At 50.3% G+C, this 287413-nt stretch overlaps 3 protein-coding genes across 7 annotated transcripts; all 3 read right to left on the reverse strand.

The window, feature by feature from the left end:
* Positions 1-6846: 6846 nt before the first annotated feature.
* Positions 6847-25172, reverse strand: LOC308532241 (galectin-9-like). 2 transcript variants are annotated; one of them, XM_081109587.1, is made up of 11 exons: positions 25064-25172; positions 20977-21068; positions 15827-16028; positions 14670-14780; positions 13556-13651; positions 11861-11896; positions 11267-11317; positions 10940-10981; positions 9869-9957; positions 9561-9723; positions 6849-7617 (listed from the first exon to the last, which is right to left on the reverse strand). In XM_081109587.1, the coding sequence occupies exons 1-11, from the start codon at positions 25100-25102 to the stop codon at positions 7471-7473; spliced, it is 1068 nt and encodes a 355-aa protein (XP_080965713.1). In that variant the 5' UTR covers positions 25103-25172; the 3' UTR covers positions 6849-7470. The 2 variants fall into 2 exon arrangements, with proteins under 2 accessions (XP_080965714.1, XP_080965713.1); XM_081109588.1 differs by lacking the exon at positions 13556-13651 and having other exon boundaries at positions 6847-7617; positions 25064-25163.
* Positions 25173-40489: 15317 nt separating this feature from the next.
* KSR1 (kinase suppressor of ras 1) lies at positions 40490-181211 on the reverse strand (the record flags this gene model as incomplete). 4 transcript variants are annotated; one of them, XM_081109591.1, is made up of 20 exons in its annotated part: positions 40490-43542; positions 45388-45468; positions 46552-46685; positions 48559-48694; positions 50049-50180; positions 50868-51001; positions 53565-53661; positions 54962-55341; positions 56121-56169; positions 56963-57017; positions 59558-59599; positions 61695-61863; positions 62946-63052; positions 63595-63656; positions 66661-66744; positions 67514-67574; positions 72189-72644; positions 77072-77219; positions 98040-98180; positions 180981-181211. In XM_081109591.1, 20 exons carry the CDS (start codon positions 181209-181211, stop codon positions 43464-43466), a joined length of 2778 nt encoding a protein of 925 aa, XP_080965717.1. In that variant the 3' UTR covers positions 40490-43463. The 4 variants fall into 4 exon arrangements, with proteins under 4 accessions (XP_080965717.1, XP_080965718.1, XP_080965719.1 ...); XM_081109592.1 differs by lacking the exon at positions 45388-45468; XM_081109593.1 differs by lacking the exons at positions 45388-45468; positions 59558-59599.
* A 64405-nt stretch (positions 181212-245616) lies between these two features.
* WSB1 (WD repeat and SOCS box containing 1) lies at positions 245617-262376 on the reverse strand. Its single transcript, XM_081109157.1, has 9 exons — positions 262052-262376; positions 257087-257255; positions 255471-255739; positions 254207-254338; positions 252532-252632; positions 250181-250353; positions 249565-249678; positions 247261-247368; positions 245617-246751 (listed from the first exon to the last, which is right to left on the reverse strand). The coding sequence occupies exons 1-9, from the start codon at positions 262089-262091 to the stop codon at positions 246592-246594; spliced, it is 1266 nt and encodes a 421-aa protein (XP_080965283.1). The 5' UTR covers positions 262092-262376; the 3' UTR covers positions 245617-246591.
* Positions 262377-287413: the final 25037 nt, after the last annotated feature.

A 287413-nucleotide genomic window follows, 5' to 3' on the forward strand; every position in this document is an offset into this window, starting at 1 on the left:
AACAATTCAGTTCTTGACCAAGTTGTTTATGGGGAAAATGTCTTTCTTGCTGAAGATTTGGTCCTCAGCCTTACAACCCTTTCATGCAGATACTTTTTTTTCTTAATTAAATCTTTATTGTTCAGATTATTACATTTGTTCCTCTTTTTCCCCCCCATAACTCCCCTCCTCCCAGTTCCCGCCCCACCATCCGCCCTCACTCCCCACCCACTGTCCTCATCCATAGGCGCACGATTTTTGTCCAGTCTCTTCCCGCATCTCCCACACCCCTTTCCCCCCCCAAGAATCGTCAGTCCATTCCCTTTCTATGTCCCTGATTCTATTATGATCACCAGATTATTTATTCACTTGATTCTTAGATTCACTTGTTGATAGATGCATGTTTGTTGTTCATAATTTGTATCTTTACCTTTTTCTTCTTCTTCCTCTTCTTAAAGGATACCTTTCAGCATTTCATATAATACTGGTTTGGTGGTGATGAACTCCTTTAACTTTTCCTTATCTGTGAAGCTCTTTATCTGACCTTCAGTTCTGAATGATAGCTTTGCTGGATAAAGTAATCTTGGTTGTAGGTTCTTGGTATTCATCACTTTGAATATTTCTTGCCATTCCCTTCTGGCCTCATGCAGATACTTTAACATGATGAGAAGAGTCTGTTAGGCCTCAAGCAAAGGAGAGAATGTGAGAAAAGTTCACCTCTACACGTCCTGTTATCTTCTCAGGAAATTGAGGTGTAAATATTTCTGTGGGTTTGGGTTTTTTCTTTTTTGGTTTTTGTTGCTGGTGAAATGGATGATTACCACAATTTTAAGACATAAAGAGGCCATCAAGAGTGCTAATGTGGCTAAGCTGGGAAAGAAAAAAAATGATGAAAGGAAATGGAGTAAAAATAAAACCTGTTGTTGACTTGAATAAAGGAAGAACCGCAGTTAGCAGACAGCATTTCGGAGGCAGTGGTAGATGAAAAGGTGAAGGTGTAGAGCAGGCTGACTTCCTGAAAGACACCCCTGAAACAAGTGCTGAAGGTGGTTCCTTTAAGACTAGTAGGGAATGGTTAGATAAATTTAAGAAAAGAAGTGTTTGTTCATAGTAATGTTAATGTAAAAAAAACACCGAAACCTGCAAAGAATTTTTGTGAGTTTGAGACAAACTGTTGTCATATGCCTGGAAGCAGAACCTCAATGAATTGAGATAATGCTCCAGAGATTGGCAGTTTACATCTGTATTTATACAGTGCAATCAAAGGAAAGGGCCGTAGGTGGGTTACATGAAATTCATTGGTGATAGACTAGAGAGGCGGGAGAAAGCAGGGGGGGGGGGATGGGGGGAACCCCTGGGATTGGATAAAAAGTAAAATGATAGACACATACTTAGGTGGGTGCAGGAACAATTAACATGATAATGAAGGAATTTGTGGGATCTGTCCTGGCACCCAGCACATTAGGTTGTGCCCCAAGAGGTCCAGAAATAGGGAAGTTACAAGTTACCTAGACATTTCAAAGGGTATGTTATCATAGATGCAAAAAGACAGATAAGCTCAGTTAAGGTAAAGGTTGGCCTTGTCAGTGAAGCTACCGGCCTAGGACGTAACTGCCCACCATCACTGCTTTTAGTAAAAGTTTAATTTCAGACCATCCTTTATGGTTACTTTAGGTCTCTGAGTTTGCAAGACCACCATGCAGGCCTTCCCTGAGTTTGTCAGGTTGGCATGTGGCCCCTTTAGTCCACAGATGAAACAGTACATTAGACATGTACCATATATAAGAAAGGTTAAAACAAGGGATCATTTGGGGATCTGGAATGAATCAATTCAATTTACATTGTGTCTAATGGGAAAAATGATTCCGGTTTTTTTAATAAATCGCTACTCCAACAGCCTTCCAGAATGAATAAGTTTGAAAATCGAGGTTCCACCGTATTAATACTTACACCCAACTTCTGTTGAGCGCCTGTGTCCCAGACACTGCACCAGCTGTCACACTGCACTGTTTCACTCAGTGCTCATAAAAACCGAGATACACAAGTTGTGCGATCACATCCATTTCACAGAGGCAGAACCCAAGGCTCAGAGAGTTCAGTCACCCAGCTAGTAAGGGGGAGCCAGAGTTTGAACCCACTTCTACTGGCCCCAGCATCCATGCTGTGAACACCCTGTACAGAGCTTCTCAGGACTCCTTTAGACTCACCACCTCACTCAGGGTGATTGGCAGCTCTGCTGATCCTGTATACTAAGAGCTAATATGCTAATTAGACCAAACAGCAGAATGACCGTCCGGACAACCTTCCGGATGAAGCAGGGGCTGTGAGGGGCTGGGAGGGCTGGAGGGCCAGCCTGGGCTGGGAGGGGCTGCGAGAGCCAGCCTGGGCTGGGAGGGGCTGTGAGGGCCAGCCTGGGCTGGGAGGGGCTGTGAGGGCCAGCCTGGGCTGGGAGGGGCTGCAAGAGCCAGTCTGGGCTGTGAGGGGCTGTGAGGGCCAGCCTGGGCTGGGAGGGGCTGTGAGGGCCAGCCTGGGCTGGGAGGGGCTGTGAGGGCCAGCCTGGGCTGGGAGGGGCTGTGAGGGCCAGCCTGGGCTGGGAGGGGCTGTGAGGGCCAGCCTGGGCTGGGAGGGGCTGCGAGGGCCAGCCGGGGCTGGGAGGGGCTGCGAGGGCCAGCCGGGGCTGTGAGGGGCTGTGAGGGCCAGCCTGGGCTGGGAGGGGCTGCAAGGGCCAGCCGGGGCTGGGAGGGGCTGTGAGGACCAGCCGGGGCTGGGAGGGGCTGTGAGGACCAGCCTGGGCTGGGAGGGGCTGTGAGGGCCAGCCTGGGCTGTGAGGGGCTGTGAGGGCCAGCCGGGGCTGGGAGGGGCTGTGAGGACCAGCCGGGGCTGGGAGGGGCTGTGAGGACCAGCCTGGGCTGGGAGGGGCTGTGAGGGCCAGCCTGGGCTGGGAGGGGCTGTGAGGGCCAGTCTGGGCTGTGAGGGGCTGTGAGGGCCAGCCTGGGCTGGGCGGGGCTGCGAGGGCCAGCTGGAGCTGTGAGGGCCCAGCCCTTTGCATGAATTTCATGCATCGGGACACTAGTGTTGTAGATAAGCTGCCAGGCAGCTTGGGAGAATAATCAGATGGGCACTCAGAGGATTCAGAAGAGGAGCCTTTTAATGCAGAATTACAGTTGCACTAGTGCGGTGACTCAGGAGAATCAGCCTCCAAAGCCTGAGCGATGAGTATGAGGAAGCCTTCCTTTTATCCCTTTTAGTTTCTTTGTCCCCCAGATATGGATCAGGCTTCCAGACTTTTCACAGGCTTTGCAGCCCGCACCACCCCACCCGCAACCCACCCCCACCCCACCCCCTGTGAGTTGGGCTGGGGGAAGTGAGATTACACCCAAAGGCTTGGCCTGGCTGGCAGCAGTGCTGACAACCCCCTGCAGGAGCTGTACTAGTACATGGTTCATGGTTTATGGCCTCTGTAAAATGGGAGCATTCTGGGAAACAGGTTCTGCAAGGCAGGACAAGCATCACAGATAAGAATGGAGCCAATTATCTTCCAGCAAGAATACAGGTTACCGGCACAGATTCAGATAGCTAGCCCCCCAAATCTCTTATTTTCCCCTTCACTAGCACTTCCTGGTACAGGACCCCAGGGGACTGCAGTCATGGGCTTTTCTCTAAACAAGAACTGGCCTCTGGGTGTACATCAGTCTTTGGTGGATTTAGTCACTGTGAGTCTGTAATTCACGTGTGGGTATCAGGCCTGGGTGAGAGGGACTCTGGTGCATAGTAAGTTTATAAGATTGTAGCCCCCTGGGTGCCCTTTGGAGGGCTGTTGGTCAGCCTTCCCTGCGCCCATATATCTGAGTCCATCTTCCTGCTCATGAGTTGGGCCCATGAGCCTGTTGCCAGAACTTCAGTGTCTTCTCTCCCCTGCAGCTGGAGGGTGGAGGTGTCTGCCCCAGAGGCCTCATCACCCTCTGGGAAACCTGAATGGGACCTTTTCCATCCTGATTGTATTCCAGGCAGCTACTGGGTCAGGGACAAGCAGCTGCCCCCTGCTCCCTCAGCCAGGCCCTCACCTACTTCCTGGACATCACCACGCCACCAACCCAGCTGCTGCTCCAAAAGCTAGCCCAGCTGCTGGTGAGGCAGTGGCAGGTCCTGGAGTTGTGTGGGGGCCAGAGCTCAGAGCTGGCCTTTCACCTCCAAGTGAGGTCCACCCAGCTGTCCAAAGCGAGACTTGCCAAAGTCAGGTGGGAAGTCAGGCTTCCTGTCCCATCCCATTTCTCGGCACAATTGTGTTGAGTAAGCTGGATCTTTCTGAGTGTCTGCAGGATGCAACCAAAGTGCATGTCCTCAGAAATTAGCTAGAAAAAGAGCACCACTATGTCTTGTCTTTGTATTTTGAAAACCTGGGACAAACCTGGGCCTTAGCAAGTGTTGGGGGGGATAGATGGTATGGATGAATGGATAAATGGGCATAGTGACAGATGGGTGGGTGAATTAATAAATTAATAAGAGAATATATTAACTCACCTGCAACTTTCTTGGTCCAAGTCTTTGTGACTGGATGTCATTATTATATCATCATTATTGCTAATGATCGTGACTCCAGACACTTCCATAGCCAGCACCTGTGGCTGTGCCTCATTAACTTAGCTCACAATTTCTCATTTAATTCTCAAAACATGCCCACAAAGTAAGTGATGCTATTCTCATTTCACAGAGGTTATGTATGGGGACAGGATCCCACAACTCTAAAACAAGCACCCAGTCATAGCATCTAGTCAAGATTTGAACCCAGGTTTGTATGATTCCAAATGAGATTATAATAATAATTTGTCTCATGCCCCAAAGCTGCTGACAGTAAAGTTCTCAGCATACAAGTTGGATCAATACTACTCACTGGCCTGAGTTCTTCCAGGACAGGAAATATTGTCTCTCCAGCCTGGTGGTCTTAGCACCTTGGACAGCACCTGGTACTTCAAAGTGTTGAAGGAGGGAATGCATGAGTCAGCTTCCTCATCTGTGAGGTGGGCAAAGTACTAGATAGGACACTTGCAGGGATGAAATGAGAATTCAAGTTGGGTGGCCAGCTTGTCAGGCTTTGAAGCCCACCCTCTGGTGGCCACCCTTGTAACTGCAGCCTGCTGGGTCTTGCAGGCTCCAGAGAGGCCACATGACCTGGATGAGGCCCACTTCTACTGGGAGGAGATGTTGGATGGCCCGGAAGCCGGTGCACACAGCCTATTCTCGCCTGCCTTGCCAGCCCAAGGTAATGGGGCAACTGCCTGTTCAGTAGAAGGAGCATTAAAAGCCCTGGCTCCCCCACACACACACACACCCCTCACAACTCTGAGCCTTCACCTCCTCAGCTCTAAAATGTAGGCAGTTACTGTCAGAGCGATGCTGTGATGCTATTCTGTTCACTCTTCCAGGAAAAGAGCCAGGCCTTCAGGACTAAGTCAGGGCCACATGGTGGCTTAATCCCTGGGGCCCAGCCAGCTAACGGTCCTCTCCCAGATACACAACTGCATGAGAAGAGGTGGTTCAGGCCGGCTCTATGCACAACCACAGCCAGGCTGGAGGACGGCCACTACGCCCACCATGACCCCTTACGCCTAGGGAGTTGGGACAGACCCTTGGCTCCTCCCTTGTCATGAACTTGTCCAATGAGGGATCTTCCCAGAGCCAGTTCTCCATGCCCAGTGCTGGGGTCACTGGGAGCCCTGATTGGCTCCTGGACTTGTATGTCACTGGGGAGGCCCAGGACTCTGTGCCCTGCTCTGCATTACAGTGGAGATCCCACAGGCAGTCTGCACTGAGAGAATACCTTTTCTGGGCTGTAGGCAGGTGGGTCTCAGAGCCTGGGCAGGGCAAGTGGCATGATTGATGCCTCTTTGAAGCATGGTGAGTGCAGAGTTCATCAGGACCCCACTGGACCACCAGCGCCTCAAGGACAGGGCTGTGGCCACCATTCATCTCTCTCAGCCCAGCCCAGGCCTGTGCAATGTTCTAGTGGGGAGGTGCTCAGCCTGCAGCCCATGGCACCCCCTCGCCGCCTCCCGATGGCCAGCAGGCCTGACTCCACGCTTGGCTGCCCTCCCCACCCAGCAGCAGGGGCCTGGGCTCACCATCTCCTCTGCTTTCAGGTCTACGTTCAAGACATCCTTCAGCAGCAGCTGGCCGACCACGTGCTCCACGTGCTCCACCGGGAGCAAGGCCACCTCTATGTCTGTGGGGACATGCGCATGGCCCGCGATGTGGCCCACACCCTGAAGCAGCTGGTGGCTGCCAGGCTGAGCCTGAGTGAGGAGCAGGTCGAGGACTATTTCTTCCAGCTGAAGGTATGGCAGCCGGGTGCAGGCCAGGGATGCAGGCCAGGGGCCTGGGCCAGGGAGTCAGGGGAGCCAGGACTAGGGGAGCCAGGACCAGGGGAGTCAGGCTCAGCACAGTCATGAACGTCTAAGGAATCCTAGAGGTGGTGGAGGTCAGAGCTGGAGGGGCTGTCAGAAGCCTGACTGTGCAGCCAGGTCTGGTTGCTCAGTAAACAAAGGCTGACATGCTGCTTTAAGATAATACGTTCAGAGCCTCTAACAGGCTCCTGTGCAGAGTGATGCTGCTTCTAAACATGGAGAAAGTATGTAGCATTCACCAAACATGTATATATCACGTTTCCGGGAGCTTCTTGTGGGACACGCACTAGGCCAGCTGCTTTCTCCTAAGCCGTGTGGGATTTGGGGGGACCCACTGAGAGCAGAAATGAATCAGGTCCCCCACCCTCATCAAAGTGAGTCATGCTCTCTCCTTGGCCAGAACCACCCTGATCCCAGACACCAGCATGTCTCCAAACACACTGAATAAACCACAATCACGCCGTGCATAGGTGCCAACCCCGAGTTTTCTTTCTCTCTTTATTTGAAGGGCACTGGGAAAGGGAGGCATCCAGCTGGATAAGGTGCTGGCAGGTGGTGGAGACCAGCAGGTGTCAGTCAGGGGAAGGGTTGGTACAGGGTGCAAGGAAAGGGTAAAGGTTGAAGAAAGAGAAGGGGCTGAGGAGACCGCCTCCCATGGGAGTGACCAGCTGGTGGCTGGAGCCTGAGGTGGACTTGAATGAGGGTGGGGATGGGGTCAAAAGGTACATGAGGGGTGGGCCCAGGTGGGAGTTGGGAAGGCCCAGGATGCTCCCTTTCTGCTGAGGGGACTGAACATGGGCTTCAGCCTGCACTGACCCCCCCACCCACCTCTGCTCAGATGGTAGGATTTGGGCAGCTGGAGCCCCAGGTGCTGCCCAGACAGAGGAAGCTATGCCCAGCCAGCGGCCTTCTCCACTCCAGGATGGCTGCAGCCAGAAGCAGGGCCAAGGGCCTAGTTTCTCCAGAAAAGCCCCAGATCCGGGAAGGGCCGGGAGGGCGGGGGCTGGGGCAGGGACAGGGAAGGTGGAGGTGAAGAGCAGATGCAGACAGCAGTGTGCTCCAGCCCGAGGTCCCAGGGCGGGAATCCCGCCTATGGCTGCACCAGGGTCAGCTGGACATCGCCTCCCACCTCCAGGTTGTTGATGGCGGGCAGGTTCTTCAGGCGGTGGTAGTAGTCAAACAGGTGCTGACCGTCCACAGACACCTTGAGGCAGTGACCTTCACACATGATCCACACCTGGACAGACGGACCGTGTCATTTGCGCTGCACTTGGGAAGTCCTCAGACCTGAATGCAGGCTGGTGTCCACCACCTCCTTCTTGCCTCCCTCAAGCATTCATTAAGCCCGCGCCAGCCCCCATGAAGGATTCGCTCTTCATCAGCATGCCCTTCTCCCTGTCCTTCTCCATATTCTGTTCCCCGGGCAGAGAGTGCCTTTCCCCCAGGCTCTGCAGTCCGCACACCTTGCCCACAGGGATAGCTGCTAAGCTCCCTTCGGGATTCACCCCTTCTGGCAAGCCTTCCCTGCCTTTGGCGACCTCCCAACCCCTTCCTAGTCAAGTCAGGTGCCCCCTCAGGTCATGTCTCCCTCTCCTGTCCTCACTCTCCAACTGGGCCCTAAGCCTCTAGGACAGCGGTTCTCAACCTTCCTGATGCCGCGACCCTTTAATACAGTTCCTCATGTTGTGGTGACCCCCAACCATAAAATTATTTTCGTTGCTACTTCATAACTGTAATGTTGCTACTGTTATGAATCGTAATGTAAATATCTGATATGCAGGATGTATTTTCACTGTTACAAATTGAACATAATTAAAGCATAGTGATTAATCACAAAAACAATATGTAGTTATATATGTGTTTTCCGATGGTCTTAGGCGACCCTTGTGAAAGGGCCGTTTGACCCCCAAAGGGGTCACAACCCACAGGTTGAGAACCCCTGCTCTCGGGGCAGGAATTCAGGCTTGTGCCCGGCACACCGGAGTGCTCTCCACCTACACTTCTGCAGCGGCCACCTCCTAACATTCTCTCACAAGGCAGCCAGAGCGCCCTGTAAGATGTCCTCTTCCCCATCACCATGCCTAACACTCGCAGCACTCTTCACACAATGTCATTTCACTCACTTCTCTATGAGATCAATATTGCTATTAGCCCCATTTCTGAGATAAGGAAAATGAGGCCCAGAGCCCTGGAGTCACTTGCTCAAAAGTCACACAGCTGCCTATAAGCCAAAGTAAATTGCTCTCTGGCTCCAAACACACCAACGCACTGTATTGAAACCCAAGCTCCTCCCATGGCCCTCAAGGCCCTACATCGGTCATTTTCAACCCTAGGTAAGGAGCGTTGGGCCTGTTTTAAAATACGGATGTCCAGGCTCACCCTCTCGCTGGCCTGGGCAGGGCCAGGCATTGATTTTTTTCCTTTTTAAGCTCTCCAGGTGATGTGTAACCGAGGTCGAGAACGCCTGCTCTGTGATCCTGGCCTCCAGCCTCCCCACCCTCTTGGTTCCTGGACAGGCCACGCCCAGGACTCTCGCTTTTGCGATAACACTGCTCCCTCTGCAGCCTGCTGGGCACCTCGGATCTTTGTGGGGTGAACTCCTTCTATCACTGAGGTCTCCAGTGCACGGTGGCCTCTGAGAGCTGTCCCCGTCTACAGCAGCGGGGTCCCTGGCCAGGCCTCACTGTGCGCCTTTATTCTCTGTTGCTTGGGCACAGCACCTGCTGTGATCTGCAATGACCCTCCCGCACCAACCATGCAAACTTCCAGGCAGGACCTGGTCTGTCTGCTTCACTGCTCCCCTCCAACACCCGGGCTCCTTCCTGCCCCAAGTGGGCCTGGATGACAGCTGACAAATAATAGCTGAATGACTGAGTGAGTGAGTGAATAAATGAATGACCTCACTCTTGGGTTCCGTCTGGAACTTATTGGCTGTGTGACCCCAGGCAAAGAATCTACATGTCAGAGTTTTTCCCTCTGTCAACAGCAGATTCCACCCCCTATTTTATATGGGGCAGCAATAGTAAAACCATACAAAAACCATAATAACAACCATTTGTGGGGCCCAACCCTCACCCAAGAGGCCCTCTTGTTCAAGGGGCCCCCAGACACCCTCCATCGCCACCCCTTCCTTCATTTGCCCCTTCGGAGCCCCCTGGAGCTCCAGGCTGGGCACCTTACCAAGAAGCCCTGGCCTCGGGCGAAGGGCATACTCCGATTCAGGCTGCGCTCCTCAGGCCCCCAAGAGTTACTGATCTGCGTATTGCGGACCACGGCGTTCTCATCGAAACGGGGGTTCAGGTGGAAGGCGATGTCATTCCCGGAGCGCAGGTTGATGTGGAATCTGGGGGTGGGCAGCTCACATGGATCTCTGCCCACCGAGCGCTGGGCCCCGGCCCCTCCCAGCCTGCCCAGAGCTGGGGGTGGGGTGGGGGGAGACGGCCAGAATGACCTAGGGGTATCTCTCCTCCCCGAGAGCCCAGGCTTACCTCTGAGCGTAGGATGGGACGATGCCCGTAATGGTGATGCTCTTGGAGGGGTACAGCCCCCCGGGGATGCTGGTGAAGAATGGTATTGGCTGTCGGGAGGAGAGGGGCAGGTCAGCCAGCGGCAGCCAGAGAGGCAAACGCTGTCGGGGGAGCTCTCTGCCAATGTCCATGAATTTGGACTGGCACCCGAGTTTGACAACTGTGTCTGCGTGTCATATATTTTCAAGAAAGAATCGTGATAGCCCTAGCTGGTTTGGCTCAGTGGATAGAGCCTCGGCCTGCGGACTGAAGGGTCCTGGATCCGATACCAGTCAAGGGCACATGCCCGGGTTGCAGGCTCGATCCCCAATAGAGGGCGTGCAGGAGGCAGCCGATCAATGATTCTCTCTCACCATGGATGTTTCTAACTCTCTCTCCCTCTCCCTTCCTCTCTCTGAAATCAATAAAAATATATTTTTAAAAATAAATAAGTTTAACAACACCACCAACAACAAAAAGAATTGTGATAGCTTTACTTGGTTAGCAAATAAGGAAAACTTTCCAGTGTTCCTCAAATTTATGAGCTTAAACTGCCACGAAAAGCCCTAGCCAGTTTGGCTCAGTGGATAGAGCATCGGCCTGCGGACTGAAGGGTCCCAGGTTTGATCCGGTCAAGGGCATGTACCTTGGTTGCAGGCTCCTCCCCAGCTTGGGCCCTGGTCAGGGCACGTGCAGGAGGCAACCAATTGATGTTTCTCTCATATCGATGTTTCTCTCTGTCTTTCCCTCTCTCTAAAAATCAGTGGAAAAATATCCTCGGGTGAGGGTTAAAAATAAGTAAATAAACTGCCACGAAAAGAACTTTGCTGGACACAAAAGGATACGTGGGCTGAGAAGAGAAGGCCATATAATATGCTTGCGATGAAGGGGCCCTTTTGAAGGTGAAAGCTCCTTTCAACCGTCTTCTAATTTCCCGGGATGTTTGAAGAACATCAGCTCAGCGAAGGGCTGCTTTTCACTTTGTGAGCTGCCCCTCACCTCCCCCGTGGCCCTGCACAAACGGAACCGCGCCCTCCCTGAGAAGTCACTTACGTAGCTGGGGCTGGGGTAAGCCGGCGGGGGAATTGCAGGATTCTGTTGAAAAGAGACCAGGAATTCTATGTGGGATTGTACCCACTCCCAGGCCCCCATGCACTCTGGAGGGTATGCTCCAGTGTGAGGCTTCCGCCCCTGGATTCTCCCACTCGCCTGCCCTCTCCTGTCAGCCTGGGTGCAACTTCCTGCCATCATCCCAGACCCCATCATGGCCACCTGCCCTCAGCCCCTCCACAGGCAGCTCCACGAACTCCAGGGCTCCCAGCTGACTTGTGCCAGCAGGAGGGAGTGGGGCTGTGCTCTGACTGGAGCTGGCAGACTTACAGGAAACATCTGTCCAGGGGTGCTCTGCACTGTGTGGATGACTGTTTGCGTCTGGAAGGAAGAAATGGGGTTTTTAACCTGCTCTCACCAGCGTGAACACCGCCATCTGCCACCAGAGGGCACCACTTAACACACACCCTCCCAGCAGCTGCCAGTGGGGAACCTCTCAGTAGCCCAGACCAGACTCTGAAAACTGCAGGGTAGAGGTGTTTCTCCTCTTAAGGGGTGAGGTAGGGGCAGAAGTTCCCTCTGGAGAGGAATGTGGCTTCATCTGTGGCCTGTTGGCCCGTCTTCCTTCACAGGGGAATTCCTCTAGTTTCATTTTGCAGGAGGAAGTAATTGGGGGCCTTCCTGTCCACAGAATGGCAGGGGCTTGGGCAATTCAGCTTGTTTCCCAATTCATCAGCCCAGCCAAACACCCCTACTCCCCCAAACCCTCCCTTCCCACAACCATCAGGAGGGTGGCCCAGGGGTCGGGCCTCAGCTGCGCCAGTCCCCCTGTGGCAGAGGCCTGATGCCTGGCCCTGCCTCCTCCTTCTAACCCACAGGAAGGACCAAAGTGAAGAGTTTCCAAAGAGAGAGCAAGAGACTTACAATGGGAGCTGCGGTGGCCTGCCAGTAACTTGGAGGCTGAAGGGGACGAAAAATAAAAATGCTGGTTAATATTGGTGCCACTTGACGGGGAGACGACAGCCGAAATGGTGGTAAGAAATGCCTCCCAGACTCATGCTCGCTTCCTTCCTGCTCCCAAGCAAGCCTCCCTGAGCCCGTGGTGCCCAGATGCTCACCCACCATCTCAGGTAACTATGGTTAAGAACAGGGAGGGGGCAGGTGGAGGAGAGGAAACATCCTGCCGGCTCCTCTAGAGAGCGAGAAGGATGTGTCTGACATAGAACATACAGGTCACCTCAGCTCCCAGAGGCAAAACCATTACTTGCCGTGTCCTATTTCACCAGGAGGGTGAAAACTAGAATTTAGTGAGGCCTACTGTATGCCAAGCTCTGGCTTCAGTGCTTTATGAGGGAGGCATCCTTAGCTTCAGTTTTGCTCAGTGAGAGAACAGGCTCAGAGAGGTTAAGCACCTTGTTCAAGCCTGTCCCGGTAGCAAGCGATCAAATACAAAGTGGTACCCCGTTGTGTCTGGTTGTATCAGCATACCCCGACCTCCCAAGGCCAGGGCCGAAGTCGGGCTGCCCTGCAAAGGCCCCCTGGAGCTCCTCCATTCTAAAGTCAGTGTGGCAGGTGGCAGGGGCCCACCATGCACCGTGATGGGCCACAGGAAGCTGGGTAGGGAGACGCCCTTGGCCTTGCCCCCACTGCTGAAGTGGCCAAGGGAGGGCCAGGCCCTGCTCCTTTTCCTGCCCGAGGCCCCTCCCCGCCCAGCAGACTGGTCTTCTTGCCCTGACGGGTCTCCCCTTCTACTGACTGTGCAAACCACATCCCTCATTCATTGACCCAGTCCCTACTGCACTCCAGGCACTGGGCAAAGTGCTGGCGATACACAAAGGGACAAGTCACAATCCCAAGCTCATGGGCTCCGGCAAGGTCGGGCGGAGTGACGGAGACAGACATGTAAATACAGTTACAACAGGACATGGTGCCTGGCGTGCACAGAGCTGTTAAAAGTCCATCAGGTCGGGGGGGGAGGGGCGGCGGGCATCCAGCAACCTGCCAGGCAGGGAAGATGCCCCTGAGGAGCCACAATGAAACAGAGCATTGAAGGGCAGTGAGGGGCTGGCTGGGGTGAGGTGGCAAAGGGTCCTTTCGGCACCAGGACAGCAGATGCAAAAGCGTGGTGGCCGGAAGGAGCCTGGAGTGAGCAGTGCAGGCTGATGGAGGGTCTTGGTGGGTGAGGTGGGAGGCCGGCAGGTGGGCTAGGCAAGACTGGGGAGGATTCTGCACATCCAGCTGGGGGACTGGAGCTCTACTGAGCCTGGGCCCTTTAGGGTTTTTAAGGAGGGAGAGGATGAGATCACATTTGCTTTGGGAAGGTCACTGTGGCAGTGGGGCCGTGTGAGGGGGTGAGGGATGAGGGGTCAGGTGGCCTGGACCAAGGCAGTGGCTTCAGGAAGGAGAGGCGTTGGTGCCCTGGAGGGACATTAAGGAGGGGAGGGAAGTACCAAGGATACCTCCCAGGTCCGGGGCCTGGGTGCCTGGTGGATGGAGTTAGGGAACCCTGGGTGGGTATGCGGGGGCCTGTAGGCCCTGCCGCCTCCTCGCTGAAATAGCTTCTCTCTCAGACCCCTGTCCTTCCTGCTCAGCCTCTCAGGGTCTCCACGGTTAACTCACTTTTGGTTTGCGCCCCTTGGGCTTGGGTGCAAAACGAGCAGGCTGGGAGAATTGCATCCCGGAGAAAGCAGGCTGGACAGGGACTGCACGGGTGTTCTGTTAAAACAAAAGGTGCCATGGGGTGAAGAGAAGTTTTAAGAAGCCAGCGGAGAGTGGAAAGGCAGGGGCCAGGACTAGAGGGGGGAAGCCAGGCAGGCAGGGACAGGGTAGGCAAGAGACTTGGGTAGGGAGGGAATATGAGAGGTGAGGACTAAAAAGAGAGGAGCTCATATTTGCTGTGGGCCTGCTGTGTGCCTTTCCCATCTCAGGAGCACACTCAAATACTGAAAGTGGAAATTACATCTCCAATCCAGGCGCCTGGGGCCCTGTGGGAATGTGGGCCAGGCTTACCCCAATCTTCCCAGTTTTCAAAGAAGCCAGACATTCAGGTTTCCATGTGACATCACCTGACCTGGAAAGTTTGTTTGATAAAATGCACATAAAATTTACCACCTTCACCATTTTGGAGTGTACAGCCGAGGGGCATTCAGTGCCTTCACACTGTGGTGCAGCCATCACCAGCATCAGCTCCACAATGCAAACCTGCTCCTGACCTTGTAGATGTTGGCAACACATTCAAAAACGGGAAAACACAGAGAGAGTCTAGTAGACCCTGGTGTGGGCCCATGGGGGCCATTTCGTGACCTCTGACATGTATCGCCTCATTGAGCCCACACATACCTCCTGGGGAGGCTGTGACTATGCCCCTTGCACTGATGAGAAACTGAGCCTGGGAGAGGCAGACTCACTTGTCTGAGATCCCACAGCTGATGACAGTGCAGAGCTGGGATCTGAGCTAGATTCAGTGTGATTCCCAAGCTGGTTCTTTGGGGAACCACATGGCCTCCTAACCAGGGTGGGAGTAGAGAGGGACAGATAAGAGGGGAAGGAGTCAGGCTGAAGCAGGTGCTCTGGACAGAGACAGTGACACGGGACGGAGGTAGCAGGAGGTATGTCCCCAGAGCCATCCGGGTGAAAAATTGGCTGGAACCTTTGGCTCCACCCAAAGGGCCTAGGCAGAGTAGACTGGCCCCTGCACCCAGCCCCTGGTACGGTGCCATTTGGACAATCTGACCTGGAAGCTGATGTGTGTCAGCCCCACGGCACCGTTGACAGAGATGTTGTCCACGCGATGGAAGGGCACGCGGTGTACGTAGTTCGTAAAGAAGTTTCCATTCACCGTCACCTGTCAACAGGAGTGCATAGTTCAGGAGAGGGTCCCAGACCAGGGCGGGAGCACATCTGAGCACTAGGACCCCGGCTTCTAGATATTAACGCCTGTCAGGTTTTCACCTCCATCCCCTGTAGGTGGGGCCCAGCCTTCAGAGCTGCTCCAGGTACAGGAACACACATGTGATCCCAAGTGCAGCCAAACCCAGTCACCACGTGGCTCTAGTTTTGGCTTCTGAGTTCTTGCTAATTTATTGCTCTAGGTTTGTCTCTCTCAGCTCACCTGGGATGCCATTCCAATATGCGCATTTAAATGCCCATAAAGTGCTCATGGGAGCAGAGGAGAGGGCACCTCAGGGTGCACACGGAGGCCTGGGAGCATCCCGTTCACACAGAGAAGCACAGACACAGCCATCCCTGTCCCCGGGCCCAGCAGCACTGCTCTGCCTGCAGAGCAATGACCACACCATGCAGCCCTGAGCCGCCCCTGGGCCTGCAGAAGGGCTGCCACAGCATCACCGACAGCAAATGCTGTCAAGGACCTGGAGCGGACAGGCTGCAGCAGAGGATGGAAGTCACCTGGAACCCGAGGCCAAAGAGCAGGTGGGGACTTACCTAGCTCTTATTTCCTGGTAACAGGTGCTCTGTAGGTGCAGGTGAAGGTGTGTTAGTCCTGTTTTCTGTATAATGGCATTGCTTGGGTAATTATTTAAAAGCTTTTCTCTCTCTCGTCAGTTTGGCTCAGTGGGTAGAGCGTCTGCCTGCGGACTGAAGGGTCCCAGGTTCAATTCCGGTCAAGGGCACGTACATTGGTTTCAGGCTCAACCTCCGGCCCTGCTCTGGGGGCGTGGGAGCCAACCAATTGATGTGTCTCTCTCACATGGATGTTTCTCTCTGTGTGTCTCTCCCCCTCCCTCCAGTCTCTCTAAAAAAATCAATGGAAAAATATCCTCAAGTGAGAATTAACCAAAAAAAAAAAAATGAAAATAAATAAAAGCTTTTCTCCAGGCCCGATAGGGCAGGTGTCAGGCAGCGGGAGGGAGGGAGGAGAATCCTGCTCACCTGGAATCCAGAGCTCTGAACCAGAAAGCGGATCTCAAAAGGAATTCCCATCTGGAGGGGCATACTCATCTTCCTCTCCTCCGGCCCCCAGCGTCCTTTCTGCTTGGTGTTACAGACCACATACCCGCCCTCTTCAAACCGAGGGTTGAAGTGGAAGGCAATGTCATTGTCACTGAAGCCCGTCTGGAAGTTCACAGCAAACCTAGGTGGACGGAAATCAGACAGCGTTCTGGTTTATTCCCAATGGTAGGAGCAGGAGGGCCCGGCGCCTCTGACTTCCGTGTGTGCCTGGCAACTTGCATACAACCTGCGTGGCAGGTGGCACCCATCCCACTGTGCTGCCTTCCTTTGGGTTTACCTAGTTGGCACTTAGTGTGTTTTGTGTAATTTGTGGGAGGCCCCCTGCCAAATTTTTAAGCAATGCCCTCAGTGTGCTGTCCACCTCCCTGTGCCAGTATTAGGGTTAAATCCCCGAGGACTTAAACCTAATCAAATCTGGCAAATGGATGATACTCATGTGCCTGAATTTGGCAGATTTCGTTGGGTCCATGTCTCTATAGACACCTACTCCGCTTCATTTTTGCTAACCGCCCCCCCCCCCCCCAACAGGGGAAAGTGCAAAGCATGTAATTAACCACTGCCTGCCAGCTTTTCCAGTCATGGGCGGCCCCTAGAGATAAAAACAGATAATGGACCTGCCTATACTAGCTCCTCCTTTCAGCAGTTTTGTAAGCAATACCAAATTATGCATAAAACAGGAATTCCCTATAATCCCCAGGGACAGGCAATTGTAGAAAGAGCTAATCGAACCTTAAAGACTCAATTACAAAAACAAAAAGGGGGAGAGAGGTATTATCCTACTCCACAGAATCAGTTAAATCATGCCCTTTACACTTTAAATTTTTTAATTGTGACGATGAGGGTCGCACAGCAGCGGAGAGGCATCAAGCTCCTGGTGCCGTGTCATCTGCCGGCGTGGCACGATGGAAGGATTTACAAACAGGGCCGTGGAGAGGGCCAGATCCAGTAATGATGTGGGGGAGAGGCCATGTTTGTATTTTTCCAGAAGGCGCCTCTAACCCCATCTGGGTGCCAGAGCGAGCAGTGTGTCACGACCATGGACCTGGGAGAACAGCTCATCCCACCGTTCAAGAAGCTGAAAATCACACCCCCCGTGATGAGGCCAGTTCGGCCACCGACCCCGAAGAAGAAGGAGCTCAGGAAGCAGCTGGCCAAGGCCACCCGAGAAGCTAGTGTCCCCACATGGGGTCAACGGAAGAAGCTGACCGCAGATGCCCAGCAAGTGGTGAAGGAACAGGGGGTCCAGGTAATCCCTTCCACACTTTTTGTTGCAACGATGGCATTTGTCAGCTGCCAGGTAAGTATGACTGGCAACAGAAACTTACTGGACATATGGTCCAGACCCGCCTCCAACAAACATGTAATTCCTTCTTCCCATGCCAGGAGAGTTTGTTGGTAACGCCCTGGCCACGAAAACAGAAAATTTACAGAAAGATCTGTGGCGTTTAGCCACCGCCCTTAATTTTCTTAATTTTACTGGCTCTTTCTTAACTAATACTAAAGGAGCATGTTCATCGAGCCCTTGCTATGGCTTAAGAGCCTGTGTCCAGCCCCCATGTGCATTAGTAGTCGGAAATGTGAACATCACCAGATTGGACACCCATTATGCTGTCCAATGCCGTTACTGGATGAAATTATATCTCCGGCAAAGCTGGCAAAAGAATTGCTGGATGATTTAAAAGAATTTAATCCATGGAAAATGTCTGGAGACGTCGCCTGGTACCTAATTGGATTCCTTTGTGTACTACTAATCTTATCCTGCTTTTTCCAGTCATCAGCAAGCCCCTGAGATCTCAAGTCCGAAGGCTCCAACTAGATGTCCACAGACTGCTTTTGAAAAATGAAAACGGGGGAGATGTGGGAGGCCCCCTGCCAGGGAAGGCACCATGGCGCTCCTTCAAGTCATGTGGACTGAATCCAAGGCTTGGGCATAGCCCTACCTTGGGGGCATTTCTGGCCAAAAGGTGAGAATGCCTTCAGCTCAACTCTTTAAAGCCGGGGAATGGGTTTTTATTATGTAAATCCAGTCAAGCACTGGGAATACCTCCCTGATCTTGAGTTTTGGTGAAACCTCCTGATATTTTGGGGAATTTGGACTATAAAATAAACACGCTGCTTTGGTATTGGGCAGCCGTGGGCAAACTACGGCCCTTGGGCCGGATCCAGCCCGTTTGAAATGAATAAAACTATTGAAAAAAAAGACCGTACCCTTTTATGTAATGATGTTTACTTTGAATTTATATTAGTTCACACAAACACTCCATCCATGCTTTTGTTCCGGCCCTCCGGTCCAGTTTAAGAACCCATTGTGGCCCTCGAGTCAAAAAGTTTGCCCACCCCTGGTATTGGGTCTCTCTGCCTCTCTGCCAGAAGAGGACAGAAACCCGCCCAGATCCAGCTTTCCTTTCTATTTCTGCGTCTGTCTTTCATTTCTCAATCCCTAAGTGCCTCTACTTGAAAAAACCAGTTCGCACTCTCTCTCCGTGCTGGACGCCTGCTGCACGCGGAGAAGGGAGCCCCACACCCCCACACAGTAATTATTGCATTTTTCCCTTTCCAGCGTGACTTTCCAGAAATAAGCAGGAACTGGGTAAAGAACAATGTGGACTCAGCCTCAGGAAGCATGGGTCTTGGAAACTGACTGCACATTTGCATGAAGATGCAAATCCAGGAACATGCCCAGAAGCAAGAGCCTCTCATGCCCGGTGGGCACTGGTTAGAGGCCAGCCCACGGCTGCTCAGTTGAGAAGGAAGAGAACAAATGGAGAGAACATGTGACATTGATGGGGTTTACCTACAAAGGCGGTGCCTAGCAGAGGAGGCATGGAATGAATATTGGCTCTCCAGGCAGGAGAACTTCCGGGATGTGTGTCTGTCCCTCATCGGAAGTTGGTATGTGTCCCACACAAGAGGTGTGGGGTGGTGCCCTAACGTCCATAGGCCTGGACCCTGACCCCAGCTGGCACCGTTTGTCATTTGGGGTGACCCTGAACCCCAAATACTACCCTGGAATCTCCACACTGAGAGAGGGGGAGACTCCCTTCCTTTGGGGACGATTAATGAGGTGGTGTTTAGGAAGTCCCCAAGCAAGTACATTTTCATTCCTGTCTCTCTCCTTGGAAGGAAGCCCTGATCTTCAAAACTTAATTTGGGTATAGCTATGGCTCTAAGGCAGGGGTGAGCAACATCTGGCCCATGGGCCATATAAGGCCCGTGAAATCATTTGTCTGGCCCTGCCATGGCATTAGGGGTGAGTTACTTAAATGTTTGACTGAATAAGGGTGGCTAAATTTTAAGTTAATAATTTTGTGTGGCCCTCAGATGATGTTATAAATATCAAATGGCCCTCGGCAGAGAAAAGGTTCCCCACCCTGTTCTAAGGTGAGGGACAGTCCAAGGAGCTGGGCTCACAAAAGGGCCACAATAAACGTTTGTTCTGCCTTTTCCCAGACACATGGCCTGAAACCAGCCCCAATCCGAGGTTCTCACCGAGGAGTCACTGTCTACTCCAGCCTTCCCCGACCTCAGCATGAGCATGGTTCACAGCCTGCTTCTTGGGGTCACTCTGGTGTCCCAAACTAATGCACAGCACTCAGGGAAGGCCCCTGCTTTCATGTTTTCTGTTCCCCCCACAGGGCCAGGCACTGTACGAAGCCCAGAGGTGGCCCTAATAGACATTCTGTTCAATTCCTGCAGAGCCCATTTGGTGTCCCTGTGGAGGAGGCTGAGCTCTGGGTGCCTCCTCAATACCAGCTCCCTCTGTGGGCCCTCAGCCAGCAGGGGTGTGCCCTGGCCCAGAGCCCAGCCAGCCCTCCCTCTGGGGACACGAAAAGGAAAGGAGGCTCCCACTGACTCTGGAACCAGAAAACCGGTCCAGATTCCTCTTTACATGGAAACTATCGTTTCTGAAATATCTCTGGATGTATCTTTCCCTTTGTGATCATCCAGCTCCATTTCTCTGGTCCCTTACAAACTCCTGCCCCAGGGATGAGAGTGTGCAAAAGCGCCCATGGGAAGAAGTGGGCACAGTAGGTTAGGAGGTAGGCAGCGGGAGGAGAGAGAAGGGGGTGGAGGTTCAGAGGTGAGGGTCAGCTTCCCCAATGGCAGGGTTGAAGCATATGGGAGCCTCATTCTCCTTGGTGTCTCCTGGAGGCACTCAGGCACAGGGAGATGTCACAGGGTGAGTGTGCCTATGCCCACCTGGCAGGGAAGGCGATGGTGGAGAAAGCCCACTAGACTCTACAAGCCAAGTTGAGGTAGGGCCGGTCCTGGGATGGTGTGAAGGGATCCAGAAGGTCCCCAGGCCCTGTGCAAAGTGATGAAAGGACCACTGGGGTTCAAAAGACATCTGGGATTGAGACAGAGGCTTCCAAGGAAGGGCTGTGTGTGCAGAAGGGCTTCTGTGGGCACCGTGGACCTCAGCAGGCAGCCACCAGGTGTGTGGGCCCCACCCAAGTCAGGCAAGAGCGCCTCACCTCCACACCACCTGGACCTCAGCAGGCAGCCAGGGCTGTGTGAGCATTGGAGGGCGCTCGGCCTCTGAGAAGATGTGAAAGTTTTCCCTGGGCCCCAAAGGCCCCTCTTGGGTGGGAGACAGGGCCCAGGAGATGTTTGTATTTTGAATTGCCTTAGTACTTTCTAGGAATGAACTTGAAACAGAAGGAGATCAAATCACATCTGATGCCAAGTTTAAATATTTCCACATCAGCTAAATAGGGACCATGGGGTAAAGGAAGGCCGTTCTGGGCAGTAAAGGAGGCATTATTTTTGCATCTCTGGGTCTTCGTGTGCAAAGTTCAATCCTAGACCATAATGATCTGCCCCTGGGCTGTCCCGAGACTGAGCTCATGCTCTCCCTGTGTCTATGGGGAATCTACGTTAATGGTGTGCAGATGCTATTGGCAGAGGGCAGGGGTCCTATGCAGTGTTGGCAGGGACCGAGCCCTACTCATTGAGCGTCCCCTGAGCCAGGCACAGGCAGCTTGGACAGTGTTGGGGGAACCAGCCTGAGCTGACAGGCGCCATGGTTTCCTAAGGGGTAAGGCTGGGGGAATAACAGTTCCAGGTACCTGGTTCCACAGGCGTGAAGAGCAGTCCCATTGACAGTGATCTGAAGTCCGTCCTGGAGGCCCCCCTGGATGGTCCCAGAGAAGGGGACGACCTGCAGGGAGAAGAAGGCAGTCAGTTAGGGGCCCTGGTCCTTCAGTCCAATCCCTCCAGCACTTGCAGTGGCCGGCCTGGTGTGTCGGGCAATGTCCCAGGGCTGGATGCAGCTGTAAACTGGGCATATGGAGTCCTAGTCTCATGGATCTTCCAGGCCTATGAAGACGTAAACCCGAATCTGGGGAGTTACACGGACATTCTGAGACTGATAAGGAGACCGCCGGGCTCTGAAATGATGTGACTCAGAGCTGGCCTCTCTTAGGAGGAAGTAGCAGCTTTCAATAGGAGGAAGTAGCATGAACATGACCCCGAGAGGGGAAGGAACCAGGGTAGTGAGAGGGACTCATAGCAAAGGACCCAGGACCCTGGTAGAAAACTCAGAAACCCAAGGGACCAAATAGGCCAGCAGCCTATTTATTCGAAAGGATAAACCTTCTGCCCCCTGAGAAGGCCAAGAAGAAGGCATCCTCCTGCCCATCCCACCACAGAACAGTGTGACCATGACCTTTGCCCTCCCAGCCACCTCAGGTAGCACCTGGATGCTCTGTATCCTCTCCTGCTCCTGCTCCCCAGTCCCTCCACAGGCCCTGGGCAACCTCCGAGGCCCTAGTGAGGTGTCTGCAATCCTCCTCCGCCCCATAGAGCCCGTTTTGTCCAATGCCCTTCCCGGGCCACTTGAAAGGACAATGGTTATGGTGAGGCTTGCATCGTTTTAGAGCCAGGCATCATCTAGATTTGGAGCTTAATTCTGCTGCTCATTTCCTGGGTGACCTCAGGAAGCTCATGTCACCTCTTTTGCCTCAGTTTCCTCATCTGTAACATAGGGGTACATCGTACCTTCTGCGTAAGATCAATGAGTTAGTGATAAAAGGGCTGGGGAAGAGATTGGCACATAGTAGGTGTCTCTACCACACCCTTCCCTCCTGGTCTCTCTGAGAAAAATTCCAAAATTGGTTTCTTCATGACTTTTAAGCTAACCTCCAGGATGCCTGTTATCTGATGTGCTCTTAACCTGCACTAACCTAGGAGATAGCTTCCAGCTCCTAGTCAATCTTCACATTTATCTAGTAGTGAATGTCTTCTCTTCTCCTTTAAGCCAACTCCCTACAAAACCGAAATGCTTATAGGAGCCAGGCAGGTGATGTGTAGGAGGGAGATCGTCAGGTAGGGGCAATAGGGAGAGGCAGAGACCATGACAAAGTAGACACCATCTCTCTCATCTAAAGGGACAGTGTCCTCTCACCTCTAACCTGGATGAATTAATTAATTTAGACGAATTAACCCCTCTGTGGGTCAGAGCTTGCTCTCAGCTGCTGGCCAGGCCTAGAGGCTGAGGACTCTTTCCCCCTCTTCCTCTCTGGAGGTTCAGACAGCAGAGCCTGGCCCCCAGGCAGAGGGTGCACAGCCTCCTGCTGGAGGCCCAGTGTCCCTAGCGGGCACCCGGCCACAGCTGGCACAGGGGGCTCACTCCAGGGCCAGTGGGAGCCTTTCAGGCAAAGAGGCTGCTGCCCCAAAGGTTCTGAGGTGCTTCTGGACCCATTTCCCTGGCTGTTCCTAGTTATCCTGGCAACAGCCCTGGCCATTATCAGGGCCAGCCCTACAGATGAGGAAACTGAGCACAGAAGGTCTGGTAACTTGCCCGAAGCCACCCAGCTGGTCAGTAATAGCTTAGGATGTGGGTCCCAGCACCCATGCTGTGAAGCCCCACACAGGCTGCTTCTCACGATGAAGCACAGACATCCTGGATCCTGGCTCCCTGAGGGCTTCCCCCACCAAACAGCGTCCTGTCCTGCATGTGGTTCCAGCGTCCACCCTGGCCTCTGATGAGGCGGGGCCAGATGAGGCAGGCGGGGCTTGGCAAGGAATGGGGCTGAGGCCCCCAGGGCAGGTGCTCATGGAGTTCAGCTGATCAGCGGAACAGCCGGGCTGTGCGATCTTCCTGGCACTCGTTGGAGAAGAGGGAGGTCATTCCTGACTGCTGGGAATCACTGCGTCACCCGGGGGAAGTGACCACGTGGGGTGGACAGCTGTGTTTGGCGCCTGTAGGGACTCCACCCAGCATCCTTTTTGTCTGACACCAAAGCCCTGGTTGGGTTTTTGTTTGTTTTATCCTCACCCAATGATATGGTTGTTTTTTTTAATTTTAGAGAGGAAAGGAGGGATAGAGAGAGAGAAAGAGAAAGAGAGAGAGAGAGAGAGAGAGAGAGAGTGAGAGAGAGAGGGATCCCTTGCCCCTGAATGCACCCGGATAGAGGACCAATCCCACCTTCTGGTGATCAGGATGACATTCCAACCAACGGAGCCACCGGCCAGGGCACCAAGGCCCTGTTTGAACTCTCTGCTGCCCCTGCAGGATTTCCCTCTGATTTGTATAATTACTAGTAGCTTTTGAACCCAAGGATAGAAAAGTACAAACCAGTCACCATGATAAGCAAGTGCCAGGGCCTAGGAGGTCTGGGATCCTCCATCTTACAGACAATGAGCCTAAGGTGACACTTCTGACTCTGAGCCCGTCCCCCATCCCCACCCTCCCCCCACCCCCACACACACACTTGAGGCACCAACAGGGTCTGGCCCACTTTCTGCAGCTCCACTTCCAGAGCCTTTTCAAGGTGAGCCCACGCCAGGGCCCCTGCCCAGGGGGGTTGGAGTGGAGGCCCAGGCAGCTTCCCCCTCAGCGCCTGGCCGCCACCCACCCGCCTACCCCGTGCCCCACCAGGAAGGGCCCTATCACTCCACCGCCCCGGCTCTCAGGGAAACTGTTTGCCGAGGCTGGGAGAGGCTTCCACGGGCTGGTCCAGGGCACAGTGACCTCCTGGGCCTGGGGCTGTGCCTGCCTGCCTTCCCCATTACTGCTCTCCCTGTGGGCACCACCCCTTCTGGGGTAAATCAAGGCACCCTCCTCCTCGACGATCTGGGACATCTGGGAAGTGGCCTCGACGCCTCTGAGCCTCAGGTTCCCATGGATGGCGTGGGGATAATAAAGCTCAGAGGGTTTAAATCAGGGGTCCTCAAACTACGGCCCGCGGGCCACATGCGGCCCGACGAAAACATTTGTTTTTTTACTTCAAAACAAGATATGTGCAGTGTGCATAGGCATTTGTTCATAGTTGTTGTTTTTTTAAACTATAGTCCGGCCCTCCAACGGTCTGAGGGACAGTGAACTGGCCCCCTGTTTAAAAAGTTTGATGACCCCTGGTTTAAAGACAGCCACTCAGACAGGCCCACACCTGTGGCCAAAAGGTGGGAAAGGCAGCCCTTTGCATCCCACACTGCAGGGCCGCCCCTCCTCTCTCCCTCCCCAGAGGGCCCCTCTGCACACACCCTGGACCTGCCCCTGACAACTCACCCCCCAGGGAGCAGACCCCCCCTCAGGAGGTCTTCCCTGCTGCCCCCAGACTCCTAATCTGCTCAACACTTCAAAAGCCCCGCCGCCTGCCAGGCACCATGAAAACACCCTAGATATGCTACCTGCATCCTTATCCCAATCCTGGGAGGCGGCTCAAGGATTATCCCCTATTTTACAGATGTGGAAACTCCTCAGTTTCAGAGGAGGAAAAAGCCAGAGAGGAAAAAGCAGCTCTCCTGAGGTCACCGAGCTAGGAAACGGCTGAACCCAGGGAGGTCATCTCCTAAGTCAGTGCCCAAGTTGAGCTGCTGGGCTCCCCTTTCATTCCAACAAAGCCCCACTCTCCCAGGGCTGACCAGTGCCCTTCTCCCCTCAGCACCCAGGACAGGACAGGCGCCCAGAGGGAGCTCCGCCACCATCTGTGCAATGCCCCAATGCGGGTGATTATCATCCCTAGGTCCTGAGAGGCAGGTGAGACCGGCCTGGGGCAGAGGTTGTGTCAGGATTGTCCCATCGGGCATGTCTGCCCCCATGCATCCTCTGCCACCCCAGTGTGGCTTCCTCAGAGAACCAGAGCAGCTTCCCTGGCAAGACAGCCAGCTCAGCCCTGTACCATCGCCTGTGCCCACTGCCTAGGAACTCACTGGGTTCACGAAGGGAGCCTGGACGCTGCTGAAGGCCATCTCTCCACCACCTCTGTGGTCCCGGCTGCTCCTCACACCAGCCAGGCAGTTCTCGGCACTGGGAAGGACTTTACAATGAAACAGAAACCAAAGCTACCGGGCAGTTATTCAATGGGAGGAGCCAGGAGCAAGAGGAAGTGGGTGTAGAGAACGGGAGTGTGGACTGTGGACTGTGGACGTGCTGGGGGAAAGGGCGCGGGTGGGACTCAGGAACAGGTAAGTAGATACTCCCACTCCAGTGACCTGGATGTTTCTATCTCCCTCTCCCTTCCTCTCTGAAATCAACAAAAAACAGATGTGAAAACCACCCAGATACTTATTTTATGGCATTACAAAAATAAATCTAAATAAGTATTCACATAAACGGTGAGAGGCGGAGGTGCGGCTCCGTTCACTTTTCAGGATGTTCCTCCGTCACTTAAAGGCTCTGGGTAAAGGGTCTTTACCACAAAGCTGTAGTGCACTTCACTGATTAATAGGAATTAATCACATAAAATGTATACTTGTACACAGAAAGTGCTACTGTACTGTCACGCCCACTACTGAACAGGTTCATTTCTTAAACCAGGTGATACAGAATCCATGAAATTTCCGCAGGCACTTCACTTGCCAGGAAACTTCTCGCTCAGCAGGTACATGCGAAGGTTTCCATCCACTGTCGCCTCACCAAACATTTCCCTCACAGCTACGCCTCCACACTGCATCTCCAGGAAACGCGGAGCTGCACCTTTCCCATCTCGGCACCCAGGAATCTGGATCTGACGTCCAGCGTGCCCACATCTTCAGGAGCTATGCTATCACGGTGACATTTTAAAACTGGTTTGTCTGCAGCTGGTCGATGGCCAGCAGGTCACCCTTCTCACCAGCTTTGCGGCTGTGGACTTGACTCGCTTTGCCTTCTTCACCCACTTGGACTCTCCAAAAAGGAGAGAGGTGCTGACTCATGCTACAATGTGGATGAACCCGGAGGGCACTATGCTAAGCGAAATAAGCCAGACACAAAAGACAGATACTGGATGGCGCCACGCCTGCGCGGTCCCTAGCGCAGCCACACTTCTAGAGAAGGGCGTAGGCTGGTGGCTTCCAGGGGCTGGGGGGAGTGGGAAATGATTTGTTGTTAATACGTATAGAGTGTCAGTATTGCAAGTTGAAAAAAGATTTGTGGATGGAAGGTGGGCATGAGTCGGAGAGGGAACGTTTTTCCTCTACCCTATAATTAAATTGATGGGAGACAACCCACGCTACCCTTTTACCTCCCGGCAGTTGGCCAACGTGGATGTGAGACCCGGCCGCACCATCCTGGAGAGTGGGGCACGCGGGATGGCGGCGGTGCCAGGCCCGGGAGCGCGGCGGCTGCGCGGGGAGGTCCGTGGGCATCCGCCTGTCCCCACTGGGGGTGGCCGTGTTCTGCTTGCTGGGGCTCGGCGTGCTCTTCCACCTCTACTCGGGCATCCTGGCCGGCTTCAGCCTCTTCGGCCTGGGCGGCGAGCCCGATGGCGGCACCGTGGACCTGCGCGAGGTGCTGGCCATGTCGGTGCGGTGCTGGCCACCGTCCGCGGTCCGCGGGGGCGAAGAGGTGAGGCGCGTTCGCGAAAGCAAAGTCCTCCACAAGTCCCAGGGGAAGTCGCGCGAGGGGGCCGACGGCAAGATGACCAGCGGGGACGTGCTGTCCACCCGCAAGATGTTCTACCTGCTCAAGACCGCCTTCCCTCACGTGCAGCAAGTAACACTGGCTTTCATCATGAGCTGCTGAATTCTCAAACACAACGCACAACATTTTCCATTTTTCTTTGGCCCTACCCTGCTTTATCACAGTCTATACTTACCTGTGTTTGCATCTCTCTGGTTCCCTAGAGTTGGTAGAAGAAACAGGAGTTTCAGAGAAGTTGACATAGTTGTAAGAGTAGCAATAGTAACAATTTATTGAGTAGATTCTAGGTGCCCAGACCCTGGCCACACAGGACTTCATTTGATCCTCACAGCGACTTCAGAAGTAAATTTTATTTGTGCCCACTTGACAGATGGGAAATCTGCAGCTCATGGCACTTTACTGCACAGTTTATATCATCACTCTAACTTCATTTTAGCTAGATCTTTAGGAGGCTACTTAAAACAGAGCTTACAGTGTGGTTTCCTAGGGAAACACAATTGTACAAGCTTAAAAGCAATAATGGTGAAATATGGTAAGCAGAGTTGGATTTTTTTAAGGCAAAGATAAAAATAGCCTTAAATATTGAAAACACAGATCTGTTTGTGCATGCTCACATGCCAGCTCCACCCCACTCCACTTCTGCCAAAGCCTTTGTCTTGGGTCACTTTCACAGGATTCTGAGTTTGCTTTCTCACTTATTAGCAAACACTGAAGGCACAGCTGCCAAGGGTCGAGAGCTGCCTTTTATTAAACACTAAAGCTAAACTTTTGGAATTGTAAAAAATAATAATAATAATAATAAAAGTAAAAAATAAATAAATCGACGTGAGACAGATTAACAGGAGAAAAACCAAATATAATTGTGCAGGTACAAGGGCTCCATAAGAATATGAGGCCACAGGCTGTCAGACCGTTGAGGCTCATACGCTGCCCTAAGGCCAGAAGGGGTAGGGGCCTGGGACAATTCACAGGGAGGGCAGACAATTCACAGGGAGGTGGGAAGAACAAATACTTGCTTAACCATGTTTGCCATGCCAGGCAGAGAAGTCTTTCTAGCATAAATAGAGGCTGTCTTTGGTAACAGACTCTCTTCCTCCCAATCCCAGTTGGAGGGCAGAGGAGGTTTAAAAAATTTCCTGAATTTTCTATGTCTTAAAAATAACCAGCTTAAATAATACAGATACCAAAGACACATATTTGGGGGGTGGGGAGTTTTTGTTCCCCTTCAGTCCTGCCTTTGAAACTTTTCCGGGACGTCTCACAGTTCCGAAGTTAAGTAGGTGGATTGCTCCATCTTAAGGGACCCGTCTCTTGGTCCTGACAATCGGTCAGTTTAATTAAACTCATTGCAGTTATGCAGTTGGGCTCCCAAAATTAGGACTATGGCTAAAGCGATTGGATGTTTATGAAGGCGTTTCTGTGGAAACAAAAGAAAAACACAGGTTAATGCTGGGAGAGGACTGTGCACCCAGTCTGAGCCTGGAGCCAGCCAGTGAAGACGATTCCTAGCTCTCTGGCTCCAGCATGTTTAGCTGGAGAGAGGGGGGCAATGGCAATGCCGACAGCTGCTCTGAGTTTGCAGCGTGAATGTCTCTAGACAGGAGGATAGTTTGAAAGAAACCTTACCCCTTCCCAAACCCAAGGAAGTACAGTATCATCAAAACGTAACAAAGGCCGGAGGCGTTGCTCTCTCTCTTCAGCAGCCCCAGGAGGTGTGGGCGAAAGGGGCCCCATGCTGACCTGACAAGCTCAGGGAAGGCCTGCATGGTGGTCTTGCAAGCTCAGAGACCTACTCTAACCACAAAGGATGGTCTGAAATAAAACTTTAACTAAAAGCAGTTATGGTGGGCAGTTACGTCCTAGGCTGGTATCTTCACTGACAAGGCCAACCTTTACCTTAACTGAGCCTGTCTTTTTGCATCTATAATAACATACCCTTGAAATGTCTGGGTAACTTCCCTTTCTTTTTTCTGGACCCCTTGGGGCACAACCTAATGTGCCTGGGCTCCAGGACAGATAGCACAAATCCCATCATTGTTATCATGTTAATTGTTCCTGCACCCACCTAAGTATGTGTCTATCATTTTACTTTTTATCCAATCCCAGGGGTTTCCCCCCGCTTTTCTTTCTCCCGCCTCTCTATCACCAGTGGATTTCATGTAACCCCACCCATGTCCCTTTCCTTTGATTGCACTGTATAAATACAGATGTAACCCACCATTCTCCGGAGCATTATCTTAATTCATTGAGGTTCTGCTTCCTTGCATGTGTCGACAGTTTGGCTCAAATAAACTCACAAAAATTCTTTACAGGTTTCAATGGTTGTTTACGTTAACAGAGGGAAGTGCAGTGCCGATCAAGGGCCGGACGGGAGCAGAGACTGTGCGAGGCCTCTGGAGCCTCGGATGCTGGGGTGACGGCACCACAGTCTGGGTCCCGGCCCTCCTCCCGGGCTTGGTGGGGACAAGTGAGGGCCTGTGGCCCCGGAGGCTGCATTGGAGCTGAGTCATCTGCGTGTAGACGAGACATCGCCTAAGCCCTTCCTTTGTTTTTGCTCCAATAAATCTTGCCACCAGACCTCAAATCCTCCTCCGCCTGTATCCCTGAAATGTGTTTGCGGCAAGCCCGTGGAACAATCCTATTTCCTCCGGCAAAATAAGAACCAAGAGGTGAACCTGGGAATTGCCCCCTTGCCAACACTAGCCTAATCAGGACAGAAAGGCACTGTTGTAAAGACAGACAAATAGATCGGACAGAATAGAAAGTCCCGAAATAGACCCACACTTATTTGGTCGATTGATATTCAACAGACACCAAAGCAATTCAATGTGGAAAGGCAATTCAACGTAGCAAATGGCGTTACACAAGTTAGCGGTGTGTAAGGAAAAAGAGAAACCTCGATCTATACCTCGTGCCATACACAAAAAATAAACTAGAAATGGATCATAGATGTAAATGTAAAACCTAAAACTATAAAGCTTTTAGGACAAGTGGGAGGAAATCGGTAACCCAAGTATAAGCAAAGCCTTCCTGAACGGAACCTGAAAGGTATCATAAAAGACAAGAAAAGACAAAGAGGACTTCACAAATTAAAAACTCCTGTGCATCAACCTGCTGAAATAGCTACAATGATAAAGACGGGCAACGCTCCTTGTTCGCAGGAATACGGAGCGGCTGGAGCGCTCGCACCATGGTCCTGACAGTGCACAGTGTCCATCGCATTGGCCGTGGTTCTGGTAGTTCCTCCTAAAGTTAAACGTGCCTTCTCCATGACCTAGACATTTCACTTCCAGGCATTTACTCCAAGGGAATGACGTCATAGGTCCTCACCAAGGCTTGTGTGTGACCCCACAGCGCAGCCGTACAATAACAGAATACTGTATAGTAATAAAAGCTGCCGTAAACACAATATGGAGAAGTCTCAAAAATAGTGTACTAAGAAAAAGGAGGCAGACACACAACATTCACGCGGAATGCTTCCATTTAAGTCAGGTTCTAGAAGAGGCACAAGTAATCTGTGAGGAAAGAAATCAAACAGTGGTTACCACTGGGAGGAGCAGGGTTGCCTGGGAAGCGGCTGGAGGGATCTCTCTGGGGTGACAGAAATATTCTCTTTCTTTTTTTATCCCCATTGTCTTTTTTTAAAATCCTCAGCTGAGGATATTTTTCCATTGCTTTTCAAAGAGAGTGGAAAGGAGGGAGGGAGAGAGAGAGAGAAACATTAATGTAAGAGAGACAGATCAACTGGTTGCCTCTGCACCAGCCCCAACCAGGAGCGGAGAGCAAACCCACAACCCAGGTACATGCCCTTGACTGGGAATCGAACCCGAGACCCTTCAGGGCATGGGCCAGTGCTCTAACTGCTGAGCTACACCGGCCAGGGCAATGTTCTTTTTTTGATAAGAGCATGAGTTACTTGGGTGTCGGCACTTGTCAAAACTCACCAAACTGTACACTTAAGTTCTCTGCTTTTCATTCGTATGCAAAGCACACCTTAATGTCTTTAAAAAAAAAAAAAGTTTCAGACAGGCCCAAGGGACTCAACGCCGTGTGTATTTAAAAACAAAAAACAAACCACAAAAAGGCAAAAAACCTGCATGTCAGCAGGAGGGCCAGTGAAGACAGCGACGCCATGTGTCACTGAGAAGAAAGCAGGTAATGTGAGGCCCACAAGTCGTCTTCAGCCTGGACGGCCACCTCCAGGCCCAGGCTGGCTCCCCCTGCCCTGGGCCTTTCAAGGGGGAGCATCGACCTTCTTTGTGAGGTCACCTGCCATCAGCAAAACGTTCCCACTGCCTCAGTGAAGTCCCTCCTCTGGCTCACACGCTCTCAGTCTCCTCTCGGCAAAGGCTCACATGGCTCAGGCACCCAGGCTTCCAGGGAGTGGCCCGGGGAAACCCAGCGCGGAGCTCCACCTGCACCACAATCTCACCTTCCCCACAGGGCCTGCCGCCGGAGCCTCGCCTTTCTGCCAGCAGGAATCGAAACTGAACGCTCCTTTGGAAAGTATGGGGGAGCAGGGAGGAGGCTTGTCTTGGAAGCAGAAGGAGATGGGGACCCCTGTCTGGGGCAGATAAGGGGCTGGGGGGGGGGGGCGGAGGCTTCATTCTAGTTCTGCCCACAGGCCCTTCTCACACCTTTCTCCTTCACAGAGCCTGGCTGCTCAGGCCTCTGCCTGATGGGAAGGAGTTGAAACTATCCAGAGGTCAGGACATCTCCTGAAGTCAACCATTTTCATGAAAAGTGGAGGGTAGAGAACGGAGGGTGCAGACTCTACCACGGCCGCAAGTATGCCCAGCCCTGGAGGCAGGAGAGAAACATCAGCAGGTGATACTAGCCATGGGGAGCCAAGACTCTCCCGGAACCTGCGATTGGGTGGAGTGGGGGTGTGGCTGGATACCTACCTTTCATTTTCTTTCTTTTTTTAAATATATTTTTATTGATTTCAGAAAGGAAGGGAGAGGGAGAGAGATAGAAATATCAATAATGAGAGAATCACTGATTGGCTGCCTCCTGCACGCCCCCTACTGGGGATCGAGCCCGCAACCTGGGACCCTTCAGTCTGCAGGCTAATGCTCTATCCATTGAGCCAAACCGGCCAGGGCAGGATACCTGCCTTTTCAACAAACACCCCACGTAGGTTTTGGGGGACCCAAATGACAAATTTGGGGGCATCTTTAAGAAAAAGAATACCGTACTTTATTTTTTTTTTATTTTTTTAAAAATATTTATTATTCTTTATTAGTTTCATATGTCCACACAGTGGTTAGACAATCATGTGCTTTACAGAGTAGTACCCCCTAAGAATACCGTACTTTACTAAAAATAGATGAACAGGGTGCTAGAGCCCCGCCCAAGGTCCACACACCTGCAGCCCAGCCTCCCGGGGCTGCCTGTGAGTCCAGCTCTGAGCCCAGAGGATTCCGGTGAGAGAGGAAATGAAACTCAGATGAGGAGCTCAGGTTAGCAGCTCATTTACAGCGTTTCCTGAGCCCTTGCTGGTGCCCCCCCCCCCCCCTTGGCTCTGGGGACCACAGACCAAGAGCACGTTGTTCTTTCCCTCGAAAGTTTCATAGGTCATTGGGATCCCTGGTGGCGCCAATTATTAACCGCATTGATGTGCTGTGAAGGAAGTGCCTTCCGCTTTCGGTGGGGCACAGCAGCTGGGTGAAGCCAGGTCAGCTGCTTTAATTCTCTAAAGCCTCGGTTTCCTCATCTGGGAGGTGGAGCCAGTCATGAGCTTTTTCATCAGGTGGTTGTGAGGGTGAAACAAACTAACGCTCAGAAGGCACTGAAGTCGAAGCCTGGCAGGGAGGGAGTGCCCCGGGGAATTATGGCTGTGTTTTCACATGTCCTACCTGTGGGCGGTGAGGCCAGGATGGGGTTCAGAGAGGGAAATGGTCCATGGGCTGAGTCTTGAAGGACCGACCGGTGGTATCCCTTCCATCGACGGCAGGAATAGGAGTGGAAGAGCCTGCAGCTCCCTGGATCAAGCACACTCAGCATCACTGTTTGCTCACACTCCCCTCTGGGGAGCCCAGAGGATTAGTGTCGTATCACTTAGCCAGACGCATACCTGCCTCTGCCTTTAGTCCCAATTGACTAGCCTAGGCCTAGCCTGACTTCCCAATTTCTTTTAAATAAACATATCGGCATTTATTATTATTATTATTAATTATTATTACCATCATTATTATTTTAATGAACAACAGCAATTTATTTCCCACAGCTATGGAGGCTGTATCTGAGATCAGGGCATCAGCACGGCTGGGTGAGGGCCCTCTTTGAGCTGCAGATTTCTCACACGGCGAGGGAGCTCTGTGAGATCTCTTTAAGAAGAGCATTCATCCCATTGCCAGGGCTCTGGCTTTAGGACTTAAGCACCTCCCACGGGTCACCCGCAACCCCCATCCCATGGGGCAATAGGGTTTCAACATAGGAATGTTGAAAAGACACTAACATTGAGACCATAGCAGCTGCCAGCAGTAGAGTTCTTCACACAATAATTGTTCTTAATGCCCTTGCTTGTTAATATCGGGTATGTCAGAGTGTTTCTTTAGTATTGAATTTGTTGGGGTGACATTGGTTAATAAAGTTATTCAGATTTCAGAGGTACAATTCTATGATGCGTCATCTCTATACTGCATTGTGTATTCACCAGCCCAAGTCACGTCTCCTTCCATCACCATTTATCCCCCCACCCTTTACCCTCTTCTACCTTCCCCAACCCTCCTGCATTTATTTTAAAAGCAAACTTTATGTCATTTATGCCATGATCATAATGGGTGAAGGGGGTCATGGGAATTTCAAGAGGACACAAACTTTGGACCATAGCAGTTGACAAACACCCCAAACATCATAGAAGCCAGGAAAATAAATCTTTTATTAATTAATTTCCTGGTGCTAGAAATGTTTTGGCTGCATACTCTGCTTCTTCGTGTGGTGAAGATTTGACACATTTCTATAGGGAAAGTAGAAAGATCATTCCTCTGGTCTGCTTCTTCTCCACCACCCAGGTACTTTGGGTACCAGGCGCTGTGGGACACGCTCCTTGGTGATGCTCCTCTGGCCCTGTATCCTTGTCCCTGGACCCAGGTGGGGCAGCATGGTGGGCAGGAGGCCATTCCTAAGCTGAGAATAACTGAATTATTCATGTAAGTGGCTGTGAACCACATAAACATATCCCACTAAACTTAAAGTAAATAGATGCCCAATTCAACTTCCCCTTAGCCAGACCCCCAAAATGCACACGGCCTCTCCAACACTGTCTGAGTCTAGAGGAAGCGTGATGGAGGGAAGGGAAGGAGACAGGAGTGTTAAGCAGTTCACCGAATGTTACAGACATTTATGCCCATGCAAACCCTTGCCATGCGGTGAAGGGCCTTAAAGTTCAAGCTAGGAAAGTGGACGCTGGCTGGATGGGCTTATAGCCCGTGGTGTTTGCCAAATGGAGATGAGACCTGGTTTGGCTGTAGCCCCTGGCCCCAGTCCGTGCCCGCCCCCTCAGCTGCTCCCCTTCTTTCTTCCTCTCCTACTCCAGGCTTTCAGGGAACAAAGTCCCTCTTGGTTCTCTGTAAACACTCCCTGGAAAGCAAACAGGGCTTACTGACACCAGATTGCTCTCTGCCCGGCGCTGGGCCAGAGATTTTACACCTGTCATCTTCTTTATTATTATTGATTTCAGAGAGAAAGGGAAAGGGAGAGAGAAATAGAAACATCAATGCCAAGAGAGAATCACTGATTGGCTGCCTCCTGCACACCCCACCCTGGGGATCAAGCCTACAACCCAGGCACGTGTCCTGCCCGAGAATAGAACCATGACCTCCTGGTTCATCGGTCGACGCTCAACCACTGAGCCACACCGACCAGGCACATCTGTCATCTTTGGTCAAGCTCCTGGCAGCCCTTCCCGGTCTGCGTGCTCCCACGCACCCACCAGCGCCTCCCTCGATTTTGGTGCTAGTTGAAGAGATCGCCTGAGCAACCAGCAACCAGCTGCTGACCTGCTAAGCCGACACCAACTAGTCCGCATTCTAGTTTATCTCTTGCTGCATAAAATGTTACAAAACTTAGTAGCTTCACACAATGGCATTTATCTGGCTCACAAATCTGAACTTGGGCACTAGATGGGGAAAGCTCATCTCTGCCTAAGAGAATGGGAGCCGCTCTGTACCTATAACCGAGCCTCAGAAGGCATGCATCGCCATTTCCGCCACATTCTATTTGTCGAGGCAACAGGACGTGTAATGCTAACCACTGCACCACCCTGCCTCATTCTCAGATGCCTTTTCATGGGACAGGCTTCCTTCCATGGACCATATTATTTGCCAAAGGAATGTGGCTCTGTGCCTGCAAGGGTGAGGAGGGCTCTGCCAGACCAGACTTCTGGTTTCTTTTTTTTTAATCCTCACTGGAGAATATTTTTTCCATTGATTTTCAGAGAGTGGAAGGGAGGGAGTAGGGGGGAGAGAGAAAGAGAAACATCGACATGAGAGAGACACATTGATTGGCCGCTTCCCACACGTGACCCCACTGGGGCCAGGGAACCTGCAGGAATCAAACCTGCAACCCCTGGTCCGCAGGCGACGCTCTAACCCAGCCGTGGGCAAACTACGGCCAGTGGGCCGCATCCAGCCTGTTTGAAATGAATAAAACTAAAAAAAAAAAAAGACCGTACCCTTTTATGTAATGATGTTTACTTTGAATTTATATTAGTTCACACAAACACTCCATCCATGCTTTTGTTCCGGCCCTCCGGTCCAGTTTAAGAACCCATTGTGGCCCTCGAGTCAAAAAGTTTGCCCACTCCTGCTAACCACTGACGCTGAAACCAGGGCTCCTGGTTTCACTTTTTTTTTTTTTTTTTGTAAATCCTCACCTGAGGATATTTTCCCATTGCTTTCAGATAGAGTGGAAAGGAGGTGAGAGGGAGAGAGAAACATTTATGTGAGACACATGGATTGGTTGCCTCCTGCACATGCCCCTACTAGGGCTGAGGATTGAGCCTGCAATAGAGGTATGTGCCCTTGATCGGGAATCGAACCTGGGACCCTTTGGTGAGCAGGCCGATGCTCTAACCACTGAGCAACCGGCCAGGGCTCCCGGTCTCATTTTTGAACACTCTTTTCTGTGCCTGGGGAGTGGGAAGCCCAGAGTGTCAGGCTCTGCTCTGGGTCCTGTCAACACTGTCATATCCAGGCCCCTTCCAGAGGGGGCAGGGGGTGGGAGCTGGAGGCTGCTCTGCTGAGCAGGAAGGAACAATGAGTCCATTCTCTTGTATCCGGGACTTCCTGAGGAGACTGCAGTGCGGAATGAAATGGTATTTTCCGTGGAATGGCCCATGATCTTATAGGACCCCAGGTGTTCCAGCAGGAGCACACACTCTGAGTCAGCCAGGTGTGGCTTCGGGTCCAAGGTGCTCCTTCCCTTGCTGGCTGGATGGCCCAGAGCCAGTTACTTCACCTCGTGACGCCAAGCTACTCCTCCTGTCAATGGGGGTAAGGCTTGTGTCACGTAACTTGCCTGCTATGAAATGAGAGGGTATACAGCATGGCCCTGACACATAGTAGCACTCAGTGATGCCCAGCACGAGACCCTGCGCCCAAGGAATCTGACCAACACATAACTGTGGGGCTTTCGCCTCCCTTGTCTTCGACACTGTGCTTCTAGTAATGCAACTTGAGATGGTTTTGTTACTTTTGGCATATCGCTCAGTAGTTCTCACCCACTTAAATCCCCATTCTTTCCACCCGTGGCAGCTACAGCCCTCATAACGGGCCCAGCTGCAGGCAGTGATGTTCCAGAAATATGGCCAATCCCACGCCACTTCCTCCATGGAAGGCCTGCCCAATCCACCCAACAAAGGAGGATCAGGGGAGATGTGAACCCAGGCCCTCCGGACACTCCCCTGACCCTCTAGTCCCACGGGGAGTGATAGTGGACACTCAGTTCCTACGTGGTGATGGTGAGAAGGGTGGTGGCTATTCCCCAATGCTGCTCTGCGGCCCAGCCTAGACACGTACTGAAATGACTTTTTAAACAATTTACTGGTGGGATGGGGATGAGAGGTGGACACCTGCATCCACATTGGGATCTAGAGAGCATCCTGGGCCACCCACGTGGTTTGGACGTTGCAGACAATCCACGGCTAGAGTCCACGTGACTAGGGAAGGAAGTCGGCAGGGGTAGTGAGTAGCTCCCCTTCAGGGAGCAGGCCTGTTGTTCTGGGAAGTGCGGGGTGCAGAAGCTCGCTGGCGGAGGACACACATCAGGCTGTGAGCACTTACCACATGCCAAGTGCTTCAAGGTTTCATCTATCTCATCCTCACCATGAGTAGGACAGGTAGCAAGAGCCCACTTTCTGTATCAACGAGGAGAGGAGACAGGTGCTGGGAGGTGTGGGGCTCATGCTGGGTCACACGGCCGGTGAGTGTGAGGGCAGCCAGAGCTGGGCCAGCACCCGTGGGCCAGTTCCAGTCTTCAAACTTTTTTTTTTTGCAATTTTGGGATAACCCCTTTTTAATTTTTATTGATTAATTAAATCTTTATTGTTCAGATTACAGTTGTTCCTCTTTTTCCCCCCATAACTCCCCTCCACCCAGTTCCCACCCCACCCTCCTCCCTCACTCCCCACCCACTGTCCTCATCCATAGGTGCACGATTTTTGTCCAGTCTCTTCCCGCATCCCCCTCACCCTTTCCCCCCCCCCCCAAGAATAGTCAGTCCACTCCCTTTCTATGCCCCTGATTCTATTATAATCACCAGTTCAATCTGTTCATCAGATTATTAACTTGATTTTCAGATTCACTTGTTGATAGATGTATATTTGTTGTTCATAATTTGTATCTTTACCTTTTTCTTCCTCTTCCTCTTCTTAACCGATACCTTTCAGCATTTCATATAATCCTGGTTTGGTGGTGATGAAGTCCTTTAGCTTTTTCTTATCTGTGAAGCTCTTTATCTGACCTTCAATTCTGAATGATAGCTTTGCTGGATAAAGTAATCTTGGTTGTAGGTTCTTGGCATTCATCACTTTGAATATTTCTTGCCACTCCCTTCTGGCCTGCAAAGTTTCTGTTGAGAAATCAGCTTACAGTCGTATGGGTACTCCCTTGTAGGTAACTGAGTTTCTTTCTCTTGCTGCTTTTAAGATTCTCTCTTTGTCTTTTGCTCTTGGCATTTTAATTATGATGTGTCTTGGTGTGGTCCTCTTTGGATTCCTTTTGTTTGGGGTTCTCTGCGCTTCCTGGATTGTAAGTCTATTTTTTTCACCAGGTAGGGGAAGTTTTCTGTCATTACTTCTTCAAATAGGTTTTCAATATCTTGCTCTCTCTCTTCTTCTGGCACCCCTATAATTCGGATGTTGGTACGCTTGAAGCTGTCCCAGAGGCTCCTTACACTATCTTCGTATTTTTGGATTCTTTTTTCATTTTGCTTTTCTGGTTGGGTGTTTTTTGCTTCTTCGTATTTCAAATCTTTGACTTGATTCTTGCGATCCTCTAGTCTGCTGTTGGGATTCTGTATAATATTCTTTATTTCAGTCGGTGTATGCTTACTTTCTAGTTGGTCCTTTATCACAACCTCGAGGGTCTCATTAGATTTCTTGTAGGTCTCATTAAGTTTATCGGCTGTTTCTAGAAAATTCTTGAAAAACCTTATAAGTGTGGTTATGAACTCTATATCCAGTAGTTTGCTTTCCTCCATTTCTGTCATTTGTGTCCTTTTTCTTTGTCTCCGCATTTTTTATGCTTCCCTGTGTTGATAAAGTGGTTTTCTATGCTAAGTGTCCTCTAGGGCCCAGTGGTTCAGCCTCCCCAATTACCTGAGGACACTCTTGGTGCACCCCCTTGTGGTCTTTGTGCACAGTCTTGTTATAGTTAAGCCTTGATTGTTGTAGGATCACTGGGAGGAATTGGCCTCCAGGCCAATTGGCTGTGAGAATCAGCTGTGTCTGCAGTGGGAGAACTTCTGTGCTGGAGACACCCCTACAGGGCAAGACTTGCTTCAGTGGGGCTTTGGTGCTCACTGAGTCTGCCCCCTGAGTGTGTCCTTTATGGTTCCACGGAGCTGCAAACTGGATGGTCCCACTCTGACCTCTGGGTATACTGGCTCCTGGATCTCTAGGGAGGTGCTAATCTAGCCTCTGCCTTAGGCTATCCAGCAAAAGCCTCCCTGCAGGGCTTGGGCGGGGCGGGTCCCATGGGATCAACAGGGCGGGCTAGCAGTTATGGCTGCTCTCAGAGGCCCAGCTTCTCAGTGTCTCAGCAATTGCTGCAAGCCCCTCCGAGAGAAAGCTGCCCTCGAGTTCCAACCGATGCCAGACAGTCCTGCTTCTCCCATATGAATCTGGGTCCCCAGAGACTTGCCCGGAACTGGAGCTCAGAGCCTGAGACTCCCTCCCAATTGAAAACGACAACCGTGCCCTCAGCTGCCAGCCCGCTCCGCGTGCGCCTCTGTACCTTGGTATTTTACTTTCGCACTGCGCCTCCTCTGAGTCTCGGTTTGCTTTTCTCTTTCCTTCTAGTTGTGGAATTTCCACTCAGCCAGCCTTCCTGTGGTTCTGGATGATGTCCGTTCCATCTTTTAGTTGTATTTTTGAAGTGGTTGTTCGAGGCAGCAAACTCCGGTGTTTACCTATGCCGCCATCTTGGTTCCTCCCCCAGTCTTCAAACTTGATTTGTCCTACCTACTATTTAAAAATAAGGTAAGCCAACTTTTGGGAATTGGGAGATTTCACATAAAAATCCAGACCTCTAGTGTCTCTTTAAAAAAAAGGCAAACAAACATAAAGGAAGATGTGGCAACACTGGGCTCTCAGAGCCGAGTGTTGGCTGCCTCCTTAGAGCGTGGTTCTCCAGGCAGCCATGCTCCTCCCCAGGCCCTGATGCAGAGGGCAGGTGCCTGTGGCCATCGGCCATTACACTCTTCCTGTGTGCTTCTTGTAAGACACACGTGTTTCATCATTCCTATGACTCTCCCGAAAGTGAGGAAATAAGCAATACATTGAAAGGGCCTCTACTTGTCACTGGCTCATGGCTGAGGGCAACAGTACCACCTTCTCTGTGTCCCAGCACTTAGCACCATCTTCTGAACATAGTAAGTAGGAGCTCAATACATGTCTGATCTCTAGGCCCCCGACTTCTGATGAGAGGGAGATTCTGGAGTCTGAGTCCTGGACTGGCCGCCTACCAGCTGTGTCATCTTCGGAGAATACCGTAACCTCTCCACACTTCAGTTTCCTCAGTGGAAACACCGCAATTTCTAACTTGTGGTGTTGTGAAGATTAGATGGTGAGATTATATACGGAAAGCACCTCCCTGGCTCAGAGTAAAGGTCCCACAAATGTTGGTTCCCCATCTCCTCCATCTGTTTGGCTTACCCCAACCTCCAAAGCACCTCTCTCTATGGTACTGGCAAGGACAGGCTCCTAGAAATAAGATCTGGATAAATGACTCCATCCATCGCCCAAGGCTTCTACAAGGCAAAAGCACCCTGGCCCAAGTGACCAGATGTTACAGTGGGGGCTGGGTGACCTTCCTCTGTGCATCATGGGACTTTGATGCTGTTTAGAAATATCTGCCTTCGAGGTCCCTGCATACCTCCTCTTTCTCTGGAAGGTACTCCCAGAGTGGGCCCAAACCCCCTGAACCCCCCCCATTCCGGTTCTCCCCACCATCCATCCATCTGAGCAGCCCCCACACTCATCAGACTGGAGCCAAGCAGACACAAGCCCCAGACACCTTGGTACAGTTTTATTCAAACTCCAGATGCCCAGGCTTGGCCTGGCAGAGGGTGTGTTCTTGCCAGTGGCAAAAAGTGATATAGCACGTTCGTTAATACTCATTGTTTTAATTTAAATTAATAGCATTTCTGGAAGACAAATGCAGTTGGTAGAAAATATAAAAACTTTTCCTGTACAAATTTTACATCACATTCAAAAGAGCAAGTGTGTGCCCCGCGGCCACAGGAGACACAGGGGGTGCACAATGACGAGATCCCGGCTGACGTTGCCGAAGCCCACAAGCTCCCGGTTCGGCTTCACAGTTATGTCTCCACCTGCCCCCAAATCGACACCGAACACAGGCTTCAGGGCGCCACTCCCTCTGACGTCACAGGAAACGCTGGGAGGGGGCAGAGTCCAGGGCCCCGTGCCTGTCTTTAGTTTGGTGACATGGAGAGGGCACCTTGCTACACACCGCTCACGACGAACAGGGACTCGCTGGGGTTCAGGACCTCAAGTTGGATGGAGACCCAGTGGTTGCGGCTCTGGTGGCTAAAGGCAGTGGGGACACAGACCTCGGGACTTTGGAGGTGAGGCTGGAACTGGGGGGGCCCTGAAGGGCCAGTGCTTGGGCTCCACTCTGACCCCAGTGCGGACGTCTGCAGCCCCCAGAGCTCTCTCCAAGGAGGCCTCCCCGCTTCTCCTTCCCCTTCACAGTTGGCCATGAGGCTGAATTCACAGTATCTGTCATCCTTCACGTTTCCAAGGCAGGAAGGGAGGGCACACGGAGGGCGCGCACGGCTTCCCAACCTCATTCACAGTCATGGAAACAAAGGGACGGGGGCCAGTGGGGGGGCTTTCCGAGGTGTTTCTCCTAAATGACGGGGAGTGCAGAGGCTTGGGCTACGCGTGGGGAGGCTGCCCGGGGCCTTGGAGAAGAGGTGCCCCCCAGACGCTCAGCTACACTCTTGGGGTTCCTGGCAGACCGTCAGTTCCATCAGGGTGGAGACGGTGCCTGTCTTATCACCAGGCCCCCAGCACTTGCACAGAGCACAGTAGCTGCTCAGCAAACGCTTCTTGAGCTGACCCACGAGTGTCACACTCATGAGAAAAAACAAAACGCAGACTAACTTTCGTGGGCGAAGGATGCGCTGAGCCCCGAGTGCTCGCTGCTGTCCAAGCCCAGGGCTCACCAGCACGGCCTCCGGCTCAGGGGGAAGCCGAGAGGCAGCAGTCACACACTGTGATGACGGTGGGGGTGACCTTGTAGAGGGCGGACGGGGGAAGCCAAAGGCATGATGGGAGAAACAGACAGCCCCAGAGGACAGACCCACACAAGCCGAAGCCACTGGTTTCCAGCTCCCATCTTCCTCCCACACCCTAACTGGGAGGTGGGGAGGCGCTCCCATCCGGAGGGCGGACGGGCAGCGGGAGCCGGGTACCTTGCATTGCCCGGCAACTGTGCTCTCCAAGTACTGCTCAGCCAGGGTGCTGGCCTGGCCTGGAGACGGGCCCACAGCCCTCAGCGTCTGGGCAGAGGCCCGTTTCATACGGCATTTTGGTCAGACCAGGAAGGGGGAGGGCGGCTCTGACGATTGGGAGCTTTGCTAGGGGCATAAGTGAAAGGGGTGGGAGGACCACCTGCCTCCCATCTTGGCTCAGAGCACGGACCCAGGTTCTGGGCCTGAACCCAACCACACGGCCACTCTCACCCTCCTTGGTCATTTCTGGTTGGGAGCCTAGTAGGACAGAACGTCCACTGATGGGCTTCTTTGCTGCGTGGCACTTGTCTCTTGAGGCGGCAGCTTCCAATGAAGACAGGCAGGATGCTCTCTCATCACGGGCTGTCCTGGTTCAAACGGAGGCCTGACAGGGAGGCCTGACTCGGTGCTGGGGAAGGCTCCGGAGACTGGGGGGCTCTCATGAAAGGGAGGGCACATGCCTCCCATCTTAGCTCTGCACATGGAGAGTGGGGGAGCCAGGAGTGGGCTGAGGGGCTTCAACAGGACTGGGTCCGGGGAAGAGATGGGCGGCTCCAGGCCTTGGGGTGACTGAGGATGGGTTCCTAAGGGGCCAGCCAGGTAACACTGAGGCTGGGAGAGGGCTCGGGGACCCACTGCTGCTTCTCCTCCCCCCGCACCTTCCTTGTCCTCATGGAGCCTTCGCGGCACACACGGCCTTCGCTCTGGGGTCAAATCAAATGTCAGTCAGGGAGTCATCTGTGTTTAAAAAGCCGCGGCCCTGGCTGCCTCCCTGGGGGCAGGAAGGAAACTTCGCTGCAGAAGGTGGAAGCACTGGATCAGTGCAGATGTTACTCGGGTTTGATCCATCTCTCCCTTTCCAGCTGGGGTGGGCTGAACTGCAGGGGTCAGAGGTGAACCCAGCTCTCTGGGATCTGGGGACCCGCGTATTCCAGCTCGGTTCCCAGCCAGGGTTTCCTCTGCAAGAGGAGGAAGGAACGAGGGGAGACACCGGCCGAGGGAGCTTCCCCCGCCCCCCCAACAGGATTTAGGGCCAAAGCAGAGGTGAGGTCAGATCTGTGGTCCTCCATCCTTCCCCCAAAACGTCCACAACATTGAGGCCTTCCTTCCTGCGGCCCAGCGCGGGCTCCCTGCCCACAGGGCTCTCCACAGGGGCACCACGTCCACTGTCCCGGCCGGCGGGCCGGCGCCCCTCCGCACAGCCCGCTTTTATTATTACCTATTGTAAAACATCGCACATGTAAACATTGGCTGCCCGTCGGGACAGGTTTGGTTGTTGGTGATGTCACTTTAAGAAACAGCAGGTGCAGCTCCGTCTCCGAGACCCGGTGTTTTCTGCGCACAAACAGGTCTGAGCCCAGAACGCAGGCTCCTGGCTTGCGGCGCTTGGGAGAGCGGCGGGCGGACGTTTCGGCAGCAAGTGCTGCTTTTTGTGGTGGAGGTTGTGTGGATGTTTTAGAAACACTTTGAAAAAGGAGGAAATCGGCGGGGAAAAAACTGCACAGCTGGCTACATCTTTGGATTACTGGCCTCCAGGGCGCCCAAGCCAAACCTCTCAAACCGGGGTACAACTTTGCTGCTGTTAATGCTGCAAAGAGGAACAAAAACAAGGGTTACAGCCCCGCTGGTCCCGATCAGGTTAGGGTGACATGAGCTAAGGAGTGGGCCAATTCCAGAAGCTCACAGAGGACCCAGCCCACCAAGAAGGGAGAATGATTCCACAGCCAACGGCTGTAGTCTCGACAGAGCTGCTCCTGGTCGTGCTGAGTTGGGAGCCCAGCCTTGGCCACACGCCCCCTGGAGGGGGGCGGCTTGTGCATCTCACAGCCCCCAGCTCCCAGAGCAAGTACCTGCCATGGGCTCCTCTGAGCTGACTTCTCACCACAGCCCAGGGAAGCTCTGCTCCCAGAGGAGCTGGGAGAAGGACACCGGACCCCAGAGCTGAGTGACATCACCAGCTCCTGTGAGAAGTGGGCCTCACACATCAGAGGGCCACCTGGAAGCACGCAGTGCTCAGGGCCGGCCTCCAGAGACCGGAATCGGGTCTTGGGGGCCCAGGAATCTGCATTTGGCAACAATGCAGGGACTCTGGGTGCCCAGCCAACCACACTCTCGATGAGCTGACTCAGGGTCTGGAAATTTCCATCTGCACTGGGCAGATGTAAAGGGAGCAACGTTGCGGGTGGGAGGGGGCAGGAGCTTTGCTTTCATCAGTGAAACTGTTTGGAGACAGGCCCCTTGCTTTCAGACGACCCCCCTGAGCGCTGCTGAGCAGTCCTTCCAAGCTGGTGTCTTTTACGGCAACAGACCTTGGGGTGTCCACCACCGGCAGCCCTGCAGAGGGCACGGCCCTGCGCAGCTCTGAAATCGCCCCACTCCTTGCTGGACAAGATCCCTACGGTTAATAGCCAAGCAGACCCCCTCCCCCTGTTCTTTGGACCCAGCCACTGGGAGGCCGACGTGCTGGGGTTGGCAACGTGCAGGTTGGCAGGGTGGGGGGAGGGCACAGGTCTCACTGAGCTGTTAGTAGGAGGCAGGGCCACCCAACAAAACACGCTAGCACCCGCAGAGGAAGAGCTAGAGAGGGTGCAGCCGCGTCCAGGGCCTTCTGGGGGGAGTTGTTAGGGGGTCCTCCGCGGACATCAGTTATTCAGGCACACGCAGGCCGTGGAGACGGAGGGGCCAGTTTTTAAAACAAACAAAGCAAAAGAGGAGGCCTCAGGAGAGAAGGTGGAGCGGCAGAGATGGCGTCCCCGGGTTAGTGCCCGCCTCTCGGTTTGCATTTGAGCAGGAGTCGAGGTGCTGAGTGACGATTAGGAGGAAGAAAGCCCCAGGCACATGCGAGGCAGCCAGGCCTACAACCTATGGGAGGAAAGAGAAGGGAGAGCAGCGTGAGTGAGAACCGGGCCCCACGGGGCGGGGGCAGCAGCCGGGGCCTGGCCAGGTCAGGGGACCCTCTTTCCCTGGAGAGAAAGGGACGCTCCTGTTCCATCCCAGGCCTGGCAGCCGAGCGGGCAGGGAGGGGAAACTGGCGCGAAGAACCATCCCTGAGCTGCCTGGAGCCCGGTCACAGGATCTGAATCAGAGGTTGGCCAATGGGCCCTCTGCCCCTCAGCCCTGGACTATGCAGATGGACTTCTTGGAGCTCACTAAATTTCTGCTCACTGCATTCTTCTGTAAGCTCTGGCCAGAGGGCACCCGGGGGTCTCAGACGATGACCTCCGTTCTCTCTCTGACCCAGGCGCAAGCCATCGTCTGCCACAGGGTGGGCAGAGGCCCTGCTGGTGGCCGTTTCAGCTGCAAAAACATCCCTTTGGTTTATGAGAAGAACACACACAAAGATGAGGTAGCTGGATGCAGACAGGCAGGAAGCGGAGTGAGCGGAGGGGAGGCTGCGACAGGCAGAGAGGAAGGGAAGTAACAGAAGACACACTATTCCTCCAGAGCGGGGCAGGGGTTCTTAAAGTCAGGGTGGCCGTAGCGTCCTTTCCCGTAGTATCGGCTCCGCCAGCGACTGGGAGTGCCCGCGAGCATGTTGCCAGGTGTGGGAGGAGCGAAGTCCGCAGGTGATGCCATAGGGTCGGCCCCCCCGCGTGGCAGGTGGAGGAGGAGCCACAGGAATCAGGATGGTGGGGAGAGAGACGGAGATGACAGGACAGGCCATCGCATCAGCCACCCCCCAAAATAAAAAAGCAACAAAACCGATGGGAAAGAAAAAGAAAAGGAGAATTAGAGGCTGAGTGTGGAAGGAAACGTCACGAACAGGAAGCTGTGACACGGACTCGTGAGGGGGCGCTGGCATTCTTTTCCTTAGAGGCTAACGCTGATCGCGGTGGGCCAGAAGCAGTGCCCAGCGGCGCCTCAGTTTCCCTCGGCGAAATGAGACCGTGGGCTATGGGGTCTGTGGGGGATCTGGAACCATCTCACAGCACCTAGCTTTCCCTTCTGCAGATGAGAAAACCGGGGCCCAGACTGTCAAATGAGTTACTTCTTGCAAGTCCAGGAGAACCCCCTGCTCCTGGTCTCTGCTGGGACGGCTCCTGTTCAAAGCCCAGCTCCAAGGACTTCTCTGCCGGAGACCCTTCCTCAAGCTCCCTGGGTGGGCAGAGGGCCCGTCCCTGCTCCCACAGCGGCCGTGCTCTGTCCCAGCACTCAGCATACTGTAATTATTCCCTCATGCGTTCACTCACCCATCACCTGTTTACTGAGCAAAGGAGAAAGGTTGGGGGACTAGAAAGCTCTGTGCCGAGTCTGCACTATTTTAAGCCACAGCCACTCTGCGGGTTTTGGTGATGCTCTGACGCCCAGAGGCCCGTGTGGCCCTGTCCTACGCAGCATCCTCTCGTCTGGGCCTGGCCTGGGCCTGGCGTCAGCACTTCTCTGAGAACAGTGATACGGGAGTTTTCAGAGGAGAGCTGGAGACAAAGGGAGTCTCCGGACCAGACGCGGTGTCATCGGTGAGGAATGAGGCCCTCCGGCTAATCTGCTTTGAGTGTTTGCCACCGTCCTGGGCACACAGGGCACATGGTGCCCTCTGAGACCCCACATGCAGCTCCCAAGGCTGGCTGGCGGGTTTGGCCGCTGAAGGGGTACTTACTCAGCAGACTTCCAGAAGTGCCCAGGGTGGGAGAGCCGCCGGTTCAGCTTGGGCAGCTTCTCCAGCATTTCCATCAGCAGCGTGAAGCTGGGCCTCTCCTGCAGGTCGAAAGCCCAGCAGGCGGACAGGATCTCCTGCGGGCAGAGGCGGCGTTAGTGGGTGGAGCCGGCTGAGAGGGAGGAAGGTGGGCTGGGGCCTCCGCACAGGGGCCTCCGCACAGGGTCCCCTCCACGCTCGCAAGCACCCCCGGCTGGTGGTCCCTGAACGTCCTGCTGACATTGCGATGACTGGCCAGCAGGGCTGAGAAATAACCGAATTTCAGAAAAGCGCTCATGCTTCCAGTTCAAATAGAAACGCACAAGCCCATCTCCCCTCCTTCCTTCTTTTTAAAAAAATATATTTTTATTGATTTCAGAGAGGAAGGGCAAGGGAGAGAGAAACATCAATGATGAGAGAGAATCCTTGATCAGCTGCCTCCTGCACGCCCTTTACTGGGGATCGAGCCTGCAACCCGGGCACGTGCCCTTGATTGGAATCGAACCCGGGACCCTTCAGTCCACAGGCTGATGCTCTATCCACTGAGCCAAACCAGATAGGGCTCCCTCCTTCCTTCTCAGACCTCCCTGGAACAACAGCAACAAAGCTGAGTAACAGGCCATAGAAAAGACATCGGCAAGGAAGCCACCAGTTTTTAGAACGGAAAGGGGAAGGCGGTGTGTTGACAGGGGAAACACAAGATGCTCTGAATGTGTGCAGAGGGGGCGGCAACAGGTGGGAGCCTCAGCGTCACGGGGACGAAGGCTGAGTGACAAGGACCAAATGCGGGGCAGCAGGTAAGAGCGGGCAGCAGGGCGGCCCCGAGCAGAGCCCTGCTCACCGTGGCGATCTGGGGCCTAGTCTCAGGGACCCACACATGTACACACCCCCCCTTCAGCCTTTGACGCAGAGCTACCTGTGAGCAAACATCCTGCACGGTCAGGCCGACGTGCCCATGTGACAGCGGCACGTGCACACCCACTTAGACTCAGCAGCTCAGGTGTTTGCTCCTCACTATGTCCGGGCCCCTGGGTGGCTGCCAGGTAGGAAAACTGGGGATAAACGGACCCTAAAAACACCGACTGAGGACACGGTGTGTGTGCGTGTGGGGGAGGATTATCCATAAAACAAGACCAGTGTAAAGAAATTGACAAAGTGACAAAGTGCTTGCAATGAATCATGTAGCCTCCGAAATAAAACGTGAGGTAGAAGCAGTAGAAAATGACATCAAGGAAATCCCCTCACTGCGGACCCAGCTCTGGGGAGGGATGGGAGGCAACGTGACAGAAGGTAAAAGACACGGAAACTCACGAGGAAGGACCGAATTCTGTCTGGCGGAAGTTTCCACTAGAAAACCAAGAAACCATAGGCAGGAAACTAGAACAGCCATAAACCAGAAATCGTCTCGGAAAGTGGAGGGGAACAGAAATCTTCCACTGCCAGGGCCCAATCAAGGGCCTGACTGAAGAAGATAAACAGACTCCAGGTGACGCCAGAACACAGCAGGTTTGAACTCAACCAACCAGCGGGCAGGGAAGCTTTCTTTTTAAGAAGGAGGGTGAGCGCGGGGCGACAAAGGACACGGCCGCCAGCCAGCAGCACTGAGGCGGGCCTGGCACACACCTGCCCGGGTCCGGCGGCTCAGGTGTGTGAAGGCCGCGCAGCCAGGTCAGGTGCCTACGCCCTCCCTCTAGCCCAGCGATGGCGAACCTTCTGAGCTCGGCGTGTCAGCGTTTTGAAAAACGCTAACTTAACTCTGGTGCCGTGTCACATATAGACATTTTTTGATATTTGCAACCACAGTAAAACAAAGATGTATATTTTTGATATTTATTTTATATATTTAAATGCCATCTAACAAAGAGAAATCAACCAAAAAAATGAGTTCGCGTGTCATCTGACATGCATGTCATAGGTTCGCCATCACTGCCCTCGCCCTTCCTCCCGCTCCTCGGACAGGTGGCTACTCACCGTGACCTCCTTCCCCAGGCTGGCGGAGGCCAGGACTCGCTTCATTCCCTCTCCACTTCCGATCTGCCAGATCAAGGCCTCTGCGGCTTGGTTCTTAAAGGGCCAGTCTCTTGCTTGCAGCTCATACCAAACGGTCCTGTGGAGACCATCCGTGCAGCCTGAGCTCCTGGATCGCTCAGCCCAGCTCACTGCCGGGCGCCTGCTGCCAATTCCAGGAGCCCAGCCAGAGGCTGCAGGATCCTTCTCCAGCCTCCTCTACCCGCCGGGCTTCAGGGAATGCCATGACCGCGTCTTGGAGGGTCTAGAGCAGCGGTTCTCAACCTGTGGGTCGCGACCCCTTTGGCGGTCAAACGACCCTTTCACAGGGGTCGCCTAAGACCATCCTGCATATCAGATATTTACATGACGATTCATAACAGTAGCAACATGACAGTTATGAAGTAGCAACGAAAATAATTTTATGGTTGGGTCACAACATGAGGAACTGTATTTAAAGGGCCAGAAGGTTGAGAACCACTGGTCTAGGGGGTCTGTGGCCTGGCGTTCCCATTGTGCTGGGGAGTGTGAGGCAGCCCAGGCTCCGAGCAGAGATCCTGGTACAACTGTCAACCTCAGTGGGACTGACACCTACATCCAAAGGTTGTTTGAGGGGCAACAAAAACGCCACGCCCGGTGCCTGGCACACAAGGGTGCTTCAGAAATGATAGGGAAGGAGGGGGGCGGGGAGACCACCGCCGAGGGAAGGACATCTGAGAGATTACAGGGTGAGGCCTCACTCAGCCTCTCCCAGTCCCCTGGCCTCTCCCGACTGTTAGAGCCACACTGTCCTGTGTGGGGGCCACTGAGCCACTCTCGTGTCGGGCGTGGGGCTGAGTTGTGCTGTGGGTGTAAAATACACGCCAGGCTTTGCGACTCCGTACGGTAAGGCAGCCCCTTCAATTTTAATTTCTGATTACACGTTGAAGGGATAATACTTTGGAGAATCCGAGTTACAGAAAACATATGACTGCAACGGATTTCATCGGTTTTTCTTTTTCAATGCGGCCAAGAGAAAACTTCCTATTAGACAGGGTGGGGCAGAAGGAGGTTTGCAGTTATTCGTATGGAAAATAAATAGTAATGTAAGAATGATCTGTTTCGTGTACTCACAACTGCAAACCTTTTGCCCCACCCTGTATTCTCCGTTTTCCTTCTGCTCAGTTTCCTGGGGCACTAGAGGCTGCTGGCAGGACATCCCGGAGTGAGGGGACCCAGAGGGGCAGCTCTTAGCTCTGGTGAGCGTCCTCACGGACAATGGGTGAGACCTTAGTCCCCAGGGAACTATCCTATTGGGGAGGTGCCATTACTCTCCCGTTTTACAGGTAGGGAAAGGGAGGGTCAGTAGTGTAGTCACTCGCCCAACAAGCAGCAGAGCCAGGGCTCAAAGCACGCCCACCCTACCCCCCCCCCGGCCCCCCAGCCTCAGAGCCCCAGCAGGAGGGCCTCCTCACCCGAAGGCATAGACGTCAGCAGCTTTGGAGAACGGCAGCTGATCCTCTTCTTTCCCGGGCGTCATCTCACGCACGATCTCAGGAGCCAAGTAGCACAGCCAGTCATGTGACAGCTTCAGCTGGTTCTCACGCCTGGTGGCCAAGAAGCCAGGGCACGGACACAAAGCCTTTCAGCGAGCGGCCATCAGAGGCTCGCCCGGCACCACCCACGCCCGGCCCAGAGGGGCCGCACGCTGAGCCTGCACCTGCCAAGGCACGGGTGCTTGGGGGGAATGTAGCAGGAGAGGGATGGCCAGGTTTTTCTAGGGAAGCCGGCCAAGAAGGGGGATGGGGAGGGAGCCGCACTGGCAGGTGCCTGGTTCTCGGAGCACATCCCTGTTCAGGAAATCAGACCTGCTGTGCATCTCAGGACCTGGCCTGGAGCTGGCTCTCCAGCCTGGCTGCCACCCTGCCTCCCGGGTGTCCCCCAGATGCTTAGAAAGGAGCTTTCTCCCCATCCCACCAGATTTGGAGAAATAACACCTGATGCCCTTCCTCACATGGGGGACTTAAACCCTGGTCCTCTGCCCAAGGTGGTAAATGTGAGTGAGGGGACCCAGCCTCCCTGGGTCAGCCTGAGAATCAAGTGTACGAGGGACCTACAGGTCATCTGAATCTGATTCTGGACCAGAACCACAAAGGCAGGACCAAAGCAAACTGGCCGTTCCTACAGGGAGGGCTGCTCCTCAGACGCAGGAGTGCCCAGGCCCCAGCTGGACCCAGGCCCACCCAGCACCCCAGTTCCTCCCAGTTCCGTCTGGAAGCCCAAGGCCAACTCACCGTCCCTCTCGGACCACACCCGACATCCCGAACAGCCCAAAGTCAGTGATGACCACTTTGCCGTTGTCATAGAAGACATTCTTGGATTTGAGATCCTTGTGCACGATGCCCTTGGCATGCAGATAGCCCATGCCCTGGAAGACAGCGGAGCCCACGTCAGGGGGAGGGGAGATGAGTGGCAATGACCTAGTGTCCACCTGGGCCAGGCACCGAGCTTGACGCCCTACCCAGATCGCCTCACTTAATCTTCATAATCTCACGCGGTGTAACTGTCTCCATTTTACAGATGAGGAAACCCAACTCAGAGAGAGGCGGTCACCTGCTCCAGGCCGCACAGCTGAGATCTGGTTTTGGTCCATCGGTGCCCTTTCCATGCCTGTGTTGTCCAGCATCCTCCTCAGACTTAGCTAACGTGGGACACGAGGAGAGGGAGGGGGTGGGAAGCTGGGTGCCAGGAAGTATATAAAGCATGACGAAACCATCCGCATTAAGGCACACAGGACCCATGTGATCTGGGACCTCTATCCAGGCTTTAACCAGCCGGCTTGTACCCTCAGACTGGGCAAGGGCTCGGGGGGAGGGAGAGACAGAGAGGAATTCCCACAGAGGGCGTCCCCGAGTTCGGGAGGTCCTGGCATCTGTGCTGTCATGGGGGTTCTGGAATAATGGCTGAAATCTGGGGTCCAAGTTCCATCTCAGCTCAGATTCTAATTGGCTGTGCGGCCTTGGACACTCGGCTTCTCGGAGCCTCAGTTTCCTCATCTGACAAGTGAAAGGGCGGAGTGGGTGACTTCTAACCAGTGCTCTATGTGGACCGAACACGGCCTGGCCAGGTAGGGGACGTGGGCGACCTGACGTTGGCATGATCGCTTCAAGGTCAAAGCTGTCTTCTAATGCCAAACCCAGGGCTCTGCAGCTACACCTCTGAGTGACTTTTCTCTTCTGCCCCGGAATCTGTGTGATGGCTCAGTGTTGTGAGAACATGCAGACAGAACAGTCTGAGGAGGCGGAGAGGCGGAGGGGAGCAGGGCCTAGCACATCGGGGGGCACACGAAGTAGGTGTGGCACTTGTAATAAATATGCCTCTGATTTATCTTCACAGAAAAGAAACAGCATGTGGCCAGGCGGCTGCTGAATTTCCCAGGAGCAAACAGGATGTGGGGGTGGGGAGAGAGGATGAGAGCTGTCCCTGTGGCTGAGAGCACGCGTCCTAGGAAGATTCCCCTAGACCAGTGGTTCTCAACCTTCCTAACGCCGCGACCCTTTAACACAGTTCCGCATGCTGTGGTGACCCCCAATTTCATTGTTACAAATTGAACATAATTAAAGCATAGTGATTAATCACACAAACAATATGTAATTATCTATGTGTTTTCCGATGGTCTTAGGCGACCCCTGTGAAAGGGTCGTTCGACCCCCAAAGGGTCGCGACCCACGGGTTGAGAACTGCTGCCCTAGACAAAGGGAGGTCAAGGCCACTAGAGAAGGCCCCAGCCCTTTTTTTTTTTTTTTAAATAACCCAATGGGAGACAGCAAGACCGAGGTGACCTATTAGGAAACAGGTGATGACATAGTATGCAGCCAATGAGGAACTGGAGGAGGGTCTACGTAAATAGGCTATGTCCCTTGCCCAGCGAGAGATCCTGTACCATGGGCGCCCACTCTCCAGAGTGTTATTAAGTCTCATTTTCGCCATGCTTCTGTTTCCTAGTCCGCCATGTGAAATGGGGACAGGCGAGCCATTTCCCACACGCTGCCGCTCTCCCCGGCCTCTCTGAAATGAGAGGCTCAGGGAAGGCATAAAGGTGGTGTTTTGGTTTTCGGGGCTTCACACGTTTAATTCATTAGCTCGGCCACAGGGAAATGTCACGTGGAAATCTTGGTTTGTCCATAAAAGTCACTGTGATGTTTAACTTTTCCTATTAAAAGTCACACCCCCGAAAGGGACGGAAGGAGGGAGAGGGCGGAGAAAGGAAAGGAGGCCGGGCTAAGGCAGAAGAGAAAGGAAAGGCCGGAAAGGGACCCAAACATGGGGGCAGCTGCTGGGAAAGCTTTTCAACCGAAACCAAGAAAAGAGGAACTCCCACCCCGAAGTATTCTAGTTTTTATCTGGGCCTGTTGCTAAATAAAGCAAAAAAAAAAAAAAAGTTTTTCTTTCATTTTTATTTAATTATTTTAAAAGGATGAAACAAAGAGAAAGGGCTGCCTGAGTTGAGCCCGGGGGCCTGTCCTCATGAAACTTGGATTTGGAAACTTTAAGGCAGAAGTGTGGGTGCCCCCCCAGCCCCCACAACAATGCTAACAGACACACCCTGTGCTGGCCCGGGCCCAATGCTCTCTCCGTAGATTATCCCGTGTTACCCTTGTGTCCATCCTCCAAGGGAGGGTATGTTGGTTTCCCCGTTTTATACGGAAGCCAAGGCTCAGAGAGGCTTAACCACCTGCCGAAGTCACACAGCTGATGGGAGCAGGATTCAAACTCAGGCCGCCTGGCGTTAAAGCCCGCTGCGTTCCCCCCTGACCAATCCATTCCCTCACCGCTCACCTAGTTTCCAGCTGTAGCTCTAACTGGATGAGAGACAGATGGAGGGGAGGAGTGTAGGGGTCCCACCCTTGAGGTACCCCAATGCAGGGGAGAGACAAAGGCCGCCACCACCACCCTGACACAGGCAGGCAGAGCAGGAGGGCGCCCCTTACCTTGATGATCTCCTGAGCGATCTGCCGCGTCTTGTTGATGTCCAGCGATGTCTTGGGGTCCCTCACAAACGAGTGTAACGTCCGTCCCTTGCAGAAGCTGTTGAGAGCGGCGGGTCAGGCAGAGGTCTGGGGCCAGTGCAGCCTGACCCCAGCCCTGTGGAGCCTGGGAGGGGCCGTGGGGAGAGCTGTGCTCTCTCCAACCCCTGCACCAGAATCCTCGTTCTTAACCAAGCCTGCCTCCCATTCCTCTGGGCCTGCCTGAATGTACAAACACAAACTCGCATGCACCCCACTTGTGGCCCAGGGCAATGTCAAGCCCTGGGGCTCCCTGTGATGATTCTCATGATCGTTTCTATTGTTTTCTGATCACAGAGATTTTATTTCAATAAAGGAAAGTGGGAGGAGGGTGGAGGGGTGTCAGCATGGTTATTGGATAAGGGCCTGCATTTTGGGGTCCCCCCTACCTTGTCCCCTAAAACGTGAGGTGAGGAAGGACCCAGAGAGAATATGCACCCACCCTCCTTTTCCAGGAGAAGGTGACTTACGCCACCTGAGGAAGGGGATAGTTGTTAGAAAACGTCTCCAAGGAGATAAGATGCTGGAGCCTCAGAAACTTTGAGAGTAGATGAGGGGTCCAGAATATTGGCTGGTTGTTCCTTATCTGTGCCCCAGTGCCTTCAGGATATTCTACTAGTAAAGCACGCTAAACTTCTGTCAACGAATGCCCTGCTACATTATTACAGGTATTCCTTCTAAGCCAGTGGTTCTCAACCTTCTGGCCCTTTAAATACAGTTCCTCAGGTTGTGACCCAACCATAAAATTATTTTCGTTGCTACTTCATAACTGTAATTTTGCTACTGTTATGAATCGTAATGTAAATATCTGATATGCAGGATGGTCTTAGGCGACCCCCGTGAAAGGGCCATTCGACCCCCAAAGGGGTCGCGACCCACAGGTTGAGAACCGCTCAGATCTTTTATGGGACTGGGTGGGTAAGAGGTGGAAGGATGGAAGGACGGACGGACAGCGCTGGGGGCTGGGGTGTGGGGGGTGTGGAGCTGGCCTCACCACCGTAAGGCTGCCTAAGGAACCACGCTGTCGTGCTCTGGGCTGGCATTTTGTCCCCGGGTGTGGTGGCGGGGGACCTCGCCCTGCTCAGGAGTTCTGGTGGGTGGTGACTTATGCCTGTTTCTGATAAACAAGCAAAATGGGGGTGTACCCATGTCCAATCGCTATGCTGTACACCTGCAACTAATATAATATTGCATGTCAACTATAACTGAAAAACTTAACTAAAACCAAAAATCTTCCACACTCTCCAGGGCATCCACGTAAGTATCAGGCCCCAGGGAAGCGGAGGCTGAGGCGGCCGCCCGGCGCGGGCCGGCGGGGTTACCTGGTGATGATGGCCAGGTGGGGCGGGTCCATGCAGGCCCCCATGAAGAGCACCACGTTCTCGTGCCTCGTCTGCCGGTAGTTCATCACCTCCTTCTTGAACAGCTTCAGGTGGTCCTGGTTGTGGCCGTCCATCTCCAGCAGGCGGATGGCCACCTCGCCGTGCCAGCGGCCACGGTGCACGCGGCCCCAGCGGCCCTGCCCGATGGGCTCGCCCAGCTCCACCTGCTCGAAGGGGATGTCCCACTCCTGCAGGTACACGCTGGTCTGGCTGGCCTTGCGGGAGATGGGGCCCCGCCAGGTGCGGCGGGAGCTCGGCAGGTCGTCCACCTCGTCCTCGTCGTCTTCTGCCTCTGACTTGCCAGCCTCCGGCTCCTCGGCCTGGAAGGACAGGAGGAAGGAGCTGAGGGGCAGCAGATCTGGGCTCCGCTGACTCCTCCTCCCCAGAGCCCCAATCAGGTGAGGGAGGAGGACGGGCACAGGGTCGGGAGGCCCGGGTCCCGGTGCCAGCCCTGCACTGGCTTGTGTGGACAATAGGCAGGTCACCTGGCACCTCAGTGTCCTCATCCGCGAAACACAGGCCTTGGCCGGGGAGGGGGGCACGGGGGGAGGCCTCACACGCCAAGAGCTCCCTGTGAGTGACATCTGATCACTGGGGAAGCACCGACATCCCCGGCATGAAGAATTTAACCACATTCATGCTTCCTGGGTGTTATTCTGTGTAAGCACAAGTTTCTGACTCTTCCCTGGGCAGGAGTTAGTTAACATTCTGCTCCCTTTGCAGGGAGCCAGGCTCGGCTGACACTGTGGTTCAAGGGTCAAGTGGTGTTGGCCTTGGCTACAATCAGAATCAGCTGGGGAGCTTTGGTAACAGATGTCTGGCCCCACCCTCGACGGACTGAAGCAGAGTCTCCCGGGCTGGGCCCGGGCCTCCAGGCCGGGGGTGGGAATCATGGGCATTAAGAGCTGACTTTAGCCCCCAAAACAGAAAAGCAAAGGGAAGCTTGCTTCCTCATCCTTCTTCCCTGCTGAGCACATCTGGCCACATCTGCCGCAGCAGGCACCTGAGGGGGCCTTGCAGGGCCTGGCGCCTAACCCGCTCTGCATGCTGAGCTGGAGGGAAAAAGGGAAGGGAGAGAGAAGGCGCTGTCTAGGCTCACCTCTACTTCATGATCCTCCAACACGTCTGCCTTCGGCTGGTCGTCGAGCCTACGAGTAAAAGTGGGTTTGTCAAGGAGACCCTGAGGGCGGGCCACTAGGCTCTCAGCTGGGCCGGGGACTCCCCTGTGAGGTCTGAGAAGAGGCCACCAGGCCTGGATCCTGACTTTGACCCTCACCTATGGGAAAGGCGGTCTGGATGCTGTGGAAACAGTCAGGAGGCTGAGGACCAGGCCCCATTCCCTTCTCCAGCCTCGGCCTTCTCCAGACTAACCCGAGGGTGGTGGGGTTGAGGCGGGGGGGCGGCAGGGACCACCAAGGCCCTTTCAACCTGACAGCCAGTATGGAGGTTCCAACACAAGCACAGAACTTGAGATTCTACTTGAGAATTGGTTCTGGTACGTCCCGGCTGTGTGACTTTATGCAGTTTCTTAACCTCTCTGAGCTGACGATCCCATCTGTACACTGAGGATGTACCTACTTGGGAACCTGAGTCAGGTGCTCAGCGTGGCCTGACACTGAGCTAGGGCTGCATGAGCAGGAGCTATTTCTAGTAGTTTCTATAACTCTGAGTACCCTTTGCCCCCTCCTCCTGGGTCAGGTTTACCGCCCCACCCAATGTTGACTGCACCGATAAGGGGCTAATAAAACCCTCTGGCTGAGCTCAGGGGCCTAGAGGGTGCCTTAGCCCAAGCCGTTTGCCATCTGGCTGGCCCAGGTGCAGGGCCTTATGCAAAGTGGGAGGTCAGAGGTCCACAGGGTGGGGGGAGACGGTCAGAGATGTGGATCCAGCTGCCACAAGGCCCCATGGAGGAGAAAGGGGACACAGCACGGGAATGCCTACCGGGTACTGTCCGCTGCATCGGGGAACGGGGCTGCCGGTGGAAACGCGGAAATGTCTGGAGGAAACAAAAAGCAAATACGAAGCATGAGACCGCCTTCCCACCCCCGTGAAAGACACAGCGCTACACGCAGGGAAGTGGGTTCTCCCCCAGCCGCCCCTCACAGGGCTACACACGTGTTCTCCAGCCCTTCCCACGGGGCCACCTTGTGCTTTTCCTGAAACGGAACCTGAAGGCAGCCTCTACAGCACTTGGTTTGTCCCGGAGGGGCCCCAGGTGGGCGAGGAGGATGAAGTCTCAGTGAACGCCATTCCCCTGTGGTCAAACCGCCTCATACCAGCAAGTGGTGGAAGCAACCTGGGCTACTGTTTACTGGACGTGGGCCAGGCCCTCCTGCTCTGCTTGGAGGCCGGGGCTGGTGGCCAGTGGAGGCGGCTCGTGAGGGACACCTGGTGCCTGGCACCGGGGCTGGGAATTTCTGGCGGGAGCTGGAGCCCCGCCCCCTCGGCCTCCAGGTTTGGTCCGCTGGCGGACAGCTCGCAGGGGAGGGGAAGAAACACACAGCCCACAGGCCAGCTGGGGCCGCCCCGAGTCTGGGGCTTTCCCAGTTTTGGCACCGGAAGCTGCACAGGGACACCTGAGAGATGGTCACCCAGGGCGGAACCAGTGTGTTACATAAGGCCAAGGCTCCATAGCTGCTCCTGCTGCTGCCTGCCTCCTTCTATTCTCGCCAATGCACACCGGGAGACTGGCAGCCCCGGGGCCGGCTGGCCCCTCGCTCCCTCCTCTTGTATCAGCAAGAGGGGATAGACTGGAGTTAGCGGCGGCTTAGGCTAATCGCGCCTCTCCCTGTCTTCTAGGACAAAGAGCCTCCCCATCGGCCATCAAACTTCCCTCGACCTCACTCCAGGGCTTTCTCCTAGGCCAGTGGTCGGCAAACTGCAGCTCGCGAGCCACATGCGGCTCTTTGGACCCTTGAGTGTGGCTCTTCCACAAAATACCACGTGGGGCGCGCACGTACAGTGCAGTTGAAACTTCGTGGCCCATGCGCAGAAGTCGGTATTTTGTGGAAGAGCCACACTCAAGGGGCCAAAGAGCCGCATGTGGCTCGCAAGCCACAGTTTGCCGACCACTGTCCTAGGCCACCCGGAAGGCCCTCTGACCACAGGTTCTCAACCTCTCTGGAAGCTCGCAGACGTAAAGAATCTGATAGCAGCCGCAAGCCTTCTTATCAAGGAAACGCACGCGTGTGCCCAACGTCCAGTGCACGGTCTCTGGGAGACCCCAGGCCCGGGCAGCCGCTGCTAAGGCCTCCTCCAAGCGCCGCTGTACCGTGCCCGCAGACTGCCAGGGAGGCCTGACACTTCTCCCATCCAACACCGCTCAAATGCTTCCATGGAAGAAAAACGTGTGTGGTGTGGGGGCTTCAGGGAGAAGCAGCACTCCGGTGGGAGGGCAAAACGTCTCTGAAGCCTCATACTTTGCCTTAAACTTTGCATTCTGCTCCAAAATGTGTCCATGTTTGTTTTAATAGAAATAGTTTCCTTCCCTTCCACAGCACATCTGCAGAGCAAAATGAATCTTCTGGAAGTAGAGGCACGTTTTCCCAATGCTTTCAGGCACTACCCTGTACGCCATCCTAGAGCCAGCAGGCTCCTGAGGGAAACCACAGCAGTAACTGGTATGAAACCACAGAGGCAGCTCGGGGAGCCTGCCGCTGACCCTGCCAGCCTGCGTGCCTGCGATACCCTATGGATGATCCTCTAAGAACTGACAAACCCTCCAAGCCACTCCCCTAATAGAAGAGCCTGGAATAACCAAACTACCATGACTTCAGCACAGACCTTTTTAAACTAGGAAAAAAACAATTAGCTACAGTCTTTGTCTAAAACTTCACCTTCACATGGCTAAATTAAGATTTAAAGTGGCAGATTACTTATAATGGTGCTTGTCACCTTCAGCTAGAGAAATAAGGACTGACTGGACAAATGCCTTAGGGGAAGGAATATGGTCAAATGCAGACTGGCACACAGTAGGTGCGCAAAACAATTTTGTGGAAGGGAATCAATAAATTATTGTCTTATTGAAAGTCTTCTTTCATTGAGGAGGCTTTTCCAATAAGTGGCCAGCAGATGGCGCCATGCGACAAGGCTCTGCAAGGTGAAGCCCACTAAGAGAAGCCTGTGGACCTTCCCAAACTGGCTTTGGCTTCTGTGAGATAAGCAGTTTCCTGGTCAGTGTGCGGCGGAGCATACCATGACAGATGCGCAGAAGGCATCAAAAAAAAAAGTTCCCCCCTCCATTATGCAAAAGGAGTTCCTGCCACCTCCTGGCGTGTGACCCTGGACAAGTTGCCTGTAGTTTCTGTCCAAGGGGCTGGACAGGATGGATGCCACGGTCGCTGCCAGCAAGGCACTGCCCCTGTGAAGGCTACTACTCACCCTGCCCCCCTTTCCAGCCTTAAGAGACAAGCAGCTCTCAAAACAGACGGGTCTGAGACTCAAGCACCTCCAAGGTGCAGAGGGCGAGGCGCCCAGGTGTGCCGGGCAGAGGGGTCACAGCAGAGGACAGTTAGTGGGACCATGCAGAGGACTCACCTGGAAAGATAAACTGCTGTCTATGATGAATGAAGTAGGCAGCTTTAAACAGAAGAGGAGGTGAGTCACACACAGAACAGCAAATGAAGCAAAGGGGAGCGGGCACAGGCATGGGCTTGGAGGGCGGGCTGGTTATCGGGCTGGGGCAGGCATGCCCCCGGTGGGCCTGGCCAGGACAGGGTGATCCATGCAGGAAGGAGGAAAGAAGCTGGGAGAGAGCGGGTGTTGGCAGGAGCCCCCAGGAGTGAAGGGGCTTGCCCTGGGACGGGGGTTCAGCGACCTAGCCTCCACGGCCACCCTGCTGCAGAGCCCCGGCCCATTCCGTTCCCCTCTCAGGCCTGCTTCTCTGTGAAACGTGCACGGGCCCAGAGGGTAAAATCAGCGGGGACAGTAACGATTCTGAAAACATTTGACGGTGGTGCTGAGGGTTCTGAGACTCGACCGCACCTTCCAGGGAAGAACATCCTCTCTTATGGAAAACTGAAGGGGGCTCGCTGGGGAGCTGAACTCAGACTGCACGCCTCTACCCCCAGCTCTGCCATTTACGAGGCTCTGGGACCTGGGGAAGTTTGTTAGCCGCTCCAGTTGTACTGCACGACGGGGTAGGAATAACCTTTCCCCAGGTTTATCCTTGAAGATAAGCTGACAGGCTCCTGCACGGCAGGGTGGTGGACGGCAGGGGTTTCTCTCCAAGATTAACACCCCCGACCAGCCCGGCCCGGACACTGCAGTGACCAGAGAGCTAACAGGCCCCGGAGAGAGTGAGGGCTCTGTGCAGCGGACAATGCGGGCCCAGCGAGGGGCATCGGGGAAAGCCGAGACGCTGGCTGACGTCACACAAAGCGCTCTCTCTGTGGCTGCTGTTTTTCAAACAGGCCCTTTCTTTTAGAAAAATCCAAACCAGGAGGTTTAGCCAAAGGCCCAGTTTCAGAGCATATTAATGACAAAGCAGAATGGGAGAGGAGGTTAATCAAATAGGCCATCGCTCAATGGCAGCGGGGGGACGGGTAGGGTCATGACGATGCATTCGTGTCAGAAGATACCCAGCCACGTGCGGATTAAGGAGAAGGGACAGCAAAAGAGAAAAAAGATTCCTACAAAGGCAGTCTCTCCCCATCCCCTGAAGAAGTCCCTAGAACCCTGCTGAGATGGCCCCAGAGAGGGTGCCAGGCCTCCTGCTGGCTGCGGGCGGCCCAGCTGGGTCCCTTGGCACAGGGAGAGCTGTACGTCTGTCCTCCTGGGCCTGGAGTGACAGGTGGGACCTGCCCTGGGCTCCACGGGCTGAAGCTGGCAGTGGGCCTGTGGCTCAGCCGGGAGAAAACTGGAGCATCCCAGCGCCCCTCCTTCCTCCAGGCTGCCAACTGAATACACCGAAGGCCAAGACCTCCTGCTAGGAGCTGCCGGGGAGGCCAAGGCCGGGGCTCAGTCCTCAAATGGACACCTGGGCTCCGCTCCTCTCCCTGGGGAGGCAGCACACCCCAGGCCTGGCCAAGAGGAAGGGGTCCTGTCCCTACAGACCGCAGGGCAGTCTGGGCTGTGGTAGAGTCAGCCCGGCTCTGGTCAGGTCGGCCCTGTGGGACTCAGTGTCGTCAACTACACCTGGGGGATAACCTAATTCCAACTCTACGGGGTCTCTAGTTTTATGGAAACGGGAACCAACACTTCTGTTTAGGTAGCTGGTTCAGATCTCAGAGCAGGTAAGTGACAGAGGCCGGATCCCCTCTCCCAGGCCTTCTGGACCCGCCCTGGCTCCCTGGGAGCAAAGAAGCCCTGAGCCAGTGAGCAAGTCCAGTAGAAGCCAGGCATGCGCAGGAGGGCAGCATGGGGGTTCTGTCAAGAACACAGGCTTCATGTCAGACAGACTTGGCTTTGATCTTGCTCTACTGCTTACATGCTGTACAGCTCAGGGCAAGTCACTTCCTCTCTGAACCCCAGTGTTCCCATCTGTAAAATGGGTACAATTCAGGGCTGTTATCAAGTTTAAATACGGTAATGTAATTGAGCTGGGCACAGTGCCTGGCTCCCCGCAAGTGCTCTCAGTGACTGCAGTGTTTGACCCTGAGCCTGCTGGGGTGTGCTGAGAAGGTGCATGTGACCCCATCCCTAAGAGCCCCCCAAAAGCCCGGCGGTGTGGTACCTGGGAAGTTGAACCTGCTGTCCCGCTGGCCGGGCGAGGGGTTGGGGGGCGTGGTGGCACTGGACGGGTTGGACGATGTTGGGAAGGGAGCCGGCGAGGAGGGCGTGGAGGATGTGGTGGAGGACGGGTTGCTGCTGGAGTCCAGGTGGTTCATGGTTGGAGGGTGCTCCTGCAGGACCAGAGACACAGGCGGTGGGTAGGGACTGTCACTGCCCTGCCCGGCTGCCTCCCGCACCCCTTGCCGGGCCCTTCCCTTCCCCGGGTAAAAGCGAAGAGGTCAGCCCAGGGTATCCTGACGTTTTCCGGTCTAATATTTGAAGGAAGGATGGTACACTGACATCTTTACCTCAATGCCAGGCAGAGAGGCAGGAGAGAAGACACGAGCGGGCCCACAGAGACACCAGGTGGAGCAGCCCTCCAGGCGGCATCCTCCGCGTCCCCGTTGTTAACTGGCCCCGCCACCTGCCTCAGTGCCCTCTGCCCAAACCTCCACCCAGGCTGGCCCAAACCAAAGGCCGGACACAGCCAGGGGCAGCCAGTCCCCTGGTCCTCAGCAGAGAGGCAAGTACATGCTAAGCCCTGGTCTGGGGCTGGGACACAACATACTTGAAACACACAGCCACACCCATAGCCGCCTGGGGGAGGTGACCCACTCCGAGGTCACCAGGATGGGGGTGGCTGCAGAAGCCATCAGCAGGGGTGCCTCACAGACACCACGCACCCCTGTGCACGGGGGCCCCAGACAGGCCTGGGGACCATCGTGGGGGACACGGGCCTTCAAGAATCTGTCTAACTGCAGGGCGTCTGTCTGTGCATTAGGCGAGAAGCCCGGCCACAGGCCATGGAAGAGATGCACTTGCACGGGTTACTTCTGAAGTCCCATTTGCCGGGCTCAGCGGCTGGGCCTGTCTCTCACTCACAGGGGCCCCATGCTCAGTCTCCTCGTCTGTAAAATGGAGGTGATGTCAGCATGATGGTCAGAGGAAACACCATGGAAAAGCTCCTGACTCACAGGCAGTGAAATATCAGCTCCAAAAGCGCGAGTTGGGGCAGGGCACGGGTTACGGGCATGCAACTATACCAGTAAATGGGAAGTTTGCTACATGGTTAAAGATAGGGCCCCCTCTGGCCCCAGATGTGGGCTGCACTGTCCTGCTGGACCCCCGCATCCGGAGGCTTCACAGAGAGGCATCCGGGTGGGGGGCTGTCCTGGCAGAAGCAACAGACCCCCCAGGCCACCGTCCAACGTACCTTCTTTGTCAGTGCCTTGGGGAGGGTTCCGAAATGGGGCTCGGCTGCCCTGTCCACCGGGTTGTTGATGTCCGAAGGGACAGATTCCGTCCTCCGAATCCGAGCTACTGGAGAGGGGAAACCATCAGCAGGGAACAGACTGAGCGAGCGAGCGATCGAGAGAGAGAGAGAGACTCGCCCCAAAGGCAGAGGAGAGGAGGGGAGAGGAGGGGAGAGGAGGGGAGAGGAGGGGAGAGGAGGGGAGGGGAGGAGGGGAGGAGGGGAGGGGAGGAGGGGAGGGGAGGGGAGGGGAGGGGAGGGGAGGGGAGGAGGGGAGGAGGGGAGGGGAGGAGGGGAGGGGAGGGGAGGGGAGGAGGGGAGGAGGGGAGGGGAGGAGGGGAGGAGGGGAGGGGAGGAGGGGAGGGGAGGGGAGGAGGGGAGGGGAGGAGGGGAGGAGGGGAGGGGAGGAGGGGAGGAGGGGAGGGGAGGGGAGGGGAGGAGGGGAGGGGAGGAGGGGAGGGGAGGGGAGGAGGGGAGGAGGGGAGGGGAGGAGGGGAGGAGGGGAGGGGAGGGGAGGGGAGGAGGGGAGGGGAGGAGGGGAGGGGAGGGGAGGAGGGGAGGAGGGGAGGGGAGAGGAGGGGAGGGGAGGAGAGGAGGGCGCAGCACTCACTTGGAAGGAAGGATATCCGGCAGGCGGGGGCTTCCTTGGTGCACTTGTTATGACACTTCAACCTGGTGAAGGAGGCGGGGTCAGTGCGTGGACGGCCACGCGGCCTCCCTGGGCACGGACGGGGGCGCAGAGGCACTGCCTGGCCGCCCCCTGCACCTCACCCTGGATGCCCCAATTCCCACAAATTCCTCAACAGACATGAGCTCGGAAACACAGAACTGGTGTGGACAGTCCTGGCGGCTACTCTCTGCTGAGCGTGACCACATTCCTGCGGCTGTCTGTCAGGCCTAGAGCTCGGGAGGTTTGACTATACCCATCTGCACTGTCTCGGTGGGTCCCACATCTGCTTCTCTTTTCCAGAGAATGTCTGCCCCACCAAGGATGCCCCAGGGATGCGGGGCAGCCCCTCCCACCACATTCCAGCGCGGACCACGCGGTCAGAGGGTCAGCAGGGCGGCCGGCGTGGAGAGGGCGGGGTCCTGTTCCGGGCCTGCCTGCTGCCCTGCGTCTGGGGCTCTCACTGACCGTCTGGGGGCTCTCACTGACCGTCTGGGGGCTCTCACTGACCATCTGGGGGCTCTCACTGACCGTCGTCTGGGGGCTCTCACTGACCATCTGGGGGCTCTCACTGACCGTCTGGGGGCTCTCACTGACCGTCTGGGGGCTCTCCCTGACCATCTGGGGGCTCTCACTGACCGTCTGGGGGCTCTCACTGACCATCTGGGGGCTCTCACTGACCGTCGTCTGGGGGCTCTCCCTGACCATCTGGGGGCTCTCACTGACCATCTGGGGGCTCTCACTGACCATCTGGGGGCTCTCACTGACCATCTGGGGGCTCTCACTGACCGTCGTCTGGGGGCTCTCACTGACCATCTGGGGGCTCTCACTGACCATCTGGGGGCTCTCACTGACCATCTGGGGGCTCTCACTGACCGTCTGGGGGCTCTCAATGACCGTCTGGGGGCTCTCAATGACCGTCTGGGGGCTCTCACTGACCGTCTGGGGGCTCTCACTGACCGTCGTCTGGGGGCTCTCCCTGACCATCTGGGGGCTCTCACTGACCGTCGTCTGGGGGCTCTCCCTGACCATCTGGGGGCTCTCACTGACCATCTGGGGGCTCTCAATGACCGTCTGGGGGCTCTCACTGACCGTCTGGGGGCTCTCACTGACCATCTGGGGGCTCTCACTGACCGTCGTCTGGGGGCTCTCCCTGACCATCTGGGGGCTCTCACTGACCATCTGGGGGCTCTCACTGACCATCTGGGGGCTCTCACTGACCGTCTGGGGGCTCTCACTGACCATCTGGGGGCTCTCACTGACTGTCTGGGGGCTCTCACTGACCGTCTGGGGGCTCTCAATGACCGTCTGGGGGCTCTCACTGACCGTCTGGGGGCTCTCACTGACCGTCTGGGGGCTCTCACTGACCGTCTGGGGGCTCTCACTGACCGTCAGGTGGCTCTCACTGACCATCTGGGGGCTCTCACTGACTGTCTGGGGGCTCTCACTGACTGTCTGGGGGCTCTCACTGACCGTCTGGGGGCTCTCACTGACCATCTGGGGGCTCTCACTGACCGTCTGGGGGCTCTCACTGACCATCTGGGGGCTCTCACTGACCATCTGGGGGCTCTCACTGACCGTCTGGGGGCTCTCACTGACCATCTGGGGGCTCTCACTGACCATCTGGGGGCTCTCACTGACCGTCTGGGGGCTCTCACTGACCGTCTGGGGGCTCTCACTGACCGTCTGGGGGCTCTCACTGACCATCTGGGGGCTCTCACTGACCATCTGGGGGCTCTCACTGACCGTCTGGGGGCTCTCACTGACCATCTGGGGGCTCTCACTGACCGTCGTCTGGGGGCTCTCACTGACCATCGTCTGGGGGCTCTCACTGACCATCGTCTGGGGGCTCTCACTGACCATCGTCTGGGGGCTCTCACTGACCGTCTGGGGGCTCTCACTGACCATCTGGGGGCTCTCACTGACCGTCTGGGGGCTCTCACTGACCATCTGGGGGCTCTCACTGACCGTCTGGGGGCTCTCACTGACCGTCTGGGGGCTCTCACTGACCATCTGGGGGCTCTCACTGACCGTCGTCTGGGGGCTCTCACTGACCGTCTGGGGGCTCTCACTGACCGATGGGCCTGCCAACCTCACCCCGCAGTTGCAGCGCTGGGCTCAGGAGTCGCCCTCCCCACGTGAAAGGCACCACTTGAAAGGAGCCGAGGCCCCCGATTTAAAGCCAATTGGCCGGGAGCCACCACAGACCTAGTTCTGGCATCTCCTCGGTGGTCAGGAGAGCCGCCCGCCAGGAAAACAGTTGGATTTATCCAACTGACACGGACGAGGCCTGTCACCTACAGGCTCGTGGGAACCCACACGCCTTTTTCACTCCGACTGGCTCAGAGTCTTAGAGCCGTCCTGATGGACAGAGACCTGGAATCCTCTTCCTAGATGCATCAGTGACAAAAATGGGGCCCAGAAAGGGCAAGCAGCTGGCCCCACGCCACACAGCAATGCAGGGGCGGAGTGGGTAGGAGCAGGGATACCAGGGCCACCCTCTGTGGGGTGAGGGAGGCCAGGAAGCAGGGGACAGACCCTGCTCACACCACACTGTTCCCTATCCTTGTCCTTCTCTCCTACCAGGGACCACAATGGTCTGAAAAAAGAAAGTTGGGCTTGTACAGAATCCGCATTCTTTCCTTGTGGGAGTACCACAAGCCATCACTCTTCTTATCATAGCCTGCCCCCGTTTGCTATCCTTGTGTGCTAAAATGTGAGGCTAATTTCAGAACTCCTCCTTGTCCACCTGGCAAACTTCTGCACATCCTTCAAAGCCCACCTCAAATGGTCCCTTCTCTGGGAGTGCCCTGCTTGATGCTCCGTTCCTCTCCCTGGAGAGGGCTGCTCACTCCTGGGTGTGCTGAATGGGATCATGAATCGTAGGTTGAGGGGAACCCTTTGAACTCTGACTTGACCTAAGGTCAGTAATCCAGGCGTGGGACTGTGACTAAACAACAAGTATGAAGCTGGCTCCCCTCTCCCACCCCGGCCACCCTCACCCATCACCTGCAATGCTTGCACTTCACTCCAAACATCATGCTCTTCTGGCACACGTGGCAGACCTGCGACAGCCAGGACTTGGTGGAGAACCTGCAGCGGGTGGACACACAGAAGTGCTCTCAGGGGCCGGGAGAGCAGGGCCTGGATAGACAAGGGTCCCCGAACAGCCCAGGGAAATCAGGAGACTTGGTTCCCGCCCAGAGCCCCAGGCACCCTCTCCCTGGGAGTTTGGGACACCCAGGGGCCACTGCCTCCTGCCCACGCCTCCCCCTCTTCCCCCATTCAGACTGTCCAGCCACAAAGTCATCATTGTCAAAACCCCAACGCTGGTGTGGCCATGGGTGCCAGCTCTTTGCCAGGCAACTTGGCAACAGCAACCAGAAGAATCAGTGTGCAGACCCTCTGAGCCAGCCAGCAATCCGCCTTAGGACCCGATCCAGCAGATACTCCCACTGGTGTCACGTGATGGACGGACAAGGCTCCCACGGTGCATCAGCCCTCCCCAACACACAAGTGCCAGCCCTGGAAGTTGTTGGAGGCCCAGACGCCAGGCCTCGACCTCAGGGGTGCGGCCCAGAGTCTGGAGCATCAACGAGCCCAACGGGGCGCTGGTGTGTGGACAGTTGTAAGAGCCACACGATATCAAGTGGGACTCAGAAGAAGCTCTTGGCTCCTCCTCCCCGAGACTGTGACCCTGCTTCTCCGGGGACCTGTGTTTGCCCTCATCAGACTGGGAGAGACCCAAGGAGGTGATGGAGACAGAGCAGAGGCAAAGAGCCCTGAGAAACGGGTCAGGACAGACCCCCTACGCTGAAGTGCGGGTCCCCATCCAGCTGAGTCCCTGCCGGGCGGGGCCTACCTGTGCGTCACCGAGAGCCCGATGTCCCTCCGTACCATCTGTGGGGAGCCGTGGGGGAGATCTGCAGGGGAAGAGGGAGGTCAGGTGGGCCGAGGAAGCCCCGCAGGGAGGGCCCACGCCCGCGACCTTCTATGTCAGAGATCGCAAGCTAGATGGGCACGGAAACATACTGAGTGGCAGAGAAACGTCCCTGAACCGGCATCTATCAAAACAGGGACAGGACAGGCTAACCAGGGGCGGCGTGGTCACCCTCACACATGGCCGGCTTCTCTAACGAACGTTACTGCCCGGCCTGTACGGTTCTGGCTTCGGGGAAAGGCGGGCGTGAGAGGCAGAAGGCAGAGTGTGTGAGGGCAGAGGCCTCCACACGCCCACCTCTTGCACTGTCTCGTGGATGCACCCCCAGGTCACCAGTTGGTGAGGGCTGCATTCTGGTCACTTGTTAAGTAGTGGACACTGCCTGACCCTTGGCAGAGGGCTGGGGGCTGGTGAGCTGTGCAGCAGCGCCTCCCTAGCCTTGCTGAGAGCTCCCACAGGGCCTGGCCTCACCTGGTATCAGTCTGGGTCTTTGGGGAAGTCTCAGGCCACGGGCTGCGGGGTGCTCTTTCTGCCTGTCCCCCTAGAGGGCACCTGGGCTCTCCTCCTAAGCCTGGCTTCCCCAGAAGAACAGGCAGCCCCAGTGCCTGAGCATCACAGGCTGGCAGTGGAGGACCAGCTGGAAGCGATCCCCCCGTCCAGGAGCAACCTACACACACGACGAGCTCCCTCCTCCCCTCTTCCCTCCCTCCCCTCCTCCACACATGTGCCCCTGCTCCCCACCCCCTCCTTCCCAGCTCCGCACGGCCTTGCTCCTCCTGGAATAGGTTCTCAACTGAACCCCTGGGTGGGTCTGGGAACCCTCTGGAAAGAGGTTCTAGACCAGCGGTTCTCAATCTGTGGGTCACGACCCCTTTGGGGGTTGAATGACCCTTTCACAGGGGTCGCCTAAGACCATCAGAAAACACATATATAATTACATATTGCTTTTGTGATTAATCACTATGCTTTAATTATGTTCAATCTGTAACAATGAAATTGGGGGTCACCACAACATGAGGAACTGTATTAAAGGGTGGTGGCGTTAGGAAGGTTGAGAACCACTGTCCTAGACTTTCATCCAATGATCAGACACCTGGGACCCAGAAAGGTCAGGAACATGGTGCTTTAAGGATCTGGGGCCATGCCGGGTCCTCCGAGTCAGCAGCCCTGCACCCCCTCACCCCCCCCCCCCCCCGAAGGCCACTGCATCTCCCGGGTGCCTGAGAGCTGGCCTGGCACACAGCTGGTGCTCATTAAGTATTGGTTCACTTAAGGCCGAGTCCCACAGACCCAACCAGAAAGAGAGGGCATGCTGGAGTGCTGAGTCCTCCCACAGGGACCGAAGGCCCTGTGCTGCCCGGTGATGCAGGACCCACGCTGCACCCCTGCAGCTCTCGCCAGCATGTCTGCCACACGCTGACTCTTCCCAACTCCCTCCTGGGGTTCACCCCAGGCAACAAGAGCCATGCCATTAAAGCACATGGTCTAAAAGGGGTTTGGTTGCCCGGCCAGTGTGGTTCCGTGGTTGAGCGTCAACCTATGAACCAGGAGGTCACAGTTCGATTCCCGGTCAAGGCGCATGCCTGGACTGCGGGCTCGATGCCCAGTGTGGGTTGTGCAGGAGGCAGCCAATTCATGATTTTCTCTCATCGTTAACATTTCTATCTCTCTCCCTCTCCCTTCCTCTCTGAAATCAATAAAAATATATTTAATACATAAATAAGTAAAGTAAAAGGGGTTAGGCTGTCGGCCTAAGAGAAACAGACGGTGGGAAAGCGAGATTTCAATCATCAATCTCTGAGTGAAGCCTGTGACTGATTTGCAATGTCTGCCATGGGCAGGGGACACGGGGAGGAGAGAGGGCACGTGTGCCAGGCATCGCCTGCCCCTCACGAGACGAAATGCCGGCCCTGCAGGCCTCATCCCGCATTCCCGCAGCTGGAGAAGCGGCCTCACGGGTGCAGACCCTGCATCACCCAGCTCCCCGGAGGACACGAGGGCCAGACTGCCCCAGGGATGCCGGCTCGGTGAGGGCCCCAGGGACGCCGGCTCGGTGAGGGCCCGAGCTCCGCCTGTGCCCTGGGGAGGGAAAGCGCAGCCTCCCTGGTGGTCCTGCACCAGCCCAGCTCCATCTCGGCCAAGCCAGTACCCGACATCCCCTCCTCAGCTCTCGCTTAGCCAGCTCAGGGCAGGACAGAGGTAAACTGCTACTTGGCTCCGGGAAGAGGATCTGCGTCCACTGGGACAACGACAAGCAGCTCCAGAGGCTCGCTGTTTCCCGCTGCGCTGACTCAGGAGAGAAGGCCCACAGCGGAGCCACGTGCAAGAGCCTGCTCCCACCCGAGGAGGAGGGAGGGGCGGAGATCAGGCTGCCCGGGCTTCCTCCTGGCCTCCTGAGGGCAAACCTCAGGGCCTCACTCACAGGCGAGCCGCCTTCCTGCCCCAAGGATGTCCCTGTCCCGCAGAGCCGGGCCCTTGAGATGTCAGCTGGGGTCTGCGGGTGGCTGCTGTCCGCCTACGCCAGACAGGTAGTACCTTCCTCCCAGGAGGGCGGGGTTCCGGCCGCAGCCCAGCGGGTGAACACTCCCTGCCCGAGGTCACCTTTGGGGAGGGCCTGCCATGGGGACTGCCCACCGACTGTGAGTGACACAGAGAGGCTGCTGGCTGGGCTGAGGCCAGCTCGTCCCGTGGGGGCCACCTGTCCTAGCGTGATGTCCTGAGGCAGTTCCCAGCTCCTCTGCTTCTGGACCACGGAAGGGCCAGGTGCTCTAAGAGAGGGTCAGAGGCATCCACCCCGATGGGGACAGCGAGACACACACCGCTCCCGGCGGCAGAGGGAGGGGACGAAAATGAATCACTCTTACCAAACCTGGAGGAGACAGAAAAGAGAGAAAGAAAGCAGGATTAGGGCACCGTGCTGGCTCCATGTGTCCCCCAGAACATCATCCCGGGGAGGGAGGGGCAAGGCGCTGGATGAGGACTTTGAGCACCTAGGGTGTGGGGCTAGGACGGCTGGGGAATGTGGGGACTTGCCCCAATGGGAAGGACTAGAGGTGCCCTCCTGGGCCCCCCGTGGGCACAAAGCTACATCTGTGCACTCCCATACATCAGCTTCTCTGAGCCTCGCCGCCACCAGCACGGTAATTAGAGTTCCCCAGATAGGAGGAGGGCTCAGTCTGCCAGAGAGGAACCGGCTGGGGCAGGAGGGCAGGGAGAACAGTGTGGAGCACAAAGCTGACCTCCAAGCAGGGTCGGGTGGGGACATGCCCTGAGCAATGCTGTCAGAGGGACAGAGAGAGCTGGGGAAACCAGGCCGCTCAGCCTGCCCTCGGGGCTCCCTGAGGGCAGCGGGTGGCCTGAGTGTGGCCTGAGTGTCCGTACCAGCGCAGGTTCTGCTGGCTCTGTGGAGAAGAGACTCAGAGCCCCAGGGATCGAGGCCAGCTCACCGGCGGTGGGACCTGAGGCAGAGGTGGCACCTGCCGGAGGCTGTTCTCCGCCTGGAGCCAGGATGAGACCAGAGCCCTCCTAATGCTCTTGGTGGGGAAAATGAGCAGCAGACACCCTGGGTTTTGCCCACTGTGATGCCCTGCTTCACCCTGCCCACAAGGGTATGTTGACAAAGGCAATTTTTGTAATAACAAACAACAAAAATGACAAGGAACTCAATGTCCACCAAGAGGGGAGGAGTTAAACTATACAATGACATAAAAAGATGAGGCATTTGGATAACTACAAATATATACAGAACCAATAACCTGGTTGCTCCTGAAAGGGGAACTGGGTGACAAAGGGCATGGTAGGGGTCACTTTATACTATACATCCCTAAAAAGATGAATACACTACACGAGCTACGAAGCTTTTGCATTTTGGACCATGTGACTGTTATTACCTATTTAAAATACGGGTAAAAAATATTAAAAAAGTAAAAGAATACTGACATGAAGTTCTCAAGATATCAAGGTAAGTTGAAAAAGTAGGTTATAGTGCATGGTTTTTTATCGTCCTTCGAGCTTTCAGCCAGATATTCCATTCTCTTCTGGGCACGTGGGAGTTACATTTCCTGGCTCCTTTGTTTGGGTAGGATCATGAGAGGTGAGTGGAACTTTCAGGAAAGAGCGTGTAATTGCTTTCTTCCTCTACCGCAGTGGAACATTCAGCCGGGGGCCTGGAATGGGCCGACCCATGATGGACAGGTAGCGTGAGCAAGAAATAAATCTTTGTTTGAAGACCCAGGGACCTGGGGGTTATTTGTCACTGCAGCATAATCCAGTCTATCCTGACTGATAAATGGCATCCTTTCGTGTGTGTGTGTGTGTGTATGTGTGTGTGTGTGTGTGTGTGTGTGTGTGTGTCTGTGCGTGTGCACACTTGCAAGGAAATCTAGTAAGATTCAGCCCAAGCTGTTAAGGTAGCCTGGGGAGTAGACTGAGAGACAGGGGTATCTTTCACTGTACATACTTATATATTAGTTGATGTTATGCCCTTTTCCAATTGAGTCTATATTACCTTTAGAATGAGAAACTGTAGTCAAAACTTTCAGCGGATTGCAAAGTCAACAACTGTCTGGCCGGAGTCCTTACCTCGTCAAGTAAGCACTTGGGGAGACCTCGTCAATGCGGTTCCCCAGCTGAGACTCATGGGACTTGCTCCGGGTGAGCGTGGGGAAGCTGGGCAGCAGCTGGAAGACCTTGCGGCTGGGAGGGGGTGGCGTCCTTGGCGGCTTCAGCTTGGTGTGCCGTCGCAGCTGGGGGGTGGTTGGGGGAGTGATGAAGCTGTGCAGGGCACGGGGGGTCAGCCGGCCACTGGCATGCAGGGGGATACAGGTGTCCGTGAGGCCCTCGCTGGGGCCAGGCGTGGGGAAGTCCGAGGTGGGCAGAGCTGACACGGAGACGGAGCGGGGACCCTGGGCATTGCTGCCCATCCTGCTCAGCTGGGCGCTCCCTGGGGGCCAGGGCAGGCTGGCTGGTGAGAGGGTGTCCGTGGAAGGCCCTGAGCCACTTTCCCGCCGGGCATCCAACGAACTCCAGCCCAAGTCCTCTTTGTGCTCCCTTCCTGTGGGCCGAGAAGTCGAGTCATAGGAGGCTGGGGCTAGAGGAATGTACAGGTGAGGTGGCTAGGGCCCAGAGAGGTTAAACACCCTGCCCAACGTGGCACAGCTCCTTTTATTAAAAAAAATTTTTAAATATATTTTTATTGATTTCAGAGAGGAATAGAGAGGGACAGAGAGATAGAAACATCAATGATGAGAGAGAATCATTGATCGGCTGCTTCTTGCACGCGCCTCTCCCCCACCCCCCCCCCCCGCCCCCCCATGGGGATGGAGCCCACAACCCGGGCATGTACCCTGACCAGGAATCGAACCGTGACCCCCTGGTTCATAGGTTGATGCTCAAACCACTGGGCCATGCTGGCAGGGCTGCACAGCTCCTTAATGGAAGGCTTCCAGGACCAGCCTTCCCCTGGTTTATAGAGGCCTCTCACGGACAGGCATCTTTTTCCTCCTTTTCTAACGGACCGTGAGGCCCCCACCATGGATATTACTCTCCCTGTTTTACAGAGAGAATATGAGGCCCAGAGGGGACTAGCTCGTGCGGGGCTCCTGCTGGCAGGTCTGTGGGGAACAAGCCAGCAAACCAGCTCCAAAGTGGGCGGCTTCAGAGAGGGAAGTGGCGACTGATCTTTGAAGAGTTAGGGAAGAGAAGCTGGGGCATGTAGAGAGATAACTCCACTTTAAGAAAATGCAAATGTCAGAAAAAGGGTCTGTACCAACCCGCGAACAGCAAATTGCCCTGGAAATTTGCTAGAAAAGAGATCCAGCTAGAATGGGATCAACAGCCACTGGCTTATGAGAGAAGCCTGTGAATGACCTTGGGCTGCCCCCACAGTGACCTCTGCCTGAGGCCACTGAGACCTCGAGGCTCTGCGGGGCTCCAACTCAATGGCACAGTCTGTCCATTCATTCAAGCACATGCTGGACGCCGGGTATGAAGGCATACAAAAGACATCTGCTGCGCCTGGAGAGTCCAAGGAGGGGGACAGACACTCAACACAATGGTTGTGTGCTGACCAGGAGACGGATGGGGACCCGGGGAGCACAGAGGAGGAAGACCCTAAATGGCCTGGGGGTTGGGGGGCTCCCCAGAAGAGGGGGCACCTGGGCTGAGCCAATGAGGGAAGCGGTGGACGCAGAGGGAACAGCACATGCAAAAGTAGGGCGCACACAGCGCCTTCTGGTCACTACTAAGAGTTCCACGTGCCTTGAGAGGTCAGGACAAGCCAGGGAGACGTAAGAGATGAAGCGGAGGGTCAGTGCACCTGGGACCAGCTCAGGGGGGACCCTGGGTGACCTGCTGGGGATTTTAGGTTTAACCGTAGAGGAGATGGGCAGATACTGAAGGGGTGGGGGCAGGGAGCAAGGACCCCATCTAGACACCCTGTTGTGGGGAAGGAGAAGATACCTCCCTCCTCCTATTTATCAATGAGTAGAATGTACCAGAAGGTAGATTGTGACTCCAGACAAAATGAACTTCTACCCTGGAACCCTTCTACTTTGTGCTTTGTCCCGGCTCCCCCGATCCTCTCAGCACGTGAGGTCACTGAGATGCAGGGAGGCCACGTGCTGCTAAGGTCGGACAGGTAAGCAAGTGATGGGATGGGAACGGAGCCCCATGTCCCGACCACAGCACTGGCCTCCTCCCACAAGGGTATCAGTCCTGAATAACCTGCAATGGCTCCACCGTGGCAGGCAAGGAGCCCTCTGTCATCAGAGGCAGGCAAGCCTAGCCCACGCAGCCATTTATCAGGTACGGTGGAGAGAGGTTAGCCTTTACGGTTCTTGGGGTTTCTTGTGCATTCCCCCCCTCCTCAAATGCCCTTCCTCCTACTCCACTGCATGGTGCCTCTCTTCACGAGTCAACTTGGCAGAATGAGTCCCTTGGTCTGAGGGTTCCTTGTGCCCCTTCGGAACTGCAGCCACTACTTACACTTTAACTTCTACACTAAACTATAGGCAGCACGGGCATGTTTCTTGGTCAGAGGACGAATCCATGGGTAAGTCTGCCACCAAAGAAACAAGCCCCAAATTCTCCAAACTGGGCTCTGCACCAGCTCAGAGAGGACGGGGGGGGGGGGGGGGGGGGGTCTTGCTTTGCGTGCCACCACCCGGCCATCGGCCGTGGCTCTTGGAATGACCCTAGAGTCACTTAGCAGGAAGAGCCTGGGGACTGACTGGTGCTGTGCTATGGAGTAGAGCAGGCACCCTATTCCTGTTTACAGGCCACTGGCACAGGGAACCCTCCTCACTCACCTTTTTTAACACCAGAGACCACAGGGAAATGACTTGGACATTTCCCATCAGACAACAGCCTAATACTGAAAAGAGCACCGAGTGTGTCGCAGGCTCTGTTCTAGGTGCTTGACTGTAACTCATCTCATCCTCACAACAACCCTATGAGAGAGGTGTTGTTATTGCCTCCATTTTACAGATGAGGAAACTGCGCACAGTGGGGCTGAATAACTGACCCAGCTCCTATGGCAGTGATGGCGAACCTTTTGAGCACGGCGTGTCAGCGTTTTGAAAAATCCTAACTTAACTCTGGTGCCGTGTCACATATAGAAATGTTTTGATATTTGAACCATAGTAAAACAAAGACTTATATTTTTGATATTTATTTTATATATTTAAATGCCACTTAACAAAGAAAAATCAACCAAAAACCTGTCACCTCTGACACGCGTGTCATAGATTCGCCATCACTGTCCTGTGGGATGTAAGTGGCTGAGCTAGGCTGCAACGAGGCTGCTCTCACCAAGCCCGCTGGGTGCAACGAAGACTCTGCCTGCATGGTCCGAGAGGCAGGGTGACCACGGGTACCCACCCCATCCGGCAGGTACGCTTGAGGTATGGCCACCACAGGGCAGACCCATTTGGATGGGGTGCAACCAGGACCCCTTCAGGGATGTAGAGGCACCACAAGCTGAGATTGAAGGAGAGAGGACCGTTAAAGACGCTCGCCCGAGGGGCCTCCTCCAGGGCATTGTGGGAAAAGCACCCTGAGGTTGAAGAGGCCTGAGTCCCAAGCGCAGCTCTGCTATGCGCCAGGTGTGGGACGCAGACAGCTCGCTCAGCGCGTCCGATGCTCCAGCTGCTAGAGGAGCTTACTGCCACCGCTCAAAAGGGTGTTGCCACATACGTGTCAAGTGCCTGGCTTAATAAATTAGTGCTTAATAAGTTAGCGATCTCCCTATCTTGGCATCCGCAGCCTTCCCAACACACACAGGTCACCGCAACTTGACAGCTGGCTTCTCCGCAGTTCTTTACAGTTCAGGCCCACAGAGGGAGGGCTGACAAGTCACCCCAAGATTCCAGCTTAGGTGGCAAGTACTTTCAAATTTCCACAATGTGGGAACCAACCAACCACCACCAAAGACTGAGGCTGAGATCCCCGCTCTGCCTCCACGTGCTGTGTGTCCTTGGACTCCCCTCTCTGGGCTCAGTCTGCTCCTCGACCGTGTCTGTCATTTCATTCTCTGCACCTGCCAGGAGGCCTGGAGCATTGAGGCTTTCTGCATCGAGTAAGCTCTCTGCAGAGGCTCTGGGTTCAGAGGTGGGCTTGGTGCCATGGGGCCGGGGAAGAAATGACGCCCAGTCTCCTCTGATAAAACAATCAAGCAGAATAGAAATCTCAGTGCTTCCCTTAAGCCTCAGGCAGCCAGAAATACGACAGGTGGCTCAGATAATTAAAAAACACACCTAATTCCACTCATTAGGCTCATTTCAAAGCCTTATCTGTGTGGTCGGTAGTGGGAGCATTAACAGTCAGGGTGTTTGAAGTTGTCTCCAAGGCAAGAATTAGAAATGATTCCCCGGGAATGCAGCTAATGCCAGGATTACACGCTTCGCCAGGGGCAGCCATGCACACGCCCAGGGCTGACACACTGAATAATATCTCCAATCCCGCTTGGCTCAGGCTGAGCCCACCTCGGTGTGTGCCTTCTGAGCGCACGGCCCAGCCAGCCAGTGAGGACAGGGGACCAGAGACGTGGGGAGAGGGCTGGGGGGCGCTGGGGTGGGGAGGGGGCTGGAACGCAGGAAGGTGCTGGAGGGATCACAGAGCCCAACAAGTGTTCTCCGAAGAGGGGAAAGCATACAGGGCCCGCCCAGCAGGCCAGCCTGGGGTTTCTCACAAAGGCTAGAGCTTCCCGTGTTAGCACTGGCCAGGTCTGAGCCTCTGACCTGGGGAGAGCCTCGGTCCCAGGTCAGGTCCATCACACACTTTCTGAATGTCTGCCCTGGCCTTTCCAGGCGACCCCAGGACCCCTGGGCCACACCTGCTCCACCCATCATCCACTCAGCAACGGCCATGGCCCCCAGGGAACCAGGCTAGGCCTGGGGAGAACAGGCGGGTGTCTAAGCCAAGGTGGAGGGAGAGGGAGCCCCTGGGGCTGGCCTTGGCGCTGGGGAGGCAGGCCCTACCTACCCAGGCCTGTCACCTTCCGCAGGCAGGTGAGGGCGTACTGCAGGCGGCCGCACTCCTCCGCGCTGGCCCCACAGCGCCGCAGCGTCTCCTTCACCTTGGCTTCGTTCATGTCCAGCAGGGCATCCAGTGTGAGCTCTCGGAGGATCTCCTGAGGAAGCACAGAAGGGACAGGCAGAGAGCCGGTGAGCACGCCGGGGGTCGGGTCTTCATTCTCCCCCTGGCCAGCGCCGGCCTCCCCGCTGAGTGGCAGGGGCCAGCTGCTGGTGGGCAGGCCTCCAACACGAGGCCGCCACTTGTCTGAGGTCTCAGGCAGCCAGCCCTCACCCCAACCCCACCCTCCCAGAGACGGCAGCTGAAGTGGAGAGGCCTCAGCTTCGGGGTGGGGGTGGGAGGGAAGGAAGGAAGGAAGGGGAAAATCTGAAAAGTTTGGATCAGGGCACATTGCCCCTCTTGTTTCTTTTCATTCCTCTGCCCAGAAAAATGATGAATCACGACAACTTTCTAGAATGACAGTACTTGAGATAAAGACGGCCCTTTACAATTCTGCTGCACTGTGTCTGAACCAGACAAGATTTCACATAAAACTGGCTTGGTGATAGGATTAAAAAGAATTGACCCTCGCCTGGCCGGGTGGCTCAGTTAATTGGAGCATCGTCCCATACACTAAAAGGTTGCAGGTTCAATCCTTGGTGGGGGCGGGTACTGGAGGCAATGTTTCTCTCTCACATCGATGTTGCTCTAGCTCTCGCTCTCACTCTTGCTCTCGAAAATAAATAAAAACATATCCTCAGTTGAGGATTTAAAAAAAAAAAAAAATTTAACCCTCAACAGGCATAGAGGCCCTCACTACCTCCCTTTAGTTAATTCTCAGTCAAAACCTTCCAAAGGTTCAGGTAGCAGAGAGGGAGTGAGAGGCTGAAGTGTGAAAAGGACACCAGGTGGACTTGGAAGATGGAGGGGCCACATGAGAAGGAATGTGGATGGCCTCTAGGGGAGAGTGTCCCCCAATGGCCAGCAAGGAAAGGGGCACCTCACACCTATCTGGCCACCAGGAACTGGGTTCTGCCAACCACCTGAATGCCCTTGGCCGTGGCTTCTTCCCAAAGCTTCCAGGTAAGAGGCCAGCCTGGCTGGTGCCTGGGCTTAAGCGCGGTGAGATGCTAGGCAGGGAGCTAGCAGAGCCCACCTGGACTCCTCCAGCCAGTCCCCCCCTACAGAACTGTAAGCTGATCAATGGGGCTTGCAAGCCATTGGGTTTGTGGTGATTTGTGACTCAGCAGCAGAAAACTCCTACAAAGAGGGATGATCTGAATTGAGGCCTAACTGACTTCAAAGCTGTGCTCTTTCCCCTCATCAAGGGGAAGAAACCCCTCGGGTTCTGATCACTTTGAGTCACAGGTTGGACACCAAGCCTGGAGCAGACACACAGAACCACGGCACAGGTCCCTGGCCTCGGTGGCTTGTGGGGTGACTGCCATGAAAACGCATCCTTGCACTGCTATGCGACATGGCCGGGCACAGAGAAAGCTCAGAGTTGCAGGACCAGTGGCAAGATGTTCTGGGTTTTCTTCTTCTTAGGCCCCTTTCTATATTTTCCAGATTTTCTATAACAGAGAACGCCAGACACCCCACATCCAGTGATTCATATGAAGCTCACAATCCTTGAGAATCTAAGCCGGTTTTCATTGATTTTAGCAAGCTGTGTCTAATTTTACTTTAAAAGAGTAATGCTATCGTCAGACTACCCCAAAGTGTCAAAACTGAACCTGATAAAGATACTGGCTGTGAGTCACTGGGGCAACCGTTTGGGGCTTTGTGACGCCCTGGGCTTCGTATGTGGCCCCTGAAGTCTGGCCATGTCCTCCCCTCCCCTCCCCACCTCTGTCTTGTCTGTATATTCTTCAGTCTCCAGGGTTGTGGACAAGAATCTCGTAGCTATTTAGGATGATGCACGCCAACAGTTAGAAATAAACACACAAGTACAAGCACCGAGAAGCTCATCATGGGTTGGACAAACCCGTGGTTGTCAGACATCCTTCTGACGATAAAACCAGGGCGTCACAGGACGGTGATAAGAACAGCACAGAGAGGGAGCTGATTAGATAACTGCCCTGGCAGAAACCTTTGTTCATCGGAGTATTTTCCCTGACTGCCCTCAGTAACGCGCTTTAGCAAATGCAGTGTGACAGCTTTCCCCTCATTTTACTATGAAAAGCAAGGTGGCAGTATCGTCAGGGGACAAACAAATGGCTGGTGACCTTTCCACAAGTGCAGACACCACCCTCCACCTCTCCCTGGAGCGTCCTGTCCTCCCTCTTGGTTCTCACGGAGGCTCCTGCATTTCCCGAGGCGGTGATGACTCAGCGGGTTTCCAAGAGGAGGTTCCTGTATCTGCCTGACTGTGTGTGAGGGGGAGGAGGAGGGCGGGGGGAGGGGACAATGGCATGGACACCAACAAGCCCAGAAACCCACGCCCCAATCTAACTAAAATGCACAGGATTGGTTTTCTTTCTTTATATTCCTCTCTTCCCCACCCACACCAAGCAAGTTTCAGTTTCTCCAACATAATAACTACATTTGTTATTACAAACTATTTGCCAGACCAGTAGGCCCAGTACTTCGTATAGTACTATCTCCGTTCAAAACAATTCAGCAAGGAGAGGTGTTAAGCCCATTTTACTGAGGCTCAGGGACCTCATGCAAGGCTACTTAGTAAATGGCAGGGCCAGAACTGAAACCCAGGGATGCCATCCCCCAAACTCTTTCCATGATTCCAATCCGGGGGTCCCACTTAAACTGGAGTGGCCCCAGCCTCTTCCGGGACGGGCGTCGCTTCCTGGAGTGTGAACTCTGCGTCAGTGAAATGAGAGTGCTTAGCACACCACTGTGGCCGTGGTTTCTGACTGCTCCTTCCACTCTCCAATCCCTGGTCCCTCCCCCAGGGCTGAATCGCTGGGCTGGGGAGAGGGACCACCCTTCCTACCTGAAGGCAGTCAGTGAGCTATCCCCCAGTCAGCGGTTACCTGGCAGCCAGGGTCTCAAACACACAGCCTCGGGGCCAGGCCTTGGGAAGTGAGATCCGAGGAGATGAGGCCCCTGGATCTGTTTCTTGATGGAGACACACGTCCTAGAAACAAGCCTCTACTGGGCAATAAGAAGTCCAGCAGCAGCAAGGGTGATGCTAATCAGAAACCCACCCACTGCCCTCAGGCAGTGCTGGGGTAAGAGGGGAGGCTATGGGAGGGGCACCAGATATTCTGGTTTTCAAGAAATCTGAGTTTTTACTTTAAAATAAAAATGTTACATGGTGGCAACTAATGCAAACTTGTGCAACCAAACAATGGTCCCACGGTGCCCCCAGACTCCCGCATGGAGACCCTGCATGAAGAATCTGATGCCTTCCAAATGTCTGATCAGCGGATTTCAAAGCTTGATTTCTGCAGGCAAACGGGGAGAACCGGTGGCCCAGCAGCCAAGGGTCCTTGGCAACATACCACTGGGCGGCCAGGCCTTCTCGGTGAGGTACCCACCGTGACTCTGGCACCCCATCTTAGAAACCAAGTGCCCAGCCTTCCAAAGCCTCTGAGTGACTTTGGACCAGAGTTATTTCAATCCAGAGGGGAGAGCATGAGGCAGGGATGCTGGAACCAGGGTCCCGCAGCTAAACAACAGCCAGGCTGGGCCATGGCCGTGCAGGCCCTGGAGTGCCCGGCCAGCTCCCTCTATCCTGACTCAAGCAAAGCCACTCAGCAACTCGGAACCCCCAAACCTCACACACGGATGTGACTTGCCCACCCACGGTGCCCAGTCTGAGGTAGGAAGTTATTTCAGACCAGAGTAACTCACATACAAACTTTCCGGATAATTTCTCAGCCAGAAGCAAATTAGGGGATCAGTTTAACCACCTTCTAAAGGTGAACTCACAGGCCTGCTGACAACCTGGCAGGCAGAGCAGCTCTGAAACCCTCTCAGGTCTCAGAGGCCTCAGGAGAGCCGCACACCTGCCTGCAGGCACAGGGAACATGCCACCTGTGCCCCAGCCCAGGGCCCTACCCCCAGTTCTGGGGAAGGGACAAAGGCCAAGAGGCAATTGTTTTGAGGAGAATCACTGCCCACCCCACCCCAGCTTCCGTGTAAAGAAGAAAATACAAACTAGAAACCAAAAAGGGAGGGCACGGCTGCCCAGTCCATTCGGGAGTTATCCTCGCTCCTGTGAGCGGGGTGAGCAGGGAGCACAGAAGCAGGGCAGTGAGGACACGGGTCAGAGCAAGAGTTCGAGGACACTGGCTCCGCCTCTGCTCATCTCCTCCAGACACACTGTATACTCCCCAGTGGGCGGCATTCAGTTATTCTTTCTTATATGCATAATGATTAGAGAGCAGGGTCAGCTGGGCACTGAGGTCCCTCCCCACCTGTGATCATTAAACTGCTGGCTCTGCTCTCTATAGAAGGGGGGGTGGGGGGGGGGCTGGCCCAAACACGGCGGCCCCCTCCCCTCAGCAGCTGGCAGTGGCTGGAGCCAGGCCAGGCGGGTATCAAATGGTATCCCGAGACTTACCAGCAGCCACGGGGCTGCCTAGGTCTATACTTAGAAACCTGACCGGCTTACACGGAGAGCCATCCACGCTCGCCGTGCTCGGTCAGGTGGACAGTGGAAATGCCAGGGCGCTTCCAAGCCTGTGTATGGGCCACATGATAGCTCAAGCCAGCATCAGGCGGAGGCCGGGTGGAAGGAAGACCAAGAGGCAAACCCAAACTCTGTGCATCTGTTTAGCTTTCTAGTCCTAGAGCACAGGATGGGTCAGTAAAGTCAGGAACTGCCCCCATCAGTGCTGCGGGCAATCAAGGTCCATTTGCAGAACCTGGATTTCTGGGGTGGGGTAGGGTGGGTGGGGTTGGGTGGAGGGGAGGGTGGACAGAGGCCTCTTCTAGCTGCCCTGGCTGGGAGGGGAGGTGGTCATTAAAGGGCCAGGATCCTTCACCACAGATGCTTCCCTGGGAACTGGCCCCAGCAGAGCCCAGAGGTGGACCCCCAGAACCCTGCAGATGGTGATGTAGGACCCCTCACACCTACGAGGCCAGGGCCCAAGGGGGGTTGGGAAAGGACAGAGAGAAGAGCAGGGAGATTTCTATGGCATCTCAGGCTGGGAGCCCACATGCCTCCAGTTGGCAAGGGAGCCCCTTCCTTCCTGCTCCCTACCTCTGGGGCTGGTGAGACTTGGATAATAGCTGGATATTCTGGGAGGCACAGGAGTGGCTGGGAAGGTGAGCCGCCTGGGGTTTCCATGGAGATGAGCAGACAGCTTGGGGCTACTGGCTTTGCCTCTGGACAGGGTCTGTGCCAGCCTCTTTACTATCCCACTATCCTAGTCCTGGCAACAAGGCAAAGCCCCTCCCAGGGGAAGGCAGCCGCTTCCTGGAGGCCTCTCCACCGCCTCCCAGCGGCCCCGCCCAGCAAAGGGAGGGTCAGGTTTGGTCCTTGGAACCCCCTTGACTCTGGGCAGTCCCTGCTCTGCTCTGGGCGTTGACTTGATCATTTATAGAACAAGTGGGTTTGTGGGTTTGCCTAGATCGGATCTGGGGCTCTCAACCCTGGTGGCACCCTGGAGGGACCTGGGGATGGGGGGCTTTTAAAAAATCCTGGTGCCCAGGCCCCCACCTCAAACCAATCAAATCAGAATTTCTGGGGTGGGGACCATGGGGGCAGACAGCCTGCTGGGTCTTGAGTCTGGCCAAATAACCCAGGGCAGAAAGGGCCTCAGAGTGCCCAGTTCGGAAGGCGGGTCTGGCCAGGGCAGGGCTGAGCTCTGGAGCTTGACCTCCTTCAACTCGACCCCGGCCTAGCCCAAGCGCACAGCCGTCCCAGGGGACGTCCTCTCCCGCACAGCAGGGCCTCCCTCCCTCCCACAAGGCAGACAGAGGCTCACCGAGTGGGGGGCCTCGCTGGAATCTCCAGGGAGTAGTTGTCTTTTGCCCATGTATTGGAATGTCTGGGCTTGAGAGCCTCGGAAAGATGGTGCGGTGGTGAGATGGGGTGTGGAGGGTGAGGTTAAAGGGGAGACGAGAAGGGGCCAATAAAGGGTGGATGATGAGCACGTATATGCATTTCCTGGGTGCCAGACACTCTGCTAGAGGAAGGTAAGAGGTCACCACATGCGATCTTCATAACATCCTGCGATGGGTGATAAAGATCAGAGAGGGTAGGTAACTTGCTCAAGGCCACACAGCCCAATTGGTGAGGCTGAGGTATGGCCATTTCTGCATAGTCCCAGCCAGCCGACCCTGCCTGCGCTGGTACCCACTTCTTTGCTCTATAAAGCGAGCTCTTTTTCCCAGAGCAGAGCCTCCCTGGCACCACAGGTCACATCTGGCTTTCTTGGCTCCACACCCTTCCCTACCCTCTCGCAGCTGGGGTGAGCTCCAGCTGTGGGGTTAAAAGCAGCTGGAGGCCTCTCAGGGGATCTAGTCCCCACATTCCTTCTCAATCCCTCCGGCTGGCCTGCTGGGTGCCCCTTCAGCTCCCCTCCTGCCCCCGAGAGGAAATGGGTGCTTCCCACCTCTGCCTGAGACGAAACCTCTAGCATCTGGCAGCATCTGGCATCACCACAGCCACCACCACCACTCCAGAGGCCTGGCCCTACTCCCTGGGAGAGCCTGACTGTGGCTGTCTCCCAGGCCCCGTTCTTTCTCCTATAAACCCGAGGCACCTAGGACAGAAATTGGCAGGAAATGTTTGCTGAACAGGCAGAGAGTGAGTATTTTCAGCTCTGCGGGCCGTATGGTCTCTATCACAACTACTCCGCTCTGCCAGGAGAGCACCAAACAGCCAGACAGTGTGTAAACAGACGGGGCGTGGCTCTGTGCCAATACAGCGTCCGGTATGGACACTGAAACCCCAAGTTCATGTAATTTTCACATGTCACGAAATTCTTCTTTTGGTTCCTTACCAGTTAAAAATGTGAAAACCGTAGTTCACAAGACTGTCCAAAAACCCAGTGGTGGGCTGGATTGGCCCAGGGGCCATAGCTTGTAACCCCTACCTAGTGGGTCATTCATTCAGTCACTCAACAAACACACATCCCCTGGTGGCCCTGGGCCCCACTGCTCCTTCCCTCCCAGCCCGCCGCTTGTGCTGACAGGTCTTCACCCCGGTCAACCCCAACACACTCCCAGCAGAAGGGGACACAGGCAGAAGCTCCGCGGCAGGCCCACATCTGTCACCGAGGTGGCCTGCACTTTCTCTGTGGCATCAACACACATTTCCAAAATTGCTCCTCCTGGCTGCCGTTTAAAAAACCAGACATATCCAGCATGAGAGAAACACACACACACACACACACACACACACACACACACACACACACACACACCAGTTGGGGGCTGTGTGCTTCTCCCCAGGACATGCTACTCCCAAAATGAAGAGAGGAGATAGGTGGGCTTCCACAGCGGGTTCTCTACACCCAGGATGTATGCTGACTGTCGGGAGGGAAACCCCACTATTGTTCACCAGGCTCCACAGTTTAAAACTCGAGTCAAAACTGGGATACTCTAAAACAAACAAACAAAACAGATTGGGGTCGGGGTAGGACACGGGGAGGGTTTACCAGCAGCCAAAGAGTAACACTAACCCTCGATGACGCTTGGCTTCTGGGGAACAGGCAAGTGGGAAAGTCCCTCCTCCCCGCACAAGCAGGGTGCTGTGGAGGGGCCGCAGCTGAGTGAGCGGGGTGGGGGGTAGTGGGGGCTGCAGAGCTTCCCCAGACCTGCAGCCCCCCCTGCCTGTGTCCCTGGGTGACGCAGCAGGTGAGAGGTGGACGAGCAGGGTGGCAATGGGGACACAGGCCAGGCCGGCGATGGGTGAAGAGGAGGGCTCCCGAGGGAGGGTGAGGGGTGCTGTGCCATCCCAACAGGGACACTCCCGAGAGGGAAAGGGGGAGCCGTGAGGAACTGCCTGGGACAGGAGCCCTAAACCGGGAGGCCCGATAATCCTTGGCAGAGGGTGCAGGGGACGGGGTTTGGCTTGAAATGTGTGTCACCGTGAGGGAACTCAGCTCACCCGAGGGTAAAGGCACTGACAGAAATAAACAGGGGCCTTGGGTGTGGCCACTTTACAGCCAGCTTTGTGGCTTGCTGGTCCCCAAATTCTCCCCTTTCCGATGGTCCCCTATTCAAACACGCCGTTAAAGAGAGGATTCCGAGACAAGCCGACTCTGTCTCCCTCCCCTGCCTCCTCTCTATCCACAGAGCGAGACCTCTGAGCTCAGCCAGTGAGGCCCACCCAGAGAGTGTGAAGCCGGGCCAACGGGCCTCAGGTACAGCGGCTTCGCTTAGGGCCCCAGCATCAGGGTCGGGAGGGCTCCCCTTGGGGCCAGGAGGCCAATCACAGACCCATCCACCAGAGGGGCATGTCCCAGTGTCCAGCGTGTGGTCTGTCCTTTGGGCTATCTGTCTGTCCAGGCGGGGGATTCATCGGGCACAGGAAGTGAGTCCAGAGCTGGAGACCTGAGACCCAGACTGCTCCCACCTGAGGACAGGGACCTCATTATATCACAGCTGCCCCCCAGGTGTCCACCTAGGCGACCAAGACCTCTCTTGTTCTGGGTGACCAGGCAGGTCCCCCAGAATAGGGAGTTCCTGGAGGTGGACAGCCCCTCTCCGTAGTTTTCCAGAAACTATGACAATTCCTGCCTCACAGCAGCAATGGGAGCCCAATGGAGCCCTGAGTGTGTGGCCAGGACCCAAGCCAAGGAGGCCATCGCCAGAGTCACTAGGGTCTACGGGCATGAAAGGGGCCAATGGATATTCTTGAGCTAACAGGGGAGAAACCCTTCCTCTGCCAAGGTCAAAGGCAGAGTTCGAGGGGACCTCAGAGACAGTCGAGTCCAATACTCATTTTACAGAGGAGGACACGGAGGTCCCGAGAGGGAGGGGGCCTGCCTGGTCACCCAGAACAATAGCGCCAGAACCAGGCCCTGCCAGTGACCAGCACCAGGATACATCCTACCCCTGGAGAGCTCACCGTCTCCCAGAGTGGGCATTCCTTATCCACAGGCGAAGGTTTTATTCTGCCAGGTTTCCTGAGCTGCTCAGACAGGTGAGCCAAGGGGTAGAGAGACCTCCCTGAGGTCTGCCCTGAGAATCACCTCCAAAGGCGCTGGTCCCAGGGATGCCAAGCCACATGGGCCCAGAGCCCTGTGGGATCCAGACGCAGTTGCGTCCTGGGCTCCTGGCTCCACCCAGCGCCTGGCACGTCCCTAATGTGTTGGTGACTCAAAAGGTGGTGGGTGGGCAGCAATCCTCATCTCCACGGCCTGGCCTACCCCTACCCATGCCCACGCGGGTGACAGCACACACTTTTCTTCTTTTTGAAAAGAAGAAGCAAACCCCACATCACCAGCTACACCCAAACACCCAGGTTCCGAGACCTGACCAAGGCCCACCCAGGGCTGTGGCACCCTGACTCTTACTCTGCTTCTCGACATACTTCCTCTTTTCACAACCAGCCTAACTACAAAAATAACAACCACCGGTACTATCGCAACCCACGAAGTGGCCTGGGCACACGGCTTGGTAGGAAAGTGAGAGCGGAGGAAAGTGAGGTTCAGAGAGATTAAGTCACTCACTTAAGGTACGGCCAGTGAGCGATGGTGCCTGGATGGGGCCCTGGTCTGTGTGACTCTGAAGTTAGTGCTCATGCCTCTACACGGTTTGGCCTCCCTGGCCTGGGTGACCAGAAGCCCTGAGAGGCAGGGCTGGGCCTGCCTGTACAACCTCAGTTGCTTAAGCTCCTGCAGAAGGAGCAGCTCCAAGCAAATGTATGCCCTCTTCAAACCAAAAGCAAGAACAGGCCAAAAAAATATTCACTAGAAGGATGGGGGAGATCTACTTCAGGAAGATTCTGCCAGTTCCTCAGCCACTTGACCACAAGACAGGGGATGAAATAATGAAATGGAAGTCACATTCTACCCCAACATGCAGATTCCCCCAGGCGTGTTCTATTGTTAGCAAAGCAAAGACTAGAGCACAGACAACACCCGTTCCAGGCGCTCAAAGGAAAGCTGCCTGATCCCAGCCCCCCGGCGCCTACCTCACAGCCCTCGGGCCCAGGCTGGTCCAGGCCTTGTGCTGCTTCTCGTAGCACCACGGGCGGTGGGGTCGTGCCCCTCGAAGCCTTGGCCGTCACCCAGCTCCACAGGCAATGCATGGTGAGGGGCCGGAGCCCAGGGTCCCCGGCAGCCCTGGCCCCTTGTGCAGTGTCCCAGGGAAGGACGAGGCAGGGAGAGTTTTTGTTGTCATGACTGTAGTGAACAGTCACTGCAGCCAAAAATAGTCTGTGCCTGGGAGCTGGGGAGTCAGCACATACCTCCCAGAGCAGGTGCTGGTGTGAGACGCGCAGGCTCCAGCGGGCCTCGCTGCAGGGGGCCAGGGACCCAGGCGCCCAGGATACCAGGCCACAAACAGAGAGGGTTTTCCCTGCCCCGCTGCCCCCTCCAAAAAGCCTGACCTGAGTCAACAAGGAGCAGGATGACCATCTCCCTCCCCCCGGTGAATCATCCGGGGAACCCCCACCTCCACATGAACTGCAGCTGCCCCCATTCCCCTGCAGCTCTCACACGTTTGGGACGGGGTGGAATGGACATCCACGGGAAGAGCCGTACAAACTACTGGCCATCAAAGCTCATGAACTGTACACACACAAAACAGTGAATTTTACTGTACGTACATGAAAAAGCAACGTACGAGGTTCAGGAGCTAACAGTGGCCAGAGGGGCTGTGGGGGGATTTTTAACTTTTCTATATTTTCAAATTCTCCTACAATGAACATTTGTCATTAGATTTACAAAATGTCACCTGAAAATAAAATTTAAAAAAAAGGAAAGATGCTCAGGCACCACAGAAGGAATGTGCAACATGGTCCTATCTATGAGAACTTAAAGTGTGTGTGTGTGTGTGTGTGTGTGTGTATGTGTGTGTGTGTGTGTTCATGACCCCAACTTTGTAGCCAGACTTCCTGGATAGGAATCCTGGCTCTACCACTTACCGTCTAGAGGACCTCGGGTCACTTACTTTCTATCTCTTTTGTACGGGGGATAAAAGCATTGCCCCCTGCTATGGACGAAACGTTTGTGTGTCTCCCAAATTCACATGCTGAAACCTAATCCCAATGTGATGGTATCTGAAGACGGGCCTGGGGAGGTGGCGAGGTCATGAGGGTGCGGCCCCAGTGAATGGGATGAGTGCTCTGGGGAAAAGACTCGAGAGCTGCCTGGCCCCTTCCACCACGTGAAAACACAGCAGGAAGATGGCCGTCTCTGAACCAGGAAGTAGATCGTCATCAGATGCCAAATCTGCTGGCACCTTGATCCTGAACTTCTCAGCCTTCAGAACAGTGAGAAATACATTTCTGCTGTTTATAAGCCATCTAGTCTGTGGTATTTTTGTTATAGCAGCCTGAGGGACTTCCCCTCGGGAAATGGGGCACAATGTCACCCTTGAACCCCCCAGGAAAGAGCCAGGAGACCCATCCCCATGGAGAGCCGTGGGGAGGGTGGAGGTGGGTGCTGCACTGGCAACTGTTATTGCTATCAGAGAGAGCGGCTATTTGTGCATGCTTCGTCTATCAGCAGGGCCAGGGTTATGGAGAGCTTTTTCCCTAGAACTGTAGCTGAAAAATAACAGGGAAGGCTCTGATTGGCTTTGCTTTGGTCATGAGCTCATATCAGAGCCAATCCTAGGGCTAGGAAGATGGAGAACTCCAGTTGGCCCAACCTTTGGAGCACAGTAGAGGGCCAACTGCGCTCAGGAAATGGGTTCCTGTCAGAGGTAGAGGTGCCAAGTGTGGGGGTATAGTAATTTCCAGGCAGAGGGGAAAGAACATACAAAAGCCCTGGGTTATGACAGGAAACAATTTTACATTGTTTCTGGGGAAGAGAGAGGAGGGTAGGAGACGACATGGAAGGAGGCAGATGCCAAATATGTCAGGGCTTTGAAGGTAATCAGGGTGTGTGTGTGGAATTTTATGCCGAGTGCAACAAGAACCAATGAAGGGCTGTACTCAGAAAACGAGATGATGAAAAATGAATAAAGGGGAGGGCAAAAGTCGATACACAGAGTGATGTAGGTGCTATTGCATAGTCCATGCAGTAGCTAGGTTTAGGGGGGTGGCAGTGGTAAAAAAAAGAGGCACAGACTTGGGATATATATTTGGAAATAGAGCTCATGGGATTTGCCAGTCAATTGAATGTGGAGGTTGAGGAAACGGAAGGATTCAGAAATGACTCCTCAGTTTCTCGCTAGAGCAACTGACAGATGAGTCAACAGGCTCAGTCAGAGAGGCAAGGGACTTGTCCACCATCACATCACTGGCAAGTGGCAAAGGCGAGATTTTGTCTGCCTCCCAACACCAGGTTCTGGGCTAATTCCAGGGTTCAAGCTCTTAAGATGGCTTGTTTTCCAATCTCACGGTCTGCCCAAAGGTACACAGCTGGAAGCAAGGACCAGTGAAATTTATATGCTGATTTTTTTTTTTTTTTAAAAAGAAGGGTAATGAGAAAAGAGACTTTCGCTTTATAATAATTAAAACAGTGTGGTGCTGACACATACTTCCCAATATCTAGCTGTTCTAGAGCAATCTCGCCTTTGAGGCAGGCATTCCCTGGAGGAGGAGGCACAGACACGAGCTGACAGCCCAGGAGCTGGGTGGTCCCAGAGGAGGTTCAGGTGCACACCAAGCCAACGCCACCTCACAGCAGGGCTACAGCGCACAGTCTTGCTCAGTCCAACCCATCCCATCACCAACAGAAGCCAGAGGCAGCTCTGGAACCCTAGGCCTCAGCAGGTCATCAGCAGCCAAAGACCTCCCCAAGAGGCCCTTTAGTTCAGCCTCTGTAAGCCCAGATGAGAGCTCCTGGGACCACCTCGGCCCTAGACGCCAAACTCTGGATGAACGCAGCCATTCAACAAGAACACCTACTCTGTAAGTGCCAGCCTGTGCAGAGCTACGCTCATGATTTTTCAGATTTCTAGACACCAGGGGCACCCCTACTCTCAACACTTAAAACAGACACTTTGGCTCAGGATCAGAAAATGACATCACTTCATTCATTGGAAAGAGTGACGTATGCAAGTTCCGTAGGGACGGGAACTCAGGTGCAATGCCTAGAATAGTACCTGGCACACAACGGGCGGTAAATACACTTACTGAGGGAGTGCATGACCGGACCAGGAGGGAGGAACAGGATAGGCCCTGGGCTCTGTACCTCGCCGCATCTCATCCTTTCCTCCCTCCGGGCAGGTCAGTCCGCTTCGCATTGTGGGTGTCTGCAGATGTGTGTGCCCCACTGCTCTGTAAGCTCCCCAGGGCAGACTGTAATTTGCTCATAATTAATCCCCTGTGATAATGAGTCGGGGTATAAGACAAGTTATCAGTGAGTATGGAATAAATAGATTTGAAGGAAATAGAGGAGTGAGGAAACAAAGGACAGAGGGAGGAAGAGAGAGAGAAAGAAGGAATTGGGGGGGCGGTTAGGAAGGGAGAATGAGGAGGGGAAGGGGAGATTGAGAGAGAGCTCAGTTCAATTATACAACTGTACACGGTAGCCCCAGGCTGAGCTATTCTGGGTAAGATGCCAGATGACAAAATCACGTAGGAAGATAAGCCTGGCTTTGGAGTCACAAGGATGTGAGTTTGAACCCCACCCCAGCTATCAGCTAGCTGTGTGACACCAACAGGTCACTCCTCATCTCTGCCCATCCGTTTGCTTAGCCATAAAATGGGGATCACAGTATCTTCCCACCCCCACCCCAGGTATAAGGATTAAACAGGATGGTATACACCACCTTGCAGTTTGCCCCCTTCCTTCCATACCCCAGCCTCAGCTCTTCTCCTGGCTGGCTGGGGTACACCAGCATGCCAGTCCCCTGCCCAGGCCTCCTCCCCCCTTCCTAGGTGGAGAGAGCTCTGTGGCCCATGCCCATTGGGCTGGTACCAAGTTAGCCCCCAAGCGCAGACCCCCGGGGTGCGTGCCACATTCTGAGAAGGCTCCCAGCTGCCAAAGAGCAAGGCTGACACAAGTTCGGCCTCTGGCTCCCAAAGGGAGAGGGTGGGACGAGAGGAAGAGGGTGGGGAGGAGAGGCTAGGAGCGAGGCAGCAGGGTTCATGGTGACTAAAGCTGCACCTAGGAGCCAAATCCCAGTTCATTTTTCTAGTTTAATCTTACACAGCCTCCTGCTTCTTACCGCCTGCATTTGGGGGGAGGGGGGCCAGAGCGATGACCCCTCCCAGACAATGGGAAACCAAGACTGTAGCAGAGGTCGGGAAGAACTCTTCCCCATCCCCAAGAGAAGCCTGATTTAAGCATGGGAATTAAGGATAGGAAAAAGGAGAAAGAGAAAACTGCCCAGTCAGGGCCACAACAAAAATCCTTACCGGACCCACTTCCATCTTCTGTTCTAGAAAACACCGCCAGTGCGAGCTGACTCAGGGCCCGCAGCCGGGCTCTGGCCGGACTCCCACCGAGGCAGCACCCACCTCCCACCTCCGCCTGCCAGAACTGATCCCAGCCAGCGCCTGCCACTTCCTTTAACAACTTCCAGCGGGGAAATTGCTAAAGAAACACATGGCCCGGTGCCAGCGGGCTCTGAAATCATTTCCCCAGCTGCAGCCAGAACACGAAGCTGCGAATTTGAGTTTTTAACCTGTGGAAGGGGGTGGTGGTGGAGGACACAGTCCATGTGTGATTGGATGTCGAGGGAGGGAGGAGCCCGGCCTCCACCCGTCCATGCCGGCGATCCTCATCCCCGCACCCACCCCCACGGCGAGTCCCGCCTTCTCCCTCCTGGGAGTTTGATTTTCCTTAAAACAACCCTACCGTTCTGTCTCTCTCACACGCACACACTTCAGTGATGGCCCAGATAAAACCCCAACCCCTGCACTTTCCACGAACCCACCTGTGACCTCACCAGCCTCCTCGCAGACCAGGCCGGTTCAAACCCTTCCCGTGAGGTCGGCACCAGCTCTCAGACCGCGGGGTCTTTGCAGGTACTGTTCCCTCCGTCTGGCGTGCTCTTCCCCTCTGGCCTGGCTAGCTCCTGGTCCCTCTCTGACCTTCCCAGGCTGAGTTCGCCGCCACATCCCACAGACCCCAGGCCAGCGTCGGTCAGGGCAGGCGGTGCCAGCTCCAAGTATGTTTCACCCCAGCCTGTGAGCTCCTGGGACCAGGGAGAGCGTCTCACTTGCACAGGGCCCCACCAGGGCAGGCTTCAGACCGGCACGGCCCACGACAGCAACAGCCATACGGCAATTTAAATGAACATTCGTAAAAAAAAAATAAAAAATAAAAATAAAAATAAATTAACATTCCTGCCTTAACCGGTTTGGCTCAGTGGATAGAGCATAGGCCTGCGGACTCAAGTGTCCCAGGTTCGATTCCGGTCAAGGGCATGTACCTGGGTTGCAGGCACATCCCCAGTGGGGAGTGTGCAGGAGGCAGCTGATCAATGTTTCTCTCTCATCAATGTTTCTAACTCTCTATTCCTCTCCCTTCCTCTCTGTGAAAAATCAATAAAATATATTTTTTTAAAAATAAATAAATAAAAAATAAATTAACATTTGTTAGGATAAAACTTAAATGTCGGTTTCTCAGTCACACTATGTAAATTTCAAGTGCTCCATGGCCACATGTGGCCGGTGGCTCCCATGTTGGACAGAACAGTATGGGACGTTTCTGTCATCACAGAAAGTTCTATTGGACAGTGTCACTAGCCCAAGGTCTGATAGCTGGGTCAACACATAAAGGCGCCTCCCAAGTCATCTATCTGTCTCCAGCATCCCGGAAGAGGGAATGAAGCAGGAATCAAAGGCCACGCGTGTCAAAGGCACTGCAGCCAGCGTTGGAGCTGCAGAGGGCTGAGATATGACTGCGGGGGGTGGGAGGGTGGGGGGTGAGGGATCAAGAGTGTAGACAGAGCCCCTGCATCCAACCAGAAACCGGGAAACAACCAGGGCCTCACGGCCACTTCCACGTCCGTCCCCTCTCTTCATCCAGCAGAAAGGCATTATTTCCTGGAAACTCTGTGACCACAAACCAATGACCACAATCTAAAGCCAAAAGCTGAAATAATATTTAGATAACCCCAGAGAAATGGACCCCAGGAGGGCGATGTTGAGAAGGAAGAAGGAGATGATACACACACATCTGGCTACACACATGTATGATGTGTATATTTGCCAGAGAGAAATCAGGGCCCCAGTCAGGAAGCCACAGGGGGTCAAGTTCGCAGAGAACTCATCAAAGAGGTCGAGGGGGCAAATCCCAACACACGAAGACCATCCCCAGAGGCCCTGGGGAGCAACCCCGGGGGTAAATCACTGAGTACTGACCACACCAGTTCTGAGGCGCTTCAGCACCAAGAACTCGGCAAAAGAAAACTGTCAGACTTCATGGATTTGGATACCTCCCCCCCCCCCGCCCAAAAACAAACAAACAAACAAACAAACAAAAAAAGGACAGAGAGACAAGAGACCCTGTTTTGGTTTCTTTAAAAAAATAAATATATTTGTATTGATTTCAGAGAGGAAGGGAGAGGGGGAGAGAGAATGAGATAGAAACATCAATGATGAGAGAGAATCACTGATCAGCTGCCCCCTGCACGCCCCACACTGGGGACTGAGCCTGCAACCCGGGCATGTGCCCTGACTGGGAATGGAACCGTGACCTCCTGGTTCATAGGTCGACACTCAACCACTGAGCCACGCCCAGTTTTAAAGTCTGACATCTCTAACCTCCAATCCATGGCAACTTTCAGTCACTCCTTCCCCAGCAAATACTTGCCAAGGGCTCCCCAACGGCCAAGGGCTGTGCCGCTGGGCACACAGCCTCTCCTGGGCACAGGCCAGAGCCGTCTATGTGTACCTCTGTGTGCACAGGTGGGCACTCCTCAAACACAGTCATCCCTGAGATAGCTTGGAGAAATCTCTCTTACTAGTCTACTGTGAAGAATGAGATGGATTTGCATAGACTAACAGAGAGATGACAGTAAGACTAAAACCTGCACAAGGATATATATTCTGTGATCCCATTTTAGCAACTCTAACAAAAAAGGGAAACAAATATTTACATACCTATTTATATATAAATAGAAACCATGTGGTTCCCTAGATTGGAAAAGCTGGTGAAATCCAAATAGATTTTAGAGTTTAGTAAACAGTAATGTATCAATGTTGATTCCTTAGATTTGACAAGTATACAGTGGTAGTGGATGATGTTGATGACGGGAAAGTGGGTGAAGGGTTTATGTGGGAACTGTACTCTCTCTGCAGCCTTCCCATAAACCTAGAACTTTCCCAAAACAAAATGGTTATTTAAGAAAATAAACAATGGTTTAGACTTCTGCTCAGAAGTCCAAGGATTCTATCTCTGAGTCAGCTTTGGAAAGGCCTGGGTTTTCATGCTGTTTGGAACTTTGGTTTCTGAAATCTGCACATATATTTGGCGGGTGGAATCAATTTTTACAGACAGCACACAGGATCCATCAGCACACAGGGTGGGTGGGTGGGTGGGGTGGGGTGGGTGTCAGTCAGAGTCCACTGTCTGCGTTAAAAAAATAGAACCACACCCTGGGGCCGGCCTTGAGGCCTGTGCCTGGGGAGCCCTCTAACCCGGGGCCCCAATGCTGTGCCCCTAGACAGGTGCAAGGAGAAACACGTGCATGGAGCAGAACCCTGCCCCTCCCTGCTAGCAGGGGCTGGGATGACTAAAGGAAACAGCCCTCTCCCATCCTTGAGAATAGTCTGGCCCAGGGCCCAAGACCCATGTGAGATTTGAGGGGAAGATGCAGAGCAACCTCTAAAAAAGGGTCTGGAGAGACTGTTTGGGGAAGATGGTGTGACACCCAGACAATGACTCTTGTGGTTCCTAAAGCCCAGGCAGAAGCTGCTGGCTGACCCCAGGCGTCCGGGCCCACCCTCCTCCAGCTCCCCACACCCTCTCACTGGTGAGGATGCCCTCGTGTGGCCTTTGGAACACACAGGGGGTGGAGGCAGGCACTTAGCCCAGCCCCGGTCAATGTGCCTCTACGTATGGAAGGGAGGAAAGGGATAAAACAAGAGCTCTGCTTGAAACATGTTCGTTTCAGAGCCGCCTCATGATCTCCAAGTCACTGGAGAGGTCATTGGGAAGCTGGGGATGATCCTGCTGTCTCACCCTAACCCCCCCAACCCTCAGAGCTCTCTGCGCAGACCCTGCCCCAGTCCTTCACGCTGGGGAACATGCTGGCTCCCAAACCACATGCGGCTTTGGAGCTCTCCTGCCTGCCTGGCCCCTGCATACAAAGGAGCTCGCCCCTCGCTTACCACCCAGCTCTGACGCATCACTCATGACCTGGTGATTCAAACATCACCTGACTCAGTATCTGCTATGCCTCTGGCACTGACTGGAGGACCCCTGTCCCGGCTGCCACCACAGGGCTCTCTGGGGGCCAGACAGCCCCTGCAGCTGGTCTCCCTGGTGCTGGCTTCTGCCCTGGGCACACCTGAGTCTCTGGAGATCCAAGGGAACCCCTTCAAGGAGCTCAGTCACCTGCCAAAGATGTCTTCCTGAGGCCCAAGAAGGGAAGTGAGAAGGCACAGGTTGGAGTCCAGCAGGCCTGGGTCTGAACTGTCCCTGCTAGGAGCTCTGGACCCTTGAAGAGCCCGTGACCGCTCCGAACCCAGTGGTCCTCGTCTGTCAAGCAGGGAGGGTGCTGATGAGATGCTGGGCAAGTCACTGCCCTTGTGGGCCCTGGTGTCCTCCACTGTGAGTTGTGAGAACTGCTTTCCATCCCTGAGATGTGAGGAGGGGACGGGTGAATGCTGAGGCTGGGCTGGGGGCTAAAGGGACCATTCAATTCTCCACAGTCTCCAAGTCCATGGCTTTACACCTGTCATCATGGATGAACCAGTACAGGTTCGGGGCTCCTTCCTGTATGGCAGGAAACTGTCAGGAGGTCAGTGGGCGAGGAGATGGATGAGCGATGTAGCTCACTGTGCATACTTAACAATGCCCCCGGGAACTCCATCTCACAGAGCCGTTTCCCTCAACCTTCACACTGGCCACCTCCTGCCTGCCAACTTCTTAAAGGCTGGCATATAGCACAAATATAAGGGCCGCTGGGGCCAGGCCAGGAGCTGTAAGGTGCTGAGAGCTCCCTGTGGACCCCTCATTAACGCCCCTCTCCCGTCAGTGACAGGAACCTTTTATGCTGATGTCACTTCCTGTCCAGGAATCTCTCCTAGAGAAAATGCCTAAATATACAAATAGCTTCATAAGTAATATTAACCACTGTGTTATAGATAATAACCAACGACTGGAATTAACCTCTGTCTGTAAACTACATCACATATGTTCGATCGAACATTATGCAGCCACTTAAAGAAAGGGAGGCTTACTGATAAGTATGAGAATATGGGGAAAACTTGATTAGCATATCAAATGGTAAGAGCAAAAATCTAAAAATGCTTATTCAGGATGGTTTAAACCAGTGCTGCCCAATAGAAATATAATGCAAGCCACATCCTTAAATTTTCATTTTTGAGTAGAAACATTTTAAAAAGTAAAAGTTGCCCTAACCAGTTTGGCTCAGTGGATAGAGCGTCGGCCTGCGGACTGAGGGGTCCCAGGTTCGATTCCGGTCAAGGGCATGTGCCTTGGTTGCAGGCATGTTCCCAGTGGGGGGTGTGCAGGAGGCAGCTGATCGATGCTTCTCTCTCATCGATGTTCTAACTCTCTATCCCTCTCCCTTCCTCGCTGTAAAAAAATCAATAAAATATATATTTTTAAAAATGAAAATGCTTTAAAAAAAGTAAAAGTTAATTTTAATAAGATTTTCTTTAACTTAATACATTCAAAATAGTGTCATCAACATGTACTAAATATAAAGAGTTATTAAGTAGTTTACTTTCTGTTTTGTGTGTACACAAAGTCCCCAGAATGCAACTCAGCTCAGCACATCTGGGAATTCATACCTTTGAAATTATAGCACATCTCAGTGTGGACTTGCTAGGTGCCAAGCAATAACAGCTACCCTGGCTAGTGACTACCTCACCAGATTGCACAGGTCTAACCCATTAGAAAATGACTTAAGTGAAAGGACTTAAGTAATAAAATTGAAAAAAAGACTAGAAAGAAATGTCAAAATCTTAATGATCACAGACTTTCTCTGAGCGGTGGATATATGAATGTGATTTTTCCTTCCTCTTCCTGTTTTTTTTTAAAGTGTCTGCATACAATGAATTCGTGTTACTTTAGCACAATAGCAAGCGTCAATCTTTACTTTTAGAAGGAAGGGCTTTAAGACCTGAATGGGTGCACTGCACCTGCCAAGCATTGATTTATTTATGCCCACGAGAGCTGTCCTGTACCCGACGCCTTGCAGAGGGTTCGCTCTCCCTGAATGCTAGTTGGTTAGTTGGCGGAGGGTAGGTTGGTTGGATGGATGGGAAGAGGGAACAAAGTGAGGGAACAGTACATTATAGCAGTTACAGGAGAAAATTCAACGCAGACCGTTGTTTCCAAAGCCCAAAACTAACACTTACGAGCTGCATGGTGTTAAACAAGTCATTGAACCATTCTGTGCTTGAATTTCTCCAGGTATGAAGTGGCCATGGTGACAGTCGATCTTTCACAGGGTTCGTGAGAACTAAGTGAGTTTATCTCTACAAAGCGTTTGAACACACAGTGTCTGTCGCGCGGCCAATGTTTCCAGAAAGATTGGCTGCTGTCCTCATGGTGAACCAATGAATGACCGGTGTGGCCAGGCTGTCTGACTTATACAGCAGTGGCACCCAGGACACAGGCTAGAGCCACACTGACCCCAGGTCCCTCCTAAGAGTGGATAGCAATGCCCCTCAGTCCTTGGGTTTGCATGTGGTCCCTTTGCTTGACTCACCCCATTCCCCAGCCCCTGCCCCAAGTGCCCGTGGCCCGCGTACCTGCACCACCTCTGGCCTCACATTGAAGGTGTACAGCCAGTCACTGAAGCGAGGGTAGCTGTTGAGCTCGGAGGTCCTCTCACCAGGAGCCACGCTCAGCTTGCACTGCCGTTGCTTGCAAATATACCGGACCAGCTTGGCCTGCGGGGAGCCCAGAAAAGAAAAGGTGGTTCATTCAGGTCACAGACTCATGGCCGCCCCGAGCACGCATGCTGTAGGGGAGCTCTGGCAAACAGAAGCCTGCTGGATTCCCTTTTGCTGAAACAGAAAAGGGGGGAGGGAAGACAGGAGTAGGGTCTGGGAGAGCCAGCAGAAAACCGGGAAAACCACCCGTAACCCTCTACCCGACCCAAGGGTGGCTGACACTGCCTCAGGCTCGGGACATGATCCTCAGAGAGGAATGGGCAAGACTGGTCTGAACAGAGACTGGGGTTAAAACATAAGGAGGACTTCCTGCCTGAGTGAGGGAGGTCAGGTGGGGCGGGGGGAGGCGGTTAGTAATTGATGGTGTGATGATATGGAAGATGTGGGGGTTTGAGGATCATGAGTAACCTCTCACTTAGGATGCGTCCAGCCTAAAATCAGACGGCCTGCGCCAGGATCTGGGGGCTCAGGCACACCCCCGCCCTGTGACCTTACACAACTTACTTAACACCCCACCCTCAGAAAGGCCTGTTTCCTCCTCCAGAAAACAGGGATAGTAATAGAACCTCCCCAACAGAACAGATAAAACCCTCCGTGTGTGCCAGGCCCGCGTGTGCTGGCCATGCCCCCGGGCGACGGCAGCGTTCGTAAGGGTCCATGACTCTCGTCCCACAATAGGCTTGCAGAACCCACACCCTGAAAGGTACGCTTGAAACTTCAAATATAAAACGCTTAAGTACGGTCAACCTGACGTTCCCATTGACAAATACTGGGCGCCCTCTGGGTGGCCCGCAGTGCACTGAGGAATGCAGAAGGGGCAAGACCCAGCCCAGGGCCAATTACAAAGAAGGGGGGATGGGCTCCAGTAGATGGAAATGAACGCACAGTGTCCCGACGTGGCTGAGATCAAGTGACCTCTGGACCCATGAGAACCGCCGAGATGTTGACCAGACTCTACCGGCCTCATGCTGGTGACCTTCAGCTTCCCCAGAAGGCAAGCACCACCTTCAAAGTCTTGTCCAGAAGCCCTGCCTGGGGGCCACTTCCCAGCCTCCCACCCCTCAGAGGGTTGTATTGTTCATGCTCCTCCTTTACCCTCCATCTGTACATATCTCAGTGGGTTTCTCTAAACAGCACAGTCCCAATACAAACAAGTGATTAATGATCGTTATCATTTAAATGTCAAATATCTAGGAAGGCTCCCGATTTCCAAAGAGGAGTTCTTGCCCATTTTCGCACGAGGGACCCCTTTGGCAGTGTGGGGAGCTCCGTGTCTCTAAGAATAATGCTTTTAGGTGCGTAAAACAAAACACTTAGGATAATAAAGGAAATCGATTACATGTAAAGACATGTATCAAAACATTCCTTAAGGTAGTGATCGGGTACTAGAAGCTTCCTTATTAAAGCGGTGGGTCTCGCGGTTATCGTAACTCTGAAGTTGTGCTGTTCCAGGCGGCTCCACAACTGGAACGTGATATGGAAACAGCTGTGATTTCTACTGGTGACCGAGTCACACGGATTGGCTAAGACCACTGTGCCTCGTTGCCTCCATCCAAATGGAACGACACCCTGAATTTCAGGTACGGTTAATGACAATAAAGTAATAACCTCCCACTCCAAATTCATGAGCCCCCAGAATTCTCTCCACAGACTCCAGGGAAAGAACCCGTGTGGCTGGAGGGAGGCGAGGCGTAAAAAGAGACCCATCTTGACAGCAAAACCATTGCTTCTGCAGCAGCCTTTCTGAAATCTCCCCTAGAAACCTGTTTGGTCCCAAGCTCACCACCTGCTAGACTCGGGGGCACTGGCCCGCTCACATGGCCCTGACCTCTGCTAAGTCCTGCTACCGTCAGAGGGCTCAGTGGCAAGTGAGGATACTTGATAGAGAGGGAACACCAAGTCGGAACAAAAATAATTCCACTCAGTTGCACAGTTTCTATGTTGAGTGAAACCTAGACAGAGGCAAACCCACGGCTGCTCTCCGTGCCTGCACTCCGGGCCCCTCGCGTACCCAGAGCAGACATTACTAATCAAACATTCTCCGCCGAGGCTGGCAACTCCCAGGCTGCCACACAAGAAGTGTATTTGCTGTCTTATTATGGGCCCTAAGCCCCTGGAACTTCTTCAGAGCATGGAGCTCAGAAGTGTGAAGACACAAATGCCTCTTGCACCCTAAAGAGCACTCCTGTAAGGGTACCCAGACTCACCCCACTCTGGTCCATCCCTCCTCCAGTGTAACCAGAGGCCCCAACTTTCTTTTCTAGGCTCACCTCACTCCATCCCTGGCCCACCCAGCCCTCCACGCGCACACTCACCTAGAAAATGTTATTTCCTATACTTTCCTACCCTCTGGGCCTCGGCTCAAGCTGTGTGCTCTGGCCAGAAGTCCCTCCCTCCTCCAGCCACAGTGTCCTTGGCCTGGGCAAGGCTTCCCCGGGCCTGATCAGAGTTCCTGTCTCCCCTTCTGAGTGGGCTGTCTGCGTCTCTATGGCAGCTCCTATCACAGCCGGGCTCAGAACGGAGCTTCTGAACAGACATGAGCTCCCAGGGCAGTGGACATAGAACCGGCTTTGGAGTTTAACAGAATCCGAGTTCCAATCTAGGTTCTGCCATTTACCAGTTGTGTGACCTCATTCATGTTTCTGAGCTTGCTTCTCTCGCCTGTACAACAGGAATGATAATATCCAGCTCATTCGTGGTCCATTGGGAACCCCCCAGTGACTAGGTTAGTCACCCTATCATTATACATCAGGGCAGGGACGATGCCTACCTCCTTGTGACTGTCCCCACATGCCTATTCCTGTGTGTGACACACAACATGTGCTCAAACATCACAAGGAAGGAGGAACCAAGGGAACCCGTGAAAATGTTTTTCACAGCCAGGCCTTCCCTCCACTCCAAACTGCTCTCAAACCGCAGCTTCAAAGAGCTGACTACAGACAGGGCAATAAATCAAATAAATCAGATTCTTTTCCACATTAACCCAAGAGGTCGGGCTGCTGGCGCGAGCCGCAGCAGCAGCGAAGGCCATCGCCACTGGCACGAGAGTTTCCAGGGCCATAACCCTGGGAGCTGATTAATAACATCCATTCTGCACAAGACTTTGGCCATCACAGGTCAACGTCAAGATCAGACAATCTAGCCTCAGCAGTGAGTCAGCGTTTGGGGCTCTCTCTCATTCAGCCCCCTCCGGCATGTCCAGCCCTGTTCAGCCACCAGGCCCTCTGCCAAAAAGGTTCTCTCAGCTCAGCTTAGATACCCATTCCTCCAGGCAGCCTTCCCCAAGCCTTCCAGCCCTGCTCTTTAGCCCCCTGCCTGCGCCTCCATCAGAACACAAATTGCATTTTCCTTGTCTGCTTCTTTCTTCCGACTGGAAACTCCATGAGGCCAGGTGCCTGGTCTGTGTTCTTGCTCAGCACCGGATCCCCAGAAACCAGCACGGCACCTGGCACAGGGTTGGCTTTTGTAAAAACCTTTGTCGAATAAATAAATGCACACAGAATACATTTTTGTAGTCCCGGCAGGCACATGAACATTTGCCAAAATGACAATGGAAAACAAATGCTAATGGGGCAAGTGAGGACTGAGGGGCCTGAGAGTCTCAAACACCAGGGCAAGTTCCCCAGAAGAGGAGTGAGCAGTTGCTTAGTTGAGAGGCCGTGAGCGATCCCTGCAGGCCGGTGGGTGGGACTGTGCAGAATTCACTGCACCCAGTGAGCAACCCATAAGCTGGGCAGGCACAGTCTGGTGACCCGTGGCCAGCAGGCCTGGTGTCCTGTTGGCTGCCACGTCCCAGAGCTCATAGGGAAGAAATGACACCTGCAGACCTGGGTTCTACTGAAGGAGCAAAGCTGTTCTCATTCACAACGGGTGGGGGTGCTGGGGGCGCAGCAGCTCACATCTGAGCAAAATAAGGCTGCTCTCGCTTTTGGGAAAGTTGGTCACAGTCACAGAAGCACCCAGGGGCTACTTTCCCAGAGAAACTACGGTGGAGCCTGCCAGCCCAGCCCAGGGGCCCGCAAGGGGACCTTTCATGAGTAGAGTCATTTTCTCTTAACCACAAAACCGCCAGATATAAAGTTTCCGAAACAGAAAAGCACCTGGGGTTTCAGCGATGGAACCCGCAGCAGGAGGGAGAGAGTCATTAGCACTCTGGCCCAAGGGGAGGAGCCTGGGCTAGAACTGAAGTCTCACCCCACCCCTGCCCTGACACTCAGCCTGGTTTATAGAAAGAGCAGAGGGGCACCAAGTCAGCCCACAAACAAGTGGGGGGTATAACCTATACACGGTACACAGCAGGCGCTCACTAATTGTCCTAGGCTCAATGACCTAGCCTCTGGTCCCAGCTCTGACATTTAGATCAAGGATCCTGGGGGAAATCCCTCTTAGCTCAGCTTCAATCTCACCACCTATAAAAAGGGTATCATGTTATGGAAGTTGGGGCCAAAGTAACTAACATAAAAGTGCTTGGAACAAGAAAAAAGTACGTTCAGCTCCTACCACGTTACTAATGGTTATGCCAACAAGTCCAAGAGAAAGCAGAGATCTGTGAAAAATCAGCTCTCGAGACAGACAAACCTGGCCTCAAAGCCCCTCACCACCACACTCCCCAGCAGGACATTAACCTCGGCCTCAGTTTCCCCACCTGTAAAATAGGGTTGATCTGTTTCAAAGGGCTGTTGTGAAGATTTATAGAAGATAATATGGGTGTAAGATGTTCCCCCCTTCAGTGGTAGCTGCAGTGGGTGGCATCCTCACCGAGCTAAGTCTTCAGGTTCTCTTATAACCTCCCTGGGCAATAGGGAAGATGTGGGTGGGATCACACCCATTTTAGAGATAGAGCTGAAGAAGACCCCGGAGGCTGGGTTGGCCTTCGGGACAATGCTGGTAGAACTCACAGGTCAGGCACGCTTATTCTAAAGGCATGAGGGCCACGGCCCAGCTCACCAGTTGACTCCAGGGAACCCGAGACCTCCTTCGCCTCAAAGTGCTCACACCTCCACATCAGCACCAGAGGCCATGGCCGGAGTGGAGCTGCATGGACGCCAGGAAGGCCACCCGCCCAGACGAGCACCTGCGCCCTCATCTGGCACCTGATCAACCTCAAGTGCAATCTGCCACCTCCAGCTACTCCAGCGTGACTCCCAAGCAGGCCTCCCAAAGGCAGGCTGCCATGAGCATCCCCTCCGTGGGGTGAGGCCTGTCGGACACCCTGAAGAGCAGACACCTGTCAGATTTCCCGAAGCACATGCTGCAGGAAAGAAACTTCCGCAGGAACAGGAAGCAGCTCCCACAACTGCAAGGAACGCAGAAACACGAGAGGCCTCACACGTCTGCTCTGCTCAAAGCTGCCAAGTGCAGGGACCGTGGCCTCTTCTGGGGAGACTTTTGCCTCGTTATTCTTCCTGTACTTGGGGCCTACACCCACCTCCCTGTAGCTGGCACCCGTAGACCCCAGCTTCACCCTTCAGAGCGCATCACGGCTGTCGTAGGGACCCATGAGCCAGGCTGATCAGGGACACAGGGCTCCGCTGCAGCCACGGAACAGAAGTCCCTCGGAGACGGCCAGTGTGTGCCATGGTTACTGCCCTGCCCCCAAAACGCTGGCTGGGATGGTCGTCTTGGCAGAAACCTCTCGCAGGCAGAAACCTCTCGCAGGCTTCCCAGGCGGCTGGACAGGGGCCAGCCATTGTGCCGGACTGGCCAGGCGGTGCAACGGTAATAACCAGACAAACATTCCACCTGGTGCACAGGTGTGCCCGCGCCTCCTGTTTACCAGCAGCACCTGTTCTGACTGGTCGGGGGCCAGGCCTACCGTGAGTTAACTGTTCCACCACCCCCAGTGGGAAACACGGGCGTGGCAGCCAGGCAGGCCTACGTCCCACCCCCGGTGCTATCACTTACCAGCTGTGTGGCAGTGACCAGTTTACTGTGGCTTAGCTTACGCATCTATAAAGGGAAGAAAAGAAAATTCACTGCGGGATTCACGTATGCCATGTCCAGAACACAGGAGGCGCTCACTGAATTGGTCCGGCTCAGCCCGCCAGCACGGCCTTGCTGAGAAGGAGAGGAGAGCCTTGCAGCCAGGGCTCTTTGAACTATGTCTTACCCAGGCTTCTGCACCTTTGCAGAAAGCACGTCTTTCTGAACAACTGACTGTAAGCCAAGTCCGCTGCACCCTAAAACTTCAGTGCCCGGGATAAGGAGGTCCTTCCTGTGGGTGACCCCCACACCCACGATCCAGGCGATGGCAGTGGCCAGATGCCATGACGTGTGTCACCTTAACCCTGACTCGGATGTGGGCTGCTGCCGGACCCTGAGCAGATCGTTACTCTTCTCCGTATCCCGGGTCTTTAGGTCTCAGGCAGGCAGGCGGGTTAGTCTCTGGGGCAGATGTGACAGACGTGAAGTAAAGAGGGACAGATGAACCCCCGGTACAGGCAGAGGTGGACCCCGGATTCTCGTGTACAGCGGCAGGCTCTCTCAGTCACGGAACTCTATGTCCATACTCCACGGTCAACCCGCCGGTACTGATGATCTCCTCCACTTACGCAGCACCTCATCGCCTCTTTCCTCGGATTCTCAATGAAACTTCGGGAGGTAGAAATTGTAGTAGATCCCTGACAGCCCAAGAATGACGTCCCCCTCCCGCTTCAGGCAACCCCAAAGCTGGCAATGTCACTGAGTGTGTCATTCTTCCCACAAAACACCGTTACCTATTCCTGAAAGCATCACAGATCCTTCTACACTCTTGATGCGAAGGACCGTGCACTCAACATCAAGAGGAGGAAAGCAGAGCTATGGCGAGATGTGAGTGCTGGCTGGGCAGCCTGCTTGGCTCACTCACTGGCTGAGAGACACGCACCCACCCCGCAAACAGTAATACGTGATTCTGAGTCCAGCCTCAGCACAGTGACAAGTGTGGCTCGTCACTCGGGGTCACTCGCAAATAGGCAAACCACATGGGCTGAACCCTTGAGACTTCCAGGTGTATTTTATCATCTCATCTTACAAGTGAGAAAACCGAGGCACCAAGAGCTTTGTAAGTTTATCGAATCATGAAGGGATTCGGGACTCAGTGCTCTGTTCTTTGTACCATACCTTCTCCCAGAACGACTCCTGCTATTGACCCCTAAGCTCCTCTAAGCTGCCCTGACCGGCACAAGCAGGATGGCAGGGGGCAGGATTTACCTCTCTTGTGGCCTGACATGCAAATGCAGCAATGCCTAGACCAGTGATGGCGAACTCATTTTTTTGGTTGATTTTTCTTTGTTAAATTGCACATAAATATATAAAATAAATATCAAAAATATAAATCTTTTTTTTACTATGGTTGCAAATATCAAAAAATTTCTCTATGTGACACGGCACCAGAGTTAAGTTAGGGTTTTTCAAAATGCTGGCACGCCGAGCTCAAAAGGTTCGCCATCACTGGCCTAGACTGTGCCAGGCAGTGAGTCCTCTGAAGAAAGGCTGCAGGCTGCCCCCACACACTCTCTGAACATGTCCAGTCACACAGTGTGCCACTGCCGCTGGTCCTGGCTGCAATAACCTACCCTCTGGACTACACCCGATCCCTGGCTCCAAACCAGCTCTAAATTCATTGAAACTAGCCCCCATCCTGCCTGGTACCCAGGGCTGCCACTCCCAAGGAGATCCCAGCATGTGTGCAGGATGAGGTGAGGCACCTAGACGGCCACTCTCACTCCCATCCCCTCCCCCTCGGTTACTCAGTCCTCCGCCAGCCTCCAGGTCACCAACACCTATGGGACCCTGACTCCCCCTCCCCAGGTGGGCAGCACTGAACTCTTAGCGCACACTCCACAGCAGTCTTTGCTGGTGCCAGGTCCCTGTCTACCCCATCCCAAACTTAGAAAGTCGCCAGAGCTCTCATGACTTACTCCAGCCTTCCTCAATGTCCCCAAAGCGGCGGCACCTTCCCCAGCACCACTGGCCCTGCTCAGGCCTCGGGGCTGGTCCGCTCACTTCTCCTCCCTTCTCCGCAAAGCTGGAGAATGCTTCAGGGAACTCCCCGTGAGCCCGGGCAGCTAAGCAGGCTGGTCTGGCTGCCATGGCCAATGTATTGCACAATGATTTCTGAGAAGGCAAGGCGGCCTCTGGAGGTCGTGATGCAGCTCACAGTGCCACACACAGGCAGGAACCAAGCCTACCCCTCCGCCCCAGCACTGCCAAGGCCTGCAGGAACCTGGAGGGTACCAAGCAGGGCTGCCGTTTGAGGAAAAGGGGCAGAGCAAGTAAGAGCACCAGGGAAAGTGGGGCAAAGAGAGGAGAAAGTGGCCTCAATCCCCAGCCAGGCCTTTCGCAACCAACCATCCTTCGCCCGCCTGTCTCCGTCCGGCACCCGGGCTTTGCTGGGGAAGCTGCCAGACATGTGCATTTGTGCAGAGGCGATCTCCCCGCCAAGCCTCCATCAGCAACCCTGCCCTGACGTCAAAGCCGGAGTCGGGAAACCAAACACAAACAAACAAGTCTGCCCTGGACCACGAGTGGAGCCGTGCCCCAGGAGGCTGGGGTGAGAGGGCCACAGCTGGGAGCCCGGCTTCCCGCCCGTCCCCGGCTCCACGGAGGCTGCGGACTCCGAGCCTGACACCGGGCTGCAGATGGGAGGCTCAGACCCAGCTGGAGACGAAACTGGATCAGTCTTAGGCCTGGCTGATGGGTGTGAGTACCCACCGGGGCCAGCACAGCCATGGTTGCGGGAGACCTTGCCCAGCAGCCCTGCGGCGTGAGTTAACATCCTCCGTGCAATCAGCACCCTCATCGGTTACCACCGCCCGTTCTCACTGCTCCGACACTAAGTACGAGAGGGCAGGGCAAGGGGGCTGGCGTGGCTCAGAAGCACGTACGAAGTTTCTGGGACAGATGGAGCCTGAGCCGGGCCAGGGTGCACAGCCAAGGTCCCAACTTTTCTCAGCGACACCTGTATCCCATCTCGGGCTCCTCTGAGGTCATGAGACCGAACAGGAAAGGTTTCGAGAGGAAGGCATTTCCTTGACTGAAATATCCTCAAGACAGCTTCCCGTTGAGAGCCAAGGCTGAGCGGAGTAGACGTGCTCCTTGGAGAGTCAGTGAATGACGGGGCTCAGGGCTGCCCTTGCAGTTCTGCTTCTTGCCTCGCAGTTCCATCCGTAAGCCCCCGAGACCCCAGGAGACGTTTTCAGAGCCAGCAGTCCTTGGGGCAGTGGGAACAGAGTGCGCTACGTCATGAGGAAGCGAGACGCGGCTCACCCCTATCTGCCCTGGGTCTGGGATGACTGTACGAGGGACAGGAAGGAGAACCTCCATCCATTATGCATTTAGTCAACAAGTGATCAGTAAACTTCTTCCCGCTGCCGGGCACCGTGGGAGGCACAGCAGCGTGGTCACAAGCAACCCGGTGCATAAGCTTGAGGAACTCACACAAGTGGGGGTGATAGATGTGCCCACAGACAGACCTGACCAGAGGACTATGGGAGGCAAAGAAGGGGAGCAGGGACGGCCACCCATTGAGCCTCGCTGACAGCCCCAGTGCTCAGTGCTCCTGCTGGGAGGCTGAGGGAAGGGCAGGTGTCAGGAGCCACATGTGTGGTGTCACCCCCAAATCAGGTCCTCCATCTGACAGAGCCTTGGTCCCAGTTCAAACCCTTACTCCACGTGCCCGTCTTAAGTTCTCCAGGCCCACGGAGCACAGCTTAGCCCTCAAACCCCACAATTACAAGCAGTAATGCCAGAGAATTCCTGGGTAAGTGGAGAACTAGGGGGGAAAAGGCAGAGACACACCTAACGGCAAAGGCGGACTCCTGCCGAGGGACCCCCTCCCTGACCGGTTGTAAGACCCGGCCTCCTGAAAGCCACTAGAAGGAGGGGCAGGGAAGGTGAGGCGTTCAGGCTCTGATTGGAAAGCACCTGCTATGAACAGGAGATCATGTCAACGCTGGGGAGACAGGCGTTCCTTTCCAGGAACACGACTGTTTGCCTAGCAACTCGGCCAATCACAGAAAAGAAAAAAGGGCAGTGCAGGGAGCGAGGAGCAAGGGGCAAGGGTTTGGAAAGCACCTTGGATACCAGGAGTCCATTAATGCGATGGCAAACTCCCCTGGAACGTTGGGTGGGGGGTTAGGCGCTGTCATTATCGACCCGATATCTGTTCCTGACCTCTTTCTCCCTTGCACTGATTCTGTTTGGGGCACCACTGTGGCCGGTAATGAACTGGTCTGAGTCAGTGGCTCTCAATCCTGGGATGGGGTCCAGCATGGCTACTGCAATGTGCAGGCCCCACTCCCAGCATCCCTTGAAGCTAACTATGGGTGACAGCTCTGGTCAATGAGACACAAGGATGTGTCCTCTGGAACTGCTGGGAAAGTGCTTGCTTTCCTCACAAGTGGGACAGCCTCCGGGAAGCCCGCTGCCCACAGCCCCCCTCCTGCATCGGAGATCAGCATTGCCAAGAGCTGTCCAGAGAGAACCACAGAGACGCCAGCACTGTTCAGCCGCTGAACCAACATGAGTCACTTTGCTCCAAACTCCTCACCGTAGGAGAAACATAACGGCCTAGTTGTTGAAATCACTGTTTCTGTTACCTGCAACTGATAGCAGGCCTTTCTGCTAACATTTACTAAGCCCACATCATTTCAAACTTTCTAAACCTTCTAAGGCTAGGGCTGCCTATTGGTCTCCAAAGAACCTCTGAAGAGAGAAAAAGGCTCTTTTTGGGACCACGTGGCATCCAAAAGCAATCCTCTAAAAGTCCTTCCAAATTGCCAAGAGCAGCTATGTTTTTGTTTGTTTGTTCTGTCAATCTTTACCCAAGAATATATATATATATATTTTTTTTAATATATATTTTTATTGATTTCAGAGAGGAATGGAGAGGGAGAGATAGAAACATCAATGATGAGAGAGTCGTTGATCGGCTGCCTCTTGCACGCTCCCTACCGGGGATTGAGCCCGCAACCCAGGCATGTGCCCTGACCAGGAATTGAACTGTGACCTCCTGGTTCATAGGTTGATGCTCAACCACTGAGCCACACCAGCCAGGCAAGGATATTTTCTCATTGATTATTAAAGAGAGTAGAAGGGAGGGGGAGAGACAGAGAGAAACATCAAGGTGAGAGAGACACATCAATTGGTTGCCTTCCACATGCACCCCGACTGGATGCCAAGGATCGAGCCTTCAACTGAGGTACGTGCTCTTGACAGGAATTGAATCCGCAACCCTTCAGTCCATGGGCCAATGATCTAACCACTGAGCAACCCAACTAGGGCAGCTACATTTTTATGAAGTCCAATTTACCAATTTTTTTCTTTTTTGGCCTGTGCCTTTTCTTTCCTATCTAAGAAATCTTTGCCAAGCCCCCACTCACTAAGACGTCCTCCTATGCTCTAGACGTTCTACAGTTTTATCTTTTTGTTTAGGTCTATGACCCACTTTGAAGTAATTTTTGTATTCCAAGGCTGTTTTTTTACCCCAACTATGGACCATCTTTGTTTTTTAATTGGATATTCTTATGTGCCAGGCACTGCATTTTGTGTGTACTGCCTCATGGAAGGAATGCTCCCATAGGTAATATTATTCTCTCATCTTACAAATGAGGAAACTGAGGCTTAGAGAGATGCATACACCTGAAAAAGGAACCTGGCGTCCTCTAATGCATGTGTAACACCTGGTAGCGCCTTCACATCCATTGCACGGGACCTAAAGTACCACTGGACGCTGAACCTGACGAGGGAGGTGGAGAGAAGCGGGTCCTTGTTGTTCTAACAACCCGCCTGGTGCAGTGACTACTGAGTGCTCGGGATGCAACCCCCCCGCTGTGCCCTACTCCTAGGAAGACTCAAGATGTCCCCCGTGTCCAGGTGTGCACGCAGCGGGGCGGGGAGGTGAAGCAGGATGTGCAGCACTTGCATTTCTAGAGAAACGGAATGGGGAGAAGGGCCCCTGCTCTTGGCAGTGGGCGGTGAGAGTGCTCTCCCCTCTGTGACAGTCACAGGGTCACCTGAGGCAATGCTACACATGTGGGCCACAGCGCTTAAGGAGGGCCACCGAGTCTCACACCCCTCCAACCTAAGGTCTACTTCCTCTGCCTGTGAATCTGGCTGGACTGTGGCTGCTCTGACCAACAGGACGGTGAGGATCCTTAGGGAGCCCTGACTACTCTGACGGACAGGCCATGAGGAGAGACCGTGAGCGTCCATGGAGAGGAGAGCAGGCCAGCTGAGCCAGCCGCCCAGTCGTCCCAGCAAGGTGTGGGGTGTGTAAGTGAGGCCTCCCGGGGCCTCCAGACCAGGAGAGCTGACACCACATGGAGCATGCCACCCCCGTGCCTCACAGAGGCTTGAATACTCGCTGTGAGATCCCAAGGAAACCAGGTCTAACTGTGGAGTGTGGTGGCCAAGACCCTAGGAAGACATCAAAGAAGAGGTAAGAGGTAATCCCTAAAATGAGTTCGGTGGGCTGGGGTGAGGCATGGGGTAAGGGGTTCCAGGTGGGGGGCACAGCATGCGTTAAGATCAGTCACAAAAGAACCTTTTTTAAGGGTACAGCAGTAGCTGGAAACTAGAGGATAAAGGGAAGATACGGAGACCAGTCAGTCTGGGGGCTGGGCCAGCTCTTGCAGGTCCTGGAATGTTCTGGACGGCCGCACGAAGGCATCTGCACTCAATCTTGCAGGAGTGGGGAGGGAAGCAAAGGAAGACACATGACCAGATCTGCATTTCTGAACAATTGTCGTTCTGGAAACCATGTGGAGGACAGACTGAAGTGGGTGTGGAGAATCCAGGGACAGGGAAATCAATTAAGAAGCCACCGCAATTCAGCAAATGACGAGAACAAAAGGTAATTTAGTTGGTGGCAGCGTGGGTGGAAAGGAAGGAGCAGATTCTAGAGATGTTTTATTAGCATTTTTACAGTAAAGACAAGACTTCCCCGCTTGCCGGTCCAGGGAATTTCTGGCATTCTAGCACCCTGGAATGCAGGAAGCTGGAGAGCTGACTTTCTCCAGCAAATGAGCCAACAAACAGGGCAGACACTGTTTGTCTTATTCACTAAGACCCGGCACTTCGTGGCAGAGAGGGTCTGCTATCTGTCAGAAGCCCTTGGCTGAAGGTCCAACTTGGCAAAGGCACCTCAGCCCCCAGCCCAGGGTGTCGCCCCACACCTGAGCTCTGCCCCTTCCCCTCCCCAGGCAGAGGGGAACCCTGCACCTGCCAAGAGCAGAAACCACTGCTCTGAACACAGTTCAATCTCCAACTCTTCCTGGCAGCCCCCAGAGGTGGGGCTGAAGAAAGGCAGCATTTGCCAGAGTGGCCAGACCCAAGAGGAGCCTTCTCCAGCCAGCGGCTGCTGGTTCTGTCCAGCCCTCTCTAGCTCCTATGTACAGGAAACATGTTACTTCATAAAAGGAGAGTGGCCTGCCCAAGGTAGAGTGTGTGTGTGTGTGTGTGTGTGTGTGAGAGAGAGAGAGAGAGAGAGAGAGAGAATCTTCCTATCTTAATCAGAAAGATCATGGGACTTAGAGTCAGAAAGATCCAAGTTTGAATCTCACCCTGACCTCCTACCAGCTAAGGAACTGTGGGTAATGGACAGAATGTCCCTGAGCCTGTACTTCCTCTGTTGTAAATGAGGGGGAAAGACCAGACTCAAAAGACCACTGTGACCACGGAAGGACATAATGCATGTCGTCCAGCAGCTGGCGTGCGAGGCGCCCAGCAACTCTTCGCAGCCATCGCCCTTCTCTGTGGCCTCAATCGTGGGAAAGGCCAGGGCTTTGACAGCTGACAGGGAGAGTGTCCGAATGCAGGTGCCGGCCATCGATCTGTTGACTCGTCTGCAGGCTCCCCGTGGAACAGAACCACCCATTTATAGAAATAAGCAGCTCTGAGCAAGGGCTACCCTCCTCCAACCCCAGCCCCAGGAGTGGACAGCATGACTTTAAGTTACTAGGTTAAAACCCAGCATTCCTGAAGCACTGAGTGCCAGCGGGGTCACGCCCCGCCAGGGCCCTCAGATGCCTCTTGGGGAAGAGAGCCTCCTGGGGGCGGAGGACAGCTTGGCAAGGACATCCACGCCTCTTTACATAAGGGATCTGTGAAGGCCAGTCGATTACCCATGACCTTCACTGTGTAATCTTCAAACCTCTCTTTTAAAGGGACCATTTAAGCTGGGCAGAGGAAGGTAAGGAAATACGGGGTTTGGCAATGAAACTGCGGTGAGGTTGAGGAGATGTCAGCTCTGGGAAAGAAGAGGAGCAGGACCACATTCTCTAACACAGAGACCAAAAGACTACGGAATTTCTCCCCCTGCGCCCAGGGGCACCTCAGTTTACACAGCTGTACTGGGCTCATATCACCAAGGCTATAATTATAGAGTGAGAGAGGGCTCAGGTAACAGAATGTCACTGATAAGCTATTCCAGGAATGCCAGCCAGGAGCGGTACTGAGTGGGATGGTCAGGTGCTCAGGCATAGAGTCCAACAGACCTGGATTCAAATTCCTGGGTGCTGTCCAGTTGCCTTAACTTGGATTAAGTTATCCTTCACATGCCTCAGTTTCCTTGCCTGTAAAATGGGAGTGAGGGGAAGACTAGTACTACCTTCATGAGAAGGAGATGTCAAGTGCTTAGCACTAGATTGTCAACACACATCATTAGCCGTCTTTATCATGAAAATTCCAGGATCTTGTCATCTTTGAAAGCAGTTAAACTCTGACGTGTGTACGGCTTTAGGATTCCTCCTGAATGAGGGCATGAATAAGTAGCAAGTCCCATGCTGCTCTCATGAGTTCCTTGAAAAGGGGCAAGAGGTCAGGCAAGGCTAGAACACACTCACCTCAGAGGATGGCCTCCTTAAACCTCGCTTTATCCCCGGGGGGTCAAGAGCAGGTCAACACACAAGCCAGACTGTGCAACAGGAACCCTGCCAGTGGACTGAGGAGAAGAGCCAGGCAAACAAGACAGCTATTAAGATGCACGCAACCTGAGGAAGCAAGCCGAGGAGAGCCTGGGAGGGTCGGGCTCGGGCCTGGCACATGGGCTGTAACAGGAGCTGTTCTCCAGGCCTGGGCAGGAGTGACACAGCTCAAAGAAACACACACACACACACACACACACTCTTACACAAACATGCAACAATGCGCACACATCTGCCACCCTGGATAAGTTCTCACTCAGCAGAGAGGGGCTCCATTTCAAAATAAACAGAACAGGTGGGTTGCCAACCTCCCAAGAAATCAACTCGCCACAACTTACTGAAGAAATTAGGTAACAGCTAACAGTGACAAGGCACTGCTTTACGTGCTTTACATACCTTCAATTAAATCACCTTAATCCTCGTAACAAATCTGTGAAAGAGGCCCCAACACTACTCCCATTTTACAGAGGGGTACACTGAGGACAAGGAGCAGTTCCAAGTCACACAGCTAATCAGTGGCAGGATGAGGATTTGAATCCAGGAGGTTTAACTGCTGAATTCATGCCCTAACCACAGGCTCTATTACCTCCTGTGTGACTGGGGTGGTTGGGACACCCACTGTGAGCCAGGCCAGTGCTGGGCATCTTGGTATGGGGATCCTTATTTACAAAGGAGGACCCAAGGTTATCCGGCTGGTACCTGCCAGAGCCAACTTCAACCCAGGAGGGTCTGACCCATGCTGCACCTCCCAACTGGAGACACTGAACTTGGCCTTAGAGTTGGCACCTCACCCCAAACCCACCATTCAGACAAGGACCCTTCCCACTGTGCAGATGAACACATGGCTGACACAGCGCACAAACCCAAGTGAGGCTCTGACACCTGCCAGAAGGCGAGGGGGACCAGAGGAAGCCCAGAGAGAATCCACCGGCCTCAGCCTCCTTCCTCAGCACAGTGCTCCCCTGCCCAGGGGCCCCGCCAGCCACATCCTACTCCATCCTACCTGTCCGCAGAAAGAACCAGAGCAGGGCCTACTGCTGGCTCCCTGATCGCATGCGCTCTGAGTATTTCTGATGAAACAGCTCCAGGTAGAGATACACACAGGCTCTTGCATAAGACCCAGTTTCGCTCACAGAGAGACCTCAGGGCAAGCAGCGAGCTCTGCGGGCCAGGGCGCCCTGTGGCCCAGGGAGCAGAGGCGCCGGCAGCCCACACCTCAGGCCCCGCTCCGCCGTGCAGGACAGCACACGTCTCACATTCCCAAGGAGGCTGGCTTTCCCACGGCCCATTCCTAGGTGACCCAGATACTCTAACTCAGCCTTCTGTGCAGGAGAGCCCGCCTGCACAGAGAAAAATCCTGATAAAACCCTGAAGGCTCCGGATCTCTGGCCGGCTGTCTTTGCAGTGAGCCCGGGCCCATGCCAGCCAGGAGGGGCGACTGGCAGAACAGGACCCTTCTTGCGATATCCGAAATACTTTTAAATCACAAAATTCTAGAATGTTCTAAGACGAGAAGGGCCTTCAAGGTCATCTCACACATATATTGAGTATCCTATGGAAATAACCGAGGAAACCAGGGCCCCAGGTGGGGCAACGCCTTAGTCAGCCACAGCCAGTCTGACACCGCGTTCGGACTGTCAGGACGGACCCCCGTCTCCTGGCTCCTGCCCAGGGCTCTTCTTCTCGTGCTGGAAGGCAGAGGCCTGGGTCCAACCTGCTGCATGAGCAAGAAGCTGAGCTGAGCCCTGGTTCCCTATTTTGATTTAGCGAATTGGGGACTATTTAAAGAAGTTTATAAGTGCTCACTCATTCCTCGGGGGAGGTAGGTGTTATTATTATCCCCACGTGGGGATGAAAGTAAGACAAAGTCATTGTCGGGGGCAGGAAGTGAAGCCAGGCGGTGTTGCTCCACGGTACCAGCCCGGGACGATGAGGCCACGCGGCCTTCGTAACCGCAGTCCCTCGCGGGGACAGCCAGCTACAGGAGTTCAGTGGCATGCCCCGACCAGCTCTTTATTTTATTTTATTTTTTTTAAAGAACAGTTTGTTGATTTTTAGAGAGAGAGGAAGAGCAAGAGAGAGAAATACCGATGTGGAAAGGCAATATCAATTGGCTGCCCCCTGCATGCCCCCTACTGGGGATTGAGCCCACAATCTGGGCACGTGCCCTTGACTGGGAATTGAACTGGCAACCTCCTGGGAGACAGGATGTTGCCCAACCAACTGAGCCATAGCGGCTAGGGCCTGACCAACTTTTTAAAGGCGTGGGGCTGAAGACAAGTCCAGGACTGCTCCCAACCCAGCAGCCCCTGTAGGACAGAACGTGCCCAGGAAATGCAGGAGCAGATCTGCCATGCGGGACCCAAGTCTGGGGCCAGCTAGGAAACAGACCCAGGTGTTCACTATACACCCCTACGGGGCCCTGGAGAGCGTGACCAGAGCTCACTGTCGAGCACAGCAGCTTTGCCAGGTCCGAGGCCTGTGGCCCCTCCAAAGGTTCAGCCTCCCCTCCCCTGCACCCTCTGTAGCCCTGGGCCGAGGAGGAGAGGATAGACTGGCAAGGCCCCAAACTCCGGAGCAGTGATAGCACACTCTTGTGCGGCCTCCTCGAGGCTCTAACACTTGAGTTTTCTTTCTGAAAAAGGAAGCCATTACTCAACATGTTGCTACACACAAATACTGAGAAACACAAACCAAGAGGCAAGCGGGGCACCAGCCTCAGAGGTCGGAGAATGAGGGGGGAGGGCTGGTCTGGGTGCAGCTAAAGAAGCGACCAGGAAACTCTGTGCACAAGCTGGTCCAGCCCTGCTGGTAAGAGAGACACAGTGAGAGCAACCCCAAGATGCAACAATAAAATCGGGGCTGCCTGGGTTATGGGAAAACATTACAAAACCATGGAACAAGCTTACAAAAGCATGGAGGAGTTTTCTGTGTTATTCTGTTGCATGACAAAGGCAGGACAATAGAACTGGATGCTACTCTATGGAGGAAATAACACAGTTTTGCCAAGAAAATGCACCTAAAGGAAAACATGGCGGAAATGTCCACCGCAGTGAGTGGGAGAGCTACAGGTGATTCTTCCGTTTCTGTCTCCCAACTACCATGTAGTACAACTACCACGGTGTTCCACAACTACCATGTCCTGGTGTTAGAAGGCGGTTAGTAATAACAACACATTTTAAATGGTCAGAGGAGGAAAATGCAGGGTGGTGGTGATTCTCTTCTGGCAAGGGCACAAAAGTCTGGGTAGGTAGCCAATGTCGATACCCTAAGTCAATGGTTCTCAACCTTCCTAACGCCGCGACCCTTTAATACAGTTACTCATGTTGTGGTGACCCCCAATTTCATTGTTACAAATTGAACATAATTAAAGCATAGTGAGTAATCACAAAAACAATATGTAATTATATATGTGTTTTTCGATGGTCTTAGGCGACCCCTGTGAAAGGGTCGTTCGACCCCCAAAGGAGTCACGACCCACAGGTTGAGAACCACTGTCCTAAGTGAAGTGGAGCCCTGCTCGGGGCCACCATGCCCAGCCTTCCCACAAAGCCTGGCATGGCTGGTTACCGCCCCTGCCCTGCTGGATCTTGGATAGAGCAAAACCTCCCAGATTCAGAAAGGAGGGAAAGAAAACAATTTGATAAGATGGTATTAAGAGTCATTGTGCCAATTTTTTTAACAACAGTATACGTCCGTCCATCCATCCGTCCATCCATCCATCCATCCAAGAAGAGCGAGTACCTACCAGTTACCCAGAACTGTGCCAAGTCCTACAGTTAGCACAGAAATGAGTAAGACCCATTTCCCACCCTAGAGGACTAGATTATAGCAGAGGCTATCACGTTACAGTGGCAGGGGCGCTTGACGCGCTGCTCTAAGACACAAGCTGCTGCGAGAATTCAGAGGCGAAAAGAAAAATAACGTCCAGCTTCAGAGAAACAACAGGTAGCAAGAAAACGGCTCACGGCAAAGGTGGGCTTTGAAATGGGCCCCGAAGAACGAGCAGGGGTCCATAGAAGGGTCAGGCAGACAGGCCGAGGAAGTATGCACACTTCTGTCAAAGGGAAGCCACAGATGCAAGCAATCGCAACGAACTTCTCCACCTCAGTCATGAGCACGGAAATGCAAACTGAAAACGCACGGGTTGGCGACGCTGGTGGAGCCACTCCAAATGGTCCCGGGTGTGGGCTGCGCAGGGCATGCTGGGCAGCTGAGAAAGGAGACACGGCGGGTGTGGCTTTATAATGTGTCTCCTCTCTGAGCAGGAGATTCCACTGCTAGGGATCTATCCCACAGACACAAGTAAGCGTGGGCAAAAGGCTCTTCGAGGAAGCGTAACTTAAAATAGCCAACCAGGGGGAAGTGGATAACTGAATTCTGGTGTGTTTTATGCAGCTAGTAAAAAATCCCATTTTCACAGACTATTTAATGACCTGGGCAACGGCCATGATATTACAGCAAGTTCACAACTCAAGAAAACGCCCTTTACAGTATAAGCCCAACGTATCCTTCCTTTTTATTTTAAAGCATTATTTTTCTTCTTTCAGCTTGATGGGGGTCAATTTATATTTTATGGAAAAATAAGTACATCCCAATTTAAACACCGGAAATATAGGATCTTATTTTGATGTGTTTTGTATCTTCTACAAAGAACATGTGTCCTTTTTAAAATCATGAAATAATATTGTTCAAAGTGACAGAAGAACAGGTGGGATTTCAGTGGGAGGAGAACGGGTCATCACAGTCGGAAGGGAAGAATCCAAGTCTGCCTGGGGAGGAGAGAGAGCTGAACTTGAGGGTCAGACAGCGCTGGGCTCAAATCCTGGCCCCGTCCTTTTCTAGCTGTGTGACCTGCACCCAATAACTGAGCCACTCTGAGCTCCAGTTTCCTTCACTTACCCACTGGCCAGGGGCCCCCATCCCCTCCCTCTCAGAAGTTAATAAAGTTAGAGCCCTTTCTCTGACCAAGAAAACCAAATTCGTGGATGCACACAGCTGAGGTAGGGATACTCACTTATAAGATAACACCGTCAACATAGAAAGAGCATTTTGGGAAAACACACAAGTGTTACATTAAAGCCAACGTACAGTGCATCTCAATGTAAGAAATAATTCAACTATGAAAAGATATCTGTACTAAAAAGAAATCAAGAAAACATGAAAACTTCTCTCTGCTAAAGATGGTGATGACTAGAGGAAGCATTTGGTTGGAGCCTAAGACATCGAGGTTGTTCTCATGCTTCTTACACAGCCTGATTGGGGTCCAAAATGAGGAAATGGATGGGAAGTCAGGTCCCAGCTCCCGAGCAGACCTGCGGGCCACAGGGATCAGGCCCCAGCTCCTCCCGTGGAAACAGTTCTGGATTGAACATTGCTGCTCTCCTCCTCCCTGGAGCCCCCTTACATTTCTGCAGTCTGACACTTACAGAGGGAACGGAGGCAGAATTCTGAACAAGTCTTACCAGCCTATCTCGGGTGTCCTTGTCCCCAATCGCCCCATCCTCTTTCAGAGGAAGAAAGCACCAGAAATGCCCAGGTCAGCTGCCTTAAAAACAAGCAGCTGCACCCTGGGAAAGCTGAAGGTTTGGAAAGAATCCTTTAGAAAGAAATGCAAGCTCAGGGACCAAACTGTAAGCAGTTGAGAGCCCCAGCCCCTCTCGAATGCCAGGCTTTGGTAAACTCACCCAAGATAAGCCTTCAGATAAAGAGATTTGGCTCACTCCCCAAATAAATGTAATCAGAGCAGCTAATCCTTATAGCAGGGGTCCTCAAACTACGGCCCGCGGGCCACATGCAAATACAAATATTGTATTTGTTCCCGTTTTGTTTTCTTTACTTCAAAATAAGATATGTGCAGTGTGCCTAGCCATTTGTTCATTGTTTTTTTTTAAACTATAGTCCGGCCCTCCAACGGTCTGAGGGACAGTGAACTGGCCCCATTTAAAAAGTTTGAGGACCCCTGCCTTATAGGGTGCTTACCATGTGCCAGGCACAGTTCCGAGCGCTTTACATGTGGTAACTCATTTATCTTTGCACCAGAAGGAACATGCACAGAGAGAATAAGTAAGTTGCCCAAGGTCAGGGCCAGAACCAGCACATACATGCCTTCATGCAAGCTGGAAGAGAGTACCCCTTCCTCTGGGCCGGGGCGGGGGGGTGGATGGGGGGGGGACACACAACACGGGCACACACAGAGTGCATGCCTGGCAGACGGGGTAGTCTGGACTTCAGCATCCTCTCACCCCCTCGTGCAGTGGACACCCTGCTTGACGGTACGTTATCCCATCCAAAACCATTCAGCTTGTAAGAGGCAGAGCTGAGATTTGAACCCAGCCCACCTGGCTCCCAAGGAACAAGTGCGTATAGCGTAATAGTCAGTACATGGCCTGCAAATTAATGCCAGCCAAGGTGTACAGAGGCCCTGGTTTGGGGGACCAAGAGCACCAGTTCTCGGATGGTGAGATTTTCAGCAATGGTGGGAAAACGCTCTGACATTTCCACCTGCATGGGTCACAGCGTTTTAGCGTTTTCATCATTTCTAATGGGTATACAGTCAAACCTCAGAGATACGGAGGGTTCGGTTCCAGACCACTGCAACAAAGCGAACTGTAACTTTTTGCTGGCGGAAGGCCTTGTCTTCGATTTGTGACAAACGCAACATTTGTGAAGTGCAATAAAATGAGGTGCGCCTTATTACTAAAATGTGTTCCAGCCTTTTCTGCCATTCAGGACAGAGTACACCAAATATAATCGAACCTTGCCTGAACTCCACGCCTTCACCCCTGCCCTACACCTGGAGACCCCCAGCCCATGTGCCTCTTGATCCCAGGTAATTGATTTTCCCCTGCTTCTGTAACCGCTACTGGAGAAAACGGAATGTGAGGCAGGTTGAGGCCATTTAAAGTTTGGGTTTTAACTTTCCTATTGCTTAGCAGTTCTTTTACTTGCTTCTACCTAATTGCTTGGTCTTTTCCAGTCCCTGGGTCTCACTGGTTTCCCACTCTACCAGCCTCTATGCAGAGACAGTGGAGGCCACCGACCTCGACTTGCCTCCTCCTTCCCCCAGGAACTCACCGCCTCCCATGGTCACCTCTTCCCTCTGAAGGCAGCTGGGGGGCAGGGGGTCTAGCTGTCCTACAGCCTCCAAACTGCCATTCAAGTATTTCTTGCCTTAAGAAAACACTTCCCCACCAATTTCTCTCTCCTTCCCTTCAGGCCCAAAGGTCTTGAGACATTCTCTCAGCTGTTCACTTCTTTACTTGCTCCTCCATCGGCTCCATCTCTCCACTTCACTGAAACGGCTCTTGCAGTGCCCTCAGACTCAGTTTCTCATGTCTACACTCACCCTGCTTGACCTCACCAGGGCATCATCCCAGGGGTCTCTCCTCCTCCCACACGTGTCTGCCCCTGGCTCCCAATTGTCTTCTATCTCTGACAGCTCAGCAGCCTTCTTCCCAGGACTCCCACTGCCACCTATGCACTGATGCCTCCTGAACCAGAAACTCTGAACCCACCCCTCTCACAAGCTCCAGACCCATCTGCCCAACTCCCAAATGGGTGGCCTGACTCAACAGATCTGAGCCAACCTTACTCTCTCTTGCCTTTCATCATCTGGTTGCCTCCCACCTCCCAATCTCCATTCTTCCTAACAGAATGCTGATGTTTAGTTGGCCCATTTCCATCCCCGCTTGCAGCTAGGTGTAGCTCTATAACTAGCACCTGGACAATGATATGTAAATGGAGGTGTCATGGGGTGATTTCAGAAGGAATATTTATAGAACACTTCCTTCCTCCAGCCCTTCATCCCTCCACTGCCTGGATTGATGTGATAGCTGGAGCTTTAGCAGCTATCTGAGAACATGAGAGCAAGGAATGGCAGAGGAACGAACTGGAAGGAGTCTTCCTTATGAATTTGTGGACCCACTACACCAACCCTGGGCTACTTACCTCCAGACTTATATATATATATATATATGTATATATATATATAGATTTCAGAGAAGAAGGAAGAGAGATAATAGAAACATCAACGATGAGAGAGAACCATTGATTGGCTGCCTCCTGCACGCCCCAACTGGGGATCGAGCCCGCAACCCGGACATACGCCCTTGACTGGAATCGAACCTGGGACCCTTCAGACCGAAGTCCAACGCTCTATCCACTGAGCCAAATCAGCTAGGGCACCTCCAGACTTCTTTTACGTGTAAAAAAATTTAACGTGTTTGAGTCACTGTTACTTTGCTGATATTGTGCATGAAGCCAAACTTGATTTTAACTACTATTCCATCCAAAGCAATCTCCTTACATTCCTTGTCTTGGTCAAGGAATTTTCTTAAATGTAGCCAGGCTAGTGCACGTATGTTAGATTTAACCTCTGACTAGTTCTACATTATATCAACACACCATCACTAATCGACAGATTTCTGTGCTGACAGGCATTTAGGATGCTCCCAGCTTTTCATAACCCAACATGCACATCCTTATCTATTCCTTGAGCACCAGGGGGTAGTTCCTGGTATAGATATCAGTGAAACTGCTGGCTGTAGGGCATGTGCATCCTTAACTTGATCAGATAGAGTCAACTTTGTCTTGAGAAGTAGCTCTACCTGTTTGCACTCCAGCCCCCAGCCCTGGGTAAGAGAGGGGGCTTCTCCCTGCCACGCTAGTTCCTACCTAACATGATGGCAGGACACTTGCTCAGTCATTCATTCTCATTCATATTCTCTCTCTCTCTCTCTCTCTCTCTCTCTCTCTCTCTCTCTCTCTCATCCAATACTCTGAATTAGCTACAGCAGAATTATAGGAATGCCTTCAGCCTGAGCTTCTCTCCCCAAAGGCTGCCAGGCTGCTACATGAAGATGGGCCGCCCTGCAGAAAGCGACCTAGCGAAGCTGCCAACATTCAGAGTGGGTGCACGCATCATCCTCCCTCTATCACATCTCCCTCAAGACAGATACAGACTCTTTTTCCTCCCGCAGCATTTGAAATAAAAAATAAAAAAAGTCCTCTGCATCCACCCCCAAATCCTTCACATCAAGGCCACTCCCTCGAGTCCTCCCCAAATACCAACATCCAAATACCAACATGAAGACAGAAGAGGACAATTCATCAGTGTCCGACCTGCCACCAGCCCTCCCTCTTTCCCCCAGAGTTCACCGGCTGCTGGAAAGAACCCTCTCCTCTCGGGTGGTGGCTTGTGAGTGTCTCCTGATAAAGGAAAGTCCCAGGCAGAGAGAGGGGCCAACTTGTTTATTTCCAAACACGAGATTCCAGTTGTGACACGTACACTGGAAAGGGAGCTGGGCTTGGGGGGGAGGGGAGGAGAAGGGAGGAGCCGTGGTTGTTTATTTTTAGGTGAGCAACTCAACTCCTCCCAAAATCAAATCCATAGCCCCTTCTCAGTCCTGTTTTTCCAGATTCTGCCTGGCCATGAACTTTCTATCTGGACTTGCCTCAAATGCAGAGGGTGGCTGCCTTAAACCATGAACCCAGGGCTCAGAAGAGTGTTAGAACGCTCCTGGACGGGGAGCTGCCCTCACACTCCACAAATATCTACTGGACGCCTGCTCTGTCCAGGCACTAGCTGGTAAGGGCGGCTAGTAACCAGAACCTGCCCCAGGGAGTTCACAGCCTAGAAAATAAATCAGTGTGATGCTGCGTGAGAAGATGCATTGGTGAATAATGTGCGAGATAAAAGGGAGCCTGGAGAATGGGAAGATTAAGCCCTAACTGGGGGCTTCTGGCAAGTCTCCCTGGATGAAGTGACGCTAAGCTTGGTCTCTCAACCAGCATGGGTGAGGAGTGGACATTTTGTTTGTTTGTTTTGTTACTTCTCATCGGAGGATATTTTTTCCATTGATTTTTAAAGAGAGTAGAGGGTGGGGAGAGAAACGTGTGAGAGAAACACATGGATTGCTTGCCTCCCACTCTCACCCTGACCGGGGCCAGCAATGAACCTGCAGCCCAGGTGCATGCCCTTGACCAGGAGTCAAACCCATGACCCTTCAGTGCATGGGCCGATGCTCTACCACTGAGCCACACAGGCCAGGGCAGGAGTAGCCATTTTATTACCAACATCACAATCCCAAACAACTGCCTTCCTGTCCCTCAACCGTGAACGTGAGGAGTAACCAGGCAGCGGTCAGTGTCTTAGGGGGAAAGCCCTGAGCTCCATAACAGGGATCTGGTTCTAGTCCAGCCGTGGGCAAACTACGGCCCGCGGGCCGGATCCGGCCGTTTGAAATGAATAAAACTAAAAAAAAAAAAAAAAAAAAAGACCGTACCCTTTTATGTAATGATGTTTACTTTGAATTTATATTAGTTCACACAAACACTCCATCCATGCTTTTGTTCCGGCCCTCGGGTCCAGTTTAAGAACCCATTGTGGCCCTCGAGTCAAAAAGTTTGCCCACCCCTGTTCTAGTCCAATCGGCCTCTACCAGAGGGTCCTCTGCTGTAACTCACCGCCCTTCTCGTGGGCAAACGAAACGCTGGGAGGAGCAATGCAGAGCAGCCCCTCAGCTCTCGCATGCTAACCTGGCATCTCAGCCTCCCTGTGTACGGGAGCCACGGGAGGGAATATAGGAAGAGGAATGCCCCAGGCCAGCACCCACCCTAGAGATACTGGTCAGAGGCTGTGCCCCCAACACCAGTATGTTTGCAAAGCACGGCAGGTGATTCAATCAGAGAGAGTTAAGAGCCGCTGTTGCAAACAATGTTCCCAGGGCTAGAGGGCCCAGCATCCCACTTCACAGACTGACCCAGAACCTGCCCGAGTCAGAAGCAGTCCTCTTCTCACAGGGATGGAATGATTTAAGGCGGAATTCTCTGAGTCCAAGGACAAAGACAGGCAAACAGGGAATCACACCGGATCCAAAAGCTCTCCCCCACCTACCTGCTTCCTGAGGGAGGGTCTCGCTCTCTCCTTGGTCCATTAGGAGAAACCTCGGGTGAGGCAGCGTCCCCTCCGGTCACTAACAGGAGGTCACTTCCCCCTCGGGGAGCCCCTGGTGGAAAACAGCAGAGAGGGAGATAGCGGGGGCCTGGGAGACTTGGGCAGGCACAGCCAGCCCTCCTGCCTGTGAGTCAGCCATGGAGAGGCCGCCTGCAGACAAGGGCAGGAGAACAAAGCTCCATTGTCCATGCTCTGCAGGGAAAAGCCGGCCGGGGCTAGGAGACTTGGGGGCCAATGGAGGTGTGATGAGCATTTTACTTATTTATTTACTTACGTTCATTTCATCGAACCAACACTTAGTGGGCACAGCACTTAGTGTGGGGCCAGGCACAGGCCAAAGCCCTTCCGAACATGAACTCATGGAGTTTCTGATCACACCGTCGGCCACAGATTCAGAGATTTAAGCTTTCTTTCCAAAGTTAATGCCCAGGGAAGGGGAAAACTTAATTCTCCCCCATCCACAGGTACACGTACCATCGAAGGGCGATATTTACCTACTGCATTCAGCTACTACTGCCTGGCCCATAACAAGATGCAGACACCACCTAGATCAGTGATGGCGAACCTTTTGAGCTCGGCGGGTCAGCATTTTGAAAAACCCTAACTTAACTCTGGTGCCGTGTCACATATAGAAACTTTTTGATATTTGCAACCATAGTAAAACAAAGACTTATATTTTTGATATTTATTTTATATATTTAAATGCCATTTAACAAAGAAAAATCAACCCAAAAAATGAGTTCGTGTGTCACCTCTGACACGCATGTCATAGGTTCACCATCACTGACCTAGATCCAGGAATGCCTCCCAGGGCGGGACCTGGATCCCTCCGCTGGCGGTTCTATCGGAATGGAAATGCTGTCATGCTGAGGTGGAAAGAATTTGGGAGTCACACTTGCTTTGTGAACTTGAGCATGTCTGGTAGCTTCTCAGAACCTCATCTCCAAGTCTGCACAGTGCCCACTACCTCAGAGGAGGGGTGAGGGGTGAAATGAAATAATTAGGAAAAAAGAGCTGGGCCAAGGGCCTGACGTCAGCTCTGGGTCCATTCCCTTCTCCCATCTGCAAAGCACCATCGCTGCCATGACCGAGAGAGACCTCAGGCTGCCTTGCACCCATTATCTCGCAGCAGCCCAGAGAGGGTCAGTGTTACTATTCCCATTCCCAGGTGGGGAAACTGGGTCTCCCCTGGAGGAAGAGCTTCTCCCAGACTCAAAGCCTATGCCACAGACGTTCCTTTGGTCTTTGATTCTGAATCCCTGGCCGTTGCCCAGTCCCCCGCCAGGTCTAGGGTTTAAAAAAAAAAAAAAAATCAAAGCTCAATAGCACTCCTGCTTTTCTGTTTCATTCATTTTCATTCTCATCCAAGGATATGTTTTTATTTATTTTTTAGAGAGGGGAAAGGAGAGAAAGAGAAACATCAATGTGAGAGTGAAACATCAGTCGGTTGCCTCCTACACATGCTCCGACAGGGAATCAAACCCACAACCACCTTCATGGTGTACGGGGACGACGCTCCAACCAACTGAGCCACCCGGCCAGGGCCCTTCAGTTTGGTTTTAACCATGTCAAAAATACCCCCACATTGCAGGCACCACAGAGCAGGAGCCTTGGTTCTCGCCGTGGTCAGGTGTCCAAGACCAGGCCATGAAGAGGGAGGTCTCATCGGGGACAGACGGCTGGAGTCCTGGGACCTTCAGCGTGGAACAGACTAAACGGCGTCACCCCGGTTATGTGTTCTTGGCATCAGACCTGCCTCAGCCAGGAAGTGAGAGAGGAAATCGTGCTGACACCACAGAAGCCAAATGCTTGGGGTTCAATGAGCCTCGATTTCCTCAGCTGTGAAATGGGAGTGGGAAGGGATGCTGCTGAACTCAGCCTGGAAGGGTTTCCTGTCCTTCTGCCTCGAGAAGCCCTATGGGTCCCTGATTCAACCCCAACACTGCCCCGCACTTGAGCCATAGGGCCTGTGTCTGGAGAGTGGGAAACCAGGGCAAAGAGAAGGGCAGCCACTCCCAGATTCCCACATCTGAAGGGTGTAGAGCTGTTGGAGATTAAGGGGTGGGGGCTATCCAGGTAATTCACTACTTTGATTCAACAAAAATCTCATTTCCAAGTCATCAGGGAACCCCAGCTAGGGTCTCCACTGCTGACCATAAGCGATTGTCTGGGCAGGCACTGCTCCCCTCCCCGCACCCTCCCCACCCCCCAACCCCAGCCCAGCAGCTTTCAAGGCCCAGAGGTGAGTTCTGCAGCCCAAGGTTTCTGGGTCAAGTGCGCCTGTAGTAAACGCCAGCCCAGCCACTTCCAGGCAACGTGACCTGGACAGATCACCCAACACCTGTGCCACAATGTTCTCGCTCTGCAATGCTGCACAGGGTTAGTGACCCACGCGTCGCACCACAGTGCCCAGCCAGTGCAGGCCCCGGGGGATGTCTGTTCCCTTGTCAGCCTTTCTGCCACTGCAGCACAGCGGGGGTGTGGAACCTTCCCAGCACCACTACGCCCTTTTTGGGGGTGGGGGGAGGAGAAGGGGGTTCTGATACACTTTTCCTCCCCTTTGAGCATCACAGTCTTAAGCTTTCCGCACTCTTGTTGACAGCATTCTTGATCCCGCCTTCACTTTCCCATAGAACCTGTCAGCACAGAACATCAATTATTAACGTAGATGTCCATCTCCCTCCATACGTTGTGAGGGCCCGGCAAGAGCGGGCTCTAGGTCCCCAACCGATGGACTGCCAACACCAGAGTTACTAGAAACTACTTTTACGATGTTCTGGGGGGGAAACCTACACTTCCAAGAGAAAGTACAGGAAGAAAACTTTCAGGTGCTTGCTTTTCTTCAATTTTTATTGATTGATTGATTGATTGATTTTAGAGAGAGATGAAGGGGGGGTGTGGGGGAGAGAGAGAGAGATATCAATTTGTTGTTCCACTTATTTATGCATTTATTAGTTGGTTCTCATACGTACCCTGACTGGAGATCGAACCCGCAACCTTGGCGTATCAGGATGACACTCTCACCAACTGAACCTTCCGGCCAGGGCCGGTGTTTTCAGAACCTTTGGCATTTTCTTTTTACTTTAAGAATGTTAAAGTTCATGCCAAATTTCACAAGTGCAGCTTCCCGCCCAGTATTAAATGCTTTGAGAAAAGAAAAGGTGTGGCTATTGCTTCATCTAGCTGCTCTGCTAACCTAATCCGTACAAGCTGTTTCACACCTCCAGGGCCTTGCTCAGACAGCTCCCTGGCCTGGAATGACTTCCCCCTGCAAAGCCTTTGGGCTACAAACACCCCCCACCCCCATCCTCCCACCTTCCTGCCCCCTAGGAAAGACTTGTCAGTCCTTCTCCCTCCTCATACATACATACATATAGATATATATATATATATACACATACATATGTATATGTTTTTAAGAGTGATTTAAATGTTTCTTTTATGCTATTGTTTCTCAAATTTTCCACAATAAGCGTATGTTAGTTTCTAGTGAGATATAAAAAGTATTATTAGAAGGAAGGAAGGACAAAAGAAATTGCACTCTACACTGTCATAGGAAGGGAACAAGGGCAAAGACACACTAAGACATCTGCCCCTGTGTTGTCCCAACAATAGATTTATCTCTGTCATCAGGTACATATGGCTCAGGTGTCTTTCCAAACACTTCCCCAGCATGGCCCAATCCCATAATGAACAGATTCCCATCTATGATAATGATGACAATATGAACAGTAATAGTTTTATTGAGCATTGACCATGTGGTAGGCACTATTCCATTTCTTAACTCATTCAAACTTATTTCTTACAATGACTCCAAGACAATTATTATTATTCCCCTTTTACATATGAGGAAATAGACACAAAGAGAGATTAGGTAACTATCCCAAAGTCACACAGCTACTTTTTCCTGATTTTCTCCTTTGGTTGCTGCCTAGATGTGATCTCTCTTAATTTTGACAAAACCAGGTTTTGTAGATGCTGTACTTACAAAATAAGGCTTTAGATTCCCAAGGACAGGTGAGGCCAGAAGGGAGTCATTCTGAACAGTGATAGGAAAATTAGCACTACATTAGCCACCTAAAACCAACTGTTCATTGGAGGACTGGGTAGAGGAGGTGAAGGGATGGAGAGATACAAATTGGTAGTTACAGAATAGTCACAGAGATGTAAATTACAGCATAGAGAATATAGTCAATGGTGTTGTGGTAACTATACTAGTACATGGGGCAAGGTAGGTTCTTGAAGTGTTGGGGGGGGACAAAGAAAGTACATGATTGTCTAACCACTATGCTGTTCACCTGACATTGATGCAGAATAGTATTAAATATAAACTATAATAAAAAAAATACAATTGCCCAGTATCCCCTTGATTGAAGAATATGATTGGAAAACTCCTCGTGGTTTTTTTTTTAAGTATAGTAATTAGTTTTCTGATCTGGTAGGCCAGAAGAGATCAAATGCTTATAAGCTGATAAAATAGATGCCACCGCCTGCCTATAAGGCTCCATCTAACCCAGAGTCCTTCATGCTCTCACCCAGCACCTCCTCCCTCCACCCATGTGTCCTATGACGTTGGGTTACCTGATGTCTCCCATTCATAGAATATAGAAAGCAGGAAATGGGAGGGTGAGAAGAACCGCAGTACCGTAAGTCTTCATTTAACATTATGGATAGGTTCTGCAACTTTAAGCAAAACGGCTTATAGTGAAACCAATTTTACCATAGGCTAATTGATATGAACAAGAGTTAAGTCATCCCAATAAATTCAATAATAAAAAAGAGGTAAGTTCTAATGGCATCATCAACAAATGGCATTTTGTTATAACAAAATGATATCAAACAAAATGATGCTACTTGAGGACCTGCTTTATCTAGAGCAGCGGTCACCAACCGGTGGTCTGCGGGCCATTGGTGGTCCGTGAGGTCCGAAAGGTTGGCGACTGTGGATCTAGAGGTAAGTACACAGAGACCACAACATGTGATCGCAATAATGGAAGAATTGGGAAGAAAAACTACAAAGCAGACTCAAGGTTCAAAAAGTGACCATTATATGAGGGTGTTAAACCGCACCTCAATAGAAGTACTAAGACTCCCAATCACAGTGGAAAAAAAAAATCATTACATTGTTTCCAAGAAAATGCATGTACCTTCCCGAAACATTTAAAATTATTAAAATACATTTTCATGCTCACAGAAATAAGTTTGCTACCAAGGAAATTCACTTTATATGAAATGACTCGTTCCCTCCACTATCTAGTAAGTTATAGCTGCCTTCCCATGTCCGCTCTCCCCTTCTTCCTGACCTTCGGGTATTCCTTATTTTGGTCTGGGTAACACTGTGCTCAGCTCCCAGGCTCCCTTGCAACCAGTAACCAGTGGTTGCCACGTGACCCAGTTCTAGCCAGTGAAATGCAAGGGGGAAGCCTATTACACAGTTCCCAGGAAGTTAGCTTCCCTCATTAAAATAGATGAGAGTCTGCTGGGAAAAGCCAGGTTTCCTCTCCCCTTCTGCCTGCCTGGAATGCAGCTGTGAAGCCTGCAGACACAGCAGCCATTCTGAGAGCATGAGGCTGCTCTGCTATGTCACGGTCACGTGCTGAGGATGACAGAGCACAACGGTAGCAGTCGGCACGTGGCCTAGGACTGCCTGCCTCCGGATTTCTTGATTCGAGAGAAAATAACTCCCTTACTTGTTTCACTTGGTGTTATTTGGATTTTCTAAACATGGAGCCAAATGAACCCTAACGGACACATTAATACCAGATAATAATTCCACGGTGATGAAAATGACTCCTAATATCTTACTGTGTGACCACAAGCAGCCTGAAAAGTATTTTTGTGCTTTGGGGTGTCCCAATAAAACACAGACGGGCCAACCATTACTTACGAGGAGCCCGCCTCGCTGCTGCCAGTGGCAAATGGCCATTAATTGGCATTGTGTCTGTGCTAAGCTGACTTGCTTTTGCAACTTGGAATTTTGTGCAGAAACAAAAAGCGCTTTATGGCAAAGGCGTTAGTGCCACAATGGGACCTTTCTGCTTTGGTTATGAAAACACATTAAGAGCTTAGCTGCACCACAAGCAGCGGCCAGGAGACCCGGCTGAGGCCTCAGCCTTCCTGACCATCCTCCACTCAACAGGCTCGAAGGGCCCCAAAGCTACTCGGGAGAAAATGTTGCAGGCAGACACCAAAGCTCAGAGGGGCTGGGCAGCCAGGCCCACCCGGAGGACTGTGATGAACAGGCTGGGCCCCCAACACTGCCGGTACACCCTCCTGACCAGCCCTCACAGCCTCCCCTACAGTCGTCCATGCGCAGCAACAAGCTTGAGGATCTAATTCCCACACCTGCAAAGGTGATGTGGCCCCAGAAAGAGCTCAGAGGCAGGGGTGCAGAGGCAGGACACTGAGCAACCTTCCCACACTTGCAGAGCTAAGTCAACCCTCCCTATATGCTCCCAAGGCCGACGTGAAGACAGAAGGAGACGCTGTGAGTCCCCTGCCAGGTTCCCCAACAGAAAGCTAGTGGACATGCGCACCTGCACACACACCAAGGCTCACCAAGAAACACGTCTAACAATGATCGTGGCGGCCTTTTTTAGTAATATTCCCAAGCTGTAAACAAACCAAATGTCCATCAACAGGATGGACACAAAACGCGTGCTAATCATTCCAGGGAGCAATTAATACACAGCAGTGAACGTGAATGAACAGCTCCATGCAACAAAAACGCATGCATTTCACAATTTGAGCAAAAGAAGCCAAACACTAAAGAATAGATACAGTATAATTCTCCTTCCAGGAAGTTCAAAAAAACAGGCAAAACTAAACTGTAGCGCTTAGGAATGAGTATTAGTGGTGACGTCATTGTTTTAGGAAACAAGGAAGTGACTACTGTGAGTCAGGCCAGGGTTACTTCTGGTCGTAAGGAAGGAGTTATGACGAGGGAGACTTCTGGGTGTTGGCAGGGTCCATTTCTTGGTCTGGCAAGTGATTGCAGGGGTGTGCGCTTTGTGAAAATTCACCAAGCTTTACATTTCTGTTTGGTGTACTTTTCTATGTTACATGTTGCAATATAAACAGTTAAATTGAGCCAGGAAGTGGTATTTGTACACTTTAAAAAAAAAGTTAGACAAGCATTCTCTGGACAGCCTGCAGCCACACAAATCATAGCACTGCCCAAGCACTGAGCAGAAGAGGCAACTGAGCACCTACTGTGGGAGTGCCGGGCACACAGAGCCTTCTCAAACCTTCTCAACAGCCCTATTTCACAGACAAGGGCACTGAGGCCTGGGAGGTCAAGTTACCTGATTACCTCACCCTGAGGCTACTCCGCTATTCAGTGTAAGGCAGCGGTTCTCAACCTGTGGGTCGCGGCCCCTTTGGCGGTCGAACGACCCTTTCACAGGGGTCGCCTAAGACCATCCTGCATATCAGATATTTACATTATGATTCATAACAGTAGCAACATGACAGTTATGAAATAGCCACGAAAATAATTTTATGGTTGGGTCACAACAGGAGGAACTGTATTTAAAGGGCCAGAACGTTGAGAACCATTGACTTAGACCCTCAGAGACCCTCACCTGCAAAAGGGGCAGCATGGCCCCTCCCAGCAGGCGGGAGGACTCAGAGGGGCGATAAAATGCTCAGCACAGGGCTTGACACGTCCCAGGCACCCAAGCAATGGTCGTCATTATTCTAACTGCCCAGAGCCAGGATTCCGGCCAGGACTCATGACAACATGTCGGGTATGACACCCCTGAGCCCATGTACACATCCCCCAAAGTCCACCCAAACCCAGCCACTCCGCTCCATGAGAAGTGGCCTGACTTCCTGTTCCCAAGACCCCAGAGGTCTTACCAGGGGACCCTCGGCCCCGGGTGCTTGCTCCTTCTTCACCCAGGCGGCAGGTGGGGAGCAGGAGGTACAGGGCACGTGGGGGAGTACTGGTGCCAGGTAAGGTTCACTTCTCTCCTCTCCTCTCCAAGCCTCATCAGCCCCTCATGGGGGCAAGATAGCAGCTGCCAGGCTACGTTCTAGAACAATACTGTCCAACAAAAGTATCATCCTAGTCCCTTATGAAATTTTATATTTCCTAGTAGTCACATTAATAAAAGAAACAGACGATACCAATGTCAGTGATACATTTTTTTTAACTGAACATTTCCAAAATACCCCTTCCAGGATGTTATACGGCATACGGAATCAATATTGAAAATTGAGCTATTTTACATTTTAGGTTCATCTTGTCTTCTAAATCTGCTGCATAGTTTTAGCTAAAACACATCCCAACTCACACTCGCCACATTTCTAGGGCTCAACAGCCATATGTGGCCAATGGCTACCATATTGGAAAGAGCAGAATAAATGTTTCCATTATGGTAGAAAGTTCTACAGGACAGTGCAGTTGTCCTCTTTTCATTAAATCCTGGGAGTTTCTGGCCCTGGGGGGGTGGGGGGGGGTGGGGAGTGGCTTGGGTGGGGCTCCTCCTTCTGAATTACCAAGGGGGGCTGATGTCTCTGACAGCTGGGGACTTGACAGGAAATACCTGTTTGTCTGGCTATGAAAAAGTTTTCCCCTCCTTCTTCCTCAGGCTTGGGCAGGGCTGGGGGGTTTCCATGACACCTGCAGAACCCACAGCACTGTCCCCCAGGGAGTTGAACCAGCACCCACCCACAGAAGAGAAAAATCCAGCCCGGGGATTCCAGGGGGACAGCAGTCAGACAAAAGACAAAGGCTGACCCTCAGCAGGGCTCTAGGCAGCAGCCTCTTAGCTGGACAAACCCCTAAGAACACCAGTTACCAACTGCAAAGGGGAAGGTTTGCCCCCTGGGGTTCCCAGCTGCCAGCCCAAAGGCCACGCCCTCCATAGAGAAGATCAAGAGGGAAGGGAGCTGGAAATAACGAAACGCCCAACCCCACAGGCAGGATGGATAAATGTGGCCATATCCATATGCCTGGGTATCAGGGAGCCATTAAAAACTCTACAGTGAACACACATGGCTTTTCTAATGAAAAGTAAGCTTTGTTGAATGTCCTCCCATGCACCAGAAAGTCACCGGTTTGATTCCAGGTCAAGGCACATGGCCAGGTTTCAGGTTTAATCCCTGGTTGGGATGCGTGCCATAGGAAAGTGATCAGATGTTTCTCTCTCACATCCAAGTTTCTCTCTCTCTCTCCCTCTCCCTTCCTCTCTCTAAAATCAATAAAAATGTGTGTGTTTTTTACAGCTATGCTTTGCTAAACAACCACACTAAGCTAGATTTTTTCACCTATACTACCACCTTTCATTATTGCAAAGTCATGAGTTGGAACAGTATTTTTTATTTTATTTTTATTTTTAAATCCTCACCTGAGGATATTTTTCCAGTGATTTTCAGACAGAAAGGAAAGGAAGGAGGGAAGAGGGAGGGAGAAACGTCGACATGAGAGAGAAACATCAATTGGTTGCCTCCCCCACTCGCCCCGACCAGGACGGGGATCGAACCTGCAACCAAGATATGTGCCCTTGACCGGGAATTGAATCCGTGAGCCTTAGGTCCACGGTCCGACCCTCTAACCATTGAGCAAAACTGGCCAGGGCACAACTTAGAACAGTATTATTCCCTTACTACCAGAGGGAGAGAGCAAGGCTCCCAACAAATCAAATTAGCTTGCCCATGATGGCCCAGCCGGGAAGGGCCAAAGCAACATTGAGCCAAAACCCACCAACCCCCAGACCCCAAATGCAGGAGTATTCCACAGCCTTCTGGTGTGTTTTATTTGGGGCCGGGTAGGGGGGTGGGGGGAATAATACTGTCAAAGTGTTTGCTCTTTAATGACAATATGTTTACTAGATGCCTATCTGCCTGCAGACAAGGACGAGGAGGAAGCATAGAGATATGAAAACAGTTTAGGGTTAGGTCAGGGCAGTAAGCCAGTTGTTTTTTAAACATTATTTATTACACTGTTTATGCAACGCATCATTTTTTAAAGGCAGCTATCTTCTGGAAAGAGAGAAAATGAGAGAAGCACTAAGAACAACACGCATATACAAAGCTGTCCTTGTCAGCCCCAAGGTCTTAAATCTCACACACCCCCTACACACACCCCACAGCAGGTGGGGCTGAGACCTGAACCATGCTGGCATGGTGCTTCCAGTGAAACTGAAAACACATCAAAGAACTGGGTGGAGGCATGGCTCATGGCAACCCCTTGGTGACACCAATACCTGGCACAAAACGGGAGAGACAGCATCCAGTATATTAACAGCTAGCTTGTTTATGGTGTACGGGCACTGTTGCAAGCATTTTGCATAAACTAAATATAGTAGCTCATTTAAACCACACAACCACCCTATTGAGGTAGGTAATAGAATCCCTCCCGTTTTACTGATAAAGCAACTGGGTCATGGGCAGATTAATAACCCGCTCAAGATTACACAGCTAGGGAATGGAGGCTGGGATCAAACCAGGCAGTCTGGCTCCACAGAACTCTGAGCCTCTCTGCTATATGGCCTGCTGCCTGAATCCGTGTGAATCACCTGGCTGAGGTAGAAACTGTTGGCACCTTCTTGGATTAAGAAACAATCCGTCCTGGATTAATGAGGGCAGTTGAAGGGGGAGGGGGCAGGCTTACAGGAAGCACGGCCATGCACCTGCGGACTTGCACACACGGTGGGGAAGGCAATCTGGCTTGCACTGGGGGCAAGCAGGTACACTGTGCAGCCGATGCTAGTGAGGATCAGCCCCCGGGAGCAGGCACACCTAGAACAGGGAAGCCGGCACTGCAGAAGGCAGGACAGACCCCTCTGGCCAGCAACCATTCCAATGGACAGCCCCACTGACGGGTACTCCTAGCACAGTCCCCATTCACAGCCAGCAGTGCTCCCTCGGCAGGTGCTGTCAGGGCTATCCCAAGGCCCCCGTGCCATCCCCTTCCAGGCAAGAGTTCCTTGAAGACCTGAACTGAGTGGCAAGAAATGGATCCAGCCTTAGCCAGTTTGGCCTGTGGACTGAAGGGTCTGGGGTTTGATTCTGGTCAAGGGCACATGCCCAGGTTTCGGGCTCTATCCCCAGTGTGGAGCGTGCAGGGGGCAGCCAGTCAATGATTCTCTCTCATCACTGATGTTTCTAGCGCTCTCTCCCTCTCCCTGCCTCTCTGAAATAAATAATACACACACACACACACACACACACACACATTCACTCTAGAGGCCCAGTGCATGAATTTGTGCACCAGTGGGGTCCCTCGGCCTGCTTGCAGGGATCGGCCAAAACCGGCTCTCTGACATCCCCCGAGGGGTCCCAGATTGCAAGAGGGTGCAGGCCAGCCCGAGGGACCCCACCAGTGCACGATCAGGGCCAGGGAGGGGCTGTGGGAGGTTGGCTGGTTTGGGAGGGACCACGGGAGGGTTCCAAGGGCGTGTCTGGCCCGTCTCACCCAGTCCCAATTGGCCAGACCCCAGCAGCAAGCTAACCTACCGGTTGGAGCTTCTACCCCCTGGTGGTGAGTGTGCATCACAGCGACTGGTCAAATGGTCGAACGAACGGTCGGACACTTAGCATATTAGGCTTTTATTATATAGGATTTTTTAAAAAAGGGATCCATCATTCCTCCCTTTCTGGCCTGTAAGGACATTTGTGTCCCTGGCTTTACAACATAGCCCTCTAACACGACTCCTCCGCAAAAGGCAGATAGAGCAAGATCTCCCAATCATGCCCCTTTTGTCGACAGGCACATTGAGGCGCCTAAAAGCATGAGTAAGGCTGACTTTGTTCTGCGCTGCTGGGAAGGGCTCTGGCTCGGTGCCAGGAAAGCCTGCTCCTGGCACTAAACGATCATTCTGCAGGCCTCTGAGGGAGATGAGTATATTAATGAGGCTTCAGAGCAATTCCTATACAGTCACATGCTGCTCAGGTGACGCAGTACCTGCTCAGGCAAAGCCTGGGAGACCAGAGGCCCACTCCAGGGTTGGCAAAAGGAGGACACCCCACCCTACAACACTCCTTCTTCATGGAGACCCTGAGATTGGGGTGTTTCCTGCACATCTGAAATCCAGAGAAGAGTGAGAAATACCCAGGCCCCAATCCGCTTGACTCCACCCCTGAAGGAAGGCTCTGGTGTTCCTGCCAGTCACCTCAGGTCACCTCTTCCCGCAAGGCCCTCCAGTTGCACCCCATCATGGCACTGCTATCTACCCTGGCCCCCTGGCCCCAACTCACTCAACAAACATTACTGGGCCAGATGCTGCAAGAGGCCCTGGGCAGGTAAAGATGGACTTTGCCCTCGCAGCATTCACAGACCAATAACTGATTTAAAACCATTCACTGGGCTGGGTGAGCAGGGCCTCCCATAGCCGCTGTCTGAGTGGGGTTTCTGGATCCCCACAGGGGACTCATAGATGACTGAGTCACTTAACTTCTTTAGATCTCAGAGAGATCTACTAGTAGATGGGCCTACTGGTAGATTCCATGCCATTTCTTCCATGAAGCAATCCGCCAGCATCTCTAAACCTCCCACTGGGCCAAGCACAATAGCGTCTCTAGAGTAAGCAATCTTCAAATCCTGGATGCTTACACTTTATTGGCCATATTCAGATAATACAAAAACACATACCACCTGCCTAATCCAAACCCTAGCTTCTCCTTTTTGTTCTGGTTAGAATACATCCATCAGAATCAGACAGGCTCTGCCATCGCCACAAACAACCTGAAATCTCAGGGGTTTACACTGCAGACCACCTGAGTTGACCAGGAGCTGCACCTGGGCTCCCTCACAGCGGCTGGGCTCCCTCTCCCATCTGGGGGCACTGATGGGGGTCACACTGAGGGGAAAGGAATGTGGCAAATTGCACCTGCGCTCTTAGAGCAGAGGTGGGGAACATATAAGGCCCAAGAAATCATTGCGTCTGGCCCTGCCCATGGCATTAGGGTGAGTGAATGAAATGTCTGGCCAAATAGAGCAGGCTGATTTTTTAAGGTGATAATTATGTAAGGTCCTCCAAATGATGTTATAAATATCCAAACGGCCCTTGAGTTGTCCACCTCCAAGTGTCATGTTACTTCCTGCTCACAGTTCACTGGCCAACACAAGTCACATGTCCAGCTAACTTGAGGAAGGCAAAAAGGTACAGTCCCACCATGTGTTCAGTAGGAGAACCAGAAATAGAGGATGAACTGCACCCATGGCCGCAAGCAGGGTTTGAACAGAAGTTAGTATCAAAGTCTGGTATTGTTTCTTATTCTCTTTAGATCAGTTTTTCAACCCCTGAGGACTGACATGGGGATGGATGATTCTTTGTGGTAGGGGGCCGTCCTGTACATCGTCGGATACTTCACAGCATCCCTGGCCTCTACCCACAAGAGGACTCATGCTCTCCGGCCACAAGATGACTGCAAGTGAACACCTCCCCAAACTACGATGATCAGAAATGTCTCCAGACATTGCCAAATGTCCTCTGGAAGGCAAAACAGCCCCCAGTTGAGAACCTCTGCTTTAGATTTACGAGAAGCATAACCTCTCTTAAAGAGAAAATAATAGCACCCTCCTCCCTCAAGATATTCTACCTAGGACTACCTTAAGAGACAGCTTTCTCAACTGCAATCCTATCTAATAAAAGAGTAATATGCAAATTAACAGTAACTCCACAACAAAGATGGCGATGCCCACAGTGGCTGGGGTGGGGTGCTGGTGGCGTCGCCCCAGCAACGCGAGCCCAGCGTCTGCACCCCAGCTGCGCAGAGGGAGGGGAGGAGCCTTGGGCTGGAGGCCAGGGCAAAGGACACTGATGTCATTGCAGGCTGGGCTGAAGGACCTGCCCCCCCCCCCCGCACAAATTTCGTGCACTGGGCCTCTAGTATAGAAAAAATCGTCGTACCCACCTCAAAGGGCCACTGTGAAGATTAAGCCAGCAAATGCTCATGAAGTTCTCAGCTCAGGGCCTGGCACAGGCCTATGAGTAGTAGAGACTCGCTGTGTTACTACCACTCCCTGCACTAGCATCGCTGTCTGGGAGACAACATGGGAACAGCATAGATCCCTTCCTGAGAGAGCAGCAGAGCCACTCACTGGGCCCAAGGTCATCCCTGCACCCCCCGCTCCCCCACGGGAGCACAAGGCTGGGAGGCTGCTGCAGAATTCCTGCCATTGCACTCCAGCCCCCAATGCCTAAAGTCAAACAACATCTGTGTCATGATTCTGCCAGATGGTCGAGGTAGAATGTGCTGACGCTCAAGTGTGGGCAAGCACAGCAAGATGACAAATGAGCGTCTGCCCAGAGAAAGGCTCCAGACCAGTGACGTGGTCACCCACTAGCTACAATGCCCATCTGTGAGGCCCTGGATGGCTGAGGCCAGCTGCACCCTTCCCAGCATCCACACCCCAGCCCCCATGAGAGTCAAGTGCCTTTTCACCCAGGGCTGCAGGGGAATGGAGGGGACGATGGGTTTGATTTTAAATTTGCAAAAGGAAAGGAAGGGCAGAAAATGTCAGATTTTAAAATGTTACCTTTTTAAAGATGCCTTACTTGGATCCCAGGCCCTGACAGACAGCCACCTTGTCTCATGGGACCACTTCCGGGGCCAGCCCTAGGACGTCCAGCCAACACTGGAAAGCTCAGTGAGTGCACGGTTCTCTCTCAGCGCTGGTTAGGAGCAGCACTCTAGACTCAGCAGAGCTGGCTTGAAATCCCAGCTCTGCCGTTTCCTCGCTGTGTGGCTTTGACAAGTTCCTTGGCCTCACTTACCTTCAGGACCCTCACCTACGACTCTGCGGTCTGAGCCCTGCAGGCACCAGTCCAGGAGGCACCAGTCCAGGCATGGTGGCAGGAATCCAGCCCACACCACCTTCACCAAATCCGGCTCCCTGGCCTGGCCCACCCGAGGGACACCTTCTAGTAATTTACATGAAATCTGCCCTCCAGATCCTCAATTCTTCTACCTCAAAAAAAGGGAGAATAATCCCCACATCTCCATAGAGTTATTATGAAAATTAATGACGAGGCATGCAAAGTGTCGATAAATGCCTGGCAAGGAGAAAGCGCTCGGTGCTCGGTGATCGTTGTGATGAACATTACAATAATGCCTGGTGATAATGACTTCATTTATAGGCTTGGTCAGGGTCCTGCCTCCAAAGCAATCAGAACAAGCCTCGCTGATGCCTGTGGCATTGCAATGAGGATTAAATGAGATAATGTACAAGAGAAGCTTACCGTAATAGGAAGGGCTCAATACGCGCCAGCAATTATTATCAAAGACTTGCACAGCCGTGGGTCTGAGTTCCGCATCGTGGGGCTCACACAAGTGTGATCTTAGCACGATGCCTGGCACAGAGGAGGGGCTCAAAATAATGTCAGCCACTGTTACTACATTATTGGCATACCCTTTGGCCAGCATTTTCCCTCCTGGAGGGCCACGTCCTGGTAAAGCTGTGACAAGGACACAGAGTTAACACATGAAGGGGCTGTGCCAGCCCTGCAGGGTTGGAGACAAGACTGGGCAGCCCCCTATGCCCTCTTTCTCCATGAAGAATCTTAGATCCCTGAAAGCGGAGATCGCCCCCTGCCCTCCGCCGGCCTTCTCTTCCTGTCTGTCACACCTCCGTACCAGAATCCCCCACAAGTCTGTCAACATCCCTTCCAAACCGTAGCCCCCAATTTTTCCTCAATTTTCAGTTTTGGTAATGTTTCTTTAAGAACTTCAAAATCTTCTTCTTATGTAACCAGATGAGGCCTGGCTGGTCCAGGTGGATGGAGCCCCGATGATGTCTGACACCAAACCTCAACTGCTTTGCTGGAGCCTCGCCTCACCTCTGGGGCACAGATGCAAGGGAAAGCTGAGTCTTTTTCACACGGTCAAACCTACCTGTTCCATGCGTACTTGCACAGCTGCCACTTACTGTGTACAACTGTATACAGCTGCCACCTCTCCAGTCTCAACTTGCATCATCTCTAAGATCACCAGGGCCCTTCGGACTCTAATGCCTAAAGGTGGGCTTCAAGGGTGTCACTTCCAGGAATCTTCTGTCCAAGTGCAAAGCTTCACCTCCCTGGCATTGTGGGAAATCTCCCTAATGTGGATCAGCCCACTGACCCTACGCTCTTTAAAAGCTCAATGGTCACCCATCCTGATTCAGTGCGCCCCACCTTGGGCCTTCAGGAAACACGCCTTTAAGTTCTGCAAGGGTGCTGATGGGAAAGGCCAAACGTGCATTCTCCAGACTGACACAAATCCACTCACAAGATGAAGGCAGATGAAGTACAGACATGGCAAATGCCTTCTGCCCCTGCATCTCCACCAATCCTCCCAGACTACCCTCAAATAACAGGTAACTTAATGAACTGTATACTTGCCATACAGTCCTCTTTGCCCGGCTTCCAAGTAGAAAAACTCGCCAGACCCCCTTCTATATCCAGTGTCAGGGTAGCTGATGAGTTCATTCCCATGCAGTCCCTATTCCCGCATCTTTCCATGTGGGTTTTCACAGCTGCGCTGAGCCCTGGCCACTCTGCAGAGCCTGTGAGGAAGCGCCTCACCACATGCTTTGCCGAGAGGCCTCAGGCACTCCCTGATCGGGCAGTCAGCTACCTACCAGAACAGAGAAGGTGAGCTTGGCATGGCTTGTTCTGAAAGAAGAAAGTGGCCATCACCTTGAACCGGACTGGGCTCCATACCTGCTCACAAAACAGCGGCTTAGTAATGTTTTCTGGAAGCTTCTTGGACTTAGAGCCCAAGCTCACCGGATTATGGCTTCTGGAATTCACTTTTTCCTAACTTCTTAAAAGCAGGGGCCGCTTCCCCCACCCCCCCACCCCCACCCCTTCTATTCTTCAGGAACCTGCCTCTCCCTTTGTAGCTCCTCAAACTAATCAGCCACAATGCAACAACCATACTCCCCGGTGCCCAGGGAAGTCAGTCCTGTGGATGAGACGGGAGCCTCATTTAAAGCAGTGGATGCTCTCTGGCCGTCTCTGCCCCAGTTATCTTGCTCCTGGTGGGGTTGGTTACCCTTACTGCTCAGTGCCAGAGACCAGGTGAGCTGCCACCCCGCTTCCCTCCTCCTGCCAGGGCTCCCGACGCATGGCCCGGGCAGAACTCATGTCTATCACCCGCTCTTCCAGCTCTGAGCAAATTCTCAAGAGCCCTCTTGATGCCCTTAGCTTCTTCTTTTTCTATTTCTTTTTTTTTTAAGCTGTTAGCCCTCCTGACCCAGTTCTAACAGTTGGTGCCGCTCTCCCACTCCCCCTGGCTTACTTGCCTTCTATCTCCATTTTTTCGTAGAAGTCCTCCACAACCTGGACTCAGATCTGCGGGTGTCCTCTGCAGACACACTAAGTTCTTTTTTATTTTTTATTTTTTTTTGGGGGGGGGGAGGGTCAGCAATGATGTTTTTATTGTTGACTCTATTACATATGTCTTCCATTTCCCCCACTAAGTTCTTTAACCCCTCATGAGTCCCTTTACTTCTTCGTGGTGAGCATTCCCAGGTTGGTTCGAGTTTCTCCGAAGTCTCTATCAAGGCCAGTGGATCTCCACCAGCCCACACAACAGCTGTACCTGGGGGGCATTTTAAAGTCCCAATGACAGCCCCACCCCCACGGATTCTGGCTGGGCTTCTTTGGGGCTGGGGTCCAGGGCTCAGAATCTTCAATGGCTCTGCAGCGGCTCTGGGTCCAGTGACCTAGACCATGAGCTCAGACACTGGTGTATGTTGGGACCACCGGGGCACAGAGGCCCCCCACCTAGGTAGGGTAGGGCAGGTCCTGAGCCTCTCTCCCCAGGTGACTCAGGGAACAACTAAAGTTTGAGAACCACTGGACCGTCTGGAAAGCAGGACATCAGGGATTTGGCCAATCAGGCTTTTCCCTTGAAATTCCTGGGCTGCTTGTCTGTGGTTAAAATGACCTAAACAGAACTGTCACACCGAGCTGGGTGTAAGCAGAGGCAGGCATCCATAGGGGCAAAGTACTACTGCAGTAGCCCTCCCTTATCTGGGATTTCAGTTACCCACAGCCAACCTCGGTCCAGAAATATGAAATGAAAAATTCCAGGAATAAATAATTTGTAAATTTTCAATTGCACACTGTTTGAATAGCATGAAGAAATCTCCAACTGTCCCCCTAAGTGCTTCACCTCATCATGTAGACATGGTACCATCTCACATCACCAGAAGGTTCAATATGCACAATAAGACATGTTAAGAGAAAGAGAGACCACATTCACATAGCTTTTATTATAGTACAAGGTGGGGCAAAAGTAGGCTTACAGTTGTTCATATAAAAATAACACAATAATTAATAACAAAGCAAGAATAAACTCTGTGTTTCACATACTTACAACAAAAGTAAACCTACTTTTGCCCCACCTGTATATTAAAATGGTTCTATTTTATTATGTTATTGCTAACCTCTTACTGTGCCTAACTTATCAATTAAATGTCATCATTTTGGTATGCATACATAGGACAAAATATGATATATAGGGTTTGGCACTACCCGTGGTTTCTGGCATCCACTGCAGTATCCCCGCGGATAAGTTCTGCTGAAGGGAAAACAGCACACACACGTGCACATTCACACGTATGCACACTCCCCATCTTTGCAGCAAAACCTGTACAAACCTGCCTGCCTGTCCCGGAAAGAAACTGCCGCCCTGACAGTCTTGTGTGTATATGCAGACGTCGACTCTGCCAGACTTTCCAGAAAGATGTGTTTCCCTCTTGGTCACTGCGGAGCTTCCGCGTGGCAGGCAGTTCCTCAAACGGGGCTGTTCACTTTGGGCATGTGCCACCAGTGCTATTATTTAACACTAGTGGCCCAGTGCACAAATTTGTGCACATTGAAAGGACATTAATTAGAAGAAATATTTAGTATCACTATTCGCCCTTTCTCTATAATAGAAGTGTCAACCAAATTCATGATCGACAATGACAGATCAAAACACACGCACGCGATTGGCGCCAGCGAGAGCTTTATATGTATCATGCATGTGCGAGTCAACTTAGCCTTTTATATATGTAGAATAAACTTGCTTAATTAGACCTTTTTTCTGATTTATCTAAATTTTTTCCAGCCCAGTGAAGCACCCCAACTTCTCTTTCAGGTTATTGTCAGCAACACAGCAGTAAATATCAACATGAGGCAGATTATTATTGTTGATCACACAGGGAGAACAAAGGGTAAAATATTTAACTGTAGCAGTGTTTGACTATCTGCGCAGTGAGAAAACCTGAAGTCATTTTCAAGGTCCGCCATTTCTTACTTCTTTTCAGTAAGGTCAAGTTTCTAAGCTTTCTAAATCTCCGTTTTCTGGCTGATGAAAAGAAAATAGGATTCCACCGAGTCTCCTATCTACCTACTCCAGGACTTCTGTAAAGATCAAATGAGATGAGGCACGGGAAAATGCTTCACAGACATTTGGTTACAGTGTAAAATGTTTCCACCTGGCTATAAGCAAGTCATGTTCCTGGGCTGAAGAAACTCCAAGGAGGCTAGTTGCTAGGGAGAGGAAGCCGGGCATTGCTCCATGATGTCATTACCTGGCTGGACACTTAGCATATTAGCTTTTTATATAGAGAGATTTTTTTCTTAAATATACTCACTTTTTAAAAAATTAACTTAATATCATTGTCATGGAGAGGACACCATGATCTGTGCCAGACAAAGATGCTTTCCATAAAAACAAGCATAACTGGAACAAAACGTCATTAAATCCAGCGGACCCTGTTGCCTGTGGGAGCCTGGGATGCCAAGGCCTCTTTCCTCCTGCCCCTGCTCCTTGCTTTTTAAAAAGGGACGTGACATGCAGACCCTCTCCTCGAGGCCACGGGAGGACTGGAAGGGGGCTGTGGGAACATGGCTTCTTCATTAGGGAATTTAAGGTAATTGATGCCAAATCGGGGCATGGCCTGAAGTCGTCCGGGGTGCCCACCCGGCACTTTATCCTTAGCAGAGTTTTCAAGAGAGGACAGCAATACTGAGAAGTGGAGACACTGGGATTGCTGCCCCGAGGTAATAAGAGGACAAATCCCACCAGCCAGAGCTGACCACCCTCACCCCTGCTCCCTTCAGCGTCTTTGCAGGTGGTTGATGGTCCTTTTTCCTCATGGAGATGTTAAGGGGTGGGTGGGATTATCAATAAGGCACACAGCAAGTCCCGGGTGAATGTCTGCTGTCCCCGCACACAAACAAAGTTGCAACTGAAAGAGCTGAAGACCGAATCACTATCTGCTCTTCTGCAGACTCTATGGGAAGGAGGAAGAGACCACTTACTCCTGCCCCCCTCAAAAATACAAGACCAGTTGAGATCCCATGCTTCCTGTTTACATAAAAATGAAACACAACCCTGGGCTTTTAAAACTATCCAAAACAAAAGCTGAACTTCGGAGCAGGCCTGGGGGGGTGGGGTGGGAGGGAGAGCTCGTCCTGTGTTCTCACCTGCTTGCCTAAGCCCTCACCTGGAGAAGATGACAGGGCATGGCTGTAGCTACATGCAAATTCTCTAGCCCCACTGTCAGCCAGGTTCCCAGCCTCCACACTGCTAGCCCTTCGGTATCTCTCTAAGACACTGTCCGTCTTCACTATGTCCGAAGGACTAGCAGAAGTAAAAGGCACCCAAGTCTGGCTGGGAGTTGAGTCCCAAAGGCCACTGACTCATCTGAAATGGCACGAAGGGTTTAATCATCAACCTGACATCCCCCAGGCCTCGACTGCTGGTTACCAAGGCACACATGAGGTCCCCACCCAGATTCTGACTCTCAGGCCCTTTCAGCCAAAGGCCCAGCTGGGCAACACCCATGCCATGCCAGGGCCTTCCCCCCTGTCCAGGGAGGTGAGGAAAGAGGACCAGGAAGTGTGGCTACGACAGATTTGAAAGACTGAAAATCAGGCAGAATCAGTCACAAGGCTGGAGAAAACAGAAAGAAGGCAGCAACTTATCTGGGGTTTTTTATTCAACTCATGAGTCTTCGGGTTTCTAATTTTAGGAGACATTGGGGTTTCATTAACTATAAGTATCTCTTGTGTGCGTCCTTCTCCCCCCATGTTATTACACATAATTGGAGACAAACAAAAGAAGCAGCGTGGCTGCCATATGTAGGTGGTTGGAGATGAGGCCTCCCCTTAGGCAAACATAAAACACAGCCCTGGGCCTGACCACTGGCCCATGAGGTCCCAACAAACCAAGCCTGGGGCTCCTCACAGGGCAGTGGGCAGAGCCCAGAAGGTTCCAGAAACATTTACTATCTGCCCACATAAGACCCAGCCATAAATTAGGCATACAGGCAGTGTTATCCCATCCCAAAAAGGATGCATTTTCCAAACTTCCCTCTGGGCTCTCAGGGGCAATACTGGGCAACAAAATATATCAACCATAATGGGCAAATATGATCCCACCTAAAAAAAAAAAAAAAGTTCTAGACTTTGAAGAGAATGTCTGTATCTGAGTAGTGACAGACGGCTCCAAGAAAACTGAACCGACAGACCGCCATCAACTCAGATTCCACAGGGATTGCATGATCGGCGGAGCAATGAACCCTCTGTGAGAACCGGCCTGTTATTCTGAAATCACAGTGATTAAAATACCCACTTGGCAGTCATGTGTTACCTGGTGGAGACGGTCTTACTGGACAACATCGTTCATAGCATTTCAGAGCTGGAAGGGGCGTTAGAAATGATCGCCAAGCCTCCTTCCCATTGCCCATCTCTGCCCTTGGGGCAGGTGAGGGGGCTGTATCCCAGGGAGATCAAAGAACTAAGCCTGTCATCATCGGGAAGACACCACCAGGCCCACACCCTCCAACTCCCGGTCCAGGCTGCATGCTGCGCCTCGCCCCCGCTGTGAGGGGTCCCTTGGTCCCTTCGTAAGTTAGAGAAACACACAGAGACACAAACCTAGGCACACATGGTCACAAAAGACCTAATCATTAACCTCAATCATTAGCCACTTATACCAAACTGCTCTTCTACCAACCAAGACACTGGACAAGGCCAGGGGCTGAGAGATCTGGGGGGGGGGGAAGGGAAGGAGGAGGAGGGGTTCCTGAGTACACCCCTCGACCTCTAAGGTGCACATTCTTCTCAAAAGCCTATAAGCTTCTGCCTTATAGAAACACAGTCTCCAACACCGAGCTCAACTTTCCCAACTTTTTCCCTGCCCCACAGATAAAGGAAACAGCCAGAAAGCAACAACGGCCAGGTTCTGGCTCGGAACAGAACTCACACCCGCTATGAACACCTGAGGCCTCCGCCCAGAGGAAGCCCTCCCTGGCTCCCCACCCAGCCACCCCACTTACCGGCTGCCCTATCTCGGGCCTGCGCTGCCTCGGAGCCTCTGCCCTCTGTCTCTCCTGACGGCCGGGGAGTAGAGTAGTATCACCTGGGGCACCTGCTCTTGGGGCTGGGCCCGGAGACACTGCCAGGGCCGCCTCCCAGGCGCGGGAGCCACCCAGCAGGCCGCACTGAGTCAGCGGCCAGGGTCCAGCCAGCTTCCTGGAGGACTTGGAAGGGGCGCTGCCCAATGGGGTTCTCAGAGAAGGAGCCTCTCTTAGGAGGACATCGACTGGGAGAGGGCTGCCTGCCCGACTGGAAAACAGCTCCATCAAGGTTTTTTATCTGGTTGGTTTTTAAATGGCACACAGGCCAGGAGTCTCCTTCCTGCTCTTTATTGCTTTTCCATGTAAATTAAAAGATCTGTTCATTCACGTCTCTGGAATCCAAAATATCGGTCCCCTGAGAAAACATTAACCCTGCGGAGTCGGCAGGCTGGACTGGGGGCAAGGCGGGGACCCCATTCCCGGGTCAGTGAAGGCACTGAGCAGGCCTGTGACCCCAGGCCGGGGAAACCCATCCCTTTCACTGCTTTCACATCTGGAATGAGACGCGCTCCAGTCAGCCTCGCTCAGAGATGAGCTCCCAGTTACTGCCACCTGCTGTTGCTTTTCCCTCTTCTCACAGGGCTCACCTGCCAGGCCAGATGCACGGCCTACATTTCTCACCCCCACGTGTCCCCGCCTCCCCCGGAGTCACCCTATCCGGCTATTCCCCGCACGAAACCCCATAGCAAGGTCACTCTCAAAGTTCAAGTCTTTTTTAAAGAGCCTTAAAAAACATGCCTCTCTTGTTCCGGGAAGCTCTTTGTACTTTTCCCCCTGCTGTCAGAAGGGGAGGGGGAGACGGGGCCGTTTCCAGTTCACAGGCCTCTGCTCCAAACCCTGGCAGACATCAAAGGCCAACACTGATGGCCACTGCCCTGAAACCAAACCACCTCGGGCGCCCCCAACATTCTCCCCGGCCAGGCAGAGGAAGAGGCGGTGAGAATCCAGCCAATCTCACCACAGAACGGGAACCTCAGGTGCCCAAATTAAAGGGAATAAACCCAGCAGCCAAACCTCTTGGCTGAAGCAAGGTCTGTTTTGCTTTTTAAATTTCCCAGCAACAGGCCCGGTCTTCAACCCTGCTACTGAATATAACCAGTGCCACTTAGAATGCCCTGACGATGCCATTATTTCCTATTTGGTGCCCCTCCCTCTCCACCATACCCCATAATTACGGGGAGTTTAGGGTTGGGATGTTTTATGATGCTTCTTTTCAAGCACATGACAAGGCAGAAGGAAGGGTTATTTAAATCTGAGTGGGGGGGGGGGGGTCAGCATTGTTAAAAAGGCAAATTAAGAACACATTTCCCTGGGTTTTAGGTAATTCAAGGTCACTTGCAATAAACAAGACAGAAAACTGAATCATCTGGCCCATGTGGGCCGTGGGGCTCCACCACCTCGCAGGGTCTGACAAGCACAAGGCTCTGTATGGAGCTCATCGGTGATGTCTGTGACTTAGAAAATACAGCACATTAAGGAATTCAGGTGCATGGTTCCCTGTCTGACTGTCCAAGCGGTGTTCTTGGTCCCCTAATGCCCACCTGCATTCTGAAAAGCACACGTAAGGCTTAAGGACAAGGTCTCTGCGATCTGAAAGATGCAGCTCCATCCCAGCTGCACCCTTTACTGACTGTGTGACCTTGGACACGTCGCATAACTTCCCAGAGCCTCAATTTCTTAATTTATAAAATGGGGACAAGAGTTCCTACTACTTCAGAGGGTTTCACAAGGATTCAAGGAGATTCGAGTTGTCACGCGCATCACGTACAGTGAATGCTCAATGAGTGCTAACCACAACCAGAATGATGAAGGAACACGCTTGCTTTGGGCAAGGTCAGGAAGTCCCAGGGCCAATGCTTTCTATGAAGTGGCATCTATAAAGCAAGATTATGCCCATTTCCCTTCCTACATGGAATATATTTTCCAGTTAAGACAAAAGGCAGGGTTGAAAATGCCAAGTACGAAGTATACCATACCATCTAATGAGCACCTACAATAATATCCCAGGAAGTTAACTGTATTTCCACAAATCCACATTATCCTGCAAGGCAAGCACTGTTAGTCCCACTTCACAGTTGGGGAACCCAGGCTCAAAATGTGCCCCACCTCCTCCCGCCGGAATCCAGGCCAGTCTCTACGCAGACAACGGAGGCACACCCAGGCCCACCGGGCAGCAAGCACTGCGGCATGGACCTCCACTTCTGGGCTTTTGTGTAGTTCATGATTCCCTCTCCCCCCGCAGCACAAACGGGCATATTACCTCAGAATGTTCTAGAACTATGAGAGACCACAGGACTGGCCTCATCTGATCCACTGACTTAGGAGTATTAGAAACTCAGCCCAAGGAAAGGAAAGTGGCTCATGATGGGTCAGAGACTGCGCTCAGGTCTACTGACTCCGAAGAGCCAATGGCTGCCGGCGGTTCCTAGAGGAATAAGCCAGCGACAGGAACAAGCAGGTGTAGCTCTGAACAGATTTCAAAGCAATGCAAAGGTGAACGAAACAGACACCCCCACCCCACCCCCGCCCCCAGGCAGACAGGAGAGAAAAGCCTGCCTGCGTGTGTCTTCGGTTCTCCCGTGAACCACAGCCTCGAGATTATTAGTGTTTAAAATTACCTTCCTAGATGCTTCCTGAGCTTCTGTTTCAAGGCCACCCACTCTTAACTGTTGCACACACCCTCCTAGTCTGGTCTCTCCTCCCCACGTGCAATCTGCGTGGCAGTGCCGTCTGTCTCCAGCGAAGGAGTTTCATCAGGTGGCCAACCCTTGTAAATAATTAAAGGGTGATCCCATAGCCTCAGTGAGGTCTGTCGAGAGAAGGGTGGCCTGTTAAATTAGACATGGGGGGAGGCACCGCTCACAGCCTAACAACTGCTTCCTCAACAGATGGCGAGCACGGTGGATCAGGAACGCAGCCCACAGAGCCAGCCTGCCTCAGGGAAAAACAGGGCGGAGCAGGGGCCTCCGTTCAGCAGGCTGGCTTTAATGACACCAGAGCTGCACGCACAGCCGGCTCCTGCAAAGGCTGGTGGGGCCCTGGGCAAACCCACCCCCCGACTATGGAGCTGTTTTCTTACCTCTAAGATGATCTCCTTCTTTTTAATTTGGAAGAAAACACCAACTAGAAAGCAAAATCACCCAAAGTGCTAATCTTTGGGGGGGCAGGGAAGAACTTCATAAAGTAAGAAATGCCAGCTTCCCCTCCATCCCCCCCAAAATCAAGTCCCGTTTGGTGGCTCGGTCAGTACCCTGCCGACTGGTTTCTGTACCAGTAAGTGATGGAGTGCTCTGTGCATCTGTGTCTGTACATGGAGGTATGGACACATACACATATGCTTTACCAAACAGGAACACACTGTATATGTCATTCGCTCTGCAGCTGATTTTTTTACACTTAATCATGCAAACCTCTCCAAGGCGGTCCATAGATCTACCTTGTCCATTTTACAGTCATGTAATATTTCATAACGGATTCAATCTTCCTCTTACCAGTGAACAGCTCTTACTTATTTCTATGCACAGTGCTACAATAAACAGCCTTGTGCATACACTTGTATGTATACAGGCTATGGTTTCTCTAGGTGTCAGATTCCCAGGCGCTGGATCACTGACCCCTAAGGAATAATATACCCTTTCAGTTTTAATAAGTACCAATTTGCACAACTCGATTGTGTCTAAGAGTTGCAAACTGCTCCCTGGACCTAGGGACCCAGCAGAAAGACCCCTAGGCTTCGGCCACCCACCTGCTCCCACACCCAGGCCACCCCTACCCCCAACTCCAACCAGTGCTGCTCCCCTTTCAACTCTTCATATCCTGGCTTTCCACAGAAGATTTCACCGGGGAAGGAAAGGAGGCTTGCTCTGCCTTGAATGTTTGAAAATCACAGCGTGGTCGGCAAACTGCGGCTCGCGAGCCGCATGCGGCTCTTTGGCCCCTTGAGTGTGGCTCTTCCACAAAATACCACGTGCGGGCGCGCACGTACAGTGCGACTGAAACTTCGTGGCCTCTGCGCAGAAGTCGGTATTTTGTGGAAGAGCCAGTATTTTGTCGAAGAGCCACACTCAAGGGGCCAAAGAGCCACATGTGGCTCGCAAGCCCCGGTTTGCCGAGCCACAGTTTGCCAACCACTGTATCTTTTAGGTCCTAAAGATACTAATAACTGCTAACATTTATGCAGCATGTACTATGTGCTTGACACTTGATAAGGACGATCTCATTTAATGCTTCAGTGGCCCCATTTTACAGATACAGGAACTGAGACTTAGCAAAGTGATTTTGGTAAGGTGGCTCCAATGTGCTGGTAAGATGTGGAGCCTGGAGAACCCTAGGCGACATGATTCCCAGGTCCACACACTTGCTCAGCACTTTAGTACCTGCCAGTGAGGGGACTGAACACACAGACACACACAGACACACAAATGTAACATGCCTCCAGACTTAGGCCTATTGGCCTCTCGGAACCAACTTTATTTGACCTCACCCTTCAGGCTGGCGAATCAAGGCAACGCTGTCACTTTGAGAAGGTACCTGGCCCTCCTCTTCTCCCTGAGGACCCTGCCAACCCCCAGCCCCTCACCCCCCAAACCCAATGGCCACCACCCCTATTGCTGACCCTCCATGACCTCCTACAGATCTGCCCTCCCCATTTCATAGCCACACACCCTGCAGGAGGAGGAAGTGAGGAGCAAAGGCAAAAGATTCTCTCAACAGGATAAAGAAGAAACAAGAGCCCTGGCTGGTTTGGCTCAGTGGATAGAGCGTCGGCCTGCGGACTGAAGGGTCCCGGGTTCAATTCCGGTCGAGGGCATGTACCTTGGTTGCGGGCACATCCCCAGTGGGGGGTGTTCAGGAGGCAGCCAATCAATAATTCTCTCTCATCATTGATGTTTCTATCTCTCTCTCCCTCTCCCTTCCTCTCTGAAATCAATAAAAATATATTTTGGAAAAAAAAGAAGAAGAAGAAACAAGAGGCCTCCAATGCACTGACCTCTGACCTTAGCACTATTTCTATGCTGGGAGGGTCCACATGCAGAACTGGGAGAAAGGAAAGAATAGCCAGAACTTTCGCACGTGTGGATGGGGAAGCCAGCCAGCTTACCAGGGATTTTACTCCAAAGGGGCAGGTGTGGGAACGAAGAAAGAGAAAAGGAAAAAAGAACAAATAGGGAGAGAGGAAATGAGGAAGAGGCAGATGAAGCAGGAAAGGGAAAGTGAGGAGGCTCGTCTCAAAAACACAAGTGGCCTGGGCTTGAACTCCCAAGCCAGCCCCCTGCCGCATTCCAGCTGCAGAAAGATGGAAAAAAGCAGAAGAGCAGACCCAGGCCCCTTGCAGGGGCATTGCATAATCAAGAGAAAAGGAACTTTTCTGCCTGGAGTGAAGCCTGCAGCTGAGTCCCCACAGGCACACTTCTCCAGCACCCACGGCGCACGCCCAACGGGGGATCCCACACTCTCCCGGACACCCGGCCCCAGGGGGCGTCAGAGAAAGATGCATCGGACAGGCTGGCTCCCAGAAGGTGCAAGGAGAGAGGCACGGGACAGTCACGGGTTAGTGGACCGGAGCCATGCAGGGCTTCCCTGCTGTGCGCGTTTCCACATTATTCTGGAATCAACCGACAGGTCAGGGAGACTGATGCAATGGGACCTCTTACAGCATATTTTGATGAATGTCAGTTCCTGAAAGCCAGAACAATTATTGCAGCATTGTGGGTAATGACAAAGTGGAAACACCCTACTATCCACCAAGAGGGGGATTGGTAAAATGAAATAAAATAAAATAGTGTGATACATCTATATAGAGGAAATAGTATGCAGCTATTAAAGAGAACAAGAAGACAGTGCTACACGTCCTGATATGAGGCAAACTCCCACACAGTAATATTTTTCAGGTACAGGAGAACATCAATGCATGCTCCCCTGCGTAAATGGTACGAAGAACACAGTAAATGCAATGATTTCCACCTAACACACGGAGGATTTTCTTTCTCAGCCTGAGTAGAGGGTACACAGGTATTCCGTTTACCATTCTTTAAACTGGGCGTACATTTCTTACACGCGCATATGCACAGAAAAATCTCTAAAATAAACTTCAAAGTGAAGCCTCTGAGAAGGGAAACTGGGGGGCAGGGGGGTGGGGGGGGGCAAGAAGCAGGTTTACTCTGACTCAGTGCACACCCTTTTATAACCTTTCAATAATTCTACCACGTGCATGAACTGCCTGTCAAGAAAAAAACACACACAAAAAAACGAAAAACAGTCACTGGCAATTCTCCAGGGTGTTACAGCATCATAGTTTGGGAAAGTACCCCAGGGGCCAGTTTCCCCATTTTACAGCTGCAGAAGCTGCAGCCCAGAGCATCTGAGTGTCCTGTCCACGGTCACACAGAGGGGGAGTGGCAGACTCAGGAAGAGAAGCGAAGTCGCCAGGAGCAAGCCAGTGTCCACTACCCCTGACATCTCAACCGGGGGCTCCCAGGCTGCTCAAACCCAAGGGCCACCTCCCTGGCCTGGCCAAACCCTCCTGTAGCTGCTACCCATGCTGGGAGGGGCCCACAAGTCCCAGAGTGGAAGTTGGGAGACACAGTCAATGCTGGAGCCCAGCTCCAGAGCTTTCCTAGCCCCTCCTGCCCCTCCCGCCACCGTGTCCCCTGGGCTGCAGCCCCCAGCTTGTAGGCACAAAGACCATCAGGCAGGCAGACTCCATGGTTCCCATCTCCCACCCTGACACTCCAGGCACTGTCAGCTTCTGTGTCCTCAACAGGCATCTTCCCGACAAACTACCACCCAGCAAAACCGCTGGAGGAGTTCCACACGCTGTCCACTTTGCAGGCATAACCACATCTGGGGGGAGCAAGCACTTACCCCGATGTCTTCATGCCAGCGGCCAAGCACCAGACCTACCAGCTCAACAGCCATAGATCCCAGACGCAAGCCAGCGGGTGGGCACCAGGAGCCAAACCAGACTCTGGTTGTAAAATACCACCCTTGTCCGTGGGTTTACGTTGAAGAAAATCCTTAAGGGCTGTGCAGAAGAATCATAAAACCTCAGAGAACTGGAAGGTTTTCCCTGCAGTAAAAATCTACCATGCCTGCTTCATCCATAGGAAGCCAGAAACGACTCAACCCAAATGTTGATTCTTCCTTAATTTAAAAAAATGCTAACAAACCTGAGTTCCTATAGTGTTTCCAACAAATAGTGCCCCACTGGGAGCCGAGCACCCTGGGAGCACGGAAGGTAATTAGAACAGCTAACGTCTGGAGAGCACTTACTGTAGCTTCAGACATACCAGGCCTGCTGTAAGCTCTTTGCACACAGTACCCCCACTGAGTCCTCACAGCAGTCCCGTGGACATGGTCTGTTGTCCCATTTTGCAGAGGAGGAAGTCAAGTAGCTTGTCCCAGGTTACAGAGCGAATAAGTGGCCAACTGAGGTCTGTCTGGCCGCAAAGCCCTCTCCCCACCCCCTGAGCAAGTCACAGCTCATCCACGGGAGCGCTCCCTCCCGCGGAGTCTGGGCTTCCTGTAAACCTACTGGCCCAAAGGGGCCCATCAGGCCTGCTCCTTCCTGCTCCCTCCCGAAGTCCAAAGAGGGAGTGTTCCCCTAGGGCAGTGGTTCTCAACCTTCCTAACGCCGCGACCCTTTAATACAGTTCCTCATGTTGTGGTGACCCCCAATTTCATTGTTACAAACTGAACATAATGAAAGCATAGTGATGAATCACAAAATCAATATGTAATTATATACATGTTTTCCGATGGTCTTAGGTGACCCCTGTGAAAGGGTCACTCGACCCCCAAAGGGGTCACAACCCACAGCCTGAGAACCGCTGCCGTAGGGGTTCCAAAGAAATCAGGAGCCCAGGATCCATCCGTGACGGTGCCCTGGGTGTTTCAGCTCCAGACCGAGGGCCCTGGTGACCCGGAGGTGGACACCGAGTCAGGGTGACAGCCTGCGTGAGAAGGATGCATGAGAAGGAGCCAGGCACACTCACCCCCACTGGTAGAGAGCCAGCCCTGCAATGGCCCAAGGGAGCAGCTGACCCTCGCCCCCCTCACCTTGCTGTAAAGGCCAAGCCACCTTCCTGCAACAGGGGAGGGCTCTAATCTAGGCTCTAATCAGCCCTGTTTGGGAAATCACCTAAGCCTCCCTGGATGTCTCTACATCTGTCAATGGCGGGGAGCAGGGGGCGAGCGGGGTAAACCCCTAAACCCCAAGGGAGGGGAGTATTAAAGGAACTCAGTCACATCGACTTCTTCAAGGATCTTGAGAACATAAGACATGTTTTGAGCGGCACCGGTACCCCACGGCCGCCATAAACAGAGACAACTCCCAGGATGCCCACGCTCTGCCTGGCGTGTCCCCCATGCTCTTCCAACTGGCAAGGTTCAAGGTTCAGCTGGAGCACCGCCTCCTCTGAAAAACAGTGCCGGACCCCCCACCCCTCACTCACAGGCGCCTCCCCGTCACGCTGGACAGGGACTGCGCATCTCTGGGTCAATTTCCCCTGAGGGCAGGGCTCCTTGAGGTGACGTCCTTCTGTACCCCCAATAAGAGCCACATGCCTGGCATACATTAGGTGCTACAATACATGTTCACCAAGTAAATGAAAAGTGTGAGTATTGTTATCAGCACCCTCTGGAATTTGCAAACAGGACAGAGCCCTCCTGGGGCGTGGCTCCGCACAGGGGCCTCCAGCACTGGGACTGACCAAGACCATCAGGACGCCCAAACTTCCCGGCCCTGTCTATTCCCCAGCAAATGCGTCTCATACCCAAAGACTAACTTCCCTCCAGGAAGCAAAGTCGCCTCATCTGTACCAGACCCTGAGGATACAGGGAACACATGGTCCCCAGCAGCCCCCCAAGGAATTCTCAATCTAGGAATTCCAGTCCAGAGGCCCCCGGGGGCTGCCTGAAGAACACAGAACTTGCCTTATCTCATCCCTCCAAACGTCTATTTTCGTAGATGTATCCTCATAATGGACATGCTATCACGGCACAGCAGTACGTGTGTATAATTTGGAAGTGAAATACCTACGTTGGAAACACATGATCAGAGTGTCTTTCGTGATAGGAGTGCAAGCACAAGTCTGGACACCGAGGTCCAGCTAGAAAATGCACCGTGCCAACGCGGCGAGGAAAGGGCAGGAGAGAAGTTGCCAGCGTGCGTAGGGCAGGGGGCCACAAAAGAACAGAGACAGGGGAAGTCTCAGAAAATGAGATGCTCAGGGCCGGGGCCCAGCACATCCCCTGCTGGGGAAAGATAGGACCGGAAAGAGAAAGGAAACAGATGAGGGCCATCCAGTGAGACAAGGGGGAATTCCAGGCATTCCGGGGGGAGCAGGCTCGAAAACATGAAACAGCAAGGCCGCGGGGAGATCACAGGTCAGTGTGGCCGTGCGCTAAGATTCAAGGGGCCAGAGAGGAGGTGGACCTCTGTCCCGCGGGCATGAGGAGCGGCCCCAACCAAATGCCAAGGAGCTACTGTCCGTCTACTTGTCAACAAAAGGCCACTTGATTTGGTAACATTTTAAGAGCTTTGTTGCAGTAAAGCCCACTGCTTGGACAGCCCCACGCACAGAGCTGCCAAAGATTCTGGGCACAGAATCCATAAGAACCCACCTTCAGGTCCAGAGCCACAAGCCCTGGGGGTTAAGGCTGTGATGGCAGCCCGCCCGTCCACAGTAATCAGGTGACAATCTCTGGGGACAGCCACAATGAAGCAGGCACAGGAGGTGGACGTGGGGGTAGACGAAGGCGGAGTGGTGAGCAGATTCACCAGTCCCCTATGACTGCGGGCTTCCACTTGCTCTGAACGGAGCGAAAGGGCAAGGAGACGCCAGACTGCAGAGGTCAGGAGTATCACACTGAGTCCCCGTCAAATCGGGGTCAGTGGGAGCATTCCCCAAGAGGCAACCCTGAAATGGAGGTTCGCATGCAGAAGCAGCCCACACTGTGAGGGAAGCAGGCCTGGCAGGGGGGCTATGACTCATTTGCAACAGAGGCCTCAGTCTGATGGAGGGAGGGGGCACGACTCTGGAGCTGGGATGGCCCCTCAGAGTTGTCCCAAATGGAGGCTAGGGGCCAGTCTCTGTACCCCATCTTTAGATGGGAGTTACCTTGGGAGAGGAAGCTCCCTTGAGCTGAAGGCAGTTCCTGGGGAGGGACTCAGCAGTAAGCTGTCAGCAGCCATCACTCATGGCTGCTGGGATGGGGAGCCGACCTCTGAAGAGGGTTTGGGCGGCAGACTTCGCCTTTTCGATGCATCTCAGCCTTTTCAAGAAGAATTCTGTCTAGAACAGATCAGTCCAAGGATATCAGAAGGAAAGGGCACGGAAAGTCACAGAGGAAAAGCATGTGTCTGCTATTTTTTCGTCACTCATAACTGTGCTGATAGGATCCAATGTTCTCTTTCCTGGTTTCAGATTATTTTTAAGAACTCATAATTTCACTGCAAAGAACCCGTCAGAGAGTTGCTCTGTGAATTTTCCTTTTATCCCTCATCATTCCCAAGCTCCTAGTTCACACTTTTTTTTTTAAATCTATCTTTTGATCCGTAGACTCCAGCCACAATCATATGAACAGATATTCGCATTAAGTGGGGGACAAAGTCTGGGTAACCAAGTGGTTAAAACTTGACAGTGGGCATAAAATAAAACACGAGAAATGCTCCTCACATTTCAAAGTACATGGAAGTCCACCCAAAATATTTTTATATTTATAACATGATTTTCCCTCATACATGAGAAATGCATGTTTGCTGAAGGAAAATTGGGAAAGGAAAGAAAAAGCACCAAGAAAATAATTGATTATTACTCCACCCACCATTAACAAACATATGCATAGTCTTCTTTTTAAAAAAAAAAAATATTTTATGGATTTCAGAGAGGAAAGGAGAGGGAGAGATAGAAACATCAATGATGAGAGAGAATTATTGATCGGCTGCCTCCTACATGCCCCCCACCGGGGATCAAGCCCGCAACCTGGGCATGTGCCCTTGACCAGAATTGAACCCAGGACTCTTCAGTCCACAGGCCGATGCTCTATCCACTGAGCCAAACCAGCCAGCGTGCCTTCTCATTTTCTCCACGTACTTCACTCTTGAAAATTAACTGGAGTCACACAATTTAACCTCTTTTTCAGTTAATGGTATATTGTGAACACTTTTTCAAGCAGTAATTCCTCACCGCAAGTTTTTGCTGTTTTTTAAAGGCCAATAGATGTAAATGTGCTTCGATTTTCCTTATGCAATAACCCAAGATTGTAGGTTTAGGATATTTGATACTTAGGTGATTTGAAATTCCTCCTCAGTATAAATAATGCTGCAATTAACATGCTTGGGGCCTAATTCTTTTTAAGTCTTAGTTGATCCTTAACCCCAAATCCCAGTGCCGCACTCATGTAACGTTATCGAACTTGTGTCTTAGGATCCTAAATAACGGGTTCCTCGTGCCTGCGGCATTGAGCACCCAGCCCAGAAGGAAGTGCCCAGCCCCCTCTTTGCTGGTGTTCTACAGCGGGACCTGCTCCTGCAACCCCAGGAAGGGCCGGAGGGCCAACCGCACCGTGTCTTCCTGCTTGTCAGCCACATGGACCTGAGGCATCTGCCTACCCAGCTGAACGCCGGCTTTCCCCAGCTTTCCTTAGAATCCCACCCAACATTAACACAGTTCATTCTAGATCTCCCGCATTCAAAAGTTTGTTTTACAGGCTACAGATTTCCCCAGCCTCCATGATCTCGTGTCAGCTTTTGGAGATCGTCTGCACCCCCTCAGAGCAGCTCTTCAGCATCATCGCCATCAATGATACTTATGCTTTCTACCAAGCAGTTCTCATGCACTGTCACATTTACCCCTCAGAGCTATTCTGAGAGAAACTCCTGACTCCTTTTGCTGGATGAGAAAACCGAAGGTCAACACAGGAATTCCATCAAAGCACACAACTAGCATGCCAGGGCTCAAGATTTAAACCCAACCAACCCCAAAGTCTGAAGGCATTAGACTCAAACTATGGGAATAAAATCCACAGATCTGATGAAGGCAGGACACTGAGGCTAAACCCCCCACGTGGAGGAGTTGGGGTGGGATGGCCTAAAGCCACTACGCGACGCTGTGGCCTTGGTTACATCCAACCAGAGGCCCAGCAGGAGGATGGTGGCTCCACAGGCCACGAGCACACCGACAGGAAAGTGGGAGGCTGATCTGTAAGTTGTATCTCACACACAAAGTGTACATGCCTTTATTGGCTAAAATAAGGCACATAACGTACTATGAACTTAAATGATGATCTCTGTTAGTTTGGCCCATGACAGACAGAATTAGAGAGTTGAAAGGGACCTCAGAGGAAATCAGCCAGTCCAGATGAGGAAACTGAGGCTCCAGGCCACGGGGTCACAAAGCCAGGAATACAGAACCAGGTGTCCAGCCTCCCAACGAGTGGTCCAAGAGGAAACTCACAGCTTTGTGTTCAACACAAAACTCATGAGAACTCTCTTAAAAACCCCTAGAGAAAATTTCTAGTTTAAGAACAAAACCTACTTCAATTTTTAAACAAAGCTGAGTGTCTATTTACAGGACTTTGATCAGAGATTCAGTGTCTCTGGTACATTTGACCCGGTCTCCCCCCAGAAACGGTCAAAAGATGTAAATAAAGTCAGTAACAATTGCTAACCAAGTGATAAACTGGTTCAGTCCAAGGCTGTTTTGTTTTGTAAATTGACATCAGAGGGTTATTACAATCTTAACCACAGAAGTCTGGGGAACACCCAGCATTATCCCGACAGACACAAAAGAACACACACACACACACACACACACACACACCTAACAGAGTTCTTGCCCAGATCCCCTGGAGTCTTGATTGGTGTTATGATGACTTCAGTTTTCCAAACTAGGAAATTACTCAATGGGTCTTATTGGGCTCAGACAGCCAAACTACACTAGGCGTTGACAGTTTTCTTTATAACTTACTTTTCTCTTTCATTCATTTGAATGCTACTGTAAAGTCTACTCTATTTAGACGTTGAGGGTGCATCAATGAATAAAACAGATAAAAATCCCCACCTTCTCGAACTTTCATGGTAGTGAAGGGAGACGGCAATCAACAAGTAAAGCCGCACTGTGTGGCCGCGGTTGGAGTGTGGGGAAAGGACAGTAGGGAGGGTTCCTTTTCACAGGTGGTGGTCAGAGAAGACCTCACGCACTCGCGAGTGGGAGTGGGGCCTGTGGGCTCCTGGGGGAAGAGCATTCCAAGAGGGGCAAAGGCTCCAAGTGGGGGGGACACTGGATGTGCCTGGTGTGTTCCAAGAACAGGAAGGAGGCCATGGGGCTGGGGCAGTGTGACCATGGGAAGGAGAGAAACCAAGGCCTTGACTTTAGCTTTGACACCGAGCGGGATGGGAGGCACTGGAGGGTTCTAGCAGAGGGCTGACAGGACCTGACTTACATTTGTCAAACAACCCTTTACCATTAAATCTTCCCCTAAACTTCACAGAGATCCTATTCTTGTTCGGAGCTCAGACACACACACACACACACACACACACACACACACACACACACACACGTAGTCTAAGAGGCTCCCATGCTCTGGATTGTTCTCCAGGGCACCCACTTTCCCCTACCTCCCAACGCGCACGCACGCACACACCCCAGCCAGGATGGCCAGTATGATACCCACCTCCCCACCCACCAGCATGGCCAGCATCCTGCAGAGAATGTCCTCTGACCCCAGACCCCGCAGCCCAGGTCACCAGTGCCAGCAGTTACCACAACCATTGATCCAGGCCCATGTGGTTCAGCTCTGCCCCCATCAGTCAGGGATCCTCACACCCAACCAAGGTTGTGATTCTCTCCCACACTTGCAGCTCACATCCTTCCTCCTTCCAAACAAAACCCACCCCTGAAAACCCCCAGCAGAGGTCTGGGTGACCACCTTTAACAAGAAGCCTGAACCACAGTCCGAGCATCTGTCAATCATGTCCTATGCAAGCGCTTGAGGGGAAGAGGGTGGGGTCTGAGCAGGGGAAGCCAGGGGAAGGCCAGCGTGGCCCACAGTGGCCCGACTGTCACCTGTACTAAGAGAGACACCTTCCTTAGCTGGCAGCACCGGCCTCAGAACAAACTAAAGGAAGAGCAAAGAGAGGGAGGTGGTCGAAGAGAGGTCAGCTCAGCTTCAGGTGCTGCTGCTAGAAAGAGAAACCAACCATCCACACATCCTCCCTCACTGATACAGGCTCTGGGGAGTGCGTGTCAGTTTGAGAGTAGCCTGGCCTTCCAGGATGAGGGAGGAGCATCTGCGGAGCCTGCGACACCCTGCATCTTATGGCACTGATTCCATTCTCATCCCACCTGTGACCCCGTGAAGTAGCTATGGCCGGTCTCCTTTCCCACATTAGGAAATGGGCTCCTGAAGGCAGGGGGACCTGCCCAGGGTCACAGAATGGCAGAGCGAGGACTCAGGCCCGGCTCTGCCCGAGACTTTCCAGCTTCCAAATGCATCCAGTCTTCCTGGGAAGATAAGCCCTCCCCCCCACTCATGGAGCTACCAACAGAGCTCCATGATGCGCAGGTGGAGGGAGGCCAGGGGCTGGGTGGCATTCAGGGTGGCATTCAGCCACACACAGGGTAAGAACCCAAACCTGGAAGCCGCGCAGTCTCCCTACAGGTCCAGGTCTCCTTAACCCCGTGCGTGACAGTAACAACAGCAGAAGCAAAGACAACTCAAAGCTCTAGGGCAAAGCTCTATTCCACCAACTTTGCATGTCTACTCATTTAATCCTCACAGCAGCCCTAACCAGAAGGTACTCTATTTATCCCCATTTTAGAGGAGAGAAAACTGATGCCAGAAAAGTAAAATAACTTGATCAAGGTTAGAAACAGTCAACAGCACAGGCCCGTTCAAACCCAGGCTGTCTGACCCCAGAGGCCATGCTCTCAACTCCTGCGCTGGATGGACTTTTCCTTTTTTTTTCCTTTCAAATGTGTTTTTATTGATTTCAGAGAAAGAGAGAGGGACAGAAAACATTGAGAAGAGTGAATCATCATTGATTCTCTGCCTCCTGCAGGCCCCACGCTTGGGATTGAGCCTGCAACCTGGGCATGTGTCCTGACAGGGAATCGAACCGGGACCTCCTGGTTCAAACGTCGACCCTTAACCACTGAGCCACGCCGGCCAGGCAGCCTTTTCCATTGATTCCCATTATTTCTCTAGAAATGTCAAGAGGTTAACTTAGCACTGATTACAATACACCCTCATTAATTACTCAGCACCTACTACTTGCCAAGCACTGGACAAGGCCCTGAAATTTCTGGATAAAGAGGTCACGTACAGTCTTTGTCCTTAAAGGGACAGGAAATCCTTCCTTTAGAGCAGCGGTTCTCAACCTTCCTAATGCCGCGACCCTTTAATACAGTTCACGTTGTGGTGACCCCCAACCATAAAATTATTTTCGTTGCTACTTCATAACTGTAATTTTGCTACTGTTATGAATCGTCATGTAAATATCTGATATGCAGGATGTATTTTCATTGTTACAAATTGAACATAATTAAAGCATAGTGATTAATCACAAAAACAATATGTAATTATATATGTTTTTTCCAGTGGTCGCAGGCGACCCCTGTGAAAGGGTCGTTCGACCCCCAAAGGGGTCGCGACCCACAGGTTGAGAACCGCTGCTTTAGAGCTAAAGGGCTCTGGTCAGCCTTTTAGCAAACAGGAGGCTGTCCCAAAGCATTAATGTGGTAGGTAGAGGAGCTGCCAAGAGAAGAGGCAATGGCGTTCTGGGAGGGATGAGGAAGGAGTCAAGTGGCAGGGCAGAGAAGGGTCCACTGGCTACACTTACTCTGTGAAGCCAGATTTGGCACGTCTCCATGGTTGAGCGTGCCGTGACTCAGAAACTGCAAATGCCTGGGCTCTGTCATCAGCCACACCCCAATCTGAATCTCAGCTCTGTGACCATCACTGTGACATTGGGAGGCTAATCACCTCTCTGGACCTCAGTTACCTCCTATGCAATGGAGGTGAGAACTACACAAACTTCCCAGGGCAGCTGGAAGGATGGGTGGGGTACAGTATTCAGAGCCATGCAAGAGCCCAGTCAGAGAGCATTCAAGAAATGTTTACTCTAGGGGTGCATACAGTCTTTTGAATTAGTGTTTCGAGTTTCTTTGGATATATTCCCAGAAGTGGGATCACTGGGTCATAAGGCAGTTCCATTTTTAATTGTTTGAGGTAACTCCATAATGCTTTCCACAGTGGCTGCATCAGTCTGTATTCCCACCTATAATGCTTAAGGTTCCCTTTCCTCCACATCCTGGACAACACCTGTTGTTTGTTGATTTATTAATGACAGCCATTCGGACAAGTGTGAGGTGATATTTCACTGGGGTTTTAATTTGCATTTCTCTGATTATCGGTGACATTGAGCATCTTTCCATATGTCTCCTGACCATCTGTATGTCCTCTCTGGAGGAGTGTTTATTCAGATCCTTTGCAGTGCTATTTACAATAGCCAAGATTTGGAAGCAGCCCAAGTGCCATCAGTAGATGAGTGGATAAAAAAGCTGTGGTACATTCACACAGTGGAATACTACTTGGCCATGAAAAAGGAAATCTTACCTTTTGTGACAGCATGAATGGACCTGGGGAGTATTATGCTAAGTAAAACAAGCCAATTAGACAAAAACAAATACCATATGATTTCGCTTATATGTGGAATCTAATGAACAAAAGAAACTAAAAGCAGGCTCATAAATACAGAGAACAGACTGACAACTGCCAGATGGGAAGGGTGTTGGGGGACTGGGTGAAAAAGGTAAAGGGAGTAAGCAGAAAAAAAACAGACAAAAAAACCCTCATAGACACAGACAACAGTATGGTGATTACCAGAGGGGAAAGGGGGGGGGAGGGAGGAAGTAGAGGGTAAAAGGGGGATAAATAGTAATGGAGGAGACTTGACTTGGGGTGGTGAACACACAATACAATATACAGGTAATGTATTATAGAAACGTACACTGAAAACTATATAATTTTATTGACTAATGTCACCCCAGTAAGTTAAAGAAAAAAGAAGTCTGCTCTAGTCATAAATGCCCTGCTCACCACCGCCACTGCCTCAATGCCCACAGGACTTTTCTGAGTGTGGGCAGCAAGAACCGTAAGTGGAACCGTAAGTGGTTGTCCAACATTTCCACACGAGTCTCTCTGAGCCAGCCCCAGCTTCCTGGGGCAACGTCATGGGCCATGTTTACCCTGTGGGTGTTTGGCACCTAGGAGACGGAGCCCAGGGTAGCGGTTCTCCTTTCTCGGGTGGCCCCTCATGCAGAGGACTTCGAGGCCTGAAGGACAGGGGTGCTCCCTTGGAAGGCTGGCTGGATCCCGACTCGCTGGCTGGGTGCCCCAGGGTTGCTCAAGTCGGGCAGCCAAGACTTGGGGAGCCCTCGCGGTGCCAGGCCGGCTCTGCTCCCACAGGACTGCTTGCTAGAAATAGCAGTACCCTCAGGAGGGCTGGCGGCTCTGGAAACTTCCCTGCTTCTCAGCCAAATCCAACACTGGCTCAACAAAGGCCCAGATGCCATGGGTGAAGCTGCAGGACCCAGTCTCATTTTCATTCCAGATGATAAGAGTTTTACATCACATCAGTGTTAGCCTTGGGTCCCTGAGCACTGAGAAGGGACTAGGGCTGAGCACTCCCTAGTGTGGCCTGGGGGACAGGGGTCTCTGGTCAAGTCCACCACTATATCTGAGCATCAGCTCAGTGCCTCCAGTGTGGCAGGCACTTGAGTATTCATTCGTTTAATAAACTAATAACAATAAAGGAAATTTTCTAAAGACAGTTCCCCCAACACAAAACTCATTTCTCTTCTACTTTTTTCCACCTGCTGACATGCTTTACATATTTACATGTGTATGCTGCATACATGCAACCTGCACTCTATATATTTTCACTTAATGTAATATCACAAACATGGCCATGCTTTTACCCAGTCATCACAATTAACAGCTGAGTGCATAACAACGCATCCCCTCGCCAATGGACATCAACCTTGTTCTTTCTGTATGACAGATAATGCAGATATCCTCGTAAATTTTGCTTTGCTTTCCTACTGAATGATTGCCTTAGGATAGGCACCCTTGGAGGGTTGGACAGAGTCCAAGAGTAGCTACTGTCCTGGTGTTAGAAACGAGGAGAGGAATAGTAGGAGGCACAGATAGGATCCACTCTCATAGGTGCTCAATAAATGTTCCTGGAATGAGTAAAAGCAGCTGGCCCAAGTGATGCCCTTAGTGGGTGGAGAGCCCCAGCCTGCCCCAGCCAGGCTCTCTGCCCATGTAGTCAGAAACAGGACTCCCGCACTAGCCGGTCTGGCTCAGTGGATAAGTGTCGGCCTGAGAACTGAAGTGTCCCAGGATCAATTCCGGTCAAGGGCACATGCCCGAGTTGTGGGCTCAATCCCCAGTAGGAGGTGTGCAGGAGGCAGCTGGTCAATGATTTTCTCTCATCATTGATGTTTCTATCTCTCTCTCTCCCTCTCCCTTTCTTTCTGAAATCAATAAAAATATATTTTTTAAAAAAAAAAAAAAGAAAAGAAACAAGACTCCTCCCAAGTGCACATTCAGTAAGTCAGCAGCAGGGCTTCTGATAGCAGGCCAGTGAGTGCACCAACCCCAAACTCCATGTTTTGTTTTGTTTATTTAAATATATTTTTATTGATTTCAAAGAGGAAGGGAGAGGGAGAGAGAGATAGAAACAGCAATGATGAGAGAGAGTCATTGATTGGCTGCCTCCTGCACGCCCCACAGTGGGGATCGAGCCTGCAGCCCCGGCATGTGCCCTGACTGGGAATCAAACTGGGACCTTCTGGTTCGTAAGTCAATGCTCAACCACTCAGCCACCCTGGCCAGGCCCAAACTCCATGTTTTAATAACAAATGAAGGTTGAGCTTCAAAATCCCTTTGGGGCTCTCCAGGATGGAGGCCAGGACCGCTGAAGACGGCACAGAGCCCTCCTACCTCTCACAGCCTTCTGTTCCCACCATGCTTTCCTCCTCACTCAAAGGCTCGGGCTCAGGGGCATGTGCAGCCAACGGGGCACCTGAGGGCTACATCTCCTGAAGGGCTTCACCTGGGCACCTCCTGGCCTCCCCAGCCCCAGCCTGCAGCCTCCTCAAGGGTTTCCAACAGCCCAGGCTCGCTCCCTCAGCCTCTGCACGCACTGGTCCTCAGCTTCCACTCTCCTGAGGTCTTTACTCAAATGTTACCCTCCCCGCAAAGCTGTCCTGACTCCTCATTGAAAATTACACCGCTCCTCACCCCTGGCTCTCTTCCCTGCTCTTATTTTTTCCAGAGCACATTCACCATTCAACAATATCTTTTTACTTATTCACTTACTAGAGGCCCAGTGCACAAAATTCATGCACTCGGGGGGGGGAGGGTCCCTCAGCCCGGTCTGCGCCCTCTCACAATCTGGGAGGCCTCGGAGGATGTCAGTTGGACATCCTTAGCACTGCCACCGAAGTGGGAGAGGCTCCCGCCATCGCCACTGCACTCGTCAGCCATGAGCCCGGCTCCTGTGTTCAGCATCTGCCCCTGGTGGTCAGTGCATGTCATAGCAACCGGTCATTCCACCGTTCAGCCCATTTGCATATTAGCCTTTTATTATATAGGACTGTCTGAATGTCTCCTCCTAACACCAAAACCTAAGCTCCACAAAGCCGACGTTTTTGTCCATTGTGTTCACTATTATTTTCCCCAGTGTTCAGACGAGTGCCTGGCCCCTAGTGCAGGGGTGGGGAACCTTTTATCTGCCCAGGGCCATTTGGATATTTGTAACATCATTTGCGGGCCATACAAAATCATCAACTTAAAAATTAGCTTGCTATATTTGGTCAAACGTTTAATTAACTCACCACTAATGCCTTGGCAGGGCCAAACCAAATAATTTTGTGCACCTTATACAGCCCGCAGGCCTGATGTTCCCCACCCCTACCCTAGTGGGTACCCAACCACAGTGGGTGCTAAATACATACCTGCTGAAAAAACAAACAGTAATCCTATATAATAAAAGGCTAATATGCAAATTGTCCCCTTGATCGGGAGGTGGACCTGGAGTTTGACCAGGGGGTGGGGCCCGCCAACCACCAACGGCCCCTCCCCCCAAACCAGCCCCGCCCCCAATCAACTCCCCCCACCCCAATCAAGGGTGGGGCCAGTCGGTCAACCTCGCGTGTCTCCCACTCCCCCAACCCCCCCCCGCAGGCCCGGCCCTATTGGCCTGATCAGGGCGGGCCCACCGTACCCCACCCATGCACAAATTCATGCACCAGGTCTCTAGTAACATATACAAAGATTCTTACTCTGTGTCAGGCACTCTGCTTTACATGGCTCATCTCACTTACTATGAACAATCCTATTAAAATCCCCATTTTACAGATGAGGAAACTGCTGCTCAGACAGATGAAGCAACTTGCCCAAAGACACACAGCTGAGCCAGGAAGAGAGGGGAGTATGAACCCCTCAAGCACTAAAACCTGTATTCTCTCCTACTATAGGGTCTGCTCACCCTCTGGGCCTTTCATCCAAATACAGAAGCAGCCCATGGACCCACAGAGCTTTCCAGAACAAGGCCAGGCAGCACCCACCCAGCGATCAAAATGGGGAAGAGGAGGCAGGAGCAGCGAGCCTCGGCCGTGGACCGAGCCTGGGCGTCCGCTCCTGTTCCACTTTCCCTGGGGAACAGCAAGTCTGACTTAGGGAACACAAGCACAGCCTAGTTTGGCAGCCACGGGCTGACAGGGGCCAGTTCGCTGTGACAAGTGGGATCGGGGCTTTGACAAGCTGGGTGCTAAGAAAACAAATCCTGCCAGACCAGGAAACTGCTTAAACCAAACAGGGCCAGAGAGGAAGTTTAGCTTTAGCTGTTAGATGCTCGAGACAAGATCTGGTCATTTGAGGCCGCCTACGGCTTTTTCTAAGAAGAGCCCAAAGCCCCTCGGGTTCAGGGGCCAAAGGTGGGGGCGGGTGCAGAATGGACTGGTGCAAATGGGGGAGCCCGTTTCCATTAGCCACATGGCAAATCATGGCCCACATGGCTGTCTGCACACAGGCTATTGGGAGTAACGATGTCTTTGGCCTTGGTTTCTTTTGTTCTTTTTTTTTTTTTCAACTACTTCCTAAAACTCACAATTGTCAAAGATGCAGTTGCAAGACTGGGCCAGCACTCTGTCTCAAATGCTCACTCTCCTCGTAAACCACCAGGCCAACCACACAGAAAGTTTCCTGTCCCCTGAGAAGACAGTTTCCATTCGCTGATGGATTCTTCCTTGCTCCGTCCAGTCCCCTTGGCCAGGGTGAGTCAGAGCCACCCTGAAGAGGGGAATCTCCTCAGGGACTTGTCACCTTCTTTCTCCTGAGATTCACCACCAACATTTAAACTACAACCCAGCCGGCACGTCGTCTCCAACAGGCCCAGTGCTACTGACAATGCCTTTCTAACCAGAGCGCTTCAAAATAGAAGTTATTCGAGATGGAATCTGAACCCACAACTCCCTCCCCACCCCCACCCCCACCCTCACCCCCACCCTCACCCAAGGATGCTGGTCTCCCCATCTTCCTTCTCAGAGACGAGCCATCCATCCGCGTCATCTCCTTTCTTCTGCAAATGGTCACTTGTTACTCTGGACTCCAATACTTGGATCATCTCATCCTGTTTCCGGCTTTGAGGTAATCCCATTTAAATGGTGTAGAAAAGGGGAGATTTTCAGACCCTTTTCCACATAGCATTATTTCTTCCAAAATGCTGAGTATTACTAAATCCTTCTCTGACCTCTCTCTGCCCGGATCAAGCGGATTTCTGAGGGGTGCAATGAAATGGAACACAAATGTGAATCCAGGCAATTCTATATTTGAAACCCAGATCCACCAATTACTTTGGGACTTATTTCCTCATCCACAAAGCGGGCTAATAGGCTATCATTACTGAGGAGCCAGCTAAGGAATCTCCTATAAAAAGTCTGATATGTTTAAAACTGGGCAAGCCCGGCTGGCGTGGCTCAGTGGTTGAGCATCAACCTATGAACCAGGAGGTCACAGTTCAATTCCCGGTCAGGGCACCTGCCCGGGGTTGTGGGCTTGAACCCCGGTGTGGGGCGTGCATGAGGCAGCCGATCAATGATTCTTTCTCTCATCATTGATGTTTCTATCTCTCTCCCCCTCTCCCTTCCTCTCTGAAATCAATAAAAATATATTTGAAAAAATAAAAACACACAACTGGGCAAGTCTATCTCAAGTCAGCCATAACTGAGGGAGGAGGACATGGGGAGCCTAAATTATTACCTTCCTAGGATCTGGCCTCCCCTGCCCACTTGGCAACAAGCTCACATGAAAGAAACCCAAGAAGCCAGTTAACTTTTGTCAAAGCTCAACAGCACCGGGCACCCTGCAGTTTATGAATCATCCGGCCTCCTCCAAACAATATGGCAGCCAGCGCCATCCACGAGGCCCTTTTCCCAGAACCGCCACGCATCACAGCTCCCCAGGTGAGTACATTGTAGGCTGTCCAAAGTTGAGTATCTTGAAGCCTCTGCTCAGACCTCACGTGCCCTCGTTGCCCTGCCCTAAGAGAAGACAAGACAGAAAGCACAATGTCCAAGTCTATGTTCCCAACAAGAGTCACAAATCAGAGCCCCCAGTCGGGGCAGATCGGGGCAGGGCCGAGCAGCTCGGTAAGAAGGGGGTTTCCCATGTCTACTTCTCAGGCTTAGTTCCCATAAGTGATGCCTCGATACTCATACCTGGTATTGGCAGCCTCACTTCTGAGGTGGCAACCTCAGTGCCCTGGCAGAGGTCCAGGGTATCCTCGCCTGGCAGGCTGAGGCTGCCAGACCTTACAGGAGAGAATGCGGTTTCAGTGAACATGATGAAAGCGGGCAGCATAGAGCAAGCTTGGTTCAAATCAAGAAACACTTCCCGAGTTCCTGCACACCTCAGGATGCAGAGATGAGTCAGCTGTGGGCCACCGGGGGCCTCCATTCACACCTCACCCGCACCTGGTATTGTTTTACTCATCTACAAACGCCACCTCTAAGCTGACGTTCTCATTCACTCTAATATCCTCACTGCCAAGCACAAAACTGGGGGGGCAACAACTATTGGTTGAATTCGTATATTAATTCTTTAATATGGCACCAACTTTAGGGGAACAGCCCCACGCTCCCACCTACCTCCCTGACCTCATGGCTAACCACAATCCTCATGGACCACCACTTTCCATTGTGCTCCAAGCACACTGGCCTCCTTTCCGGTCCTTGAACACACCAAGCTCATTTCTGCCCCAGGGCTCTTGCACATGCTGGTCCCTCTGCCTGGAATACTCTTCACCCAGGCTTTCACAAGGCAGCTGCCTTCTCACCCTTTAAGACAGCTCACATGTCACCTTCTCTGGGAAGGAGTCTTTACAAACCACCTGATCAGAAGTAGCAACCTTCTTCCCACCCCCTCACTCTAACCTACTTACAGTTTTCTTTTTCTCGTGCCACTTTTCTCTGTCTATGGGTTTGTTGTCCATCTTTCTCTTTCCGTTAAAGGAACTACTCTGTCTTCTTCACTGCTGTTTTTTTCCAGTACCTAAAACAGTGCCTGGCACACAGCAGGTACTCAATAAGTAGTTACTGGATGAATGGACAGGAGAGGTAAATAAAGAGCAAATTCAAGATGGAAAATGATTTGCACACCTTAAATATTTGATCATTTTATTTGGCAATTATATGTCAATAAAGCTGTTTAAAAAAAAAAAGGAAATGATTTAACAAGGCTAAAAGGGAGAAAGGCACAGAGGCCAAAATGAGTTGCAAACAAAATATGAGATATTCACCCAGGAGTACAATTTTTAAGATAGCCATCATTTGCCCTGGCCGGTGTGGCTCAGTTGGTTGAGTGTCGTCCTGTGCACAGAAAGGTTGCTGGTTCTATTCCTGGTCAGGGCACATGTCCAGGTTGCGGGTTCAATCCCCAGTCATGGTGCATATGGGAGGCAATCAATCAATAACTCTCTCTTCCTCTCTCTCTCTCTCTCTCTCTTTCTCTCTCTCTCTCTCTCTCTCTCTCTCATCAATGTTTCTCTCTCTTCCCCTCACCCTTCCTCTTTCTCTAAGAAACAATAAGAACATTTTTTTAAAAAGACAGCCATCATTCAAATACCATGAAATGGAGAACAGTTCAGCAACTATTACCACAAAACATATCCATGCTCTTTGACCCAGTAATTCCATTCCTGGGAATTATCCCAAGGAAATGAATTCAGAACAGGAACAAAAAAATAAAGAGGCGCCTGTACAAAGATGATTCCAGTCACGTTGTTTGTAACAGCAGAAATCTGGAAACAACCGAAATGTCCAATAGCAGGGGAAATGCTTTGGCAAATGACAGCATATCCACTGGATGGAATATCATGCAATTAAAATGACCAAAAGGGAGATAACAGAGAAACATGGACAAGTGTTTTAGAATAATGCTAAATCAGAGGGAGGTTAAAAAACATACTTAATTACTAGGCACTGTCCAGCACACCTTCCATATCTCAGCAACTCCTCAAAAGAGTCTAAAATAAACCATTCTTCTCCCGCATAACTAACAAGGTTCAGAAAGTTAAGACTCTTGCCTAGGGTTGCAGAGCTAGCAAGGAACAGAGTCAGGATGTGAATGTGACCCTTTCCACCCAGAGACCGTCCATTCCTAGGATGACATCATGATTGTGTTTGGGAAGCCAAACTCAGAGATTGGATGTACCAGCAGAAAGTGACATGGTCCTCGAGAAACACTTGTGAGAGTACAGTAAAAAGCAAAATAAGCCCTAGCTGGTTTGGCTCAGTGGATAGAGCATCGGCCTGCAGACTGAAGGGTCCCAGGTTCGATTCCAGTCAAGAGCACATGCCCGAGTTGTGGGCTGATCCCCGGTAGGGGGCGTGCAGGAGGCAGCTGTTCAATGATTCTCTCTCATCATTGATATTTTCTATCCCTCTCTCTTCTTTTCTGACATCAATAAAAATATATTTTTTTTAAATGTAAACTCAGACCTAGGCATTTCACCTAAGAATCACCAGGGCCTGGCCCAGGCTATGGGTCTGGAGCTAAAGGCCATCAGTCTTAAAAAAAGTTTTATTCTACGCTAACAGATTTTTCCAGCTGGGAGAAGAGTTTGCAAATGCAAGTCAGGCAAGTCTGGGTTCAAGTCACAAGTTAGTCTCTCCTTAGCTGTGTTACCCTGGGCAAGTCACTTAGCCTCTCTGTACCTCAGTATCTTCAACTGTAAAATGGGGATAACAATAGAAACTTCCTCACAAGGTCGTGGTGAGGAGTAAATGCCACACAAACTCCAAACAAAAGGGCCAGGCATGGAGTAAGCTCGCAGTAAAAGTAAAAGTGAGTTATTATGACACTTCCATTTTGTAACATGCAGAAATGTTCACTTCGGAAACCACAGGTCCATTTGATCTGTTATCTGGAGAAAATAAAAGGGGCAGAACCGGCATTCTATGTCTGAGACCTCAGACAGTGGTGGGAGCACACATCGAGGGCATCTGGAGTGGCCCCCGCCAGCCCAGGCCTCCCTCCGCCGACCAAGGGGCTGGAGAGAGCTCCTCCTTTCGAAAAGCCAGCGCCAGAAACAGGAAGCTGCTTCCTTTCCTTTCCATTCTGAGCCAGCATTTCCTTTTTTGTTTTAAAAAGCATTCCTTGTCTGTAGCCCAGCCCTTCCCCTGCCCTGGGCAGCCCCAGTCTCAAACACACCCACAGACATCTGCATTTCTCTTAGATTTTCTGCCCACCATCTGGGTCATGAGGTTCCTGGCCGACCCTGAGTGAGTATGCCCTTGGCACCAGGCTAACTGGCATACAAGGCCGGGAGGGGGCAGGACACAAGGACTACAGGCACAGAGACCTCCCTGGACACCTTGTGGGAAGGATTTAGTGACATATGACTTTAAGAGCTAGTATAGCAACCAGAGCACACTCGGCCTCCCTTTGTAAAGCACTTCCCTCCAGGAAAGGCAATCTTGAACTGCTGGGTAAGTGTACAGGGTCACCAGCCTCTTCTCAACCCACCCAATTTAAACTGGAACCTCAAATGGGACCTCGGTATCATAAAAACAACAGTAGCTGAAACTAAGCCCACAATTTCTCGACTCTTTCCCTCTTCATGGCTTGCGGCAACGTTTTCCTAACTATGCTTAGGTGGAAAAAATAGGTTTAGGAACGCTTGCTGCAGGACTTCTCAGAGCCTTTAAAACGGTAATCATCATCTTCAGGAATCTCCCAGAAGGAAGTGGCTGATGCAACACATTCTCGACTCCTTGAAGCCCTCTTTCACAAGAGCATCTTGCCGAAGAGAGTATGGGAAAGGATGCACTAAGCCCTTTCAAGGGTCCCAGTCCGGGGGGCGGCACGATCCTCAAGGTAGCACAGACTGCATGAGAACATTCAGGTTACTTTTTAAATAGGACCTGTAACTTTTTTTTCTTTCTGAACAGCAAAAACTGGGTGCACCATGAGTGAAGTTGGTCCTGCTAATCCATTATCAAAACCAAACCCAAATCAACTGGCTAACCTGGGACTCAAAACCTCTGGGTGCCTTGCTGAAGAAAGCCCTCCACTCTGTAAGCAGCTTATCTCATCAGCTTTGCATAAAGCAAAACTCCGCTGGTCAATGTTGCAGACTCAAGCCTATAATTTATGCTGCATGAAAAGTTATTTTTCTTAACCAGAGCTGGGCTATTCCATATAGTGCATTATGCTTTCTTTCCCTTTTCTTTTCTTTTTTAATTTTAAACACAGGTCTTATTTCATTCTTGCCATTATTCTGAAGGTGGAAAAAAATGAAAGAGGGGAGAAAAACAGCAAGCAAACAGGGTGACTTCTGATCCATGGCACTGAAAGGCAATCCACCAGTTAAAACACACTGAGGCCAGGACGACAAACACAGGTATATATAAATACAACAGAAGGTCCTATTGCTATGCCCGTCTTACAGTTGAAGATACTGAGGTACAGAGAGGTTAAGTGACTTGTCCAGGGTCACACAGCTAAGGAGAGAATAACTTGTGACTTGAACCCGGACAGTCCTGCCTGACTTGCATTTGTAAGTTTTAATTTAAAGTGGCAGCTCTTTAAATGCAGATAAGAAACAGTCATGCCTGGGAATAAATGACAAAGTATTTTTGATCCCAGAGTACACCCCTGCATCTCCACCTGCGGTCTGGAATAGGGGAGAAAGCCACTGAATTAAAAGGTTAAATCTTCTAGAAGCAATAGTATTTATAACATTATCTTGACGTTAAAACCAACACCAATGTATTATAGTAAAGAATGCAAAACCTGCACAAATTTAAGACAAACACTGGGCCCTAGAAGAACAAGGGTTCACCCACCCAAGTCCCAAGGGATCTTTCAGTAGAAGGATGAGAAACCCTTGAAAGTTCACAGTCAGGTTTGATTCAAGGACCCTCTCCTAATCCACCCAGGGGCCCCCACTGCTGCAGGCAACCACAAAACTAGAGCCCACAATCCTTGGCACGTACGTAATCCAGAACCTCAGCCCCGGGGGCCAGGTTCTGTCTCCTGTTAACACTCCTTGACCTCCGGGTGGACACGGATGCAGTAGCAAAAGGGTTAATGCATAGAGGCTGTCATTTTATAAATTCTGGCATCCCCGATGAGGAGGTGGGAACACAGCAGCCCCTAAAGATGTTAAAGAACAGGACTGACGTTCAATGTGTTCACACACTTCGACCCAGCAAATTCCACTTCTAGGAATGCAGTCATGCACTCCCTGAATGGCCAACAATGGGGAACTGGTTCGATGAATCTGTGGTATGACCACACAAGGCAGCCACTAACAGTGACGCTGCATATCTATGTGTATTGATGTATAAGGTGATGCACATGCTAAACACATACATTTGTATGCAAATGCAGAGGGTAAAAAAACGCCAGAAGAATACATGCACAATGTTACTCGTGTATGTTGTTTTGCATGTATGTAGCAATACATACAAAAGAATTAACTCTGAAAAACAAAGACATTCCTATCGGGCGTGACATTCCAAAGATGTGAAGATTACCTCCCATAAGCCAAGACAAAGGTCAGACCACTTTGGGAGCAAATTTGCAATCTTTACTATGGAGGAGGGTTCTACCAGTTGGAAATGAAGGGCCCCAGAGGGCAGAGCCACACATAGCAATCCCTGTCTCTGGGTCTCCACTTGGAGGACAGCTACCAGGAGAGCTGCCCAGCCCAAACTGGACCGTGACATGAGAGAGAAACAAGCTTTTATTCTGGCTTTTAAAAACAATCGATTGAGAATGGGAACCCTGGGACTAAATTCCCGCACCTACAATGATCGAAGAACGTCATACTATTGCATTATGTCAATCAGTCAACATATCCTGCCATTAAAAAAGAAAAATCTGCCCTAGCCGGTTTGGCTCAGTGGATAGAGCGTCAGCCTGCGGACTGAAAGGTCCCAGGTTCGATTCCGGTCAAGGGCATGTACCTTGGTTGTGGGCACATCCCCAGTGGGGAGTGTGCAGGAGGCAGCTGAATCGATGTTTCTCTCTCATCGATGTTTCTAACTCTCCCTCTCCTTTCCTCTCTGTAAAAAAATCAATAAAATATATTTTAAAAAAAAGAAAAATCTGAGTAGCAATGTGCAATGACCTACATATTTTCCAAACAGAGTTTAAGGTCATATAGCTATTTCTCAGGAACATATTAAATATTAGCTATCATGAAAGAAAGACTAACTCAGAGAGGTGGCATGATGGGTGATTTTCTTTTCTTTTACTCATCTGTGTTTCCTTTTTTATGGTGGACATGTATCATTATGTGTATTTTATAGTATTTTAATAGAAGCAGAAAGGTATAGGCTATGCTGCTAATCAGAGAAATTATTCAAAAAGAATAAATTACAAGTAACTTAATCTCTCCGCAGCTTCTCGTTTCTCAGAATGAGCCCAGCACCAGGCGGTGGTATCACTGTGCTAACAGGGACCTGTCTTTGAGAGCGTGCGGGGCTGCACGTTAGGGAAGCAGCCCTGAGCCTGCGCTCAGAGGCCGCACAGCCTGTGGTGGCCACCGGCAGGCCCAACCACCTGGAATTAAGCCAAGAGCCCCTGGGCCGGCCCTTCTTTTTGGCCACTTCCTTAGGCTCAGCAGCCATGACCCTGAGCAGAATCCCCCACCATCGTTTCTAGAGGCAACTGGGAAGTTCAGAACATGAAGTCTGAAGACCAGTCAACCCACGTTCAACCATCTACCCAATCCGTCTCTTAATCCCTCTGAGCCACAGTGTCCTTATCTGCAAAACGGGGGGTCCTTGTGAGTGTTAAATGGGGCGACACATGCCAAGAGCCTAGGGGAGTGCTCAACACAGAACAGGTGAGCAAGAAAGTCTTTTGTCCCTTCTCTGTTCTCACGATGCACCAGTTAATCCCATAACCCCACAGGCACCTGTGCAGCTGTCCCTCTAACTGAATGGAGGAAAAGATTCTAAGCAGCCTGTTCTGAAAGGATGTGTTATTAAAAAGCACAGCTTAGGGAACTTGGCCACAGACTTTGTTACTTCCCCCACCACTGCAGACACGGCCACGAAAGACGAGGGCCTCTGCAGTCCTTCTCCAGACCACAGCCAGCAGGCAGGGCCAGCAACTGGGGGTATGCAATACCGCTTTCCTGGACTTGGAGCCAACCCAGCGGAGAAGGAGGCATTCCTAGCACTGTCCCTGAGCTCCTGGCCTCCCTCCAGCATCACCCAGGTCTCCCCAGGCTCAGGGAAACTGCAGGTGCCTTGCCAGGCAACCCCCAAGGTATGCTGGTGGCAAGTTTCATCAAGGAAAAAGTTGCCAAGGCGAAAGCTGACACCAAAGGGGACAGCGCCCAGCTCTGCACCTCTTCAGGGATTGCAGGAGTAAAAACCTCCAGCAGGCAGTTAAAACTATGGTGATGGAGTGGAAGCAGAGAAAGGCCATACTCCAAGCAGTTGCTGGGTGGGGAAAGGGAAACCCGGTTTCGCTCTCAGTTCTGCCAGGGACCTGTGACCTGGGACAAGTCACCATCAAGACTGGAAATATTTTTCATTAAAGCGAGGAGGTCAGCATCGGCCTGCAGAATGACGGGTCCTGGGTTTGATTCCAGTCAAGGGCATGTGCCTCGTTTGCAAGCTCAATCCCTGGCCCTGGTCAGGGCGCATGTGGGAGGCAGCCAATCGATGTGTCTCTCTCACATCCATGTTTCTCTCTGCCTCCCCCTCCCCATCCCTTCCACTCTCTCTAAAAAACACACCAGGAAGTCGGTCTGGCCAACCGTTCAGTCACATTCCCAATTCCTAAGCACTCTTGGCAAGCCAGGGCACTGGAGCTGCTACTGTTTGCCTGCCTGGCTCCCCCATTAGACTGAAAGTGTCCCAAAGACCTAGAGAGCATCCTACCTACCTCGGATCCTTGCCAGGGTAGCTGTCGCTAGGAGCTCAGCAGGCAAATCAGTAATAACTGGAAGGTTTGTGGAGTGAATACATCACCATGACTGCCCCAACGAACTGATCTGTGGGGACAGTTGGCATCCCTTTCCCTTCCCAGATGATTGGGGAACAGGGGGAGGGGCCACAGGAAGAGCTCAGGCCCTCCCTCCACACAGCAGGGGTCTGACCTTGGCCACAGCAGAGCTGAGTGAAGGTCAAACCTCCCTGATCTTTCCAGGAGCAGCAGGGCCCCCAGGGAAGTGGCCAGCTCCCCAACGTCCCCTCCCCAGTGAAGCCAATGGGAAAGGCCCTTTGGGGACCCTTTCAAATCCAGGTCAGCCTATTTAGGGGGGGATTTTTCTCCAGAAGAGCACAGGGGGGGAGACTCAGTGTGCGAGGCCTGTCTCTGGGAAGTACCAGCAGGCTGGCAGGAAAGCGCAAAGTTGCAGTGTCCACAAAACATGAATCTCCGCGAGGTGCCACTATCTCTCCAGTGCCCAACACAGACTCGGCCCAAACAGGACAAATAAATGAGGGAATGAACTGGTGCGGGGCTCCAGGCCTGGCTGCCAGGCCGGCTAGCAGTGTCCATAGGAGCACATCTGAGGAACGAAAACACTTTATCCTGCCTCAGCGGATCCTTCAGGCCCCGAGGAGGGTCTGATGGAGATGGGACACAGGCTCCGCTGGGATGAAGCAGACTCACAACCGCTGTTGACAGATTCAGACTCGGGGTTCAGATTTCCTCTCCCTCCCCACGTAGAGAAAAACTGTGTGTGACACGCATTTGGTGGAACTGCAGGTAATTTCATCAGACGGAGAAGGGCCCAGCACACTGGCCGGCAGGTAGGAGGCAAACATGAAACCTGGGTTCCTTCCACTCCTTTGGAGAGTCATCACAGGCAGCTGGACACGCTGACCCCCCCCCCCCCCCACACCGGCACAGTCTGCAACCTCAGGCGGCAGCAGCAGCAGCAGCAGCTAGGCCTGGCCACCGGCATCAGGGACCCCCCAGGGCATCGCACGCACCGTTTCTCCCACTGAGCGCTCATTTAATGGGGGCCAGAATGGGCTGGAGTTCCTAAGATTCTGGGAGAAGTCTGGCGCGGTTGCGAAAGCCAACCTCCAGTCAAGCCCTTTTTCAAAAGCCAGGAATCCAATGTTGCAAGCACGGTCTCTGGTATGAGAGGAGACTGCAGAAGAGGAAAGAAAACCAGAGTGGGCATCACCACTGTCCCATGGGACTCACCACAGGCCGCTGGGATGGCTTCCTAGCCTGTGTCACCCGCCGCTGGGAAGTAAGAGCCAGCCATATAAGTAGCTTCCCTTAAAGGGGACCTGTGGTTTGAATGCCCCTGGACCCGCACCGGGAAAAGTCTATAAACAGAATCTCTCAGTAAAAAGAGTGGGAACCTACAGACTCACAACAACCCTGTGGTTTTCAGCAGTCTCATGCCCATTTTGCAGATAAGGAAGCTTGAGATTCAGAAGTCTTGGGACTTGCCCAAGGTCACACAGACAGGACTCAGACTGGAAATTAAAGCCACGGGCTCTTCCATTGGCTACACTGCCCCATCAGGATTCTTAGAGTAATAAACTTCCCATCTACTTTATCAGTTTAGCAAATCTGGACTTTAGAACCATCTTTAAGCAGAAAATAATCTTTCTTTTTGTTTTGGTTTTCTTTCTTGTTAGTCTTTTTTTTTTAATTAAATGTATTGGGGTAATATTAATTGGTTAAAAACATGAATTTCAGATGTACAACTTTATAATCTGTATATTATGTGCTCACTACCCGAGTGTCACCTTGTATTTGACCCCCTTTTACCCTCTTTGTCCTCCCCCCTCCCACTTCCTCTCTGGTAACCACCATTCTGTTGTCTGTATCTGAGTTTGGCCTTTTGTTTATTAAACAGGGATATTCTTAAACAGGGTTATGTATAACAAATGCTGACTCAACCCCACTGAGGTCCCTTCACTAAACCACAGAAGTGCAGAGATCCCCTCTGGCCTCCCTTGTTTAGGTGAGGATGAGGCCTCTGGGGGAAGTGATTCCACCAAACTAGCTCCTGGGATCTAAATCCCCCCGCACCCCCAAAACAACCGAAGTCCTGCCTTTTCATGGAGAAGCGTGGACCTGAATCCACAAGACAATGGAGAGGACAGAGAGCTGGGTATTGGTTCCAGTTCACCCTGCAAATCCCTTTCGGGCCTTAGGAAGGGTTTCTGGCCACCTGACTGGATCATCCAAAGAAACACTCAGGAGGAAGGCCACTGAATAAACCAGCTCAGAGACCCAAGTAGCTGGATGCTCTGGGTGTCACGATGCCACACCTTGGTGACAATGAGTGACACTGGAAGTCAGGGCACCATGCAGGCAAAGCGCCATTTCCAGAGGACAAACGGCGAGCGGCTCTCCGGCATCCGCTCTGTGAACCAGGAGCACTTCTGAGCGACATGAGGACAATCCGAGAGAGGCCAGCACAGAGAACGTCCTCTCATCCCCGCAACACAGGCTGCTGGACAAGGACCCCTCCCCTCCCGGAACTAAGCCACATAGGCCCCGTCTTGTGTCGGTTTAAAAACTGAACTTTCCTGGGCAAAAGCACATCCGCTGTGTTCAAGAAACCAGCAGCCCTCGCCACTTGGAAAACAGCAGCCTGCCCGCAGAAGGGACAGTTGTGCGGAGTGTTGCTGGTTGGCTGGTTTTTTAAGCAAAACCCTGGTCGGTACTGCAACAGCAACTGTAACAAAAATCCTAATAGCCAGCGCTGATTGCATGCTTCCCACGCCCCTGGTTTTATAGCTTTGAAGAAAATAAAACTGAAGGAGAGAAGTCACCATCGAGCAATCTGGATCAAACAGGGATTCCGGTTTATGGCGTGCACAGAGGACCGGGTCTTGTAATAATTACAACAAATCACCGCTGGCCCTATGACAGCTGGCAGCGGCAATCAGCAATAAGGGGAGGGAGGGGGGGGGCGGATGGGAAATTAAGATTCTAATAAAACAAAACATCCCCAGATCGGCAGAAGACCAGACGTGGCAATGCAAGGGGGTGCTCCTTCTTCAAGTCGGGGTTAGCTATTCACTGGTCTCTGGATGCCACAGCCTTCCCAGCCTCTGGACAAAAGCAAGTTGGGAATACACCCGTTTCCCTCTATTGTGTATGGGGGGGGGGGGACTCCCCCTTCTGAGAACCCAACAACCCTTCTTCCAAATCCTTTTAATACTGCACTTCCCAGCTATAATTTGAGAGGAGGGCAGGCATATCTTATTTCTTCTTTACACGGGGGGGGGGGGGGGGGGGGGGGGGCTGTCTCCACCAGAGGCCCTTAAATAGTGTCATCTTCTCACCAAAGGCTTGCTCCCCAGCATAATCCTTCCTAAACCAAAATCCAGTGTTTGGGGGGGGGGGCGTTGTCGGTGGGTGATTACACTTTGAGCAGTGAAACGCTGTGGAAAGTACCAAATGCCTGAAGAGAAAAAAATGCAGTTTCAGCAAACACTTTTTTGAAAGGCGGCACACAAGAACCTGGAGGAGAGGAAAGGAAGGGACGAGACAGAGCACGGGGCGTGAGGCGCAAGCAGAGAACCACGGGGCTCTGCTCACACTTCAGGGGGACCCCCCACCCCGCTCCTCACCCCGTCACCCCGGCCCACGGCTGCCGGGCTCAGTCACACAGGGAAAAGTCCAGCGTGTGACTCAGTGGGAGAATGAGCCCTGCGGCCCTGCAAGCTGGAAATGGGGTGGGGGGCGGAGGTGAGGGGGCAGGGGGTGTCCGCGCAGCCCACCCCGCCCACCGGCTCCGGGAGCCTCCACCCCAGTTCCCACGCCGCCCTCCCCCCAATGCCCGCCCAAGGTGAAGGGCTGGGCTGGGGTCCTCAACCTGCCGCATCACCGAATGGAGGAAGGAGAGGAAGCTCAGACCAGGCGACCTGGGCTCAAGGATGCAACTAGGAAAGGAGTGAACAGGGCACGAGGGGGGGAGGGGGTATAGGGGCCGCTGACCCCCGCCTTCTCGGGCCCAGCCCGGGTCCCCGAACCCTCCCGCGCCGCGGCCGCGTTACCTCCAGGGTCCGGATCTCCTGCTGGGTGAGGTCGTTGGACACGGCGCACTTGGTGCGCAGCCCGCGCAGGCTGCCGATGGAGATATCGATGAGCTTCTGGAGCTGCCCGCACTGCTGCAGCGCCCGGCTGGCCGCGGCTCCGGCGCCCCCCTCGGCGGCCGCCGCGTCCCCCGCGCCGCCGCCCTCCTTCTTCTCCCCCATCGCCGCCGCTCGCCGTGCCGCTCTATCCATACCTCGGCATCGGGGCCGCGGGGTGGCTGAGGCGGGGAGCCCGGGGGCGCGGGCTCGGACGGGAATCCCCGAGCCGGGAGGGTTGCACGAGGAGCGCCCCTGGGTGCTGCGGGAGAAGGGACGCGAGTAGAGCCGGCGACGGAGCCGGCTGCTCCCGCCCGCCCTGCAGCGGCGGCAAAGCGAAAGCCGCGGCGACCCGACGGCTGCGGCTCCCAGAGCCTTTAAGTGGCAGCCGGGGCCGGGTCAGGGCAGCGGGGCATGCTGGGACTTGTAGTCCGCGCCGCGCACCTGCCTCTCGCAGGCGCCTCCGGAGCCCCCGCCCGCGCGCCCTTCGCCTGGAGCCGTGTGGTCCCTCCGCTGTGGACGCCGGCGAGGCGGGAGCGACCTCCTCTGCGTCCCGAGTGGCTCCGCGCTGACTCCTCCCCCGGGCGCCCAGAGCCTGGGAGCCTCGTCTCCCCGCCCATCCCTGTCCCCCACGCCGGCCTCCAGTCCAGGGGCTTCCCGCGACCCCCGGATGGGGCGGGGCAGGGGCCGGGTGTCCCTTGAAACCGAGGAGGTTTTGCATCCTGCCATTCCTCAGCCACGGCCAAAACCTAAAAGATGGGGACCGTGGAGGTTCCAGAATTTCTACGTGGGTTTTAGGGGCCGCCATCTAGTGGGAAGGGGCCTAAAGTGCTTGTCCTGTAGCAGGTTCGCGTAGGACTGGACTCCCGATTGTCTCCATGCCAAAGGAAATAAATGCTCAGGCATGGAGAGAGGAGGAAGGGCTTTCTTCGGGACTCTTTTCACCCACCAAAATAAGGTGTCCCATCCCTCTGCCACCGCAAGCCAGCCCCCAGCCCAGACGCTTGGGGTGGCACATTGATTTGTCCTGCCCGTGGGAGCTAGAGTCAATGCCTGGTTTCAAATTCAGTCTCTAGCTGTGTGACTTTGGGCAAAGTTAGCTCACCTCCCGTGCCTGAGCTTCCGCATCAGTAAGGCTGGGTGATAACAGTACCTATGTCCTAGGCTCCAGGTGAGGCCGTGGGCCCGGGCGCAGTACTGCTACTGGACTGGTACCTTCCTGTGCCTCCAGCATTCAAACCCCACCCCATCCCATCCCCGCCCTCACCCCTCCGGAACCCCTACCATTTCACATGTGCTCTATTTAGCTGGCTAAACTAAAAAAAACCAAGAGGCTGGTCAAAGGTCCCACACATCCAACATCTGCCAACCAGAGGAAATCTCCGTCCTCTGAATTTTCTCTTGTAAGCTCCTTGGCTGCCCAAGCAGTTGGCTAACTTATCTTCCTAGCCTCGTCCGAGAGCCAAATACGGTGCCTGGCACACTGTAGGCGCCCCTTAAAGTCGTGCAACCCATTTCATAGGTTATCTTTCTGCTATCTTTCGGGCCAGTTTAATAGGTTCCCTCTGTCCTCATCCTATTTTTTTATTTTTTTAGAATGAGGGTTGGACAGGAACTAGGGTCTCAGGATTCTAGTTCCACCTAAACTATACATAATATATAGTCAGTACTGGCTGACAGGTTATATTACACCTCCCTTTAATATCATTTGAAATTTTGAAATAAATGCTGGGTCTGTAAAACAAAACCATGATAACTTTAAAATGTGCTTTTGCAAACCACCTCCTCCTCTGGAGAGCTTCTGAAACACAAGGGTCTTCCTTCCCAGCTCCTCCCCAAATCCTAACCCTTCTCACAAGAAGAACTAACCCAATCAACACTGAATTTGTCACAGGACTCTATGTGCTGTATCTATGAAACCCCCTCCTCCCCCAACCCTGACTGTTCCCTTAACCCCACCCCACCCCCATGCAGCAGAGTAATAACTGCCCTGAAAGAGAAACTGCTTGACAGTGATTCTCAAACTTGGGAGCGGATCACAATCTCCCACAGTGCTCCCTTAATACAGAGCGCCCGACCCTGGTCGCGGAGTTCCCCGTTCAGTAAAATGAGGACAAGGCCGGAGAATTTGTGTTCTAACAAGGCCTCAAGCAGCACTAATGCTGCAGGTCGGGGGGCCAAGCTTTACAGTAAGAGGCCTTGGCACCGCGGGAGGTCAGGTAGGAGGGTCCTTAGTGCAGCCTGGCTGGTTTGGAACCTTCATTTGTTCAGTAGCCAGAGCTCCCAGGCTTGAGCGACTGATTCACTCTAACTCAATTCACAAGAGACGTCCTGATTAAGTGCCAATTTATGTATGTGCATCAAGCTTGTAATTGCCCCAGGAGGCCTGGCCAACACATTTCCCCCCAGGGCCACTTTATGTGGGAGGACAAGTGCGGACTGTGGAATCCACACCTACGATGCCACCATGGCAATGGTGTCGGTGCTGGAGACTGGACAAACCCCAGCTCCCTGGCTGCTCTCCTGCCAGGCTCCATGCAGCCAGTGCCTCTGCTGGGGACACAGTCTTACTTCTGATTTGTTGCAAGCGGTCAGTAAGCCACAGCTCTCCTTCCCAGTTCATCTCAGACACACTCCAGCCTCCTCGACTGGGCTTGGGTTTCCCTTCAGCCACACATTTCCAGAACTGCCTCCTAGAGATGCAGAAAGCAAAGATTTTTTTAAAGAAAGAATCCTTCATTCATCCTTTTAAAATTCAAGAAGTATTCATTGTCTACTTTTGTGGCAGGTCTCTGAGAAAGAGTACTGAACAAAACCAGGGATTTATATTCTGGGATGAGAAGACAGACAATAAACAAATAAGTAGAATGCGCAGGATATTAGGTGGTAAAGGTGCTATGAGGAAGGGAGACAGGCAATGCAGTGACTGCAACTTTCAACAGAGCTGTTTGAGGGACTGGGGTTCTCAGCTCTGCCCCTGAATCACTGTCTGAACTTGGACAAATCTTCTAATCTCAGTCCCTCTCCTCATTTGCAAGATGGCGAGCATATGTTTGAGGATGAATGGAGATGCTTATGCAAAGTGATGGTCACAAAGTAAGAGTTTAACATATTTCTTTGTATTTATTTGATAAATACCTACTATGCGCCAGGCACTGTTCCATATACCTTACTTACTCCATTGAACTAATGTTAGTTCCCTTCCTTCCCACTTTCCAGAGTGACTCTCTTCTGGTTAAATGAATTCATCTATTATGTGTTGACTCTTAACTTCAACTTCAGCTCCAGCTTCTTAAGTCTTTCTTCAGCCCAGAACGTTGGCTCCTTCCCTCCTTCCTCCCCTCTGCCTCAGACACCTACAGTATTTCCTAGGGTGGACTCCCCTGCATGTATCTCAACACCACAGTAGCCATGCAAGCATGTTTGTGCTCATGTTTCATGCTTCACAGACATGAAAAGGGTGCCTACCACGTGCCAGGCTCTGGGATAGGCCCAGAGTGAAGGCAACCAAGTCCTTAGTCATGGTAACCAACATGAGAGTGGAGACAGAAAGTTAACAAGTCAACACGGTAAGTACTATCAAGGGGGAAAAGCAAATAGTGACAGCAAGTTCCCGAGAGATAAGGTGCTTCATTAGATGAAGTGGTCAGAGAAGTACTCTTAGATCATTGAACTAAGATCTAAATAAACAAAAGGAGCAAGCCATGTGGAGCGCTCAGAAAGGGGCATTCCAGGCAATGGGAACACCACGTGCAAAGGCCCTGGGGCAGGAACAACTTGGCACACTCCGGGAACAGAATGAAGGTCAGTGTGGCTACAGCGTGATGAGAGAGAGCAGGGGTTGGAGATGACGTGGGATTGCTGGGTAAGGGCCAGATAAAGTAGGACATGGGCAGGAAGTTGGGGTTTTTCTCTGTCTTTGTTAATCCTGATGTGGTCCCAGATCACTGCCTTGCCTGGGAGCCTGTTAGAAATGCAGTGTCTCGAACCCCTTCACTCCCTGGCCCTGCTGACCTCTCCAAGCTCCTTTGCTATTCAATGCTTTTTGGAGCCTGTGTCCCAGTTTAAAAACCTGATGAAAATAAAAAGTGTCTCTCCAGAAAATGATACATTGAAACTCACGATTATGATACAACCTCAGGGGGCTTGTGGGCCCCCTTATGGTATCTGTGCACCCCAGGACTGCAGACAAGGTTAGGGACCCTGTCACACTGTTGGTCCCTTTACTGGATAATGTTGGGCCACACAGGAGTGTCACGTCACCATGCCTTCGCTCAGGCTGTCACCACTGCCGGCCCTGCCTTCCCCTCTTCCCATAGGTCTGGTTCACACGCCCCCACACTGCCCCCCAACAGACTCGGTCTCTCTAGCGTCCACAGTCCCAGAGAACTCTGCACACATCACGTATTGTTCGTTCTCTCCCCGCCTGTTTCCCTAACTGGATAGTGAGCTTTTTGGACTCACATAGACTCATACGATCTGGTTTTCGCCTCTCGGAGGTTATATTTCCTCATCTGTAAAAGGGGTGGCTGAGCAGGAAAAAAAGGAAATACAATGGGCCTGGGACACAACAGTGTTGAACACGCGTTTCAATAAACAAATGATGGATTGCATTTCACAGGCGAAGAAACCAGGGTCTCTGGAGGGATACGGCCCCCTGAGTGGCTGAGCTGCTTGTTCTGGGAGACACATCGCCGCCACCTGTGCAGTGCGGTCAGCAGGAGCTCTAGGCCAGGTCCCAGGAAGGAGCCAAGGGGGAAATGGCCTTCTTGCCCGTAAGCTGAAGACACCCATGATGTCGTGGGCTTTTTCAGGCAACCTGGCCAGAGAGAACTGCTCTGGGAGAGGCAGGGGAAACCAGTCCAGGGATGGGCAGGAGATGATGTGCGTACTCTCTCTGCTGCCGTTTAATCCTCTCCAAACCCTGTATCCTCCTCCACTTTCAAGTCCCTGCCCTTCTGAAGCCAACAGGCTACCCCATGCGCTCCCCTATCTTGTGGTTTCTTGCACCCAATCTCCCAATCTCATCCACTCTCGCTGTGGCCTCCAGCTTCCCCTGCCCTGTGCTTCATCAGAACCTCCCATTCATTGTCATTATCGCCTTTTCCACTGTCACGGGCTCACGGCCTTCCCTTCCTCCTCACCCCATGTAGCGTCCACGCTGCAGCGTGACTGTCACTCCACAGCCCACGACCTCAGTAAACGTGCCCCTTTCCCACCATAGGGACCTGGCTACGTCTCAGCCCCGGTAAAGCCCAACCCTTCGGCCTCTCCCAGCCTGAGCCCGAGCAGCTGAGGGATGCTGGAGAGAAGCACACAGCTCTGCTGGTGGGTTGTTCTTTAAATTCATGACCACAAACCTCAAATTGGCACTCCTCATGCCTGGCAAGCCGACCAGCCTTTCCTAGAAAGCTCATTTTCCTGTGCTCAGAGATGGCGATTTTATACTTCTTCTATCTCTACCAAGCGCCCTGCACTCCTCCTCCTTCACCGAGGAGCGAGGAGCCATCAGACCAAATCTACCAGCCCTCCTGCCCTGTGCCATGCTGCCTGCCTCTCCTGTAGCCAAAGAAGAGGCATCCTGTCCCAGCCGAAGGCCAACCACCTTCTGCTTGGACTCTCTCCCTCCAGCAGCCTGGAGGCCTCCCCTCAGCCAGGGTCCTGCTTTTCTCTGCAGCATCGTTTCCTCCTCTCTGCCCTGTTATGTGCATTTGCACACAAACATGTTCCAGTATTTCCCTTTAGGAAAGAAAGAAGATGGGGAGGGGAGGGAGGGAGAGAGGGAGGGAGGGAGAGAGGGAAGGAAGGAAGGAAGGAAGGAAGGAAGGAAGGAAGGAAGGAAGGGAGGACATATTCTATATCAGGGCCCTAGCAGGAAACAGAATTCACTCAGATGGTTCCGCTGACTTCAAAGAAGGGACTACTTACAAGTCAAGAAAATAAACAAGGATGTTGGGCACCCAGAGACAGGCAGTGCTGGGTAAGAGTGGTAACCCCTAAAGTCGGAAGAGACAAGGGAAGAAATCGTGTTCTGAGAGCCCCAGAGGAGGGAGCAGCCCCAAAGGACTGACAATATGGACTTGGAAGTAGATGAGGTCCCATTGTCATGATCATATGATTTTGAAAAGTGAAGACTCAGATGAGAGCATGTCTTTGCCCCCTGGTCCTACCCTGTACGAGGTAGCCTGAGGAATGGCCAAGGACCAGCTCTGTGGACTGAGGCAGACTTGGTCTCAATTCCATTTCTAAAACTGGTTTACAGTGTGGCCGTAACCAAGTCACGTGTCTCTCTGAGCCTCGAGGTTCTCTGGTATCACTGCCCAAATAGGGCTGTCACGGGGATTAAGTGGGCGATGCATACAAAGCCCGTGGCTAAGCACAAGGCAACAATATCCATCATTTCCACAGCGATGATATGATTTTCCGATTCCAGGAGCTTCCCACTGGTCGCAGCCTGCAAAAAGGATTGGGGAGCTGAGTGGAGGGCTGGACGCTGTATCTGGCAGCTTGTTTGGAAAGGGATGAGAAGTGACTAAAAATTGAAGATAATGTAAGAACCTTTCCAAGGTCAAAGCATGGAAAAAATGACGGCGCCCTCGCCCACAAATATGAGCCAAAATAAAAACCACAACACACAAAATCTGCATGGATGCCGAAATGAAAACAGCTTCTTCCTGGGTTTTCTGATTGCATAATTCTAGATAAATCCACGGAAGCCAAACTCTTCATTTCCCCGTGCCCCTGCTGTGTTGCCTGCCTCCGGGTAATCCAGCAACATCCAATCCCAGGATCCGAGTGCGAGAGATTCTTCCCACACTGTAATATAATGAGTGGTAACGAAAATGCATCGTATTTCTATTGTCCCATTGTTGTTTTTTAACTCTTCAAAGTCCTTTCATCTATGTTAGTTTGCTTGAACACCACCTCTTCCAGATGTGATTGGCAGCTCCAAGATTTAAAACCAGAGGAAGGAAGGGATGGTGGAGGGCCGCCCCCCCCACCCCCACACATTCACCTTTTACTCACGTAATCCAACCCACCGCTCAGGATTCAGGCGCCGCCTCTTCCTGGAAGCCCTCCCTCACCTCCAGGCTGGCCCAGCTCACTTCTTCCAGGCTGCCAATGGCCTCAGTGCATGCCCCCAGCATTTTAGGGCATCCCTGCCTTGAAAAACTTGGTTTCTTCTTCTGCCCCCTGTACCTGACTATGAGCAATCCCAGGGGCCTTTGCTCATACTGCAGTGCTCCAAAAGGCTTGGGCTTTGTGGCTGAACTAAATGAGCCAACTTCATTAATATAAAGCTCTTTCTCAAGTTGGATTTGAGATCCTGGGAGGACTTTTTTCATGGGAAATAGAGACAGCACTAATCTCGCCCCAGACAGAACACAGAGACTTGGAAAGTTTCCCTCCAGCCACCTCCACCCACTCCTAAACATAACACCCACCGATAACTGTGCTCCCCAAAATGCCACCGTTGGAGGATTATTGTCTTCTACTGACATTCTTATTCTGCCTGATGGGACCAGAGTGCCGTAGGTGGGCGGGTGCTTAGGGGGGAGGGGGCTCCTGAAGACATTAGATCCTACACTGATTTACATATTTGCCTCTACCCCCACTTCTCGGAGAATGAAACGCAGCAAACCCGCATCTATTTATTCCCTGTGCCCTGGGCATCCCAGAGGGCTTTGAGGCCCAGGAGTATACAATGAGGTCACATTTCTGTTTAATGGCACAATTGCAAGAACTTGAACCGTTCCCCCTCTTAGCCAGGCTCTGTCCCTTTGGGAGCCACGTCTGTGTCACAAACCTGCTGGGTCGGTGACCTGCCTCGGCCAGCCCTAGGTGCCAGGTGCCTGGACAACCTGGCCAAGACGGGCTCCACCATCCCCTGGAAGCTCTCACCTCCCAGCTAAGACCAGCAGGCAAGGTTGAGCAGTTCCCCAGCAGGGTCTGCGATAAAGCGCTTACCTTTACTGAGCGCTTACTACGCGCAGGGCACTGTTCTGAGCCCATTTAATACATAGCCCAGGATCCTCACTCCCACCCTAGGAGGGAAGTGCTATTAACCATAATCCCTGGTTACTGCAAGGAAACTGAAGTTGAGGAAGATTAACTACACCTCACTGGCTACTCCTTCTCAGTTTCCTTGCTAGGCGTCCCTCATTGTCCAATTTCTAACTGCAGAGGCCTGGGCAGGCCTTGGTCCCCCTCCTCTTCGGGCTCACCCAGCCAGCACATCTATAAGCTGCCGCTGCCCCTGCCCTGAGCTCCAGCCCCCACCTGCCTCTCCACATCTCCATGTGGAGGGAGTTCTAATAGGCAATTCAAGCTCAGTGTGTCCAAAACAGAGCTCCTGGTCCCCCCTCACTCAGCTTGCTGCTCCCACAGTCTCCCTCCAGCTCACACCATGGCAACACCATCCTGCCGCTTGCTCAGCCCAAAACATTCGAGTCATTCTTGATTCTTCTCTTCCTTTCCCCCACATTCAATGCATTAGCAAATCCTTTTAGCTCACTTAAAAATGCGAGCGCGCACACACACACACACACACACACACACACACACACACACGATTCAGCAGGTTCCAATCTCAGCACCAGGGCTGGGGACTCTGTGTAAAAAGGGACAGATGTGGTCCCCGCCCTCATGGAGATGATATTCTCGAGGGGGAAGACAGGCAGAAACAAGGAAGCAGTAGAGCACTAGGATACCCTCGAACAGTGAGGAGTGCTTTAGAGAAAAGAACACGCAAGGATTGGGTAGATTCAGGTGATGTTTGATCTGAGCCCTGGAGGCTGAAGAGCCACCGCATGGAGATCCAGGGTCAGGGAGCAGGCCGCTGGGAGACGAACCAGCTGGGCATGTGGGGACTTCTCCGGAGGCCAGAAGACAGGACACGCAGGAGACTGGCTTTTACTCGGAGTGCCTGGGCAGCCGTAGGGGGAGGGCTCTCCTACAGCGTGGCCACCACGGAGGCCAGCGTGGTTCAAACGGTAAAGCAGCCCGGCCAGGTGTGAGTGTCGACCTATGAACCAGGAGGTGACGGTTCGATTCCCCAGTCAGGGCACCTGCCCGGGTTGCAGGGCTCGATCCCACTGTGGGGCGTGCAGGAGGCAGCTGATCAATGATTCTCTCTCATCATTGATGTTTCTATCTCTCTCTCTCCCTTCCTTTCTGAAATCAATAAAAAAAATATTTTTTAAATATGTAAATAAATAAGTGGTAAAGCAGAGCCCCGAGAGCCAGAATAGATGCAGGGAGAGCGGTGGGAAGGCTACCAAGGCTCCTGACTGTGAGGGAGGAGACGGTCAAGTTGAGAGACGGAATGTGCTAACAGACCACGGTCCGGCCACATAGGAAAACAGAACTCGACTGGAAACCTGCCGCAATCAGCCCAGGAAACCAAACCGCTAGCCCTGCAGCAGCCGGCCCCAAACAGCCGGGACTTGATCAATAACTGCCGGCTTCCCTAATTTCTGCCCCTCCTGCCAATTTAGGACCAAGTAGTGAAAGCCAGACACGCTCCCCTAGCCAGTCACGTAGGACACCGATGTCCTGGCCGAGGTCAGTCAGCACCTTCCTAGAAGTAGGAAAGCGGGGTCAAAAAAAGGTGAAGACTTCTCAGTCACTAGATCTTGTCAGAGGGGACTGACTCGTGCCCCAATAAAGCCGTGTTCAATTTCAGTCAAGGGCACATGCCTGGGTTGCAGGCTCAATCCCCAATGGGGAGCATGCAGGAGGCAGCCAATCAATGATTCTCTCTCATCATTGATGTTTCTATCTCTCCCTCTCCCTTCCTCTCTGAAATAATCTATAATCTATCTATCTATCTATCTATCTATCTATCTATCTATCTATATGAAAAAGAGGAGGAGGAGGAGGAGGAGGAAGGGAGGGGAGAAGATAGGAGGTGAGGGGAGGAGCGGAGAACAGAGAACAGATAAGAGAAGAGAAAGAAAGAGAGAGAGGAAGGAAAGAAGGAAGGAAGGAAGGAAGGAAGGAAGGAAGGAAGGAAGGAAGGAAGGAATGGAGGGAGGAAGGAAGGAAGGAAGGAAGGAAGGAAGGAAGGAAGGAAGGAATGGAAGGAGGAAGGAAAGGGAAGGCAGGCAGGCAGGTCCCTGAAAAACTTAGTGCTCTTATCCATCGAAAGATAATAGAACATGAAACATATTTCACTAAATCAAGCACATAAATAGAGGCCCATATGTCGAGGTTCTATTTGTTCTGTGACAGTGTAAAACCTGCGGTTATTATCAGGATGGAAACAACAAACAAACACAAACCACATGCACCCTCTCCTGATGAGACCTTCTGCGCTGGATCAGAGTGAGCCCCTCTGCAAATTCCGTCCAGGCAGGAGGAGTAGGAGGGTCCTCAAGTCCAGACCGATCTGGTCTGGGTGCAGGCGTTGGCACCCACGAGCCAAGCTGCCGGTCAGGAACCAAAGGCAAGGAGATCAGGAGCAGGTTAATTATCTCCTCCATGCAAGCGCTGGACTTGGTAGCTGGCTTGTTTAAACCTGTGAGTCTGTGAGGTAGGAACTGTTATCCCCATTTCACAGATGAGGAAACTGGGTTTCCGGCGGGCTGGGGAATTTTATCAGTGTCACACAGTTCTATACCCACGGTTCTTGGCACAGAACTTCAATCGGTACCCAGATCCTCCTGACCCCAACAGCCATGCTCTTTCCTCCCTGTAGCTTCTCTGAACAAGAGACCCAGGCATCATGGTCAGAAGCTGTGGGCACAGTGCTGGGTTGGAAGTCAGGGCTTCGACAGGCAATACCTGCTATTTTTGTTTTGTCTCATAGCCCTCCCCCTTTGTGGCAACACATCCCTCTTTCCAGTAGGAAACTCATTTTGTGAGGTTCTGGTGAGCTGACCCTGCCAAAGATAGACACTCATTCCTACCTCCACAGCTACTCATTCCGGAATAGGCATGTGATCAGGCAGGACCAATCAGAGGCCTCCCCTGGATTTTTGCATAAAATCTACTGGGAAGTTGGTCTTTCCTATGGTGGTAGTAACTGTGTGGAAAACAGAATCTGGAGCTGCCACAAGACACCCTTCTAGCCACATGGGGAAGGTCAGCTGTGGACTCAAACCAACAGAGAAAGGGAAGCAGAGAGACAAGATGGAGAGTGCCCTGAAGACCTTGATTGCACTTTGGGTGCAGCCATGCCTGAGTTGCCCTGGGGTGTCCCAGATACACAATTAATCAATTCTCCTTTTTACTTGAGCAGGTGTAAGCAAGAGAAAGGTAGGCACAGCAGGATGGAGGAGATGAGAGGTGGCCTGGGAGCTCAGCAAGGCCTGGGGTATCCTGTGAGATGAAAGGGGCCGGGGAGGGGAGGGGAAACAGAGTCTTCCAACGCCATTTGGTGCCATCCTTGTCACCCACCCACCACCCTGCCATGTGACTTTGTACCCATCGTGTACTTCTCTGATCAGGCCTGCCATCTGCAGAGGGATCTGCTAATTTGCAAAACCAGACCAGAGACTGCTTGTTCCTGGGAAACCAGAGAGACGGAAACTCTCCAGTGAAATAAACATAAAGAGACCTTTCCCATTGTGGGGAGGGAGGAGGGACCACACATTTACCTCCTGTGTGTCAGGCACCTGGCCTGCTTCATTGTAAGTTACTAAACTGAAGGTAGGGATGCAACGCTTGATGCTCAATGCATGTCAATCACGCAGAAAGGACATTTTTGGAACGAATGGAACATTTACCCCAATGAATCATCCCCAGAGTGCAATGAGAAGAGAATGAGAGACAAGGAAACTGATTCTTAGAGGGGGTCAGAAACTCCCTCAAGCCTGGCTGGTGTGGCTCAGTGGTTGAGTATCGACCTATGAACCAGGAGCTCAGAGTTCAATTCCTGGTCAGGGCACATGCCTGGGCTTGTGGGCTTGATCCCCAGTTGCGGGGTGTGCAGGAGCAGCCGATCAATGATTCTCTCTCATCTTTGATGTTTCTATCTCTCTCTCCTCTCCCTTCGTCTCTAAGATCAATTAAAAATATACTTTTTAAAAGAAAGAAAATCCCTCAAAGCCAGAGTTGGTAAGTGGCCAAGGTAGAATGCAAGGCACACCTTTCAGGCCTGAGAACTTGCATTCTTGCCATTGCCCTAGACCAGTGGTCGCCAAACTTCGGCTCACGAGCCACATGTGGCTCTTTGGCCCCTTGAGTGTGGCCACGAAGTTTCAATCACACTATACATGCGCGCCTGCACGTGGTATTTTGTGGAAGAGCCACATTCAAGGGGCCGCAGTTTGCCAACCACTGCCCTAGACTGACAGAAACCATCACCTCTGCAGGACAAGCCCACGGGGGTGGGGGTGGGGGGTGGAGAGGAGATGTGGAGGGAGGGGGAGATCTCTGGAAAGCCAGAGCAGAGCAAATAAAAAGAACGGGTTGAACTATAAGACTTGGTAAATAAGATTGAAAACATTACATGATGAAGGATGTGTAATTGCTACCATGAAGGAGAAAGCCACAAGGAGGGTGAGGGAGTGGCAGCAACCATATCAGGGCCAAGGAGGACTGGCAGCAGGGAGGGGGTCGGGGGGGGATGGAGAGAAACCAGTGTTGGAACAGAAAGTGATAGCAGCGGGAGGCTTGGAATGAGGGCTTTATCTGAAACTCCCTCCTTTGAGGATGGAGTTCTTGGGTAAGGAGAGAGGAGCCAAGAGATGACCGTGGTCAGGGGTGCCTGAGACTGCCTGCCAGAGGAGTGTGCATGTCTGCCTGGGGCAAGGGACACAGGCAAGAGAGGCTTAGGGTGGACAGGGAGAAGCTTGCTTCGGGGAAGAGCCAGGGGCGGTGGGCTGGCTGGATGAGCTGTCATGCAGACTGTGCGGAGAGCAGTTGTGTGAGAGAGGCCGCTGATCCAACCCAAGAGCTCTAGGCTCGGGTAAGCCAGCCCTGGGTTGGAGCCCAGCTCAGCCTGTCCCCGTGTGACCCTCAGTTAGTTCGTTCGGAGCCTCCATTGGCATCTGAGAATCAGAACGGTCCTTCACCAAGCCTGGCACAAAGGTGGGTGTAATAGGAAAACAACAAGCAGGGGAGCTGAAACCTTACGCCCTGGGGTTTGCGCTGGAGAGAAGACGGGTCTCTCCTACTCCCCTGCCTGCCCCCGACGTGGGGCGGGGCTCAGGGACAACGTTCTACTTGCAGAGAATCCTGGAGGGGAAAGGGGGCAGGGGGCCCGAAGCCCAGTAACTTTACCCTTGAGTAGTATCTAAAACCCTTACCTGAGACTTCTGAAATTGTTTTTTAGGGAAAAAATTAATTCTAACTTCAAAGCTTCCTTGTTCTCTGTGTTGGGGGAGGAAAAGCCTTAGCCTTTGGGGCACAAGCCCCTCTTGTTTGGGGAGAAACACTTCTAGGGGCCTTGGCTGACCAGGGGTTGGACCAGGGGATCTCCTTCTGGAGTGGCCCCGGGCGGCCAGAAAGGGCTGCCTTGAACGATGGGAATTGTGCTCACGGTTTTATCTTTAGGAACAAGAGCCCCACCCCACCCTGCTTGGTATGTAGAGATGGACTGCACTGCTTGGAGAATGATTTGTTCCTGGGAGAAGAATGTGTAAGTGTGAGTGAGTGTGAGTGTGTGTGTGTGAGTGTGTGCATGTGAGTGTGTGTGTGTGTGTGTGTGTGTTCAGGGGGGTGTTTTCTGCCCAGGAGAGTGCCCTAGGGATCAGGCTCCTGGCACCTAAGGAGGTCAGGGGTCCCAATGAGGTGGGCTCTGCTGGGCATCATAGCAGAGGCATCAGGCATGCTCCACGGTGTCCTCAGGAGAGAACAGAGACTGATGGAAGAGCTGGCAGAAGCCAATTCAATACAAGGAAGGGCTTCGCACAGCCACACCACAGCCACTGAGCAATGAAATGGGAGGCAGAGAGCTCCCTGGGCGGGCAGCTGGGGTGACAGCCCATCAAGATCAGGTGGACTGAGAATCAGCAGTTTCCTTAAGGAGGAAACTCAAGGCAGGAAAAATAAATAAATAATACTAATAATGACTGCTGCATTCATGTTGGACTCTATTATTAGCTTCTGGAAAATAATTCAGTCATTTGAAAGCATATAACCTTTGGCTCAGTAATTCCACTTCTTGGTCATCTATTTTAGGAGATTTGTCTCAATATGGAGTGATGGAAGCTTTCTATTCAAGGATGTTGGTTCCAGTGCTGCCTAGGGTCCTGAAGTCCACCTATGATCCCAGTATCAGAGGAAGGCTGTTCTGTGGCCGATGGCTGGCCAGTGCTGAGGCCATTTGCAGTCAGTGGAACTCTGGGAGTCCTCATTGCAGGTCTCCGCCTTCCACGGGTGAGACCATCTCAATCCACCCAACTTGCCCGAGCATCACAATGAGTTACTTTATATCCTTGAGAATGACTCAAAATAAAAAGACTGGCTATACGGTTTTGGGTAGATGGAATACCACTCAACAATAAGCAGTCATGAATTGCAGATAGATGTGACGACGTGGATGAATCTCCAAAGCATGTTATACTGAGGAAAAGCAGCCTTACACAAGAGTACCCGCTGTACGATTCCACTTGGTTTCATGATATTCAAGAACAGGGCAAGTTAGTCACTAGTGATAGACATCAGGACAATGGTTGCTTTTGAGGAGTGGGGTGTGGACTGGAAAAGGACTCCAGGGAACTTCCTAGGGTGAACCTGCAGCCCAGGTACATGCCCTTGACCAGAAACGAACTCGTGACCCTTCATTCTGGGGCCAACGCTCTAACCACCGAGCCAAACCAGCCAGGGCTTGCAGTACATGTTTATATCCATGGTCCTAGAATCCAGAGTCCTTACCCCCGGGTCTACTTACTCACTGAGTCCTCTCCTTACTGTTCCTCCCCTGGCCCCTCAGCTCCAGCCCCACTGACCACTTGCTGTTCCTTAAACAAGCCAGACACACCCCCATCCCAGGGCCTTTGCACATGCTGTTCTTCTGTCTGGAATTTCCTTCTCCCAGAGTCTAATTGCTCCTTCGCGCCCTCAGTTCCCTGTTGAACATCACACTACCAGAGGACTGTACACAACTCCTCCCTCCTTCCTCTTTCCTCTCGGCCTTATTTCTCTTCATCACCCTCATCGCCGCCTGACACAGTACACGTGCATTTGCTCACTGTCTGTCTCCTCTGCTCCAACGTCAGCTCTACCAGGCAGGGACTCTGTTTTGTCCACTGCTATGTTCCCAGCCCCTGGAAGAAAGTGGATAGAGCATCGGCCTGCGGACTAAAAGGTCCCAGGTTCAATTCCAGCCAAGGGCACATGCCTGGGTTGCAAGCTCAATCCCCCCCAGTAGGGGATGTACAGGAGGCAGCCGATCAATGATTCTCTCTCATCATCGATGTTTCTATCTCTCTCTCTCCCTTCCTCTCTGAAATCAATAATATATATGTATATATATGTATATATATATGTGTGTGTGTGTCTATATATATGTGTGTGTGTGTATATATATATATAGTTTGTTTGTTTAAAGTGCTCACTAGAGCCCTAACTGGTTTGGCTCAGTGGATAGAGCGTTGGCCTGCGGACTGAAGGGTCCCAGGTTCAATTCTGGTCAAGGGCATGTACCTTGGGCATGTACCTTGGTTGCGGGCACATCCCCAGTAGGGGGTGTGCAAGAGGCAGCTGATCGATGTTTCTCTCTCATTGATGTTTCTAACTCTCTATCCCTCTCCCTTCCTCTCTGTAAGAAATCAATAAAATATATTTTTTAAGTGCTCACTAGACATATGTTGAGTGTTTGGTCGTAGTGGCCTCTCACAGCATCCCTCGGCAGTTTTTGGAGACTGTAAAGTTTGAAAAGGATAATGATTATAAACAAAAGGCCTGACACAGTAGTCCATAAGTGTGAGTTCTTCTGTCTTCCAAACCTCTCCCGCAGGTGTCTAGGCATGAATGTGTCATTGTCTCCATTTTTAAGTTAGGAAAATAAAGTTTCCAATGGTCTAGTGACTTTCCCAAGAATGCCCTACAAGTGGCAGATCTCAATGTTGAATCTGGGTCTTTTGATCCCAAACTGCCCTTAAGGCAGACAGCAGTCAGCGGTTAAATGCCAGACCACACCAGGGGAGGCAGCGGGGTTGGCACGGGGACTAATTTGCTGACCACTAATGGAGACCAGCCAGGTAGACTCCCCTCCCCCAGTTTCATATGGTGGGATTAAGGGCAGGGAGGAGCTCGGTTGATTGAAGGCAGCCAACAGGAGAACAGACGTGTGCCATAGTCTAACACGCAAATTCTCTAGGACGGACAATGGCATGTCACTGTGAGTGCACTAAATGAAGGTGAGTGCTGACATTGGCCCCATCGCAGCGTCTGATTTAGCTTGTAGCACATCCCAGCTGGCCTCTGGCTTCCTCTTGCTACCCTGTTAATCCGGAATCCCTCTCTCTAAACCAGTGGTTCTCAACCTTCCTAATGCCATGACCCTTTAATACAGTTCCTCATGTTGTGGTGACCCCCAATTTCATTGTTACAAATGGAACATAGTTAAAGCACAGTGATTAATCACAAAAACAATATGTAATTATATATGTGTTTTCCGATGGTCTTAGGCGACCCCTGTGAAAGGGTTGTTCGACCACCCAAAGGGGCCGAGACCCACAGGTTGAGAACCTACTTCCCCAGTTCCTCTGACAACTACCCTCCAGATCAAACGCTCCAGAGTTCTCTATCCCTCACCTGCCCTGGACCTGGGACTCTCCCCGCAGACGTGCTGTTTCAGCAGGCCCAGCCTCACCCAGGGTCTGGGGGTTTCGTTCCCAGTTCAGGTCCTGAGAGGTCATCTCATACCTCATCGTGGAAACCCAACACTGGGGAGGGCTCTGCGGTGCAGGTGCAGGCGGCCATCTTGTCCTGAATCTGAGATTTGTCGTGTTAGCAGGAGTCACACGCCCCTTTGGCAACCTGAGAAAAGCCATGAATCTTCTCCTCAAGGAGAAGGACGTTCACACAAATTTTTAGGGGGGGGGTCCCTGCCTTCCCTGGAGCCCACCCACAGAAACTAAATCAAGGGCATCTGCTTTAAGTATACGAGCATCCTATTTTTTCAGAGCCTTTGTTATATTCCTTAAGACATTCCAATGCTCTGAAGTGTTCCAACCTTCAGATGGTTAGGGGTGTTCCCCCCTTAATTACAGACTAGTTTGTGTTGGAAGAAGACAGATCTAGTGGTAAATGAAGCTGAGGACTTGCCTGGGAGAATGAAGATGAAAAGAATAGCTCAAGTCTCGTGTTTTGCCAGAAGGAAAAGGAACACAGCGTCCTCACGCGCAAGGCTTGTTCTAAACTTAGCCAGCTCCCGTGGTTCATAGTTGGCAAAATGAGCTCCACGCCGTCCTAATAAACACGCCGTGGCGCCGTGACTCACTGAGGCAGCAGCCAGGTTCGCGATGTGGCTCCTGTGGCCAGCCAGACGAGGGACCGTGCTGGGCTCAGCCGCCCAACCCAGCAGAGACGTCCAACGTAGGGGCGAGGAGGGCCCGGGCATCGGGCTGCCCTACAGAGCCAGAGGAGTGCGTTAGTGGCAGAACCTAACTTCTCTTCGCACAGAGAAGGAAAAAGGGGCCAGGAAGAGGGGGTGGGGGGTGGGGGGGGAGACTGCAGAACATAGGGGAGCACCTGGTGAGGTCACACAGTGAAGAACTTCACCCGATGGGATTCACAACCACCAGGACATGCCACAAAGGAGGCAATGGCGGGTAAACCAACCCACCTGAGGATGGCATTCCTAGATGCCAAACGTTTTCCCTCTCTGTGACCTTACACATCTGGGCATTAATAGCAGGTGGCTGTAGAAGGAGAGACAGCCCTAAGGAAGGGCTTAGGGTAGAAGAACAGGCTGTGCTGAGAGCCTGCGGTGAGCTGCAGGCGCTGCCTTCCTGGGGAGGTGGGCAGTTTGAAGGGGGTGGGTGGACTCGGGGTCACCACTGAATGGGAGCACTGAGACAGATGGGCCTGGTTACTATCTTCAGAAAGCTGGTGGGCTCTCCAGTCTGCCAGGTCCCTCTGCAGAGGCTGGGGCGACCCTGCAGGACTGCCAGCCGCAGGCTCAGTGGGATGGGAGGGGCCTTCGGGGCCAGGTGGGGGCTGCGGGTCCCTTGCAGAGGGCAGGAAGAGTGTTCATGTGAGCAGCAAGTCCGAAGTTGCAGCTGGGAAGGGGAGGAGCCTGGGCATCATAGGCCTGAGGAATGAAGGGAGACTGAGACACATGGCCGGGCAGGTAAGGAACAGGAATGGTCCAGACCCGTGGTCGGCAAACTGTGGCTCGCGAGCCACATGCAGCTCTTTGGCCCCTTGAGTGTGGCTCTTCCTAAGCCTTAGGAGGACCCTAATTAAGTTAATAACAATGTACCTACCTATATAGTTTAAGTCTAAAAAATTTGGCTCTCAAAAGAAATTTCAGTCCTTGTACTGTTGATATTTGGCTCTGTTCACTAATGAGTTTGCTGACCACTGGTCCAGACCATTGGCTCTGAATAAGGCAGGGATGGGCAAGCTCACTCTGAGTTGGGAGTGGCTTCCTGGCACCTAAGGAGGTCAGAGATCCCAATGAGGTGGGCTCTGCCGGGTATCATAGCAAAGGCATTAGTCACGTTCCATGATGCCCTTAGGAGAGAACCAAGATTAATGGGAAGAGCTGGCAGAAGTCAATTCAATATAAGGAAGGGCTTCACATAGCCACACCCACAACTGTTGAGCAATGAAAGGGAAGGTAGTAAGCTCCCGGGCACCAGAAGGCTTCAAGCAGTTCTTCTTGGTGGGGAGAGTAGAGAACAGATTTGAGCACCAAAGTCCCTTCCAACGTTAACCATCTTTGTCTTGGGTTCCTTCAGAAGCCTCGTTGAGACAGAAGAGCAGACATTCATTTCTCCTTTTCCAAAGCAGAAAATCTGAGACCCAGACTGAACGCTGCACCCAAGGTCACAGAGAAAAGCAGCAGAACTGGGAACAAAACCCACATCTGCTCCTCGCGAAGCCCCAGACTTTCCCATCTGCTTTCCCAACTGGTGTCGTGGCCTGCGCTATTTTGGGCTGACTCCCCCACCAGTACAGAGGGTGCCTATGGGACAAGCATGGCACTGCCTGCTGGCTCCCAAGTGAGGCTGGTAGAGAGCACCGCAGGGCCTGTCCTCTGCTCAGGCCATAAAGGGGGAGAAAAGCATGCTCCCCACTTACCCAGCCCCAGCTCTGTCTCTGCACCCTCGGGAGGAAATGTAACTGTGCAGGCCATTTACTTACTCTGCCTCTGGCTCTCTTAGCAAAGAAAACCACCCTGACTTCAGTTGGGGAAAGTTCAAGATCTACAGGTGATCCTTGTCCTCCAGGCCACCAGGAAGGCCCAGCTTTAAGTTCCTAAGAACACCAGTCCTTCCAAGGGCTCCTTGAGGAAAGGCTTGTGTGTGGGGGTGGGGTGGGGGGGGGGTGAGTGTGGGTGTGTATTTTGTAACAGCTTTATTGAGATACTAGAGGCCCGGTGCATGAATTCGTGCACAGGTGGGGTCCGGCCGGCCCGCCCCAATTGGGGCTGATGGGGGTGGGGCCACCCAGGGGGAGGGGGCCTCAGGCAGTTGGCAGGTTGGCCCTGCCTCCTGGTCGAACTCCCAGTCGAACTCTGGGTTGAACTCCTGGTAGAGGGGATAATTTGCATATTAGCCTTTTATTATATAGGATAATTCACATACCATATAATCCACACATTTAAAGTATACAATTCAGTGGTTTTTAGTATAGTCACAGCATTGTGCAACCATCACAATCAATCTTAGAGTATTTTTATCATTTCTAAAAGAAACTCTATTCCCTCAGGTATCACTATCCAATTCCCCATCTCCCCAGCCTTAAGCAACCGCTATTCTACTTCCTGTCCCTATAGATTTGCCTGTTCTAGGCACGTCGTATAATTGGACCCTTACAATACGTGGTACTTTGTATCTGGCTTCTTTCACTTAGCCTGCACTTGGCAAACTGTGATCGCAAAGTTCAGCCATCTTGTAGCACATGTCAGTAGTTCATTCATTTTATGGCCAAATAATATTCCATTGTTTGGAATATTGATTGTGGACTTAGCAGTTGATGGATAACTGGGTTATTTCCACCTTTTAGCTGTGATGATTGAGGAAAGGTTTTTGTGGTCAAATAAATTTAGGAAGCAATGCCAGCTCTAGCTCCCTCTTGGAGATCCACACTGTCCCTTAGCATTTTAAAGCTCTGAGAAGTCCTGTAATAAAACCAAGTGTTTATCTTTCCTTGACCTGGGCTCCTCTCACAACCCTTCAGACAGAGAATCCCAGGAATTTGTGTGTCAAGGTGCACGCATAGACAGGCAGTGACTTGGCTGAAGAAAAGCTGCCAACAGAGAATCTCAACTGACAGGAAGTGGGCTATGAAAAGCGTTCCAGCTCCTCTCCTGCTGCTGTTGGATGAGCTGAAAATGCCAGAAATCCTGCAAAATCCAGCAAATTGGGAGAACTTGCCAGGCCTTGGCCAATCCATTCATTTGCTTCTTTGGTCATTAAACATACATAGTTTGAGCACCTGTGGGGCTGGAGCAGAGGCTTTCAAACATTCTGACCACAGAAAGTAACACATCTTAATTCTTGACTCAGTGTTACACACACACACACACACACACACACACACACACACACACCTGAAAGTGTGTGAAGCAGTGCTTTGCCTTACTTTGTTCAGTGCTGCCTGTAAGTGATCCTTCTATTCTATTTTGCTGAATTATAGATATCTATATTGGTCCTGACCCATTAGGTTGATTTAATAACTCATTAGTGGATCATAATCTGAAGTTTAAAAATCACTAAGCTTACAGAAAAATATTCGCAAAACATATATCTGGTAAAGAACTGAATTCAGCATATTAAAAAAAACTGATACAAAAAAACTGCTACAGTTTTTTCAATGAAAAAAAGGAGAATAACAAGAAAATTTCAAAAAAATGGGCAAAAGATTAACAGGCACTCACAAAAGAAGATACATTAATGGCCCATAAGCACATGAAAAGGCACCGAACATCGGTAGTCACCAGAACATGAAATACACTACACCCCTTAGACTGGCTCAAGTGCAAAGCCACTGACAGTATCGAATGTTGGAGAGGGTGTGGAGCAACTGGAGCGTTCCTGTGCTGTTGATGGGAATGCAAACCACCATAACCACTTTGGAAAGCAGTATAACAGTACCTTGTACAATTAAACACACGCTCACCGTATAACCCAGCAGTTACAGTCCTAGGTATTTCCCCAAGAGAAATTGGAGAAATTCAAACATATGTCCACATGAAGATTGACACGGTAATGTTTATAGCATCATTTTCCATATTGGCCAGAGACTGTAAACAGCTCAAATGTCCATCAATAAGTGAATAAACAAATTGTCTATATTCACACAAAGGAATACACTCAGCAATGAAAAGAATAAACTATTGACACGTGCAACAATATGTACGAATCTCAAAAACATTGTGCACGATGAAGTGAGTCAAACACGGAAGACCACAAACTGTCTGATTCTGTTTATGTGAAATTCCGGAACAGACAGAATAATAGTGACACAACGCAAATCAACGGTTGCCTGGGGTTGGGACAGTGACTGCAAAGGGACTCCAGGAAACATTTAGGATGATGACAATGGGACCATAACTGTGTATAATGACCAAAACTTAACAAACTCACACCTCAAGTGAGTGAATTTTACTAAATGTCAATTATACTTCCATAAAACTATTTCTTATTTTTAATATATTTTTATTGATTTTAGAGAGGAAGGGAGAGAGAGAGCGAGCGAGAGAGAGAGAAACATCAATGATGAGAGAGAATCATTGATCAGCTGCCTGCTGCATGCTCCACACTGGGGATGGAGCCCGCAACCCGGGTATGTGCCCTGACCGGGAATCAAACCACAACCTCCTGATTCATAGGTCGATGCTCAACCACTGAGCCACAGCAGCCGGGCTATAAAACTATTTTTTACAACTTTGAAGATAAACTAGCTAGGAAGAGACTAAGCCAGGCTAAGCCATGCCATGCCAGCCCCGAGAGCCGAGGGGCTTGGAGCTGGGGAGTGTCATGATCTAATTTGTGTTTAGAGCAGTCACTCAGGCCACTGTGTGGAGATAGGGTCTGGCGAGAGGAAATAAGGAGGAGGTACAGAGGAGCTGGAGCAGAGGGCTATTTAGGAAGTAGAAGAGGCTCTGAAGACATTAGGATGGAGTGGGTGAGGGGCTGGGAAGCAATGGAGGACAGAGAAAGGGCCCAATGCATGTCACATTGCTGCCTTAGCAACCAGGTGGATGACAGTGTCTTCAGAAGGCAATCAGGTGGCTGGGGAAGGGGATGAGCTCAAGCTGCTTGAGCTTGAGTTGTAGGGGCTGTCGGCCCTCCTGAAAAAATGTTGGGAATGGGAGTTTTTATTGGTCCAGGCTCAGAAAAGAGAGTCGGGCTGAATGCAGAGCTTCGGGAGTCATAGTGAACCTTGGGAGAGATTGAGAGCCTGGGGAGGGTGGGAAGCACAGGGAAGAGAGTTAAGAAAACGATCCTGGAGAGTTAGGAGTGAGCTGGTGGGAAGGAATGGAGAGAATGTGGCCAGCGAGATCAGAGGAAGACAAGCGGGTGGGTGTCACAATAACCCCATGGTCAGAAAGGTGAGGTGTCACAGAGCGGGCCTAGGGCAGGAAACCTGAGAAAGGGGACAGGAGAGCGGGGGCAGGGACTCCACGGAGGCGAAAGGGTAAATGAAGGGGAAGGAAGGCAGGGCATGAAGACACTCTGAAGAAGTGAAATAAAGCGGGGGGGGGGGGGGGGGGCGGATCTATTCCTTGAGGAAAATAGGGCCACGAGATGAGGATGTGGGGCAGGAGCCAGAGCCGCACAGAGTGGCCAGGAGCCCGTGTCCGGCCTCCGTGCCAGCTGCCCTCACTTGCAGCAGAGCAGCCTCTTTTTTGGCAACGTTTTGCCCTTACTCATGCTCGGATTAACAGCAAATTCTCATTTCCTTGCCGACTCATTTCCCACCCTTTGGGGAGCCTGGAAGGAGGCCCTGGTGCCTTCGCTGGCCCCTCCCCCTCCAAGCCAGCGTGAGGCTGGGGGAGCTGCAGATGGAGCCCAGCAGGCTCACTAGAAAGAGCCCAGGAAGCGGAGTGAGACCCGGAAAGCCACCCCGCCGAGTGCCCCCATTTGGGGATGAGTGAAAACTGACACCCAGAGAAGGAAGGGCCTTAGGTGTGCCCCGGGTGGCAGAGCTGGCTGTCCCCACGCCGCTGTACGGCCCCAGAGGCAGGGGCGCGCGGTGATGCCCAGCCAGCCTTCAGAACCCGGGGGACACCAAGCCACCAGCAGGAACTCCAGCTGGAAGGACCTGGAGAACAGAGAGAGGTAATGAAATGACGCTCCGGGACTGCTGGCCAGGTGCCCTGCTTGCTGGCCTGGGGGAGGGGCCGGGCCCAGCCGTGGGCCTCTGGCCAGGCTCCCTGAAGGAGAGGAAATGAGTCGGCCTGGAAATCGGAGTCCACTGTTATCCTAGGTGCCAGTAAGGGCAAAACGGTGGCCAAAAAGAGGCTGCTTCTGCCCCAAGTAGCGGGAGGGTTTGTGAGGGAAGCGGGCACTGAGGCCGGAGCCAGGGCTCCGCACCTGCTTTGCTGCTGTCTGGCTCTGTGACCTGGAACAACCTGCTTAACCTCACAGGGCTTGGAAATCCCACCCATCACCTTCCGTGAACACGTGTTCTTTGGCTCATTCATTCGTTCACTCCTTCATGCATTCAGTCATCCAAGAAGCGTTTCTCAGCGTCTGCTCCCCTGGTGGGAAGAGCTAAGGCTTGGGAGTCAGAGACCCGAATTCCAATCTCCATCTGCCACTTACGAGCTATGTGACTTTGGGCAAGTCATCTAATGTCTCTGTTCCTCAGTCTCCCCATCTGCAGAATGGGGGGAAGATGTAAGCATTCCGTTCAACTAGACAAATGAGAGCCCTTAATAAACGTTGAACACAGCAGCCGTAAGTAGACAACAAGTGGCAGCCTGATGGTGCTGACGGTGACCTGTGAAGCCCAAGCCAGTGCCTGGATCATCAAAGGGGCTCAAGAATGCCCTGGCCGGTTGCTCAGTGGTTAGAGCGTCACCCTCACACAAAGGGTCTTGGGCTCGATTCCCAGTCCCGGGCATGTACCTGGGTTACAGGTTCGATCCCAGGTCCTGGCTGGGCCTCATGCAGGAGGTAATCAATGTGTCTCTCTCACATCAATGTTTCTCTCCTCCTCCCTCCCTCCCTTCCTCTCTCTCTAAAAAAGCAGTGGGGGGGAAAAAAAAGATAAGATAAAAAAAAAATGGAAAAAATATCCTCAGATGAGGATTTTACAAAATAGGGAGGGGGGCTCAAGAAAGCAAAGTTACTGTCATGTGTTACTGTTGACATTGATCATATCACAACAATGTGGAAAGTGCTCGACATGCTTCCTGATGGGGCAGCTACTAAAGAAGTGGTTGCTATCGATGCATTGGTTTCATTGATGGCATCATGATATGTGGGTGCTCAGTGCATGTGAATGTTCTCCCCATCGACACAGACCTCCGAGCATCCTGACCCTAGCGCAGTGTCCATGGTCATCTAGGAGAGAGTTAGCCACCTTTGGGTCCCTGTGCAGGGTGCCTGTAAATGCCAGGGTCCTGTGGAGGCCTCCCCCAAGGGCGGCTCAGGACCCAGATCTGTCCCATGGCTGCTGCTGGAGGAAACAGATCTTCCTTTCAAACCGCAAGGCTTGTTCCAGACCAGACACTGTCCCCTACCCCACCGCACCCCACTCCGCGTTTCCCGGCCCGGGAGCAAGCTGGACTCTGCTCTTTCTGGCCAACATTTATATTCCCAGCTATTTATAACCCAGGCTGAGAGCCGCCGGGGCTGGGCTGAATGGGCGGTGAGAAATTTGGCCTCCCATCACGTGAGCAGCCCCAGAGGCCCCTGGCGCCCATCAGAGCACTTTATTTTCCAAACTCTCTCTTTGGCTTTCTTTCTCCTCTCCTGACTCCCTCTGGTCACCACCCAGCATCTGTCCCAATAACTCTGTTTTGGAGTCAGGTGGGCCGTGGGGTCCTGGCCTGTTTGGGGGCCTGAGGTGCTGTGCTTCTCTTTCACTAAGCGGGGAGGTGGTCCTGACTGCCCGCTGGCAAGTGGAGAAGATGACAGCAATGTCCAATAGCTTGGGGCAGGAGGGGTGGGAGGGGGGATTAATAGTGATGGAAGGGTCAAGGGAGGGCAGAGGGCACTGTGCTGTCTGCAGTGCCAGAGGGGAGTGGAGTATCAGACCCCATGTGGTGAAGGGGCAGGAGCACACGTGCTGGAATCCCAAATCTGCTACTTCCTGGCTGTGTGCCCTTGGGCAAGTTACTTAACCTCTCTGAGTCTCTGGTTCTTACTCTATAAAATACAAAAGATAATCCCCCTGCAGGGTCACTAGCAGAACTGAGAAAATGGTGAGGAGCTCCCCAGCACGGTGCCTGGCACACAAGTGCTGTGTCTGTGCTCCTTTTACCTGCCCCCAACACTGCTCCCTGAACCACCAAAGCCAAAGATCTGGATCCGGGGCTCCTCATGCTTTTCCCAGGATTTGCCATGCAAAGGAAGAGAGCCTGGGCTGAGGACGCCCCACCTAAACGGCCTGATTTGGAGCCAGTCTGTTCATCCAGGGCAACGGCAGCCCCAGCTTGAGCCTGAGTGACCACAGAATCCGGGGCCTGCGGGGAGGAGAGCCGGGCAGGGGAGAGCGTGTCTGCGTGAGGAACCCTGGGGGCTCAGAGGAGAAAACTGAGCTGAGGTCCAGGCTGATCCAAGGGCCCCCTGGCCAGCTGTGGGGTGACACCGGCTCCAGGTGGCCTTGTGGCAACATCAAAAGACACGGCATTGTGAAGGCGGACAGGTCCTCCGCACAGGGCTGGACCAGGAGGGGAGAGAAATGGTGGCACCAGATGCCGGCACGAGGGTCAGCCTGGGAGGCCAGAAATCCCTGTGGGCGTGCTGATCAGAGCTGGATGCCTGCCATTGCCAGTGGGGAAAGACAGCCTGAGGCCTCCTGCTCACTGCCCTTACAGCGCCCCCTTGTGGCCCAGTGGCCTGGGAGAGATGCTTGACCCAGGCTAAGGGTTAAAATGGGTTATATTATTCATTACACTCAAAGAACAGGTGGAGTGTGTGTGTGTGCGTGTGTGTGTGTGCGTGTGTGTGTGTGTGTGTGTGTGTGTGTAAATTCGGGGGTTGGGGACTGGATTTAAAATTTACCCCTAATCACTCTGAATCTCCTTGGGGACCCCACTAGCCCATGAACTCTGGGAGGGAAGGACTCTATCTGGCCTGTTCAGAGTGGTCTCCCTCGGGTCCCGCACACAGCTCAGCATGCTCAGGAATGAACGGATGGGTGAACAGATGTTGACAGAGGATGGCTTGCAGGAAGCGTCGGCCAGGTACGGGCAGAGGAACAAGACTGCCATCCAGTCCCACACCTGGCCAAGCACAGCTGGGGATGCTAGAGGCAGCCGCTGCAGGGCATGGAGCATCCCAGCTCGGCTACCTACAGGCTGGGTGGCCTCAGGCTTCTCATTTAACTTCTTTAAGCTTCGTGATCCCCATCGTTAAAAAAGAGACCCTAAGGGGGCCTAGGCCGTTTTTTGAAAGTTCGGTAAGTTAGATGGGTAAAGGGGCAGCGTCTGGTCAGTGTTCGATGCATGGGCATGTCCTTGGCAAGGCGGGGCCGGGTGGGCAGAGACGCACTGCCCAGCCCAGCACATTTCTCTGCTTTCTCTTCCTGCCGCAATGCGCAATGCGGTGCCAGCTCCCCAAGAGGGGCTGGCAGCTGCTGTGCTGGCTGCTGCCTGCTGGCCCGCATCCAGGCCCAAACCAGAACCGTCCCGCCCCCGTCCCGGCAGCAGCCACTCACTCGCTTTCTTCCTCCCTCCCCATTCCCACTCACCAGCCCCCACTCCCGCCCTCCATTCCTCTCCTTTCTTCAGTGACTTCCCCGCCTCTCTTTGTGTTTCTTCTAGACTCCGTTCCGGCCCGCTGGAGAAGAATAAAACAGAAGCCTCCTCCTCATCCCTCTCTATTGCGGCAGTGCTCACAGCCCCCTCCGCGTGGACCCCTGGACTCCAAGAAGCACTCCCACCCTGTGCCCACCCCCTGCTCATGAGACCCAGTCTGTGGGGAATGCTACTGACTTAGGAAGCAGAGCCCGGGAGCTGGCCTGACCTCCCTGCTCTGCTACGGGTCTCACGTGGGAGCTGAATCCTTCTGGACTTTCTGTCTTTTCCCACAAACGTGGACCCACTCACCCCACTCTAGACTCTTATGCCAGCCACGCAGGCTGAGGTGGCAGAAGCCCTCCCAGCCAGCGATGTCACAGTGTCCTCTCAGCAGCGTCCTGGGCTCAGGCCCCGTGTGCCCTCTCTCTAGGGAAAATACCTCGTGTAGCATCCCACGGTGGCCCCCCCTACCTCAGGGAAGGAAAGACCCCAGCAGGTCTCATTTGTGAGAGCTTACTGAGCTTCAGATGCTGTGCTTTGACCTTTACGTGAAGTATCTCATTTAATTCTCACCACAACCTTCTGAGGTCAATACCATTGTTTCCTGCCCTGGCCCAGTAGCTCAGGTGGTTAGAGCATCTTCCCGATACGCCAAGGTTGTGGGTTCGATCCCTGGTCAGGGCACACACAAGAAGCAACCAATGAGTGCATGGATGGTGGAACAATGAATTGATATTCCTCTCTCTCTCTCCCCCCCCCCCTCTCTCTCTCTCGCTCTCTCTCTCTCTCTCCTCTCTCTTCCTCTTCCCCTCCCTCTCTTTCTTTCTCTGTAAAGTCAATTTTAAAAAGCCAATCTCTAAAAAAAAAATAACTATTGTTTCCCCACCTTTTATGGATGAGGACATGGAAAGGACGTGCCAGAGGTTACCTGCGTGTCAGAGGCGGGATTGGGACACGTGTCTCTAACTTCAAAGCTGATGCACTCTGATCACCATCCTTTCTCAGGATAGAAAATGCACAGAACAATAACAAAGGCAATAAATAAAACCCCTTTCTTAATTGGGATGGATTTTATTCAAAGGGAAAGTCAGAGACTCTGGAAGGCCCCACCCTGGTCACCTAAACAATAGGAAGTGCTGGGACTTTTGGTGGGTGAATAGGGGTGGACGACAGTTCAACATAATAAAAATCGCACGCAGAACTGGTTAGGGCGGGGTTTGAATGCCACATCTTCAGTTTGCTAGCTGGGTGGCCAAGAGCTGGGTTGTTACCTCTCTGTGCCTTGGTTTCAGGGGTTTCTCATGCAGTATAACCAACCGAGATTCTGCTGAACTGACCCTCCCATAGATAAAACACACATGTGCGTGCGTACACACAACCGCCAGGTATTGTAGAGTGATGAAAGCAAGTAGGCTTTGGATGGGGGTCAACACTGGGAAGAAGGGAACTGCATGGGGGAAGTGACCAATTTTTTATGGCTTTGATCTTAAGAGCAGGCCACAGTCGGCACAGCACTGATAAGAAGGCAGCGGTCTCTCTGGCCCGAAGAATCAGAGGACAAAATTCATATCAACCACATCAACTGGAAAGGGGGACGGGGGTAGAAAGGGGAGACCCAGGGAGGGGGAGCCCAGATCCCGTGCAGAGACTCCATGACGGTCTCTACTGACCTGATCCCTGAACCACACATGCGTGGAAATGACTTCAGCAAAGAAGAAAATAAAACAAATAACAACAAAAGTGAAAAACAGAACTGAGATTGGGCTGCCATCCAAGAGCAGTCTGAAGGTAATTGCCTAATAAAACAAAAAATAAACACGTTGTGAGAATGTAACAAAATCCAGAGCCCTCACGGCATAAAATGCACAATGTCAGGATATAATTCCGTCCCTCTAAGTATGTCTATAGGTAGAGTCTATAGGTATGTTCTCAGACCACCATGAAGTTAAACTAGAAATCAATAACAGAAAGGTAGCTGGAAAAACTCCGAAGTGTTTGGAGATCAAGCAATGTACTTCTAAATAACACACAGGTCAAAGAAGTCTCATAAAAAATTTTAAAATATTTTGAATAAGTCTTAGCCAGTTTGGCTCAGTAGATAGAGCATTGGCCTGAGGACCGAAGGGTCCCGGGTTTGATTTCGGTCAAGGACACGTACCTCGGTTGCAGGCTCCTCCACAGCCTGGGTCCTGGTCAGGGCCCGGGCAGAAGGCAACCAACCAAGCAATGTATTTCTCTCACATTGATATTTCTCTGTCTTTCCCGCCCTCTTCCACTCTCTCTAAAAATCAATGGAAAAATATCTTTGGGTGAGGATTAAAAATGATAATAATACATTAAATTAAATATCTTGAACAATATGAAAATGAAAATAAAAATTATCAAAATTGGTTGGATGCAGCAATAGTAGGGCTTGAAGGGAAATTTATCGCATTGTATGCATACATTGCAAAAAAAGAGAGAAGGATCTAAAATCAGTAATCTAAGTTTTCACCTTAGGAAACTAGAGAAAGAAGGGCAATGTAAGCCTACAGCAAGGTGAAGAAAAAAATAATAATAAAAATTAGAGCAGAAACCAATGAAATTGAAACAGGAAATAAATAGAAAAAATAAATGAAACCCAAATCTTGTTCTTTGAAAAGATCAATAAAAATGATAGGCTAACTAAGAAAAAAAGGGTACACATAAGAGTACTAATATCAGAATTGAAAGAAGAGTTATCAATACTGACCCTGTGGACATTAAAAGGATAGTAAAAGAATATTATTTTTTTAAAAAAATATTATAAAAATCCACTACGTGCCCTGGTCAGTGTGGCTCAGTTGGTTTAGTGGCATCTTGTGCACCAAAAGGTCGCCGCTGCAATTCCTGGTCAGGGCACATGCCCGGGTTGCGGGTTCAGTTCCCCATTGGGGTGTGTACAGGAAGCAGCAGATTGATGTTTCTCTCTCTTTCTCCCTTCCTCTCTTCTCTCTAAAAAAAGTCAATACACACGTATTTTTTTTTAAAACCCACTGTGCACACACAGCACTGAGAATATGACTGGCTGCTGAATAAAAAACTGGGAGGCCAGAAGACAGTGGAACCACATTTTTAAAGTGATAAACAAGCCCAGCCGGTGTGGCTCAATGGCTGAGTGTTGACCAATGAACCAGGAGGTCATGGTTTGATTCCCAGTCAGGGCACCAGCCTGGGTTGTGGGCTTGATCCTACTGTGGGGGTGCAGGAGACAGCTGATCAATGATTCTCTCTCATCATTGATATTTATATCTCTCTCCCTCTCTCTTCCTTTCTGAAATCAATTAAAAAATATATTTATAATAATAATAATAAAATAAAATTGATCTAAAATTAAACTTTAAAAAGAAAGTGCTGAACAAATTCTATGTAGAATTCTACGTCCAGTGAAAATATTCTTCAAGAATGAAGGTGAAATAAAGACATTATCAGAAACAGAGAAGTAGAAGAATTCCTCACCCGCAGACCTGCACTATAAGACAGGCCCCAGGAAGTTCTTCAGGCTGAAGGGAAGCAAAGCAGGGTGAAAATGTGAATCTCCAGGAAGGAATAAAGAATGTTGGAAATAGTAAATATCTGGGTAACCATATAAAGTGGTTTTTTCTCCTTATTTCTTTAAATCGATATGGCTACTTAAAAATACATAACATTATCTTGTGGAGTTTATAAAGTATACAGTTGTCATACATATGTATGACAATTAGCATAAAGGACAGGTGGGTGGTAAATGATAGTGATGGTTAGCAGCTGGAAACGTGAAATTGTGCAACATCAACTCTAAGCAGACTGTGACAAAGTAAGGATATTGGCTCAGTCCTTTTGGGCTGCTGTAACAAAATACCACAGACTGGGTAGCTTATAAACAACACAAAAGTACTTCTCACAGTTCTGGAGGCTGGGAAGTCCAAGATCAAGGTGTTGGCAGATTGAGGGGCTGGTGAGTGTCTGCTTTATGGTTCACAGATGGTGCCTTCTATCTGCAACTCACGTAGGGGAAGGGGGGAGCTCTCTGGAGCCTCTTTTGTTCTAAAGGCCCCACCTCTAATGCCTTCACCTTGGGGTTAGGATTTCAACAGTCCATAGCAGATATGTATTGCAATCCCTAGAGAAACTACTAAAATATGCAGAAGAAACAGATAAATTAAAGTGGAATTCTAAAAAATATTTTAATAGATCGAAAGAAGGCAGGGAAGGAGGCTTCCTTGTCTGCCAGTGGGGATCACACAGCCACAGGCCACAGAGGCTGTCCTGGGATTAAGATACTGCCGTGGCCGTGGCCGCTGGGCCTGAATAAGGCCGGGGGGGGGGGGGGAGGAGGGAAGGAAGAGGGGGCAGTGTAGCTTCGCACTCAGCCCAGGAGGAGTGAGCTGATACTGGCCAGTCATAATGGAGGACACTAGCCATTCAAATGACCTGTGGGGCCCAGCTAGCTCCTCCTGTCGTGTAGGAGGTCCCTTCTCACGTTCTGATCCTTCTGTCTTTCCTCTTTTCCAGCCCCCCCGCCCCCCAACCAGCCTCCCAGAAAGGGAAGACCAGCATGATTCTTTACATGGGGTTTGCGTTGATATGCAGCGCCATCCGGTCCTCCGCCTCCTTCCACTTCCAGGCTGGCAGGTGGAACCAGCCTCCCCCGCATCAGCGCCACGCACAAACCCGCATCAGCCCGGCAGGTGCCGGTCTTCAGCAACACGAGCAGCAGGGGTAAGAGGCAAGGGCACTAGGTTCTGGAGCCGCCTCCTCACTCCCCAGGCCCTAAAGCCAGGCTACGGGGCCCCTGTGTCACATAAAGTCAGTGGGGAAAGCAGTTCCTTTGACTTCTGCCTGCAGACCCACCGCGGTACGTCCCCATCTGCCTGAGACCCGGCTGGGGACCCTGTCGTAGGCGCCACCAAGTAGGGTGACCAACTTGCTCCAGTGTGCCCAGGACTCTCCTGGTTTTCACCTTGAAAGTCCTGTGCCCCAGTAAACCCCTCCCTCCCTAGCGAACGGGGCAGTTGGTAACCCTATGACAGAGGACGCAGGAGAGGGAGGAGGTGGGCGTAATGGTGGGTCAGCTACTCTGAGGGCCCCCGCCCAGGGAGTCTCCAGGGTCTACAGCAGTGATGGCGAACCTTTTGAGCTCGGCGTGTCAGCGTTTTGAAAAACCCTAACTTAACTCTGGTGCCATGTCACATATAGAAATTTTTTGATATTGGCAACCATAGTAAAACAAAGTCTTATATTTTTGATATTTATTTTATATATTTAAATGCCATTTAACAAAGAAAAATCAACCAAAAAAATGAGTTCGCGTGTCAGTGTCATAGGTTCGCCATCACTGGTCTAGAGCTAGGGGAGATGGAGCTTTGGTTCAGGTCTCTGATGGGTTATGAGTTTCCAAGAGAGATCTGAGAAAGCCAATATAGGCTCATTTCTTTAGGAAACTTTGTTCTGGATTCCAAATAACCAACTTTCCCGTAACCTGTGGGGAAAACTAGAGGATGCTAAAACGTGATGGGCTTCACAGGAAAAAGAGCGTCAGAGCTAGAAATTCCTCAAACATCGTACCTTCAGGCTCCACCCATTTATCAGCTGAGAAAGCTGAGGCTAATAGTTGAGAACATGGGCTTTGAAGTCAGCAGCTCTGGGTTAGATCCTTGCTGTCATAGAGGATCTGGGTGATGGGTGACTTTCTCACAGTCAGTCCTTCAGCCTCTTCATTGTCTCCTCTAGTCACGGGGAGCTCATTACCTCTCCTAGCAATCCCTGCCACTACTGGGCAGGTCTCCTTGATGGAGAGTTCTTCCCTGATTCAGGCCTCTTCTTCCTCAGTTTCACTTCTTCCCTGCGGTTCTTGTCACACAGAACAGATTGAGGACCTTGTCCTCATGACAGCCTTCAAGTGTTTACAGATGGTGTTTATCCTCCCCCGCCCCAACCCCGCAGCCCCGTCTTCTCGTCTCCTGGCCACCCTCTAAACCTTACTGACAACAACTATGCAGCAATGCAGGCACAGAGAGGTTTAGTAATCTACCCAAGCTCACACAGCTCAGTGAACACCCGTGTATCTGAACCCATGATTGCCTAGGTCCTTCTGTGGTTCCAAGCTACCATACCGCTTTGTTAACTCTCTGTACCCCTATATTCATTTCCTAAGGCTGCATAACAAAGTACCGTAAGCCGGTTGGCTTAAGACAACAGAAGTGTATTCTCTTATAGTCCCAGAGGCTAGATTTCCAAGATCAGAGTGTTGGCGGGTCCTGCTCTCTCTGAAGGCCCTGGGGAGGATCCCTCCTCTCCTCTTCCTGGTCACTGGTGGTCGTGGGCAATCCTTTGCTGTCCTTGGCTGGTGGATGCATCACTCCAGTCTCTGCCTCCGTCGTCACTTGGCCTTCTCCTGTGCGTCCCTGTCTCTGCACCTACACTTCCCTCTCCTTCTAAGGATACCAGTCCCTGGATTTAGGATCCAACCTAATCAGCATAACCTCACCCTAACTTGGTCATATCAGTAACTATCTTACCTTCAAATACAGTCCCATCCCCAGGTACCAGGGGTTAGGACTTGGACATATCTCTTTGGGGGACACAATTTAACCCACCCCATTCCCTGACCAAAGTGATAGAAATGAATTCAGCAGGAGGAAGCTGAAGAGAAATCGTGCCTGGGTGGTGGACTGTTCACGCTCAGGGTAAAGTGGAAGCCCGGGCAGGCCCCACGGAGCAGGCCCGCTGCCCCGGGCACAGGGACAGAGCCCCAGACAGGAGCCTGGCTTGTGCCCAGTCACCAGACGGTCTTGTGCTTCCCCGGCTGCTCCATCCGCCCTCGGGCCGGCGGAGGGCCGGCCGCAGGCTGCAGGCGGAGGGAAGGAGCCCGGCAGGAGAGGCCAGCGGTCCGGGCCTGCCCCGAGAGCGTGCGCCATGCAGCCGGGTGGGGCGCGGCAATGCTCTGCAAGACACTCTGGATCGCAGCTGCCTCAGAGTTGACCTCATCTGTGAAGCAGCGGCTCAGTCTGGGGCTGAAGGCTCCTTGGCAAGGGCTGGAGTGACGGGCAGGGACAGGAATTTTGCTCAAAAGAGATAGAGGAAGATTCCCAGAGCAAAGAATGCAGCGCCTTCTTTTTCCAGAGCCACCGACCAAATTCCAAAATTCCATGGGTGGGAAGCACAGCCCCACACCTTGTGATTTACAAGAAGGCTTCTGAGTAGGGACTCCAGGCTCCTTCCTGTGTCTCAGGCTGTCCCTGGGGCGGGAGGGGTTTGGGAAAAGAGCTACTGGACGTCAGGCAGACTGGGATTCAAGTCTTAGCTCTGCCAGGTGCCAGCAGAGTGGCCTTGGGTGTCACTTAACCTCTCTCTGTGCCTTATGTCCCTCCCTCTGAAGCAGACAGACTGGTGAAATTTTGTTGTCTGCTTCTCCGGCTTCCAATCTTTCCCTCCCCCTCCCCTTTCTTTTTTTCTTTTAAATATATTTTTATTGATTTCAGAGAGGAAGGGAGAGGGAAAGAGAGATAGAAACATCAATGATGAGAGAGAATCATGGATCAGCTGCCTCCTGCATGCCCCACACGGGGGATCTCAACCTGGGCGTGTGTTCTGACCAGGAATCGAACTGTGACCTTCTGGTTCATAGGTCGATGCTCAACCACTGAGCCACGCTGGCCAGGCTCCACTCCCCCTGCTTACAGCAACATCTTTGATTTTTTGCTTAGAGAGTCCACCCCTCCCCCCACAATCTCCATCCCTGAGGTCTGGGAAGGCCCCACACCTCATTTACCAGTAGGTGGTCTCCTCCAAAGGGACATGGAACATTTGGTGGGACCTCCACCGGCTGGGACATTGCCCTCCTCTGGGAGAGTGAGAGGCTCAGGAACAGACCAGCCAGCTGAGCTGGCCATCAGGGGGGTGGCTGGGATTTGCAGGAACTCGCGGGAAAGAGGCTTTTGCTCTCCCACTGGCCTCAGCCGTAGGGATGTGAGCCTGCAGCCATACGGAGACGGTGAGAGGAGGGCCCAGGGCTGCTGGGGCGACGACATAGTGCCCGCCTGAAGGAGAGAGAAGCAAGGGGCAGGGCAGTCTGGTCTGGGGGACGTTGCTGAACCTCGAATCTAGCCGTGCCTGAGGCCAGGTCTACCTCCTTGGCCTTTCCGTCCTGTTTTTGCTCAAGCCTGTTTGAGTTGAGTCCTGTGTCACTGGGAACAAAAATGTCCTACTCGACCCGGAATAATAATACTCACGTCAGCAGGTTACCGGAGGACGCAACAAAATTGGATTTTTATATTATGAGCTTTTTTAAGGATAAGCACTGTCTTATCCATATGTATGTTCTTGGTAGCTGACCCACGGCCGATGCGCAAAGATTTGTGGAATGAATGAATGTGTTTAAATGCCCCTATAAGGTTCCTAATAAATGTTAGCTAATATTATCCTAGCAAAGTTAATCCTATCATCTATTCTTGTTCCATGTTGCCTTTCTCCCCAATTTTTTTTATTTTTTTTGTTTTAGAGCCAGAGGAAGAGAGAGAGGGAAAGAAACATGGATTTGTTGTACTACTTATTTATGCATTCATTGCTTGATTCTTGTATGTGCCCTGACCGAGGATCGAACCCTCAACCTTGGCATATTAGGACTATACTCTAACCAACTGAGCTGCCCAGCCAGGGTGCCCTTCTCCTAAATTTAGATAGTAAGTCAAGAATCCTCTCCCTGACTCTCCCAAGTAACTAAATAATTAAGTTAACAATACCTATTGGCTGCCTAGTATGTTCCAGAGCTGGTCAGCAGAAGTCCAGTAAAGGTCCTGGCTGGTTTTGCTCAGTAGTTTGAGCGTCACCCAAAGGGTTGCAAGTTCTCGGTTCCACTCAAGGGCACGTACTTTGGTTGTGGGCTCAATCCCTGGCCATGGTTGGGGGCCCATGTAGGAAGCAGCCAATTGGTGTGTCTCTCTCACATTGACGTTTCTCTCTCACTGTCTCTCACCCTCTCTTCCACTCTCTGGGTGAAGAAAGACAGACAACGCCAAGCTTCGGTAAGAATGTGGGGCAAGTAAAATTCTCAGACCCTGCTTGCTGGTGGGACTGAAAATTGTCATAACCATTTGGAAAATGGCAAGTCTTTACTGAAATACAGCATACTCCTTGCTTATGTCCCAGCTATTCCACACCCAGTGGTACCCAACTAAAGGTGCACCCCTACTCCCCAAAACTTGTACAAGGATGTTCTTGATAGTACTAGTCTGAATAGCCCCAAGCGAGAAACAACCCAATGTCCATCAATAGCAGAATGATTGAATGAATGGGGGCATATTTATATCATGGAATATTATACAGCAATGAGGATGAATAAGTCTCATAAACATAGCATTAAGTAAAAGAAGCCAGACTCAAAAGAGTATATATTGTCATCTACACTAATAAAAGAGAAAAATGGTAATTGGCGTATGGCGATACCTTTTTCATTGGCTAATCAGGGCTATATGCAAATTAACTGCCAACTAAGATTGGCAGTTAACTGCCAACAAGATGGCGGCTAATTTGCATATGTAGGCACAATGCAGGGAGGCGAAAGGGAAAGCAGGAAGAAGCCCCCTGCCACTGACAGTGATCAGAAACCCAGGGGGGAGCTAAGAGCTGGGGGGCAGGGCAAAGGCAGCCCTGGCGCCGCCTTTGCCCTGCCCCCCAGCCATGATCGGAGAATCAGGCGCCTTTGCCGCCCTGGCCAGTGATAGCAGGAAGTAGGGGTGGAGCCAGCGATGGGAGCTGGGCACGGTCGAAGCTGGCAGTCCCAGGAGCTAGGGGTCCCTTGCCTGGGCCTAAAGCGAAGCCCACGATCGCAGCGCCCCCCGCTGCCACTGCAGGTCCCCGCTGCCTGGGCCGGACACTTAGGCCAGAGGCGTTAGGCCTGGGCAGGGGCAGAGCCTGCAACCGCGGGGAGCTGGGGGTCCCCTGCCCAGGAGGCCTCAGGCCTGGTCAAGGGGCCGATCCGGTGATTGGTGATTGGAGGGTGATGAGGGTCAACTCCTCTGGCTGAGGCATCAGGCCTGGGTGGGGGTCGGAGCCGGGGATTGGGGGGATATGATGGTCCCCTTGCCCAGGCCTGAAGCCTGGGTCAGAGGCGTCAGGCTTGGGCGGGGGGTGGAGCAAGCGATCAGAGGGAGATGGGAGTCCCCTGCCCAGGCATGATTCCTGGGCCAGAGGCCTCAGGCCTGGGCGGGGGCCAGAGCCAGTGATCGGGGGGGAGATGGGGGTCCCCTGTCCAAGCCTGACACCTCTGGCGGAGGCCTCAGGTCTGGGCAAGGGGCCGATCAGGCGATCGGAGGGTGATGGGGGTCAACGCCTGAGGGCTCCCAGTATGTGAGAGGGGGCAGGCTGGGCTGAGGGACACTCCCCCCCACACACACCCAGTGCACGAATTTCGTGCACCAGGCCCCTAGTATTTATATAAAGTAAAAGGCAGGAAAATTATTGGTGATAAGAGCCAGAATAATGGCCACGGATCGAGGTTGTAGTGACTGGCAGAGAACACAAGAGGACAGTTTATATTCTTTCTTTATATATATATAAAGAAAGTATATATACTAGAGGCCCGATGCACAAAATTGTGCAAGGGGCTCGGCCCCCACCACAGAGGCAGCTGCCTCTGCCTCGGCCCCGCCGCTGCGGCTTCTTCCAGAAGGTCATCTGGAAGGTTGTCTGGTCTAATTAGCATATTACTAAGCTGATTACATGGTCTAATTAGCTTTTATTATTATAGATTTTTAAAAATTTATTTCAGAGAAGAAGGGGGAGTGAAAGAGAGATAGAAACATTAATGATGAGTGAGAATCATTGATCGACTGTCTCCTGTACACCCCACACTGGATTTGAGCCTGCAACCTGGCCATCTGCCCTAACTGGGAATCAAGCTGCAACCTCCTAGTTCACAGGTTGACGCTCAGCCACTGAGCCACTCCAGCCAGGCTATATTCTCTTTCTTGATCTGGGTGGTGCTTACATGGGTGTGCTCACTTTGAAAATTCACACAACTGTACACTGATGATTTGTACTTTTTGGCACGTATATGTATCATAAAATTTACAACAAAAGAATTCATGACAACAGTAAAACAGAATGAGCAGAAACTGTGTGTGATGCAGCAGTCAGGGGTGGGGTGAGACGAATGTCATATCACATATAGCCAGCCCAGGCCCAGGGTTCTATGTGAATGGTGACATACTCCCAGCAGATGGGGGACGGTGCTCACTACAGCCGGACCCTGACAGGCAAATGCGTGGAAGGCAAAGAGCAAATGAATGAATGAATCTCTTCCTTCCTTCTTTTTCTGCCTCCTTCTTTCTTCATTTATTCATTCATCTTTTTTCTTAATTTATTATTATCATTCATTCTTTTATTACACTTTCAAGGCCCATTCATTGAGTACCCACATCAGCCAGGCCCTAGGCACGCAAAACTAAGTAATTTACAGCCCCTGCCCTCCAGGAGCTCACAGGCCAGTGGGAGAAGCTGATCCGTAAAGAAATCAGTGCAATCGAGAGGGAAAGGAGCCTTGATAGGCGTCAGTCCAGGAAACAAAGTGGTCAGATCAGGCTGGTTGGGACCAGGACAGGGCAGGGGGATAGTCAGGGAAGGCTTCTCAAAGGAGGTGATGCAGGGCAGGGGCCTTACGCAGGTGCTGATGAGGCAGGCTATGGAGAAAGAATGTCCTGGAAGAGGGAACCGTTAGGCTGGCTCCCCTCCACAGACACACTTTACACTAACTGGGCATCATTAGGGGCTGAGTATGAAAATAAGGGGACAGATCAAGAACCAAAAAGAAGGAGCCTGGGGACGACTTCATGGTTTTTCGATGACACAGGCTATTGTGTTCTTAACCGCTGACAGAAATCCCAAAAGATCCTGGTGGCAGAGGTGAGATGATTTCTCACAGAGTCAGCTTCTCCCATAGCCACCTGTGAAATGCAGATGGCCCATTCAGGGGCCAGGCAAACAAAGTATATATTAGAGTCTGGCTGGGTGTGGGCCGTAGGGAGTGGTGGGGCCTGGGGACCTTCGCTTTTCCAAACTGTTCACAGGCCTTCAGATTCTGTTTTCAAAATGTGCGACAGGCCAAACAGAACCATCGGTCCCTGAGTCCCATCCAGGACTTGGCTTCCAGTTTGCAGCCTCTGGACGGACTTATCTCCAAGGTGTCTCCAGATAGAAAGGATAATTTCTGTCATTTAGTGTGTGGGTGATGGCATCGTCGCTCAAGAGTTGCAGCCACACAAGGTGAAGGGTCCTCCAAGTTCCTTACACTCTTGACAGACTCACCCCTGCGGGCCTTTTTGGAGCTTTTCCTGACTCTCAGGGGCAGTACGCATAGGGGCTAGTTTTTCACGGTGGAAAAATACTGGCAGACATAACAGATCTCGATCCAAGTCCTGGAAAATCCCAGAAGCCAAGGGCTTAGGATGTGCAGTTGTCCCACGACCAGGGCAGATAGCCTTGAAGCTTGCAGGACCAAAGGCATCCTCTCTGGGAGGGCCTGTGTCTGACCCCAGGTCACATGGCAAGTGGCAGACCCACTGCAGCTACAACTCCCAGCAGCTGAGCCTGGCCTAACAACTCTGTCCCTGAGGATGTCCGGTCACGTAGAACCTAGGCTCAGAGCGGGGAGGTGACTCATTTAATGCCACACAGCTGGTAAGTACCACGCTATCCATCATCACCCTTCATTTAGTCTTTCAGAAACTGTTCTTGAGGGTCTGCTAGTCATTCTTCAAGACTTTCCGAGCATGTGCCAGCCACCACTCCAGGCTCTGGGGTCACAAGAGTGAACAAAGCAGTCAACAACCCCAGCCCTTGTTGTGTTTACATCCCAGAGCGGGAAACAGTGAACAAATAAACAAGTCAGTTATGTACTCGACAGGACATGCGAAGTGCAGTGGAAGAAAATGAATCGGTGTGCAGGAGGTCTGAGAGTTGCTGGGTTAAATAGGGGGTGAGAAGGTGATGTTTGAGATAAATCCTACAGATATGAGGGAGTGCGTCCTGGGAGTTTTTGAGGAAGAGGTTCCAGAGGAAGGGGACAGATAGGCCATAAGGTGGAGTGCGCCTGGAGTGTGGAGGAGGCCAGTGTGACTGCAGCAGTGGGTGCGGGGCAGAGGGGAGGAATTAGGTCGGCGAGGGCATGAAGATGGGGGAGCTGGAGGCCAGATGATGCTGGGCCTTACAGGCCGCTGTGAAGACCGGCTTCTACTCTGAGTCAGTGGGAGCCATGGCACGGGTTTGAGCAGAGGAGTTTCCTGCTTTTAACAGGATCACTCCAGCTGCTGTGCAGAGACAGACTCTATGGGGGCGGGAGCAGGAGCAGGAGAAGGAGCAGGCAGGATGCAATCACTGTGACCCTGGCAGAGAGAATGGGGCTCAGACCAGAGGGAAGCAGCAGGGGTGGTGAGAAGTAGGTGGGCCCCAGATCCATCCTGAAAGTAGAGTTAACAGGATATGCTCATGGATCTGACATTGCAAATGAGACAAAGAGAAGAGCAACGATGGTATCAAACTTTTGGACTGAGAAACTGGAAGGATGGAGTTGTCACTTCTAAGATAGGAAAATGTTCTAGAGGAGAAAGTGTGGGGCGAGTTCAGTAGTGCAGTGTTGGGCATGTTAGTTTGAGATGCCTGTTGGAGATGCTGAGTCAGCAGGGTGCCGGGGACTATGGGGGAAAGTCAGGATGTGAGAATTTGTCCATGAATTTGAAGAGCTCTCCAGCTAGCCGGGAAGGCAGGACACCCTGATAAAGCTCCCCGAAGCCTCTTGATCCCAGCAGCAACCTGAAGTCCCTCATGGTAGCCAACATCCAGATGGCCCCACTGATCCCCACTTCTGGGCATTCGCACTCTTACATAGTCCTCTCCCACACTGAACAGGGAGAAACTGTGTAACAAAAAAAGATTGCAGAAATGATGGTTTGTGATGATCAAGGGCAGGTCATAAAACAAGCCATGGCCTCTTCCTGGCTTTCTTTTGAATCACTTGCTCTGGGGGAAGTAAGCTGATGTCATGAGGATGCTCAAGCAGCCCAGGGGAGAGTTCCGCGTGCAAGGACCTGAGGCCTCCTCCATCAGCCATATGAGTAGCAACCCACCTAGAAGTGGGTTCTCCACCCTTTCAGATCTTCAACTGACTGCAGGCCTGGTTGATCGCTTGAGTGTGGCCTTATGAGAGACTCTAAACCAGGGCCGCCCAGCTAAGGCACTACCAGATCCCAAACTGTGTGAGCTAATAAACACATGCTATTTTGACCTAATAGGTTTTGGGGTAATTCGTAACTGATACAATTTTTTTTAATGCGCAGAATGACGGGAAAGGAATCCTTGTAGCTTACATACTTTATCAGGTATCTTCTGGTTGATGCTAATGCGTGGGGCAGCTGTGCAGCCTGCTACTGCCCCACCTTCCCAGGATCCTCCTGCAGCTTCTCAGACTCCTGGTGTGTGCTTACATTTCAACAGAGGTCAGAGGCAAGGAGAACTAGAGTGGGTCTCAGTCCATCCTGAGGGTTCCAGCTTGTCCTTCCTCTCCCTCACTTTACATCCATCTTCCCTTCTCAGATGCCTATTCTGTAGACACTAGTAGCCCAGTGCACGAAATTCGTGCACATTAAAAGGGATTTAATTGCCCTAACCGGTTTGGCTCAGTGGATAGAGCATCGGCATGCGGACTCAAGGGTCCCAGGTTCGATTCCGGTCAAGGGCATGTACCTTGGTTGTGGGCACATCCCCAGTGGGGAGTGTGTAGGAGGCAGCTGATCGATGTTTCTAACTCTCTATCCCTCTCCCTTCCTCTCTGTAAAAAAATCAATAAAATATATTTTTTTTAAAAAAGAGAATTAATTAGCGGAGATATTTTAATATTGCTATTTGCCCTTTCTCTATAATAGAAGTGTGAGAGATGAAAGGAAGTTAGTAAAATGTATATGAAAATAATATATAAATTTATTAATAAACAAACAGTAACAAAAGGATATAACAACAACAGAGGCATGATATAAAAATGACAAAAACATGATATGAAAACAACAGAAACATGATATAAAAACAACAGTGATGCAAACAATGACTGATAAAGTGATTAAACTTATTCTAATATCTCCCTGTACACCACATTAAGTTCAGGTGCATGTAGTTGAGTAGGATTGAAACCCAGGAGAATGTTGTAAACATCTTGGTCACGCCATTACTTTGCCTCATAGCTTCTGCTATAAAATAAAGGCATGGCTGTGGGCGTGATCGCTGTCTCTCAGAGAAGCAGCGTCCCACCGAGACCTGGCTTTCATTCTCTTGTCTTTCTTTTCTAAGCCTTTCAGCCACCCCCACTCAGGTTCACCCTTGGCTGTGCCGGTGTGGCACACTTTATAAAGATATGCCTCCATGCTCCCAGGGCGGGTTTCTGCCGTTTCCAAGACAACCCCTGCAAGACTGACTTCCTTCTGCTTGGTCGCCAGACTGGTCGTGATGAACACCACCCAGGGTTTTTGTATAAGTAGATAAAGCTCCAGCACTGGACACCAAGGCAACATCTCTACAGAGACTCTGTACACAATTAATTATGCAACATCAAAGGCCATCACAAATCTCTTTATAGAGATGAAAGCAGTTCTGCTTTTCTGACACAGCCCTTCCAGCCTCAGAGGGTGCAGAGGCAGAGCACAAGCAACAGGCTTGTGGAAGGTGAGTTCATGGGCCCAGGTGGCCCTTGGGCCTAATCTAGTCGCTGTGTCTGGCTTGAACCCCACCCAGGAGAAGCACTAGGCCTCAATCCCCCAGCAGAGGGTGTCAGGACACCAGAGTCTAGTGGCAATGGCTTTGGAGTCCTCATACCTGGGTCAGGAACCCCCACTTGTCAGTTACTGGCCATGTGACCTTGAGTCACTTCACCTCAAGTCATTGACCTCAGTTTCCTCAGCTGTCAAACGGTAATTTGATGACAACCTAATGGGATTACTGACATTAAATAAAATGCATGAGCCCTTGGTGATTATTATGATGTGACGACCTCATGGCTCAAGACCAGCTGATTGGGGCCTGGGCAGGGAAACCCCAGCACTGCCCATGTCCTTTCAGTTCCCTTTGTGAAATCCAGTGACTAATTTTATCCCTGCCACCCCTTCCGAAGCTGTTGGAAGAATACAAATAAGAGTTTATGAGAGTAAATCTCTTAAAAGATGCTGTCACAAAGGAGGGGTCTCCAGTGATAATAGTTGGATGGGTGGTTTGAGCTAGAATAAACCTTAGAGGTAAATCTCTTTCAGTGTCATCAACTTCTTTGTGAATAGGAGCCACCTTTTATAGTACCCAAACTTGACTTCACTGTCCCGGCCAGAGGAAGTTAGGGCCAGAACTGAGAGGGGCGGAGGCTGGCAGAGAAGTTTTCAGAAGACTGGGAGGTGTAGGAAGGAACGAGCTTACTTTAGCTGCTCGTCCCTATCTATGCATCTATTTACATATGTCCGTGTTAATCTTTTTTCATTTCTAGTTATTTAATGAACATTTATTTAGCACTTCCTATGTGCCAGGCACCATTCTAAGCACTTTAAAAATATTCATTGCCATTAATTAGTACCTACTATGTCAGCACAAACACCTTGCATATGTGGTCCCATTCAACTCTTCCATCAGCCCTGCAGAGTAGCTGTAATTATCCTCATTCCGAGGTTAGAAAACTGTGACTTGAAGACTTGCCCAATGTCACAAAGCAAGCAAATGGGGGAGCTGGGATTCTGAGTTTCGCAAGATGCCAAAACCCACATCTTCCCACCCTGCTGGCATGCTAGAAATCCAGGCGGGGCCAAGCTGCAAGAATGGAAAGACAACAAATTTGGAGAGCTAAAGCTTCGATGTGACCTTCGGCATCCATGGTTTGCAAAGTTCTTCCACATCTAGGCAAGTCTGCAGGACCTGCAGGCAGGCGTTGGAAAATCCCTGTTCCATTTTCTTTGTATTAAAGGTGAAATAACTGCGACGGGAAACGTTAGGGGAGTCGCCCAAGAGGCCACCTGGCCCTTTCAACATTCAACATTCTTTTCAGGAATGCTTTCACCTCTCGCAGCCTGGCCCCTGGGCTGAAGCAAGTCAGCGAGAATGGATGCTCTTTAAGCTCCTATTCTGCACCAGGCCTACCATGCACATCCTCTTGCTACAAATCTGAAAATTAGATATTTTCATTCTCATTTTATAGCGGAAGAAATTGAGGTTCAGAGGAGTAAGAGGATTGCCGAGGACGTGGTGGAGGTGGGATTTGAACCCAGATCGGATTGACTCTAGAACCTGGGAGGCTCCTTCCACTACAAATCATTGTCTCATCGGGGGTCAGCCAGGCCACCAGGTGGGAGAGCAGGGTCAGATCAAAGCTATTCTGCCCCTCAAGAGGGAGTGACAAGCCAGGAACAAGTGTCCAGAATGCTTAGAAGCAAACTCCACTTCCCATGAGCCTCTGCTTCCAGGGCATTATGGAGGCAGGCCTCAGAGATGCCTTGCATCCTGTCTTGTTACTCCTGCCTCAGAGGAGCAACCTTGGGGCCCATCTAACCTAAGCTCCCCTCCTTTGGCGAACCTCCATTATGGCATTTCCCCAGGTTGTTAATCTAGTCACTTCCAGGGACAGCGAGCTCTTTTCCCACAAAGGCAGCCCTGACAGAGCTACCTTTCCAAGCTGTTACCCAAGCCCCCCGAGCCCACACTTGTCCATGGATAGAAACAGGGCCACACACAACAGCAATGGGCTGTCTCTGGTTTTGTCCCCAGCAGTTTCTGTAGACTTTCCATGGAGTGCCCTGCAAGTGTCTCGCGGGCATTCTGCCTGTGGAGGTCTGCTTCCCAGGACTCAACCACTCCCATTAAAAATGCTGACCGAACTAACCACCAGATCCTCAGTGTCTGTAGCAAGTGTGAAGCCACTAGACTGTCATAAACCCACCATTGATCCACTGTGTGCTGCTTCTTGGCACGTTCGTGAAACGGTCCACTCCTGTGTGCAGTGCTCCTGGGACTTGGGTGCGAGTGCCAAGGATCCTCTACCCAGAACCGCTTTCTTCTCCTCGCCCTGTTCTGAGCCTCTCATACGTTCTTCCAGTCTCTTTCCTTACAATGACTCCTTCCCCGGAAGCCCTCCATGGCTGGTACAAATAGACCCCCAGGACCTTCCCCTTCAGGGCTCCCGATCTGCTCTGACAGGCCTAAATCCTACAGTAAAGTCAGTCTCAGCAATAACAATAGCTAACATTTATTCATCCAACAAGAACTTAAAATGTTTTTATGTTTTTATTGATTTCAGAGAGAGGAAGGGAGAGGTAGGGAGAGATAGAAACCTCAGTGATGAGAGAGAATCATCGATGGGCTGCCTCCTCCATGCTCTCTACTGGGGATCGAGCCTGCAACCCCGGCATGTCCCCTGACCAGGAATCGAACTGTGACCTCCTGGTTCATGGATCGACGCTCAACCACTGGGCTACACCTGCCGGGCCATTCAACAAGTATTTATTGGGTTCCTCCTTTGTACCAGGCAGTGTTCTAAGTGCTAGACATAAAGCAGGGACGAAGAAAGACAACAGACAGATCCCTGACTGTGTGGAGCCCAGGTTCTAGAAGGCTATTGGGTGTTTATACCTTCCTAGTATGAACTCATTTAAGCCTCACAATAACGCTTTGGGTTATACTATTGCCACACCCAATTTACAAATTACAAAACTGAGGCGCCAAGAGGCCAGGCAGTGCAGGGCTGGGAGTGAGGGTCACCTTGGTCAAAGCCAGTCGGCTTTGGAAGACGGGGGGGGGGGGGGGGGGGGGGGGGGGGGGGGGGGGGGGGGGGGAGTGTGTGTGTGGAGAGGGGGGAGCGCAACACTGGGAATGGGAACGCCTCCCAGTCACTGCAGATTCCACTTGCTTCCCAGGTGGAGCCAGAGCTGCCCTCAGCTCCTGCTGATTCCAGGGGTGACCTCGTTTCAGGGCCCACATGTGATCAAAATGGAAGGCATCTTGTCTGCAGATTTGGGACCTGAAACTCTATGATAGGGGAAACCGAAGGGGATAAAATTAACACTTGAGGATCTGTGGGGGAAAAAATCGTCTTGGGGATACGGGTGGGGGTGGGGTGGGAGCAAGAATGCGGATTCCTGTCTCCTCACTCCCCAGGCTGGGCTGCACTGCCTTGGTCAAGGCACACGGCACCCCCAGGTCTCAAGTTTCCCCATCGGTGATAGCTGCACGCGACCCAAGCAGAGGGTGGGCAACAGCAGGGTCAGAGGCCACCCTCCCCCTCCCTCCTTCCTTCCTCTCGGGCCTCCTTCTCCCACCCCACCCACCCCGCCCACCCCGCCCCCACGCCTCCGTAGGTCCCGGCTGCAGGGGAATCCGGCTCCAGGGCTCCAAGGGGAGGCACCGCGGGCTCCGGCGCCCCCTGCTGGCGGAGAGGCGCCGCGCAGCGCTTGCGGCCGCAGCCGGCCAGGGAGGGGGTCTCCGCTGCCGCCCGGCTGGCCCTGCGGGGCGCAGGACGATGTCACTGGGGACAAAGGAAGTGAGTCACCTGCCAGGGCCTTGGGACGGCCCGGGGCGAGAGCGGAGACGCGGCCACAGGAACCCGGGACAATGGCGGGAAGTGAGAGGAATGTAGGCCTGGCTGCAGCACTACTGCCCCTCCGCGGTCCTGGATGGACGCCCTACAGGGAGAAGCGGGCCGGGCGCTGGCTAGGCGAGCAAGCGGGTGTCGGACAGAGGCGGCGGGTGGAGTGGGCACTGGGTGGCTGGAGGACGATGGGGGCAGGGCCAACCCCGGGGCACCCCAACCGGAAGGACAGCCCAGTCATCTCTCCAGACTAGCCGGACCCCCAGTGCCTCCCATCCCACTGGCCTTCACGCAATGCTCAGACTGGAGTGAGCATCGGAGTCACCCCGGGGGCTGGTTAAAAGCCAGGTCCCCGTCCCCACCGCAGAGGTAGGTCAGCGCTGCGGCAATAAAACGGTCCGTGTTTAACGAACTCTCGGTAGGTGATGCCAGTGCAGGGGTCCTGGGACCGCTCTGTAAGCTGCACCTTAGAATGTAGCCCCGGCTACTCAGCTCGCTTCTTGTTACCGACTTCTGCAGCCTCGCCTCTCCCCGCTCCCTCATCCCTCCACACGAGCGCGAGCGAGGCTCGGCTGCTGCCACTGTGCCGTGTCTTTCCTCTGTGTTTGCACAGGCTGTGTCCTTTGACGGGAACGCCTTCCCCTCGCTCCACTGCGCCTCAGCCTGGCTGAGTTCTACCAACATCTCCACCGCGCGCATCAAAGGACACAATCAACAGAGCGGAAAGGAAATCCTCAGAATCGGAGAAAATATTTCCAATTTCTATACCTGATAAGAGGTCCATAGCCTCTATATATGAAGAACTCGTACAACTCGACAACAACAAAAACCATAATTTAAAAATGGGCAAAGGACTTGAAGAGACACTCCTCCAAAGAAGATATACAAATGGCCAAGAAGCATATGAGAAGATACTCAGTATCACTAATCATTAGGGAGATACTCGTCAAAACTGCAATAAGATACTACCTCCGTCATTCCTATGGCGACTAGAAACAGGAAAAACACAACAGAAAACGACAAGTGTTGATGAGGACATGGATAGTTTGGAACTCTCGTGCACTGTGGGTAGGAATTTTGAAAGGTACAGCTGTTGTCAAAAACAGTATGATGGTTCCTTAAAAAATTAAAAGCAGAATTTCCATATGATCCAGATTCTACTTGTGGGTATATACCCAAAAGAATTAAAAGCAGAGACTAGATCAGTGATGGCGAACCTTTTGAGCTCAGCGTGTCAGCATTTTGAAAAACCCTAACTTAACTCTGGTGCCGTGTCACATATAGAAATGTTTTGATATTTGCAACCATAGTAAAACAAAGACTTATATTTTTGATATTTATTTTATATATTTAAATGCCATTTAACAAAGAAAAATCAACAAAAATTGAGTTCGCGTGTCACCTCTGACACGCGTATCATAGGTTCGCCATCACTGGACTAGAAGATATATCTGTACACGCGTATTCATTGTGGCATTATTCAAAGCAGCCAGAAGGTAAAAGCAACCCAAGTGTCCATGGACAGGTGAATGGATAACAGCATGTAGTATAGTAGGCCCCCTTTATTCATGGAGCATATGTTTGAAGACCCCCAGTGGATGTCTGAAACCACAGATAGTACCAAACTCTATCTATTTTTTCCTATGCATACATACTACGATAAAGTTGAATTTATAAATTATGCACAATAAGATACTAACAATAACCAATAATAAATTAGAACAACGATAATAATATGGTGTAATAAAAGTTATGTGAAGGTCTCTTTCTCTCAGAATACCTTGTACTGTACTCACCCTTCTTGTGATGATGTGAGATGTTAAAATGACTAGGTGATGAGAGGAAGTGACCGGAATGGTGTATGCATTGTGACTCAGCGTTAGGTACTATAAGGGCAACTGGAACACAAGTTCAGCATTTCCTCTTAGGCAAGTGAGGTGGGAATACGCACCCACCACCTGCAGTGCCATCTCATTGGTGAGAGGTTAGCCCTGGGACTCTGCGTAGCTGCACAGGGGCTGGGCGACAGAATCCTTTGCTGGAGCACCAGGTGACAGAGGGCCTGTGGACCATTGTGGGACTTTGGCTTTCACCCTCAGTGAGACAGGGAGCCACTGGAGGATTTTGAGCCCAGTAGTGACTTGATCTGATTTGTAAAAGATCTCTCCATTTGCCGTGCTGAGAAGGCTGAGGGTATGAGGATGGGGACAAAGAGCAGAGCAAGAAACTCAGTTTGTTTGACCCATTCATTCCACCACCACCACCACCATCACCACCACCCCCTCCTGCCCTCAGCAGAGCTGGCCTCTTCCTCCCTTGTTCCTTGCACTTTCACGACATTTCTCACACTTAAGCCCTGGCTCCTCTATCTCCCTCTAAGTCAATGTATGCACAACACCCAGCCTAGGACAGGTACTCACAAGGTAAATTTCAAACATGTTGGGTGCAACTGAAATCACAGCTGGAACCTGGTGTGCCAGTCAGGATTCTCCAAGTGCAAGCAACCGAAACCAATTCTGGCAAAGAAAATAAGACAAAGAAAAGGAAACGGAGGAGATGCCCAGAACCCACAGGGAGGCTGGAGAACCAGGCTTAGAAGTACAGGAAGCAGAAAAGAATTTCCTTACGTTGTTGGGACGAATAAGCCAACTGCTTCTGCTGACCTTGCTTCAGAGTCCTGGGAAGGGGTCTGACTGGAAGCATTTAGGTGGCCTGTCCAACCTTTGGTCTCCCTGGCACAGAGAGTCAAAGAACTCTGGCTGACAAAACCTCCATACACCCTTTTGGCTTCTACAAGATTCCCTGCTTCATTGTCTCACCAAGGCTGTGCTCATGGGGGGCAGGTCATGGGAAAGGAAACCACAGAGAACTATTAGGGGAAATGAATGCTGAGTAGCCAAGAGCCAGCCAATATCCACTGTGTTTTCCCAGGGCTAGGAAAGCACAGAGGCATGAACTGTGGACTGTGACGAGGTTGCCTCCTCCTGGTCTGTGCACTCTGGTGCTCAGCACAGTACCTGGCGCTCAGTAGGTGCTCACCTAATGTACGCAGGGAGGGCATGGAGGTAGTGACCAGCTATGGAAACCCAGGGGCTCTTAGTGCCTCTTGAAACAGTAATTTTATGAATCAAAGGGGATGACAGAGCAGCACTCTCAATGAAGAGATTTGCCAAAAAATTGTCTCAAGAGACAAATCATAGCCCTATTTTCTCTGCGCCGCCCCCAAGGCCCCATCCATCTAGCCCTGAGCAGGATTGACATTTATTTAAAGCAATTGGCCCCATGCCGCCCTGCTGGTTGCGTGGGATGCATGGGAGAGATTGGGCAGCAGGGGGTGGGCCAGCCTCCAAACCCTCTCAGAAGCCATGGATCTGGCCCTGACATGGCACCCAGCAGCCTCCAGGGAAGAACCAGGCAGGAAGCTTTGACTATGTGTGCCCTGAAGCCAGCGTCTTCCAAGGAAACCTACTGGGCCAGTGACAGGAAGTGTCATAACCCAGGTCTAGGGGGTGGGAGGGTTGGCTGTAGAGCTGACCTGGAGTCCATACTGTCCAGAGGTCTCCAGATGTGTTCCTGGGGCCTAGAGGCAAGGGGGAGGCTGCACTCTGAGCCCCCAGCCCAGTCACCTCCCACTAGAGCAGGAACACACTTTCAGGTTTTCCATGGAAGGTTCTATGTCAGCGGTTCTCAACCTGTGGGTCGCGACCCCTTTGGGGGTCGAACGACCCTTTCACAGGGGTCGCCTAAGACCATCGGAAAACACATAGATAATTACATATTGTTTTTGTGATTAATCACTATGCTTTAATTATGTTCAATTTGTAACAATGAAATTGGGAGTCACCACAGCATGCGGAACTGTATTAAAGGGTTGCGGCGTTAGGAAGGTTGAGAACCACTGCTCTATGTGAAGAAAGAGTTCATCTGTGTAACAACAGCAAGTTGGGATCTACTTCACTGGCCTGGTGCACGCCCATTGGACAAAGTGCTTTGGGTACATACGTGGAGAGAAGGCCTCTTAGTTATGTGACCTTATTACACTTTAGTTTCCTCGCCTATAAGATGAGGGACACTTCAGAAGACTGAGGTGAGATTAAATAGGATAACATGGGTGGCTAGATTTTTTTTCCTTTTTATTGAATTTATTGGGGTGACACTGGTTAACAAAATTATACAGGTTCCAGGTGCAGAATTCTACAACACACTGTATTATGTGTTTACCACTCCAAGTCAAGTCTCTATCACCATTTGTCCCGCCTCACCCCTTCACCCCACTCCTCATCCCTTCACCCCTCACCCCACCCCCACAATTACCACACTGTTGTCCCTGTCCATGAGTTTTTTCTCCTTTTTGTTTTTTGTTTTGTTTTTTTTTTGCTCAGTTCCTCCACACACACCACCACCACCATCCCCCGCCCCGTCTCCCCAGCTGTCAAGCTCATCGATGTTTATTTTTCTCCCTGTATTTTTCCATTTCCTTTCCCCGATTTGAGCAGAATTGAGGGTGATAGCAGAGTAGACGGGGAAAGGAAGAGAAACAAAAAGAACCTAAAAATCTTTTTTAGGAGTCTAAGCCCTTAGAACTGAGTTGGTTTCTAGAGGTGATAAAAGAGGGGGGGCAGAGAAGGATTCAAGTATTCAAGGCACCCCAGAGGCAGTGGGGAGAGAACCCGAACCAGGAGGAGGGTCCGTGCCCGAAGAGGAATGACAGAGGGTGCCCAGGGCAGCTCTCAGGGAGGCAGTGGGGGCCCAGGGCATATGGTTTGGGGATGTATCTAAGCCGGATTGTGACTTCGATGAACAAACAGGGAAACATCGGACCTGAGGGACCCTGCAGGCTGGGCATGGACAGCCTGAGCAAAGACTTGGGGATTGTTTCCTGGAGATCAAATTGCCATCCTCCTGCCTTGGGGCACTGCATTAAGGCCTCAGAACTACGGCATGACTCCTGGAAGCAATTCCGTATTGTTCCCCTCCAGCCGATGGAGACGGACGCAGGGTCAGAAATGAGGCACAGTTACAAAACACAGGAAGTTCTGGACACTGAGAGAAGACCCAGCCTGTGGCTCTAAGGCCTGGAGGCCAGAGGAGGGGCTGCACCTGCCCTCTTTGCCCTTCCTCTGGCTTTCTTGGAGCCGCTGCACTAAATGCTGCTTCCTCCCCAGGCCCCATCTGTTCTGTAGTTACATCCCAACTTTGGCTTCTTCTGGAGGGTGGAGCCACATTTTATGATCCCTGTATAACACTGTGGGGCTGTTTCCCTCTTTCTTCGGGCTATATTCTTTTTAAAAAATGATTGTTTAAAGTATTACAAATAGTAGTACATATGTCTCCTTTTTCTCCCATTGACCTCCCCCTGGCCTCCCCTACCACTACCACCACCACTACCACCACCACCACCCTGCCCCCCACCCCCCACCCCCCGCACAAGCCCCCCTCCCCCCACCCCAGCATCTGTGGGCTATATTCTTGCGGGAGCTGGGGAGAGGGAAGTGAGGAAAGGATGGGCAGGCTGATCTTTTGAGGCTCCCCCTACCCCCCAGCCCAGGCCTCAACAGGGAGATGTGGCCCAATCCCAACACTCAGCAAGACAGCCACAGATATTTGCAAAGTGACAAAAGAAGAGGAGGGGCCGAAGGAGAAAACTGCTTCACACATGAAATGCTTTCCAGACACATTATTCTTCTCTGGTGATTTTCAAGGCCTATAGGGCCTGGGGCATAAAACTCCTGGAGGCAACTCCAGTGGCCCAGCCGATATGCAAATGCTTCCTCTCTGCTGTGTATGTGTGAGCATGTGTGTATGTGTGTATGAATATGTGTGTACAGTGTATGTGTGTGTGTGTGTAAATACGTGTGTGCATTGTGTGTATGTGTGTGTATGTGCCTGTCCCAGGACAAGGACTCTCCCTAGATCTTTAGAGCCTATGGGGCATTTAGAAATCTCCTAAATGTAGGCCCTGACTGAAAGGGCGAGTCATCGCGGGGCCTACAAGGGCCGGCCGCCAGGCCCCATGAGGCACAGCCTGACCACACTGCTGGCGGCCTCGGGCACCGACTCCCCAGCCTGCGGGAGGAGCCCGGCGCAGGCCACCCGCCCGCTGCCCCCGGACCAGACCCACGCGGCGGCGGCAGCAGCAGCGGTGGCAGGGTGGGGCGTGTGCCCTTGCCCGAGGAGATGGAGGAGGAGGCGATCGCCAGTGCCCCCGGGGACGAGATGGAGGATGTGGACTTCCTGTCTGGGCTGGAACTGGTCGATCTGCTGGACCGCCGGCAACCGGACTGGCCCCTGGAGCCGGGCTCAGCTTGCCCTTTGGGGGGGGGCGAGGACTGCGCCCTCCATCTTGCCCTGGGTCCTCCATTTTTGGGCAGAGCCATGTGATTGGTGGGGGCTTCTTCCTGGAGGCCCAGGCCTCTGCTGGCCACGCCCAGGATTTCTCTGGACTAACCAATGATAATCAAGGGAAGTGCATGCCATCAATATGACCACATCCTGTGTAACAAGACCCGACTCGCGCCTGGCCAATCGGCGGGGCCCACAGTCCCCTCCCCTGCCCTTACTATAAAACCCACAATCCCATCAGGCCTCGCTCTCTTTCGGCCACTGGGCTTACTGTTGTTGTATCGGTGAGTGTGGTCGGGGAGCCGAACTAGTTCGAAATGAAGGACTCTTTGCTTTTGCATCGGACTCGCTGGCTCCCTGATGGGCTTTTTGGGAACCTTGAAATCTGGGCACAACACTGACCAGGTAGCTCAGTTGGTTAGAGCATCATCCCAATATGCCAAGGTTACAGTTTTGATTTCTGTTCAGGGCACATATGAAAAGCAACCCATGACTGCATAAAAAAAGTGGAACCGTAAGTTGATGTTTCTCTGTCTCTCCCTTCCTTTCTCTCTAATATCAATAAGGTGTTTTGTGGTGTTTTTTCAAAGATAAATAGAAATCTCAGAAACGTAACCACTTCTTGTCAGGGGTGTGGAAATGAAGGCCGAAGGGACGTGACGTGCCTGAGATCACACCATTCTCCAGAGGCAGAGGAAGAAGTGGCCTGGGACTCTGCATCCCAGCACGGGCCTGGAGGGTGTGGGCTCTTAACTTCATGCAGGGAAGATTTCACAGTGCAAGTCCAGGTGATTCTGAGAGCATGTTTCTTAACGCCGGAGACAGCAGAGCTAAGGAAGGGCTTAGGGTAGAAGAACCACAGCAGAGAGCCGGGTGGCACTGCTTTGGCTCGCTAAAAATGTTCCGGGAAAGAAGTCGGCCACTTTGGGCTGTGAATTCACTGAGAAGTTCAAATCACAGTGACAGCAGTGAGCCAAGGCAGGGCTGCCGTTAGCTCACTAGAAACCCAGAGAACAAAGGAGATAGTTTCAGGGGCTAAGTCTGGGGTGGGCTGTTGCTACCTGCTGCTCCTCTGATTGCAAGTCTCCTGGGGACCCTTCGAGTTTAGAAGGAAGAAAGTAAAAAGTTCATGCTGGAGAAAAGGCATGGGCAAGCTAGTCTAGAGAGATTCTGCCTGGCATCCTTTCTCTGTAGGGCTTTTATCTTTCTTCTTCGGACAGAGTTTTAGGGGAGGGTTTCAGCAGAATACTCATCAGCTTTCCAGGTGTGGGCTTTTTATCCTGATGGATCAAAATGAGTTTATAGGGGAGTTTGGGATTATTCCTTGGTCTGTTTGACTGTTATCTCGGGTCTGTCTGGCTGTAGTTTTGTTGTTGCTGTTAATTGTTCCTTGATTTACTCTGTCCTTGGGTTTGGCTGGCGCGAATGACACCAACTGGGTTTCGGTCCCCTGTCTCCCTGACCAGGGAGCTTTGCATTCGTTGGTTAGAGAGGAGAGGTAGTGCCTTGGTTAGGGAAGATAAGGTCTCGCTATTCACTAGCTGTCTGTAAATTGTTTAAATTGCTTGGCTTTGTTTAATGATCTTATCTCAGTTTCCCCATTCCTATCCTGCCTCAGTATGACAGACCTGACATTTTAAGAACTTCTACAAATCAATAAGAGAAAAAGAAAAGAAAGGAAAATGCACAAAAGAGATGAAGAGGCAACTCACAAAAGTCAAAGGGCAGATGTTCACGTCTGTTTTTCACATGTGTCCGACACGTGGTCTTGCACATGCGGAAAGCAGGAACACAGCCCAGGCTTTCAGCAAAAAGGGCGTTGCCCTTGACCCCGCTGCGGGGCAGTGGCCCGCCGGCCCCTCTCTGGGCGGAGCTTCCACCCGAGCAGGGGTCTGGGATGCCAAGTCGGCCCTTTTCCCAGATGGCTGGGGAAACAATTGCATCCTTTATTGAGGCTGCACCCAGGGCAAAAGCCTTGGCCGCTCGGGGAGGTGGTGATGTGATTCCTCTCCCTGTTTACCGGTGCGGGCTAAGGGCTCCGGGGAGCTGGCCTGCCAATCCCACAGCCAGCTTGCTGGGAGCTGGGCCAGGCCCGAGGGCTGCCTCCGGAGCCCCCGCGCCGTGGCCACCGGGGGGCGGTGCTGCTCAGGGGACCCGCCAGTCTCTCCAGTCTCGGGTGGGGCGGCGATGCCAGCACCAGCACAGGGAGACCACAAGGCAGGCCCCTTTCTCCTCCTCTCGGGGAGATAAGTCACAGTCCAGGCAAATGTCAGAAACCGCGGCCAGCGGTCCCGAGCGCGGCAGGGAGGCGGGGGCGGGGGCGCAGGGCAGACGCCTCTGAGTCACCGTGGGCTCCCGCTCCAGAGCATCGGCTGCTCCCGGGGCTTGGCGGGCCAGGCAGGGAAACTGGGTCAGGCCGGTGGCCCAGTTTGCTGTTCAGCGGCCGCGGCCAATGGCAGGAGGTGAGTGGGGAGGGCAGCTCAAGTTACTCCCTGGCCCATTCATGTGACAAATATCTGAGGAGTTCCTACTAAGTGCCAGGCAGGTCAGAAGGCACTCCGCCGGGCAGCGTCTAAAGCCCGGGCCACATGAGTTCAGAATGTGTAATCTCAGGACCCTGGAGGCCGGGCTTGACTGGGCACGTCCCCAAATCACGGGTCTCCCCGTCACATCTCAAGTTCAGCTGCCTACATTGGAACGCTTCACCCTGGCATTGGATTCCGTGGGATCTAACCCCGCCCCACCTCTCTGACTTCCACTGGCTGGTTCAAACTCCGACAAGTCCCCCCACCCGTCCCACTCCCACCCCCCATTTCCTGCTCCTTACTGACCTAGGGCTGGTGTTTGTATCCCACTGGCAACGGCCACCTTCCTCCCAAGCCTACCCAGCCTTCACTCTGCTTCTGACTCTGCCCTGGGATGTCTGAGGACTACTTTCTTTTTCCCTCCAAAATCCTGTTTGCTAATAAAAAGGACACTTGGGTCACCTGGTCCAAAGGAGTGAGCTGCTGAACCTCAGCGAAGCCTGAAGCAGCCTGCCCGGGTCTGCACCGCTGGGAGCTGGACAGCCGGGCAGCCGGAGATGGCTGGGGAGATCCAAGGGAGAAGGCATTTCCAGAGGAAGGGGAAGCTTCAGGGAGGGAGGCCTGGCCAGGAGAGGCCAGCAAGGGTCAGATGGAGGAGGGACTGAGTCCAGAAGAAGCTAGCTAGCTCTTCCTCTCCTTCTCCGGTTCCTTCCTCTTCCCTTCCCCCTCCCCTTTAGGCTGGGTCTGACACTGAAGCCACGTGGGGCTGCTGCAGGACCTCTCTTAGGCTGAGTTTTGCTAACACAGCGGCATCTTATCCATCCCTCCGACCCCCCTCCAGTGGCTCCTGAGCATCAGAGATGCTCTGCCTGCCTCATGGGACACGCCGCGGCTCAGAGGACTAAGTGATGCAGGAAAGGCATCCCACAGCAGAGAGGCAGAGGGATTAACTCCAGGCCTCCTCACACTCCTCATTTCAGAGGATGTGGCCAGAATGAATGGGCAAGCAGGTGCGCTGAGTCTTTGCGGGATGACTTGTTCATAGAATTGAAGGTGTCGGTTTGTCTTCATTCTTTAAAAACGTTTAAAATATTTGCTGTAGGATGTCTAAACAACACAGAAGTTATAAAATCCAAATGAAAGTTCGATTGTCCTCCAACTCACCCTCACTTTTCACTGTTAACCGCTTGGTATAAATCTTTCCAAGCTTTTCAAGCTCTCTCTCTAGATTCGAGCATATCATTCCAGAACTTGCTCTGTTCTTTCCTTGTAAAGGCTCCTAAAGTCCCACCATGTGGTTAACCCGGCCCTCAGGTGGGCACTGAGAAAGGTTTTTTCCTCGGGGCACAGGGGGAAACACCTCTGGGAATAACTTTCTCCAAGCGGAATTGTGAGCCCAAAGGACATACATGCTTCTGCTGGTCTCTTACAGCTTGTCACTCACTGCAGGGGCTGACAGGCGCAGGACAGGCTGCATCGAGCCAGCACACGGAGCGGCTCCAAATGTCAGCCTCCAGTGACCTTTCCTGGCCACCTGCTCCCTGCTCCCTGGCCTGCCCCTCACCCCCAGGCCAGGAAGTAGCTCAGTCTAAAGCTTCAGCTTTGTGCACAGCCTCTGGGGTTCTTCTGTCATCCCTGATCCGCACACACTCACCCATACACACACACACACACACACACACACACCCCCCACCACCACCTTCTTATTTGCCATCAAACACTTCCACCACCCGCTATTAGAATAGACAACCATCCTACCATAGCGAACCACCCATTCAGCCATGACTTGCAAAATCTCCCTCTTGCAGCCTAGCAGCTCTGCTTTGGTAACAAACCCTCTTTTCCCTCCTTTTAAGGCAGTGACAAAGATAAACTGTTTGTCTCCAAATGCCAATGCCCCAGAGCTGAGCCTAGCTCTCCTTGGAGTGTGACTGCTTATTGTTTAATGCAGGACCTGGCGTCCACTCCGGGATGGTATCAAGTGAGTGGTGTGGGCCAGCCAGTCAAGCAGTAAGTTTTCATGGAGTCTGTCTGCGTTCAGTCCTGAGCCAGGTATTGGGGGTGAGAAAAGAGAAATAGAGGACATAAACCTAACCTTTTCCCCCATAACCCCCTACCCCACCCCAGTACTATATGTACCAGGGCTCCTACCATGGAACTCTGTCGTACTCCAGCATAGATTTAAAGAGCTTTCCCTCGCGCTGGCTGGGTAGCTCAGTTGGTTAGAGTATTGTACCAATATGCCAAGGTTGTGGGTTTGATCCCCTAAAATGCCTGGAAGCTGCTTCACACCTCTCTTTATACCCCTACTGCACCCCTCTCCCAGCCTGACAAACGATTCATCCTCCAAACTTAGCACTGCATCTACAGCCTTCCTTCTTTCACATGCCTGAGCACTGCTGCTCACTCTCTCTGAATCATAAGTATGGGATCGAGAGACAAACAAGCTACTGGCGTGGGCTGCCCTCCGGGTCTGAGCTAGACAGCCATGCGTACAAATACTCCCAATGCCTTTCTGGTCCCTTGGCCCCTTTCATCGTTCAGCCATTGAAAGGCCGAGGCTCACTCTGAGGCCGCTTCTCCCCGAGGCCTCACTCTGCACAAGGGCAGGCACCACTGCTATCTAAGGAATGAGCCGGAACTGTGGAAGAGGGCTGGCCGTCAAGTGTGCTTTCAACTGGACGAGAGTCAGGTGGTGAGGCCACTCGGTAGGGAGGTCAGGTGGGAAGGATAACCCAGCTACCCCACGTGAAGTTTCCCGGCATCCTCCCTGGTTTCTGGTGCTGCCCCCACAGCCGACTTCTTTCGAAGATTCCATTTGCTGGGGCACTGGTTCCAACAATAGGAGTGAAAGGAAACAGCACCTTCTCCAATCCAGGCTCTGCTTCTAACGTCACCTTGTCTTGATCAAGTTGAATGACTTCAGTAAAATTAAGAGGTTTGAACCAGATCAGTGGTTTTCAGTGTGGCGTGGGTCAGGGTTCAGACTCAGAATCTCCAGGAAAGGGACCTGGCAGGTATGTTTTCAGAAATACAAGTAACTCATTGTCAACGCTGGCCTTAGCTCCTCTCTGGGGCCCATGTTGCCCTTCCATTCTCCGGAGAGAGCCATGGGGCACACTCACTGTGAGCTTGGGGTGGGGGTGGGTATAGACCTGGTGCTATCCCAAGTGTCATACCAGTGTAATTACTAAGAACTTGCAGGGTAGTGAAGAAAAACGACTCACATTGTGTGATATGCCAGGCCCTATTCCAGTCGTGTAACTATAAAGTCCTGTAATCCTTATAACAATTCTATAAGGATATTAACTACAACTATCCTCATTTTACAGCCAAGGAAACAGACACAGAGCAGCTCAGTCCCTACCCAGTTCCCACAGCTGGTAAATAGAGAGCTGGGGTGACCGCCCTGGCAGTTTGGCTGCAGACTCTGCTATCAACCAACTCTGTTGCTCATGGCATTAAGCCCAGCAAATAAGGCCATGCCAGTGATCCTGCGTGTGGCTCATTATAGCAATTATGAGTTTGTCTTTTCCTTAGCTGTTTAGTGGTTTGCAGGTCTGTTTTCATTTGCCCTCGCTAGTGGAATTCCTTGAGAGCAGAAACTATGTTTTAGTATGCCCAGCACCCAGCATGGTCTGGCATGCAGCAAGTCCTCAAGTGCTGTTGGGTGAATGAATGAATGAATGAATGAACGCACGAATGAAGAAAGGAAAGAAACGCTCTCGCTGGTTTGGCTCAGTAGATAGAGCATTGGCCAGCGGACCAAAGGGTCCCAGGCCCGATTCCAATCAAGGGCATGAACCTCAGTTTCAGGCTTTTCCCCAGCCCGGGCCCTGGTTGGGGCTTGTGAAGGAGACAGCCAATCGATGTGTTTCTCTCATAGATGTCTCTCTTAGTCTTTCCCTCTGTCTTCCACTCTCCCTAAAATTCAATGGAAAATATCCTCAGGCGAGGATTAACAAAATAAAGGAAAGAAGGAAGGCACACATGTTTGAATGACAAGTGCTGGGATTGAGGGAGGCACAGGGTGCAGAAGCCAGGGTAAAGTAGCCTGGGCAGAGGCAGGAATCAGGCCCGAGGGTGGTTTTGTGCCCTGAGAGGAGCAGCTAACCAGTGTACTCCGCACGGTCTCTGCACACAGCCTGCCTCCAGGAGGTGGCTCCAGTACTTGTTCCAGCAAAAACCTCAGCAGCCTCCTCCCCTGCTTTCTCTTCCAGTGGAAGTTGGCTCCTCCCAGGCCTCCAGGCCTTGTGTGTTGGGCCAGGAAGCCAAACTAGTTTCCGTCCACCATCCACTTCACCACCCCTCCCATCCCTGCCTCATCATCTGACTGCTCACATGAAGCCCAGAGTGGGGTGTGGCTGTTTTTAAGGCCTTTGGCATTTATTTCAAGGTGGGGGGAGGGAGAACTTAACAACTGCTTAACACACTAGAAAAGTATTTTATGACTTGCCTCAAATTTATATGGGGAAAGGGGTAATCAGACACCCAAGGACCCTATTGCTGTGGAGATGTGATCTGTGGCCCCTATCATCCTTCAGCCATTGAAAGGTCGGTGAACTTTCAGGCATAACAACAGCTCCCTGCCTTGGGTTAGGCTCTGTGCTAAGTGCTTTGGCAGCTTGGTTTCATTTAAATCTGATCATCATGGGCCGTAAGTACTATGGTGATGTCTACTTCACAGGTGAGGAAGAGGAACTTCAGAGGTTGATGAGCCCAAGGCCATGCAGCTACAAAGTAGTTAGAGCAAGATTTTTAAAAATATGTTTTTATTGATTTTAGAGAAAGGGAGAGGGAGAAACATCAATGTGAAACATGCGTAGGCTGCCTCCTGCAAGCCCCCTAGTGGGGATCACACTTGAAACCTGGGCATGTGCCCTGACTGGGAATCAAACCAGCATCCTTTTGATGCACATGACTATGCTCTAACCGAGCCATACCGGCCGGGCAAAAGATTAATTTCTAATTCATGACTATGATTAGAATGATCTGAGCCTTTATTCCTGACTTGGGCCCCTCCTGGCTATGAAATGTCCATGCTTTTTTGATGCATCAGTTGACCTGGATAACTCTTCCACCAAATCCAGTCTGGCCTCCGGGACTCTGGCCCAGGGCCACCTGGTGGCTGCGACTCCTGCTGGGTCAGCTCCAGACAAGTGAGTCTAACCTTGTCTGCACAGCTGGTGCAAGGGGCTTGGGTTTTCCCTGGGTTTGGCAGCTTGTAACCTGACCTAGTGTTGATCTCTAATGCCAGTGGCTGCAGAGTCACATGACTTTCTCACCCCCAGTGACTGTTTTGCTGTTTCCTGTTTCAGCAAGTCTGAGTTGGGTTGTTCAGATGGGCAATAAAAATGATTTAAGATAAGTTCCTAAGGAGAGCCATGTGGAGGAAAAACCAATGTCCAGAGTAATTTCCCCAGGCAGTGGGCAAAGGGCAGAGCTCAATAGTCGTTTTCTTGTCTGAGTGGGTTTTGTCAAATTATATTTGGAGTTATTCCTTTGTTTTTTCCACAATGCAGTGAAAGGTGGAGTGTATTTGGAAAGGTTAAGCCTGACATCATACTTGACCCTAAAGCAGCCGTGGCAAACTATGGCCCGCGGGCCGTTTGAAATGAATAAAACTAAAAAAAAAAAAAAGACCGTACCCTTTTATGTAATGATGTTTACTTTGAATTTATATTAGTTCACACAAACACTCCATCCATGCTTTTGTTCCGGCCCTCCTGTCCAGTTTAAGAACCCATTGTGGCCCTCGAGTCAAAAAGTTTGCCCACTCCTGCCCTAAAGGATTAGCAAAGACTAACGCAGGCACTAATTTAGGAGTCTGATGTTGACTGAGTACTTTTCCTAAATTATGCCCATTATAGAGAGAAACAGGGTTCTGGAGACAGAGTAACCAGAATTAAATCCTCGATGTCATTTCTTAGCTGTACGACCTAGGGGAGTGAGTTGGCCTCTCTGAACCTCCACAGCTATAAAAGGTGAGGAATACTACTTCAGTTGTTGGGAAGCAGCAGGGGCAGCAATGAGCACACAGCCAGCGCTCAAGTGGTAGTAGTAACAATTGTCAAATGCCTACCATGAACCAACACTGTGCAGTTATGAAATAAAAGCTGAACACTATTCATATAGAGGAGGCATTACTACAGCATTTATTATATCAAACCTCCCTAAGTTGCAAGCTATTAAACAGCCAAGTCAGCAATCACCTGTCTTTCTTAGGACTGGAGCCTCAGCCAGCACCACTGCAGTCCTCTGGGCAGCAGGCCCTGGGGTGAGAAACTAGGCCATATGAACATCCTCCTGATCTGAGGCCAGATGGGGCCAAGCCTAGAAGGCTGGGTCTTTGCCAGCAGTTGAGCAGCATGACCCAGACAGTCTGAGAGTTGGCTTTCTCTGTTCAGCACAAGCTGAATATGCTGGCACTGGGCCTCTCCAAACCAGGGGTGCTTCCATGCCTGCTGCCCAGGTTCTGGTCTCTCATCTTTCCATGGCTCTACCAACCAGTCACTGGGACCCAAATGCCAGCTGAGCCCCGAGAGAGGACAAGAGAACCAATCCCTGCCCAGGCATGACCCCTTTGCCTTCTAAATGAGGCATCAATCCCTAAGGATTATAACTAGTAACAGAGCATATCTGAAAGGCCAAGTGGTATGGAAATTAATGAAGACTGATGGAATTTAAGAAAGAGGCAAGACTACTTTGGGCTGAGGCAGCTTATCTGTAACTGTCAAAAGAAACCAGCTAAGTTATAAACTCAAATCGACAAGATTTGGGAATGCCATGAAATTGAGGGATATAAGCTTGTGTTACAAAATAGGGGATGATGGAGACAACCTTTGACTTAGGGACCGCAGACCCTTGCAACACAATTGGCCGATAGGAATGGTTGCTTTTTCTCAGCTCAAATGGTATCATTTAAGAGAGAACTTGAAACCTATGTAACTACTGCCAAACATCACAAAGGACTTGGAGGTGGGGAAGTGGTTGAGGAATACTAAGTGATTGTGTGATCCAGCTGAGCTCCCATCTATTTAAAACATTTTCAGGAACATTCCTCACAATTGCGGAGACTGTGAGTCATGACTTACTGGGTGGGCTTGCCATTTTGTGTTAGTTTAGAACCAAACATTTGGTTCACTTGGTGAAATTCCTATCTTTATAGTTTCCATTTTATATTATCCTCATTCCTCTTTCTCAGGTAACTTTTAACATACATAATCCTTTTTTTTTTTTTTTTTGGTGAGAACATTTCATTATTAATTAATATACATAAAATAACTTACTGGAGTTGCCACTTCATCTGTCTTCATTGCAAGTCATTTCATCTCGTTTCCTGACCTTACAAGAGATGATTTCTAGCTCACACTCTTTTTGGAGAATAATTTTTAAAAAGAGCCATTACTGCTTCAGACTGATTTAAAACAAAACAAACATAAAAAAGCCTATCGCCATCATCAATGTATTATCATTTTTCCTTAACAAAGTCAGGGGTTTATTTTCCTGTGATGTTACAAGTGGGAAAAGCTCCTGGATTTCTAACATTGTCTCTAAAAGAGAAACCACAAGAATAATCACAGTTGCAGTCTCTAATAGGGAAAATAACGCTGGAGTTCATTTAAATGGAATTAAATTTGTTTCTTCTTCCCCAATCCTAGCCTCATTCAGCCTTTTTTCCCCCCCTCCTGATTCTTCAACGGTTAAAATAAACCTCTATAAGTACCAAGTCACAACCACACAAACCTATAAAGGCAAGCTTTACAAAGCAAAAGGCAGGTTGAGATTGCCCATTAATCTTTATTCCTCCCAAACATCTTAGTGGAAACATAAGCCAAGGTTACGATGACCCTTTCTCCTGATTACACTTTGTTTGCTACCAAAAGCTCTTACTTCTGAGGGGGAAAGGATGTAAAAAATAATCAGTGTACTTCAATTAACTGTATGATTTTGAAAATGACCTAAGAGTAAACCCATATACAACTCTATAATAAGTATTGTTTTAAGATCTATAAATTCTGTAGTTAAAACACTGTCGTAGGCCAGAATCTGATCAGAATTACTTGGATAAAATGTTCATCACCCACAAACTTTCAATCTGATTAATCTGGAGGTTAAATCCACTCTCAATGGTTTCTGGATTGTGAGATAATGTTTTACTTTGTAGTTTATCCCAAAGCTGGCTGGCCGACAGCCAGGTCCTCTGTATCCACAAGCCCATGCCTCAACCCAGAAGCATGCTCCATCCAGCCTTTTTTGGTCTTGCTGCCCCGAAGGCAGTGAAAACCAGTTGAATTCAACTTAGTCTTAATCACAAGCAGGCAGGGAATTTCTGGGATCAAAAATTTAAGATTTGCCAACCCAAGATCAAGATATAGGCCTTTAAGTTATTTGAAATCACCTTAGATCATTTGAAATTGTGAAAAGATAGCTTGGCTGCTGAACATGAGAGGCATTTCCCTATGTTTACACACAGCCCTATTTGGTACTAAACTAGGATACCAAATCTAAACATAAATAATCTCTTGCCAGTTCTCTAAATGATGTGCTTGTGGCAAAGACTAGAAGAGAGAAAGAAGCAGTATCATTTTAAAATCATGTAGTCAGATTCTGACCATGTTAAAGACTCCAACTACATCTTCTCCCTACTTCCCTTGCTTTGGTCACTCATACATTAAAGTATTACCATCCTGTTATTACCGTCTTCCCAAAGGATGGAAGATATAAGCATGTTTCTACTTGACTCATATTCTTCAATCTCCCTTTCATCTTGGCTCTATGGTTTTCATGAGAAAAGGAAGCAAGCAATTCTGGCCTTTCCAGAGAATCATTCATTCAAAAAAGCTATTCTTAAAGCATTACTGCAACAATTCTCCCAGAAGAAACAATGTACAAGTTAAATTCATGAAGCATTAACTCTAGCCCTATACTTGTGCTATTTCTTCACTACCTTACTTATACTTCATTTGCTTGTGGTGCTCCATCAATCTTAAAATGGAGACAGACAAAAAGTATTAAACCTTCCAACATATTTAAAAAAAAAAAATTTGCAGAAGATAGTGATTTTTTGTCTTTAATTAAAAAACTCGAACAAAAAATATATAATCAGAATTTTACATGATACATACATTCTTAACATCTGCAGGTAAGATAAGTAACAGAGGGCAAAAGCAGGTATGCTGTATTGCTTCTCTGTGGTAAGTCACCAATATTATCCCCTGCAGAAACACAGGATACATGTAAAAACAAAAACAACAAAAAGCACAAAACCATGGTCTTAACATAACTGAACCTTACTACAGACAGCAAAATATTTAGCAATAATACAGTAGATGGATTTTTAAATTGACTAAAATTTGTAATACTTTATATACAAAGATTAAATTAACAAGCTGCTTTCCAAAACTAAGGTCTGCAGCAGCAGTTTGACGGGGGAAATGACACCCTTTTTCTAGTTAAATCCTGGCTGTTTTTAATTGAATAATGTCACATTCAAACTCTCTCAGATGCCATTGTTACGGAAAACAAAATCCTTTTCCTATACAAAAACTTTTACTTGCAAGTCAGTTGTCTGCCCCCTACCTCCAAATGCATTTTATATGAGGCAATTCAACTTTCTTAAGTCAATATTTACCATCTAAAATCAGTGTTCCAAAATAAAAAAAAGTTTCTTACACTTTACAGCAAAGATACATGTTGTGGCTCTATTGAAACAACATATAAATGTTGGAACTAAAGATGAGAAAAGCAGAAAGGTCCATTCAACACATAGCAGCTTATATCTAAATATGTACATGTATGTATGTTTTCACAGTTAAATTTTAGAAAAAAATTACATTTTATATGTTCAGAAATATTTCTACTGTGGTCTATAAATAATATTTTAAAAACTCAACTAATCAAAATGCAGTACAAGAACGTATCAAATTAAATAAATCTAACCCTTGAAAAGCAGATACTTGAAGTCAGTAAAGCTTGAGGTTTGTGTAAAGTGTGTTCCATTAGTCCCTCCTACTCTTATTACAGAGTCCTCTATATACGATAGGAGAGAAACTCCAACACTTTGGAAGGAACCGGCAGTTTCTGGACTTCTTGGGTAGGCATCACTCTCCGGATTGACATGCGACATAAATGTTGAAGGCTAGGGATTTGCCTTGGAGTGGCCCAAAAATACACACTTCCATCATGTGTCCTAAACAGAAACAAAACAAAAAAATCACAAGCTCGGTCATCCAAATACATGTATTTCAACATCCTACAGTTCAAACAATTATCGTCCAAGGCTGTGTATTAGAGTCACAAATTGCACGTTTAAACCTAATTAAGGCCCAGCCAGCATGGCTTAGTGTTTGAGCATTGACCTATGAACCAGGAAGTCATGGTTCAATTTCCGGTCAGGGTATATATGCCTGGTTGCAGGCTCAATCCCCAGTGTGGAGCATGCAGGAACCAGAGGATCAATGAATCTCTCTCATCATTAATGTTTCTATCTCTCTCTCCCTCTTCCTACCTCTCTGAAATCAATATATAAAAAGAAAAAATTATTAAGGAAACCTAACCAATGATCATCATCTCCTCTTATGACAAAGCTAATATTATAAAGAGCCCTCATTAAAGATTTACTGACAATAATACTGGCTGTTTTGATTAAAAACCACCTGAAATTGTCTTGTTAAAAACAAAGCAGAAAAATGGATTTACCCAGCAGCTAAAACACTGCCATCAGTAGAAAAGGCACAGCAAAGACCATTGCTCAAAGGTGCAACTTGTACTGGATAATCCTCATCAATTCTCCAGAACCGCACCATTCTGAAAAGGAAAAACATTGTCCAGTAAATATCTAGTAGGAAATTTAATGTAAAAACAACTTTTAAAATTGACAAAAAAATACCACTATGTTCTGAGTCACAAAACAGTACATTCACACACAAATCACTGCAATAAGCAATTACTGTAACTTGCTTTATAAAGAGTGTTATAGTCTTGCCCTGGCCGGGTGGCTCAGTTGGGTGGAGCAGTTCCTTCTCGGTCAGGAACATACCTAAGTTGCAAGTTTGGATCCCTGGTTGGGGTGTGTACAGGAGACAACCCATCGATGTTTCTCTCTGACATCTATCTTTCCCCACACCTCCTAAAATCAATAAACACATTCTCAAGTGAGGATTAAAAAAAAAAAGCCCTAGCTGGTTTGGCTTAGTGGATGGAGTGTTGGCCTATGGACTGAAGAGTCCCGAGTTTGATTCCGGTCAAGGGGTATGCCTGGGTTGTGATGGCTCAATCCCCAGTGGGAATGTGCAGGAGGCAGTCAGTCAATGATTCTCTCTCATCACTGATGTTTCTATCTCCCTCTCCCTTCCTCTCTGAAATCAATAAAAATATATTAAAAAAAAAAAAAAAGCATAGTCTATACCAGTGATGGCGAATCTGACACACGTGTCAGGTGACAGGCGAACTCATTTTTTTTGGTTGATTTTTCTTTGTTAAATGGCATTTAAATATATAAAATAAATATAAAAAATATAAGTCTTTGTTTTACTATGGTTGCAAATATAAAAAAATTTCTATACGTGACACGGCACCAGAGTTAAGTTAGGGTTTTTCAAAATGCTGACACGCCGAGCTCCAAAGGTTCGCCATCACTGGTCTATAACAACTGGTAATTTGGATCAACTCACACTTAAGAAACTCTAATGCATGTCTGTCTTCCCTCCTCAGTTTAGATCCATAATGCTCACAGCCCAACCTTTCCCCTTTTTCTGACATTTAAAACCCACTATATGATGTTTTACTATATTTCCAAGACATGTATAACGCCATTTTACATAGGTAGTGTGTCTAGGAACAGTAGAAAACTGACATTCAGAATTTACCCAAGCAAACAGGAAAACAATGATTACTGGAGGATAAAAAAGAACTCTCCCTGTACATTTGCTAACATTCTGGAAAGATGATAGTGTGTTGCTTTCAGAATTAATGGGACCAAATTTCTTAATGCTACATCCATGCACACTGTATGATAAAAGCATGAGAAAATGGAATGGCTACATCTAGTTTCTGCTTCTTACCAATAAATAAAATCTCATTCATGTGACATTTCATCTTGTAGTCTCAACTGCGGTGGATATAAATTACTCTTTTTACCATTTATCACTTTGACAATGTCCTTTTACTTCAACCTTTGTAAGACAGCACTGCTGGGCTAAAAGCTAGTTAAAAATCCACCCAGTTTTCCCGAACTAGTTCACAAACAAGGAACACAGGAAGGGAGGGCGGGGGGCTGGGTGGGAAGGGAGCAAAGGGGGGGAGAAATGGGAGACATCTATAATGCTGTCAGTAATCTATAATAGGAAAAGTGTAATATGCTAATTAGACTGGACATCCTTCCGGACGAAGCCGGGGCTGCGAGGGAAGCCTGGGTCCCGGGTGCCAGAGGGAAGCCAGTGCCAGCAGTTGGGGGAAGGAAGGCCTACTCTTGCACGAATTTCGTGCATTAGGCCTCTGGTAAAAAATATATAAATAAATAACAACAACAACAACAAAAAGGAACACAGGGAAAGTTATGCATTATCTTTAGTTTACATGGATACTATTCAGGTCAACATTCTTTAAGACACACCAACATCTCCCAGGTTCTTGTCTAAAGAAAGAGACACTAGCCCTAGCTGGTTTGGCTCAGTGGATAGAGCGTCGGCCTGTGGACTGAAGGGTCCCAGGTTCGATTCCGGTCAAGGGCACATGCCTGGGTTGCAGGCTCGATCCCCAGTGGGGGGTGTGCAGGAGGCAGCCGATCAATGATTCTCTCTCAACATTGATGTTTCTATCTTTCTATCCCTCTCCCTTCCTCTCTAAAATCAATAAAAATATATTTTTTTAAAAAAGAGAGACACTAAAACCCAAACTGTAAAAAGGCTTTTTTTCTTTAGCCTTAAGAATGTTATAAGTAGACAGATAAAAGGAAATCTTTAAAAGGCAATAAGTAGTTCAAGCTGTAATTCACACACTTACTTATCATCAGCAAGGCTTGCAATATGCAGTCCATCATGACTAAAAGATACAGATCGTACCCATCGGTCATTTGCTCCTCCAGCAAAAATTGGAGTAGGTGGGGGAAACAGGTGCCTGAGGTCGAAATACATGTTTTCAGTGGAAATGTATCACTTCAAGAAACAAAACTACCCAGGTACAAAGTACATCTGTCTTTGAGTAATGTTTAAAGTGACCTTAACATAACTAAGACTTAAGAAGAGCTGATATATCCAAATTAAAGGAACCTGAAAAGAATTACTAATCTCCTTTTAAGAATGTGGTTTAAGGCACTAAGATTAAGTTCAACTCTAGTTTTAACTTTTTTTCCCAACATGAAACTCTAAATATAATTACCACTTCTATAGTCATGTCCTGTTAAGTAACAAGATCTATATCAAGAGAGCCAAGTTTAATTTTTAGAATTTATATTTAAAGCTTTGCAATATTCAAGGGCTTAAATAATAATAAAATTTTAAATTCCAATAGACTGCAATTTTAGGTTTCACATGTTAATTCTAATCATTCATAATTTTTAAAAAGTTATACTGATAGCCAGAGATGAATTACAGACTAAAGTAATTCATGCTGTACCTACCCAAATTCCATCAGAATGTCTCCAGTATGTGGATCCCAGACATATACCCGAGTATCATAAGATGCAGTAGCCAGCAATGCTCCATCAGGAGAAAAGTCACAAGCTACCACATCATGGTGATGTCCTTCTAGTTTCCGTATCATTGTGTACTTATCCATATCCCAGAGGAAAACCTGCAATAAAAAGGCAAATGTTATAGCTTCACTCAGACACACAGAGGACAAAATGGGACATCTTAAACTAAAACTGCTAAATTTAATCCAGATTATATTAAATTAAAGATTATAAATTATGGATAATTAAAATAATATGCTCAGTGTCATAGTCAGATTAAAATCAGTCTTTAAGTTAATTAAAGTAGACATGCAAATTCTATTTCAAATGTTTCTGTTAAATGTTAATTAAAAATAAGCCTAAACATAAAAAAGGCAATGTAATTTAACCAGTTATACTGAAATCCATTTATTCCAAAAACTAATTAATTAAAATATACAGAAATAAATAGGGTTAAGTATTACAAACCCCCTTCTTTTTCTTCCAGAAACTACCAAATTTTTAAAAAATATACAGACAGAAAATGTAAGGTTAACAAATTGTTACTCCATTGGCATCTCCTTTGAGATAATCACTTGTTTACAAAAGGCTTGGGTCACCAACGTGAGCCTAGGAAGAGAAACAGATACTGCAAGCAAGGAGAATTTTCACAGCCAAATGAAATTTCTTTGGCAAACAACAAGGATGTTAAGCCACATTACAAAATGAAAATGCTAATTTATGAAAACAATACAATAACAACATTTCTGTGAATCAAGATTTGCTAATCTGATTTTCCCAAATTGACCACACAATCATTATTAGTCATTTCAAGTATAAAACATTTAAATTACTTTAGTACAAGTTCACATATAGTTTTAGATTTTAAAATCAGTAAGTAGACTGTGCAGAATAACTATAAATAGGATTCGAATGTTTACTGCAGTCTGTTATACTAAAAGTGAGATTGGAAATTTAACAATTCTAGTAAGACAACTTCTCTTCCTCTTGGGATAAAACAATCCTTTTGGCTACATTTTTTTCTGCACAGACACAATATATTACTTCCAAAGGGGAAAAAAAACACACAAATTTTTAATTGGATCAGACTTAAGGTATCTCTACCATCTTAAAGAATTCCAAAAAATAGTACAGAGAAACCATCTGAAAGCCAATTAATTACATTACATGGTTTCACATATCAGACTCCCAATTCCAGACTGGAAGATCAATTTACTTGGAGGAGTCAGTGGGTTTCACTGGGGGGAAATTATTTTAAAAAAGAAAAAAAGAAAGAAAGAAAAGCAGAAAGTGGACATCGACCAGCACCTGTGTACGTACAGTACACCTTGCAGCCGAATGCAAGGTTACTTCATCCTATGGTAAAGGTCGCCCCCAGCCCGGTAGCCAGAGATGCCACTCTTTCTGCCCAGCTAACACCATTGTGCGCCTGTGTGCGAGTGGTGCCAGCATAACCTCAATCACACCAATATTGCTGCCACCACCTGTGACAGGGAAAGCAAGAAGCATATGGAAAACACACAGCCTAAAATAGCAATGTCAACATCTAGCTTTGTGGTTCTTACGATTTTTAAAGAACTAAACTAAGTATTTTTTCTAAACTTCCAACATTTGCAACTATCATTTTAACATAGTTCTTGGACAGATAAAATGCATTTTAACCAACCTCCCACCCCCCCATTATCACATGTATTTGGACTTCAACCATTTTCAATAAGTATCTGAAGCTAAAAAGATCTCTAACTATACTGAGCTGGTAGACAACTAGAGAATTCATCAGTAAGCGTAACCCTCTTAAGAGTTACTTTATTATACCAAATTTCTTCTGTAATTCACTCTAGGACATACATGAGTGCTATTTTCATTTTTATTAGACTTTTAAGTTACTTTTTCTCAGATAAATGTCCAGGTCCAGCTGGGACTCAAACTTTTTAAACAGCAAACTGGACAAAAAAAAATAGAACAACAAAGAAGAAAATTATTAGCAAGGGAATGTCTTAACATTTGGACTATATCTCCTCCATAGCACATAAACTTTCCTAGATCTTAGAAAAAAATAAATTTGACAAACTCCCTCTTTTATGAATAGTATCTCTAACTAAAAGTAATATAATTTCTTACTTCACAATCAATAATTATATTTAATTTCCCTCATGCAAATACTGCATCACAAAATAAAACATTTAAGATATTCATGACACCGAGCACAGACTTGATGTTACTTAGATTTAAAAGTGATTATGCACACATTATTATAATCTAATTCGCAACAAATGTATAAGAACTTTGACACATACGGCTTTACTGGCTCCCACTGAGCACAGCATGGAAGAGTCAGGAGAGAATGCACAGCTGTACACCCAGTTCTGATGGGCTCTCAAGACTTTCATCATGTTTCCTGAAAAAAAAGAAATACCCATGTTAACCCTAGAATCCACTTCAAATGAGTATCATTCGAAAATGGCAGAATCATAGAATCACAAACTTCTACAGTGACAGTTAGTAATACACATCAGTTACTCATTTTTGTAACTAAAGTTTTACTGGAATACAATCATGCCAATTTGTTTATGTTGCACTCCAAAGGCAGAATTGAGTAACTATGGCCGAGTTAGCATGGTCCACAAGCCTAACATTTGCTATTTGGCTCTTTAAGAAAAAAATCTGCTCACTCTTCATTTATAGAAAAGACTTCTTTTGGTCTAATCCCTTTATTCTACAAATGAAAAAACTGAAATACAGCAAGGTTAAGCTTTAATAAACATCTTCAAAATGTCTTTTCACCCTTCTTTCTTTTTGGTAATCTACATTCTACTCCAAATTCCCTGTACATTATACCCTAAACACACAATTATGGCCAAGAATATTTTAACTCTTAATTTTACAAATATTTACTGAATACCTACTACATGCCAGGAAGTGAAGATACAGCTGTGAATAAAAATCCCTACTCGTTTGGTGCTTACATTTTACTAAGTCTACATTCTTAAAACATGTTGAGAAAGCAAGCATTGTGTGATATGTACAAGAATATAAAAATTTAATTACCAAACTGTTTTAAGTATTGGGATCCCTTAACCCTTCGACACCTGAGAAATCAGAGGATTGATAAAATGCAGAGGAAGCACCTCATAGTTTGGGAATAACATATGATTTTATTAGGCAACGGTTGCTACCCATCAGCTGGAACAAGTCTCCAAATCTGAGAGTTTTGCTTCCTACTACATTAAGCTAAGCAAGCCTGTCAACTTTCAGCTTGTGGCTGTTAGAGAATTAGCAGATCTTATTTAAATACAAGGTTTTAGTTAAAACTATAAACTCATTAAAGGCTAAGAAGAGGGAAGATATACTCTCTATGGTCCTCCAAAACTTTAAGCATCACAAGTATCAAGGTTTCAGAAAAAAATGAGTACTTGCACTCACATACCTTTTATTATATTAAAGGGTAATTTTACTTATATAAAGTAATTTCTTACTTTATCTATCCAACATAATAATATACTTACTAGCATTTACATGTTATAAATTCTGATGTACAAACCATATTTCAATCTAAATTTTATTAGATCACTAAGTTACATCTGTTTGTTATCCTATAAGGTCTACTTAAATTTTCACTAAGCAAATGAAGGAAGTTAATAACTCTCCCTAAGATAAGGAAATAAACCAACATAACCAGTTCATATAAAACCCTAAAACTGACCTAGATGTTATCCTCAAATAGTTGATACAGATCTGTGTGGTTAGTTTGTGAATAATATTAGATTGTATACTTAGAGTAACTGCTGGCTCCTATTCTGGGTCACATTTATGATTTTATCAATACAGGGAAAAGGGCCAAAGAACTAGGTATAGAAAAGGAAACTGATCATATGCCATTTATAAGTCAAATGCCCCTGATAAACCCAGTATCTTTCAGTAGTAATATCAAGAAACTAATTCTTTTTCATAGCCTGGAAAAAAAAGACATACCATCATCTTTCAGGTCCCACACTCTCAGAGTTTTGTCTCTTGAAGCTGACACTAGGATCAAGCTCCCATCTGGAGCAAAAGTTAAATCTCTGACCACTTCAGTATGATCTACCAAGTTAAGGAGGAGTTTTCCTAAATGCAATGAAAAGGGAAAATAAGCCAATGTTAGTAACATTTATCAGTTTCTACTTTATAGTGTTCCTCACCGTTTAAAAAATACTTGGGCACATCTTTAGCTTACCAAGTGTAAAATGACTTACTTATTAGTGTTTTTACTATTACCTTCAAAGATTCACTATATACATTGTGTGTTTAAGATTTTTAAAATTGATTTTTAGAGAGGAAAAGTGAGGGGGAGAGAGACAGAAACATCGATTGGCTGCCTCCTACAAGCCCCTTACTGGGGATCAAGCCTATAACCTGGGCCAGGAATCGAATTGGCAACCTTTCAGTATATGCCCAACCATCTGAGCCACAAAGCCTGTATTTATTAAAAAAAATTAAAAGGGAATTCAAATTCCTCAAGCATACACAAGCTCTTGGAACAAGTTATTATTTAGTACATACACACACACACACACACACACATATAAACTTCCATTATCATTTTTAAATCTTTGTATACTGTGGTTTTAAAATATAAATTTTCCTTTTCTTTTCCTTAGCCTTGGATTACTAGTGGATTATCAAACTTCCCAAAAGATGCACGTTATCCCACAACCACTTAAATTTTCAAACATAATTCCAGTGGGGGGGGGTGGGGGGGGGAAGTACTTTGTTCATCTAATATTTTAAGAGTTTTGTTTTCTATGAAAATCTATGTGCTTAGTTTTTTTCAAGAATCCAATACATTTGACACCCCCACTCCATGTTTGTATCACCTGCTATATTCTAATGTACATATTATTCTAATACTCATTTTTAAAAATCTTTCCAAAGGGTTAAATGATTGTTAAAAACCAGATTTGCCTTGAAACGTGTAAGCTATCAACCACTGAAAATAGAAATCACCTTACTCTTTGATACACTCCTTAGATATGCCCTTCGTGCTGTAATATTCTCAAGATTGATCAAGCAGTGCGAACTCTATTATCCTAAATTAAAACCACAGCTGAAGATGTCATTAGGCTAACTAAAAAGACACATTGTACCAATTCTTGCTTTTCACTAAGTTAAAATCCTCAAATCATATATTCTACTGCCTACTAGCAACGCCCTCCATCATAAACTAATCAAACTTGCCTTTAAAACTCTGAATCCATACCTGTATATACATCCCATATTTTGATACGCCCATTGCTTAATCCTGTGGCAAGGAGTAGCTGATCTTGTCCAAATTTGAATCGATGCCATTCTATATTTACACAGCGACTCTGTTTTTCTGGAACTGAAGATCCAAAAGCAAGACTCCAGACTATATCACCACAGTCTATAATATGTTCACGAGGCTTATTTTTCTGAGCACCATCACTATTTTGTCTTGACAATCTCAAACTGTTTGAATTAGTGATATTCTTTGTGCCATGCAAGAGACTGGGGAAGACGTGGGGAAAAAAGTCAGATTAAAATTTAGTTATTTATTCTGGACTCCTGTGGATATGAAATGATCTTTGTTAACCTCAATATTATTATTGTGATACTAAATAACAATAGAATCCCATAAATGGGAAGGGAAAAAAAAGTTATTAGCTATGAGGGTATGACCAAATAAATCCTCAATAGCGGAAAAAGAGGAAGTTCAACAATAAAGTAATTTTATCTGTTTCAAATTTTTCTTTGAAATCACTGTATCGGTTAGGACTCCTTTAATTAACCGAAAGCAAGTGTAAATAAGCAAATAAACGAAATAAAACCACCGAGAAGTTACGATATTGTGAAGCTGACACCAGAAAATTTCCCTAAAAACACCCTGGTAATAATCAGTAGTTTCCCATACTTTCTAGACCTAAAGCAGGGATGGCGAACCTTTTGAGCTCGGCGTGTCAGCATTTTGAAAAACCCTAACTTAACTCTGGTGCCGTGTCACATATAGAAATTTTTTGATATTTGCAACCATAGTAAAACAAAGATTTATATTTTTGATATTTATTTTACATATTTAAATGCCATTTAACAAAGAAAAAATCAACCAAAAAAATGAGTTCGCGTGTCACCTCTGACACACGTGTCATAGGTTCGCCATCACTGACCTAAAGTAATATGTAATAAGGACATTAATAAGTATAACCATGAAAGTAGACTACACACAAAAAGCAGGAAAAGATTAAATTTAATATATGATACATTTAAAAAAACTTTCAACAATTATCCAAACCCAATTAAACCCAGAGGATAAGTACATAAAAAGTAATTATATGATCTATGCCACCTCTGTTATCTAATGAAATATTGTGAAATTAAAAAGTATCAGATAACAAAGGTCATCTGACCTGCCACAACACAATATATACACTACACAATTAATCTGCCTTATAATACACAGAAACATTTATTAAAAACACAAAAGTACCTGAAAAAGTGTTCTATAACATACCAGATGCCCAGTGCACCAATTCATGCATGGGTGGGGTCGGGCTGGCCCTACCCCTGATCAGAGTGGGGGCGGGGCTGGTCAGTATGAGGGGCCGAGGGCAGTTGGCCAGCTGGCCCCACCCCCTGGTCAAGGGGACAATTTGCATATTAGCCTTTTATTATATAGGGTAAGGCCAGATAATTCTTCCCACAAATTTTCCAATACATTCAGCTTATGATAAAATATTTTTATAACAATCTACAAAGGTAAAACTTAAATATCAGTATCTTTTTTTTTTTCCTCTCCATGTACTGAAAACAGGAAATTCTACAAGCAGATACAAAGTACAAAAAAGAAAAGTGTCTTACAAGTTCGTAAGGCACTGGGACCATGGAACAAGCTTTACTGTACAATATCCTTGAGACCAAGCGAAGTATGAACCATCTGGAGCAAAAGCAACAGTCCAATTTTCACGACCACATTTCTTGTCAAAAGGAGCTGCTAGAGCCAAAAGTTCACCTATAGTACGTGATCTCACTAAAAAAGAAAAAGAAAAATACAGGATATTATATATAACCAGCAATGAATTTAAGACTGCCTCCATATTACTTTGGGACACACTAACTCCATTGAGTATTTTTCCCTTTTCCTATACGGACAAGATGTGAGTTTTGCTTTCCACCCTTTGAGAGGACATATCTGGTGTAAAGACCCCTTAATGATTACATCTTCAAGTTTTGTTGAAGTTAGCTTCCTAAAATTTTCCAAAGCAAGAGCTTTTTAGAAAATTTCAATTAAAATAAACCAAAAAAAATGATCAAGTAACAATACTGCAAAGGTCAATCAGGGCTATCAATTTCTGAAGTCCTGGCTTTTGCACTGCCTTATGTTGTCATCAATTTGCTAACATTTAAAATGCAAGAGACTGCCCAGCCAATGTGGCTCAATGATTGTCTACTCATGAACAAAGTCAGGGCACATGACCAGGTTGTGGGCTCGATCACTGATAGTGGGCATGCAGAAGACAGCTGATCAATGATTCTCTTTCATCATCAATGTTTCTATCTCTCCCTTCCTCTCTCTGATATTAATAAAAACATATTAAAAAATAAAACGCAAGAAACTAAAGTTACTTTGTAAGAAAAGTATCTTCTAAAAAGTCTGTAGCTTTCAAAAACCATAATCCATTATAAAATACAATACTACATCATTACTGAAAGAAAAGCACTATAAAATGGTCTATTCAAACATGAAAATACTTATCTTTTTTAGGCCATGGTCACAAAAAAAGCACAAAACCCTCAAAACTAGAAGGGACTTAAAGACTATTTAGTCCAACCTCTCAACCAGTGTTTTAAATGCCTAACATTCAACAGCGGTCCTCATCATCTTCCTAAGAAGCTTCAAATTGACCCCAAAATGAAATAATTATTTTGCTTTTTGAAGGACAAAAAACAGACAATCCCATACATTTTTTGTTTAACTAAGAGTCTTAAATTTAGCATTCATAATAAAACTGGCCTATTAACAGAGTGCACAGAGAATTTTTATTGTGTTTAACATGTATGATCAACAAGCTCCTTCCGTACGTGTGCATATATACTCAGCTGGAATTTCCTCAATTTTGGGAAAGGATGTTCTTTATCTTGGGTTGGTCTTACTTTTCACATTTTGCTACTCTTCCTTCTCAGTTATTAGTTTTTGTCAAGTTTAGTTTCCCTATGATCTATTTTGTGGTCAGTTGCCTGGTAATCTCTACAGTTTATTTCCAACAACTAAATTTCAATATTATTCTATGTATTGCAATTCAAATAAGAACCACTTATATTCTTGAATGAATGTGAAAGTACATGTATAAGTTCTCATTCTTAAGTGATTTAAATATTTCATTGCCCAATTCTTTGATATATTAATGAATAAGCTATGGTTTAAAAAGTAAAGGAACAAAACAGACCTATTTTTCTATGATACTCATAAGTATGAGTATCTAATAAGGCTAATTCTGATTTGGTGTAGCTCAGATTATCAGAAATTTTCCTTTTGATGACTCAGAATCTTCCTCCTTGCCACTCCACCCACTCAGTCCTGATTCTGACCTAAGAGAATAAGCCTAATCCTGCTCACATGACATTCATATGCTGAAGACAGCTATGACATCATCAACTAAATATTTTCACCAGGCTAAAATTTCTAGTCCTTTTGATCATTCCTTAGATTAGGTAGTTTCAAGTCTATTTCCCATCTTCACCTTCATCATACTTTTCTGGATAAACTCCAGTTAATAATGGCCCTCATAAAAGTGGCACCCAGAACTAAACACAGTACTTAAGATGTGGCTTCATAAAAGCAGCAGAACACCCCACCACCTACTGCCAACTCACTTGTAATCAATACAATATAAAGTGACATTAACTTCATTAGTAATAATGTGACTTTCTTAATACAAAATTTCCAAACGAGTGACTCTCAAATGCCTGCAGAATAACTTTTTAAATATACAAAGGCTTTTTGAAAGGGCTTGCCTCTCCATGTTTCCTTACATTCCTCCAAGTCCAACATCTTTTTTTGGTCTGTATTTTAAGATCACTCTATTTTCTTTCAGCATCCAAAATATCTTTAATTACAAGGCAGAGGTTTTTTTTCTTCTTTTACCTTGGCCACAATCACAAACTTCCTTTATATAAAGGGTGGTAATAAATCAACAACTTAAAAACTGGTTCAAATAAAGACCACGAAATAATAAGCTAATTTATTCTTGAATATAAATTCAAGAAATATAAAAAGCACACCTACCAAATAAATACTGTTACAGTATTATTAATTGTATTAATTGTATTAATTACCTTGTGTTTCTTTATTCATAGGTGGAGCAAATGATCTTTCAGTTAATCAAATGGATTTAAGCACTCATTTAAATACTGGTACAATATTTTAAACTAGCACAATGTTTATAATGAAGTGCTTTGAGAAAAGTTTTCTAAGATAAACCTTTATTACATTACCTGCAACTGTTTAATGTTGGTATCCTAAGAAATGTATGATTTAGACCTTGTATAAGGGGAAAGCTGCCTGCCATGGGAGCTCGGCCATAAATACAACTCTCCATTATTAATATCTGTACAGTAGTACACATCATCTGAGTCACTGTTGAACCAAATTTAGCTCCTTCTTCACATTCCTCCCTGCAATTTCATAACCAGAAAGGATCTTTGATAGTGCCTTGTGAAAGAGGGCAGAAACTCCCTGACAGATTTAATTATTCATGGAATCTTGTCTCCCCTCCTTCAGTAAGTAGTAGAGAACCAAAATAGGTATAATTAATACCCAAGAAAGAAGGGGGAAAGTAAGTCCTTACAGATAGCTACAAAGCTACACAGAGATACTAGTGTTTAACCCTGTATCCAAATGATACTTCAAAAAAAGCCCTGGCTGGTTTCCCATCCGCCAGTGGTTGCGGGTTTGATTCCTGTCAAGGGCTCATACCTCCCTTGCACCAGGCCCTTATCAGGGCTGATTCAGGAGGCAACTAATCCAGGGAGGTAACTTAATTGATATCAATGTTTCACTTTTTCTCTCTCAAATATCCTCCATGAGGATTAAATAAAATTTGTTCAGTTAGAAAAGACCAAAGTATTTTTATGCCGGCACTTAGTAACCTTATATCCAGGAAATAACACTGAGACCTAAATATGAAAAAAAAAATGTAATTGAAAAGGCTACTTAGATGATTCTACCTTACGCAGGTCCACTCCATCCCTTAGAAGAAAGGACTGAAAAGTTTTCAAAATGGTTCATCAAGGTGAAGCAAAAACACAAATTAAAGAAAGGCAAATCACTCATCTGTGATATTATGTAATGGGGGGAGGGAGGGAACCACTGGACTAAAAGTAAGAACTTTTTAAAAAATGCATACTTTTATTGATTTCAGAATAACTTCTTCGGCGTTCTATGTGCCACATCAGAGCATATTAGTCTTAAAGCACAGTGAAAATAAAAATGGGATACGAATTGTTTTCTCTGCAAATTTAAAGGTTATTAAAATCAGAATTATAAAGCTCCCTTCCTAAACTGCCATTCAATACCTTACCCTTAAAACTAAAGCCATTTCGTTTTACGCTGTCTCTAAATATAAAAAATGTGCCCATAGACAGGACAGAGGCCGATTTGGGTGGCTCAGCTTCTCCCTTTCTCTACAAATACCTCCTCCATGGATTTAGTCAGGGCACCCATTCAGCTGAAGAACAAGGGAATGCAAAGGCTCTTACTCAGCGGCCACCTTCACATTAACATAGTAAGTTCAGAGATGGGCTTTTTTGCTGTTGTTGGCGGGGGGGGGGAGGTTGCTACATCTATTTTAATTTTTAAAATAAAAATGACCTATATGTATGGTATACAACATGTGCAATTTTTACTAAGTCTAGCAATGCACTGTACCTCCACCACCCCTCGCCCCGAACCCCCCCCCCCAAAAAAAAAACCCAAAAACGTGAGATGCTTTTTAACTGAGCCACTGACGTCTTGACGCACAACCCGGGACACCCACTGCCCCGGCTTCGGGCGGCGGAGCTGGCCGTGCCCCAGTTTGCGCACAGCCTTTCCCGACGGCCCTTCCGCCCCGCGGCTGCCCCGCGGCCACTCCGCCCCGCCGCGGGCCCCTCCCTGCTCCTGGGCGCCCGAAAGATAACTCGGAGTCGTCCTCCCCCGAACCACTCCCTTCCTTAACGCCAGGCCATTTCTGAAACACTGCCTTTGCCGGGCTGATGGCGGCGCTTCGGTCGCGTCCCTCCTTAAAAGAGCGGTGGGCACACGAGGACCCCCGCCGTTCACTCACTGCAGCTCGGAGCACGCGAGTTCACTTTCGCATCATAAAAATGTCAGAGTCCCCCAGTCTTGACCAGGACTCACTCCCCTGCCCACTCGACGCCCCAGCGGCTGAGCCAAGCAAGGAAAATCCCAGGATCACGGCCCCGATCGGACCTCGGAGGAGGAGACTGGGGTCCCCAGGGGGGTGTCGGCCCCGGGCCCCGGTCATCACTGGGGCCCTCGCTGCTCGGCGCCCACGGTCCCCTCGACGCTGAGAGCCGCGCGCCGCCGCCTCCGGGGCCAGGCGCAGGGGAGGGGGGGGGCGCCGCATCAATGAGGATCGCCTCTTTCCCTCGCTACATCCACCCGCGCGCCGGGCCGCTTCCTTCCAGTTCGCTCCGGGGCTCGGCCGGTCCCCCCACCCCCCTCAGCCGCGCAGGGCTCCCCTCGACCCTCCTCCGCCGGATCCCTGCCTCTCCCGAGCCCCCGCGCGCTCGCCAGCACCCCTCGCCCACCGTCCCGTTCCTCACCGATCTCTTTCTCGTTAACCCTCGGAGGAAAGCTGGCCATCTATGGGGCACCGTCTGATTCCGGGGGTGCGAGGCGGGCGCAACGACAGAGAAGGGAGCGGCGAGCGCTGAGGGGCGTGACGCGGGATGGGTCCCTCCCGGTCCCGGGGACGGAGGGAGGGGCGGGGGCGGTCGCGGCGGCCTCTGCCGACTGCCCCGGGGAAGCTCCGGAAGGCCTCGGACCGAACTACGGGGTCAAACTCAGACAATAGACCCTGGTCGCTGCCTGACGTCTACAGACCCAGACACTCCCTTCCACGCTGTCGACGGCAAACGAGACACTGGAGACAAAATGGCGGGCGGCGGGAATGATATCGGGACGGTGAGGGGCGGGGGCTCGTGACGTCACAGACATAGTCCCCGCCTCCCGACGCTCGGGACGTGACGGCCTCTGTTCGGCGCCCCGCCCCCCAGCGCGCGCCTAAGCTGGTGGGATCGATTCCGCGGTAGAAGGAAGCGCGGGAAGGCGGAAGCGGGGGCCGGAACTCCTGAGTCGGCGCTGACTAGGCGTTTAACTGGGTCTGGTTTTCCCCGCCGGGACCCCGAGCACGGTATTTATAAGTTGCACTGCCTTTGCAACGGCAAACCGAGAATTGCACAATACATATTAGCCCACAGCTTCAAGATTGCATGGGATTTAAACTAGCTGAACTGAAAGGAACAAAAAAGACATTTCAGGTTTTAACTCGATTTGGCCACGTCCCCCAATATGCTGGGGAACTGGAGATTGCACGGAAGAAGGAAAAAAAAAGTGAGCATCTCTATGACCCACTCGTCAGGCCGTAGTGGTTCTGACGAGAGCCAGCGGGTTCTAGGAAGAATCGGGGTGAAGGGTCGGGAAAAACCGGGAGGCCCGGGCGTGACGGCATCCCGCCCCACCACCGGGCCGCCCGGGCCGCCTTTGTCCGGCCGGCGCCCTGCGGCGGGCACTGCCCCCGGGCTGCAGCGAGGCTGCTGGTCCGCGGTGCCCTGGCCTTCGGCCGAGGCTGACCCCACAGGTCAGCTCCGAAGCGGCCCCTCCTGCGCCCGAGGTCGAGGCCACCGGGAGTTCGCCACCTACCCTGCAGGGCTGAGAGCGGTGTCCGTGTCTGCCGGGAGCCACGCTGGTTCCCATTTACAGAGGACATATTTGCATTTTAGTGAGCCCTTCCGAGGACTCCAAACCCTGTTCCCAAAGGAAACCTATAGAAGGCTGGGAATTTCAAAAGTGCGGCAGGTACGGATGGGAAGAGAGTTGCAGAGCCCAACTCTGGAGCGGTTTCAGATGACACGTACGGTGTCTGCTTTTTCATTGCAACTGATCAATTCTTCCAATAGTGAAATGTTTAATCGCAGATATAAAAAAAAATTACCCTCCTTTTTTTTAGTAAATCACTTTGTTACATCCAGTTAACATATTTATTAATTAATTACCGCCAGGCAGTGGGGTAAATATTGAGAGAACAAAAGAAAAGTTTGAATAGTCTTGTAGTTCATGAACCAGCATTTCTAATTCTTTTAGCCAACTGCTATGACCTCCGGTTACATGTACTATACCATACAAATTCATGGGGAAAATACCAGTTCTTGAGTGTCTGTGCATTATTTTGGTGGCTTTCATACAATTATTTCATTCCACTGTAGTTTGTTTATTTCTGCTAACCAGCAGACCTCCTGACCATTTTTTCAACTGGCAAAGCATGATAGTGGAATGAAAAATGATTTTATGGCTTGTGTCCTCATTAGTGATAACACTGAATATTTATTGCGTCCACGCTACATGCTAGGCACTATGCCATAGACGTGCTTTTGTGGATTAACCCATTTCATACCCACAATGGTATGAGTAGTGTATTAATCATTCACATTTTACAGACACTTAGTAACTTGACAGCAGTGACAGAGTTATTTAGTGGCGAAGTGCTAGATTTGCACCCAAAATGGTCTGACTGCCCTGCCCTAGCTACCCCCATGCTACCTTATCTATCATAAGTGAAACCTAGCTGGGAAAGCAAACATATGCCTTGCATTTCATATCTATTTTTTAATTTTAATGTTAACTCTGAATAGCCATCATATTCCTTGTAAATCACATAAAGTTAAAGTGCTCCAGAGTTTTATCCTTGGCCCACAGTTGTTGTTTTTTGTTTTGTTTTTTAAATATATTTTATTGATTTTTTTTTTTTTAAAGAAAGAAAGGGAGAGGCATAGAGAGTTAGAAACATCGATGAGTGAGAAACATCAATCAGCTGCCTCCTGAACACCCCGTACTGGGGAATGTGCCCGCAACCAAGGTACATGCCCTTGACCGGAACGAACCTGGGACCCTTCAGCCCGCAGGCCGAGGCTCTATCCACTGAGCCAAACCGGTTAGGGCTGCCCACAGTTTTTTTCTTGCTTCCTTGGCAACCTCTCTTCTGGGTTTAACTACCAGCTCTGTGTGAAGACTCTCAAGTCCAGACCTGACTTCTTTCTTGAGTTTTAAAAATTTGCATATTTAAACAATTAATAAAGTTCATCATGTCAAGACTGAGCACACCATCTTCTCTCTCAAAGCTGCTCCAATCTTCCATATTCCCTACCTCAGTGATCATGTTCACCCAGGCAGACCCCCGGGCCAGAGGCTGAAGAATTCTTAAGACCCATCGCCCTGTCTCTCAACCCCAGGTGGAATCAATCAGTCCACAAGCTCTGACAGTATTTTCTCTTAAACTGCTCTGAAATCTGTCCTCTCTTTTCCAACTCAGCTGCCACTGTCCGAGATCTTATTATGACAGCTCTCTTAACAATCCTTTATAACCGCATGCCTTGAGAAAAACCATCTTGGTGTGTTTTCTTCTGGTCTTTTAAGAATGTACTAGCTGTGCGTCTTTGAGCAAATTATTTCGCTCCCTGTGCTTGTCTTCTCATCTATAAAATGAGGATCGTAATAATACCTACTTCATAGTTTTAAAGATTGAGTTAATATATTTTAAAAAAGCATTTAGAACAGGGTCTGATACAATGTCAGATACTAAGTGGCAGATATGTGTTAGATATTATTCTTATATATAGTAATCCCAGCTAACTGCAAAATTGAAAGATCATATTCTCATAAAAAAATAAGGGATGGGCCAAGAGCCATAAAAAATAGCATTAAATATATGTATAATCAAAATAATAAAGGAAAGTTCTGGAAAGTATTCCATTTCAAAACACTAAAACTGTAATCAGTGGGGAGCTCTCCTCATCCCCACAGGTTGCCTGTGGGTTTCTTGTGATAGCTTGAGAAAAGGAATTTCCTGAGACTCGCAGGGGAGAATGAGATACTGTAGAAAGCTTTATTTCTGTGGAATTATATCCCTGAGTTTCCAAGGTCCCCTCTCCCTTCATCCCACCAAGGAAAAGGTCCGGCTGTGCCTTTAATCGGGCTAGGATTAAAGCTGTTGCCCAGAGTGTCCGTTCCATGCCTGCACAGTCTAAGCCAGCATCAGGCTAGCTTAGCTTGTGTTCCCCATTGAGTTCATCAGTCCATTGCATGAAGGGCCTGCAGGGCCACAAGACAATGGAGGGAACATGGGTAGGAACAAGCCAAAGGAACCAAAGAGCCAAGAGAGCCAAGGTGAGCTTCTTTGTTTGGGGGATTATGTGTTCCCAAATTTTCCCAGACTTGGATTGGCTCCACCAGTCCTAGCCAATGATATCTATTCCCAGGTTTGACTGACCAGCACCTTCCCTATGTCACCCCAAGTTTACTACGCATGTGTCTATCCTCCCCTTTGTCCAATCCCTTCCCACAGTGCTCTGCAGGGAATGGACCAGTGGCTACCTGGGGAGTGTGAAGTTGCAGCTTTCTGGTGAAGCTGCCCAAATGACCATGCTTATAATGTCTGGCCTCCCACTTTGCTCTTTTCCTATTATTATTAGCTTATCACAACGGTGTCAAAACCACTAAAAAACTCCCACCCTATTCTTTTGAATCTCATTTTTGAGTTATTCAGAAAACATTGCTGCTGTGTCGTTATCTAAGGCTGGTTACTCATAATTTTTTGCTATCTTAAAATACAATTTGCTATCTTAAAATACAATTAAAAATTTTTTTTCATCCTACCTTATATTCCATTTCTCACACCTCAACAAAATGGTGTTTTTACAGTATAGCGTTTCATGGAGTTATACCTCTTAAGGGTGGGGTGTATGTTTTTTCTCTACCATTTTCTTATATTGGCAGAGAGGTACTTTAAGCATAAGAGAGGGGGAGCAATAATGATTACATACTTTTTTAAAATATATTTTTTATTGATTTTTTACAGAGAGGAAGGGAGAGGGATAGAGAGTTAGAAACATCGATGAGAGAGAAACATCCATCAGCTGCCACCTGAACACCCGCTCCTGGGGATGTGCCCACAACCAAGGTACATGCCCTTGACCGGAATCGAACCTGGGACCCTTCAGTCCGCAAGCCAACGCTCTATCCACTGAGCCAAACTGCCTAGATCTGATTACATACTTTTGTTCAAGGAAAATATAACACGCATATGTAAATAATTAGCATTTGGAAGTAGATTGCAATATAAAAATTTGTCTTGCCTTTTTTCTTTCATATTATAAAATAATAATTTCCTATATTAATTAAAAATTTTTTTTCACCACATTATTGTAGGTAATCTTAATTTCATTTTGAGGTGAACTTCTTCTTTTTCTCCTCCAGAATACATAATAATAGCATAGAAAGGTGGGCTTCTCCTGTAATTAACTTTTCATTACTCATATGGACACTGTAGGTATATTTCCCCTTGATTTCATGAATGCATTCAGTTCACAGCCATGGTCTTTTTTGGGGAGAATCAATATTCATCAAAAATTAGAGCAATTCAAGTGAATTGCTGTTAAGATATTGGTCCATATTGGTCTCTGAAGTTATAGACAAATTTCTAAATAAGGATTCTTACAGGATCTTATTTCTTTATTTTACTTATTTTATTTTATTTACTGATTTTTAGAAAGAGAGGAAGGAAGAGAGAGAAATGATTTGTTGTTCCATTTATTTATACATTTACTAGCGGCCCAATGCACAAAATTAGTGCAAGAGTAGGCCTTCCTTCCCCTAGCTGCCAGCACCGGCTTCCCTGGCACCTGGGACCCAGGCTTCCCGCACAGCCCAGGCTTCGTCCGGAAGGTCATCCAGAAGGATGTCCAGTCTAATTTGCATATTACGCTTTTATTATTATAGATTGGTTTTTCCTTATATGTGCCCTGGATGGAACCCACAGTCGTGGCATATCAGGACAATACTCTAACCAACTGAGCTCCCCAGCCAGTACAGGATCTTATTTCTAAACCTATGTCTTGGTAAGAACAATAAGTATCTCCTTCCTATAATTAAAGGGAAACAATACTTACTTAAAACAATAATCAAACATGACTAAGATTTTTTTTTTTTTTTTACTTAATAAATTTTGTAACAGGGCCTTGAAGGCAGCACCACCAGGAAAAAAGAAACAAAAACTACAACATCCAGAGTGCCAAATATTTTATTGTTCCCTAATGTGGTTACATTTCAAAGATGAAAAAGTTTGCCATAGTGTTCTGACTCTGTACAAACAAGACCAAACAAACAAATAAAAGTTAATAACAGCCTGGAAAGCACAATAAACCAGGCACAATAAATTGCCTGGCTTAGACAATAAACAATAAGATAGTTGCTTGTTTGGTGTTCATTTTTGCTTTTTGGACCTCTCTGCTATTGTAATTGTTACCCAGCTCCCCCCAGGCTAACTCTTAGGCAAAGCTGAAGAATTCATCCCAGCTCGTTCAGGGCTGGAGTTTCTAATCATGAATATGTAGAGCTAAGTCTGGGATTCTAGATTGAAGATTGTGGAGTTTGCTCAGGATTTAGCTAGACAAGCTTACTTTGAATACATGAACATATCCATTAATAAACAGTAATAGGTACCTTTATAATTGTGAAACATGCTGGAAAAACAACAGGGTCCAGAGGAAAGTTCTGGTGGCAATTCCTTTTTTCTGTGGTAGTCTTTCTGAGGATGAAAAGTCTAACAGTGGCCCCACTTTTACCCTGCTATCTTATTTTTCACTCTTCTTCCTGATTCACATTTTGAGGGGTGTTTTGACAGTTTGGTATGGGCAGAATATCAGCACTGGGTTTTCAAAGATGTATAATTTTATCTTAATTTACAACTAAAATTGCTCAGTAGTGTGGGAAATGGTGCAACCAGTCTAGATGTTTCTATATCTATGGCTGGAATGCCCCAGAAAATGATCATATTATATCTAAAAGAGTAAGCATGAGGCCCCTTCTTCAGGATTGATTCCTTGTGCTTGTTGCTGAGCTAACCCAGTTTCTTCCCCTTCCTCTCCTTTTATTGATTGATGAGAGAGAGAGAGAGGGAGAGAGAGAGAGAGAGAGAGAGAGAGAGAGAGAGAGAGAGAGAGCAGAGACTTGTTCCATTTCACTTATTTAGGCATTCATTGATTGTTGTATGTGCCCTATCCAGGGACAGAACCTGCAACCCTGGTGTATGGGGAAGGTGCTCTAACCAATTGAGCTATCAGCCAGGGCTCCCCTTACTCTCCTAAACTCAGGGCACTCACATGCTAGCTGTGTCCTTTAGCTCAGCCCTTGACCTTCAGGAGAAACCTATACAAAATGGAATATTCCACACTGTAATGGAGATTTTCCTCATATCAATCATTTTTCTTTTCCTTTGATAGAGCTTTGCATTTTCATTTTTCTGAATGTTTCTGCCTGTGACCATTCTATAGAGGTTATGAGGGGAAAGAAAATTACACGTCACATACCACACAAAACACAAAGATTTCTCTTACTTGGTACTCCCTTCCCCCTCTATTATTTTGTTTCTTGTTTGGGAAATGCTTTCTTTTGCCTGGCTTTTTTTTTTTTTTTTAATATAGTTTATTGATTTTTTACAGAGAGGAAGGGAGAGAGAGAGAGTTAGAAACATCAATGAGAGAGAAACATCTACCAGCCGCCTCCTACACACTTCCCACTGGGGATGTGCCCGAAACCAAGGTACATGCCCTTGACCAGAATTGAACCCAGGACCTTTCAGTCCGCAGGCCGACGCTCTATCCACTGAGCCAAACCAGCCACAACAGTTGCCTGGCTTTTGATCAGTTGTTTCTCCCTTCTGTTGGAGGGCAACCACATTGACTGGAATTTGAATCTTTTTCACGGGCCCCAGAGAGTCCTGGGGACAGCTGATAGGCTATCTCCACTCGAGCTTCTGGCCCCCACTAGCTTGTCTGGTCCTTGTGTGATGGATTTAAATGCTAGATCTTCCTACTGATGCCTTTCGTTGCTAGTTTATGGGTGATAGTTTTTTTTAGGCTGTGGAATTTCTGACTGACTTCCAGTACTCCTTCATATTTTTTCTTTTCAAGTTCTTTTATAGCTTCCTTATTGCTTTGCTTTCTGGATTTGTTTTTTCCTTTCTATGAAATGAATACCCTTGATATAATGGAAATGTTTTCTTTTCTCTACTTGGTTGCAGATTCCTAAGGGCCATGACCTTTCTTTATCTTGGAATCATTTTTAGGGCTTTGCACATAATTGATGTTCAATAAACATTTGTCAAATGGAGTTGAATTGTGTCTTTCATCTAACTTCCTAATAGGATAGTTGAAGTTAATTTAGAAAGCAAGTGTTCTTAATACTGTCTTTACAAAAATAAAGAGAAATCAAATTAGAAAGTTTACTAATAGGAGAGTTCAAAGATTGAGGCAATTGAAGATTGAAGCCAATAAAAAACATTTTGATGACTTTGCTTGTATTGAAAAGATCACCTCCAACACAGAGTTAAAAGTTTTCAAGAATAAATAAACTAACTTCTCAGAGGCATAAAATCACTTTCAGACTCATAGCTGAAGGGGACCTTAGAGATCATACAGTGTAAACTTATTTTACAGTTGATGAAACTGATGTTCGATTGTACAAATGACTGTCTCACATTCAGACAACTAGTTAGTGGAAGAATAAGGTTGAGGCTCAGTTTTGCTCATAAGAAGCTCAGCACTTTTCCTAGTGTACTGTTGTTCTTTTAGCATAATGAAGTTATTTATATATGTGCCATCTCCCCCAAAAGGGTCATACGTTAATGGAAGACAGAAGTCATGTCTTTTTTATCTTGCTCTTTATGGAAAATAAATAGGTATAATGCCTGGCAAATATGGCTGCCAAATAAATAGTAGGTTCTCAATTAACTCCCTTTGAATTAAGTTCTTACCTGATGACATATGCTTTTCTTGGGCTCATAAGAAGCCACTTTAAAATGTTTTTTAAATTAGTTTTACTTATTTAAAAAAAGTATCATTATTTTTATTCTTAGTCCCCACCTGAGGATATTTTTTTTATTGATTTTAGAAAGAGAGAGAGATCGATTTGAGAGAGACCATTAAAGGGTTTGCCTCCCACAGGCATCCTGTCCGGGAATTAAACCTGAAACCCAGGTTTGTGCCCTGAACAGAAATTGAACCCTAAACCTTTTGGTGTACGGGACAACACTCCAACCAACTGAGCCAACTGGCCAGGGTGAGAAGCCACTCTTTATTTATTCATGAAATATTTGTTAATTGCCTACCATGTCCCAATTCCCATGTTAGTATCAAAATGAGGATTAACATTAAGATCTCTTTTCAGCTTGGAGTGTATATTAAAATATTACTGTAAGATGGTAAATATGCAATTAGAAAGGAAAGGAAGTAAATTCTCAGCCGATCTATTTCCTTTTTATAGATTCATTTGCATTTCATAGAATTGTAGTGCTAAAGGGAACTTAAGGTTACCTAAGATCACATTGTCAGTAAATGGCAAAGCTAGGGCCAGGATGAATGACATCTCCCTCAAAATCCAGCATTCTCTCCATGACAAAGAATTCCTTCCTTCATTTTGCATTTTTGGAATAACATATGCACTAGTTAAATTTATGTGTGTTAATAAAAAAGGAGATCCGTATTTCTTCTGGATTAGATATCAAAATGCCTGAAAGGGGGTGGGAATTATGGAGAGAAAATAGGGTAGGAAGACAGCCATTGATTCTTAGCCAAAAGAACAGAAAATGCTCTAATCATCTGCTTCAAATTATAGGATATTAGAACCAGAAGGGTCCCTGGAGACGACCTAAGCAAACCCTGTTAGTTTCCTGATGAAGATGCTGACTCAGAGAGGTTCCAGTGACTTCGACAACGTCACGCAGTAAGTCACTACCAGAGGCAGGACCAGAATCCAGGTATCCTTATTCCCCATCCCCAGGCCAGTATTTCTTGAGCTTCAGTTATTTGCAAACTATCCTTTTCAATTTGTCTGAATTCACACTGTATTGGAACTCACTTAATATTTTTATTTGCTAACTCATTTTTAAAAATATAAAATTTTCTAATATGTAATGCATTTTAAAACTTCAATTTATTTTAATAATAATTTTTTTGCCATTCTCATAAATGGAAAACCAGTATTGTTTAGTATAATAAGAAGATAAATGTAAAAATTAAAACTTTGGGAATGTTTCTAAATTCCACTTAATTACTCCTCTTGCTGAAGGCATGGAACCTGAGGCTTACTCTCCTTTTAAAGAGAGAAATAAGCAGGTGTCAGGGACCCAAAATGATAATTCTTGAGGTAATCAAAGACTATTGAAAAGGGAATAGCGCCCTAACCGATTTGGCTGAGTGGATAGAGCATCAGCCTGCGGACTCAAGGGTCCCAGGTTCGATTCTGGTCAAGGGCATGTACCTGGGTTGCAGGCACATCCCCAGTAGGAGGTGTGCAAGAGGCAGCTGATCGATGTTTCTCTCTCATCGATGTTTCTAACTCTCTATCCCTCTCCCTTCCTCTCTGTAAAAAATCAATAAAATATATTAAAAAAAAAAAAAGAAAAGGGAATAGCTTTCTGTGTATTCTATGCCATTTTATGCTGGAGCTGATTTCCACGTAAAATCATTTTGTGTACCACAAGCAATTCACACCCCACATTTTGGGAAACACTGCTGTACCCTATAATGGCATTTACTGAAAATGTGTTTTGACTTTACTTTTATTTATTGATGTTGAGAGCCAGAGAGCGAGAGGAAAGCTGAGAGAAAGAGGGAGAAAGAGAGACAGACAGACATCGATTTGGTTGTTCCACATATGTATTCATTGGTTGATTCTTTTTTTATTTTTTTTTGTAAACTACAGTGACAGATCTTTTATTTCACAGGTTAAAATATTAAAGATAGAGATTACAATTCTATCCCCACAGTTAGGAAGTTGCAAGTCACACAGCCAGGCCTCTTCCCACTAAACCACAAGGCTTACCCAGGAAAAGCTAAATGGCACATTAATTATTCAGTTTCTCAAACAAAAGTTGATGCACACGATACAACCACTTTAAAAACAGTTTGGCCATTCTTTAAAAACTTAAGCTTTTACCCAACATGTGATCCAACCATTTTACTCCCTCTTGAGCCCAACAAAATGAAAGTGTGTCTATGTATCTGTACAGACATGTATACAAATGAAATGTCCATAGCACCTGTACTTGCATTGGGCTAAACCAGTTAAGTCCACTGCTGTCAATAAAGCTGTTTAAACAAAAGTTCATGCACATACTTGACTTTCATCAGTGTTTCTTTCTCAACTGTTTTTCGACTAAGTAGAAATCCACTCTGCACTTTTACTCGATAGCAGATGTTATGGAAACTTAACACGGCTCCTTCGGAAAATGTCTTCTGGTCATTGGGGATGGTCCCCGGGAGGCCATCGGTGTTTCTTTGTGACATTGGGATAAAAACTTGGTCCTTATCAGAAGACATCTGGAGAGCGTCTGCTTTTGCGCGCGGCTAACACCTGGGAAGGCGCCGGCCCGCGGTCGCGGTCACGGTCAGGAGCTTTGGGCAAAAGAGCACAGTCCGAGCGAAGGAGGGTTACACCTGGCACACCTCCACCTCGGGCTGCGTACGGGGAGCGCGGAGCCGCAGTCCCTCCCGCGCGCCCCAGGCTCTCGGGGTCCGCGCCCTCGGGAGGGCAGAAGGCGCGGTGCCGCCTGCCCGGCTGGGATGAGCGCTCTGGAGGCCCCCCGTAGCGGGTAGCGCGGGTACCGAGTTCTGCACTGGACCCTGCTGCCACCCGCCCGCGAGTCCGGGTCCAGGAACACCCTGGGACAAAGGAACACAAGTATATATCCTGGATACTCTGTGTCCAGGGCGCGTAGGAAATGGACAGTTGGCCATGAGCCCGGTAATCCCAGGACGCCACCAGCTCATCAATACCTCGTCTCCCCGGGTGGATCTCCATTGGTTGATTCTTGTATGTGCCAAGACCAAACCTGCAACCTTGGTGTATCTGGAAGATGTTCTAACCAACTAAGCTACCTGGCCAGGGCTTGACTCTACATTTTTATCCTTGGGTAACATTGTATTTCATAAATGTCAATTGCCTCTTATCTAATCTGTGTTTTAAAAGCATCGATTGTTATTGTCTTATCCCACTGAGGAATGAACTGAGTTCCAGAGAGGTTTCGAGAATTATACCAGCAGTGATAAGATAACTGAGCCAAGGGGCAAATAAACCAGGAGTTTAAATTCCTGATAAAGATTTGGCCACTTTCCTCCCTTCCTAGATGTGATCTGGGAATCTAGGAGTTGTGCAATCCGTGTTGACTCCAGGTGTCAAGCAAAGGGCTAAAGAGGGCGGGGAGAAGGCTGACCCTAATTACACTCTGTCTGCTCTTGCCAGGTTGGCTCATTTAAACCTCCCAGCAACTGTAGCCCCACTGTACAGATAGGGAAACAATTTGTTTTTTAATATATTTTTATTGATTTCAGAGAGGAAGGGAGAGGGAGAGAGAAAAACAATAATGATGAGAGAGAATTATTGATTGGCTGCCTCCTGCATGCCCCCCACTGGGGATCAAGCCTGCAACCTGGGCATGTGCCCTTGACGGAATTGAACCCGGAACCCTTCAGTCCACAGGCCAGTGCTCTATCCATTGAGCCAAACCAGCCAGGGCTGGAAACAGTTTTAAAGAGGCTAAATAACTTTTGCAAATTCACACCACTTATAGTAAGAGGCAGAGCCAGGATTCAAACTCCTCTTCCTGATTTTTCAAGCTCATGTGTTTTATTGACAACATGAAGTTATCGATCTGGAGACCTGGGTGTTAGGGTGATTTTTCCACCAAACTGAAATCTAATACTGAGCTAAAGATCAAAGGACTCTGATCCAGTATCTCTGCCCCTTTTGCCCAGTCATAGGTTTCCTAAGTTTTCTTATCACCTCAAACAGGGCCCCAGTGGGTTAATGTAGTAGGCCTCTCATTCCATCTCTGTTCCCTGTACAAGAACCTGCATAAATGCCATTGGGTCCTTATTTTATATTGCATCCTACTGTTATGTTATGAGAGCAGTGGCAAAATTTCAGAAATTGGTTTTAAAAATTGAAATTCCAAAATTAATGCTGTTAAGAATCAAATAAATTAGACTAATTTTTTTAAATATATAGAAATAATCCATACGGAGAGACAACTTATAAATCATTTGACTTGGCTATCCCCTAAATCTTATTAGGAAGGTTTTTGGTAGGCAGGGGCGGGGATTCTGAGGGCAGACTGCTTGAAGGGAAGTCATTAAGAGAGAGACTGAAAGGGCTGAAACATGGGGAGAGTGAAGGGATCTTAATGACTAGGATTCAGAGGAACTTAGGGATGAGGAGCAAAGTGTGTAGGTTGCAGGGCGGCTTGGGGGGGGCGTGTAGATATAGGGATGGTGAGGAGTGAGGGGACAGGAGATGACGAAGGAGGAAGAAGAGAGACAGTTTTCTCCTTTCTTCAGCTCCTTAGCCTGGCTGCTCTGCTGGCAGCAGCTCTTGCATATATTATAAAGCTTTTTCACATCCCTTGAACAGATGATAGTGCCCTAGAAAATAGAGCCTCATTGCTGCTTTTGCTCCCTTTGGACAACAGCTCCTCCCGCAGCCTGGTGTCTTGGAGAACATCATCATCCTCTCATGCAACCTCTGTGGATGCTGTACCCCACAGTTGTCATGTTGCTAAAGCCATGGCACTGCTATCTTCAAGGCCCACTGTATCATATATTTTGATGCATACATTTTGTAGAACATCCGGGAAATACTTCTGAGTGTGGAAATGAAGGTTCTGTTTTTCATTTTATTTATTGAAGTGTAGCAAAACGTTAATGGACGCATATCACATGAGGAGCCAGCAAGTGGCGTATCCTCTTATTTTGCAATGGCTTGTCTGTTGCAATCATTGATTTTGGATAATCTATCTACCATTCATTTCACCCTCAACACAGCCTAGTCCACACATATACCAAAAAATTCCAAAAAGCTGAGATCTGCTCTCCTATCAATTTCTTTGTAATATTTTAAACCAGTGATTATTCTGCCATTGGAGAGATTCCAATTTTATTGTTATACTGGAGGCCCAGTGAACAAAATTCATGCATGAGTAGGGTCCCTAGGCCTGGCTGGTAATCAGGGCTGATATATTAGGGCCTTCTGGCTGCCAGCTGGGGCCTTCCTCTGTTCCACACCACCCCCTGGTGGTCAACGCACATCATAGCAAATGGTTGAACTCCCGAGGGGACAATTTGCATATTTGCCTTTTATATATATAGATAACTTGAAAGCACAAAGAAATTATTTCAGAGTCATAGGGCAAGGCAAAGTGGTATCCTTGAGTCAGCTACAAAAACAACAGTCAAAATCTCTCATTGTTTGCCAACCTCTTGACTTGCTCTTGGAAAAAATGATCTCAAACCAAAAAGTGATTTTAAACAAATACCTCTAGAAGGGAATTCAATCAGAAGGTAGGTGAGAAGGCATTAAAAGAGAATGTAGTCCCATAAATGTGCTTGTCTTCATGCCCAGACATGTTCCATCCCAAGATTACAAATTTGATCATAAAGCCAGGATAGCAACTCCTTGATGAGAAGTCAGAAAGAAAAATGTTAACTGAATTTGTAACATGTTGAGGAACTGTATCCAAAGGGGTTGATGAATGGAATGAAAACAACCTAAAGGAAGCTCTCCAAGAGAGATTCTTTGGGGAATTAAAAATCAGGAAGAGCAATCATCGGTCAGAAAGAACCACAGCCTGGAAAGTACGTCATTGGGTCTAGAGAGGAGAGGTAGCAGAGTTCAGTGGAAAAAGTCCAGAACTTGAAGTCTGGAATTTGGTTCTGTCTTCCTGACAATTCACATGACCTAGGGCCGTGGTTGGCCAACTGCAGCTGGCGAGCCACATGCAGCTCTTTGGCCCCTTGAGCGTGGCTCTTCCTAAGCCTTAGGAGTACCCTAATTAAGTTAATAACAATGTACCTACCTATATAGTTTAAGTTTAAAAAATTTGGCTCTCAAAAGAAATTTCAATCGTTATACTGTTGATATTTGGCTCTGTTGACTAATGAGTTTGCCAACCACTGACCTAGAACAGTGGTCGGCAAACTGCGGCTCGGCAAACTGCGGCTCGTGAGCCACATGTGGCTCTTTGGCCCCTTGAGTGTGGCTCTTGCACAAAATACCGACTTCTGCGCATGGGCCACGAAGTTTCAATCGCACTGTACGTGCACGCCTGTACGTGGTATTTTGTGGAAGAGCCACACTCAAGGGGCCAAAGAGCCGCATGTGGCTCATGAGCCGCGGTTTGCCAACCACTGAAGGGTACACAGCCTTCCGTTGCAGTCATAGAAATGCTTGGTGAATAAAAGAGAAAGTATCTATGAAATCCTCTATAGCTCTACTAGAAAGAAAAACTATGTATGAAGAATTTAGCTTCCAGGCTTCACTGGATTCATTAGAAATTTATGTAGTGGAATTACCAACTGATATGAGGAATGAGCTGCAAGTTATGGAGAAGCAGGCAATGCTAAAATGGGTATCAGTAAATTAGTAAGATAATACCTGTTCTTTTGCTTTGAAATAGGACTAGCAAAGCTGCTAAATATAACATTTGTTTTTCTTCTGTCAAAGTAGAACCATTTTCCTTGAACTTATCCTTACCTCTTTCTTGTTGTTTCCCTCCCAACTTTATCTTTTTTTTTTTTCTGTTTAAAAACTTCCCATCCATCTACTTTGGGTGAAGGTAGGAGGGGCATTGCTAAAGGATAAACTACCTAACTTTTCTCACCACTCTCTTGACTTAAATTAGCCTTGATATTCTCAAACATGTTTCTGTATATGAACTTGGGTGGAAAATATTAATGCTGAGAGGAAGGTCAAATTGGGGATATAGAAGAATTGGCAAGGAATTGAAATCCAAATGTTTGAGTCATGAAAAGGAAATAAATGAGGCTGAAATATGATCAAGCCATATGAGGAATCCAAGTTTTTTCTTACATGAAAATTATTGTTTAGGGCATTACTATGCCAGTCCCAGAATTCAAGACTTCAAGTTTATGAAACTTAGCTCTTATCTTGTTTCAATAACTTCTTAGGTTTGGGTTCATTTAGTACACTACGTACAGATGAAAGAAAGCAGAGAGGTGGGGAGAAAAGAGAAGCCTGAGCATATGTTGCCAAGATTTTCTTTTTGTAGCAAATGACTGTTTTTTCTTTTTTCCTTTTTTAAAATTAAAGTTATTAGGGTGACATTGGTTAATATGATCATATAGGTTTTAGGTTTCTATGTTATAAGATCTGCATATTGCACCATGTGCCCCCAACCAAGCAAATGACTCTTAAATAAGGAAGAGCTCATTCTCTTATCCCTTGAAATCTTACTGTGTCATATTCCTCCCCAAACTTGACCTTCCTTTCAACTTGTATTGAAATCTCTCCAGAACTAAATTCTATTGTCTAACTCAAGCAATAACTTTTTTTATTTCCTTCCTTTTCGCCTGCCCTATTACAAATAGATGGCATGGACTTTTTTTATTAAAACTTTCTTATAAGCAATGTTTATTTATTTTTAAAATATATTTTTATTGATTTCAGAGAGGAAGGGAGAGGGAGAGAGAGATAGAAACATCAACTATGAGAATCATTGAACGGCTGCCTCCTGCATGCCCCCTACTGGGGACCGAGCCCTCAACCTGGGATGTGCCCTGACTGGAATGAACCGTGACCTCCTGGTTGAGTGTCATAGGTCAACACTAACCACTGAGTCACACTGGCTGGACACCAATGTTTATTTTCATCAAAATGTTTCATGCAGTTAGTTTAGGGCGTTAATGCTTTAAAAAAGACATACCCAAAACAAAGGCTCCTGATGCCCTCAACTCCCTTTTCATCATTACTTCCTGCCACTCATAGGCAACCATTCAACTGGTTTTTTTTTTTTATCTCTCTTGACATTTACCTCCTCATTTCTAAGAAGGGTGTGTATATTATCTCTTTTTACTTTGTCACACAGCAATTTTATGTCAGACAATTGTGAAAAGCTTAAAGATGTGCACAATACCTGGCAGTGTGGCTCAGTGTTGACCCATGAACCAGAAGGTCAAGGTTCGATTCCTGGTCAGGGCACATGCCTGGGTTAGGGGCTCAATCCTGGTAGGGGGCATGCAGGAGGCAGCTGATCAATGATTCTCTCTCATCATTGATGTTTCTATCTCTCTTTCCTCTCCCTCTCTGAAATCAATAAAAATGTATTTTTTAAAAAGATGTGTACGAGCTATTCTGATCAAGTTTATTGTTCCTCAAAATTCAGATATTGAGTTTAATTTTGTCTTCGAAGTACAAAATTAACATAACCAGCATACAATATACCACTATGAATGATAAAGTTTTTATAAGTGCAAACCCCAAAAAGGTAATACATTCACCCAACTATAAAATCAATATAATAGAATCAGTCAGGATTCAATCACAGAAGTAGAACCCACTAGGAACTCTGTATATGTGTGTGTATGTGTGTTATAAATGTATCGTATCTAATCTTACACAATTGTGGGAACTGTTGTCTTTACACCTAATCCTGGAGCTTGAAGACTTCAAGGAAGGTAGCCTGGAAGGGAGGATAGATGTAAAGTAAAGAAAAGCAAGTGTGAGTTGAAACCTCCAAGCATGAGTTAGAACCCACATGGACAGACTGAAACAATGTCAGTTCTAACTGCATCTGACGTGATGGTGTGGAAATCCTGCAGGAGAAGCTGTCCCCTTTTATCATATGTAGCCCAGGGGTTGGAAAAACTTGAGGAGGATTCAGGGGAAAGTGGAGTAGTTGTATGTCCAGTCACTGTCCCATGCAATGGGATAAGTAATAATGTGAGCTACAAAATGGTTCACTTCCAAGCCCCAATCTGTGGAAGATTGTGGTCCACTCTAGCCAGAAACATAAAGGGAGGGAATTATGGGAAATATAGTTCAGCCTAGCCAACTTGATAAATTACAAAGCCACCAAAGTCCACCACTTTTCAGTTTGGCACCCATATATATATCTACTACTACTATTATTATTATTATTATTATTATTATTATTATTATAAACTAGAGGCCTGGTGCACAAAACTCATGCACTCAGGTCGTGGGGGGGGGGGGCCTCAGCCCGGCCTGCGCTCTCTCGCAGTCCTGGAGTCCTCAGGGGATGTCCGACTGACAGCTTAGGCCCGCTCCTTAGCACTGCTGCAGAGGCAAAAGAAGCTCCCGCCACTGCCGCTGTGCTCACCAGCCATGGGCCCAGCTTCTGGCTGAGCGGCACTCTCCCTGTGGGAGTGCACTGACCACCAGGAGGGAGCTCCTGGGTTGAGCATCTGCCCCGCTGGTGATCAGTGTGTGGCATAGCAAGTGGTCGTTCTGCTGTTCGGTCGATTTGCATATTAGCCTTTTATTATATAGGATAAATAGTTCAGGAACCAGGTGTCCATCATGCCTCCTTACCAGGAGAACAATGGAAAAGGGAAGCATTTGAGATCTTGTCAATTTGGCTCAAATAAACAGAGAGAGAGAGAGAGAGAGAGAGAGAGAAAGAGAGAGAGAGAGAGAACAATGGGAAAGTCATCTAATATTCATTCCTGGAACCATGTGGGAAAATTTGCTTATAAGAGAATAAAAGAACAATAGTGGTATTTAATCTCTGGAAACTACCTAAAAATCCATCATCAGGGATATTTTCCCAGCTCCTTTTTCTTTATTCAGATTAAGGTAACTGCTGAATAAATCAAGGTTTCTGAAATTATATTACCTAGAGCACAAAGCAGTAAGATGTAGCAGGGCTAGGCTTCTAATTCAGAGCCCTTTTACTTCCAATCAGCATCTTATTTAAAAGAAAACAAGCGAAAGGCTTCCAAATGAATCATCTCTGTAGCAGTCTGCATTTATTTTCTTACCTCTTGGCATTTAAGTGACCTGTTTTTAAAAGCAGGCAGGCTTAAGCTTCTCTCTCATCGTCACAGTGGAATCTAAAAATTGCTGCTTATATTGTTTAACCAGCAAAAACAATGCATGCTGTTCAGTAGACAGTAAGTGAGCCTGGACACATTAACTTTTGACTATTAAAAGAAAGTGCTTGATGGAGCCAAATAACTTCATGTTTTTAGATGAACAGACTGTTTCCACTTAGCATAACTTGCTTTTTTTCAGGGAAGGTTATATAAAAAGAAGTACTACACCTAAGTTTTTATTATAAGTTAAGTTTAGGTCTCTCTTTTCTCCTAATCCAGGGGTGTGGAACCTTTTTTCTGCCAAGGGCCATTTGGATATTTATAACATAATTTGCAGGCCATATAAAATTATCAACTTAAAAATTAGCCTGCTATATTTGGTCAAACATTTAATTAACTCACCCCTAATGCCTTGGCAGGGCCAGATCAAGTGATTTCTCAGGCCTTATACAGCTCATGGGCCAGACGTTCCCCACCCCTGTCTAAGCTATTCATAAATGAAATGTATTATTCTTTCTACTGTGTGACATGGCATATAAGCAATAGACCTAAATGTTTTTTTTAAAGCATTGAATCTGTTTCTCCCCAGTCTTCTCCATGTGATAGTCATAAAAATCTCCACTAAAGGAAAACTCTTGCTGAGCCCCTTGCATGAATTTTGTGCATCGGGCCTCTAGTTGAATAATAAAAATTACAATAATTATGTCACAAAGATAGAGATAAGATGTTTAGATTACAGGAAGTTTTAAAAATAGTTTTAAATGTTCCTGCTGTTGAAAAAAACAGGAACTATCAAACTCCTTTCACAGACCTCTTTTTCTGGATTCTAAGATATGCCCCATTTTTCTTGCCTTCTGGGCCTTTGGGGGGAGGAGCGTGGTTCGGGCAGGGCTCCAATGCATGGCTCAGGTTCCCAGTGAGTTCATCTTCCATTTTGTGGGTATTGCCTCATTCATTCTGTGAGAACTCCTGTTTCTGCATTCCCCACATCTTTGAGTGTTTCTACTTTTTACAATGAATACTATAGAGCAGTGGTCGGCAAACTCATTAGTCAACAGAGCCAAATATCAACAGTACAATGATTGAAATTTCTTTTGAGAGCCAAATTTTTTAAACTTAAACTATATAGGTAGGTACATTGTTATTAACTTAATTAGGGTCCTCCTAAGGCTTAGGAAGAGCCTCAAGGGGCCAAAGAGCCGACTGTGGCTCGCGAGCCGCAGTTTGCCAACCACGGCTATGAGTATTCATCTGTTTGGTTGGGGATGGGTGGTGGGGATTCCCTCCATCATTTCTTTACTGTACAGGTTTTCTAGATTCAGCACGATCTTCCATAAGAACCAATGTCTTCATTTATCCACATAGTGTACACCTTGGAGTATGATCAGTCTTAACTGCAAAGATTTCTGCTAGACTCAGAGATTTAGTGAGCTTTCCTTTGAAGAAACTGAATTTGCCCTTAAATTTTATGTTAAAAGTTGTTGAGAATTAGAAATGTTTTAATGATTTTTTAAAAAATTTGCAATGCATATAAGATTGCACATAAATAAAAAGGATCAAATTTAATAGGCAAATTAGTTTTATTATGAAATAGCAAAGATAGGTATAATTTCACTGTGAATTAGCATATTACCAATAAAATTTCTGAATATCTACAAATGTTGACATATAATCTTTAAAATATTCTACAGAATTTTAGCACGTCTCTCCATGACATCCAGGCTCTCAAAGGTAAGAACACTTGCAGGAAGGGTCTCAATAGGAAGATGCCAAGATCACCTTTGGGATTAACACCCAGAGTTGTCTCCTAGGCTAGCTGGCCTGCCCTCCTTTCTTAAGGCAAGAAAAGCTAAAATGATAGTCTCATTTAGTCAGGGGCATGCAGAGGAAGAACAGGCAAGCACTCAGCAAATTCTTCCATGGACATAATTTCTATTTATCCCTACTTGGAGAAAAAAATAAAAGACAAAGAGTAACAAACACTTTCTCCATTATGTTTCTCCAATTGTTTTATTGTGCTCACTCAAACCAACTCTCTTTAAAATTCCTATCAAGGATACAATGAATCAGCAAATTCTTTTTAATTTGTGGTACTCAGTTGTTTTTGCATAAGCAGTGCTTTATGCCTGCTATGTTTCACCATGATGTAAGCGATATTTTTCTTTGCTCAGAAGCTGTAGATTTACTAAGCTGACTTTTCTCTTCAAATGAAAGCTGTGCTCCTAAAGGAGAGCATGCTGGGTGACTTTGTTTAAATATTTTCACTGGTGCCTTTTAAAATGTGGTGCTGTCTTTTGGGGCTTTATTGATGGAGGCTTGGCAACCAAAGCAGCACCACCATTGTTCTCACTCACTAGTGTTCCCTGGTTGTGATGAACAAAAGTTTCAATGGCTATGCCCTGGCCAGGTGGCTCAGTTGGTTAGAGTATCATCCTGTACACCAGAAGGTTGTGGGTTCAATCCCTGGGAAGTAAACTGTTCAATGTTTTTCTCTCTCAAATCAATAAAAAAAAAAATATCCTCAGGTGAGGATTAAAAAAAAAAGTTTAAAAAAGTTTCAATGGATAGAGCACATAGGATCTGGATGTCAATTTTAAGTAAATTATTTGGTTTTAGTAGTTGTAACAGGAAGCCCCTTCCACACTCCATTATTGCATAATTTTCCAAGCAACTGAGTCCCTAAGCCAAGAAACTGCTGGCTAGGGATTGCTTCTGTTGCCACACTATTATGAGCTTGGAAGGAAGCTTAATAAGAGCTTTCTTGCATGTTCTCTGCTGTCCCGGCATGGCCTTAATAGGGTGTGGATGGTTTTTCAACAGCGTTCCACATTGAGGCAAAAAGTAACCCTGAGCTCATCCCTCAACCCTACCTACTGCCTTAAAAAGTTACTAAAGGATGTAATTAAAGAAATAAAAAAGGATGAAGCTATTAACCGGAGTCATATACCTCTCCCTGAAAATTTAACAGTCCAACTTCCTCAACCAAAAGTATTTTAACCAGCAAGAGGCTATTACTTTACCAAGTTGTCTGTTAGACCCGTGGGAGTAGAAATATCAGATGATCCCTCTGGGATTATTTCTGAATGAGGAAATAATTATCCTTTTACTTATTTGTGGCCCTAGTGCAGTGGTTCTCAACCTTCCTAATGCCGCGACCCTTTAATACGGTTCCTCATGTTGTGGTGACCCCCAACCATAAAATTATTTTCGTTGCTACTTCATAACTGTAATTTTGCTACTGTTATGAATCATAATGTAAATATCTGATATGCAGGATGTATTTTCATTGTTACAAATTGAACATAATTAAAGCATAGTGATTAATCACGAAAACAATATGTAATGATATGTGTTTTCCGATGGTCTTAGGCAACCCCTGTGAAAGGGTCATTCGACCCCCAAAGGGGTCGCGACCCACAGGTTGAGAACCGTTGCCCTAGTGAATTCTCAAGGTATAGCCTCAAGAGTTAAAGTCAGATAAGGCTGAGAGAAATGCTTTTTAAAACTGCCCTGCAGGATGTTGCCCCTGCTCAGCTGCATTTTATAGGACAGCTCCCCCATCATCTTAACTAGATTATCAAGAATCTTTCTAGTCCAGCAGGATCGCTTCTGGGTGTTTGCTTAGCTCTCTAGTATTGGTAATTCTACTGCCCTATATTTCTGTAGGCAAAAAACCCTAAATTTTGCTCTTGGTAATTCTATTTGAGAAAGTTGGAAATTTATTAAACTTTCCAACTAACTAAATTTCTGCATTTGAGTTTTAACCATATTTAAGTGTTGCTATGATGTCAAAGAAGCTATTGATTCTGAAATAGTGGGCTGTGATTGAGTTGACTTAACACACACACACACAAATACTGTTTGGATGTTAAATGTGATATAGACATTGTAGTAATAAATAATTGGTTTTATACTTGTTATTTCTATTCTGGAGGATAAATTCAATGAATGTAATAGTCAAAACTTTAAAAATAAATGAGGGCAAAGTAAGCGTAGATAAAGCAGCACCCAGAAAATCCTTTTGTAAGACTAACTAGAAACAATTTCACTGAGACTCAGTAAGACTCAATCGTTTTAAACTTCACTGTTGAAGGGATAATTCCTCTACTTGAAGGAATAAGTCCAGGTGAAACTTAATTCATGATAGCCAGTCTCATATCCATTACCTTCTGGGACCCAGTCAGCAGAATGGAACTTGCATCTAGAAATAAACCCAGTCACCAGCACAGAACACGGACCATGAGTAGGGGTGAGTGGGTGGGGGCAGGGGATTATAAACACAAATAGAGAAGGTTCAGTCTGGAGGGCAGTCATCAAGTTAGCAGAGTTGGCCAGGAGACAAGCAATGCAAAACAAGAGCACCCTGAGTAGGACATAACAGAATAGACAGTAAGGAGTCTCCAGACAGCAAGGTCACCATGAAGGCTCAAGGTTCAAGAGCGGTGCCCGGAGTCCCGAGATAGACAAAACTAAACATGCAGAAGCAAAGGACACACAGTTATTTGAAACAAAACAGGATTGGTACTGGTTAAATAGCAGTTATGTTCTCTTCTGCCTAAGGGTATGACTGGTCTAAGAGCAGAGGTGGAGCTAAGGTGGAGATCAGCTGATTAGAGGTGGGGGTCCTAAGAGGCCTATTCAGGGAAGGAGCTAAGTCTTTTTTGGGCAGAAACAAACACACCGACTCTCAAAGATTAGTGTGTACCAGAATCACCTAGCTGGGTTGTTTAAAGGTCAGATTCTGAACTCCACCCCCAGAGACTCTGGGCCAGTACATCTGGGGTGCAGCTCAGGAATCTGCGTTTTTACAACCACGCCAAGTGATTCTGCAGACCCACATTTTGAGAATGACGGGAAGCACAATTTTTTCCACTTGATTGCAGCCTCAAGGATGAGGAGGACAATTGAGTTAAGTTTTAGCCCACAAATAAAACAGTTAGAAATTGAGGACTTTAGAGGGCCTTCAACATAACTGGACTTAGTGAATCATTACTCAGAAGTGATCCCATTTCACAAGTTTTGCATTTTTTAACAACAGCGGCAGAACTGGAACTGCCACATGAGAGAGGCTTGACATGTAACTAGGAGCATTTCCCATCATTTAAAAATGTTAAGCATTCGAGAAGTTTTCCACCTTGATTTTAAAAGCTGCACATTTGAAAATAAAAACACTTTTTTTCCTTCAAGTAAAAATAACACTTGTGGACGACAGAAAATTAAAATTTCAGATAAGCAAAAAACAGTATTTTTAAACATCCATAATGTCACTACCCAGAGATAACCACAATTAACCTGCTGGTGTGTCTCTTTCCAGCCTTTGCCTAGACAAATATACTCATATATGGGCTTGTTTTTCTCCCTTTGTTTTGATAAATGGGATGGTACTGCCTGGGGAGCGGTGGTTGTTTTTAAAGCTTTTGTTTTAGAACCAGGCTCTGAGGTCACTCTATCCCTCCTGGACCTTGTGGTCTTCCGTCCCTATTTCCCTTGGCATCTTGGCTTCATTCTTCTGTATTGATCGGCTGTTAGTTTGTGCCCAAAACGGAGTGTTCTACAAATTAGTGGTAGATGCAAGAACTTGCATAAATTTCACAGAATTGGGCCAAATGACAGAAGCCAGGCGCTGGAGTCCTGGCCGGTGTGGCGCAGTTGGTTGAGTGTCATCCCACGCACAGAAAGATTGTTGGTTCGATTCCCAGTCAGGGCACATATCTAGGTTTTGGGTTTGAACCCCTGTCTGGGTTTGTGTGGGAGGCAGCCAATCCATGTTTCTTTCTCACATTGATGTTTCTCCCTCTCTCTAAAAGCAATTTAAAAAACATATTTTTTAAAAAAATAAGCCAGACACAGGAATACATGCTGTATGATTCCATTTATACAAAACTCTAGGAAAGGCCCAATTCATCTATAGTGGCAGGAAATAGATGCATGGTTGCCTGGATATAGAGCAGGGGTGGGCAAACTTTTTGACCAGAGGGCCACAATGGGTTCTTAAACTGAACCGGAGGGCCGGAACAAAAGCATGGATGGAGTGTTTGTGTGAACTAATATAAATTCAAAGTAAACATCATTACATAAAAGGGTACGGTCTTTTTTTTTTTTAGTTTTATTCATTTCAAACGGGCCGGATCCGGCCCGCGGGCCGTAGTTTGCCCACGGCTGGTATAGAGTGAAGGAGTTCACTGCAAAGGAGACCTTTGAGGATAATTAAAATATTCTATGTCTTTATTATGGTGGTAATTTCATGGGTGCATATATTTGTCAAAATTCATTGAACTTAAGATAGGTGGGCTTTACTGTATATAACTTAGGCTTCAACAGAATTGATTTGGTTTACACTCATTTACTGTTCAAAATTTTGTGAGAGGGATTCTTATTGGCTCAGTTTGAGTCATATATCCACTCTGAGTACCAACAGCCAAGGCTGGAGGCTGCTGGACAAGAAACAGATCTGTGTAGATTCCCAGCTCACAGTAAGACTCCCTTCTCCAGAAACAGCCCTGAGACTCAGGAGTGACCCCAGTGGGTGTGCCTGTGCTGTGGGACTCAGGCCACCTGCCACGGCTGGCTGGTGCTGGGTGGACACGTGACACAAGCCAGGCGAATCATTCCCCAGGAGTCTTCAAATGGGAACTTGGGAGAAAGAATCAACATCTCTCTGGATGTGAGTCCCAGGTGTTGCCAGTAGGCAGGCCCATTCTCTTGGTCCGTTCAGTTGTCGGCAAACTCATTAGTCAACAGAGCCAAATATCAACAGTACAACGATTGAAATTTCTTTTGAGAGCCACATTTTTTAAACTTAAACTATATAGGTAGGTACATTGTTATTAACTTAATTAGGGTCCTCCTAAGGCTTAGGAAGAGCCACACTCAAGGGGCCAAAGAGCCGCATGTGGCTCGCGAGCCGCAGTTTGCCAACCACTGTCTTGGAGAATAGGGTCAGCACGCAGAGAGCAACAAGGCAGAACAGAGTGCTCATAGAAAGGGTTTATCTGCAGCGTCAAG

The sequence above is a fragment of the Myotis nattereri genome (genome assembly GCF_964212035.1).
Source record: "Myotis nattereri genome assembly, chromosome: 16".
Lineage (NCBI taxonomy): Eukaryota > Metazoa > Chordata > Mammalia > Chiroptera > Vespertilionidae > Myotis > Myotis nattereri.

Bases quoted from the DNA above. Each gene is read 5' to 3' on its own strand.
- LOC308532241 (XM_081109587.1), bottom strand. From the start codon at position 25,102: ATGGCCTTCAGCAGCGTCCAGGCTCCCTTCGTGAACCCA. The intron at 13,652-14,669 runs GTCAGATTGTCC...TTGTTTTAACAG, and splicing joins TGACACACATCAGCTTCCAG to AACACCCGTGCAGTCCCTGT. The intron at 9,958-10,939 runs GTAAGTGACTTC...TCCTCCCGACAG, and splicing joins CTTACCCCAGCCCCAGCTAC to CCAATACCATTCTTCACCAG.
- WSB1 (XM_081109157.1), bottom strand. From the start codon at position 262,091: ATGGCCAGCTTTCCTCCGAGGGTTAACGAGAAAGAGATCG. The intron at 255,740-257,086 runs GTAAGACACTTT...CGTCTTCCCCAG, and splicing joins TCCCAGTGCCTTACGAACTT to TCTCTTGCATGGCACAAAGA. The intron at 247,369-249,564 runs GTAAGTGTGTGA...TTTCCTTTTCAG, and splicing joins GCAAGCCTTGCTGATGATAA to AATGGTGCGGTTCTGGAGAA.